Source organism: Cervus elaphus, chromosome 19, assembly GCF_910594005.1.
Source record: "Cervus elaphus chromosome 19, mCerEla1.1, whole genome shotgun sequence".
Lineage (NCBI taxonomy): Eukaryota > Metazoa > Chordata > Mammalia > Artiodactyla > Cervidae > Cervus > Cervus elaphus.
The window spans coordinates 76238978-76527335 of NC_057833.1; the positions used below are offsets into that span (position 1 = coordinate 76238978).

At 44.3% G+C, this 288358-nt stretch overlaps 1 protein-coding gene, 2 long non-coding RNA genes and 1 pseudogene across 5 annotated transcripts; 2 read left to right on the top strand and 2 right to left on the bottom strand.

Moving 5' to 3' along the window:
• The first annotated feature begins 5530 nt into the window (after nucleotides 1-5530).
• Nucleotides 5531-7042, top strand: LOC122675173 (annotated as a pseudogene). Its single transcript, XR_006335211.1, has one exon. The product of XR_006335211.1 is annotated as an actin, cytoplasmic 1-like (transcript).
• Nucleotides 7043-18793: 11751 nt separating this feature from the next.
• BACE2 (beta-secretase 2) lies at nucleotides 18794-130871 on the bottom strand. The gene is made up of 9 exons (XM_043874015.1): nucleotides 130162-130871; nucleotides 87012-87100; nucleotides 71536-71752; nucleotides 67858-67986; nucleotides 63495-63629; nucleotides 61425-61526; nucleotides 56145-56294; nucleotides 51911-52079; nucleotides 18794-25433 (listed from the first exon to the last, which is right to left on the bottom strand). Exons 1-9 carry the CDS (start codon nucleotides 130459-130461, stop codon nucleotides 25180-25182), a joined length of 1545 nt encoding a protein of 514 aa, XP_043729950.1. The 5' UTR covers nucleotides 130462-130871; the 3' UTR covers nucleotides 18794-25179.
• On the bottom strand, nucleotides 101877-120245 carry LOC122675385. The gene is made up of 3 exons (XR_006335245.1): nucleotides 120156-120245; nucleotides 111046-111049; nucleotides 101877-101971 (listed from the first exon to the last, which is right to left on the bottom strand). It is a non-coding gene; the product is annotated as an uncharacterized LOC122675385 (long non-coding RNA).
• Nucleotides 130872-155721: 24850 nt separating the features above from the next.
• On the top strand, nucleotides 155722-158754 carry LOC122675755. Of its 2 annotated transcripts, none has more exons than XR_006335335.1 (3): nucleotides 155722-155870; nucleotides 156072-156424; nucleotides 158430-158754. It is a non-coding gene; the product is annotated as an uncharacterized LOC122675755 (long non-coding RNA). The 2 variants fall into 2 exon arrangements; XR_006335336.1 differs by having other exon boundaries at nucleotides 156072-156326.
• The last annotated feature ends 129604 nt before the right edge of the window (nucleotides 158755-288358 follow it).

A 288358-nucleotide genomic window follows, 5' to 3' on the forward strand; every position in this document is an offset into this window, starting at 1 on the left:
TTTTGGACGATCACTTATTACTTAAAGTTCCATGTAGTCAGGAGTTTTCTGGTGTTCTCAGGTTTTGGGCTTAAGTTTCCTGCCTCTGGATTTCAGTTTTATTCTTCCTGTAGTCTCAGGACTTCTCCAACTATACAGCACTGATAATAAAACTTCTAGGTTAATGGCGAAAAGATTCTCCCCCGTTAGGGACACCCAGAGAGGTTCACAGAGTTACATGAACAGGAGAAAAGGGAGGAGGGAGATAGAGATGAGCAGGAGGAGAAAAAGGGGGACTCAAGAGGAGAGAGACAGATCTACGCAGCTGTCTGTTCCCAGAGTGTTCTCCGTATCTCAGACACCTACAAGGATTCACAGAATTGGATTGGGAAGAGAAGGGGAAAGGAGGAAATAGAGGTGTTCTGAGGTAGAAAACAGAGAGTCAAGATTGGGAGAGAATAATCTTCGGTTTAAAGATAGGGCTTCTCTTTTTTTTTTTTTTGTAAGGTTATAGTGTAGTGAAAATGAAAATGAAGAGTAGTAGAGGAGTACTAGAGGACTTTAAAAGAAATAAGAGAAAAAGAAAAATAGAAAATAAAAGAGAAAACGGAAAGAAAAAAAAGAAGAAAAAAGAAAAAAAAAGAAAAAAAAAAACAAAAAAAAAAGAAAGAAAAAAAAATTTTTTTTTCCCCTAATTAAAAAAATCGTAAAAATCTATGAAAATGAAAGTTAAGGAGTAATGGGGGAGTAATAGGGAATTTTAAAGGAAAATAAAAGAGAAAAAATAAAAAAGAAAAAAATATAAAAAGAAAAAAAAATTTTTTTTTTCCTTACTTAGAAAAAAAAAGTAAAAATATATCTAGGAATTTCTCTGGAGCTGTTGCGGTCAGTGTGGGTTCGGCTCAGTTTCAGATAGCTCCTCGTTCCAGCTTACACTTCTCGATATCTACAGGGCCCTTCCGGTGAAGTCGGTGTTTTCTACAGGGATTTTAATCTGTTGCACCAGTCCCTTCTGAAGCGGTTCCCTTTGTTTATTTGGCTTCTGTTTGCCGGTCTCTTCAGAGCCTCATCTCCGCCCTGACACAGGCGGGCGGAGGTGGACTCTTATTCAGGTAGCTAGTTCTGTTGCGCTGCTGGGAGGGGCTGACCCTGCGGGGATGGGCTGGCGCTGCGGGGCGGGGCTGACGCTGAGGGGAGGGGTTGGCCCTGCGGGGGCGGGCTGGCGCTGCCGGGAGGGGCTGACGCTGCTTTCTCCGTCTGCGCTGCTCAGGCTCCCGGCTGTTCTATATGGAGCGCGCCCCGCGCTGCGCTAGGTTCCAGCCCTCGGGTGTTACAGAAAAGCGCGGAAGGAAAAGCTGCGCCTGCTCTCTGTGCCTTCCCCGTCAGAGCGGTCCAGGCAGCGAGGGGCTTGATGGGCGCGCTATCCCCAGGTGTGGCGCACTCACTCCCTTCCGCGGACCCAGTCTCAGTTTCCGCTGGCGCCAGTCGGGTGCGCGCGCCTTCCGCCCTCTGCGTTAGGTTCCAGCCCTCGGGTGTTACACAAAAGCGCGGAAGGGAAAGCTGCGCCTGCTCTCTGTGCCTTCCCCGTCAGAGCGGTCCAGGCAGCGAGGGGCTTGATGGGCGCGCTATCCCCAGGTGTGGCGCACTCACTCCCTTCCGCGGACCCAGTCTCAGTTTCCGCTGGCGCCAGTCGGGTGCCTGCGCCTTCTGCCCTCCGCGTCCCCAGCCCCAGTCCCCGCCTGCGCCGGTCGGGTGCCTGCGCCCTGTGTCTCACCGCGACCTTCCCCTCCCCCCTGCCTCCTGCCTCTGGCGGGGCTGGGCCGGTCCGCAGCCTGCGAGCTCTTCTCGGGACTTTCTCCGTCCCTTTGTTCTGCGAACGGCCGGCAGTGTGTTCCGGCCGGTTAATTTTCTCTCTCTTGGTCTCCCACAGTTCAAGTTGGCACCTCAAAGAAGCTCCCTCCGATTGTCCTCAGGGCACTCAGGCCCGGACCCTAGCCCAAGCAAGGCCGCCTAAGACTCCCTTCCCGGGACGGGTCTCCGTCCTTAGCTCTTTTGTCTCACTTTTTATCTTTTATATTTTGTCCTACCTCCTTTCGAAGACAATGGTCTGCTTTTCTGGGCGCCTGATGACCTCAGCTAGCGATCAGAAGTTGTTTCGTGAAGTTTGCTCTGCATTCAGTTATTCTTTTGATGAATTTGTAGGAGAGAAAGTGGTCTCCCCGTCCTACTCCTCCGCCATCTTGGCTCCTCCCCCCCTGTTCCTATTTCTTTCAGCCAGTTCTCAGATGTGTGGCAGCTCATGTCCTGGGTACAGTCTGGTCAACATGTAGTTAACTTCTCCACCTAGTGTTTTGGTATCTATATGACAGCTCACAGGACATGGTTCAGAATATTATCTATGAAAGTGAAAGCCACTCATTCATGTCCAACTCTGCGACTGGATAAACTATACAGTCCATGGAATTCTCCAGACCAGAATACTGCAGTGGGTAGCCATTCCTTTCTCCAGGGGATCTTCCCAACCCAGGGATTGAACCCAGGTCTCCCGAAATGTGGGAGGATCCTTTACCAGCTGACCTACCAAGGAAGCCCATCTATAGCTCTTGAGAAAAAACTAAAGGTTTTTGACTATGCTTAATGACTACATTATTATTCTTTAGTCTCCTTTGATTGTTTTTCTTTGTTTCTGCATTTCTCAGTTCTCTGATTAAAATTAATCTCTGGCTAAAGTTTTCCACAGACAAAAGGCAGGCAGAAGACATGGAGGGAAGGGAAGGCCCATAGCGTCCAGCTCTATTTCAAACGGATATGTTCAGTAGCATCTGTGACCCCTTGGACTGCAGCACACCAGACTTCCCTGTCCTTCACCATCTCCCTGAACTTGTCCAAACTCATGTGCATTGAGTCAGTGATGCTCTCCAACCATCTCATCCTTTGTCTCCCCCGTCTCCTCCTGCCCTCAATCTTTTGCAATGAATCAGATCAAAGTATTGGAGCTTCAGGTGGCCAAAGTATTGGAGCTTCAGCATCCGTCCTTCCAGTTAATGTTCAAGGTTGATTTTCTTTAAAATTCATTGGTTTGATCTCCTTGCAGTTCAAGGGCTTCTCAAGAGTCTTCTCCAGTACCACAGTTCAAAAGTATCAATTCTTTGGTGCTCAGTCTTCTTTATGGTCCAACTATCACATCCATACATGACTACAGGAAAAACCATAGCTTTGACTGTAAAGAACTTTGTTGGCAAAGTAATGTCTCTGCTTTTTAATATGCTCTCTAGCTTTGTTATAGCTTTTCTTCCAAGGAACAAGCGTCTTTTAATTTCATGGCTGCAGTCACCATCCACAGTGATTTTGGAGCTCAAGAAAATAAAATCTCTCACTGTTTCCATTCCGCACCCCCCCCCATCCATTTGTAATGAAGTGAGGGGACTGGATGCCATGATCTTAGTTTTCTGAATGTTGAGTTTTTTTTTTTTTTTTAATTAATTAATTTATTTTTTTCAGTGGGTTTTGTCATACATTGACATGAATCAGCAATAGATTTACACGTATTCCCCATCCCGATCCCCCCTCCCACCTCCCTCTCCACCCGATTCCTCTGGGTCTTCCCAGTGCCCCAGGTTCGAGCACTTGTCTCATGCATCCCACCTGGGCTGGTGACCTGTTTCACCATAGATAATATACATGCTGTTCTTTCGCAACATCCCACCCTCACCTTCTCCCACAGAGTTCAAAAGTCTGTTCTGTACTTCTGTGTCTCTTTTTCTGTTTTGCATATAGGGTTATCGTTACCATCTTTCTAAATTCCATATATATGTGTTAGTATGCTGTAATGATCTTTATCTTTCTGGCTTACTTCACTCTGTATAATGGGCTCCAGTTTCATCCATCTCATTAGGACTGGTTCAAATGAATTCTTTTTGACGGCTGAGTAATATTCCATGGTGTATATGTACCACAGCTTCTTTATCCATTCATTTGCTGATGGGCATCTAGGTTGCTTCCATGTCCTGGCTATTATAAACAGTGCTGCGATGAACATTGGGGTGCACGTGTCTCTTTCAGATCTGGTTTCCTCAGTGTGTATGCCCAGGAGTGGTACTGCTGGGTCATATGGCAGTTCTATTTCCAGTTTTTTAAGAAATCTCCACACTGTTCTCCATAGCGGCTGTACTAGTTTGCATTCCCACCAACTGAATGTTGAGTTTTAAGCAGCTTTTTCACTGTCCTTTTTCACTTTCATCAAGAGGCTCTTTAGTTCCTCTTCGCTTTCTGCCATAAGAGTGGTGTCATCTGCATATCTGAGGTTATGGATATTTCTCCTGGCAGTCTTGATTCTAGCTTGTGATTCATCCAGCCTGTCATTTTGCATGATATACACTTCATATAGGTTAGAAAAGCAGGTGACAATATACAACCTTGATGTACTCCTTTCCCAATTTGGAACCAGTCTGTTGTTCCATGTCTGGTTCTAACTGTTGCTTCTTGACCTGCATACAGGTTTCTCAGGAGGCAGGTCAGATGGTCTGGTGTTACCATCTCTTTAGGAATTTTCCAGTTTGTTGTGATCCTCAGTCAAAGGCTTTAGCATAATCAATGAAGCAGAAGTAGATTTTTTTTTTTTTTGTAATTCCCTTGCTTTTTCTATGATCCAGCAGATGTTGGCAACTTGATCTCTGGTTCCTCTGCCTTTTCTAAATCCAGCTTGTACACCTGGAAGTTTTCAGTTCATGTACTGTTGAAGTCTAGCTTGAAGGATTTTGAGCATTACCTTGCTAGCATGTGAAATGAGCTCGATTGTATGGTAGTTTGAACTTTCTTTGGCATTGCCTTTCTTTGGGATTGGAATGAAAACTCACCTTTTCCAGTCCTGTGGCCACTGCTGAGTTTTCCAAATTTGCTGGCACACTGACTGCAGCACTTTCACAGCATCATCTTTTAGGATTTAAAATTGCTTAACTGGAATTCCATCACCTCCACTAGCTTTGTTCATAGTGGTGCTTCCTAAGGCCCAATTGACTTCCCATTCCAGGATGTCTGGCTTTAGGTGAATGATCATACCATTTTGATTATCCCGGTCATCAAGACCTTTTTTGTACACTTCTTCTGTGTATTCTTGACACCTCCTTTTAATATTTTCTGCTTTTGTTAGGTCCATATCATTTCTGTCCTTTATTGTGCTCATCTTTGCATCAAATGTTCCCTTGGTATTTCTAATTTCCTGAAGAGAGCTATAGTCTTTCCCAGTCTGTTGTTTTCTTCCTTTTTGCATTGTTCACTTAAGAAGGCTTTCTTATGTCTCTTTGCTGTTCTTTGGAACCCTGCATTCAAATGGCTATTTCTTTCCTTTTCTCTATTGTGTTTCACTTCTCTTCTTTTCTCAGCTATTTGTAAGGCCTCCTCAGACAACCATTTTGCATTTCTTTTTCTTGGGGAGAGTTTTGATTGCTTCCTCTTATACAATGTTATGAACCACTGTCCATAGTTCTTCAGGCACTTATCTATCAGATCTGATCCCTTGAATCTTTTTGTTATTTCCACTGGATGTCCACGCGAGACCGCATTTGCCCCCGCCAGCACAGGCCTCCCGCCTTCGCTGCACCGCCGTCGCCGCAGGTGGACACGGCAACCAGTTCGCCATGGATGATGATATTGCCGCGCTCGTGGTCGACAACGGGCTCCAGCATGTGCAAGGCCAGCTTCGCAGGTGATGATGCTCCTTGGGCAGTCTTCCCCTCCATCATGGGGTGCCCCCAGCACCAGGGCGTGATGGTGAGCATGGGCCAGAAGGACTCCTATGTGGATGATGAAGCCCAGAGCAAGAGAGGCATGCTGACCCTCAAGTACCCCATCAAGCATGGCATCGTCATCACCTGGGATGACATGGAGAAGATCTGGCATCACACCTTCTACAAAGAGCTGTGTGTAGCTCCCAAGGAGCATCCCATGCTGCTAACTGAGGCCCCCCTGAACCCTCAAGGCCAACTGTGAGAAGATGACCCAGATCATGTTTGAGACCTTCAACACCCCCACCGTATACGTGACCATCTAGGTTGTGCTGTCCCTGTAGGCCTCTGGCTGCATCACCGGCATCGTGATGGACTCTGGTGACAGGGTCACCCACACGGTGCCCATCTACGAGGGGTATGCCCTCCCCCACGCCATCCTGCGTCTGGACCTGGCTGGCCGGGACCTAATGGGCTACCTCATGAAGATCCTCACGGAGCATGGCTACCGCTTCACCACCACGGCAGAGCAGGAAATCATCCATGACATCAAGGAGAAGCTCTGATACTTTGCCCTGGACTTTGAGCAGGAGATGGCCACCGTGGCCTCCAGCTCCTCCCTGGAGAAGAGCTAGAGCTGCCAGACAGGCAGGTCATCACCATCAGCAGTGAGCGGTTCTGCTGCCCTGAGGCTCTCTTCCAGCCTTCCTTCCTGGGCCTGGAATCCTGCGGCATTCACGAAACTACCTTCAATTCCATCATGAAGTGTGACGTCGACATCCGCAAGGACCTCTACGCCATCACCGTGCTATCTGGCGGGACCACCATGTACCCCGGCATTGCGGACAGGGTGCAGAAAGAGATCACTGCCCTGGCACCCAGCACGCTGAAGGTCAAGATCATCGCACCCCCTGAGCGCAAGTACTCCGTGTGGATTGGCGGCTCCATCCCGGCCTCTCTGTCCACTTTCCAGCAGAAGTGGATCAGCAAGCAAGTATAAGACGAGTCCAGCCCCTCCATCGTCCACCGCAAATGCTCCTAGGCGACTGTTAGTTGCCTTACACCCTTTTTCTTGACAAAACCTAACTTGCGCAGAAAACGAGATGAGATTGGCATGGCTTTATTTGTTTGTTTTTTGATTTTTTTTTTTTTTTTGGTGCTTGACACAGGATTTAAAAACTGGAACGGTGAAGGTGACAGCAGTCGGTTGGATCGAGCATCCCCAAAGTTCTACAATGTGGCGGAGGACTTTGTACATTTTTTTTTTTTTTTGTACTTTTTTTTTTTAAATGGTCATTCCAAATATCCTGAGATGCATTGTTACAGGAAGTCTTTTGCCTTCCCAAAAGCCACCCCACTTCTCCCTAAGGAGAAGGGGCCAGTCCTCCCCCAAGTCCACATGGGGGGAGGTGAATAGCATTGCTTTTGTGTAAATTATGTACTCCAAATTTTTTTTTGTTTGTTTTTAATCTTCACCTTAATACTTGTCTTTTTTGTTTGTTTTATTTTGAATGGTCAGCCATCATGCCCCCCTTTTTTTGTCCCCCAACTTGAGATGTATGAAGGCTTTTCGACCCCTGGGAGCAGGTTGAGGTGCGGAGACAGGCAGGGCTTTCTTGTACACTGATTTGAGACCAGTTCAATAAAGTGCATACCTTAAACATACACACACACACAAAATTGATTTGGATTTGATTTAGGTCAGACCTGAATGGTCTAGTGGTTTCCCCTACTTTCTTCAACTTAAGTCTGAATTTTGCAATAAGGAGTTCATGATCTGAGCCACAGTCAGCTCCCTGTCTTCTTTTTGCTGACTGTATAGAGCCTCTCTGTCTTCGGCTGCAAAGAATATAATCAGTCTGATTTTGGTATTGACCATCTGGTGATGTCCATGTGTAAAGTCGTCTCTTGTGTTGTTGGAAGAGGGTGTTTGCTTTGACCAGTGTGTTTTCTTAGCAAAACTCTGTGTTTTCTTGGCAAAACTCTGTTTTGCCCTGCTTCATTTGGTACTCCAGGGCCAAACTTGCCTGTTACTCCAGGTATCTCTTGAATTCCTACTTTTGCATTCCAGTCCCCTATGATAAAAAAGACATCTTTTTCTTGTTTTTTTTTTGGTTCTAGAAGGTCTTGTAGGTCTTCATAGAATTGTTCAGCTTCTTTGGCATTAGTGGTTGGGGCATACACTTGGATTACTGTGATACTGAATGTTTGCCTTGGAAGCCTACCAAGATCATTCTGTCATTTTTGAGATTGCACCCAAATTCTGCATTTTGGACTCTTTTGTTGACTATGAAGGCTACTCCATTTCTTTAAAGGGATTCTTGCCCACAGTAGTAGATATAATGGTCATCTGAATTAAATTTGCCCATTCCCATCCATTTTAGTTCACTGATTCCCAAAGTGTTGATGTTCACTCTTGCCATCTCCTATTTGATCACTTCCAATTTACCTTGATTCGTGGACTTAACATTCCAGGTTTATGCAATATTGTTCTTCATAGCATTGTACTTTACTTTTATCACCAGACACATCCACAACTAAGTATTGTTTTCACTCTGGCTCTGCCTCTTTATTCTTTCTGAAGCTATTTCTCCACTCTTCTGCAGTAGCATATTGGACACCTTCCGACCTGGGGGTTCATCTTTCAGTGTCATATCTTTTTGCCTTTTCATACTGTTCAAAAATGCCAAAGTGGTTTGCAATTCGGAGACCCAAGGAAAAGCTGATGTTGCAGCTTGAGCCTGAAGGCAGTCTTGAGGCATAGTTCCCTCTTTCTCCATGGACCTCAGTCTTTTCCCCCTAACACCTTCAACTGATTGGATCAGGTCCAATCACATTACTGAGTGTAATGTGCTTTACTCAGCATTCACTGATTTAAATGTTAATATCACCTTAAAAAGAGAGCCTCTTGATGAGGGTGAAAGAGGAGAGTAAAAATCTGGTTGAAACTCAAGATTCAAGAAACTAAGGTCATGGCATCCAGTCATATCACTTTATGGAAAATAGAAAGGGAAAAAGTGGAAGCAGTGACAGATTTTCTTTTCTTGGGCTCCAAAATCATTGTGGATAGTGACTGCAGCCATGAAATTAAAAGACACTTGCTCCTTGGAAGGAAAGCTATGACAAACCTAGACAGCATATTAAAAAACAGAGACATCACTTTGCTGACAATGGTGCATGTAGTCAAAGCTATGGTTTTTCTAGTAGTCATGGATGTGAGAGTTGGACCATAAAGAAGGCTGAGTGCTGAAGAATTGATGCTTTCAAATTGTGGTGCTGGAGAAGAGTCTTGAGAGCCCCTTGGACAGCAAGGAGATCAAACCAGTCAATCCTAAAGGAAATCAGTCCTGAATATTCACTGGAAGGGCTGATGCTGAAGCTGAAGCTCCAATACTTTGGTCACCTGATTCGAAGAGCCAACTCATTAGAAAAGACCCTGATGCTGGGAAAGACTGAAGACAAAAGGAGAAGAGGGCGACATAGGAAGAGATGGTTAGATAGCATCACTGACTCAGGGGACACGAAGCTGAGCTAACTCCAGGAGATAGTGAAGGACATAGGAGTCTGGTGTGCTATAGTCCATGGGGTTGCAATGAATTAGACATGACTTTGTGACTGAACAACAACAACAAAGTCACCTAAAAATACTTTTGCAGAAACACTGACACACAAAATTAATCATCAGAGATGGATACTTCCTCAGCATAATAAGTTGTATCTTTCTCTGCCACTAGGGTCTTTTTTTAAAGTTGGGAACAAACTCAGGGTCCTCACTACTATTTAGCCCTCTACTAAAAGTACTAGATTTGTAATCAGAAGAAAGGAACTAGAGATGTAAAGTTGGAAAGAATAATGTGATACTATCAGTAATTTTATATCTGCAGAATATCAGATACTCAACTGAAAGGCTCAAACAAAAGAATTCATGAAGATAGCATCATATAAAATTAATACACAGAAATTATCAGCTTTCATATTCATAAAAAATCAGCCAGTTAGGAGATAATGGGAGAAAAGATCTCTTTTGCAACAACAAAAAGACTGAATACCTAGAAATAAATTTAATAAGAAATTGGAAAGACTTTTATCAAGGAATTTTAAAAATGTTCTGAAGGAACAGAAGATGTAATGAACACATTGAAACATTTCTTCTTGTTGGATAGGCTATCTCAATGTTAGAAAGGTGTTAGTCTCCCTCTGTTAAATTATATGTGATCTCCACCAAGTCCTAATATGTACTTTGTGGGCATCTATATATGCTAATTCAAATGCTGATATAAAAAATAAGAGCAGCCAGGAAAACTTTGAAAAAGAAGGGTAATGTGAATGATGTAGCCATGAGGACTATTAAAACATAAGATAAAGTTTTAAAACCCTAAATAGCAGAGTTCTCACAAGCAATGGGACAGACCAGTGGAGAAGAAATATAAATGGAAAAAGAAAGTTCAGAAACAGACACACAAACACACAACATTTAAGCATGTGATGTCATTTTAAACCAGTGGAAAAGGATGAACTAGTTAATAGTGTTGATATAACTGGGTAAACCATCCAACAGAAAAACCATATCCCCCATCTTGCACAAGCATATATTCCATATGGATTAAAGACTGATTTTTTTTTTTAAAGAAAAAACAACAAGCCATAAATGCACTATAAGAAAACATATTTCTTTATAAAGTTTCAAGTTAAGTCAGTTCAGTTCAGTTGCTCAGTCATGTCCAACTCTTTGCAACCCCATGGACTGCAGCATGCCAGGCTTCCCTGTCCATCACCAACTCTAGAAGCTTGCTAAAATGCATGTCCATTGAGTCGGTGATGTCATCCAACCAACTCATCCTATGCTGCCCCTTCTCCTTTTGCTTCCATCATTCCAGGCATTAGGCTCTTTTCCAGTGAGTCAGTTCTTTGCATCAGGTGGCCAAAGTATTGGAGTTTCAGCTTCAGCATCAGTCCTTCCAATGAATATTCAGGACTGATTTCCTTTATGATTTACTGGTTTGGTCTCCTTGCAATCCAAGGGACTCTCAAAAGTCTTCTTTAACACCACAGTTCAAAAGCATCAATTCTTCCGTGCTCAGCTTTCTTTATGGTCCAACTCTTACATTCATACATGACTACTGGAAAAAGCATACTGGAAGTTGGATAGGCTTTTCAAATAGACTCAAATCCAGAAGACACAGTACAAAATGTTTAGTAAGTTTGAATATGTGTGTATGTATGCACTTTTCTCCAATGCAAAAACAGAAAGAAAAAAAAAAAAAAAAACTGACACAAGGAAAGCCAGAAGACTTGAAAAACTGGAAATAAAAACTGCAACTGCTAATTTCCATCCCTTTAAAACAATTATCACATATGGTTTTTCTAATGTGACAGATGTTAAACTGAGCACTTAAAAAGAGTTTAGTTAAGCTGTATACCAACCCTGTGATGCAGAATTATTACTAACCCCATTACACAACTGGAAAATTCAGGCTGGAAGGGTTAAGTAATTTGCTGAAGTCACAGAACTAGCACAAAGAGACCTCCAAATGTGAACCCTGTAACATGTACACCAAATACAGGATTCCCCAGAAACTGACCAGCAACCCAGTAGAAAAATGGGCAAGAAAGTTGAAGAATTCATAGAAAAAGAACTCCAATTGGCTCTTACACATAAGAAAAGATATCTAAAGTTGCTCATAATAAATATATGCAAATTAGAACTTCACTGAATCATTTGCAGGAAATGCAAGAGTTGCAGGAGATGCAAGAGATGCAGGCTTCATCCCTGGGTCGGGAAGATCCCCCAGAGTAAGAAATGGCAGCCCACTCCAATATTCTTGTCTGGAAAATTTCATGGACAGAGGAGCCTGGCGGGTTGTAGTCAATGGGGTCGCAAAGAGTCGGACATGACTGAGCATGCAGGCAGAGATGCAGAGAAGTCATTTTCAACTTTTGAGCTTGGAAAAAAATTTGAAAGCTTAATACTCAATTTCCTGATGAGAGAACAGGGAAAAAGGTCATTAGTCATCAGTTACTCATGGGAGTGTCAACCGAACTAATCCCTGGAAAGGGCAGTTGGACAGTGCTTGCAAGGATGACAAAGGTAGTGTCTTCTGATCCAGCAGTTCCCTTCCTGGAAATGAATCCTAGGTGGACGCTCCCACACAGTGATGTTTGTATAAGGTTATTCACTTTCTAGGAGCAAAATGGGAAAGAGCCCAGATGCTGTCAACATGGAACTGGTTACACACAGAATGAGGCATCTGGAAAAACGTATGGTGCGCATCGTCAAAGTAAACTATGCGAATTTTTTCTTCCTTTTGGAAGAAAGCAGTGCAGTGTTTGTAGTTTGCTACTTTTTTATGGGAAAAAAGATGAAAAATAAGAATACATGCCAAAAAAACCCCAAAAAGAATACATGCCAATCTGTGCCTGAAGATAAGTTGGAAGGCTACATGGCAAATTCTTAACAGGTCGCCTTGGCAGAGGTGGCGGGGGCAGCGGGCCCCCTTAATTTCAGGGTTGAAATTAAGCAGATGAGGTGTCAGGCATGGGAAGGAGATTTTTCACAATATATTGTTTTGAGTTTTGAACTTTGAGAATGTATAACTTATTAGAAATTAAGTTTAAAAAACTGGCTTAAACATTGTGCTATATGTCACAGTAGGCATTTAGAAAGAAGAAAATGTAAAATAAAAGGCATCGATATTTGAAAGGAGATAAGGTTGCCATTACTTGCAGATGATAACATTTTCTTCTTGGAACTCCCCAGAAAATTAAAGCAGGGAAGAAAATTTGCTAGAAATAATAGTTCACTGATGTGATCAATTGTTGGACATAGAAAAAAGGCATTTTCAGATATATTTGCAGATATATATTATCATATATGTTTTGTGTGCTCAGATGCTCAGTCCTGTCCGACTCTTTGCAACCCCATGGATTGTAGACCACCAGACTCCTCCGTCCATGGGATTCTCCAGGTAAGAATATTGGAGTGGGTTACTGTTTCCTCCTCCAGGGGATCTTCCTGACCCAGGGATCGAACTGCATCTCTTATGCATCGGCAGTAACCAATTTTAAAACGTTATAGAAAAAAAATATCCTCATAATGATAATAGAAAATCCCAAACCTTGGAAATTAAGTTATCAAGAAATAGGCATGGATCTACATGAAATAAGTGTTACTCAGGGATGTGACCCATGACAAAGATTACACCATTCCATTGAATTGGAAGGCTCAGTTTTGTCACAATGTAAATTCTCCATAAATTCATCCATAAAGGTAGCATGATTCCAAAAACAGATCTCAAAAGGATGATTTAAGAAATATTACCCATTAGAGGATATCTAGGAGAATATATACTTGATAATGTTACATGCAAGGAGACCAAACCAGTCAATCCTAATGGAAATCAACCCTTAATGTTCATCGGAAGGACTGATGCTGAAGCTGAAGCTCCTATATTTTGGCCACCTGATATGAAGAGCTGACTCATTGGATGACGCTGATGAAGACCCTGATGCTGGGAAAGATTGAAGGCAAAAGGAGAAGGGGACAGCAGAGGAGGAGATGGTTAGCATCGCTGACTCAATGGACATGAATTTGAGCAAACTCCAGGAGATAATGGAGGACAGAGGAGTTTGCTGTGCTACAGTCCATGGGGCCACAAAAAGTTGGATGTGACTGAACCCAGGTCTCCCACATTGCAGGCAGATTCTTTACCAGCTAAGCCACAAGGAAAGCCCAAGAATACTGGAATGGATAACCCATCCCTTCTTCAGCGGATCTTCCTGACCCAGGAATCTAACTGGGGTCTCCTGCATTACAAGCAGATTCTTTACCAACCAAGCTATCAGGGAAGCCCTATATTGCCTATTAATCATATATTAATATTAATTAATTATATTGGGCTTCTCTGGTGACTCAGACGGAATCTACCTGAGGAGGCCTGGCAACCCACTCCAGTATTCTTACCTGGAGAATCTCCATGGACAGAGGAGTGTGGCGGGCTACAGACCATGGTGTCACAAAGAGTCAGACACGACTGAGCACATAACATTATATATATGTATTAAAACCACATCAACAGTGACATAACTAGAACAAGCAGGCACAGGTGTGGAAGCAGATATGTAGAATCAGACAGGGGCAGAGATGGCCCTAGTAAATGTCAGAATTTAGAAAATGTTCAGGCTGGCCATGATCCAATCAACAGGATCAGCTCTGATCATGTAGGAAACCCTGCATGGATACACCATTAATTGATAAAAAGCAAGGAAGTAAATACCAGGGCAAATAAGACTGAGGGCTGCCTCTGCACAGCAGGATTTAAGGGTGGGCAGGGGTGAGGCAGGTGACCACTGTTTTTTTTGTGATTACCTGCATTTTCAATAGTGATGTAAATGTATTACTTGAATAAAAAAGTTTAAAAATCCATACGTTGTCCCTTTTCATCCGGATCCCCACTTCTTGGGGTGACAGGTTCATGTGGATTTCATGTATGCACTAGATTCATATTTTATCCTCTAACATTCATATTAATATATTTCTCTTTAAAATGGATGCTGTATTGGCATACTATTCAACAAATTGCTTTCTCGCTTACTGTACACTCTTTCCTGGTCTGTCCGTATTGCTGTTTCTTTAGAATTTGTTTCTAAAAGAAGTATTGATTCAGTGATGACTGGGATGTTTTAGGGCTCTACCAAATTTTTTTTTTCCTTACAGTTTACACTTCTCATCAAAGAGGAGACTGTCACCTCTTAGGCAGCTGTTTGTCATTTAAGAACTTGTTCGTTTGATTTCTAGGTACTTCACCATTTTGCGTACATCATTAAACCTGAACATTGGAGTGTTTCTTGACCACTTTTGTCAGCTTTTGGTCATAGGTTTTGCATGTTTCTCTCCCAGGTTCTCATGTTCCTCTTCTTTGGTATTTGAGGCTAGCTGGGGTTTGTTTTAATGAGGTAAGTCACGCAGCAGCAGAAATGACTGTCATGAAGGAAGAAGTTTGTTTTGCTCACATCCCTAGAGACAGGAGGCAGGGCCTCTCATGCGGGCCACGCAGGAAGCCCTGGGACAAGGGAGGGTGGGCAGGGAGGCCGAAGGGAGAGAGCAGGAGCGTTTATTTGTACATGAAGGAATGTGCAAGGCGGGGTGAATAGGTTTAGGGTTGCCTAGACTTAAGTTCAGCTGGCTCTGGAGCACTGATTGTCCTTAATCCTCTGGTAACCAACCCAGGGCTGATTGTGGCAGTGGGTGGTGGCCCAGAGGATGAAAGTCCATGACGGATAAAGGAGACCTTAGGGGTGCAGGCTCTGGTTGCTCTGCATCTGAGAGACACACACCCAGGTGAGCTGTTTGCTTGCAGCTGAGCTGCTTGCTCACTCTGGGAGTCGGCCAACCCCAGGAGTCTAGTCTCTCGGGGTCAACAGGACAGTCAAAGCATCAGAATATCTTGATTATTTGTATGCAGTTTTTACATGTGAAGGATCTTTTCAGTTTTATTTATGTACCACTTTGATATGTTCAGGTTTGAGATCTCCCTTTCTCTGTCCCCTTTGATTCCTCTGAATCTATGCTCTCTGGGCTCCCTGCCTTCCACGCAGGGTTTAAAAAATATTTTGTAGTAACAATGTGTACCTGTTGGGGTCATTCTGAGGATGAAATGTCATAATGCACCTAAGATGCCAGAATTTGTGTTCTATAAATGTTATTTTCTGTCCTGTATTTGTGACAAATATCTTCCCCAATATTTTCCTTGGTAGCATCTTTATCTTAGCATATATCCTTTTTAAATTTAAAATAAAAATAGCTTTCATGGGAATTCCCCAGAGGTCTAGTGGTTAAGACTCCACACTCCATTGCAGGGGCAAAGGTTTGATTCCTGGTTGGGGAACTAAGATCCTGCATGCTTAGTGGTGTGGTTAAAATTTTTTTCTTTTTTAAAGAGAAACTTTCTATATTAAAAGAAAAAGCAGGGGGACGCTTCCCTGGTGGCTCAGATGGTAAAGAATCTGCCTGCAATGTGGGAGACCCAGGTTCGATCCTTGGGTTGGGAAGATCCCCTTGAGAAGGGAATGGCAATCCACTCCAGTATTCTTACCTGGAAAATCTCATAGACAGAGGAGCCTGGAGGTGTACAATTCATGGGGTCTCAAACAGTCAGACACGACTGGGCAACTAACATTGCAGTGGCGAGCGTTCAATTCCTAGTCAGGGGACTAGATCCTGCAGGCCTTATGGTGTGGTTAAAAAAAAAAAATTAAAAAAGAGTAACTTTCTATGTTACAAAAATAGCTTTCCTTTTAATTTCCAATTTTTAACCTTACAAAGACAGTAGTTTAAAGTTTGAGATTATGGCTCTGGTAATCAGACAAGCTGATTTTTCCAGTCTGGACTTGGCCACCACAGTGAGGACCTGGGGGACTTTTTGGAAATGGCACCCCACTCCAGTACTCTTGCCAGGAAAATCCCATGGGTGGAGGAGCCTGGTTGGCTACAGTCCATGGGGGTCACAGAGAGTCGGACACGACTGAGCCACTTCACTTCACTTGACTCAGTTTACTTTCCTGTGACTCAGCCAAGCAAACCAGCCGTGACTGGAGGTAGGTATTTAGACACTGCCCCCAAGATTGATCACACATCTAGCCAGTATACTTGGCAGGTTCTATGTTGGAGAAAAACGGAGGTGTGGACACTCTTGATAGTTGCTGGATGCAATTTAATCACAGACACACTGGGTAAAAGTTGTCTGTGAAAGCCACCTGCCTCTTGAGAAACCTGTATGCAGGTCAGGAAGCAACAGTTAGAACCGGACATGAAACAACAGAATGGTTCCAAATAGGAAAAGGAGTATGTCAAGGCTGTATATTGTCACCCTGCTTATTTAACTTACATGCAGAGTACATCATGAGAAACGCTGGGCTGGATGAAGCACAAGCTGGAATCAAGATTGCCGGGAGAAATATCAATAACCTCAGATATGCAGATGACACCACCCTTATGGCAGAAAGTGAAGACGAACTAAAAAGCCTCTTGATGAAAGTGAAAGAAGAGAGTGAAAAGGTTGGCTTAAAGCTTAACATTCAGAAAACTTAAGATCATGGCATCTGGTCCCATCACCTCATGGGAAATAGATGAGGAGACAGTGGAAACAGTGTCCGACTTTATTTTTTGGGCTCCAAAATCACTGCAGATGGTGACTGCAGCCATGAAATTAAAAGACGCTTACTCCTTGGAAGGAAAGTTATGAACAACCTAGATAGCATATTAAGAAGCAGAGACATTACTTTGCCAACAAAGGTCCGTCTGGTCAAGGCTATGGTTTTTCCAGTGGTCTTGTATGGATGTGAGAGTTGGACTGTGAAGAAAGCTGAGCACCGAAAAATTGATGCTTTTGAACTATGGTATTGGAGAAGACTCTTGAGAGTCCCTTGGACTGCAAGGAGATCCAACCAGTCCATCCTAAAGGAGATTAGTCTTGGGTGTTCATTGGAAGGACTGATGCTGAAGCTGAAACTCCAATACTTTGGCCACCTCATGCGAAGAGTTGACTCATTGGAAAAGACCCTGATGCTGGGAGGGATTGGGGCAGGAGGAGAAGGGGACGACAGAGGATGAGATGGCTGGATGGCATCACCGACTCGATGAGTATGAGTTTGAGTAAACTCCGGGAGTTGGTGATGGACAGGGAGGCCTGGCGTGCTGCGATTCATGGGGTCTCAAAGGGTCGGACACGACTGAGCGACTGAACTGAACTGAAAGTCACCCAGGATGAAAGGAAAAAAAAAAAAAAAAAAAGCACAAATGTCGTTCCACAAAGTTTCACAACATTGCCACCTAGTGGCAAGCATGCAAAATAGCATCGGCAGTGCCACCGTCAGCTGAGAAGGGCCAAAACAGATAAACTTAGGAAAACCGCATAGAAAACAAAAGTGAAATATGAACTCTAATCATCTCTTTTATTATTAGATATTAAACCTCCTATTCTGTTTCCCCAGTAACTATTGCTTCCCCTCCTAATGATTTGACCCTACCCCCCACCCCTTTTTCCCCTTGCCTGGGTGATGGTGAAATTTGCTCAGTCGTGTCCGACTCTTTGCGACCCCATGGACTATACAGTCCATGGAATTCTCCAGGCCAGAATCCTGCAGTGGGTAGCCGTTCCCTTCTCCAGGGGACCCTCTTAACTCAGGGCTCAAACCCAGGTCTCCCGCATTGCAGGCGGATTCTCTACCAGCTGAGCCACCAGGGAAGCCAAGAATACTGGAGTGGGTAGCCTAACCCTTCGCCAGCGCACCTTCCTGACCCAAGAATCGAACCAGGATCTCCTGCATTGCAGGGAGATTCTTTACCAGCTGAGCTACCAGGGAAGCCCATCTATAGTCCTTGAGAAAGAACTAAAGGAGGATTCTTTACTAGCTGAGCTATGAGGGAAGCCCATTGTCAACCAAAAAGTGTTCAGTCACTGAAAGAAGTTTGCTTTTCGAAAGGGATGCTCATGGCTCAGGGATGATGTCCGTCTCCATTAAGTATCTGTGCTTGGCCGGAGTTGGCACACACCCCTCTCAGCTGGATCCCTAGGCTTCCGGAAGGTGTGACTGAGCGCTGCGCCTGGGCAGGCGAGTGCCGTGCAGAAGAAGCTCTGCTTTCGGAGGTGGGCCCATTACCAGGGCAAACCCTTTGCTGTGTTTTCCTGGGCACGTGACTTGGGGCTGTCTTGTCCCCTGTGGCATTTGGAGACCCCCCATCTCTGGCAGGAGTATTCCTGGTCTGGCCATTTTCAGTTCCCATATGACAGCCCTGTTCAATCCTTGAGATCATTTAAATGTGCTTATCGGGGGTATTTTCTACAGGTGGTTTCTCTCTACCACTCCCCAGGATGGTTCTCACATTCTAAAGTATTTCATTCTTCTCCACTTTCCAGCATATTTTACACCTTAAGGGTTGGACATGGACTCTCCATTCAACTCTCTCTTGAATATTTTCTCGGAACCCACGTTAAAGTAGGGCAGGCAAGCAGACCATGACACGTTGCCGACAGTAAATTCAGAAATGTGACTTGAACTGAGTATTTAAAAAACTCCAAACCCAACAAGTTGGAAGTAGTAGTTATTCAAACAAATCAACTCTTTTATTTCCTTTTCAATGGTGCACATCTCAAACTGGTGGAACAGACAGGTAGAAAAATAAGATTATTATAGAAAATTCCACTTTTGAAGTGTATAACAATTTGGAGACTGATCAGTAGCTAAGATAACCTCTTCTCAGATGACATGAACACCTTTGCAGTCCTGCTCCTGGTCCTATGGTGACATAGATTTAAATCAACATGATATCTTAAAAATAGAGGAAAATTCCAAAAGGGAAATATAAATAACCTGAAGCATTTCCAGAAATACAAGTAACACGTATGCATTGTGTATTGAAGGATGAAAATCTGAAATACACACATAAAATACATTTTCTAAAGCATTACTTTTAGGACTTTTTTTTTTTTTTTTTTAAAGAATACAAGGTTTTCAACTCTTTAGCCAAAACATAAACACTGCTGCTGCAGAAAAGTCACCCTTTTTGAGAAAAAATCAGTGGCTGCTTTACATGATTGAACATAGGGACTTTAAACTTTAAGTATATTTAATGGTGCAAATTAACAGACATAGTAGGAATACATCATTCTAGATTACAAAACTACATCTTTTATTAGCACATGGTAAATCTCATCCATTGTTTTCCTCTCATTATGCTAATTCCAACCCTAAATTTCCAGCCTCATTGATAAGGATGTATAAAATTATATCCACAGTTAGGGGAAAAAAAAAAATCCAAGCCACCACTAGCAGGAAAGAACACCAAATCGTAAAAGAAACTGGGGTTACCAAAGTTTATTTTTGGTGATTCTCATTACAAGTGAATAGATTCTTAATTAGCTTTGCTTATTTTTCTTTAACTCACAAAGATAATTTTTGAAGAGTTTTCTTAGCTTTCACTCAGAAGTGTTGACTACCAGAATGTGAGGTGTAGGTGAAATTTTATTCTAACACATGAAATGAAGCAAGCTGAAACCTTAGTTATATCAGGAAACTTTCAACTACCTCTGCACCTAACATTTAAAAAAGAGGAAAAAATAAGCCCTTTTGGAGACACTAGTTTCTCATGTAATTCTGATCCACGCATGCATCATGAATTAAAAAAGTAAAATTATTCCAAGCGGAAAGAAGGAAGTTCTATGGAAAAATATCAATGTCAAATTAGGCTAGGTTCCAAAGATTTTCAACATTTCAAGTTTCCTTTTAATGACATCATCAGTATGACAGCTGAGTTTGTATTCAAAATCTATTTTATAAATCTATAATTTGTAATTATATAAGTTATAATTATAAATCTACATTGGCAAAATATTCTACTCAGATAGATATGTGTGGGGTACACCTGTGTGTTAGGGCTTCCCAGGTGGCACAGTGGTAAAGAATCCACAGCCAATGCAGGAGACACAGGTTCGATCCCTGGGTCAGAAAGATCCCCGGTAGAAGGAAATGGCAACCCACTCGTACTTAATCCCAGTAACTAGAGGTTTTGAAGACACACTGCATCACTGAGGCCTGGCTTTGCTTTCATGACCACATCCCACAGTGTTGCTGACTTGGGGCATCAGGCCGTCTCTGCTCACCCCTGGGAAGGTGTTCTTACCAAGGCTGAAAGCTGGGTTTGTGTGCTAGCATCTCCTGAGGAGTCCAGAACTGCCTGAATTCTGCCAAGGATGTGTGTGCGTTCAGAGCCGGTGTGGACCTGTGAGGATGCTGCTGTCCAGGTGCCCTGAGGGAGGCTTCTGCTGCCCCCAAGTCCTTCTTCCTGGTCATGCTGCTGACAGCAGGTATCCCTGGAGAAGGAGTGTGCTTACGATTCTGAGTGCTGCAGGATTCTGAGTCAGTGAACTAACTGGCTGGCAGGGCTGGGTTGACATGGCCAGGTGCTCAGATCCTAAACTTCACCAGCTCCCTTTGGCTTCAGACTCTTGGCCCTGTCCCATGAACTTCCCAGGGCATGACTTGAACCTGCAGCCTAAGGATCATGTCCTGCTTGGGAGTTCAGATATCTCCAGTTGTGTTAGAACAGCGGCGATGGCTCCAAAGCAAGTTTCTCTTTGATAAATTTGTACATCCTGAGAGGTTCCTTTGGAAAATTCCTAAGAAGGTAGGCTGTACCCCAAACTTGGGGAAATGAGTTTCCTATGACATCCTGGGATGTCTTCAGTTCGTCCAGACCTTGGCCATCATCTGCTGACTGAGGGATATGACCTCTTATTCCCATTGCCCTTCCCAGGTTCTAGAATTCTCCCAGTCCCAACCATCACCTACTCCCTGTTCCTTGGATGAGCCAATCTTCACCTGGATCAGGTAATGCCAAGTGTAAGGGGCCTTGCTTTCTGTGTTTCTGTGCTGACATCTGACATGCACTTCCAGCTTGAATGTTCTTGAAATTTGGGGTTTGCAGCTGTGTGAAATAAATCACATCTCCCATGGTCTCAGCAATATTAAGAGTAAAAGAAATCTGCTGATTCCTGGAATTGAAGCCATTTTCCAAGAGATAATTCCACTTATTTTGTTAGCATACTTTTGATTATATTTGTATTTTCCCCTCCTCACTTTCAAAATGTATTTTTCCATCTTGCTATTTAATTGGTAAACTGCCACAAGTTCAAGTCTGAAGTTCTTAAAACCCACTGAAACTGTAACAACAACTTCTGTCAGGTGGAGTTTTCTTGGCCCCAGAAATCTAGTGTCTTTCTTGGCAAAACTCATCATTTTACATTTTATGGTTGGTGTTTAGTTGTTTTGCCTAAAAGAGAAAACACTCTCAGTGGCAAGTATTTCCTCTGAACAGTTCTGTTATCAATTCTAATAAGTTTATGCAAGAGAAAAATGCACTGGGATTCCACTCAATTATTTGCTTTCTGCTAATAAGGATAAAGTCTGTGAAACTCAATTATTGTTGTTTATGGAACAGGCTGTCAGGCAGTGATTTATTTCTAATGACAACAGGTGACACCAGGCTAGAACTTGGCACTGAACCACGCCTGGCAACTCCCCCAGTGGGGATCTGGTGAGAGGAATTTAACAAATTTCCATTTGAGAGGAGCCTCTATTAAATGAAGAAATAGTCCTTCTGCTCCTCTTGAAGGAGATAATGGAATCCCCAAAGCAAAACTGCTTTGCAGAATCTATGACCCAAAGCTCTGTGAAGTTGTTAATACCTCATTGCTGGGAGTTACTTTCACAGTTTTGAACTGTAACCGACCCCAAATTTGTCTCGGACCAAAAAGTCTGCATTTCACAGAAGCAGGTAAGAAAAATCCTGCAGAAGTCTGGGAGTGGGCTGCATTCAGGAAGACCGTCCCGGTTGTCACACACCAGGAATCTATTTCTTTAACACCAGGTCCCTGTGTTTTGGTTCATAAGAAAAGCAAAATAGTTCACCATGGTGATCACACACCAATCAGTTGCAGTTCTTCTAAATTCCAGAGGAAAAAAATATAATCAATCCCCATCTCATCGCTAGTTTTGAGAAACAGTTTCAGGTTCTGAAGACAGGGTTTCATTTCAGGCTTCTGAATAACTCATCAAGAATATAAAGCATCAGCCTATTTAAAAAAATACATTGTTCACGTAAAAACATCCTTTTTCCATCAGAGAGTTGACAAGGTTTTGACAAAAACCTGATGCTAATTTGCATCTTTCAGGAGAGGACCATCTTCCAGCCCCTTCCACAGCCTGGTAAAAATGACACCCCCAAAGGGCTGCTATCTTCTTTCCTGTTCAAAGCAAGCCTGTTTGAAGATTTGCCAAGTGAAGGATCAATTTACATAACCGGAGGAGGTGCGTGTCACTAACAGGGTTTTGACTCAAAGTCCAATTTTCAGCAGCAAGGCATGCCAGGAAAACGTCCCAATTTCAATTGTCTAGTTCATCCTTGTTGCTAAGTTATGCTTTTGTAATTTCAGTATTTCCATTAAAATGTCACATCCACTGACATCTCAGATGAAAAGGTAGAGAAATTTGATAGGAAATACAGAGCATTATAGCAAACTTCATTCAAACACCCAAGCTTGAAATCTAACTTGCTATTATCAAGTATTCTGGGAACCATGCCTGCTAGTTGATGGCAGGAGAGACAGCCCCCAGCTCAGAAACCAAACACGGGAAAATGAAACAAGATGCCTGAGTAAAGCAATAAGCAGCAGAAATAACCGGGTCATATATACAATCCCCTCCTTTTATTTCAGGAGTTTGGATTTTTCAGAGCAAGGGGAAGGCACTGTCAAGGGATATCACCTGCACATCCAGGGAAAGTGGACCACCGAACAGGAACCCATGAAAAAGCCAAGAGGGCAAAAAGAGAACTGGACTCCCCAGAGATTTCTATCTCTGAAATGTATTTTGAAATTATTACCTCTCCACTAGCTGAGGCTGGAAGGGACAATGACCTTCTGATGACCGTGTCCTCTTCTCATCCCATTTCAAGAGGGTTCCATTCTCACCACAGCCATACCTGCATGGATCTTAACACAGAAGATCCATGTTCTAAGATGCAACTCAGCCCTTCGCCACAAGATTCTTGGGGCCCCTGGGGGACACTTAGTGTCTGTGAGGACACTAAGATGCATATCAATGGCCCTGCATCTCTCTGGCACAGTCATCTTGGGCAGGCTTATCTGTTTCTGAATATGGAGGTGACTTGGGGAGACAGTGAACCGGGCAGGTGAGTGAAACATCCACAGGAACATGAACAACATCCCAGCCAGACGAGATGCTTCAGGGAGCCCTTCTGGGTTTGTACTGTATATCTGACCCACCCCAACAGTGATGCAAAGGGAACCTTGAACTTGGCACACAGCAAGAGAAAGGATATTGCCTTTAAACCCTTCTTGTGATGACCTCAAGTTAAAGGCTTCTGCTTTTCTTTGCCAAAGTCCTCAAATAAATGATAGCAAGTGTGGAGTTCTCCAAATAAGGAAACCACCGCACCCCTGACTCATCACCAAAGACTGAACATGCCAAAGGGCAGAAGCATGGAGGTCAGCAGCTATTTCAGCTGGGTGTGCTTGAGCCTTGGCGGTTCTGCACACAGAAGCTCATGGTTCCAAAGCACAGGAAAAAGCAGAAATTCCCTCACATCCTTGGAGAGCTGGTCGGGGATATGGGCACCGAGCCATGTCTCTATTCCCCAAAAGAGTAATCAGCAACCTACCTTCAGGGGAGACTTGGAAAAAGAAACAATTAAGCCAGTGAAAGAGAATCTGTTTTTCTCCTTCATACAGTGTTTATTCATTTTGGGTAAGAGTAAGCGTATGTGATGATAACCAGCTCCATGACAGAACATCTCCAGGTTGATCTGTGGTTCAGCACCTATTACATCTCTCCTGCTGGAAAGAGGATTCTTTAGGCGGGGGCAATGGCTGGAAGCAGGCTGCCTGTACCCCCAGCAGGCACAGGACCCTGGATAAAGTGTTGACAGAGGTAGTTTTTACTTTCACACCCATAGTACTATGCAAGTATTGAGTACAAAGAGTACGCTTCCTTTGCACTTGAAGGCCTTCCGTCTTCAGAAGAGGCTGGTGAAGACTTGAGTGATCATCTCTTCCTAGTAGAGTCCAGCTCTCCTTCAGATCACAGGGAGACCCAGGACTTCCCAGGTGGTGCTAGTGGTAAAGAACCCCCCTGCCAATGCAGGAGATGCAAGAGCCATGAATTCGATCCCTGGGTCAGGAAGATCTCCTGGAGGAAGGCGTGGCAACCCGCTCCAGTATTCTTGCCTGGGGAACCCTGTGGACAGAAGAGGCTGACAGGCGACAGTCCATAGTATCACCAAGAGTTGGAAACAACTGAAGCGACTGAACACGCACGCAGAGCATAGAGAGACCCAGAAAAGGGGCCTGATGCTCTCCTTCCAACTCCGAAGGGGGCAGGCTGCTTTTTTATCATCGGGCCCCAGACTACTTCTCCTGCTGTCATATTGCAAACCTTCTTGTTATCACTTTGACTCAGGCGGATCCTGGTACAAAATACCCTTAAATGTGATCAATACAAAAAGCTTCCCATTAGCTAAGAAGAGTTATAAAGTATATGCACTTATTTCTCCAGAGATAGAAGGGAAAAGAGAACAAGCCAAGGCTTTTGGTTGGTTTCTTTTTTTTTGGGGGGGGGTGGCTCACCCACATAGTTTGGCATAACCAGCTACATAAAGCCTGAAGCCCAATTCACTCTGTTTTGATTAAGAATGAGGTGCTTTTTTATTATCATTTTCCTTGGAAGTAAGGGGGAAAGAGGAAGCTGTAAAGTCAAGAATCAAAATACAGTGAATCTGGAAGGCATCTGGGAGCAAACAGAAATTTAAGACTAACGCGCACAGGAAGAAGCCTTGCCTTATAACCCCTGCCTGCTGCACTGAATCGTCTTAATTGTCGAGTTCACGGTCACTAGGCTTTTCTCTTCATTTCCAGCGATGCCGGACGAGCGAGGACTCATCGTTGACCACCTCGGGATCTCGGGGGTGATGCCTACACCGGACTGGAAGTAGCAGCAGGGTGATTAAAACAAGAAGGATGACTCCACACACACTCATGAGAGTATAGGAGACGATCCACAAGATGGGCTCATTCAACGGCAGGGCAGGGACGCAGTTGCTGGCTATGTCCTCTGTTGAGAAAGGCCCGGAAATCTCAGACACCGGAGCACCTGCGATTTCTGAGGAGACAGAAGTGGGGAAAAGCCACAGCTGTGAGATGAGCAGTCATCCCCATCACATGACCCAGGACATAACCTTTTGCTTTATCGGCCACAGTCAAGTCGCACTGGCTCTCACGTTCCGAAGGCCCCAGGGTCTGAGCACACACCCGGGGGGTCTCGGTGGCCGTGTGCCTTCAGAGGGTCCAGTCCCCTTCTTGGTGGAGTGACAGCGTGTCTCAAGGCCTGCAGGTGCCGAACCCACATGGCAGAGAGCAACGTGCAGAAGGACACAGAAGCATCAGGTCCTTCTCGGCAAGAATGGAGCACCAGGCAGGTGAGCGTGAACCGCCGGTGAGCCGCGTGGCTGTGCGCCCTCAGCGGAGGTGAGCAAGGAAGAGTAAGAAGCATCTAGAACAGAAAACTCAGCTGCACCTGCCAGAATCATGGGGATTTACCCTGTGGAGTCACCCTGAGTTCACGCTCCGTGGTAGATTCCATAGTAGGTAACATGCCTACATCAGCCCGACCCACACTCCTAGTGGGTTCCAAGACCAGCGGGGTCAGCCTGGCCCAGGAGACTCTTCCCCACCCCACACTTGCCCCACACTTGTCCTAGGTCACATCTCCAGTGTACACAGTGCCCAGAATCAACAGAGGTAAATGAGGGACTTCCCTGGTGGTTCAGTGGTTAAGACTTTGCTCTTCCATTGCAGGGGGAGTGGGTTCAATCCCTACTCAGGGAACTAAGATTCCATATGCCTTGAGGTGAAAAAATAAAGAGTGTTAAATGAGTATACTAGTGGATTTAGGATGTAACTGGTAACATGGAAAAAGAAAAACAACCCAAAACACAGCTACAATTCTACCCATTACTTTTGTAAACTGATGCCTGAAAAGCATTCTCCCTGGAAAAGGACTTCCCAAAGCAGATTTGGGGATCCCTAATATTTCATTTGTCTGTACTAGGCTGATCTGCTCCTTTCAGAAGTATAGAATTTTCTTGGCATCTCAAGTTTTACTTGGAAAAAGAAAAAGGCCTCATGACCCATTTAAACTGACTGCTAAGCATTTAATTTTCCTATAGGTAAAGCCTCAAGATCCTAAGGCCTGCCAAGTAAGATCCTTTTTTACCGAGGGAAGAAAAAGTCAAAATAATACCTTTAAGGGTATGGTCTAAAGTGAGGGAAAGAACAAACATGAATAATTTGCAAAAAGGTTGCTTTTTCTTACTATCGATGTGGATTCTGTTAATACGGATCCATGGCTTCTTCTCCTCCCAGGTGGCGCTAGTGGTGAAGAGTCTGCCTGCCAATGCAGGAGACATAAGAGATGTGGGTTCCATCCCTGCATCAGGAAGATGCCCCGGAGGAGAGTATGACAACCCACTCTGTACTCTTGCCTGGAGAATCCCACGGACAGAGGAGCCTGGAGAGCTACAGTCCGTGGGGTCACAGAGAGTTGGACATGACTGAAATAACTTAGCATGTAGCATGCCTGACGTTTTCTAAAAGTGCAGGAAGAGAAAAGCAAGAAACAGAACACGCAAACACCTATGAACAGAGGAATGCTGGCCTTCTGCTCGTCTAGATGCTCAAGTGCCTACAGACATCCTCAGCTAACGACTGAAAGAAAAGTGAAGTGTTAGTCACTCAGTTGTGTCAGACTTTTTGCAACCCTGTAGACTGTAGCCCGCCAGGCTCCTCTGTCCATGGGATTCTCCAGGTAAGAAGACTGGAGTGAGTTACCATGTTCTCCTCCAGCGATCTTCCTCACCCAGGGACTGAACCTGGGTCTCCTGAATGGCAGGCAGATTCTTTACCATCCAAGCCATAGGGAAGCCCCTAGAGCATTTAACAATCATTACATGACAAGGGCTTCCTGGATGGCTCAGTGGGTAGAGAATGCACTTACCAGGCAGAGGATGCAGGAGACACCAGTTAGATCTCTGGGTCAGGAAGATCCCCTGGAGGAGGGCATAGCAACCCACTCCAGTATTCTTGCCTGGAGAATCCCATGGACAGAGGAGCCTGGTGGGCTACAGTCCTTGGGGTCACAAAGAATTGTATACGACTGAGCATACACATTGATACATAATGAAAATAACCTTTATTACAAAGGCAATAGATAGTATGGTAAAAAATTTGAAGCTGTAAGTAAATAAGGAAATAAAAACACACTCAAAATTTACCACTCAGAAATAGCCAATACTAACATTTTTTAATATAATCATAGGCATCAATTTTTTAAACAAAGATGGAACCATGCTGTTCTATACACTGTATTTTCACTTTATATGTGATCTGTCTTTTCATAGCATTTAATTTTCAACCATGCTGTCTTTATGATTACACAAAAACCATATTATAGATGTATCAAATCTGCTTACCCATCTCTGAGACCATTTAAGTGGTTTTTAATATTTCCACCACTGTGAACACTGACATGTAAAACATCATGTACCTAAGTCTTTGCCCTTATTCATAGTTTGTTTCAGAATGAGTTAATAAAGTAAAACTATGGGTCAAGGTACGCCCACTTTTAGGCATCTGGATAAATGCTGACAACATACACACAAGAAAGGCTGAGACACTACATGCCCATCAACACAGGCTGGGTACCACTTCTCACACTCTTACCAGCATCAGCGCCTACAAGGAAAAACGATGGCTCTCAATCCAAAATCATGTCTGTAGTTCTTTGATTACCAGTTGGGGGCCCATTTGAAAAACACACTCATTGGCCATTTCTATTATAATTCCTATCTCTTTCTCGTGGATTTGTAAGAGTCATGTATATAGTAAAAACTTTCTTTTGTTGAAAATGTCCTTCCACAGTAGGCCATTTGTCTTTTCAAAGATTCATTTACTTTATAAATAGAGAAGCTTTAACAAGCAATTATGAGAATGAAACATGCTTAGTGGAAAGATAATATCTTAATAGAACAAAGCACCAAGAAATGAAAAGTCACTTGAAACCACTTCTGTTTCCAGACAAGATGGAAGAGGGACAAGACTTACCCTTTACCCTTCCACCTGAAACAACTAAAATAGACCAAAAAAAGAAAAAGATTCTGAAGATATTAAAACTTGGGTAAAGAGACACAGTAAACCCTGAGGGATGGAAACAGATGGAGCCAGCCCCCCAGGTGCCCATCTTCCTACATTGAGAGAGTTTCTGGGTAGTGGCACAGACAAGGGTGTCACCCAAGTTGGGGAGACAGAGGCAGAAACCCAGAGAAGCAAGGGCTCTTGGGGTTTGCAGGTAGCGTGATGCAGAGGAGAGAGAGCTACAAAGTGAAACCCCACACACCCCCAGAGGACTTCCCCTGAGCCGTCAGCCCAGTGCTGACCGTAAAATGAATGAGGGCCAGTGAAAGAACCACTTGGAAGGATGAAAAGAAACTATGCTTGGGGCTCACGCAAGAATCATGTGAGCTCACACAACAATAATAATTCTTATGCTCACATAAGAATAATGACTGTGGCCGATAATTTCCTGTTTGTTTCCCACGGTGAAAAACAAAAACCCAGAAAAACTCACTCAATTCACAGGGTACTTAGAGTACTAAAGGTCTTTGCTTTGTAGTAGGAAAGATTATCCCTAGACTAGCACTACTCTGATGCCTCTGATAAAGCTTAAAAGCAAGACAAAAAAGGATCAAACTCTTTATAAGGAAATTAACTGTGACCCAGACACATCTCAAGAGTATTTTAAAGAACACAAAAGTATTCAGCAACCAACAGGGTAAAATTCACAATGTTTGTTACCTGATACAAAATTACCAAAATGCAAAGAAATAGAAAAATTCATAACAGGGAAAAATTAATAAATTAAAATTTAGGAAGAAATGACACAGGTGATAGGATTATTAGGAATTATATTAAGCCAGTTATTATTACTCTATTCTACTTAGGAAATGATAGACAAAATATTAGTCACATTAAAGAGAGACATGTGCTCAGTTGTGTCCAACTCTTTATGACCCCATGGACTGTAACCACAGGCTCCTCTGTCCATGGGATTCTCCAGGCAAAAATACTGGAGTGGGTTGCCATTTCCTTCTCCAGGGAATCTTCCCAACCCAGGGATCGAACCCACGTCTCCTGTGTCTCCCACATTGGCAGGCAGATTCTTTACCACTGTGCCACCTGGAAAGTCCTAAAATACAAACTATAAAAAAAAGACATAAATCAAACTTCTAGGGATTAAAAACTACATTAAGTGAGATGAAAAATATACTGAATGGTGTTAACAGCAGATTACACATTGGAAAAAAAAAGATAAGTGAACTTGAAAACATAGCAATATGAATGATTAAAATGAAACAAAGTAAAATACTGAAAAAAAAAATAGAAAATCAGTAAACTGTGGGGCCACCCAAATAACAGGAGAGGATGGGAGGCAGAAAGAATAGTTGAAGCAACAGTAACCAAAATTTTCCCAATGGGATAAAAACTATAAACCCACTGATCCAAGAGACTCAGAGAACCCCAAGTACAAGAAACATGAATACACTAGTGAATTGCTGATAACCAGTGTTAAAGAGAAAATCTTTAAAGGAGAGAGAAAAAGAAATATTATGTACAAAGGAACAAAGTAAAGGATTATAGATGATTTCATGTCAGAAACTATACAAGCTCTAAGAGAGTAGAGTGATATCTTTAGAGTATCAAGGGGAGAAACGCAGCCAGCCCAGAATTCTATCCCCCCAAAAAATATTTGTCAAAAGTGAAGATAAAGCAATGTTTTCAGACATATACAAGCTGAAAGAATTTATCATAAGCAGACATACACACACATACACACATGTATTCATATTGAAATATTATTCAGTCTTAGAAGGATATCTTGCCATCTGGGCAACATGGATGAACCTGGAGAATACTGCTAAATGGAATAAGCCAGACACAGAAGGACAAACACTGCATGATCCACTTACATATGAAATCTAAAAAAAGTCAAACTCATAGATTCGGAGAGTACAATAGTGGTTGCTAGGGGCTGGAGGCTACAGGTAAGGGGAGATATTGGTTAAGGGAGGCAAAGTTTTAGTTATGCAAGATGAGTAAGTCTGGGATTTAAGGTACAGCATGGTGACTGTAGTTAACAGTATTGTAGACTTGAAATTTGCTAAGAGGGTGTATCTTAAGTGTTCTCACTACCACCAAAAAAAAAAAAAAAAGGAAAAAAGAAATGATTATGTGAGATGATGAATATGTTAATTACTTTGAGTAACCATTTTACAGTGGGCTTCCTCGGTAGCTCAGTGGTAAAACAACAACAACAACAACGACAACCACAAAAAACCTGCCTGCCAATGCAGGAGATGTGGGTTCGATCCCTGGGTTGGAAAGATCCCCTGGAGAAGGAAACGGCAACCCACTCTAGTATTCTTTCCTGGAGAATCCCCATGGACTGAGGAGCCTGGACTGAGGGCTATAGTCCATGGGGTCACAAAGAGTTGGACATGACTGAGCGACTAAACAACAATAAATCATTTTACAACGTACACGTATATCAAAACATCAAGTTGTACACCTTAAATATACATAGGTTTTATTTGCCAATTATACCTCAATAAAACTGAAAAAAAGAAAGAAATCATTACCTCAGATCTGCACTATCAAATGTACTAAAATGTACTAAATGAAGTAAATGTACTAAAGGAAACCCTTCCAGCAGAAGAAAAATGAGATCAGGTGGAAACAGGGATTTACACACAGAAATGAACACTAGAAATGGTAACTATGTAGGCAATTGTAAAATCTTTATTTCTAACTTAAAATATTTAAAGAGATAACTGACTGATTCAAGCAAAAGTAATAACAATGTACTGGGTGAATTCTGGGCTTCCCAGGCAGTGCTAGTGGCAAAGAACTGGCCACCAATGCAGGAGACATAAGAGATGTGGGTTCAGTCCCTGGGTTGGGAAGAACCCCTGGAAGAGGGCATGGCAGCCCACTCCAGTATCCTTACCTGGGAAATCCCATGGACAGAGGAGCCTGGTGGGCTACAGTCCACAGGATCACACAGAGTTGGACACAACGGAAGTGACTTAGCATTCATGTACAGGAGATTTGTAAAATATACATGATAGTAATATTATAGGAAGGACAGAAGGCAAGAAAGGGAAGGACAATCTGTAGGTTTGTTTACTACAGGAAGTGGTAGCTGTGATCAAGTAAATGGATGATACAAACCTCAGAGCCACTAAAATAATGCAGCCAGGAGTCATAGCTAATAAACTTGCCGAGGAGAAAAAAACACTCGATCCAAGAGAAGATGGAAAAAGAGAAAAAAGGAACAGCTGAGACAGAGAAAACACATAGCAAGACTACAGACTTAAATCCAACCATATCAATCATCTCATGAAATATAAATAGTCTACACTAGGGGTTTGTGAACTTTTCCATAAAGGACCAGACTGTAAACATGTTAATTTTGGGGGTCACACATGGTTTCTATCACATACTCCTTCTGATTTTTTAATAACCATTTAACAATGTAAAAATCATTCTTAGTTCATGGGCCATATGGAAGCAAGTCACATGCCAGATTTAGCTACCGGCTGTTGTTTGCTGATGTCTGGTCTAAGCACTCCAGTTAAAAAATGGGGATTGTCAAACTAGATAAAAAGCGAGACCCAACTATATGCTACCTACAAGAAACCCACTTTAAATGTTACTACTCAATTATGTTGACAGTCATAGGATTTAAAAAGATATATCATGTCAATGCTGATAAAAAGAAACCCAGAGTGTGTATAATAATATCAGACAGAGTAGATCCAGAGCAGAACACTATCAGATAAACACAGTAATTTCATAATGATAAAATGTTCAGTTCATAAACACAGCATAATACTAAATATTTTTATACCTAATAACAGAATTTCAAAATATATAAAGTAAGAATGATAAAAGTGCAAGGATGAAGAAATAATTTTACAAATAGAGTCAGAGATTTCAAATTCCTTTTCTTAAAAATAGATAGAAAATAACTAAGGACATAGATGTCCTGAACAATTCTATCACCTAACTTAACAATTATACAGAACATACATTGTTTTCAGGAGCACATGGAATATTTACCAAGACAGACTATTTCCTGGGCCACAATACAACTTTCAATAAATTTAAAAGGATTCAACTTATACTAAGTATGTTCTCTGGCAATGGTGGAACTAGACATTAGCAACTGAAAGATGACTGGAAAATCTCTAAATATTTGGAAACAATTCTAAAACTATAAAATGCTTAGAAAAACACAGGAGGAAATCTTCACATCATCAAGCGAAGCAAAAAATTTCTTAGCTATAACACCAAAATACACAATGTATAAAAGAAAAACATTGATTGAGCCTTATTTCATCAAAATTAAGAATCTGTCCCCTTCAAAAGACAAGGTTAACAGGCTGAAAATATTGGGAGAGAATGTTTGCAAGTCCCATTTTTGACAAAAGACTTGCATTCTGAATATAAAGAACTCTGACTCAAAAATAAGAAAACAAGTATGTGTGCTAAGTTGCTTCAGCACAACTCTGCGACCCTATGGCCTGTAGCCTGCCAGCCTCCTTTGTTCATGGGACTCTCCAGGCAAGAATATTGGAGTGGGTTGCCATGCCTTCCTCCAGGGCATCTTCCTGACCCAGGGATCAAACCCGAGTCTTTTTGTCTCCTGCAATGGCAGGCGATTCTTTACCACTAACACCACCTGGGAAGCCCAAGAAAACAGCAACTTAGCACAAACATGGGCAAGAAAACTGGAAAAGACACTTCACCAAAGAAGATGTGTGAATGGCAAATAAGCACATGAAAAGATGTTAAAGCCTATTAGTCATTAGGGAAAGGAAAATTTAAACCACAATAAGATACCACTAACTACCTACTCGGAGAAGGCAATGGCACCCCACTCCAGCACTCTTGCCTGGAGAATCCATGGACGGAAGAGCCTGGTAGGCTGCAGTCCATGAGGTCTCTAGCAGTCGGACTCGACTGAACGACTTCACTTTCACTTTTCACTTTCATGCACTGGAGAAGGAAATGGCAACCCACTCCAGTGTTCTTGCCTGGAGAATCCCAGGGATGGGGGAGTCTGGTGGGCTGCCGTCTATGGGGTCGCAAAGAGTCGGACACGACTTAAGTGACTTAGCAGCAGCAACTACCTACTAGGGGCTTCCCCAGTAGCTCAGTGGTAGAAAATCCACCTGCAATGCAGGAAACATGGGTTTGATCCTTAGGTTGGGAAGATCCTCTGGAGGAGGACTAAACAACAACAGCAGCTACCTATTAGAATGAAAAAGACTGGCCATATCAAATGCTGATGAGTATGTAGAGGCACTGAAACGCTCACAGACAGCTGGTGGGAATGGAAAATGACACAGTCACCTCTGAAAAACAGTTTGGCAATTTCTTAGGAAGAAAATCACAGCCCCTTGATATGACTCAGCCATTCTACTTCTACTCAGGAGAAATGAAAATTATGTCTAAGGACTTCAACACTAATTTCAGAGCAACTTAATTTATAACAGCCCCAAAACCCAGAAACAACCCAAATATCAACAGGTGAAAGAGGGTAAACCAATTATATCTGTGCAATCGAGCACTGCACAGCATAAAAATGAATGAACTAGTGATATATGAAACAAAAAGAAATCAATCTTAAAATAATTATGCTGAGTGAAAGAAGCCAGGCAAAGAGGAATGCATGAAAAAGGAAATATGAGATTCTAACAAGGGAAAAGTAATCTGTAGTGACAGAAGGCAGATCAGGGGCTATCTGGGGTTGGGGTTGGGGGGCAGCAAGGTCTAGGGGGTAGATAGACCAGAAAAGTACAAGGAAATTTTGGGGCTTGATGGAAATATTTATCATCATATGTAAAACTTTTCAAATTGTACCCTATAATGTGAATGGCTCATTTCATATCATATCTCAACAGCGCTTTTAAAAAATCAAAAGAACAAGGCAGTCAAAAAATGCATCAAAGGATAACAGATGTGAAAATGATTGCATTTAGGATGAAAAAGAAAAAAACAAAACCAACCCCAGCTCTGTTAGGTACCTAGCAATTGATTTTAGCATTGTTCTTTAAGTGGAATGCCCAAGCTTATATACTTTTTCATATCTCACATACACACACACACACACACACACCCCTTCCTAGACTTATGATGGGGTTGCTGCTGCTGCTGCTAAGTTGCTTCAGTCGTGTCCGACTCTGTGCGACCCCACAGATGGCAGCCCACTTGGCTCCCCGGTCCCTGGGATTCTCCAGGCAAGAATACTGGAGTGGGTTGCCATTTCCTTCTCCAATGCATGAAAGTGAAAAGTGAAAGTGAAGTCGCTCAGTCGTGTCTGACTCTTCGCAACCCCATGGACTGCAGCCCACCAGGCTCCTCCATCCACGGGATTTTCCAGGCAAGAGTACTGGAGTGGGGTGCCATTGCCTTCTCCGTATGATGGGGTTACATCGCAATAAAAGCATGGTGAGTTGAAAATATAACTAAATAAAAAATGCATTTAATACACCTAACATACTGAACATCCTGGCTTAGCCTGGACTATCTTAACTGTGCTCAGAACACCTACATTTGCCTACAGGTGTGCAAAATCAGGGCTTCTACATGGCTCAGTGGTAAAGAATCCACCTGCAATGCAGGAGATGTGGGTTTGATCCCTGGGTCAGAAAGATCCCCTGGAGGAGGAAATGACAACCCACTCCAGTATTCACGCCTGGGAAATCCCATGGACAGAGGAGCCTAGTGGGCTACAGTCTACGGGGTTGTGAGAGTCAGACATGACTTAAAGGCTGAGCATGCACACATGGGCAAAATCATCGGAGACAAACCCTATTTTATAAGAATGGGTTGAATCTCTCCTGTAATTTATTGAATACTGTATTGAAAGTGGAAAACAGCATCTGTAGGTACAGAGTAGTTCTAAGGATATTGGTTATTTACACTTGTGATCACCTGGCTGACTGGGAGCTGTGGCTTCCACAGCTCAGCGCTCCACGAGCATCGGACCGCATATCGCCATCTCAGTGAAGGATCCAAATTCACACCTCGAAGTAAACTTTTTACTGAATGCATATGGCTTTCACACCATTATAAAGTCAAAAAATCTCAAGTCAAACCATCATTTAAGTCTAGGACCATCTGTACATATATATAAATACAATAAAAATAGTAAAAAAAAAAAATCATCCAACTTTCTTTAACATACGTGTGTCATTCTTATAATCAGGAAAGTTATGTATCTTTTAAAACGTTTTTGAGAATTAGCACCCATTTAAGGTTGTCAGCTCCAATACTTTGGCTACCTCATGTGAAGAGTTGACTCATTGGAAAAGACCCTGATGCTGGGAGGGAATGGGGGCAGGAGAAGGGGACGACAGAGGATGAGATGGTTGGATGGCATCACCGACTCGATGGACATGAGTTTGAGTAAATTCCGGGAGTTGGTGATGGACAGGGAGGCCTGGCGTGCTGCAATTCAGGGGGTCACAAAGAGTCGGACATGACTGAGCAACTGAACTGAACTGAACTGAAGGTTGTCAGACATGATGTATCATCTGGAGACAACAGACTTCTCATTTGCTAACTAGCTACTCAACATGAAGGGCTTTCCAGGTGGTGCTAGTGGTAAAGAACTTGCCTGCCAATGCAGGAGATGTTAAAGATGTGGGTTCGATCCCTGAGTTGGGAAGATCCCCTGGAAGAGGATATGGCAACCCACTCCAGTATTCTTGCCTGGAGAATCCCATGGACAGAGGAGCCTGGTGGGTTGTAGTCCATGGGATCACAAAGAGTTGGACATGATTGAACATCTGATCATAGCACTCAACACTAAAGGAAGGTTGATTTTCAGTTACATCTGGGACTTCCCTGGTGGTCCAATGGTGAAGAATCTGTCTGCCAATCCAGGGAACATGGGTTTGATTCCTGGTCTGGGAAGATCCCACAAGCTGTGGGGCAACTAAGCCCACATGCCACAGCTACTGAGCCAGTGCCCTAAACCTATGCTCCACAACAAGAGAAGCCACCACAATGAAAAGCTCGCACATTGCCACTAGAGAGTAGCCTCTGCTTGTTGCAACTAGAGAAAGCCTGTTGTAGCAGCTAAGACCCAGGGCAGTAAAAAATTATTATTTACTTAAAAATAAATGAATAATAAATAAATAATACCTAGAGGATATTTTCTAGAAATGCCATTCACAGAAAAGCCTGCACATATATTACACATACTACTAATTCTTTGGTCACAGAACTTTTAACTTCATTTGTTGTTTAGTCGCTAAGTTGTGTCCAACTCTTTGTAATCCCATGGACTGCAGCATGCTAGGCTTCCCTGTCTTTCACTGTCTCCCAGAGTTTGCTCAAACTCCATGTCCGCCGAGTCAGTGGTGCCATCCAACCATCTCATCCTCTGCCGCCCCCTTCTCCTCTTGCCCTCAATCTTTCCCAGTATCAGGGTCTTTTCCAATGAGTCGACTGTGCATCAGGTGGCCAAAGTATTGGAGCTTCAGCATCAGTCCTTCCAATGAATATTCAGGGTTGATTTCCTTTAGGATTGACTGGTTTGATCTCCTGAGAAGCCACAGTATACTGTAGCTAAAAGCATGGTCCCTGGGGTTCAAATCTTACTTGTCACTTATGAGCTGTGTCATTTTGGTCAAGTTACTTAACTTCATTGCCCTGCAGCTTCCCCATCTGTAAAAAGAAGATAATAACAGCACAGTCTTGTTGTGTGGATAATCAAGCGAACAGGAGTTAAGTACTTAGCATGGGGCCTGGAGTAAGGCCAGTGTTTATGGAATGCCAGCTGGTAACACACTGTTGTTTTAAATTCTTTCACCAAAGTCTTGGGTTAAAATTTTAATCATGCACTTTTCGTCTTATTGCCAAGGAGGTGAGGACCTAGTTGATAATGAATGCCTGAAGACGATATCTCCTTTACCAACTATAACATTTATCATGGTCAGGTCTTTTCCATCATAGCATACAAAACGAAGTGACTTGTCCCCTTTGATGGATGGATTAGTCAGTGCTCAGATGCTTTCTGAGTGGACACGGTTTACTAGAAAAGTGTCCTGGGTTACAGGACAGGCGTAATGGATTTAGTACCACCTTGCTTTGCAAGGACCTGAAGTCGTTTACCACCTCGAAGCCTTGCTGTGCTTTTCTGTAAAGTGAGGAAGAGGGCTGCCTAATCTATGTCTTTGGGAGCCCTTGGCTTTGGCGTCATTTGGTTGTACTCTAAGTAAATGTCAGAGGCGTATCTCTGAGACTCTGTTCTTAACAGCTAACTTTCCTATTTTTAAACATGAACCAGAAGATCCAATTTCAACCTGCGGCAAAGAAAATTCACAGTGAAACGATTGCCACAATCCATGATGTGTCTCAAATTTTCTAAGCTGAAATCTATACAGCTCTTGGGTGCTAAATGTCTCAATCTATAAAAAGAGATGGGTGGTATTTCAGAAGCTTTGGATACATTAAGAGAAAGTTGTCAATTTTAGCACTGTATTATTTTCCTAGCTTTAGGACACTTGGCCCAGGCAACAGAGAGGCAGTCCCTCATACCTATTCCAGGCATGGGAGACTATGTGCTGAAGACCCCGGTTGGCCAACTCCATGATTCACCGTGACTCATGCCTTGTTTATCTGATCTGAGATGAGAACAGTGACTGTCCGTAGGAGTGGAGGTGAGTCGAGGAGAAGCAGGGGCAGCAGAACAGAAGCATCTTGGGGTCTTTTTCCAAAATACCCATCACCCTCCCACCCACCACTATTCTGATATACCTTGGCTACAGAAGGAGGTGAGGATATGGACCATGAATATTTTAAAAAGCTCCCCAAGAGGTTATAATCAAAGAGCTCCTTCCTACTCACTGCCCTCCTTCCTGCCTCAGCCCATCCCTTATAGGGAAGTCTAATCCCATAAACTAAGTGGTATTTGACAAACACAGATTATTATGAAAACCAAGATAAGATCCAGGGCAGGGGCAAGGGGAGTTCCCAAAGATTTTTCAAGTGCTGGTTAATGCAAAGGTAGAACTTTCTCCTGCCATAACACATAGAAATGAGAATAAAACAATGCTCAATTTAAAATATGCAGCTGAGTGCTGCAGTTTCAATACCCAGCAAGTTGGGGGGGGGGAGGTGATGGTGCTTGATGCCAGCACCAAGGTACTAGAGCTGAGATGCCAGTGAAAGTCTGGCCAATCAGTACAGGGAGCCAGAAAATCTCTACCAACAAGTAAGCCTGACTCTGTCTGAGGTTTGAGAAGGGGTAGAAGTTGAAGGGAAGAAAGATTCTTCCTTGAGAAATGGGACCTCCCAACCAGTACCTCAAGCATGGCTAACATATAAACTTATACAACTTGGTGTAGAAACCCTATACTTGGTTTGAGAACACCCAACAGAAAAATGCAAAATTGCTTTATAGGAACATTTTTACAAACCAAAGTGCACTGAAGTCTCTCAGATGGAAAAATAAAAAGCACTTTCACTAAAAATGAACTTCCCTGGTGGCTCAGACGGTAAAGCGTCTGCCTACAATGCGGGAGACCCGGGTTTGATTCCTGGGTCGGGAAGACCCACTGGAGAAGGAAATGGCAACCCACTCCAGTACTCTTGCCTGGAAAATCCCACGGACAGACGAACCTGGTAGGCTACAGTCCATGGAGTCGCAAAGAATCGGACACGACTGAGCGACTTCACTTGTTACTTTCACCAAAGATAAGTTCACAACAAAAAATTACAAACCAAGTGAGAAAAAAAATCCACCATGAGAGAACAGTCAGCAGACACGAAAACAGGGAGATGAGTTCTCCTTCAATCTTAGAAAATAGAACGATCTGCTTGAATTATACGAAAGCTGTGTTTAAAGGGAATAAAAGCTCACTAAAATGTCAACAAGATTGTTTTTTTAACTGAACAAGCTGATTCAAAAGTTCATAAAGGAAAAGAAAATTAAGAATAGCAGAGAAGTTTTGAAAAAAGAACAAAAGGAAAATAACACTCTACAACATATCAACTGAACAAAATAGTAAGTCCAGAAATAAACATATATTTCTCAAGTATTTACTTGAATTTGATATGCAAAATAATAGTGGGATTTCCAATTAGTCAAGAAGAGATAGATCAATTGATAAATGTTATAGAAAAAATCTGGCAGTCATCTTGGGGGGAAAATATTTAATCGATACATTCTATGCCAAGGGGAAACCAGACATAAAAGTACTTAACTCACAGAATAATTTTAGTGAGGAAGATAATTTGAAATGGAACATTAAGCCCAAGAACCTTAGAGCAAAAGACTGATACACTTAAGTACATAAAAGTAAATAGTTTTTACACTAAAATTCATCAGAAGCAAAGTTTAAGAATAATTTACAATTGAGATATGAATTTTCGTGTTTTTTCCCCTCCAGACAAATGTACACATAAAGAGCTCTTACAAATTAACACTAAAAAGTAAAAACCCAACAAAAAAAAATGGGGAAAAGATCAGCGTAGAGAGTTCACAGAAAATGAAAAACAAATGCCTTTAGATATATGACAAGAAACTCAACCTCACCTATATAAAGCAATACAATTAAAACTACACTGAGATGATCTTCTTCACCCATCAGATTGGCAAAATTCCCCAAGGTGTGTCACCATGTTGGTGAGTCTGACGGGAGAAACGGGCCATCACATACATTGCTAGAGAACTAGTATAGCCAGGTATAAACACGCATAACCTGTTAGGAAAGCAATGTGACAATATCCACCAAGATTACAAATGCTACACCCTTCAGCCCAGTAATTCTACTTCTAGTAATCCAACCTGGAGGTATACTTTCTTATGTGTGAATAGACATATAAATGGTGTTCATTGTAGCATCATTATAACAACAAAAGTTTAGAAATAATCTAAATATCTATCAATAAGGATTAAACAAATTAGGAAATGCCCATACAACAGATCATGATGCTCAAAAATTAATAATAAGGGAAGATTTTATGTACTCTACATCATTGACTCTGGGCTTTCCTGGTGGCTCAGACAGTAAAGAGTCTGCCTGAAATGCAGGAGACCTGAGTTCAGTCCCTGGGTTGAGAAGATCCCCTGGCAGAAGAAATGGGAACCCACTTCAGTATTCTTGCCTGGAAAATCCCATGGAGGTAGGAGCCTGGTGGGCTACAGTCCAAGGGGTTGCAGAGTTGGACATGACTGAGTGACTCATTGGACTGGATAGAAAAGTAAACTAGTACATTTGAGAAAATATAAAATAGCGTTTCTGGAAATGAAATACACAGTCAATGTAGTTAAAAACTTACCGAATAGGTTAAACAGATTAAACACAGCTGAAGAGAGAACGAGGCTAATATAAGATGTATCTGAGGAGACCACATAAAACTCAGCAAAGATGAAGAGAGAAAAATATGAATAAAAGGTCAAGGGATATGTAGGAAATAATGAGAAATCCCCAAATTTATTTCATAGAAGACTAGAAGAAAATAGGAAGAACGGACATGAGGCAATAGTGGAGGAGATATTGCTGAGAATTTTCCAGGGTTGATGATGAAAAACATAAATTATCAGAATCAGAGAGTACAATGAGTTTTAGCAAGCTAATAAAATAATCTTCATCTAGATATATCATGGTGAAAACTCAGAACACTAATAATTTAAAATTAAAAGAACTCTCAACATTGTCCAGAGAGAAAGAAAAGATTACCCTTAAAGATGTAACAATGGAAACACATTGTCAATTATTATGGCAGGAGAATAATGAATAGCATCTTCAGAACATTAAGGGAAAATGGTCATCCTAAATTCCATACATAGCTAAATTATGATTCAAGAAATGGTGAGGACTTCCCTGGTGGTGCAGTGGATGAGAATCTGCCTGCAAATAAAGGGGACATGGGTTCAATCCCTGGTCCAGGAAGATTCCACATGCTATGGGGCAACAAAGCCCATGTACCACAACTTCTGCATCCACGCTCTAGAGCCTACGAGCTACAACTACTAAGCCTGTGTCCAGGAACTACTAAAGCCCAAGCACCCAAATCTGCACAATGTAACTACTGAACCCACGTGCTGCAACTGTGGAAACCCGCGTGCCTAGAGCCTATGCTCCCCAATAAGAGAAGCCGCCCCAGTGAGAAGCCTGTACACTGCCACGGAGAGTAGCCCACACTCACAGCAACTAGACAAAGCCCGTGGTCCAGGGCAACCAAAAATAAATAAATGCAATTATTTAAAAAAAAGAAATGGTGAAATGAAACATACCTTTCATAAATTTTCATAAAAGAAATCCTAAAGTACATTCTTCAGCAGAAAGAAAATTGCTAGGTGGGGTTACACTGTGTGGAAAGATGTGCTTACCCATTCTCTTTTGTAGGAGGCTGTTCCTAGTTTGAAGGAAACGATCGTTTTATGCAACTACTAAATGAATGCAGTACTTTGGTTGGTTTTATGAATAAAGCTGTTTCTGGTCAAGTCTTTGAGTGGACATACATCTTTCTTTCTCCTAAGAGGAAATCGCTGAGTCATTGAGTAGGAGTCTGTTTAACATGAGTAGAAACCGTTAAGTGGTTTTTTTCATTCATACTAAACAACTGGAATCCTTTAACTGAGGATTAGAAGGGAATTCCACAACCTAGCCCATATATTATGCTCAATGGTAAAGTATAATAATTACTCCCATTAAGTTAAGGAGAAATATCCATTACCATTTCTATTCAATATTGCCTCTAAAAGCATCACAAAATAAAAACAAAAGATAAAAGATTAGAAATGATAAAAATGTACCATTTGCAGATCATATAACTTTTCAAAGAAAATCCAAGTGACTCTAATAACTATTTTAAAAAAGGAGAATCCAGCAAGGTGGCTTCATAGAAGACTGATATACAAAAAAAAATTGAATGCCTGTATACCAAACAATCCATTAGAATGTACATTTTTAAATAATCTCATAGCAATAAAGAGATTATAGGTATATGTGTTAAGACCTGTTCAGAGACAACTGCAGAGCATTGTTGTAAGACATAAAAGCTTACCTAAACAAATGAGATTTAGCACTTTTATGGGGAAAAGACTCATACAGTAAAGATTTGATTTCTTCTTAAGTTAACCTACAAATTCAGTATGGTTCTGACCAAAACCTTGGTATGATTCTTCAGAGATTTTGACAAGCCAAATAAAACAACAAAGGTAGACAGTACAATTTTAAAGAAGAAAGAGAGCTGAACCCCTACAAGATAGTGAGTCTTCTTTTAACTACAGGAATTAAAACCATATGTTATAGCACAAGAATACAACACTGGCCCTACTGGAAGAGAATAGAATTCTCAGAAATAGACCCAGATATACATACATGACAAAGATGCTATTAAAGTTTAGTAGGTACCTTGCAAAACATATTTAACCTGAATCTAATCAAGCCTCTAGACTGAAGTTCAAGTATACAGGATATTTGAATATGACGCCAAACAAACATATTAAATGACACCATCAAGAAATACTCCAATAAATTTGAGTATGATGCATTCTATAACACAACTGGCCTTCATATGGGGAAACTGGACTATGGTTTAGACATTACATGATATTAAGCAAGTATTCTTACATTTTAGGTTTCATATTGATATGATTATGTAGGAGGATACACTTATTTTTGAGATGAATAATGAAATATTTAGGGGTGAAGTACCATAACATTGCCACTTATTTGCAAATGATTCAGCAAACCATACATACACACATATATACATATACCAATATATGGCAAAATGTTAAAATTAAATCCAGATGGTTGGTATGCAGAACATTATTTTATTACTTTTAGTCTTTTTGTATATTAAAAATTTTCACAGTGAAATATTGAAAAAAATTTTTGGAAAAGCACATAAGCAAAAAATGATGCTGAGAAAATTCAATGGCCTTCACATTTTAGAAGAAAATGAAACAAAATCATATCTTTAGAAGAAAAATAATTTCTATTTTTTTAGAGTAAGGAAGAAGTTCTCAAAAAAGGTACAGAATAAGAGCCTTAAAAAGGGATTAGTACATTTTATTTCACTAAACTTAAAAAGATAAATAAAAGACACCAAACCCAAGAAAAGCCAGAGAGACTAGGAGAAAATATTTGCCATGCACATAACCCAGAAAAATAGTTTTTCAACTATATAAAGAACTTAGGCATGTCAATAAAAACTAAATAGAAAAATGTGCACAAATTGCTACCAGAAAAATTCACTATCAGATAAAAAGTTTAAACAGCTCATAGACATAACAAAAGTTATGTAATTTCAGGAGGAGTTAATTAAAATGTGATACTATTTCACATACGTATTGACAAAAACAAAACAAAATGAAATGAATATGGCAATATTTTGACAGAATCAAAATTCTGTGTAACTCTGGTAGTCCAGCTGCTTCAAAGAAAAATATGATAGCAGCCATTAATACTGAAGGCTGGCATACAAGTCACCTACAAATTCCATTTACAGAAGGTCTCATTCATGTGCACAAAGACATTCAGCATAGTACTGTTTAGAACTGAAATATCAGAAACAACCCAAGCGTTAATCAAGGGAGGACTGGCTAAATGATCTGGGTATACTCATATAATGGGAAACTACCCAGCACTCATGATGAATGACCTGTACTCATCTCAACATGGAAAATCTAGCAAACATGATGCTGAGCAATCAAAGCAAGTTGAAAATGAATATGCAAAGCATCACAGCATTCATATAAATTTTAAAACGCCCCAAACACCAAAACAAACCAACCTACATTTGTTGTTGTTGTTACAATTACTCATTTATAAGTATATAGTAGGCAGCTTCTAGGCTTCCCTGGTGTCTCAGATGGTAAAGAATCCTTCTGCAATGCAGGACACCTGGGTTTGATCCCTGGGTCAGGAAGATTCCCTGGAGAATGGAATGGCAACCCACTCCAGTATTCTTGAAGGGAATCAAGGGATTAGACCTGATAGACAGAGTGTCTGAAGAACTATGGATGGAGATTCGTGACATTGTACAGGAGGGGGTGATCAAAACCATTCCCAAGGGGGGAAAATGCAAAAGGCAAAATGGTTGTCTGAGGAGGCCTTACAAATAGCTGTAAAAAGAAGAGAAGCAAAAGGCAAAGGAGAAAAGGAAAGATACATCCATCTGAATGCAGAGTTCCAAAGAATAGCAAGGAGAGATAAGAAAGCCTTCCTAAATGATCAATACAAAGAAATAGAGGAAAACAATAGAATGGGAAAGACTAGAGATCTCTTCAAGAAAATCAGAGATACCAAGGGAACATTTCATGCAAAGATGGGTTTGATAAAGGACAGAAATGGTATGGACCTAACAGAAGCAGAAGATATTAAGCAGAGGTGGCAAGAATACACAGAAGAACTGTACAAAAAAGATCTTCATGACCCAGATAATCACAATGGTGTGATCACTCACCTAGAGCCAGACATCCTGGAATGGGAAGTCAACTGGGCCTTAGGAAGCATCACTATGAACAAAGTTAGTGGAGGTGATGGAATTCCAGTTGAGCTATTTTAAATCCTAAAAGATGATGCTGTGAAAGTGCTGCACTCAATATGCCAGCAAATCTGGAAAACTCAGCAGTGGCCACAGGACTGGAAAAGGTCAGTTTTCATTCCAGTCCCAAAAAAAGGAAATGCCAAAGAATGCCCAGACTACCGCACAGTTGCACTCATCTCACAGGCTAGCAAAGTAATGCTCAAAATTCTCCAAGCCAGGCTTCAGAAGTATGTGAAATGTGAACTTCCAGGTGTTCAGGCTGGATTTAGAAAAGGCAGAGAAACCAGAAATCAAATTGCCAACAGCCACTGGATCATCGAAAATGCAAGAGAGTTCCAGAAAAACATCTACTTCTGTTTTATTGACTATGCCAAAGCCTTTGACTGTGTGGATCACAACAATCTGTGGAAAATTTTTCAAGAGATGAGAATACCAGTCCACCTTACCTGCCTCCTGAGCAATGTGTATGCAGGTCAAGAAGCAACAGTTAGAACCAGACATGGAAAAGTATACTGGTTCAAATTTGGGAAAGGAGTACATCAAGGCTATGTGTTGTCACCCTGCTTATTTAACTTCTATGCAGAATACATCATGCAAAATGCCAGGCTGGGTGAAGCACAAGCTAGAATCAAGACTGACAGGAGAAATATCAATAACCTCAGATATACAGATGACACCACCCTATGGCAGAAAGCGAAAAGGAAATAAACAGCCTCTTGATGAAAGTGAAAAGGAGAGTGAAAAAGCTGGCTTAAAACTCAACATTCAAAAATCCGGTCCCATCAGTTCACGGCAAATAGATGGGCAAACAATGGAAACAGTGACAGACTTTATTTTACTGGGCTCCAAAATCACTGCAAATGGTGACTTCAGCCATGAAATTAAAAGACACTTGCTCCTTGGATGAAAAGCTCTGACCAACCTAGACAGCATATTAAAAAGCAGAGACATTACTTTGCCAACAAAGGCCCATCTAATCAAAGCTACGGTTTTTCCAGTAGTCATGTATGGATGTGAGAGTTGGACTATAAAGAAAGCTGAGCACCAAAGAATTGATGCTTTTGAACTGTGGTGTTGGAGAAGACTCTTGAGAGTCCCTTGGACTGCAAGGAGATCCAACCAGTCCATCCTAAAGGAAATCAGTGCTGAATATTCATTGGAAGGACTGATGTTGAAGCTGAAACTCCAATACTTTGGCCACCTGATGCAAAGAACTGACTCATTGGAAAAGACCTGATGCTGGAAAAGATTGAAGGCAAAAGAAGAAGGGGATGACAGATGATGAGATGGTTGGATGGCATCACCGACTTGGTGGACATGAGTTTGAGCAAGCTCCAGGAGTTGGTGATGGACAGGAAAGCCTGGCGTGCTGCAGTTCATGGGGTCGCAAAGAGTTGGACACGACTGAGCGACTGAACTGAGCAGGCAGCTTCTAAGATGACCCGCCGTGATTTCCTGCTGCTTAATATTTATTCCATGTAGTCCTCTGCCAGGTTATATAGTACCAAGCTGGCTCTGTGTGACAAGAGTGTAGGCATAAGTGATAGATTAAATAATAGATTAAAAAATGACACAAACTTCTAAGATTAGATTGTAAAAGGGCCATGGCTTCATGTCATGGACTCTATTTGCTCTCTCCCTCTCTCTCTCTCTCTCTCTGGGGTCACTTGATCAGCGCCCTGACTTGTGAACATTTGGGCGGGCCAGTGATGAGGTCCATACAGCAAGGAAAGAGGGCTCTAGCCAAAAACCAAGTGAGTGAGCTTGGAAGTGCCCCTCTAGCCTTCAGGTTTCTGCAGCCCCATAAGAGACTCTGGGCCAGGACCACCCAGCTGAGCCCCCTCTTAATTCCTGACCCTCAGTACCTGCACAAGGCTGTGAAGTGCTGCTAAATTCGCAGGTAACTGTTACATAGCAATCGATAACTAGTCCAAGATAGTTACAGTCACATAGTGAAGTTTAAACATGTTGTAATTATGAAAAGAATATACACAAATTTCAGCATAAGGAGAAATTCTGGGAAGGCAGTGGGATAGGGCGTTAGCTATATTTATCTATTTCTACAATGAATTTCTGAAGAAAATATGACAAAAGGTTAACATTTGTTACATCTGGGTGTTCCCAAGTATGTGCATAATATATGGCTCCTTGCAACTGAAAAAATTTTATTTCAAATATGTTATAACTTAAAAATAAACACTTTAAAAAGGAAAAAAGAAAGGCAGCATATCTCTTCCACTTAACTATGGCACTTTATTCCACTGTCTAGCTCCTAATTGCTGCCCTGAGGGATGTGATTACTTTAATGGCTAAACAATTTGCACTAAAGAGGAGACAAAGAGTATATTCCCACAGCTGGTAAAATCTAATGTTTAAGTACCAAGACCTTAAACACATTTAAAAAAAATAGCAACAAAATTTGTATAAGAACACCTAACAAAGAATGCACGGTGAAATGTAGGGAAGAATGTAGCTCTGCTTCAGTTCAGTTCAGTTCAGTCGCTCAGGCTCAGTCATGTCTGACTCTCTGTGACCCCATGGACTGCAGCATGCCAGGCCCCTCTGTCCATCACCAACTCCTGGAGCTTGCTCAAACTCATGTCCACCAAGTCGGTGATGCCATCCAACCATCTCATCCCCTGCCGTCCCCTTCTCCTCCCGCCTTCAATCTTTCCCAGCATCAGGCTCTTTTCCAATGAGTCAGTTCTTCGCATCAGGTGGCCAAAGTATTGGAGCTTCAGCTTCAACATCATTCCTTCCAATGAATATTCAGGACTGATTTCCTTTAGGATGGACTGGTTGGATCTCCTTGTAGTCCAAGGGACTCTCAAGTGTCTTCTCTGGCACCACAGTTCAAAAACATCAATTCTTTGGCACTCAGCTTTCTTTATAGTGCAACTCTCACATCCATACATGATTACTGGAAAAACCATAGCCTTGACTAGATGGACCTTTGTTGGCAAAGTAATGTCTCTGCTTTTTAACCCGCTGTCTAGTTTGGTCATAGCTTTTCTTCCAAGGAGCAAGCATCTTTTAACTTCATGGCTGCAGCCACCATCTGCAGTGATTTTGGAGCCCAAAATAATAAAGTCTGTCGCTGTCTTCACTGTTTCCCCATCTATTTGCCATGAAGTGATGGGACCAGATGCCATGATCTTAGTTTTCTGAATGTTGAGTTTTAAGCCAACTTTTTCACTCTCTCTTTCACTTTCATCAAGAGGTTCTTTTGTTCTTTTTTGCTTTCTGCCATAAGGGTGGTGTCATCTGCATATCTGAGGTTATTGATATTTCTCTTGGCAATCTTGATTCCAGCTTGTGCTTTATCCAGTTCACATTTTTGCATGATGTACTCTGCATATAAGTTAAATAAGCAGGGTGACAATATACAGCCTTGAGGTACTCCTTTCCCAATTTGGAACCATCTTTTGTTCCATGTCCAGTTCTAACTGTTGCTTCTTGACCTGCATACACATTTCTCAAAAGGCAGGTAAGGTGGACTGGCATTCCCATCTCTTGAAAAATTTTCCACAGTTTGTTGTGATCCACACAGTCAAAGGCTTTGGCATAGTCAATAAAGCAGAAGTAGATGTTTTTCTGGAACTCTCTTGCATTTTTGATGATCCAGTGGCTGTTGGCAATTTGATTTCTGGTTCCTCTGCTTTTGTAAATCCAGCTTGAACATCTGGAAGTTCATCGTTCATGTACTGTTGAAACCTGACTTGGAGAATTTTGAGCATTACTTTAGTAGCGTGTGAGATGAGGGCAATTGTGCGGTAGTCTGAGCATTCTTTGGCATTGCCTTTCTTTGGGACTGGAATGAAAACTTAACTTTTCCAGTCCTGCGGCCACTGCTGAGTTTTCCAAATTTGCTGGCATATTGAGTGTAGCACTTTCACAGCATCATCTTTTAGGATTTGAAATCACTCAACTGGAATTCCATCACCTTCACTAGCTTTGTTGATAATGATGCTTCCTAAGGCCCACTTGATTTCCCATTCCAGGATGTCTGGCTTTAGGTGAGTGATCATACCATCATGATTATCTGGGTTGTGAAGATCTTTTTTTATATAGTTCTTCTGTGTATTCTTGCCACTTCTTCTTAATATCTTCTGCTTCTGTTAGGGCCATACCATTTCCACTCTACTTAGAACGCTTAATATTAAACTATTTCCAACAGCAATTCACTCAGAAACATACAGTGATTATGCTCTCTGATATATTAAGTGGACGATCTAATGGCTGTTGCCATAGTAGCCTCTACTTTAATTGTATTTAACAAGAGAGTAGAAATTATGGAGAAAATTGCTCTATTTCTTAGATCCTCTGGGTTGAAGAAGGCAAAGAGTCATGGGAGATACTGTAGTGTTTCAGGTTGCAGAGAAAGTGCTCTTTCAGTGATAATCTAGATGGTTGAAAGAGTGAATACATACCTGAAAGGTAAACAATTACTCATGACTGAAAAAGTGAAAAATCTCAAGGTTCCGAGTCTGTTCACTAACACATAGTCAAAGAAATCCACGTGGGTGCAAGACATTGAATCTGTACATGGGGTGGGATGATTTATTTATAGAGAATATGAAGTGGCCTATAGTCCAGATGGGCTTCCCTGGTGGCTCAGTGGTAAAGAATACGTCTGCCAATGTGGGAGACATGGGTTTGATCCTTGGGTCGGGAATATCCCCTGGAGGAGAAATCGGCAACCCACTCCAGTATTCTTGCCTGGAGAATCCCATGGACAGAGGAGCCTGGTAGGCTACTTTCCATGGGGTTGCAAGAGTTGGACATGACTTAGAGACTAGACAACAATAGTCCAGATACAATTTTTCCACTTAATATTTATCTTCTGTCTTCCATATTGTTATTTTACTTAGTGGGAATAGACAGTATTGTTGAAATGAGAATATAAAGCATCACTTACCTGCTTTATTTACTGGGGCTCTATTTTACGACCATGATTTAGCAATTTAGACAGTAAGAAATAAAAACTGAAACCTCACCTCCTGCGGAAGTCAGCTGTGAGCATTTGGCATTGTCCCTGTATACCCTCCCCTCCTTCACTGCCCTCCAAATATCTCTACTGGTCTTAGGTCAAAGTGAAGGTTTGGCTCAAGTGCAGGCGACCAGGATGGTTGGCAGCTTCCCTATCAGCCCTACAGCTACAGCTAATGTTTAAGGCTATTTTTTTAAATCAAATTCATATTTTCTTTCCTTCACTATGTAATAGTCATGTATTTCACTATAACCCTCAATTTTCTTCTGTTTTATCTTTTTTTTTTGTTAGTTCTTGTCTACTTCACATTTCTTGTTCTTCCCCTGCTCGCTGAAGAATTGCTTTTGAACTGTGGTGCTAGAGAAGACTCTTAAGAGTCCCTTGCATAGCAAGGAAATCAAACCAGTCAATCCTGAGGGAAATCAACCCTGAATATACTTTGGAAGGACTGAAGGTGAAGCTGAATCTCCAATACTTTGGCCACCTGATGTGAAGAGCCCACTCACTGGAGAAGGCTTCGATGCTGGGAAAGATTGAGGGGAGGGAGGTGACAGAAGATGAGATGGTTGGATGGCATCATCAACTCAATGGACATGAGTTTGAGCAAACTCTGGGAGATAGTGAAGGACAGGGAAGCCTGGCGTGTTGCAGTCCCTGGGGTCACAGAGAGTCAGACATGAGCAAGTGACTGAACTATCACCTTTAGCATGATATTAGCACAACTCAAGGATGTTCCTGAACCCGAATTCAATGCAGTGGGATGTTTTCCATCCTCTGAAACCCCATTTTTAGTGCAGCATCTCTCCCAGCCTCCACCCTGGTGCATGCGCTTTCTTCATCCCTCTAGCAATTCAATTTCCTGCCACTTCTGAGATCTGCCTTTTTCTTGCTAGCTTCAGCTATTAGTCAGAAGTACCTGATCCTCCCTCTAAACCGTGTGCTATGGGAACACTCCATTTCAAGCAAACTGCTTACTCTATAGACCTTTCCAAGTGGAATGGGTTTAACCACCCTATCAGCTTTATTGCGCTCTCCTGGTTTTTCTGAAGAGCCACCCAGTCGTCAAGCTAGACATCACTGAATAATACTGCTGTTTTTTCATCCTTGTATCATCTCTTCAAAAACATTCTATGAGAAAAATGGATTCCTTAGTTTTAAGATTTTAGGATTTTGAAAATAGCAATGACAGGCATTTAACTCTTATTTCATAATGAGGATATCTTTGAAGAAGAAAATATACACAGCTTATCTATGAATTTTCTTTTTTATTCATTTTGCTTTCATTGCCCCAAAACTGTAATTCATCCCCAAGGTCCCACAGAGTATTGTTATTCCTGGTATGAGATGCCATTTTAAGTTTAGTATGAGAGGTGACTATAATGACTAACATTTATTGTGCATTTGCTGTGTGCTCAGCACTCACAGCAAGGAGATCCATCCAGTCCATCCTAAAGGAAATCAGTCCTGAATATTCATTGGAAGGACTGATGCTGAAGCTGAAGCCCCAGTACTTTGGCCACCAGATGTGAAGAGCCGACTCATTGGAAAAGACCCTGATGCTGGGAAAGATCGAGGACAGGAGGAGAAAGGGATGACAGGGGATGAGATGGTTGGGTGGCATAATCTGCTCAATGGACATGAGTTTGAGCAAACTCTAGGAGATAGTGAAGGACAGGGAAGCCTGGCATGCTGCAGTCTATGGGGTCACAAGGAGTCAGACACAACTTAGTGACTGAACAACAACAGTACTGGATATAAGTTTGACATGAATTATTCTGATTCCTTTCTGCAACCCACACAGTACATTCTGTTGATAAGATTTTGATCATTGATGACAGGCATGAGTGAAACAATTCAACAGCATTGACCTGTCATCAAGACCTGCTTCCAAGTCAGTCATCTGACATCAGGTGTTCTCCCGAGGTTCCCTGTCTGATGTGAGCATCACTTACCTGCACAGGGGCTGGCCGCAAAGCCCACTCTCTTCCGAGCTCTGTCAAAGACCACATAGAAGCCCTCCATGACGGTAGCACCAATCACCAGTGCGTTGGTGGAAGGCGAGATGCCGAACCGGTAACATTCATAATTCAGGCCAGCCCCCATCATGGGCTGAATGTAAAGCTGTTGAAGAGGAAAGAGCAAAAGAGAAAAAGCACAGATCAGGCAACATCACAGAACTGGTGAGGTCGCTGTGTGCTCAGACCCTCCAAGGTGCCATAGGAGCTGTGAGGATGATACCAGCCCTGCCATCCGGGAGGTGGGACCATGTGCCTGGTGAGGAACCTGCTGAAGGATAGGAGCATGCACACCACCTCTGGCTGCACACAGGTACACCCATCCAGGAGTCGTCCATCTGTCCACCCATCCACCCACCACCTATCTGCTCAGCACTTACTGAACACTTCATAAGGCCTGGACACTGTCCTTGGTACCAGCAATACAAAGATGAATAATCATGTTCTCTGCATGATCAAAACACGCATGATCAAAGTGACACACAAGGAAGATGACGTCAGTGTATTTGCCATGTGCAGTGAAGACCAGAGTGAGGGGGTCTCAAGGCAGGAAGGTGTGCAAGGGCACAAATGGGTTGTCTGGAGTCATCACCCACTGGACATCAACCAGCTGCCATGTCCAGGGGGCAGGTTCAGCAGTTTTAAACCAAGCACTGACTGGTATCTGTCTGTAAACCCTTCTTCAAGGCAAGGAATCGTCCTATTCTCAACTCTGTTCTTGGCTCCTAGGTATCTCGTATATGCTCTGCACACAGTAGGGCCTCAGTAAGTGTGTGTTAAATGGATGAGCTTGATCAGTGTAGTGAAATAGACAACTTCTCCTGAGGGTCAATGTAAATTAAGAAAAGGTGGTGGATGTATTTAGCCGTTACTAAAACACTTCCATTTCAGGTCCCGTAAGCAGGTCCTCGGACACACACACTCTTACCTTTGATGAAAGAATTCCGTAATAAAAGCCCCCAAATCACCAAATAAAATGCAACTATGACACTGACACAAACATGATGCAAACTGAATTTGTAACTTTCATTCTGACCTTTCTGTGTGTGTCCCCATTGACTTCCAGCAAAAACTCCAGACTGTAAATTTTGTAACATGTTGAGAAAGCTCCAGTGTTGCTACATCTCAGAGTAAAATGCCTGCCTTCAAACTTAAAAGGAAAAATAGACAATCTGGTGGTAATTAGATTGAAACTATTTATGTTTTTAGGATCATATGAAAAAAATCAGAATTTCCCTGGGGGCCAGGAGCTGCTTTATTAAATAAGCCAAATAGGATTTCCTGGTGGCTCAGGTAGTAAAGAATCTGCCTGCAATGGGGGAGACCCAGGTTGGATCCCTGGATTGGGAAGATCCCCTGAAGGAAATGGCCTTTCACTCCAGTATTCTTGCCTGGAGAATCCAATGGGCAGAGAAGTCTGGCAGGCTACAGTCCATGGGGTCTCTAAGAGTTGGACATGACTGAATGACTGAGAACACACACAGGATTCAGCCCAGGTGGTTTTGGAAAATAGAGTTGGGCACAGGCACTCTGTTTTTTGACGTGATTCTTCTGCACTTAGAATTGATCATCCATCTATTGCTGCTGATCCTAGACGGTCCTGGGTAGGGACCTCATTCTAAAACTTGGGTGACCAGGAGCCTTGATGATTGCTCTGAATGTCAGGAAGGGCTTCGATCAGGCAGGGCTGGGAGGGGGGCCCCCAGCGCTGTCCCGAAGGGTGTGTTACCAGAACATGGGGCTCACGAGGTTCTCATCACGTGATGGTTCATGACAGTCATCCTTTCCCATCAAGGCAATGGAAAGCAACTGGGATGCAGATGATGAAGAAGGAATCAGGACAACAGGGGAAAGCAGATTTTAAAAGACTGAAAATATGGACATGTCAAAGTCAACCAAGAGACATCTACAGTCTCATAAGTGAGAATAAAACTGAATTCTTATGCAGAGATGTGCAAATTAAATGCAATACTCCCAGACCTCCTTCATTATCTTTTCACGCTCACCCAGCACTTGGTCCTGAAAGCGGTTGATGGGCCCCAGTGGATCTTCAGCTCAGATGGCTACTGCCTGCCCTGGATGTAATGACAGATTTCACCCTGTAAGCCTGCTTTCCTCCTGCTTCTTAGAGTCCCTGACTGTCGACTCACCCACATGCCATTTATTCTCCAGCTCACATTTACCTCTGTCCTCAAGCTGGGTTTCAAGTTTAGTGACAAACCACACTGGTGAAATAATGTCCACATTTTGCTGGTGGCCTGACCAAAATTTAATCACAAAGAGCACATAATTTTAAAGGTGCTGAAAACATATCATTCTCACATCACCCTACGCAGTGCTGTTCATCCAAGGATATTGCAGTCTTCTGAAAATGTCTTTGGCAAGTATTATTATTTCTCTTTTTATACTTAAAGAGACACACATAGAAAGGGAGAACTGACCATTCAGAGTTACAGTGTGAGTCAAGGGCAGTGGTGCGAGTGTAACTCAAGCCTCCGGCTCTGTGCTTGTATCCTCTGTTGGGCTGTTATTTCTCTTAAAGCTTTCAATCCTAATCCTAACAGCTCTCCATTTTGGGAATGCACTTCTCCATATAAAGTTGAGAACAGGGAAAAGGCAATATTTATCATTTACTTTTTTCTTCTGAAATTATTCCTCCTTCCCTATCCCCCAGTCCCACTCCTTTATCTCAAATTCACCAAACTGCAACAAAGACACATTCATCTGTCCATTCAACAAACAGTTATTATGCACCACCCCCTCACCACAGAGCAGTGTTAGAAAAGGAAAGATGACCTTTGAATCTCATGATTATCATCTTCAAGGAATTAATAATTTAATGGGGGAAGAAATAAAAGTGTGTGTGCAATTAAAGAAAAAAGAAGTCAAATGAAGAAGGCAACAGCATAAGCTCAACCCTGAAGATATGATTCTGGGCCAGATGAGTGGACTAGAAAACATGCATTATAAGTTTGCAAGGCAAGCTCACAAGTGGACCATTCTGCTCAGCAGAGGTTCAACAAAGAAGAGTTGTTTGTGTTGGGTCTTAAAGGATGGGAAGAATGTGGATACACAGATGGAGTGGGGAGGAGGGGGCATTTCAGGCAGTCAGTGGGGGAAGCAAAGCGAGGAGATGGAGCAGGCACCCAGTACTGGAGGACAGCCACCAAGAGGGGAAGGAAGGTCAAGGGTGCAGCAGGAAACAGGCTAGAGAACCAGGGTGGGTCCTGTGAGGTCAAGGAAAGCCACAGTGGCGAGTCTCCAGGATCGCAGTAGTTGGGTGGAGAGCTGCAGCTTAGCAAGAGGAATCTGGCAATGGTTTTGGAAGGAAGAGAGGGTGGGGGTGTGTGGAAGGCACTCTGGTGGGTCCTGAAGTGGGAGTGAGAGGGGATGTGAGTGAGGGCTCTGGGGATGGAGAGAGCAGGGACAGGTGAGACAGGGGAGGACTGATGCTTAGGATGAAGGAGGAGTCAATGATTTATTGAATATGGAAAAATGCATAGCTTCATCTCTGAGCATCCAGTGTTATTTTCTGTTTATAAATAAATTGGAACTAAACATATATTAGTGTTATTGGTACTTATTGCAAAAAATGTCCTCAATTCTTGACCTTTCCTGGTAGGCACACCCTTGTGATGTGGCCTTGCAGGTCTTCCCACTGGGAATTGGCATCTACATCCTCACCTCGGGAATCTGGGCTGCCCTCGGCCTGATTTGGGAAACGTGGTACAAGAGGAGTCCAGTTCTGGGCCTGGACTTCAGGAGCCCCCGTGTGTTTGCTTTCTGTCTCACAGAATCCTGCTGCCACCCCCTGAGCCAGGATGGTGAGAGACAATGGTCTTATCTCTCCATCAACCAAGCCACCAGATATGCAAGTGAGGCCACCTGAGACCATCCTAAAGCGAGGCCAACCTATTCTTGGCCAACCACCAGCTGTCCGGGGACATGTGAGTAAGCCTGCAGAGACCAGCAGGCCTGCCTAGACTCACAAGCAGGAATAAAGGCTCAGTGATGAAAGCTGCTGTGTTTTATGGTTGCTCGTTACGTAGCATTATCATAGCAATTGCTACCTAATACAGGTGTGATACTGAAATGCGTATATTATGCATCAAGTGCTTTACTTTTTCATGTTTCATGTTAAAAAGACAAAAGCACAAATCTACATTCATACCTGAGGCAGGATAGTTATACGGAATGATCTGCTGGAGTTCTCGTCTCTCAGGTAGATGGAGATTTTCGGGAAATAAGACCAAGGTGTTTCAGAATTTGTCCAGCATGCCAGCTGGGAACCAGTCCAGAAACCTTCAGAGAATTCTGGAATCTAGACAAAACAAGATCACACAACAAACAGTGACAAGTCTGGCACATCAACAGGAAGTAGCTCCCAGCTCTCCTCATCACCTCGCCAGATGCCCACGGCGATAAACTTTGTTTAATTTGGACAGCAAAGCGGAGACATCAGTCCTCGGGAAGAGTGATGGTGATGACAAAAATCAAAATGATTAAAATAACCCAGGCATGTGGATTACTTACTGATATTAGACCTGCCACAGGCACTTTAGTCCTCAACACCCATATCAGTGCAGTAACAGCTTACCCTCCACTTTACAGAAGAGGAAACCAATGCTCAGAGAGGTGAAATAACTCACCCAGGGTTACACTGTAGTAGGCAGTACCCTTTAGAAGAGAGATCAGATTTTAAACGTGCTCAAAGCCCTTTTGGTCATCGCCTTCCCTATACATTCCCTGAGCCCAGTAAGTTTCCTCCTGGTACACAGCCCTATGGGGACCCTCTGCTCTTCTGGAACATCTTTCTTCTCCTCCAGATCTCAACTCCAATGCCACCTTGTCCAGGAAGCCCTCTTTGACTATCCCTGACAGTGCTGGTATCCCACCATGTATCTCTACTCCTTGGCCTTTCTCTTTATAGCAGTTATAATTTTATATTTATTGGTGTGATTGGTTAACTTCTGTTTCTTGCAGGAGAACCTGATTCCTCTAAGGATACAGGTCTGCTGTCTGCTCCCCCATCTCCTCTCCATAGTCCTAAAACCTGACCCATAGGAAAGACATAGGGAATGCTCTTGGAGGAAAAAAATGAATGACCAAGAACACAGAATGTTCACCGATGCCTCTCATCAGGGGACGGAAGGGTAAAGCCGATCACGCTTGTCCACTAGTTGCTGAGTCTGTAAGTTAATTACAAACCACTCCTGAGCCCTCTCACCAGATCCAGTGGTCTCTAAGAGCAGACCTGCTCTGTTCCTGCCAGCTCCCAGAGGGAAGGATTGTGTCGGATGGGTTTCTTTCCACACACCCAGCACATTGCCCTGCTCAGGTCAGTAGTAGAGGTGCCTGTGGTGGGGCAGAGCTAAGAGGACACCTGATGGGGGGACCTAGGAGGGCATGGGACAGGGCTGGAGCTAGGAGGACATGGGACAGGGCTGGAGCTAGGAGGGTATGGGACAGGAGATGTGACGGGGATGTGAGGTGGAGCTAGAAAAGGTTGATTGGAAGGAAGGGGTGTCTGTCAAGGTCCTGGAGGAAGAAGTACATGAGCTAAATTGAGCAGTAGGTGAGTGTCAGGGTGGGCAGAGCACAGAACCTGTCCCACTGGACACCATGAGGCCATGGAGGCTGGTACTAAGGACAGGAAGGGGCAGGAGTTACAGCTGGGAGGGACCCATGGGCACCATCAGGCATTTATCAGAGATCAGTTATCAGGGATCTGAGCATATGAGATGTGATGAAGGCATTCTAGCAGGGTTTGTGTAGGTCACTTCTTGTTTGACTCTAATCTCCAGGGAGTCAGCCTGGGCTAGACAGAAGCATTTGAAAGTCAGTGACCAACGGGTGGGAAGTGATGGTGTGGCTGTGGGTGGGATCACTTAGGAGAGGGTCCAGGGAGAAGGGCGAGGGTGTAGGACCCACCCTGAGAAACGGGTCAGCAAAGGAGACCCCCATGAAGCAGGGCACAGGGTGGGGAGGAAGTTCCAAGAGGAGGCTGTTGTGGAAGCCGAGAGAACAGGTAAGGCAGGTAAGCATGGTTGCTATGGAGGTCAAGGAGGACAGCAACTGAGAAAAACATGGTGTCCCTGGATGAACACATGGCGAGAGCTGCCTGTCCAGGACCATGCAGGGCAGGAGCCGCCTGCCTCAGGGCAGACAACCGGGAGGAAGGGCCTGTGGTCTCTTCACCCACTGCAGGGCTGGTGTGCAAAGTCTCTGATGCCTTCATGTACTGGGTTGGCCAAAAAGTCCCAATTTTTTGGCCAACTGAATATTTGTGCATTTTATGAAAGTGAAGTCAGTTTGAAATATGTGTCACAGGGAAGAACCCCCTGCTGGATGAGTTGAGAGGGGGAGGGGCGGTCACCTTGCTGGGTTTCAGGAAGAGTGAAGGGTGGCGGGGTCTGCAGGGGGGGGCACAGAGCTCCAATCTCCAGATGAAGAATGAGGCTCAGAGGGGCCAAGTAATCTGCCTAAGGGGCACAGTGCAGGAGTGGGTAGGGGACCGTCTGCCTCCAGAGTGGTGCTGGTGAGTTTGGAAGGCTTCTCTGGGGCCAAGCCTGCATCCTGGGGGAGAGTTCTGGACACTCAGATCAGAGAGTTGGAAGTCAGAAGTCAGTTTACAGAAGGTATCATCCTGCTGCTGGATTCTGCAGATGGAGAAGCACTGGGCCTGAGCCAACAAGGGTGTCACAGCTGAACAGGCGGGGAGCCCAGGTCCCCATCGAACACAAAACTCCCTACCAGGCTCATTTAGAAAACACAGACTAACATACAGCATAGAGAACTGTATTCAATATCTTGTAATAACCTATATTGTTGTTCAGTCACTAAGTCACATTTTATTTTTCCAGACCCCATGGATTGCAGCATGCCAGGCTTCCCTGTCCTTCATTATCTCCCAGAGTTTGCTCAAACTCATGTCCATTGAGTCAGTGATGCCATCGAACCATCTCATCCTCTGTTGTCCCCTTCTCCTCCTGCCCTCAATCTTTTCTAGCATCAGGCTCTTTTCTAGTGAGTCAGTTCTTCTCATAAAGTGGTCAAAGTATTGGAGCTTCAGCATCAGTCCTTCCAATGAATATTCAGAGTTGATTTCCTTTAGGATTGACTGGTTTGGTCTCCTTGTTGTCCAAGGGACTCTAGAATCTGAAAAAGAACCTATCTCTACATATCTATATCTATGTGTATCTGAATTACTTTGTTGTACACTTGAAACAATATAACATTGTGAATTAACTATACTTTAGTAATTAAAAAGAACTACAGACCTACAAACATTTCTAAAATCCCATCTAAACAACCCAGGCCCAGAGACAGAGCCTGGCATCTGTATGGTATTGACTTCTCTGAAGCCAGCCCTTTGCTTAACTAAGAAAGAAAACCCAGGTGAAGACAGCCGGCTACGATGAACCCCGCGGAGAGAAAGCTCAGGCACATCTCCCGTCTGTGCATGTGAGACAGAGAGCATCCCCCCTTGTTGAGCTTTCCCAGCTCAAGACAAACATCCTCCTGGGCCTCTCCTTCCTGATGCAGGCACTGAAATCAGAGGATAATTTTAGATTAGGCAAACAAATTTCGTAATCTCGTTCCTTCCACCTCGCGCTTTTCTTACAAAGTCAGGCACTGCTGAACACATGCTGGGCTGACCTCAGGCATGCGAGCGCCCCTCCGCCACAGCCCCGCTGGTTCTGGCTGAAGTCACGAAATCTGCAGAGGCCCAGGCTGGTCACGGGCTTGCTGGAGTCACATGCTGTGTGCTGCCAGTGAGTCCCTGGGATGTGGGTAAAACCCTTACCGCTCAGAATATTAAATTTGAAGATGCGCATGTTAATTTCACTGAGGACATTTTTTACTCTGAAGAAAAGGAGCATATTGCTCTGTATTTCCAGCATGGTCTGGTTTTCAGCCAGTTTCCTAAATTTAAGGCACTAAAAACATTGCCTGCCACTTTTTTTTCTGATTCAGCAGATATTAGACAAGACAGAGGTTTGCTCTGGCCTTTCTGTCCACTGTACTCTTGACCTCCCGGTTCACAAAGGACCTCGGTGTTGTTTCTTCTGGTTTTCCCTCTGGGTTCTTTTGATTTGCCTGCTGCATTTCCCACAGCACTTTTATTCAGACTTTTGAAGTTTTGGTCCAGGACAACCAAAAGCCTGCTCTTTCTTCTCTGTTCCTGCTCCATCACCTGTGACAAAGTAACCGCTGTGCCTCTTCCATCCATCAGTCTCTGGGTTTGGCCACAGCCCAGTGGCGTCGTGGGACTGTCAGCCCCACTGGAGTCAGAACCAGGAGAAAGACTTTTTTTGGTGGCCTTGTAAGAGTGGCCCTGTGTGGACAGATGCTTATGAAGACACCCAAGAAGCTGAGAGAAATATTTATCTTGCATCCAAACAAAAAGCAGTAGCACCATGGTTTAGACATTAAATAGAAGTACTTCTTGACCAAACACCCGCTGTGTTACCCTAGACCCTCACAACAAGCCATGATAAGAACACAGAAGCTCTCAGGGGGCACAAAAGAACCCCTTGCCCCACAAGACACTCAGCTAATAAGTGGCAGAAACTAGATTAAATTCTAGTCCATCTGCCCCCCAAAGCTGTGGTCCTTCCCACCCATGAAGGATGGTCCTTCGTGGTCCATGCTAGTGCTCGAACTAATTGAAAGTTGGGGTCACACTGGGATGATGTTAACCAGGCCCTCAAGGCGTGTTGTCCTTTACCAGGATTTTAACGGTATTTCAAAGCATGGCCATAAAATAATTATTACATTGGTGGATTGACCTTTGTCTTCTGTGAATCATACTTTGTTACAGAAGTAGGAGTTAAAAATCCCAGCATAGCTTGGAAGGAGGCCAAAAATGGAGCATAATCTTTGGTTTGTTGAAAAAGCTACAAACACATTCCTGGTTTACTATTTAATGTGTTACCAAGTGGTTTATTTTTCCTTAGTTTAAAAAAGTACCATAGCAACTACATAGTTATTTGAAATACTGAAAAGCATTGCATCTTTAGATCTAAGACCTCTGAGATTAAAGTGAGGGAATTATTTGCTGGTTAATATCAAAGAATAAATTGGGAATCCCCAGTAGTGCAGTGGTAAAGAATCTGCCTGCAATGCAGGAGATGCGGGCTCAATACCTGGGTTGGGAAGATCCCCTGGAGAAGGAAATGGCAACCCACTCCAGTATTCTTGCCTGGGAAATCCCATGGACAAGAGGAGCCTGGTAGGCTACATTCCATGGGGTTGCAAGAGTTGGACATGACTTAGAGACCAAACACCACCACCATCCAAGAATAACATCATGAACTTCAGAAATAATCATTAAAACAACCCTCCAAACCCTTGGATGGGAATTGTTAGAATACACGGTGGTACTCCCCAGTATGTGGTCCTGACCTGGCTTGACCTCCAAGACTCATCAAACATTCTGGGGACTCACCAGAGATGTGCGGGCCACAGCCTCCACCACGGCGTCAAACACCTTCTGGGGCAGGCGCAGCAGCGTGGTGCCACTGTCCACGATGGCCTTGTCCGCATTGTACTAGAACAGGGGATGTGGGTGGGGAGAAGGCACGTGAGCAACAGGGCAGCCACGTCAATGCACAGTCCAGCCTGCCATCACCCTGCTTCTGTTACACACGCATTCAGTAGTGTGTCTATAATTCATTTCATATTCTCAGAACTTGGGAACCAAGAACTTCCTCACCCAGTGTTCTCACTACAGGTAAAGAAACTGAGGCCAGAAAAGGGCAGTGATATCACCAAAATCAACAGCTTAATTCAGGACACTTCTGTTATTCAGCAGTGGCTGGATCCTGTAAAGGACCACCACCCTCCCCGCCCACCCCCCCCACCCTCCCCCCCACCCCCACCCCCGCCCCGCCCCGCCAAAGAGGAAAGACCCATTTGTCTTTAGAGGTTGAAATGAAACACTAAATTCTATTTATGTAAATCGTGCAAAATCAACTCTCTATTACTCCATTAGCAGAGAAAGAGGAGGAAGGACGGTTTTTCAACAGACACTCCATATTTCATTTAGAATGGAACCAAAGCCCCATTCAATAAGAGAATCTTACAACACAGAGGCATTGCCAGCCTTGCCCCCACCTCTGTCATTCTTTATGTGGCCAAGGGGGAAGGTGGAGGTCAGTGGGCCAAGACCAAAGAAGTCACCCAGCCTCTAGGGACATAACTGGATGAGCAAGGCTGCCACGTGATGGAGTGAGCCATGGGCAATTTAATCCTCCTGTTTCCACGGCAAATCCCTGAGTCATATGATCAAATACACCAATCAGGTCAAAAGAAAGTAAGGATTTGTTTAGGTAGCAGGTGGGAGGAGTGAAGAATTTTGAGAAACTGAAATACAGCAACTGATTCATATTCAAGTGTAAAACTAATTTCAATTTAGAAAAACTCTAAATACAGTTTTGTTTGTTCACAAAATTATCATGCCTGTGTGTGTAAGACAAGCAAGATTGTATACTGAAATGTTGGAGTAGGATGATCTCACTTTTATTTTTTTCTCTGTTGTGGCAAAGGTGGCAGATTGGGAAGAGGGGCAGGAGAGAACGAAGACTGAGAATCAAACCTCCAAAGGTGCTTATACTTTCCAATACACACACACACGGAGTTTGTACTTTATTTTAGGCCAGCCCATCAGATTCTGCCATTGGACTCTTTAGTGGCAAATAAATGTCTTTTGACAATAAACAGATATGTAGACTTAGGACAGAAACACCATCCCAGGGGACTGGACCATTTCTTTATCAAGCTTTGATTGTTTCTGCAGAGGCATCTCTATATATACTCATGGTACAATGTGATGGTTAAAGTGAAAGGCAATGATGACAGGTATGAATACAATCAATGCTGATGAAATGCTGGTGGTTTTTAAAAACAATTCTGAAAATGTTGGAGATCATCACAATCATGTCATTATGTGCCACAAATAAGCCAAAATGCAATGAGAGGTGTGAACAAGGTTAATGAGAGATGTGGTTTCCCAGCTCTGCCTCCTCTTAGCACCATCAGCCACCCACATCTTTAGATCATAATATTTCTTCGAATGAGAACTGTGTACTGGGGGGGAAATGGGGGATTAGTTGTTGATGGAGGATAAAGCTGATGATGTATTTCTGGTTTCATTTTGCTTATTTTTAGTCCCCTTTTACTCTGATAAAAACCCTGCTTATTTTACTCTCTTGAACAGAGTTCAGGGACCATCAAGCCAGGATGATGTGGTTCTATATAACTTTTTTCACTCATCATTTTATGCTAATTCCTCTTTTTCAAGAGGAGGAATTCAAGGGAAGCAATTAGAGGGAGGGTCATTGATATAAAATTACGTCAACAAGGCCCTGTAACTTTTATTGTCATGAGCTTTTGATTTATTTTGCAATGTAATGCACAGTCTGATTTCATATTCAGGTACTACCTGAATTAAATATGCAAATTTAGTGGCCCAGGCACATGCAGACAAGGAGACACAAAGAGATAAGAGTGGAAATACCTCTCTGCAGTCCAGATTAAGGCTCTGGCCTCCAATTTCCAATTTTAGAATTTCTATCTGATAATACCACTCTTCCTTAATAGGGGTGTACCAGATGTCTCCTTTGTACAAAGTTGGTTCAATTCCACCTAGGACCTGGGAAGGAAAACATTTACATATTTAAGAGAAAAAAAATATATAGGCATATAACAAAGTTACACAGAGAAGCATGCTTTTTTGCCTTTTAAATTTATTTTTTAATTGGAGGAAAACTGTTTTGCCAATGTGGTGTTGGTTTCTGCTGTACAAAAAGGCAAATCAGCCGTAATTATACATATATCACCTCCCTCTTGAGCCTCCTTCCCCTCACCCTACCCCATCCCTGCAGGTCATCACAGAACGCCAGGCTGGCCCCCTGTGTTACAGAGCGACGTCCCACCAGCTCTCCATCTTACACATGATAGTGTACACATGTTGATGCTACTTTTTCCATTCATTCCACCCCCTCCTTCCCTGTGTCCACAAATCCATGCTCTACACCTGTGCCTTCACTCCTTCCCCACAACTACCTTCATCACTACTATTTTTTAGATTCCATATATATGTGTTAACACACAGTACTTGTTTTCTGATGAGAAGCATGCTCTTATAAGGCAAAACTTCACTGGAATCAGTACTTCCAATTTAACAGGATGTTATAAACAAATGCATAGGCCTGGAAATTAAACAAGGATCATTCTGGGGCCATGTGTTGGAAGAGCAGAGACTTTTATGTCCCACTCTAATCAGGATGCTTTGATAATTTCTCTTATGTAGAGGAAATGCATACAGTTCCAGCTTTCTGATACTGAGATCCTCCCCAACCCCATCCCAGCCGTGGGCAAAGAAATGCAATAAAATGGTTAACCACACAGACTGACAAAATTTAGTTCTGCAGAAGACGAAGGATGACTTCCTGTCCCACATATTTGCATGGAAAGAGGAACAAAAGAGCTTCTCTAATCAAAACTTCATTTTGGAAATCTGTATAACATCACCCCTTTCCTCTGAAAAGGTGGTAAAAAAAAAAAAACAGGTAAAAGAAGTGTGAGGCTGTTTCTCGCAGTCAGAGAGCAAAGGGGTCAGCGTCACCGCCCTGGGGGCCCTTCATGTACATTCTCCCCATTGTCTTCTCTTGTAGACGTCTGGGTGCAGGCCCATCAGGGAGACACTTGGGATATGGCATGTTCCCAGCATTGATTCTGTTGAACTATGTGTGTGTGTGTATGTGTGTAGGTATGTGTACATCTGTGCATGTATTTGTATCTATGCACGTGCAAGTATGTATTATGTAAATCTCTGTGTAACTGTATATAGTGTGTGCATGCATGCATGTGTGTATGTATACACAAGTATGTGTGTATATGTTCATATCCATGTGTATATATTTGTGTGTACATGTGTAAGTGTGTGCACATGTGTAGCATACACGTATATGATGTATGTTTGTGTGGTGTGTATATGTGTGTGTACATGTGTGCGCATCTGTGTGCATGTGTATATATATGTGTATTGTGTGCATGCGCATGTGTGTAAGTATGTATCAGTTCAGTTCAGTTGCTCCATCATATCCAACTCTTTATGACCCCATGGACTGCAGCACGCCAGGCTTCCCTGTCCATCACCAACTCCCAGAGCTTACTCAAACTCATGTCCATCAAGTCGGTGATGCCATCAAACCATCTCATCCTCAGTCATCCTCTTCTCCTCCTGCCTTCAGTCTTTCCCAGTATCAGGGTCTTTTCCAGTGAGTAGGTTCTTCACATCAGATGGCCAAAGTATTGGAGTTTCAGCTTCAGCATTAGTCCTTCCAGTGAATATTCAGGACTGATTTCCTTTAGGATGGACTGGTTGAAACTCCTTGCAGTCCAACGGACTCTGAAGAGTCTTCTCCAACACCACAGTTCAAAAGCATCAATTCTTCGGTGCTCAGCTTTCTTTATGGTCCAACTCTCACATCCATACATGACTACTGGAAAAACTATAGCTTTGAGTAGACAGACCTTTGTTGGAAAAGTAATGTCTCTGCTTTTTAATATGTTCTCTAGGTTGGCCATAGCTTTTCTTCCAAACAGCAAATGTCTTTTAATTTCATGGCTGAAGTCACCATTTGCAGTGATTTTGGAGCCCAAGAAAATAAAGTCTGACACTCTTTCCATTGTTTCCCCATCTATTTGCCATGAAGTGATGGAACTAGATGTCATGACCTTAGTTTTTTGAATGTTGAGTTTTAAGCCAGCATTTTCACTCTCCTCTTTCACTTTCATCAAGAGGCTTTTTAGTTCTTTTTCGCTTTCTGCCATAAGGGTGGTGTCATCTGCATATCTGAGGTTATTGATATTTCTCCTGGCAATCTTGATTCCAGCTTGTGCTTCATCCAGTCCAACATTTCACATGATGTATTCTGCATATATACTAAATAAGCAGGGTGACAACATACAGCCTTGAGGTACTCCTTTCCCAATTTGGAACCAGTCTGTTGTTCCATGTTCAGTTCTAACTGTTGCTTCTTGACCTGCATACATATTTCTCAGGAGGCAGGTAAGGTAGTCTGATATTCCTATCTCTTGAAGAATATTCCAGTTTGTTGTGATCCACACAGTCAAAGGCTTTGGCTTAGTCAGTAAAGCAGAAGTAGATGTTTTTCTGGAGCTCTCTTGCTTTTTTGATGATCCAATGAATGTTGGCAATTTGATCTCTCATTCCTCTGCCTTTTCTAAATCCAGCTTGAACATCTGGAAGTTCATGGTTCAGGTACTGTTGAAGCCTCACTTGGAGACTTTTGAGCATTACTTTGCTAGTGTGTGAAATGAGTGCAATTGTGCAGTAGTCTGAGCATTCACTGGGACTGGAATGAAAGGTTGTTGAAATGACCTTTTCCAGTCTTGTGGTCACTGCTGAGTTTTCCAGCTTTGCTGGCATATTGAGTGCATCCCTTTAACAGCATCATCTTTTAGGGTTTGAAATAGCTCAGCTGGAATTCCATTACCTACACTAGCTTTGTTTGTAGTGATGCTTCCTATGGCCCATTTGAATGGGTATCCTAGAGCCAGGATATCTGGTTATCGGTTATGGTTATTCATGGTTATTCATTATGGTTATTCATGAAGATCTTTTTTGTATAGTTCTTACATGTATTCTTGCCACCTTTTCTTAATATCTTCTGCTTCTGTTAGGTCCATACTCTTTCTGTCCTTTTTTTGTGCCCATCTTTGCATGAAATGTTCCTTTGATATCTCTGATTTTCTTTAAGAGATCTCTAGTCTTTCCCATTCTACGTTTTCTTCTATTTCTTTGTATTGATCACTTAGGAAGACTTTTTTATCTCTCTATGCTCTTCTTTGGAACTGAAGATGGGTATAGTGTATGTATAAGATGTGTAACATGTGTGTATATGCGTGTGTATGTACTCCTGTGCATAAGATGCTCCTGTTTCTCCAACAAATTTATGAAATCCCAGGCCCCACTCCCCAGAGCACAGCCGAACTACCACCCTGCCCCACAGGTCCTTATATGCCCCTCCCTCCAACACCCAACAAAATCAGTCACCTTTCAAAGGAACATTAAAAAAAAAAAAAAAGCTTTATGTGGTACATATACACCATGGAATATTACTCAGCCGTCAAAAAGAATTCATCTGAATCAGTCCTAATGAGATGGATGAAACTGGAGCCCCTTATACAGAGTGAAGTAAGCCAGAAAGATAAAGAACATTACAGCATACTAACACATATATATGGAATTTAGAAAGATGGTGACGATAACCCTATATGCAAAACAGAAAAAGAGACACAGAAATACAGAACAGACTTTTGAACTCTGCGGGAGAAGGTGAGGGTGGGATGTTTCAAAAGAACAGCATGTATACAATCTATGGTGAAACAGATCACCAGCCCAGGTGGGATGCATGAGACAAGTGCTCAGGCCTGGTGCACTGGGAAGACCCGGAGGAATCGGGTGGAGAGGGAGGTGGGAGGGGGGATCGGGATGGGGAATACGTGTAAATCTATGGCTGATTCATATCAATGTGTGACAAAACCCACTGAAATGTTGTGAAGTAATTAGCCTCCAACTAATAAAAAAATTAAAAAAAAAAAAAAGCTTTAAAGGAATTTGGGGAAGCAATGAAAATCATTTTATTAGATAGCAGGATGCTTAGGGAAGACTAAAAATTACCTAAGTTCATCCATTTTTAAGGCTATAAAACAAGGATTATCAAAACCTTTACAGCACCTATGTATCTCTATGTGTCTAATATTTCTATCAGAGTCTTAATAAAAAGCAGGAAAAACAGCCCCACTGGTTTGTGATATTTTCCCCCCCTTTAAGACTAAAAGATACCCACAAGACTACCTCCGTTGGTACCAGATCCAGCTACTGGCAGTCCGGCCCCACACATCTGCATGGAGAATACGTTGGGGATTTTTGCTTGTGCCACGAGGGAATCAAAGAAGGTCTCCAGAGAACTTGAAGGCTGCAGGAGGGGCAGGAAACAAGGCATCTGATTAAGGACTCCAGGGTAGACAAGGGGTCACCCTGTGCAGGGCCAGGCATGGTGTACAACATGGTATTTCTTTCTATTTAATATTTTCAAGGTTAAGAAATAAACAAGCTCATGATTAAGTCCACTAATTCGGAAGCCTTCAACAGAACTCCCTGTGACTTGGTATTTTTCCTTTTGGGGCAGTGACTCTGTTGGGAAGATAAGATAGTATTTCCTGAAGCTGTGAAGTGGCTGCCCCATTTATCATCTGACCACCTCGTGAGGCCAGCGTGAGAAGATGCAGAAATGGGTTACCTAGGTAGGTGGTGGAGCCTAATCTTAGACATTTCGGAGTAAGGAAAGAACAGGGTCTCCAGGAGCTGCCTTTGCAGCTTCAGAAAAAGTTTTTTCCTACCCCTTTCAGTCACAGTTGTCCATCATGCAAATGACAGGTGCCTGACCCAAGGGAACAGTTCACATTCCTGACCCCTGGGAGGAGGCTTAGCTCTGCCGGCTGTCTGCTGAACTCTGGTGACCAGAAAAGGAACCATGCTACTGCTGCGATCAGAAAAGGAAAGATGCTATTGTCCTGCAGTTTAAAAGCCCATTATTCCTCATTGCTATATGTCAGTAACATCCTCTGTGCCTCCTTACATGTAACCATGCCTTGGGAGAACAACCCCATTTCTCTAGAACTGAAAAGGAAGGATGGTCTGTGAACAGGTCTTAGCTGCGGGAGTGGGGGAGGCGGGTTATAGGTGCTGGTGGTGAGGAAAGAATGTCATAGATCCATGTTTCCATTTTGGCTTTGACAACTGGGAGAGATTAGAGTTTGTGACTATGAATGGTTTGTTCTTGATGAAAACTCAACAATTGTAGCAGCTTAGGTGCTGCAGGCATCTTCTGGCCATCCACAGTAAATATAGGGAAGGATTATTTATAATCTGTAGGAACTGAAACTCTAATTCTGGAGGCAGTGAGAGCAGTGTGATCAGACAAAAACCTTCCTATTTGTTTAGCTCCTTCCTATCTGGCCTCCTATCGCTTCTTTCCCAGCCTCTGTGGACCCTGGCAGAATTTGGCACAATCCCTCTGTGTAATTGTAGCCTAAACACTTTGTGTTTGGGTCAAGGAAGGAGACAAAGCCCCCTCTAGAAACCAGGTTGGGTCTGGTGATGACCCAGCCTGTGTCTGCCTTCGTGAGAAGCAGCCAGGTAAACACTGCCTGGAATTGAATCCTGGCTCCACCCCTGACCTGCAAACTGTGTGACTTGTCTCTTTGTTTCCTTATCTGTAAAATGGGGATCATAGTCACATTCCAGAGCTCTTCTGGGGTTTAAGTGGGTCAGTACATACAGAGGGCTTGGAAAAGTGCCCGGTACATGGGACAGGATCTATTATTATTGCACCAAGTTATTCTTCGGCAGGACTTAGGATCCCTTTATGTATCCCTTTTAAACCTTTAAGGTTTAGAAGCACACAGTTGCCCAGGACCAGTTGAGAACCTGATTCAGCAGGTTGAGACCCTGCAGGTGGCCATAACCACATCTTTGGTGGGGGAGCAAACAGCATCAGCTGGGGACCGGCCCACTCTGACACCCTCAGTGGGTGCTCACGGAGTCTATTTCAGAAATGCCTTTGGGCCACCAACCCAGACCGCCCTGCCAGTCCTATTTCTAGCCATGTTCCACTTCCTATAAATCCTGCTTTGGTTTCCCCTAACCTAGGAACACGAAGCGAATTGTTGGCCATCTTGGAATCTCATAGACGAAAAGATAAAAGGTCTTGTGGGGAGTCTGGGCGTCCAAAAAAACCCGAAGCAGTCTATTCTCAAGGACGTTTCATGTATTATTAATTCCAGATAATTTAGCTTTAAGCTACCATCTCCCAAATAACCAGCATCAAATCAATCATACATCTTTTATTTTTTAAGTCACAAGAAGAAACATGTGGTCAGTTGTCAGTGAAAAGTATTTAGAAATGGAAGCTGTTACAAGTCTGGGAACTCACATTAAACTTTTCTTATGGTTGTTGTTGTTTAGTTGCTAAGTTATATCCGACACTTTGTGACCCCGTAGACTATAGCCTGCCAGGCTCCTCTGTCTGTGGGATTTCCAGGCAAGAATACTGGAGTGGGTTGCTTCTCTAGGGAATCTTCCAGACCCAGGAATTGAACCCACATCTCTTGCATTTCAGGCAGATTCTTTACTGCTGAGTCACCTGGAATGCCCTATGGTTCTGAGCTCTAAAATCCATCTGGGCTCTTCAGACAGGGCTCTGTGCTCTGACAGTCCTCGGCAAGGGGTAAACCTCTCTGACCCTCCATCCACCCATAACTAACGTGAGCCTATGAAGTCTGCCTTCTGGGGAAGACTCCACGGAAGGACATCTTGTAATGGTCTCAGTCCAGGGATCACGGGTTGTTCTTTCTCTTTAAGAAACTACAGTGTTGGGAAACGCCCCCTGCCCTCTATGCCCCCCCTCCCTTCCTACCCCCCCACCCCCACCTCATTGCCTGCATCACTTGCTAGTAAACTCGAGCTGGAGCAAACATCCTTCCAGAGAGAAAATGGGACTTTCTACACCCACGATTCTTTGTTTCACACTTAGCGCTGGCTCAAAGCCTGTCTGAACAAGGAGAAGCCAAGCCAGGGTGCCCAGTAACAGGCCAGGAGGGGCGACTTCTCATGTGTACACTAACCTACCTTGGCCTCTCAGAGCCTGGGGGCCACACCGGGGTGTCAGATCCACCTGCCCTGGCATCCTTTCCTTCCCAACCCACCCCCCTCCTCCCACATGTGATCACTGCTTCCTTGGGGTGGACCAAGGACAGAGAACAGTCCTGTCTTTCCCTATTTTGTGATGGTCCTGATGCTGATGAGGGCAAGGTTTCACTGTCTCTCCTTGAAGCATCACTGCTTCCCCTGGCCGGCGATCCCCAGGGTGTACCTGCAGGAATCTGGGCTCCAGTTCCAGAGTGAGGGGAAAGCAGTGTCTTGCTCTGTGCCTGGCGGGACACATCTTCCTGCAGAGTTTCCACTGTCACCCTGAGGCTCCTTCTTTATCAATATTATTTTTTAAAGAATTTTTTTGGCCATGCCATGCAGCGTATGTGATCCTAGTTGCCTGACCAGGGATCGAACCTTCATCCCCTGCATCGGAAGTCCCCTTTATGAATTTAATAAATGTATTTTCTCTTAATCCTGCCCTAATAGAAACTCCTAAACAAGCACCATCATCAAAGGGATTCAGATTCTGTTAACATTTGTCAACTATACAAGTAAAATAAACAGAAAAAGACAAACGAAAAAAAGTCATGCCATGGGAATATCTTACAGAAAGGCTCGAAGAATCTCACCATTTACGTTAAATTTAAAAAATGCTCAGAGGTCTAATCAATCGTGTGAACACTGGTCTTTCAAGCATGTGATTCTCACTGACTGTCTTGGACAGCCTGACCCCTCTGCTGGCCCCTCCAGGGACTGGTTTCAGAATCTTGTTCCATCATTTGATGTTCGCAGACTCACCCATCATTCTTACCTTGGCCAGCGTAGCATAAGCCAGTCCAAGTATTCCATTCCATCTAATCCCAGGCAGAAAGAAATTCTCTGACTCAAATATGGTGGCGATGTTGACAAGATAAGAACTGTTGAAGCCTTTGGGGATGGTGACCACGTCCTCCCCAACCAAGCCGGTCCAGCTCCCCTGCGTGTACTTCACAGTGACATCAAAACCCTTGGGGCGGTATGTGCTGGACCTGGAGAAAGAGAAGAGGCGTGGTGTCCTGTGCTCCGTCCACCTTCCACTGTTCTGACCGCACGGTGGTCAAGGCTGCCAAGACAGCTGCTCTGAGTGAGGAAGGTGTGCATCAACAGTTCTTCCCGAGGAAGAGTCTTCGTGTTCACAAGGCATGGTTTCCCATAACATAATCGCTGACATTTGGGCAATGACATTTTCCATGCCACATGTGAGGGAGTACTGGCGTCTACATGTAACCTGAGTTTAACTCCTTCCTGGGCCCACGTATCCCCCGTAAGCCAGGAGTTGTCCTTAAATGGAACGCCACAACCAAGCTTGGGTCGGCCTATCCCTCCGACTTTGGGGGGACGCTGCACTGCTGGTCTGTGACATGGGGAGGGGCCAGCAGCCCCAGAAGGAGGGCCAGTGGCTTGTGCCCAAAGTGGCTGCAGGTTCAAATTCATACAAACAGCCAATGCGGTGAGTAAAAGTCAAGCCACACCCCCCAACACCAGGGCCAGCCCTCCTCAGGGCGTCTATGATCTCCTGGCATCACAGGTTCCTTCTCAAGGCCGTCCATCTGTCCCCAAGCTGATTATCCCCATATCAGAAGGGTGATGCTAATGACAAGCTGGGATACAAGTCAGTGCAACAACCGCACACACCTAAGGGTAAGAGATACTGAGATAGAATAACAAGAACGGGACCAGACAACGGACAGGGCAAATGGAAGCCTTGCTCTCGGGATTTCAGAGACAGACAGTAAACAAATGAACACCCAGAATTCCAACCAATGAGTGATGGGAGCCACCCAGGGAAGAGGGCAGGGTGAGGGGTGGGAGAGAGACATGGAGGTCACAGAGGCTGCTCTGAGAGATGACATTCATGTAAGACCTGCGTGAAGACAGTAAGCTACAGGACTCTCTGCAGGGGGATGTCCTGGAGAGAGAGAGCAGCAGGTGTCAAGGCCCTGGGGTGTCCAGTCCTGTAAGGTCATTCTTACACCCAGCTGAGCTTGACAACTCTGTTGGACTACAGGCCAAGGGACATCTCCAAGCAAATATCTGTGTTCCAACATGCTTCCCTTAGGAAAACAATCACATTCCTAAGAGAAGTGTCCAACCACCAGTGGGATCATTGTAAATGCACCTTTTTGTCTACAGTTTTCATTTTAACATTCAATCTCTGAACATTCACACACATTAATAAGTCTTTGCTGTCAGGTTATATGACCTAGTATGGTACTGTTGGGAGACAGAGAGGAAGTGAAGCCACAGATGATATGAATTTTGGGTGGTACATGTTATAAACCTTAAAAATGTTCAGTTCAGTTCAGTCGCTCAGTCATGTCCAACTCTTTGCGACCCCATGAATCACAGCATGCCAGGCCTCCCTGTCCATCACAAACTCCCAGAGTTTACTCAAACTCATGCCCATCGAGTCTGTGATGCCATCTAGCCATCTCATCCTCTGTCGTCCCCTTCTCCTCCTGCCCCCAATCTCTTCCAGCATCAGGGTCTTTTCTAATGAGTCAACTCTTCGCATGAGGCGGCCAAAGTATTAAAAATGTTAGGTCTATTTAATTCAGTAACTGCACTTCTGAGAATCTGACCCTAAGGAAACACCCATGATGCAAACAGAGATTCATTAACAAAGACAGTTATTATGTTCTATTTATAGTAGCAAACAGCTGGAAACAACCTAAATCCCCAGTAAAAAAAAGGAAACAGTTTAGTAAATTATGGTACAGAAATATGAATGGAATACGATGTAGTACCGGAAAATGATGCTGACTAAGACATTTTCAATGACACAGAGAAAAATTAAGATAAAAGAAACCTTTGTATATGTGGCAGAATCTTCTTCAAAAAAAATTATCACACTCAGATACTAACAGGGCTACCTCTGAGTGGTGGGGTTTTGTGGGGGGAGCTCTCACTCTTGCGGTTAGGTCCTTCCACATTTTCTGCATATATAACTTTTATAATCAGGGGGGAAAAGATATTTTTAAAATGTCTGGCAGACACATTTTGGAGAAATTTAATTTATTCCTACTCCATAACGGGATATGAAATACAAAGAATGTTTAATTTTAATGTTTTCTGACTATTTTAGCTAACTCCACCACAATCTTAAAGAGAGAGCCGCACTCAGTGAACATTTTCTGTACATGTGTCTTCTGACAACAGCAAGCACAGGCAGAAAAGTAAGCATGAATGGACCCCAGGCACATGGAGTGGGAAGGGACCCATCAGAAATTACTTACAGAAAGCACAGAGTCAGGCCACTGAAAGGCAGGCACTTGAGGGCTGGTGCTTTGGTGCCAGGTCTGAGTACCAGCACCAATCCAGTGATGCCTGGCACACAGCAGGGGCTGCACACATTAGGTTGAAAAGCAATGAAAATACTGAAACGCCAGTCCTTTCTGACAATTTAGGGTCATTCTTCAAGTTCAAAACATGAGCACTATTGCTGACAGAAGAGGCTAGTTATTTTGAAAGACTTAGAGAATACGGTCCACCACAGGGCTGGTGAGCTTCTTCTCTAAAGAGCCAGAAAATAAATGTTTCAGCTTTTGTGGGTCACATGATCTCCATTTCACCTCCTCTGTTCTGCTAGTGAAGAAGCAACCACGTGTGACAGATTAAACAAACACCTGTGGCCATGTTCCAACAAAACTTTACTTAGGAAAACAGGCAGCAGGCTGGAGGTAGCCTGCCAGCCCTAATTTACCAATTCTTCATCTAGAAGATCAGTTATCCCCACCAAACAGTCTATAGTGTCATGACTTTCTTTTGAGAAGTTTTTTTTTTTAATTTTTAGTCTGTTGTGCTTAGTCGCTCAGGCGTGTCTGACTCTTTGCAACCCCATGGACTGTAGCCCGCCAGGCTCCTCTGTCCATGGGGATTCTCCAGGCAAAGAACACTGGAGTGGGTTGCCATGCCCTCCTCCAGGGGATTTTCCCAACCCAGAGATTGAATCCAGGTCTCCTGTATTGCAGGCAGGTTCTTTACCATCTGAGCCACCAGGGAAGCCTGGTGAGCCTACAGAAAACTCATTAGAATCTGCTGAGGTCACGGAGAAGAGCATGAACCAGGCTGCCCTTCTAACCAGGCTGACCTTCTAGGCAGAACATCCTCTGCAGTGTACTGACCAGTTTGCTATTTCCCTCACGGGTGAACATTCTGGATACTCTGGTGCGACTTACAAAGATGTGGGAGGCAGCTGGAGTTACACTGCCTGGGGTCAAATAGCACTTCAACCACTTAGGAGCTGTGTGTGACTCCAGGCTAAGTTATTTAACTTCTCTATACCTCAGTCTCCTCAACTGAAAAGTGGGGACAATATAGCACCACACTTCACAGGGTTAATTCTAAGGATTAAAAGAGTTAATACTATAAACCATTTATTTTTTGAATGAATATATTATCATTATTTAAGGTATTTTATTTTCAAACTTAAACATTTTTATTTTCAATTGAAGTATAGTTGATTAACAATGTTTTAGTAGTTTCAGGTGAACAGCAAAGGGACTCAGCCATACACATGCATGTCTCCATTCTCCCCCAAGGGCTTCCCTGGAGGCTCAGATGGTAAGGAATCTGCCTGCAATGCAGAAGACCTGGGTTTGACCCCTAGGTCGGGAAGATTCCTTGGAGAAGGGAATGGCAACCCACTCCAGTATTCTTGCCTGGAGAATTCCATAGATAGAGGAGCCTGGTGGGCTTAAGTCCATGGGGTCACAAAGAGTTGGACACAGCTAAGCAATTCACACACACACACATACTCTCTCCCAAAAGCCTGCTCCCATCCAAGCCGGCACATAACATTGAGTAGAGTTCCCTGCGCTACACAGCAGGTCCTTGCTGGTTATCCATTTCGAATATAGCAGTGTGTACATGACCTTCCCAAACTCCCTAACTATCCCTTCCTCCGGGCAACCATAAGTTCGTTTGCTAAGTCTATGAGTCTCTTTGTAAAGTATTTTAGAACAAAACCCCAGAACACAACAGGTACACAACAAAAATAGCTATTATTATAATTATCTAATCACTTGCTACCTTTATTCAATCTACCAGCTGCTATTAGAAAATGTAAGCTTTTTTCCTAGAAAATGTTCCGATATAATCTTTCTGAATATCCAAAACTGTTTCACTGTGAAGTCCAACAACCTCCAGGAAAAGCGGCAAGTCTCAGGTAAAACTTGGCTGAAATGGTGCAGGGAGGGGAAGAGCCTTCCAGGTTTTTAAAAGATGGAGTTCTTCTGTGTTCTGGACCAAGGCTGTCCAATAGAGCTTCTGCAATGACAGGAATATTCTCTATCTATGCTTCCAATACAGTAGCCACAGGTGGCTACAAAGCACCTGAAATGTAACTGTAGATCTTCCCCAATGGGGTTACATCCTGATACACCTATTGTAAGTTGAATTATCATTAGGTTGAAAATGTATTTAATGGACAGAACCTTCTGAACATCTTAGCTCAGCCCAGCCTACCTTAATGGTGCTCAGAACACCTACGTTAGCCTACAGTTGGGCAAACTCATCTATCACAAAGCCTAGCTTATGATAAAATGGTGAATATCTCCTTTAATTTACTGATTACTAAATTGAAAGTGAACAAAGCAGAATGTCTGTCTGGGTCCTCATGGGTCAATACATCAGTTGCTTACCCTCATGGTCATAGGGCTGACAGGGAACAGCGGCTGCTGTTTCCCAACATCACGAGACAGGATTGTCCCCTTACTGCTAGCTTTGGGAGAAGCAACATTAAAAATGCAAACACTTCTGACCAATGCTATGTAGGAACAGTCACTAGGGGGGGCATTCCTTCTCAGTGAAAAGATGGCCACTTTAGGAGGAGTGTTCTTGCCTCTTGCTACTTGTTAGCCTCCTATCTTCCTGCTGGAAATGTATATGTGATATCTGGAGGGGCAGCAGCCATCATACCACCATGAGTACAAAAGTTTCCATAGAATTGGTGGAACAAGTCCATTGAAAGTGGGATAAAAAGCACCAAACTTGGATTTTAGTGTTGCATTGTCCAATGATTGAACTTGGATTTAGCTTCCATGACAGTGATTACCAACTAGAGGCTATTTTGCCTTCCGGGTGACATTTGGTAATGTCTGGAAACATTTTTGGTTGTCACAGCTGTGTGAGAGGGAAGCTTCTGGCATCAAATGGAACAGAAACCAGGATTCTCCAATGCACGAGACAGCCCCCGACAATAAACCCTGCCCAAAATGTCAGTAGTGCTGAGATTAAGAAATTCTGGTCCATAGGTCTCAATTTCTTTAATGTTAAATAAAATAATTTTTAAAAATTCAAAATTCAAAGTACAGTTTCTACTGAATGTGTATTGCTTTTGCACCATTGTAAAGTTGAAAGCTAATTCAAACCATCTAAGTCAGGGACCATCTGGATAGTTTGACTAAAGAATGAGCCTGTATTTAACATTAATTAATTTAAATTTAAATAGCCACTTGTGTCTAGTAGCTACCCTTGTAGAAAGCACAGTTCTAGATAATTAGAGAAAAAAGTAATTCTTAGCTCATATTCCCTGGGCTCCTTGAACTCAAAGAACAAAAACCCCAGAGATGAATTGCAAGCAGCTCTGAATGTTATTAACGCATAGGTTTCAGCACTAGACCTAAAACTATGCATTCCTCCATGTTTACGTCCTAACATCCCACCTCTTGGCACTAAAATGCTTTGGCTCTCAGCTGCTCTGGACATTAATTAACTATATTGAGAGTGAATCCCAGACAGGCTGCTTTTTTGCAGCATCCATTCTGGATGTGTAGAAACAGCCATTCATCAATGATATGAGGAGCTAGGGAAGAGTCCACCCACAGCCACAGAATCACTTCGAACCAAATTCAGGAGACTTTCTGCCTCTGAAACAAGTCTGAAGGGAATGCAGGATTGAAAAGTGAAATCAATCAACCTGAGAAGAGAAGAACCACAGAACATTTTATTAATTTAAAGAAACCCATTTTGTTTTCAGAGAATATACAGGGAGGAGGTGGGAGGGCAGAGGTCGAGAGAGTTGAATCCTTCCACCTACTCTGGCTCCCCCAAAGCACCGGCCCCCCAAAGAATGTTGAGTTTCCTGGAAAATTTTTCCTGAGGCCTCCCCAGTGGTCTTCTGCACATTTCAGAATTTGGACTCTATCTCAGGGATAAGGGACTTGGACCAGATGACCAGATACCTGTCTTACTCTTCCAAGGCCAGGAAGTGACCATGTCAGAGTCAGGGGGGGCCACCCACCAGCCCAGGGGCTTCTGCTCACACTGGAGGGTCATCAGCATCCTTAACAATGACAAATGCTTCAGGGCCCCAATATGGCAAGACCCCTCCTGGACAAACTTGAGAAATTATCTAAATAATCAAGAAAAATGCGTGTCATCATCAGATGGAAAGATGTAACATGGGATCTCAAGGGTCCAAGTCAGCCTCCTTAAGGAAATAACCTGCATAATTTTCTAATATCTCAACTCTACTTATAAGCATCAGTTGAAGACAAGAAATTGTTCTTTTGCCAGAACTGCTCTGTGAGCTTCACCCCAGATGGAGTATAGGAGGGGGAGACATTTTAATGAAAATGTACTTAATTTCTGAATAGATTAGTATAAGGTCAGGGGGATGAATATACTGAATCTCTCATCAAGCCACTTGGATGGAGACTATTTTACTGGCTAAAAAAGAAGTACATCTAAAAAAATACATGATTGCCTTTTTGCTGTATAGTAATTCATTGGAACATTCACCACCAGGAAAAGAGTGCTTCTGATGGTACAAATGACTGATGGTAGCCTGATGTCTGATTCCATAAATCAAAGAGATCTTGTCAAAGAACCCCAAGTCAAATCTCCAATTACTGGGACATGTTTCAGGAAGCGTTAAACCTGAATATCCAGAGACTGGGGGACTTGAATCAGAGGCTGACAAACCCAACCAGAAACCTTATTATAACTAAGAGAGATCAGAGGGACAAGCAAATACAGAAACATCACAAGGCAGCAAGCTACATCTCAGAAAAGAAACCTTTGTCAAAAATTGAAAGGGGAAGTAGAACATTCTCTCGGCTTCCATCAGATACCATGGTGGAATGTGTCGCTTAGGCCAACTGTAAGGTGAGCTGAAAGCATCAGGCAACTTAATCGTACATGATTTACTATACAAATTATGTTCATAGATCATATCTTAACAACAATGCATCTGTGTTGACATAAACCTATGAGAACTATTTAGGAAAAACAGAAGAAAGGAGAGAAAGGTTAACATAAATCAAAGCAAGTATTTAACCTGCAAAGCACCGTGTGTTTGTATTGGTGACAAATGCAGGTGATTGAATAGAACTTGCCAGAAGTCAAAATGTGATGTTTCACGTTTGATTCAGTCAAGAAGAAGCCTGAGAGCCCAGTTGAAGAATGAATGCATGCTCAGTTCCTCAGTCATGGCAATCCCCATGGACTGTAGCCCATCGGGCTCCTCTGTCCATGGGATTTCCCAGGCAAAAATACTGGAGTGGGTTGTCATTTCCTTCTCCAGGGTTCTCCCTGACCCAGGATCAAACCCACGTCTCCTGCATTGGTAGGAGGATTTTTACGACTGAGCCACCTGAGAATAGATGTCTTATAAAGGCAGTATCAGGGCTAGAAGCCCAGAGTGGGTCATGTTTTAAGGTACTAAATAAATTTCAACAATACTTGCAAATGAGAAGGCAGGCTGAAGTCTGAATAATGGAGGTGCCAGTGGGGGTGAAACTGACAAAGCAGGGGAGTCTGGGGCCTCCCCTGCATGTTGGCAGGTTCTGCTAGATCTGCGTTTGCTCACAAAGGAGAAGTACCTAGATGAGACCCTCAGGTGCTCAGAAAACTAGGAGGGAGCCCTGAATTCTCCTGTGTGGTTAGCAGGATGGCAGAGCTAGCCATCATGGGAATCACGAATGTTCCCAGGAGTCTTCACATTCAATCAGGTGCAAAGGAGGCAGAGGAGCTCAGTCTTTAAGCATGAAAGACAGGAGCCACCTGAAACCTGAACTCAAACCTGGGTAATAGGAAAATTAGAAGGCTGTGTCCCACTAAGGCTGAGAGAATTATGGTTCAAGCCAACAGTGAACAAAGTCAAAGGCATATGAGAAAGAAGCCAGTTGTCTACCATTGATTAAATACTGTACACATATTAAATGGCACTGAACCCAGTATTTGTAATGTTGACTAGTGTTTACCCTTGAATGCTTCCATATCTGCATCTGCATAGCAAACAGGTGCATGCCTGTGTGTGGTCAGTCAGGTACTGTTTGTGACAATCCTTTGGACTGCAGCCCACCAGGCTCCTCTGTCCATGGGACCTTTCAGGCAAGAACACCGGAGCTGGTTGCCATTCCCTTCTACAGGGATTCTTCCTGACCCAGGGATCGAACCTGCATCTCCCATGTCTCCAGCATTGCAGGTGGATTCTCTACCTGCTGAGTCATCAAGGAAACCCAGCAAAAGGGTAACTGGGTTGTAAGCACACTCTGACTTTTACTGACCCCTGGCTGTGCTGTTTACCTTCTTATGAGCCCCTGGCTACCTTTTCCCACTCAAGCTGTGGTTTGTCCAAATCCTCCGCCCCAAACAACCCCCTCCCCTCAACCACTTCATCATGGAACAGAATCTGGAGTCAGTCCAAACCTCTCATTTTTATTCATGTAGCACAGTAGGTCTGGGAACCAAGAAAATATACACCCATGGTGTTAGATTTGCACATTTCAATCTAAAAGGTAGATATGCCCATCTCGAACTTGGCTTCACTATGCTGTACTATTATTTTCTTCTATTGTATCATGTGTCTACAGATCTGTGATGGAAAACAAAATTGCTCTGGGGAGGAAAACTGTTAAAGATGTATCTGAGCTCAAAGGATGTCTGCTCTGTCTTATGGCAGGCAGAACCCCAGTAGGCGTGGAGAAACTGGGAGAATGTATAAACTAGGAAGAATCTTGTAGTGGAAAAAATAGGGCTAGGATTGCCTTACCACCAAGATCAACATCTTCTACACAGTTTAATATACTTTGCATTTTCCAGGTATGCAGCTACTGTGTAGACTGAAGATGGTAATCCTGTGGGGAAACTGTACCAAGATTTTCCACTGATCTGGAAAACTGACATCACTAAACCAAGCTGTTCTGGGTGTCTGATTCTATTTTAATTCAGTTTGCCAGTCTGCACTGGGCACTGCATGGCCAAAGTGATGCTCACAGCCTCTTGCATCACCCAGCTTCACGTGACTCCTACCCAGCGTGTTTACGTATTGCGGTGCTGATCACCATCCTATGAAGTAATTCCTTTTCCTTGCCCCCAATCCCTGCAGATTGTGTCAGGGCATTTAGAATTACATGTGAAGATAAGTTTTACTACTTTTGCATTTTGGTTCAGAGCGTACACAGCACTTACTATAAAGAGGAGCTGCCAGGGCTGAAGATGGCAGACCTCTTGTCCTAGAAGCCTGACCTGGGCCACTTTCTCGGTTCCCAGGCCTCCTGTGCCATGTGAATAAAAATGAGAGGTTTGGATTGACTCCAAAATCTGTCACATGATGGAGTAGTTGAGGGGAGGGGGCCGTTTGGGGCAGAGGATTTGGACGAATCACAGTTTGGGTGGCAAGGGGCAAAGGATAGCTGGGGGCTCCTCAGCCAGCCTCTGTTCCCTGGCTGCACAGCGCACCCCCACTTCACAAGCATCTGAAGTCCCAAGAACAGCTCCAGGGCTCACATCTGTCTTCACAAAGCATCATGAGCCCGGAGGTGCACCTGGAATTTCAGTGATCAAAGGTTATCAACACCCTGAGTCATAACCTAAGCTCCAAATTCCTTGAAGGAGGGGGTCCATGAAGCACCAGCCATCCTTCCCTCCAGCTGGACACACAGGTGGCCTCCTTGTGCCACCAAAACAAAGACCAAGATGCATGGGAGAAGAGACGGTCACTCCTGCCTTATTAAGGCTGCTGGGGATTTGCTGAACCTCCCCAGTTGTTACTTTCTCTCCTGTGTTTCCTTTCTTTTTTTTTTCCCCTCAAAAAAGGTGGGGCTTATTCCCTGAAACAAAAGACTATGGGAAAAGAAAGTGGGAAAGGAAAGACACGAAGAGGATCCGTAGCAGGGAAATGTGATGTGCTTGTTCATGAGCCTAAACACGTGGCAGCTTACTGGCTTTATCTGTTGAGTCTAAATTTTAGGGTCACAAAAAATCGATGTGCAATTAAAACGTGCATACATTTAGGGCAGCAACAAGTATCTGGGACAGATTGACTCTGACCCCGTGGGCTCCTCTAGAGATGAACAGTGACACACACAAGGACTGCCCGAAGCTTCCTAGGGCCCAGAGTCCAGGGACCTGGACACACAGGGCTGGCCTTGTTCCAGACCTGCATCCGGCTCTGCTCCTTCCCAGCCCCGCCCACAGCTGCCAGCTCAGGGCCCTGACTCGGGCCTGAGTGCTCTGAGCTCACCGTGTGTCCTTTCCAAGTGAGTCATGGATTTCTCTCACCACAAAGACCTCCCAGCACAGAAATGGTTTCAGTGAACCACACCCTGACTGACGCCACCAAACTTCAGGTGACACAAAGGTGGCTTTCCAAGAAGTGCCAGGCCACTGCCCAGAACAGTCTCGCACTCAGCTCCAATGAGCCCTGCCCTGCTCAGGCTACCTCCTCGTGAGGATTGGGGGTGCTCAACAAATGTCAAAGGGTCATGAGCTCCCTGCAAGTCAGGTCTGACCACAAAACATTCACGTTTGACTTGAATGTTTATAAAGCAGAGCTCATGAGAACACACCAAGGCTGTTAGGAGAATCCTGCTGTGGATTCATTGGGAGTGGACGTACACATATACATACTCACGTACACATGCCATACATGCACACCACACACAAATGTTAATACCACAATGTGCATGTACACACAGATACCCACACCTACACAGATATATACCTGTATACACAAATATACACACCACTAAGTGTGTATCATATGCATGCTAAGTGTGAAATCACATGCATATACACAGATACCTACACTTACACAGATATATGTATCTATACACAAGTAATCACACCACCATGTGCACGTACACACAGATACTGACAGATACACAAACATATGCATATATTCATAAATATACACACCACTAAGTGCATCATGACGGTGTGGCCAGACATCCTGGAATGTGAAGTCAAGTGGGCCTTAGGAAGCATTACTATGAAAAAACCTAGCAGAGGTGATGGAATTTCAGTTGAACTATTTCAAATCCTAAAAGATGCTGCTGCTAAAGCACTGCATTCAATATGCCAGCAAATTTGGAAAACTCAGCAGTGGCCACAGCACTGGAAAAGTCCATTTTCATTCCAATGCGAAAGAAAAACAATGCCAAAGAATGCTCAAACTACTGTACAATTGTGCTTCTTTCACATTCTAGCAAGATTATGCTCAAAATCCTTCAAGCTAGGTTTCAGCAGTACATGAACCAAGAACTTCCAGATGTACAAGCAGGGTTTTGAAGAGGCAGGGGAACCAGAGATCAAATTGTCAACATTCATTGGCTCATGGAGAAAGCAAGGGAGTTCCAGGAAAACATCTACTTCTGCTTCATTGACTATCCTGATGCCTTTGACTGTGTGGATCACAGCAAACTGTGGAAAATTCTTAAAGAGATGGAAGTAGATTACTTTACCTGTCTCCTGAGAAACCTGCATGCAGGTCAAGTAGTAACAGTTAGAACCGAACATGGAAAAACTGACTGGTTCAAAATTGGGAAAGGAGTGTGACAAGGCTGTATATTGTCACGCTGCTTATTTAAGTCACATGTAAAGTATGGGAACACCAGACCACCTGACCTGCCTCTTGAGAAAACGGTATGTGGTATGGTTTTAGATAAGGCAGAAGAGCCAGAGATCAAATTGCCAACATCCACTGGATCATTGAAAAACTAAGAGAGTTCCAGAAAAACATATATTTCTGCTTTATTGACTATGCCAAAGCCTTTGACTGTGTGGATCACAATAAACTGTGGAAAATTCTGAAAGAGATGGGAATACCAGACCACCTGACCTGCCTCTTGAGAAACCTGTATGCAGGTCAGGAAGCAACAGTTAGAACTGGACATGGAACAACAGACTGGTTCCAAATAGGAAAAGGAGTACGTCAAGGCTGTATATTGTCACCCTGCTTATTTAACTTATATGCAGAGTACATCATGAGAAACGCTGGGCTGGAGGAACCACAAGCTGGAATCAAGATTGCCGGAAGAAATATCAATAACCTCAGATATGCAGATGACATCACCCTTATGGCAGAAAGTGAAGAGGAACTAAAGAGCCTCTTGATGAAAGTGAAAGAGGAGAGTGAGAAAGTTGGCTTAAAGCTCAACATTCTGAAAACTAAGATCATGGCATCCAGTCCCATCACTTCATAGCAAATAGATGGGGAAACAGTGGAAACAGTGGCTGACTTTATTTTTCTGGGCTCCAAAATCACTGCAGATGGTGACTGTAGCCATGAAATTAAAAGACGCTTACTCCTTGGAAGGAAAGTTATGACCAACCTAGATAGCAATTAAAAAGCAGAGACTTTACTTTGGCAACAAAGGTCTGTCTGGTCAAGGCTATGGTTTTTCCAGTGGTCATGTATGGATGGGAGACTTGGACTATAGAGAAAGCTAAGCACTGAAGAATTGATGGTTTTGAACTGTGGTGTTGGAGAAGACTCTTGAGAGTCCCTTGGACAGCAAGGAGATCAAACCAGTCCATCCTAAAGGAGATCAGTCCTGGGTGTTCATTGGAAGGACTGATGCTGAAGCTAAAACTCCAATTCTTTGGCCACCTGATGCGAAGAGCTGACTCATTTGAAAAGACCCAGATGCTGGGAAAGATTGAGGGCAGGAGGAGAAGGGGACGACAGAGGATGAGATGGTTGGATGGCATCACTGACTCAATGGACATGGGTTTGGGTGGACTTTGGGAGTTGGTGATGGACAGGGAGGCCTGGAGTGCTGCAGTTCATGGGGTCTCAAAGAGTCAGACACGACTGAGCAACTGAACTGAACTGAACTGATTGGATGCAGAGTACATCATGCAAAATGCTAGGTTGGATGAAGCACAAGCTGGAATCAAGATCACCGGGAGAAATATCAATAACTTCAGATATGCAGATGACACCACCCTTATGGCAGAAAGCAAAGAAGAACTAAAGAGCTGCTTGATGAAGTGAAAGAGGAGAGTGAAAAAGCTGGCTTAAAACTCAACATTCAAAAAACTAAGATCATGGCATCCGGTTCCATCACTTCATGTCAAATAGATGGGGAAACAATGGAAACAGTGAAAGACTATTTTTCTGGGCTCCAAAATCACTGCAGATGGTGACTGAAGGTATGAAATTAAAAGACACTTGCTCCTTGGAAGAAAAGCTATAACCTAGACAGCATATTAAAAAGCAGAGACATTACTTTGCCAACAAAGGTCTGTCTAATCAAAGCTATGGTTTTTCCAGTAGTCATGTATGGATGTGAGAGTTGGACTATAAAGAAAGCTGAGCGCCAAAGTATTGATGCTTTTGAACTGTGGTGTTGGAGAAGACTCTTGAGAGTCCCTTGGACTGCAAGGAGATCCAACCAGTCCATCCTAAAGGAAATCAGTCCTGAATATTCATTGGAAGGACTGATGTTGAAGCTGAAACTCCAATACTTTGGCCACCTGATGCAAAGAACTGACTCATTGGAAAAGACCCTGAGGCTGGGAAAGACTGAAGGCAGGAAGAGAAGTGGGCGACAGAGGATGCGATGGTTGGATGGCATCACTCACTCTACGGACAAGAGTTTGAGTAAGCTCTGGGCATTGGTGATGGACAGGAAAGCCTGGCATGCTGCAGTCCATGGGGTTGCAAAATGTTGGACACGACTGAGCGACTGAACTGAACTGAAAGCACACCATGCGAAATACTGGGCTGGATGAATCACAAGCTGGAATCAAGATTACTGGGAGGAATACCAACAACATCAGATATGCAGATGATACCACTCTAATAGCAGAAAGTGAAAAGGAACTGAAGAGCTTCCTGATGAGTGTGAAAGAGGATAGGGATAAAGCTCACCTGAAACTCCACATTCAAAAAACTAAGATCATGGCATCTGATCCCATTGCTTCATGGCAAATAGGAGGGGAAAAAGTGGAAATAGTGACAGATTTTATTTTCTTGAGCTCCATAACTACTGTGGATGATGACTGCAGTCGTGAAATTAAAAGATGCTTGCTCTGTGTAAGAAAAGCTATGACAACCCAGATAGCATATTAAAAAGCAGAGACATCCCTTTGCTGACAAAGGTCAGTATAGTCAAAGCTACAGTTTTTCCAGTAGTCACGTATGGATGTGAGAGTTGGATCATAAAGAAGTCTGAGTGCCGAAGAACAGATGCTTTCAAACTGTGGTGCTGGAGAAGACTCTTGAGAGTCCCTTGAACAGCAAGGAGATCAAATCAGTCAATCCTAAAGGAAATCAACCCTGGATATTCACTGAAGGACTGTTGCTGAAGTTCCAATACTTTGGCTACCTGATGCGAAGAGTCAACTCATTGGAAAAGACCCTGATGCTGGGAAAGATTGAAAGCAATAGGAGAAGAGGGTGGCAGAGGATGAGATAGTTAGTGAGCATCAGCAACCCAGTGCAAATGACTTGGAGCAAAATCTGAGAGATAGTGAAGGACAGAGGAAACTGGTGCTGTGCTGAAGTACATGAGGTAGCAAAGAGTCGGACATGACAACAACTGAACAACAACAAATGTGCACGTACTCACAGATATCTACATATACACAAATATACACACATATATATACACAAATATACATACCACCATATGCATGTACACACAATTATGTACACATATACAAATCTGCGCATATATCCACAATATACATACCACCATGGGCACAGATACACAGATAGTATACATACATAGATGTACAGATATATCCACAAATATGCACACCATCATATGCATGTACACATGGATACCTACACATACACTTATGCATGTATACATACACAAATATACACACCACTATATGCACATACACACAGATACTTGTACATACACATATATACACATACATACACAGATATATACATGAACATGTCCTCCTTGAAATGAAACAGCCTTTTGGCTGCATCTCCCAGGGTGTTTTGAAGCATCCATCTGGTGCCCCCTTGTCCACCCCGCCAGGCACAGACCCATCACTCACCTCTCTGAGTCAAAGTAAGAGTCGATATAGGGATGTGGGGCCCCAGCCACGGCAAAGTTGCTGCTTCCGGTGTCAACGAGTATCTGCAGCTTTTATTTTTAAGGGAAAAACAGAGAAACCATTAGGTTACTTGCTTAGGGCAGCACTCCAGAATACTTCTCTTAAAAATTAAGTGCTGAGAACAATTTATTACTTGGAGAAATCGTATCGATTAGAAATATTTTTAAAAAGCTGCTAGAAAACTGAATTCCGAACACGGTCCATTGTGAAGCTTGCGAGGGCAGAGATCAGTTTAGCTTCAGATACACACCAAACCTTAAAAGAAGATAAATTCAGTGGAATAAGTGGGATTTCGTTTTCCAGCCATCCGTACTTGGTAACCAGGCAGAGCCCTTTCTCACCCTGGGCTTTTGGCTGGGTTTGTCACTTGGTTGGGTAGCCCTCCTCCTGTCTTTCCAATCTCACTTGAAAATCCTCATTTACCTCCCACCTCCACCACATGCACCCAGTACACCTCCCCAGATGCCTTCTGGCAGTGGGTATTCCCTCATCTCTGCTGCACAGGACCTGGAAACAACTGTCAGAGGTATCACTTTTTTTTATTTTTTTTACGTTTCAATGAATTATTATTTACATAAATAAAAATGAAAGATCTTGGATTTTCCACTGGTGAGTTCTGACATGGTGTTCTCCCAAACCAAGACACAGAAATTCCTGTTATCCCCCAAAGGCCCCTCTATGCCCCTTTCTAGTCAATTCCCATTGTTTCTCAGAAGCAACCACTCTCTGACTCCTATTACCATGGATGGGTTTCACTGGTCCCTGGACATTATATAAATGGCATCATGTGGGATTTTTGGCAGGAGCTTCTGGCTTCTTCTCCTCAACATGTTTTTGGGCTTCTCATACTGAATAGAGAGACAATAAATACCCCTTTATGCACTGTGACTTTAGGAAATGAATTCTCTTAGTTCCATTTATGAACACATAGTCACTATAAAAGTTTAAGGGTCTCACTACTTAGGGATTTGTGTTCAGACAGAACACAATTAAAAGTATATATATATATATATATATATATTGGAGAAGGAAATGGAAACCCACTCCAACATTCTTGCCTGGGAAATTCCATGGACAGATGAACCTGGTGGGCTATAGTCCATGGGGTCGCAAAGAGTTGGACACAACTGAACTGAACATGAAGTAACTGAACATGCATCTGTTGGGTTAATGGATTAAATCATGAGCCACTGATGACTGATTCAACCTTCAACTCTTCTCCCTTCCCTGGAAATGAGGCTGAAAGTTCCAGCTCTCTACTCTCAGGGTTGGTTCCCCATCATTTGGGACTTTCCAAACGCCATCTCACTGACACACCTCAGGTATGGTTGAAAGAGACTTGTTATGGAAAACAAAGGCACCTTTATCACCCTTATTATTGAGGAAGTTCCAAGGGTTTCAGGAGCCCTGTGCCAGGAACTGAGACAAAGATCAAATACATATTTCTCTGTATAAATATGTATTTCTTCACACAAATCATAATATCACATATGGGCAGTCAGCAAGTTCCGGAATCTCACTCGCCATTGGAATGAAGTCCATTGTCCTGACAGCAGACAGTCCAAGCTGACCTAATAAAACATGTAACTCACATGGCCTATGTTCTCAGCTCTGATTTCCTGGATTTAAATGGTTCCTAAAGGCAGGATGAACTTTTAATCTGCTTAGATGAAACTAGTAGAGAGATGAACAAGAAAGAAAAAAACAAAAACAAACCCAGAATTCCAGGCTCACGACACTCATGAAAGCATGCCATTTTTACAAGTCTTTCCCGGGGCTCTCTGGCAAACACACAGCCAACAGCCTAGCAGGATGTGTGTGGAAAGACCAGCTGCCTGGAAGCCCAGGTTCCCAGGCTGGCATCCCACATCCACACCCAATGCTCCTGCATAACCAGCCACAGGCGGAGCAGACCCAGGACTCCTCTCCTGGGCATAATGGCCCCGGTGACCAGGGACGTGCTCTACAGACATTTCATTGTGCTTTCCCGGGTATGGAATTCCACCCGCCGCCTCTGCATCACACTAGAAGCAAGTCCTTTCCACACACCCCCATGCTTACTTCTGCCACGCAGCACATGGCCCCCCTTGCAGAGGCGGGCGACGCAAACAGAGAAAGTCACAGCAAAACACAGACAGCGTTATCTTACACAGACGACGTCTGACTGCCCAGGCGCTGGACACAGTCATACTCCCCAGCTGCTTCAGCAGAAGCCAGATTTCAAGAAAATTCAGTTTGGAGTCACGGCTCGGCCAAGTTGGTCATCCCCTCAGCTGCTGTCAGAGGACAGGATTTGAGGAGAGTAAACGAGGCAGCTGCAGAGTCAGGCAGGGAATGGATTTCTAGGGAGCAGTAAACACTTTGAGTGGGGCTTCAAGTAATGTTTCTGAGCCATCAACACCTTTTTCTGTGTGATGACCTGCAAATAGACATTTTTCATGTTGAATTCTCGCCAGGGCCATGACTTTCTCTTTGTAAGTCCTAGTCTTAATCACAAAGGAAAAAAAAAATACAGTCACTTGTCCTCTACATTTTACAGGATCCACCCTGAAAGCATGGACAGGCAAAGGCTCAGCGCACCATTCCTCTGGACGCCTTGCCCAGTTTCACACACACAACATCCCCTGCTGTGTCCTTATCTGTGGAATTTCCAGCATCACCTCCAGCCTCCTTGAGTTCAACTCAAACTGCAAATATAGTCTTACCCCAGAGGACATTATTCAACCCCATAAAGGGACACAGAAAACACACACAAATATGGGAAATGCACTGCACTTTCGAAGCACAACTGAAAATGAATCAGAAGCATGTATGAACCATCATCCCTGCTTTACAAGAAATGCTGCTGGGAGCTGGAAGTCCCCACCTCCTTCCCTATACCAAGCAGCCTCCTATGGAACTCATATTCCACTTCTGCCAGAATATAGCAACAAGGACAAAAATCTGCCTTCACAAAGAGCAAGGGTCCAGCATTCTGACAGTCACTGGCTTTTCACTGCTCCAATCTCTTTGCCAACATTGGGGTTCCAGGGGCTCTTTCATGGAAGAAGTGGGTCCCCACTGTGCATCATTTTCACACTCCAGGATATCTTCTCCAGAGAGCATCCAAGCATGGGGCATCCCCACGAGAGTGAGCCAACCACAGGGGCCCACCTGTGATTCATCATCCTTCATCCATCCAGCACCTTGGACAGTGCCCAGGGCTTCCTAGGTGCTCAGTGAACAGTTGTTGAATAAATGAAAAAGTCTGGGATGGGGAGATTTTCACTGGCAGATGTGTGTGCGCATGTGTGTGTGCTCAGTTATGTCTGACTCCTTTGTGATCCCATGGACTGTAGTCCACCAGGCTCCTCTGTCCATGGGATTTTCCAAGCAAGAATTGGAGTAGGTTGCTATTTCCTCCTCCAGGGGATCTTCCTGACCCAGGGATCAAACCCAGGTCTCCTGCATTGCAGGTAGATTCTTTTTAGTTTGAGTCATACCTTTGACTGATAGCCCCCATATCGCCTCTTTCCACTCTTCTGGGAACCACCATTCTATTCTGAGCCTTAAAAAAGAAAGAAATCCTACCATATGTACCAAAATGGATGAACCTGGAGAACATTATGCAGAGTAAAATAAGCCAGACGCAGAAGGGCAAATCCTACACGATCGCATATGAAGACTCTAAAATAGTCAAACTACCTGTTTTTAGGCTTCCCTGGTGGCTCAGAGGGTAAAGAATCTGCCTACAGTATAGGAGATGAGGGTTCAATCACTGCGTCAGGAAGATTCCCCAGAGAAGAAAATGGCAACCCAGTATTCTTGCCTGGAAAATCCCATAGACAGAGGAGGCTGGTGGGCCGCAGCCATGGGGCCACAGAGAACTGGACACGACTGAGCACACATGGTAATTATACACACAACTGTCAACAGGAGGTGGGGACACAGGTCAGCCATTGGTGGCCCCTGACACAAACTCTGTGACATCCCCAGGAACTGCTGGCCGAGGGCTGGTCCTGGAGCAGTTTGAAGCCAACAGACTCTCCAGGAAGATTCCTTTAGGGACGTTCTTGGGGACAGTCAGGACTTTATCTCCATGCCTTGTTGTGTCTAGACAATGCTTTATTGTTTTTAAAATGGCATATCTTGTGGGATTTTACTTTCCTCCTTTTGTTCTGACACAATAATAAGCCACCTCTCACACTCTCTGCCAGCTGGCAGACTTCAACCACAAACCACACACAGTGCTGTCTTTGAGACCCAGGCAGTCCTGCATCCTCCAAAAGGCCTTTCAGTGGCAGCCCTGATCCATCCCTCTACCCCCGACCACTGGGCCCTGAGTTTTGGCCCCTCACTTGTCTGATGCCTTTTACTGGCCTCTCATTTTCTCCCAGGCCCACATCTTTTCTCTCAGGGAGCTTGTAAGTTGCTTGAGGGCAGAGCCCTTTTTCTTTGTCTCTGGAGCCATCTCCCTAATGGGAATTTGCTAATCACCTGGTCCCTAGGATGGGGAGGAGACACACATGAGCTCCACCTAGGAGTGGAAAGCTGATGAAGAAGGGGAAACTGCCAAGGAGCTGGAGAGAGTTTGCCAGGCCAAACTCCTGATACATTTGTGTACAGCCTTCACTGAGCTTTTTCTAGAACTGGCAAAGGTGGCTAACTTGACTTCCCAATTGATATATGATGAATCACAAGCTGAAATCAAGATCACTGAAAGAAATGTCAATAATCTCAGATATGCAGATGATACCACCCTTATGGCAGAAAGTGAAGAGGAACTAAAGAACCTCTTGATGACGGTGAAAGAGGAGAGCAAAAAAGCTGGCTTAAAACCCAACATTCAAGAAACTAAGATCATGATATCCAGTCCCATCACTTCATGGAAAATAGATGGGGAAAAAATGGAAACAGTTACAAACTTTTATTTTCTTGGGCTCCAAAATCACTGGGGATGGAGACTGTCGCCATGAACTTAAAAGACGCTTGCTGTTTGTCAGGAAAGCTGTGACAAACCTAGACAGCCTATTAAAAAGCAGAGATATCACTTTGTGGACAAAGGTCTATCTAGTCAAAGCTATGGCTTTTCCAGTAGTCATGTATGGATGTGAGAGCTGGACTATAAAGAAGGCTGAGCACCAAAGGATTGATGCTTTTGAACTTTGGTGCAGGAGAAGACTCTTGAGCATCCCTTGGACTGCAAGATCAAACCAGTCAATCTGAAGGGAAACCAGTCCTGAATATTCATTGGAAGAACTGATGCTGAAGCTGAAGCTCCAACACTTTGGCCACCTGATGTGAAGAACTGACTCACAGGAAAAGATCCCGATGTTGGGAAAGACTGAGGACAGGAGGAGATGGGGAAGACAGAGGATGAGATGTTTGGATGGCATCATCAACTCAATGGACATGAGTTTGAGTAAACTGTAAGAGATAGTGAAGGACAGGGAAGCCTAGCATGCTGCAGTCCATGGGGTCACAAAGAGTCAGACATGACTGAGCGACTGATCAACAACGATATAAAATAATCACATGTTTCCTTTTAAATACCCAAGGCTAACCAGAGTTAGGAATGAGATGGTGGCCAAGGGCAGGGGATGGTGGTGGTGCCGGGACTCTTTGTGTGCCCCAACACTCACTCCGGCTGCTGGGGCTCTTCCAACATCCAGGGTACAGTGTGGGTCCTTCTTTACTGGGAAGGACCCAGGAAAGCTTTAATTATACCCACCCTCCCCGACAAAAGCTTTGCAGCTTCCCGGGGAGATCTGAAATACAAGAATGAGTGCTCACTCCTGGGAGCAGCCCTGAACCCAAATACACAATAGCTGATGAAGCTTCCACTACCTTGCTTCCCAGGTGGACGGCTCTGAGTGTGCCCTGCACCTCGGGGAGTCCCGGCAGGTCTGCTCTGTATTACTAGCCTTCTCCTCCTTCCTGCCTCACTGCTCTGCCCCCACCAGTGTCTGGGGTAGAGAGACACAGAGAAGGCTGGCTCACACAAACCTTGCCTCACGCGCCCCAGAGACCAAATATCCGCACCCGTGGAAACCTATAGACTGTGCGTGTCTTCCCAATGTCCCTTTTCAATCTTCAGCTGATGCATTGGGCAATAACCCCACAGAAAGCCATCTGCTAATTGCTGTAATAAGGTGAAAGGTTGCATTAAAGGGAAGAATGGGCTCTTCATCCAGTAAGTGATTAGCAGCCTGAGATTCCTCAGATACCACTGCCTCTTTTTCAGCAGGTTAATAGATAGGAAAATTAGCAGATAATTTAAATAATGGCTCATTTCACACAACGATTCCTAATTACATTAGCAGCCCATCTGCTGAAGTCTGCCGGCAAGCAGAACCCACTGCAGCGGGATCCTCCCGGCCTGGCTCCGCAGGGCTGTTTGCCCACAGTTATTACACGTGATTGTAGGCGCCGATCTTGCTAATCAGGTTCTTTCAGGGCTTCAATTCTGGAAATGAAGCTCATTTACTGAAACACGTCTTGTTGAAGGAAGCAAAAATAATTGCCACGCACCATTTCTCCACGTTCTAAAATTAAGGTTGCTTTTATAGAGAAGGGGAAAAATATCATTTTCAAAGGGCTACACTTAACACAAACAGATGTTATAGAAGTTAGCTTACGAGGGACTTGATTATCAATTTATTCAGGCTCTGTGTGTGAGTGCACACGCACGCATGTGTAGGTGTGTTTGCTTCCCTCCTGCAGACGGGGCTCTTCCTAGAAAAACACAGTCCAGAGTCTTGTGGATGGATTCCCTGGCCCCTTTTGGGAAAATCTTAACTTCCAAGGGAATGCTGGGGGAGGGAGAGGGTACCAACTGCGCTGATTTGAATGTAGTAGCAGTTTTTCACTGAACGTTTCGGGCTTGGCAGGTTGAGACTGGCAGCGGAAGTGGTAGGATGAAGGAGGCTTGGTGTGAGGGTCCCTGTTTTAGGAAACTAAAAGTCACCCCCAAATCAGAATCCTCCTGGACGCGGGAGCTGCCACTACCTCTGCAGCTAAAATCTGTCGCGGTGGCAATGTGACAGTTCCTAGAGGGAGGGGCTGCTCTGTGATTGAACTTTTTAACTGTTCAAACAACCCATCCCTGTTAGGATGAGCGGAAAGGCTGGATTTCTAAGGTTGGGGGAGATTTCATCACACACCCATAGCAGATGCCCTTAAATATGCTGCAACTATGCCCACTCATGGGATGAGGGCTTCCAGTTCACTTCTGACCTGTGGTCCCAGGATACACCCTGCATGTTCTCTAAAGGAGAATAGCATGAAAAATATCAGCTTTAACTTCTGGTAGACCTGGATCTGAACCCTAGATTAGCCTCCTATGAATGAAAGCTATTGCCTGTCACATCAGGAGGGCTTTCCACATGGCACTAGTGGTAAAGACCCGCCTGCCAGTGCAGAAGACAGAAGAGACGCAAGTTCCATCCCTGGGTCAGGAAGATCCCCTGGAGGAGGAAATGGTAACTCACTCCAGTTTTCTTGCCTGGGAAATCCCATGGGCAGAGGAACCTGGTGGGCTACAGTCCTTGGAGTCACAAAGAGTCGGACACAATTGAAATGACTTATCACGCATGCATACCATATCAGTAAACAAATGATGCTGTGGCCATCAGATCATCACGTTACAGCCACCCTGCCGGTGAGCCCTGAGGGAACTCATGATGGAAGATGGTGTCCATGATCAAGCCAACAACTGCTGCAGCTGCCCTCACAGGGCTCACTGAGGTGACTCAGGATGAGAGAAGGCCGGATCCTGGCCCCAGGTAGCTGGTGGTTTAGTCGCTAAGTCATGTCTGACTCTTGCAACCCCATGGACTGTGGCCCGCCAGGCTCCTCTGTCCATGGGATTCCCAAGGCAAGAATACTGGAGTGGGTTGCCATTTCCTTCTCCAGGGGATCTTCCCAATCCAGGAATCAAACCCAGGTCTCCTGCATTGCAGGCAGATTCTTTACCGATTGAGTTATGAAGGAAGCCCAGGTAGCTGAGGTGCATATCAAAGCAATGATTTCCATGAGCTTGGACTCTTACACCTTCCCATATATATAAAAGTGCTCGATTCTTTAACTTGAGATACCTGGTTTTCTCTAATTAACAATAATCTTTTGATGTCCTGACCATCTGGTCTTTGTTGTAAATGCTCCTATTTATCCTGACTCCCCCACACCCTTGCCACTTCAGAGCAGTCCCTCAGAGTGATATCAGATGCTCTGTTCCAGGCTTTGTAGTTGTTCAGTCACTAAGTCATGTCTGACTCTTTGTGACCCCATAGACTGAAGCATGTCAGGCTTCCCTGTCCTTCACCGTCTCACAGAGCTTGCTCAAATTCATGTCCATTGAGTCGGTGATGCCATCCAACCACCTCATCCTCTGTTACCCCCTTCTCTTCATGCCCTCAGTCTTTCCCAGCATCAGGGTCTTTCCCAATGAGTCAGCTCTTTGCATCAGGTGTCCAAAGTATTGGAGTTTCAGCTTCAGCATCAGTCCTTCCAATGACTATTCAGGGTTGATTTCCTTTAGAATGGACTGGTTTGATCTCCTTGCTGTCCAAGGGACTCTCAAGAGTCTTCTCCAGCACTTAAGTCCTCAGTTTTGTCTGCTGAATAAAACATAACCCTCAACGTATACATTGTGCTTTTTTTCAGCTCACAAACCTGTTGGCTGCAGAACCTTGAGTAAACCACCTAACCTCTGACCCTTGCTGTGCTCACCCAAGGACAGATGATATCTAAGGTAAGATGATGTTGCCATGGGGAGCACACGAGATGCCCCTCGTACATCTGCGATGCACCCAAAACAGTGCCTGGCACACAGGGGTGTTTCAGTTTCTCAAAGAGGGGTGGCCTGCCTTTGTTTTTCTCTTGCTGCAGGGCTGACTTCTCAAACACACCACTGTGCCAAACATGACAGGCATCCAGTTCCCCACCAGGCTTTCTTTCCAAGTCTCCGTGCTGCAGCGAGTCTGGATGTGGCCCAGAAGTGAAAGGCACAAGCTGCAGAACTGGCGCTGCGTGCTTATCCGACCCCCAGGCACAGTGCTGGCCCCGCAGCAGGTGATGCCGACACCAACATGACCCAAAACCTCTGGGTGCGCTGGGTGTGTGTAGCACCTCCCACAGCTGGAACAAGGTAGAGATACACCCAGGAGTGCTCGAATCCCAGGGCCAGAAGTGTGGTTTTCTCTCACCCTGCCTTTTCTTTCCCAACCTGGTGAGTGGCCACTCCATCACCCGAGTGCACAGGCTCCGCCTTTCCCTCCTGCCTCCACTTCCAGGAGCCTGTGTGTCCTCTCTATTTTACTTCCAGAATGTTCCTAAAACTGTTCATGTTCCTCTCTCCTCTTCCTTCTGCCTGGCTCATTTCTAGCTTTGTGTCCCTAGTTCTCAGACCTGGCACACAGTAAGGTCTGAAGGCAAGAATGATGCCCAAGCATCACTGAGGCCAGCCTGTCCCAAAAGACTTACGTGAAGTTAGCTTCTGCTTTCTGACCTGGGTTGTCTCGAGGCCCAAGTCCCCCCACCCCAAGGGGTTTTAGTGAGTTCTGGGTCCCCCAGTCACACCATCTCCCAGGCTCCAAGGACAAATTTTAACAGTGGTGTAATAGCAGCAGTAAGGTATATCTGATAAAGGAGAGAAGACCATCTTCTAAGCCTGCTTCCCTAACAAAGCTGCATCTGGAGGTCCCCCTTCCTGGGTTCCATCCTGAGAAATGGAACACTTCTTGCCATATCAGCAAACAAGGATGTCACAGTCATCAGCTATTGCAGCCCTCCAATGTGAGCTGGTGAGCCCAGAGGGCACTCAGGAAGGAGAAGAATAACTGTGAATCAGCAGCCACCAGACTGCAGCCACTCCCTATGGGGAGCCCCAAGGGAGCTCAGGATGTGAAAAATACAGGATTCTGGCCTGGGATAGCTGAGATGCAGAAGAAAGGAAAGATTTCAGCGAGCCTAGACTCTTGTGTCTTGTCATACACAGGTTTGTGCATGAATGCTCAGTCCCGTCTGACTCTTTGCGACCCCATGGACTGTAGCCCACCAGGCTCCTCTGTCCATGAGATTTTTCAGGCAAGAACATTGGAGTCGGTAGCCATTTCCTCCTCTAGGGGATCTTCCCAACATAGACAAGCACTACATTCCTTAACTTGGGATATCTGATCTTCTTTAATTAACAATAATCTTTTGATGCTCAGAATACTTGCCATTTGAGGCAAAACTTCTATTTAACCTGGCTCTTCCCCTTACCTCAACAGAGCAGTTACATTAAGGCTACTTGAGATGCTGTCTCTTGGGCTTGAAGTTCTAAAAATTCCCACTGAATAAAACATAACTCTTGACTTTCAGGTTGTGAATATTTTTTAAGTTGATAATCTTTACATGTGAGTGTTAACCCTGGGTTTGTTTTGTTAGGGGAAGCACACTAACTAAAACCACCCTCCCAGGAACCATTGCAACCATCTGTGAGAGTTATTTGACAACAGGAGGTCCTGATAAAGAGCTTGCAACTAACAAGCCACCACCAACGGAAGAATTTGGGAAAGGTCAAAAGGAGACACCACAAGTTCGACCACCTCTCAGAATCTTTCTCGCTGGCATCCATCGGGACTGAGCAATGTGGGTGCTACCAGAAAGAACTCTGAGTCATGACTGGCCAAAGACAGCCTGGAAACTAATCCCATCACCATAAAACTCAAGACTGTGAGCCTTGTGGCAGAGCTGTCCTTCTGGGCTCCCTTACCTTACTGCTCTCCACCCGGGCGCCCCTTCCCAATAAAGCCTCTTGCTTTGTCAGCTCGTGTGTCTCCTTGGACAATTCATTTCTGAGTGTTAGAAATGGGCCCTGGAAGGGGTCTTCCTTCCTGAAACCATTTCACTTAATATCCCAAGGCTCCAGCCCCCATTTAGGCTGCTGAGAATCGAGACAACATATGCACATGAGTCGAGGTGTGATCACACACCCAGGGCTGCCCCTGGCCCACAGAGTCAGGGCCAGAACCCAGAGCCACTTCACCCCTGGGCTCAGAGATTTTGGAATAGCTGGTGTCACACCTGAAGAAGGTACTTGATTGTCTGCCGAGAGGCTGCACATGGTGGCACTATCTCCAATGGTCAAAATAGCCAGCTCCTGGTTCTCTGCCTCCTGGACAGGGAACCTGGACCACAAGGGGAGGGGCTGCAAGCAGCCTCACGTCCACTACGCTTCTGGAAGTAGGAGCCAGAAGCCAGAAAGTGCTTATATGTTTGCAAGAAGATATTCAGAGATGGATGCTTCCCAGGTGGCTCAGCGGTAAAGAATCCGCCTGTCATGCAAGAGACATGAGTTTGATCCCCTGGAATAGGAAATGGTAACCCACTCCAGTATTCTTGTCTGGAGAATCCCATGGACAGAGGTGCCTGACAGGCACCTATTCACAGGGTGATAGAGTCCAACATTACTTAGGACAGAGAATGCACTCGCGCTCAAGAGACAAGTAGGCTGGATACTTCCAGTTGCTTAGCCAGCCCCTCCCTCTTGGCAGGCAAACCAGGATGGTGCTAGGAAGTCAGAGAAAGAACAGAGGGAGCCCCTTTTCTATGGAGATGTTGTGGCCCCAGGGAACTCCCTGGGTGGTGGAGTTTCCCTCAGCCTCTGAGGTCACACCAGGATGCAGTCCCAGTGATTGAAGACTGAAGGAGGATGTTTAAACAGACAGAGATGAGAATCACAAGTCTGGATGGACCTCATTCACTGACGCCAATAAACATAATGATCCTTTCTCCCACAGAAAGAAAAATTCATGCAGAACGGTTTCTCAGAAAGCACTATTAAAAAGGACAAAAGCAGGTCTGTCTCCATATTTTGGTGATTGTAAGGGGAGGGGCCAAGAAAGGAAGCTACTAATAATGGGTGACTTAACCCTTTTTCCTCAAGTTCAATTCAGTTCAGTCTCTCAGTTGTGTCTGACTCTTTGAGACCCCATGGACTGCTGCACGCCAGACTTCCCTGTCCATCACCAACTCCCGGAGCTTGCTCAAACTCGTGTCCATCGAGTTGGTGATGCCATCCAACCATCTCATCCTCTATCATCCCCTTCTCCTCCTGCCTTCAGTAACTAAAGCCAACCCCTCAACCCATTACACATTCCTAAAGATTGTAGGAGACATCATTTTAGCTAAAAGTTGGTTCTTTCTGCACATTTTCCAAAGAAGTTTAAACAGATTCTCATCAAAGGTGTAATGTCTTAACTCTTAAGACACTTTCGGAATTTCACTAAATTTTCACTTTGGCTCGAGTTGATAACTGCAAATAGAAAGACATTTCAGATCTGAACTTTCAGGAAAAAAGACAAAGGATTAACTTCCTCCTGATTTCCAACATTCAAATATTGTTACAATTTTCAGTAAATGTGAAAAAATAAAGCATGTATACTCGCTACAGCAACAGGCAAGATTTTCAAGTTACTATTATTATAAAGTGGTTAACGCTCACTGTTATTCTAGGCATTTAGGTTCATTTTTTAAATTGCAAAGTACATATAACACGAAATTTACCATCTTAACCACTTTTAAATGTACGGTTCAGCAGAGTGGACATTCACATCTCTGTGCAGCCATTACCACCATCCACCTCGAGAACTTTTCCTCATCTCAGACAGAAACTCTGTTCCCACTAGGGACTTCCCTGGTGGTCCTGAGGTTAAGACTGTCCTTCCACTGCAGGGGACACCAGTTTAGTCCCTGGTCGGGGAACTAAAATCCTGTATGCTAAGCGGTGTGGTCAAAAAATAAAAATTAAAAAAAAAAAAAAGAAGAAACTCTGTGCCCACTAAACAACTAACTCTCTAGTCCCTGGCAACCACCACTCAACTTTCTGTGTCTATAGATTGGACTACTCTAGGGACCTCATGTAAATAGAATTCAGTATTTATTCTGTTGCTACTGCCTTATATCACTCAGCATAATGTCCTCAAGGTTCAGTCACAGTGTAGCAAGCGTCAGAATTTCCTTCCCTTTAAGGTTGAATAATATTCCCATGCATGTGTAGTTCACATTTATTTTTGGTCCATTTATCCATCGGTGAGCACTTGGGTTGCTTCCACCTTATGGCTATTGTGAATAATGCTGCTATGAACATACATGTACAAATATCTCCTCAAAATCCTGTTTCAGTTCTCTTGGGAAGATTCTTTTTTTACCCCAGTGAATATTTAATGAGATACCCCACATCCAAGGTAAGAGAAACCTAAGTAAGATGGTACGTGTTGCGAGAGAGCATGAGAGGGCAGACACACTGAAGCCATAATCTCAGAAAACTAGCCAATCTGATCACACAGACCACAGCCTTGTTTAACTCAATGAAACTAAGCCTTGCCATGTGGGGCCACCCAAAATGGATGAGTCATGGTGGAGAGGTCTGACAGAATGTGGTCCACTGGAGAAGGGAATGGCAAACCACTTCAGTGTTCTTGCCTTGAGAACCCCATGAACAGTATGAAAAGGCAAAATAATAGGATACTGAAAGAGGAACTCCCCAGGTCGGTAGGTGCCCAATATGATAATGGAGATCATTGGGGAAATAACTCCAGAAAGAATGAAGGGATGGAGCCAAAGCAAAAACAATACCCACTTGTGGATATAACTGGTGATAGAAGCAAGATCTGATGCTGTAAAGAGCAATACTACATAGGAACCTGGAATGTTAGGTCCATGAATCAAGGCAAATTGGAAGTGGTCAAACAGGAATGGCAAGAGTGAATGTCGACATTCTAGGAATCAGTGAACTAAAATGGACTGGAATGGGTGAATTTAACTCAGATGACCATTATATCTACTACTGTGGGCAGGAATCCCTTAGAAGAAATGGAGTAGCCATCATGATCTACAAAAAAGTCCAAAATGCAGTACTTGGCTGCAATCTCAAAAACGACAGAATGATCTCTGTTCATTTCCAAGGCAAACCATTAAATATCACAGTAATCCAAGTCTATGCCCCAACCAGTAATGCTGAAGAAGCTGAAGTTGAATGGTTCTATGAAGACCTACAAGACCTTTTAGAACTAACACCAAAAAAATATGTCCTTTTCATTATAGGAGACTGGAATGCAAAAGTAGGAAGTCAAGAAACACCTGGAGTAACAGGCAAATTTGGTCTTGGAGTACAGAATGAAGCAGGGCAAACACTAATAGAGTTTTGCCAAGAGAACACACTGGTCATAGCAAACACCCTCTTCCAACAACACAAGAGAAGACTCTACACATGGACATCACCAGATGGTCAATTCCGAAAGCAGATTGATTATATTCTTTGCAGCCAAGATGGAGAAGCTCTATACAGTCAGCAAAAACAAGACTGGGAGCTGACTGTGGCTCAGATCATGAACTCCTTATTGCCAAATTCAGACTTAAATTGAAGAAAGTAGGGAAAACCACTAGACCATTCAGGTATGACCTAAATCAAATCCCTTATGACTATAGACTGGAAGTGAGAAATAGATTTAAGGGACTAGATCTGATAGAGTACCTGATGAACTATGGATGGAGGTTCATGACATTGTACAGGAGACAGGGATCAAGACCATTCCCATGAAGAAGAAAGGCAAAAGGCAAAATGGTTGTCTGAGGAGGCCTTACAAATAGCTGTGAAAAGAAGAGAAGTAAAAAGCAAAGGAGAAAGGGAAAGATATTCCCATTTGAATGCAGAGTTCCAAAGAATAGCAAGGAGAGAAAAGAAAGCCTTCCTCAGTGATCAGTGCAAAGAAATAGAGGAAAACAACAGAATGGGAAAGACTAGAGATCTCTTCAAGAAAATTAGAGATACCAAGGGAACATTTCATGCAAAGATGAGTTCGATAAAGGACAGAAATGGTATGGACCTAACAGAAGGAGAAGATATTAAGAAGAGGTGGCAAGAATACACAGAAGAACTGTACAAAAAAAAATCTTCATGACCCAAATAATCACTATGGTGTGATCACTCACCTAGAGCCACACATCCTGGAATGTGAAGTCAAGTGGGCCTTAGGAAGCATCACTACGAACAAAGCTAGTGGAGGTGATGGAATTCCAGTTGAGCTATTTCAAATTCTGAAAGATGATACTGTGAAAGTGCTGCACTCAATATGCCAGCAAATTTGGAAAACTCAGCAGTGGCCACAGGACTGCAAAAGGTCAGTTCTCATTCCAGTCCCTAAGAAAGGCAATCCCAGAGAATGCTCAAACTACCACACAACTGCACTCATCTCACAGGCTAGCAAAGTAATGCTCAAAATTCTCCAAGCCAGGCTTCAGCAATATGTGAACCATGAACTTCCAGATGTTCAAGCTGGTTTTAGAAAAAGCAGAGGAACCAGAGATCAAATTGCCAACATCCGCTGGATCATCGAAAATGCAAAAGAGTTCCAGAAAAACATCTATTTCTGCTTTATTGACTATGCCAAAGCCTTTGACTGTATGGATCACAATAAACTGTGGAAAATTCTGAAAGGGATGGGAATACCAAACCACCTGACCTGCCTCTTGAGAAACCTATATGCAGGTCAGGAAGCAACAGTTAGAACTAGACATGGAACAACAGACTGGTTCCAAATAGGAAAAGGAGTCCATCAAAGCTGTATATTGTCACCCTGCTTATTTAACTTATATGCAGAGTACATCATGAGAAACTCTGAGCTGGAGGAAGCACAAGCTGGAATCAAGATTGCCGGGAGAAAAATCAATAACCTCAGATATGCAGATGACACCACCCTTATGGCAGAAAGTGAAGAGGAACTAAAAAGCCTCTTGATGAAAGTGAAAGAGGAGAGTGAGAAAGTTGGCTTAAAGCTCAACATTCAGAAAACTAAGATCATGGCATCCAGTCCCATCACTTCATGGCAAATAGATGGGGAAACAGTGGAAATAGTGGCTGACTTTATTTTTCTGGGCTCCAAAATCACTGCAGATGGTGACTGCAGCCATGAAATTAAAAGACGCTTACTCCTTGGAAGGAAAGTTATGACCAACCTAGATAGCATATTAAAAAGCAGAGACATTACTTTACCAACAAAGGTCTGTCTAGTTAAGGCTATGGTTTTTCCAGCAGTCATGTATGGATGTGAGAGTTGGACTGTGAAGAAAGCTAGTGCCAAAAAATTGATGCTTTTGAACTGTGGTATTGGAGAAGACTCTTGGGAGTCCCTTGTACTGAAGGAGATCCAACCAGCCCATTCTAAAAGAGATCAGTCCTGGGTGTTCATTGGAAGGACTGATGCTGAAGCTAAAACTCCAATACTTTGGCCACCTGATATAAAGAGCTGACTCACTGGAAAAGACCCTGATGCTGGGAGGGATTGGGGGCAGGAGGAGAAGGGGATGACAGAGGATGAGATGGCTGGATGGTATCACCGACTCAATGGACATGAATTTGAGTAAACTCCAGGAGTTGGTGATGGACAGGGAGGCCTGGTGTGCTGCGATTCATGGGGTCACAAAGAGTTGGACACGAGTGAGTGACTGAACTGATTGACTGACTGAACTGACCATATGCCTGGGTCATGAAGACCAAAGATATGGGGTTCCTTATGGAATTCATCACCTAACATTCAGACCAAAGACCAGCCTTCTCTTTTATGATGATTTTCAATGTCTGTTGAATTGGCTATAGGACTGGTGAGGAATAAAGCACAATGAACTACAGATGACTTATTTAAGGTTTTTTCCCCTGAATTAAAAGTTTTATGTCTAAGTCATTTCTCATGCCAATCAACACTCTAAAAGGAAAAAAAAATCCCTCTGTTTATGATGATATTTATCAAGATACTATAATCAATTTTAATAGTGTGTAAAACACAAAGGAATGGAAAGTAAATTTCCTAGTAGGGAAATGGACTACCAATCTTATTACTTTTCATTACACATACAGATGATTATATCATAACTGCACTAGATCTAAAACAGACCTGCCACATGGGCCTGTGAGGTTAGCCTCAGCGGGTTTACTTGAAATAAACTGTGTGAACATGGGCTTCCCTGATAGCTCAGTTGGTAAAGAATCCACCTGCAATGCAGGAGACCCCAGTTCAATTCCTGGTTTGGGAAAATCCCCTGGAGAAGGGAAAGGCTACGCACTCCAGTATTGTACCCTGGAGAATTCCATGGACTGTATAGTTCATGGGGTCACAAAGTACATGTATTAAACAATGCTATCATTAAGTGCTTTGAAAGCAAGAAATGTGATTTGCATCCTAAGTATCACAAGGGTACAGCACCTTCTAGCAGCAGTGATGACTGTATGTGGGTATGTTAACAGTAATGATTGATAATCTGAGGTTCTTCATATTCATCGCCATGTGGAATGCTGTGACCTAGCCTTTATAATGTCTTCTTAAAATCTAAAATGGTGTCTCCATTTTGCAGAATATCTTTGCATGCTGATTTGATTGGCCCAAACTTGGAATGTATAACACACAAAAAAGCCATTGTTTTCAGATTCACTACCCTTTGTTAATTTCAGTCCAGCCATTTAAGAAACAGTCTATTTCTATGTGGTTCATCAAAGGCTTTGATTTTTTTTTTCCTTATTAAACCTATGAGAAAAATGTATTTTAATAGGCATATGGTGATCAAAGATATCATTCTCTGCTAAAAAGATTTTTTAAAGTCTTTCCAAGTAAATTCCTTTCAGGAAAGACATTAAATCTCCACATTTTTTGTGGTGTCCAGATACTTTGAAAGAATGCTAGCCCAGAAGAGAAATGACGGATGCACTCCTCTTTTGCAATCTGTGCCAGCGAAATACAGATGTTTTCCTAATTAGGGTATAGAACAGACGCACGAAAACATCCCAGAACATTTTAGAGATGACAAAGAAACAAAGACTTGGCAAGAAATTGCAACATATTAACCTTGGCAAAATCTCCAACACACAGGTAAGAGCTCTTGCGTATCATCATTTACTATGACAGATGTTGAAAAAGTAGAGACAGATCCATGTCTTCCTAATTCCAGCCTCTTCCATGGACACTGGATCCACCCCATCGCCCACTCAGGACAACACACTCCCAAATCCCCCAACTCTCTCTGCATCCTCAGGTTTTCCCTCCTCTACCTGAACTGCTCCCACCCACTTCCAAGCAGGCTGTGGTTATTTCCCATCTTAATAAAGATGACACACAACTTTTTTCACCCCACATCTTCCTCCCACCTCAACCCCACTCCTCTGCACTTCTTTTACAATAAAGCCCCTAAAAGAGTTGACAGCAAATCCTCTCCTCCTGTTCCCACTGGACCCACCACCCATGGAAACAGATCCTCTCTCCATTAACCATGACCCTCACGTGCTTAAGTCAACCATCAGATCCCCTCCCTGTTCCAGGCTCTGCTTCCCTTGTCTTCTGGACAGACTGTCTTCTAATCCCCTTCCACCTCCGTGGCTGCTCCTTCTTAGGGCTTTGGCTGATTCCTCCCAACCTCCCCAGCCTCTAAAGTCCAGGGCTGTCTCAGCACCAGTCATTGGAGCCCACAGCAATTGCGTCCAGTCTCAAGACTACACATCTCCTCTGGCCAAGTGACCCCCGAATTTAGGTCTCTATCTGAAACCTCTAGCTTAAACTCCAGACAAAGATTCAGCTGCTACTGGACACTCACCTTGGATGTTGCAAAAGGCATCTCAGTTTGACTTTTCCAAAACTGAACTCCTAATTCACCTAGTAAGCCATATGGATGAACCACAGCCATGCAATCGCCCTTTCTCTCACCTCCTCTCCCACAACCCACTGTGCTCCTGACTGGAGACTCTTTGGTGTTCCTCCCAATGCAAGCACACACTCTTCTCAAGAAAGGTCTTTGCACTGGCCGCTCCACCTGCCGGGAACATGATTTCCCAGAACCTCACTCCCTCTTTCTTTAGGTCTCACCTCCTAGTCAGAGGTGCCTTCCCTGGCTCTCCTATACAAATTAGCAACACTTCCCCACCCACGGTGTGCCTTTGCTCCTATTTTAATATTTTTCATAGCAATTGATCACTGGGTCAGAGAGATCCCCTGAAGGAGGAAATGGCAACCCATTTCAATATTCTTGCCTGGAAAATCCCATGGACAGAGGAGCTTGGCATGCTAGAGTCCATGGGTCGCAAGAGTCGGACATGACTTAGTGACAAACCTCCACCACCACACCATCCAAATACAGTAGATTTACTTGATTTGTCTGCCTTTCTGCACTAAAATGTGATCTTCGAGGAGGCAGGTTCCTTGTTACCATGGCTCACTACTCTATCGTCCATGCCCAGGACAGAGACAGGCGAGTATTCAGTGCACATCATATATTTCTTGAATGTGTTTAGTCACTTGTGAATTATAGCAACGGCCTTAACAAAACAATGACCAAACTTAGTTACTAGTTTTTATTATGAAATACAAAATTGAAGAATTGAAGTGAACCTCAGGGGTCATTGCTTTGTCCACTGGAATCACTCCGGGAATTAGATATATGGAATCTCCAATTCAGAGAATGGAGCCTGGAGTTCAATGCTCTTAACAAGGACCCAGGTGAGTAACGATCAGCCAGGTATGGGGACCACCAATGTGTTACAGCCTCTCTGTAACGTAGCATCGCTGTCAAGAACAACGCTGACGGGTAGTCACGTGTCTGCCAGGCACTTCAGTGTCGTGAAGCTCAATACCTGAGGCTCTGGACTGTCCCAGGTTCAGGGCATTCATTTTGGAATGCTCTTTCCTTCTCAGTTTAATTCAGGGAACACTTTTTGAGGACCTAACCCTATGCTAGGTACGATGCTCCATCCTAGGATGAAGGAGTAGCAAGATAAACTCAGTGCTTGTCCTCAGGGAGATTCCAGTCAACTAAATAGTTCACAGTCCTCACTGCTGCCCAGGAGATCTTGCCAGATCTTGGCAGGAAAGCCCACTCCCATGAACCAGCTTGTTAAATATCTAAAGTATGGTAGAGTGTGCCCTATGTGGAACCCATGGCATACTTCCTCTGGGATGGTGGGCGGGCAGGAGGTATATCCCCCTGGAATCCTCTAAGCCTTGCTCATATGACATGACTTCCCCACCATGGGAGCATCTCAGGGTCCCACTGAAAGTTAATATCCAGCCTCCATACCATCTTCCAACAATCCACTAATCAACCATCTAGTTATCAATTTCCACACACATCAGCATTACCCATGTCTTAATACACAGAGCAAACACTGAACTGCAGCCACACTTGCCCATTTAGCCCAAAGAGTTAGTCGCTCAGTCATGTTTAACTGTCTGTGACCCCATGGACTGTAGCCTGCCAGGCTCCTCTATCCATAGAATTCTCCAGGCAAGAATACTGGACTGGGTTACCATGCCCTTCTCCAGAGGATCTTCCCAACCCAGGGATCGAACCTGGGTCTCCTGCATTGTAGGCAGATTCTTTACCATCTGAGCCATCAGGGAAGCCCAAAGACCTGTGAAAATAACTCATAGTAAAACTTGTATTACATGATTTCACGGTTCCCTAAAACATTAAAAACTCTAGAAAAGCCAACATCATACAATGAGATATGCACTTGATAAAGATTTTTCTTGGCACTCCAGTATACCCTGCTCTGGCCAATCAGGGCCTCTGACTGCTAGCATCCAACTGAAGTTTTAAAACAATCAGGTTTTCATCCCTGACAATAATTCTTAAAAAATGCTGGGCTTGCGAGTTTGGAAAATGTGGACAACTGTCTTCAAATGCCCAAATTAACTCAAACTTCATCTGCTTCACTGACAAAATGGATTTCATGAAGAAATGATCGTGAGTGTAGACCTCGGAAAAAACATCCCCACACCATTTCCTGAACTCTGATTTATAGAAAGAGTCTTAGCAGCCTCACCACGGAACATTAGCACGCGTCTAAGGAGCCTGCCTGCCACACCTCTTGGTTTCTGGACAGAATGGAGATTTGAATTGCTCAGTCTTAAATCTCCTCTCCCTGAGGAGGCTACCAGGCTTGGAAATCAATGAACTGCCCAGACGGAGATGAGACCGTAAGAGTCACAGCGGAAAGCCTCAGACTCTTAAGTGCCAGGTTTTGTTCAAAACATCCCAATCCTTTCTGTTTCAAGTGCTCAGAAGGGCAGGCAGTGAGATGATCTTAGCCTTCAAATACCTGGCTATAAAAGAAGCCATAATTTTCTGATTCACCCAAATGTCACGATTTTGCCCCCGAGTGGATGTGTCTTGATTTGTGAAAAACAAACTTAACTCTATTAAATGTGTTTCTCTGCCTTCGATGTGAGAAGAGAGTCCAGCGGTGCCTGGCCCACAGTGAGTGTTCAGCTTGTTTCTGGCATATTAACATTCAATTACTGAAGAACAAACGACTTCACAGGACAAGTATTTTTTATGGCAGAGGGGCTCTTACGGCACAGGGACAATTCTACCCTGGAAGGCCCTCCCCTCAACTCGTTCCTGCCAACAGAAAATGACCTGCTCTGATGGGATGGGGAACATGGGAGGCCAGAGACACTGGAAGCCCGTAGAATCTGAGTGAGGGTGTGCATCCCGCCCCCACTGGGAGCTGGACATAAGCAGAGTGTATTTGTTTGCTGGGGCACCCAGAACAAAATACTGCAGGCTTAGATGTCGGAACAACAGAAATTCCTGATCTCACAGTCCTGGAGGCTGGGGTCTGAGACGCCAGCAGGGCTGGTTTCTCCTGTGGCCCTTCTCCTTGGCTCACACATGTCAGCCCTCTTGCTACCCCTTCACACGGTCATCCCATTATGCATGGGCTCCCCAACATCTGTGTATCCTCATCTCATCTTAAAAGGACCCCAGTCAGAGGGCATCAAGGCCATCCTGACAGCCTCACTTTATGACTCTTAAAGGCCCTGTATCTCCATGTGCAGTCTCATTCTGAGGTCCCTGGAGGTCAGGGCTTCCATGTATGAGTCTTGGGGACACAGTTCAGCTAATAACAGGGGGCTGGGCCAGCACAGTTTGTGGATAAGGCCCTGAGACCCTGTAGTTCTCACAGTGTCGATCTGAGCCCCTGTGGGCATGAGAACGCTGATATCCAGAGGAGGAGGAGATGGTGGTGAAGACGGATGGGAAACTTGGCTAAGTCTCTGTAGCTCAGTCTATTCACTACAAACCAACCAAACCAAGGCCTGTATTTAAACACTCAACAGACTCCTAAACAAAGCTTCGCTCTCACTGTCATCACCGCCAGCCATGCTGATATCCTGGCCACCAGAGCCCAGCAAGAAAGGGGATTCTGGTCCAGGCTTCCCGGGAGAAGGTTGGATGCAGGGCCAGCCTGCAAGGATGGACAGGGGCACCTTCCCATCTGGGCTTGAAGGCAAGTCAGGAACCCACTCAGAAGCCAGAAGAAAGGGGAGTTTGAGCGGTACAGTTATGGATGTTGGCCACCCTGATGAAGGAGAGAAGGACCATCCCTGGAAAACTCCCTGCCCGTCGAGCCCCTGGGTGATGCCTTTTCATCTGGGTGCCCAGATCAGATGCCTCATGCTGTGTGCTGGGCAGGACCCCCACCACTCACAGACGCATCCCCAGCACCTTGCTCCTCATCGACCTCCTCTGCCTCCTCCTTCCTCTGGCTTCCACTGGAAGAAGGTGTGGGGAGGGCAGGACTGGCAGTAGGAAGGAATGGGGTGAGCGGGCTATGGAGCCAACCCACCTCCCCACACACAAAGGCTGAAGAAGAGGAGCAGATGCCACCTTGAGTTTGGAGACTGGCCCATGAAAAAGTTGTTGCTTTGTTCAGTCACTCAGTTGTGTCCGACTGTTTGCGACTCCATGGACTGCGGCATGCTTCACTATCTCCCAGAGTTTGCTCAAACTCATGTCCATTGAGTCAGTGATGCCATCCAACTATCTCATCCTCTGTCACCCCCTTCTCCTCTTGCCTTCAATTTTTCCCAGAATTAGGGTCTTTTCCATTGAGTCAGTTCTTCACATCAGGTGGCCAAAGTTTGGAGCTTCAGCATCAGTCCTTCCAATGAATATTCAGGACTGATTTCCTTTAGGATTGACTGGTTGGATCTCCTTGCAGTCCAAGGGACTGGTTTGATCTCAAGAGTCTTCTCCAACACCACAGTTCAAAAGCATCAGTTCTTCAGTGCTGCATAAAACAAATGGGCACTGCTAAAACTCAAGGGGTGTAACTCCTACCGGCTAGTTGGAAAGTGGGAAAAATAAGCACACACAGACAGTCACTGGGAGTTGATATTTATGGTTTAGATAAAGCTTTCAATTGTCTAATTCTATTCTGGGACTGCCCTGGCAGACGAGCTTATTAGAGAAGGCAGCCCGTCCATTCTCCTGAAGGCCAAGCGTCAGTGGACACATGAGGGCTATTTTCTGAGCATCTGTGCTTTTCCAAGAACTGGCTGAGGACCAGACACCTTGGCTCAGCTCAGCAATGGGCAGTTCCTCTAGAATCAAATCAGGCCCACTGTCCCTTACAAGGCTCTGGAATACTTAGACTAGTGACTCCGGAAAGTTTTGGATAAACCGCCCCATCCAGGGAAATATATCTGATCTTGCATGCTCAGTCACTCAGTAGTGTCCGACTCTTCATGACCCCATGGACTGTAGCCCACCAGGCTCCACTGTCCATGGGATTTCCCAGCAATAACAACGGAGTGGGTTGCCATTTCCTTTTCCAGGGAAACTTCCGAATCCAGGGATCAAACCTGCCTCTCTTACATTGGTAGGTGGATTCTTTACTACTGGACCATCAGGGAAGCCATATATCTGAATACTCAACCTCTATATGTGAATATACCTCTAACTTACAAGCTAAGAGGTGGCTTGGTAAAGTGGTTCAGGGCACAGGATGTGGGAATAGCCCACCACTTTTGAAATCCTGGCTCTGGCCTCATGCAGTGTGTTGCCTCAACACTGGGAATATCTGTGCCTCTGCTTACTCATCTGTAAAATGGGGACAATGAATGGTAAACTTTCATCTTCCCTAACAGCAGACAGTAACTCCAACAAACTAACAAGAATGTACAACCTATCTTTAGTGGGTCGTTTTTTCTTTTAACAGCTGAAATTCTCTGGAAGATTTTTACCCAGGTAGGAAATTCAGTTTCTAGATTAACTATTCCAAACTATTTTTATAGGTAGCAAACTTATATCACTTTTGGTAGTAGAAATCAAATCATGAGGGAAACATTTAAAACTGTTATCTTTGGACTTCCCTGGTGGCACAGTGGATAAGAATCCGCCTGCCAATGCAGGGGTACACAGGTTCTATCACTGGTCTGGGAAGATTCCACATGCCACGGGGCAACTAAGCCCATCCACCTCAAATACTGAGCCTGTGCCCTAGAGCCCGTACTCTGCAGTAAGAGAAACCACTGCAGTGAGAAGCTCACACACCACAACTAGAGACCTCCCCGAACAACTACAAAGACTCAGCACAGCCAAAAAAAGAAAAATCATCTTCAAAAAGACTCTCCATTGCAGGAGCTCCTGTTGAAAAGTTATTTCCAACTCAGGGTTAAAATATCCCTTAAAGGACATTTATAAATTATATTCATTATTTCTTTCAATATCTATTAATGGCATGCTGCTGATGGACACTTGGAGTCTCAATAAAAGTCAGAAAATCTGGAACTGTCACTTTCTGGGGAATAAAAGCAAGTAATGCATCTTCAGAGGTCTTGTTTTCATAAACAAACCAGACCGAGGATGTACTGCAGCCTGAAAACGGGGGCAGCAGCTATAAGCAGCACATGCCGGAGAGCAGAGTGCGTGCTCATCTGGCTGCAGAGTCTGCCCATCACTGGAGAGTTCTCTCCTGGGCAGTCTCGAGAGAGAGGTACCCGTGTGATCTGGACCCACTTGCTTAGATGCGCCCTGCCCTCTTTTCTCCACCTTGTTGTCCTCATGTGAGGTTTTAAGAGCATCCTTGTCTGCTTGCTGCTGCCTCCCATTCCATGGACAGAAGTGCCATGGTTCACACCCCCAGCCCCCTTCCCACGAGCATTTGGGTCATTTCCAATCATTTGCTCTTACAAGCAACATGACAAAGAACAGCCTTGTGAGTTACTTTTCATAGTTTTGCCAAACGTAACTTTTGTGTTACAAAAAAGGCTGAGCGTGGAAGAATTGATGCTTTTAAATTGTGGTGCTGCGGAAGGCTCTTGAGAGTCCCTTGGACTGCCAGGAGATCAAACCAGTCAATCCCAAAGGAAATCAACCCTGAATATTCATTGGAAGGGCTGATGCTGAAGCTCCAATACTTTGGCCACCTGATGCAAAGAGCTGATTCATTAGAAAAGACCCTGATTCGGGGAAAGATTAGAGGCAAAAGGAGAAGTAGGCAGAGGAAGAGATGGTTAGATAGCATCACTGATTCAATGGACGTGAATTTGAGCAAACTCTGGGAGATGGTGGAGGACAGAGGAGCCTGACATCCTGCAGTCCATGGGGTTGCACAACTTAGCGACTGAGCAACTTTTGTGTAAATTCCTAGGCGTGAGTTTCTGAGTCAAAGGGCAAACACATAGGAATTTGCCTAGTCATTTCCAAACTCCCCTCTGTGGTTTTTGTAGGATGGAGTAGCATTTTAATAGAAATTTCTCTTGTAACACAAATGCCTTCAAATGAGCTCTGTAAATTGCTCTTTCCCATCCTTGAATGAAATCTTGGCCAAAGCTACATTTTTCTAAGAGCTTTGTGGCAACACATTTATTTTTAGATATTATAAGTCCTGTCCTGTTTAACATCGAATTTTCTGTCTGGCACCCTTAAGGGCCTGCCTTAGGCTCAGGGTTTAGAGGGGGAGGGGAAGTGTGGTTGGATTTATCTCTATTCATTTCTATTTCCCCAGCTTGATCACAACAGTGCCTCTGATTTTTCCAGGACTGAAACAGAGGGAGTGGAGAGGTAATGGGCACAAACGTTCTTGTTTGGCTTCGTGGTTGGTAGATTCTGAAAGTGGCTGATGTTGACATGCAGGGGTCTCCTCTGAACTACTGTCTCCTCCTCTCCATCCCCACCATCGACTCCCACCTGCAGCTTCCTGGTGTAGGCAGAACCACTGCTAGCCAGTTGGCCACTTACTACTCCCTCCTTAGTCTCTAGCTCTTGACAGCGAGGTTGGCAACCTTTTTCCACATAGAGCCAGGTAGTAAAAATCTCACTCTTTGACGATATACTTTCCATTTCACACACTCAAGTCTGCTATTGTAGCATGAAAACAAATCACATGGCGGCGTTCTAATGAAACCTTGTTTACAAAAACGCAGATTTGGTCCACAGGCCTTAGTTTCTGATCCTTGGGATACCACATACAAACTCCCTCTGGGGGTCCTCTCTTGTGGGGTCCTTCTGTGGCGACCAAGGTCTAGATTCCTGTAACAAGGACATAACATGCCCACTGAAAATAAGCACCTTGTCCCTAAAAGCAATAAAGACAGTAGTGACAAGACTTTTAGACTTGCTCCTCTCTTCTTTGAAGAGTCCAAGGAAAGGGAAAGAAGGACAAATTGTCTTAAACTAGTTTTTAATTATTATTAAGTTACTATTTACCAACCCCCAGACTTCTTCCCCAGCAGCTCATGGTAAAGAATCCACCTGCCAAGCAGGAGACCCAGCATTCAATCCCTGAGTCAGGAAGATCCCCTGGAGAAGGAAACAGCAATGCACTCCAGTACTCTTGCCTGGAGAATCCCATGGACAGAGGAGCCTGGAGGGCTACAATCCATAGGGTCACAAAGAATTGGACATGATTTAGCAATGGGACAACAATAACAAAATGTAAGATGATGATGCATCATTCGGAATGCTTTTGGCTGCAAGTAAACAGAAAACTATAGATTTAGAGTGGATCAAACAAGTAGGGGTTTATTTTTCTCCAAATCAAGAAGTCTTTTGAAATAGGTGGGAGTAGATCAACATCCCACAGAAAGTCAGTGTCAGATCTCTGCTTTTTTTATCCCTGACCTCTTATTCAAGGTCAGAATTTGGCTACCCCTATTAGAAGTCTTGTATTTTTATCAAAGGCAGGAAGGAGGAGAAATTATAACCCCAGCTACACCTGCCACCCTTATCAGGAAAACACACATGGCCCCTGAAATCCCCCAGGATACCACATTTAAGTCCCACTATCCATAGCTGTGGCCTTAGTCACAAAGCAAGTGACAGTGAAAAGATTCAGGCTGGAGAAAGGAGACTTGGAAAGGTGTTTCAGGTTGATCACCCAACTGAAAATATCTGCCACAGGGCAAGAAACAGAATCATGACCATCTCCATCTTTCAAAAACTAGACACAGACACACATAACGAGAATGTTCCCCAACCTCTGTGTGCACACAAACGGTAACTTCCAATCAGGCTCGAAATGTTTCTATTTTAAATATGAAAAGACAGTCACAGTCACCAGATGTTTGAGGAAAGCCTCTAGGTGAGACATGCAGACACCGACAAACACCCTGAGAGAGGGAACCCAGGAGAGACAGAGGCAAGGCAGGAAGACGAAAGAAAACTTCAAAAAAGTCATGATTTTTCTCAGAGTCATGCAACTTTGAAACAAGAATAGGACACAACCAAAAGAGAAACATTCAGAGGAAAAGAAAGTGCTCTTGAAAATTAAAATTAAGATAGCAGAAATGAATATGGAATGTAGAATCAAAAGACAAAGAGATGAGAAATAGGAGAGACCACACAGCATCTGGATAACAGAAGGTCCAAAAGAGAGAATAGTTACTAAAAAATTTCTCAGAACTGAATGGCATGAAATTCTAGACTGAATAGATGCACAAAGCATCCCAGCATAAATAAGACACGCCATCATGAAGTTTCAGAATACCAGGTCTAATAATATGACACTTATTTCATATTTAATTCACATACAAAAATAAGAAACAATTGCATTAGACTTATTAACAGCATCAAAGCAAAAGGTAATGTAAAACTAGCTTTAAGACTCTGAGGGTACTTTATACAGAAAACGTCAAAGTATACACACACAAAAAACTATCAGAAGTAATGAATGAATTCAGCACAGTTGAATGATATGAGGTTAATATACAAATATCTGCTGCTTTTCTATACACTAATGAACTAGCAGAATGTTTTAAAAATCCCATTTAAAATTATATCAAAAAGAATAAAATGCCTAGGAAAAAATTAACCAAGGAAGTTAAAGACCTATACTCTGAAAACTATAAAACACTGATGAAGGAAACTGAAGATGATACAAAGGAAATGGAAAGACATCCAGAGTTCTTGAATTGGAATAATTAATACTGTCAAAATGGCCATACTCCCAAAAGTAATCTACAGACTTAATACAACTCCTATCAAAATACCCATGATATTTTTCCCAGAACTGGAACAAATAGTCCCAAAATTCAGATGGAATCACAGAAGACCCCTAACTGTCAAAGCAATCTTAAGAAGAGAACAAAGCTGGAGGACCCACCCTCCCAAACTTCAGACTATACGATAAAGCTATAGTAATCAAAACAGTGAGGTACTGGTACAAAAACAGACACACAGATCAGTGGAACAGAATAGGGAGCCCAGAAGTAAACTAATACACCTATGCCTATGGTCAATTAAACTATGACAAAGGAGGCAAAAATACACAATGGAGAAAAGACAGCCTCTTCAACAAGCTGTGCTTGGAAAATTGGACAGCTACACATAAAACATGAGATTAGACTATTTTCTCACACCATATACAAAAACAAACTCAAAATAGTTTAAAGACAATTTTTATAGTCTTACAAGTAGAACATTCTTTGACATAAATCATAGCAGTATTTTTTTGGATCTATTTCCTGAGGCAAAAGAAATTAAAGCAAAAATAAACAAATAGTGTCTGATTAAACTTAAAAGCTTTTGCACAGCAAAGAAAGCCACTGACAAAATGAAAAGACAACCTACGGAATGGGAGAAAATGTCAATACTATGACAAGGGTTTAATATCAAAAATATATGAACAGTTCATACAACTCCATATAAAAAAAATTTTTTTTAGTGGGAAGAAGACCTGAATAGACATTGTCCCAAAGAAATCATATAGATGGCCAAAAGGCACATGAAAAGATGCTCGACATCATTAATCATCAAAGAAATGCAAATCAAAACCACAATGAATATCACCTCACACCTGCTAGAATGAAAGTGAAAGTTGCTCAACTGTGTCTGACTCTTTGCAACCTAGTGGACTATAGGGTCCATGGAATTCTCCAGGCCAGAATACTGGAGTGGCTAGCCTTTCCCTTCTCCAGGGGATCTTCCCAACCCAGGAATTGAACTGGCGTCTCCTGCACAGCAGGTGGATTCTTTACCAACTGAGCTATCAGGGAAGCCCCCTGCTAGGGTGGTCCTCATCAAAAAGTCTACAAGTAACAAATGTTGGCAAGGATGTAGAGGTAAGGAAACCTGTGCACACTGTTGGCGGGAATGTAAACTGGTACAGCCATTATGGAAAACAGTATGGAGGTTCCTCAAAATACAAAACATAGAATTACCATATGATCCAACAATCCCATTCCTGGGCATATGACCAAAGCAAACAAAAACAGTAATTTGAAAAGGTACAAGCACCCAATGTTCATAGCAGCATTATTTACTGAAGTCAAGATATAGAAGCAACTCAAATGTCCATCAACAAAGTAACGGATAAAGATGATGTGGTATGTGTGTATACATATGTATGTACACACACGCACATACACTGGAATATTACTCATCCATAAAAAGAATGAAATTTGGTTGGCCATTTGGAGCAACACAGAGGGGCCTAGAGATTATCATGCTTAGTGAAATAGGCCAGAGAAAGACAAGCAGTGCGTGATATGACTTAGATGTAAAATCTAAAAAATAAAACAAAGGAACATATATAACAAAACAGAATCAGATTCACAGATACAGAGAACATACCAGGGGTTACCAGTGGAGAGAGGGAAGTGGGGATGGGTGAGATCAGGGAAGGGGATTAAGAGATTAAAAACTACTATGTATAACATAGATAACCAACAGGATATATTTTGTATAGCAAAGGGAGTTATAGCCATTATCTTATAATAACATTTAACAGAATATATGTAAAAAATACTGAATCACTATGATGTACATCTGAAGCTAATATGACATTGTAAATCAACTATACTTCAATAATAAAGAAAAAGAGTGGAGTGTTTCCACTCACTCTTGGGTGCAGTTCAGAGGTGGTGCTGACCAAAGGAGCCACAGGAAATTGGAAGTGACTACCAGTGATCACTGGCTGCGCTGACCCCCAGAAACCCCCTACCCCCCACAGAGCTCTGGTGAATCTGGGTTGGAGCATGAGGCCCAGATTTGAGGTTCAGCAGGTCTCTGCCTCCCTGGAGGCCTGAACATAAATACTGGGGTTTCTGTTCTGCAGCCAGCCTCATGGTTCATAAGCCTAGGACAGTGAGTGTTCAAAGAGGCAGAGATGAGCTGGTTCCAACTGCAGCGCCCACTCAGACACGGAGGGAAAGGTAAGGACCCCACCTCTACCAACAGCCCAGCCACTGGGCACTGCAGTGTCTCCTGTTTGGGTGGAGTGAGCAAGGAGGAGGGGTAATGGAAGTCACCCATGTCTTACATAATGAATGAGCCAAAATGCACATATACTTACTGATCAAAGGATGACAGAAAACATTTTATAGTTTTTGCAATTTGTGTATACTGAAGAACTGATGTCATGGAGACCATAAGCAAACTGTCACATAGGAAATTCTTACATACACGTGGTAGCCACCCTTGGGTCAAAGTGGTTATGGGTTAGATGACATGTCAGTGTCCGTGGACCAGGAACTTGGCAGTTTCGTGACCTTGGCAACCCCACTCCTCCACATCACAAGGCGTCAGCTACTCAAAGAGTTTTGAAAATCCTTATGTTCAGAGCATTTGATCTTCAAAGGAAGTTTTGTGGTTGTTTTTAACCTCAAACAAAATCTCCCTTTGCCCCCCAACCATTTTCTCCCAGTGCTTACAAGTCACATCTTCCTCTTCCAGAAAAAAGTTCAAAGTACACACAGCAATGAGAGGCTCACTCCGGACTGACTCACAGAGGCTTTCGCGAATTAGATTCTAGAACACTCCAGGAAGTTAGGATTTTGGAAGCAGAGCTTTAAAACTCCGCTTTGTGACTCCTGGGCCAAAATGATCCTCTTAAGTATATTTGGTGGTAGAGAGTAATCATTCTTTTATTCCTCACATATTAGCCCAGCCTGGGCCAGCCTTGGTTCCAGGCAGGAGGGGTGTAGTGGCCACGGTACACTGTGCCAATGCCAATGGCTCCGTGCCCCTGACCCTGAAGCCTCCTGGGGCACGGCCTGACAGCTTCTCTGGCCAATGGCTGCAGGACCACAAACGCGACCTCCGTTAGCCCTCACCCAGGACCCACAGGAGTGGGTGATAAATGCCCAGCTCCCTCTCCCTTCAACTGGGACAGCTGAGTCTAGGCAACATTCCCTCTCAAGAGATCCTGGGGGACTGAGCCCACCACCCACACCTGTAATCTCTCCCTCCCCAACACTTCCCCTCCCCTCGCTGCCCCTCTCCCCTCACTGCCCCAACTTCTGTATACCATTCCTGGAATCACCTCACATCCTTTCTGTTTCCAAGGGAACCCAACCCAAGGCACCATCTAAGTGGTTGCCTGCGCTCTGCCTCCTCCCAAGCACCCGGAGTTTACCTTCCCTTTCTAACTCAGAAACCCTCCTCCACAACCAAATTAAACTCCCCTCCCCCAACTCCTCACACCCTGCACACCCTTGGCCTAGAGCAAGTAGAGTACTGTTTTCACACTTTGCAAGGCCTTTGTTCTAATAAAATTGAATCTCAAAGCACAACTTAAAAACAGATGAAGGTGAATCAGCTCTTCCTGTAGTTCAGTTGCTAAATTGTGTCCCACTCTTTGCAACCCCAGGGACTGCAGCATGCCAGCCTTCCCTGTCCTTCACTATCTCCCAGAGTGTGCTCAAACTCATGTCCATTGAGTCAGGGATGCCATCCAAACACCTCATACTCTGTCGCCCTCTTCTCCTCCTGCCCTCAATCTTTCCCAGCATCAGGGTCTTTCCCAATGAGTCAGCTCTTCGAATCAGCTCCATATATACATACATCCCCTCCCTCTCAAGCTCACCCCCCTCCATCCCAACACTCTAGGTCATCACAGACCACCGAGCTGAGCCCCCTGTGCTATACGGCAAAGCAATTATACACCAATTAAAAACTTTCAGAAAAAAATTTAAGAAAACCAAACTTTATGTTTCTGAGGAAATTTTGGTAACAATAAAGAAAACAAGAAATTTCTCTTAAAACACACACACACACACACAAACATGAAATGAGGAATTGCATAAAAAACCAGGAACATCAGAGTGACTCCCCACGGCCCAGATGCTGGTGCTGCATGTTCTTTCGGCCTCAGCCTTCACCTGTCTGGTTTCATCCTGGAACATGGGCCCCCTTTCTAAAGGGGTCTTTATCCATTCCCATCACCAGGCTGATACTGGCCCTCAACACCAAACATTCTGTTTACTCTCTTTACAATCTATCTTCTCAGTAAGCACACAGATCCTAGAAAAACAACGGCTGTCTTGGTGGAGTTGACTGTCACATCTCAGGGGCTGGAAGAGGGCCTGGTATACAGTAGGTGCTTAATAAATACACCAAAGGAAGGACTAAATCATGCTCCTCCTTTGAACCTAGTTCAAGATTCTTTCATCTCTTCAATCCCCAGGCACTTGAGTTAGAAGTGCCTCACGGGCATCTGGCAAGAAGAACTAGGACATTAGGAACAAAGACAGGATTGCAACAATCAAGAGACCCCACAAGCGCAGGCCTGCCGCCATTGCCTGCTCCTGCCCACACAGAGGCTTCTGACAGGCAGTCTCCCTGCTGCTCTGAGCGGTCACTACCAGGTGAGCTGAGTTGCCAGGATTTCAGATCCCTGGTACCCCTGGCTTTTGGAAGCAGATAATACTTTGTCAGGGGAGGGGCTCTGCCCTGAGCCTTGCTGGGCTCCACCTACCAGATGCCAGTGCCACTCCCAACCTGTGCCAGCCGAAAACTTCTCAGAAGCAGAAGGTATAAGAAGAAGGGGCAAGAATACATACACAGAAGAACTACACAAAAAAGATCTTCACGACCCAGATAACCACGATGGTGTGATCACTCACCTAGAGCCAGACATCCTGGAATGCGAAGCCGAGCGGGCCTTAGGAACCATCACTATGAACAAAGCTAGTGAAGGTGATGGAATTCCAGTTGAGCTATTTCACATCCTAAAAGGTGATGCTGTGAAAGTGCTGCACTCAATATGCCAGCAAATTTGGAAAACGCAGAGGTTGAGATGGTTGGATGGCATCACCGACTCAATGGATGTGGGTTTGAGTAAACTTCAGGAGTTGGTGATGGACAGGGAAGCCTGGTGTGCTGCAGTCCCTGGGGTCACAGAGAGTTGGACATGACTGAGCAACTAAACTGAACTGAATGCACAGAAAAATATCTCCAGGGACTGCCCAGTGACCCCTGCAGGATACACTTTCCCAGACTGTGACCCGCTGAGTTAGACTTACTTGCTATCTCTGATATAAAGCTCCATACTACCACCTTTTGAGAGGGCTGGAAGCCCAGAAGCAAACACTCACATCACTCACATTTCCTTTTTTTTTTTCCTTTTAAAGATTTTTTTGATGTGGGCCATTTCTAAAGTCTTTATTGAATTTGTTACAGTATTGCTTCTGTTTTATGTTTTGGCTTTTTGGCCCCAAGGCATGTAGGATCTTAGCTTGGCGACCGGGGACCAAACCTGCAAACTTTGCATGGGAAGGCCAAGTCCCAACCACTGGACTGCCCAGGAAGTTTCTGCTTTAGTGAAAATGACCACTGTCCTCTTGAAGATAGCAGGCAGCAAAACAAGTGTTCCTAGAACCATTTGTAACAACTTCTTATCTGTGCTGGATGAGTGCCCCAGATGGTGGCACCCATCAAACAAACAAATGGTTACATGTTGGCAACAAGGTAACCACAGGATGGGTGAGGAAGCCCTAGAAACTTTGGCAAACAGAAAAGTGGAACCTCTGCAAGGTGGAACGACCACAGAATCTTATCATCTAAAATATGGCGCTTATATATGTATGTTTCTTAAACTTTCATTTTCCTAGTAATTCATTTTCACTGATTTACAAATTACTGTTCAGGGCAGACTGCAAATTTAAAAAGGACGCAGTCAGCACAGAGATTTTTGAACAGCAGGGCTTTAGAGCTCTTGCTCTGCAGAAAGTGCATACCACCTTTCCAAATTGCCAAATGCAAGCAAGCGTCTGGAACACAACTTGCTGGAGGTAGAGATTTCCCAAACAGTCAGCATGCGTGCTAAGTCACTTCAGCCATGTGTGACTCTTTGGGACCCTATGGACGATAGCCTGCCAGGCTCCTCTTCCATGGGATTCTCCAGGCAAGAATACTGGAGTAGGTTGTCATTTCCTCCCTCAGGGGATCTTGCCCACCCAGGCTTTGAACCCGTGTCTCTTACATCTCCTGTGTTGGCAGGCAGGTTCTTTACCACCAGCGCTACCTCACACTTAATCAAACAACCAGGCTTCAGGAAGAGGAAAGAACATACTGCCTCCACTCAGGAAATCACACTGCAGAGGAGACTGTCTCTGTCATGGCCTGCAAACAGTGTCCAAGGGCTGAGATCAGGCCAGCCACTTAAGGGGAGGGGGTGGGAGATGCAATAAAGGGCAGACTCTCAGGCCTCGGTGCAGACAGTCTTGTCCGGTCAGTCTGGACTAGGTCTTGGGAATCTTAATTTTTAACCAACTCTACAAACTGCGCTTGCTTCCAGGTGGCTCAGCAGTAAAGAATCTGCCTGGGTCGGGAAGACCCCCTGGAGTAGGAACTGGCAACCCACTCCAGTATTCTTGCCTGAAAAGCCCCATGGCCAGAGGAGCCTGGAGGGCTATAATCCATGGTGTTGCAGAAGAGTCAGACACAACTGAGCGACTAAACAACAATCACCAGGTGTGTGTGGTCCCCACCGCCACCCCGCTGTGGCCAGCTGGTTTACGAAGCAAACACCCCAGTTCTTGCCTTCCAACCAGCATCATGTGGCCTCCCTGCTTCCCATGGCCTGAATCTGGCTCCACATCTTCACAGACCCCAGGTGACGCACCTGCAAGCAACTGCTGAAAGTCAGAGCTGTCAGAAGGGCTCCCAAACAAAACAGCTAATAATCACTCAGTGCTGGGACTTCTAGAAGGCATCTCAGGTCACCCGGTCCAATTCCCGAATTTACAGATGAGGAAACCAAGGCCCCGAACGGCTGGAGAACTTGCTCATCCACACCATTATTTGGTGAGCAGACTTTCTGGGACCAGCACCAGAAACGCCTAATTCCCCAAGGCTATGACAAGCGGGAGACAGTGGCTTGTCAGACTGAGAAAAGCTAATGAATTTCCCCAGGAGACAGCTCAATGTAGCGAAGATGGCTCTGAATGTTCCCTCTGCGGCTTGGGGAATCCACACCTCCTTCACAAAGCAGCAGCTTCCCAATTCCGGCAGCGCATCCTGCCTTGAAAGGGAGTCAGACCTGATTATCCGGCTCCCCTGAGGCTGCCTGGAAAACTTGGATTCAATGCTTTTCACCCTTTCCCCCCGTGGTGTCACCTTCTGAAGGGGCTGCTTTGCGGTTGCTCTCTTGGGCTTCTGGCACAGGGCTGGCAGGGCATACAAACTGAAGCAGTTTTCAACCCCCTCCCAAGAAGGCCATTTATCCAGGGCTGAGGTGGGCTGGAGGTCTAGAGGGTCCTTGATGTTGTTGTGTTAGGAGCTCAGTCCTGTCCGACTCTTTGTGACCTCATGGACTGTAGCCCACCAGGCTCTTCTGTCCATGGGGATTCTCCAGGCAAGAATACTGGAGTGGCTAGCCATTCCCTTTTCCAGGGGATCTTCCTGACCTAGGGATTGAACCTGCGTCTCCTGCATTGCAGGCAGATTCTTTACCATCTGAGCCTGCAGGGTCCTTAGGAGGGCCAGGTATAAATCCTCCCGTGCATCCTCAGACGAGTGTGAGATGGAGTGAGAGGTTCCCACTGCCCTTTATGATGAAGCCAGCCCAGGGTACCACCCCTTAACACTGTGGACAGTCCTCTTCATCTTCCTAAACCAGCAGGACTGAGATTGTATGTTTCCACATACAGGTATATGATGCACCGTATAATGAAACTCAGAAACACCCGACCTGATACCTACGCAGGGCAGCAAGCATTAACTCAGAAACAAACCTACTAGCTTTGTTTCCCCCCTGTGGTGATGTCAGCCCTCCAATAGTCTCTTTATTCTTCGAGAACTCCAAGAGCAAAAAAACAAAAACTATTTTTTATTAAGTAGTGATAGATTGAAAAAAAAAAAATCAAATAGTCAATCTGGGCCAGGAGATGAGGAACGGAAGCCACGTGACAGCCAGTCCAACCGTGTGTCACACACGCATTTCCCACAGCTTGGGAAATGGCCCAGAATGTGGCACACACACCCTTACTCACATTGCATGTGTGTGTGCAATGCAACTCTTGTCATCCCATGGAGTGTAGCCCGCCAGGCTCCTCTGTCCATGGGATTCTTCAGGCAGGAATACTGGAGTGGGTTGCCATGCTCTCCTCCAGGGAATCTTCCCAACTCAGGGATTGAACCTGTGCCTCTTATGTCTCCTGCATTGGCAGGCATATTCTTCACCACTAGTGCCACCTGGGAAGCCCGACTCACACGGCTCCCATCACGATATATGAACAAGGCACAGAAGCCCAGGTGAGCCATCCACCTGCCTCACAGGTGTGTTCCGTTTCCCAGGTGATATCTAGTGTCAGCATCGAACAATGATTCCAGTGTCAACATCCAGCCTGGGCTGGGCAGGCAGAGCAGAGAGAGTGTAAGGATGGACCTGTGACAGATGGCAGGGGAGCCAAGTGTATGCAGAAGGCCCATTGTTCATCCTAAACTGGGGTTCTTAAGGCTCAAGGGAGCAGTGGCTTGCTCACCATCAGATAAGACCCAATGCCTCCCCCTGCTGCCCTCTGCTTGGGGCCAGGGCGAGAGTCAGCAGCCATGACCCCCAACCTCAGCCCAGGTGGACCCTGAATCCAGAACCAAAGGCTTGACCTGCTCCAGTCAGGGTCTGAGACATAAAATAAACCCCAAGGCATGCTGCTCCACCCCACGGGGATGGGAAAATGGTGTCATCTCTAAAGTCTTCTCCTCAGGTCCAACACAGTCCACTGTGGACACAGCCCATCATCGACACAGCCCACCATCGACACAGCCCACTGTGGAGAAGAAATCAACCATAGCAGTGGCTCAACTAGGCCTTCCTCTTTGGGTTTTAGCTACACTGGGGTCAGTGATCATCCTAGGAGCAAACAGGAAGCCCAGAGGAGGTCAAGCCACCTTCTGACGACACAGGAAGTCAGGCAGAAGTCAAGAAAGGGCTGTGGATGCTTCACGGAAAAGCATGTGTATTTCGTATCCTATAGACTCCATTGAAAGGGGCAGACGGATGCCTTCCAAAGTCTTTACAACATGAAATGCAAGCTTACAACGTGAGTATCTGTGAGTCATAGGTATTTAAACACCAGTGATCCGAGCCTGCCTAAGTGGGCTTTTCCCAGGTTATGCAATGATTCCAGCAATTCTGGAATTAATGCAACATAACAAGAGACGTTTCAAAATTTTAAGTGATTACTCTCTAGTGAGGAAATGGACAATGAAATACAGAAAATAGCCCCAAACCTTCCCCTCCACGACCTCCTGCCCCATCCCACAGCACAGTATCATGTCAGACTCTGTGTCAACATAGAACCAAAACCATCGTGTGCTGCGGCCTTTGATGAAAATATCACTTGAGCTCCAAATTAAAATAATAGGCAAATAAAAGAAGGGGGAGAATGAAAGGAAAAAGATCCACAGAATGATAAACTTAGAATGAACTTGAGTGGATTAAATTCTGTGTCCCCTTGACCTACCACCAAAAAGAAATGTTAAAACCCTGAACCCATGACCTGTCTTGAGAGTTAAAATCAAGTCACAATGAGGTTGGACTGGGTCAGGACAGGTCCTAATCCAATGACTCCTGTTTTCATAAGAGGAGGCAGACTTGGACATAGAAACACACATGGGGTCTGGGGTGGGGGGTGATGTTACAGGAAGGCAGAGGAAGGGATGGGAGGATGCAACTAGGAGCCAAGAAAAAACATGGAGTGCCGGGAGCCACCAGGAGGTGGAAAAGGCAGGAAGGATCCACCCTCAGGACCTTTGGAGGGAGCGCAGACCCCTTGATTTTGGACTCCTGGCCTCCAGAACTGTGAGAGAGTATGTTTCTATCGTTCTAAGTCACCTAGTTTGTGTTCTTCCATTACAGCAGCTGTAGGAAACTTAAAATATTATCAGCCAATGGGGAAGGGGAAGCACAGGGAGGTTGTCATCTGCCCATCATCACGTATGAAATGCCACTAGGACCCAGGACACTGCAGTGGCTCCAGGGTGCTTCCCACTATGCCCAAGTCATTCACGGACAAATGAAGGCGGTTCTTTAAAAACAAAAGCCATGGCAGGGACTTCCCTGGTGGTCCAGTGGCTAAGACTCCATGCTCCCATTGCAGGGGGCCAAGGTTCAATTCCTCATCAGGGAACTAGATTTCCAACTAAACATCCTGCATGCGACAACTAGGAGTTTGCACACCACAACTACATTCTGTAACTAAAGATCCCAGATGCCTCAAGACCCAGTGCAGCCAAAGAAACAAACATTTTGGTGGTGGGGGGAAAGTCACTGCAGTTCAAATAGCAGCATGCAGAGCAGTGAAATCTTCAGACTGTGGACCCAGGCAGACCTGATGGTTAAAGTCAGCCCAGTCACTCACCAGTGTGGCCTCGGACAAATGACCTGGCTTCTCTGAGCCTCAGTTTCCGCATCTGAAAACCGAGTCAAACAACTGCACGTACTTCACAGGGCTGTTGGAAAGTGAGAATGAGGTAATCTGGGCAAAATGCTTAGCGTGGTGTTTAGCACCCAATCAGCCTGAAATCAAGGTTAACACAGTTGTTAACAATTTCTCAGACTCTGCCTCTTCACGTTGTTTGGAGCAGATTCCTGGGCTTGGCATTTCACAGTCCTCTGTAATAAGAGCTTTGATGTTGAATTATTATTCCAAAGCTCAGGAAGGGCAACTTCCCCCACCTCAAGGAGCTAGAGGGAACCTGGTTTTTGCTTTTGGCTCTTTCCATGAGAGTAATACATCCTGGCTTCATTGTCTTTACTCATTTACCTTCTCAATTTGTTCCATCAAATTTCTTCTTGCTGGCCTTTTTCCAGCCTCCCCTGAAGTGAGTTTAATGTAATTTGGGGACACTGGGTGGCTTATTCTGAAAAAGGCAAACCTTTAAATTGTATATGAAGGACACATCGTATCTTTAGCCCAAAATCTTTCAGGTAACTGTGAACTGAGAAGCCAACGAGCCCATGTGCTATGATTGAAATGTGCGTCCCTTAATAACTCATGAGCTCTTTACCTTCAAATGTTTAAACCCCAAAATCACTTTGCTATCTGTTTTATCCATATTAGTGGAGATGACAGAAAATCTTTCAACAGAAACCCAAAAGCCTTTTTGAAGCCATTACCAGGTACAAAGCCTCAGACCTTTAGCTTCTCTAGTTGGATTTATTGTGTCAGCATGAAAGTCTTTTTTAAAAAAATAATGGAAATTGCTGTAATTATAATCACTTTAGAACACCATTATTATTATTAATAAGACCAAATTACATGGTTCAAGCAGCTGCTGGTTCTCTCCTGTTAGAAGGAAGTCATGTAATGGTATCTGAGCCCCAGCTCTCATCTCCATGCCAACGTGGGGCTGCTCACACACGGGCTTCCGGGTGGACGCCTGTGATGTCTTGGAAGGGTGTCAGGCTGAAAGAGGGACCCCAGTTTTTGATTAAAGCACCCAGGGACTGAGCACATTCCCAGCCTTTCCCAGGAGACAGCAAGGAGCACGGGGCTCTGGTTTCTGTTGAATCTTCTTGTACGGTCTCTCCCATGCACACCTGAATCCAATTATTCACAGTGCCGAGGCTTGAGCATCACCCTGAAGGGAGGGGGTGCATGGAGGGGTGGCCGGGGCTGGGAGAGTCCAGTCTGGGTCGTATGTTAAGTTCCTAATACCTGAGGGTGCGCAGTTCAGGGAGCTCTGGCTGATGAGAATAACAGGAGGCCAGAAACCAAAGAAAATAAGTCAGAAGGGAGGCAGGGAGGGGACCAGGTGTTTGCCAGGTCATTGAGAACTTGGGTCCTGGAGTCCAACGGCCTGGGTTCAGCTTGTGGTGCTTTCTAGAGCTTTGCTTTTGCCTTGTCCCATTGCCGTGGGAAAGTCACTCAACTCCAAGCTTCAGCTGTGCTGTCTGCCAAATAGGGGTAAGAACTTGGGGCCCTTTTGAGGATTCCTGGGGAAGGCACCTGGAAGGCATGTAACACGGTGCTGGCCACAGGGGGTGCCCTCCACACGATCTATGACTCTCCCTTCCTTTTCAAAAGATTCTTGGTTATTTACTGCTTGAATTTACAAATCCATTTTTCTCTCCACCTAAGCAAGTTTTATTTTAGGCTTCAGAAAATCAGCAGAGCACATATGCGGGACTCTTGGCAATTAACAGAGCAGGAAAACTTCCATTAAGTTCAGAAGTCACCCGGCAGCTGCCCCCTCTTGCCTGTTACAGACCCCCAGTTAGTGGTCTGAGATGTTTCAGGAGGAGGCAGGCAGAGAATGAATTCTGATTTACTTGTCATTAACACCTAAGAGTTTACAGTAGGCATTTGGAATGAGCACACATGAATTCTGCTATAAAGCAGCTTATTACTAAATCAGGCCAAGGAGAAGGCACAATATATTTCATTTCCCGTCAAACATAAAAATTAAACCTGGATTGTTAAAAAGAGCCTTCCCTGGAAACATGAGAATGTATAAATGAGAAGTAACCTTGAATGAACTACTTCCTTGGCCTCAGTAAAGACAGCAGCCTAAGATACTCAATGCCTTCTTCTTAATTCAATAAACTTTGTCATTTTAGACTAAAGGTGATTAGACTAATTAATAAAGACAAACTATTATTTGAGAGTCCCTTGGACAGCAAGAAGATCCAACCAGTCCATCCTAAAGGATATCAGTCCTGAATATTCATTGGAAGGACTGATGCTGAAGCTGAAACTCCAATACTTTGGCCTCCTGATGGGAAGAACTGACTCATTGGAAAAGACCCTGATGCTGGGAAAGATTGAAGGCGGGAGAAGGAGAAACAGAGGTTGAGATGGTTGGATGGCATCACCGACTCAATGGACATGAGTCTGAGTAAACTCCGGGAGTTGGTGATGGACAGGGAGGCCTGGCGTGCTGCTGTCCACCAGGTCATAAAGAGTCGGACACGACTGAGTGACTGAACTGAAGTGAACTTTGGGTGTCAGGACCCACACTATCCAGATTAATTTTTGTTGTTGAGTCGCTCAGTTCTGTCCAAGGGATTTCCCAGGCAAGAATACCGGAGTAGGTTGCTATAGTTGAGAAAATTCTCTTCCACTCAAAACATCAAGACACACATTCCCAGGTGGTAATGATTATTTGTTCCAAAAGATTATCCTTGGGCCACAAGAGAGGTTCACCCTCAATATCTCAGCGAAATCTCATGAGAAATGAAATGTACCAGACTCTCACTGCCAGCGCGTGCTCTCACGTGGTGGCCTTCACCATCACCAACCTCTCCTGGCCAAGTTAAGCTTTGTCAGCTGACTCCCTCCCTCTAGACTTCTCACTGCCCCCCAACCACCCTCCACCGGAGATGCCAAAAACAGCCCTTAGATGAAAGGCAACCAGAATCAAAGTTTTGAGCCGCAATACATTTTTGAAGGCTTTTCTCTTTTCAACTAATTAAACAAGTATAGAAGTTATTCAGTGGGGTTTCTTTTTTTAAAGAGATTAGCATGGCATGTCTTTGCTCTTAAGAAAGTCTTGAATAATTTAATTAGAATTACACCGAAGTCATGAGTATGTGCTATTTATGGAGGAATCACAGCTGAATTAAAAACCAAATGACAATGTTAAAAATAAAAATAAAGTATCTTCAGACAGCATATTCGATCAATAAGAAAAACTTGACTAGAAATCACAGATTGAGTAGTTTGGAAGGAGGAGGGGAGCCAAATCTACTCCTAGGATTTGGTTTTTCTTAAAATGACTGGGCTTGGGCAGATGGGTTTCTTGCTACAAAAAAGTGGTAATAACTGAAAATCAGGATAAGATCGCTGTTTGATTTTAATTTGTCATTGGGAGACCACTTGGTCTCTGGGAGCCTGACTCAGCCCATGTTTTTTTTCCCAGTCCCTTTACTGCATTTAGCACGTTCCATACACGTGCATAGACTCTTCCATCGGTGCCGAGGTCCCGGGCAGCCTGGAGCCTCTGGGCAGCTCGGAGGAAACTGACAAGCCAACTCGGAGAGAGCAAAGTGGCGCCGTGGAAGCACGGCTCCTTCCACCGGCAGCCAGCAAGCCAGCCTGCTAAGACAGCGTTGCTTTGAGCTGAGATAAAGCCAGAATCCCTTGTAAGGGGTACTGCGCCGTTGGAGGCCGGCCACGAGCCTCCTGAGCGATGAGACAGCACCGGGGTTGGGGTGGGAATATTAGCGCAAAGTGATTTCCCCCGGATCAGCAGCATCGCTCCCTGGGCCCACCGAACAGTCTCTTCGCTGAAAAGAGGTGTCGCTCGCCAGGGGCAATGCCGTTAGAGGCAAGTTACAGGTCTCTCGCCTCGCAGGCACATGGTGATGAAGAGCTAACAAGTTCGGAAGCACGCACCCCGGCTGTGCCGGGGGCTGGGCAGCTCCGCATCCCGACCAGGGAGTGCGCGCGCCCCGACTCCCGACCTGGAGCCCTGCTGGGTCCCCACGATCTTCTCTCCGGGGACAGCTGCTTCTGCTTTGTGGGAGACGCTAAGCTGCGAGGGAGGCACAGCTGGGCGCCCCCAAGAGTCCCCGAGAAGCCCCCGGCTGCAGGGCGCCCGGTCCAAGTGGGCTGGCGGGCGCGCACCGACCTACCTTCTGCGGGGGGGTCCCGATCTGCATCTCCAGGTAGTAGCCGCGGCCGGAGTCCCCCTGCAGGTTATCCACCATGGCCAAGAAGTTGGCCGCACTCCCAGCGGGTTCCAGGGCGAGCGCCAGGCCGTCCGCGCGGGGCTCAGCGGGGGGTCCGGGCCCCGGGGTAGGCACAGCCCCCCGGCTGGTGGTCGAGGCCACCCGGAGAGGCAGTGTGAAGGGCGCGGAGGCCAGAGCCGGGGCCGCTCGCAGGAGCCACTGAGCCAGCAGCGGCAGCAGCAGCGCCCGGGCCAGCGCGCCCATGCCCGCGGCGGGGCTCGGGGGGCGCGCTGGGCCGGGCCCGTCCCGTCCGGCGACAGCGGCTCAGCGACTCGGCGGCGCGCGGGGCTGCGGGGCAGGGCTGGGCGCGCAGCGGGGCCGGCGGCGGCGGACCGGAGGAGGAGGACCGGGAAGGAGGCGCGGCCGGAGCGGGAGGAGGAGGCGCTGGAGCCGCCCCAGCCCGCGCCAAGTTCTGCAAGTTGGTCGCCGCTGCCCCCTCTGGCGGGCGGCGGCTGCCCCGCAAGGGCTGGGCCCCTCCCCGCCCCGGCCAAGGTCAAAGCGAGGCGCGGGGTGCTCCCGGGTCCCCTCAGGCTGGCCCCGTTCACCCTCGCTCTTCTCGGGCGGCGCCTCTTTCCCGGGAAACTCGAGTCCCCAATTTCCTCGGAATGCGCCCCGCTGCCGCGGCCAACGGATGTGACGAGGCTCATCTGATACCAGAGGGGAAAGTTTCGGGAACCCTTAAAGGGGCAGCGAGGGCCTGAACGGGCTCCCTGGCCCTGCGCACCAGGTGCCCCGCAGGTGTTCCCCGGCCCCGCAGTGGCGGGGGCTGCCAGGGGTGACGTGGGGGTCAGAGGGAAGTGCAGGGAATCGTAAAAACGCAGCGAGCATCTCAAGGAGTGTAAGAGTCTGCGCCTCCCCTCGCCAAGTCCGTCCCTGCAGCTTTTCAGCCTTCCCGGAGTCCGGCTGCTTCTCGGGGCATTTTTCCGTGCACTGCGCACCCCCACCCCCCACCCGCGTTCCGCATCCCCACTTCTGGGGCCCCTGAATGATTTTGAGGAGATCTGATTGGAGGCTGGGAGAGGTGAGGATTGGGAGAGCCGGGCGAGGAGGCGAGAGCTTTGGAGACTTCCCTCTAAAAATCCTGGGGGAGGTGGGGGGTTCTTGCTGCTCTAGCTGCGCCGGCCTCGGTTCTCCCTCTGCGCCCAGCGTTTCGGCTGGGAGGTGGCCTCCGCAGCTGGCTTTGAGCCTGGGCTTCTCTGCCCCCTGCTCGACCGTAATGCAGATGAGATGCTGCTAGCAGCTGCACTTCACCTGCCCCAGGACTCCCTCACTCCACCGGGCAAGTTGCAGTCATCATCCAAAATCAGGGCCATTGAATTTACAGCTCTGCCTCCATCCCTCCCGTTCCCGCTTCCCCCAAGCTCTCCGCGGATAATCTAATTAATACTTGTTTAGCCACAGACACCAAGGCGGACCCAGAAATGCATTCAGTAATGCAAGCCATCAGAGTGATTTTATTTTAGATATTAAACGCAGGGGGGACAATTACACGAGCTGAAGTCCATCGATTTCTACTGAAACGGGGAGTAGACAATGCTTTCTACCTCCTCCAGCTGAATTATGTTAGCTGTTTTTTAAAAAACCAAACAAGCCCATCTTCAAACAGTGGGGAGGTTGGAGGAATCTTCCCTCCTCCCTGCAATTTCCAGTTACAGCTACTCAAGATTTGATTCTTATTCCTATCTTCTCAATTTTAGAATCATGTCTAGCTCTGCAAGGGACCCTTATGTCAGAGATCTTCAGTTGTATTGATTTTCAGATGACTTTAACTATAAATCATACTTTTCCCAAACTATATCTCAACTTTAACAAATCCCTGGCCACACAAAGAAAGGCCTGGTTGGGTCCTGGGATATAACCTAAGTTGATATTCCCCATAAATCTGCATAGTGATTCCAGAGCTATTATATTCATATATTCACATTTCAAATTCAAGGTTGGAGAAGTGTAATTTTTTTTAAATGATTATTTATACTCCTCAGTGTCCAGTCTTGAGGGGTTCAAACAGACATCAAGACAGCTCTCCAAAGACTGCAACCTTGTAAAAAACCCATGAAATTTATTAAGGACATTGACACACGGGCTACGTGACAAAGAAGTTCAACATAAGAGACATTTGCTCTAATAATTAAACAGCCCAGGAGAAGTTTTTAAAAACCGAGTCTAATTAAGGTTTGTCCTTCAGGAAACTCCTCACTCCATCTAATATGAGTATTCATGAGCTTTTCATTTTAAGAGAGCTTGTTTAGGTTTGTGGGTAAACAGATGCAGTAAAATATAGTTACAGAGGACCTCAGGCAGTTTTAATGGAGGGCAGAGCTGCCACATCAGAAAATAATGCAGACAGAAGTGACAGCATCTGATGACTGTCCCATTGGTGGCATCTGTTTTTATGGTCTTAGAATTCTTGATCCCTGCTCAGAAATATGGTGCTGGCTGGATTTGGGAAACAATCATTTCACCTTCCAGGTGTTTTTAACTGAAATCATATGTGGTAGTCCTCCCAAAGGGTGGCTTTGGGTTTCTTTTACAGCATTCTTGAAGGGCTTCAAGAAGTATCAATCTCAGATATGCAGATGACACCACCCTTATGGCAGAAAGTGAAGAGGAACTAAAGAACCTCTTGATGAAGGTGAAAGAGGAGAGTGAAAAAGTTGGCTTAAAACTCAACATTCAAAAAACTAAGGTCATGGCATTTGGTTCCATCACTTCATGGCAAATAGGTGGGGAAACAATGGAAACAGTGACAGACTTTATTTTCTTGGGCTCCAAAATCACTGCAGATGGTGACTTCAGCCATGAAGTTAAAAGACGCTTGCTCTTTAGAAGAAAAGCTATGATCAACCTAGACAGCATATTAAAAAGCAGAGACATTACTTTGCCAACAAAGGTCCATCTAGTCAAAGCTATAGTTTTTCCAGTAATCATATATGAATGTGAGAGTTTAACCATAAAGAAAGCTGAGCACTGAAGAATTGATGCTTTTGAACTGTGGTATTGGAGAAGACTCCTGAGAGTCCCCTGGACTGCAAGGAGATCAAACCAATTAATCCTAAAGGAAATCAGTCCTAAATATTCATTGGAAGGACTGATGGTGAAGCTGAAACTCCAATACTTTGGCCACCTGATGAGAAGAACTGACTCATTGGAAAAGACCCTGATGCTGGGAAAGATTGAAGGCAGGAGAAGAAGGGGATGACAGAGGATGAGATGGTTGGATGGCATCACTGTTTTGATGGACATGAGTTTGGGCATGCTCTGGGAGTTGGTGATGGGTAGGGAAACCTGGCATGCTGCAGTCCACGGGGTCTCAAAGAGTCGGACACAACTAAGCGACTAAACTGACTGACTGAGTGAAGGGCTTCTCCAAGGAAGAAGCCACTTCTCCAATGTGGGTGAACAATGCAATGGGGAGGGAGGAGATGACCCCTCACTCCTTGAGGACAGTCCCACATCCTCTTCAGACTGGCCTGTGTTCCCTTACTACATCCATAGCTCCCCCCTCTCCTCTCCCACTCCTTGTCACCCTTCTTCTCCCCTCTCCCCTTCTCCCACTCCTTCCTCCAGCCTGAACACCTCCACTCTTGGCCACACTCTTTCTTGGCCCACTCAGGAGCAGTGAGATGGTCCTTCCCTCCTTGCAAAGAGCAAATACCGTCATCATGCCCCTGGACAGCAGGAGGTGAGATAGGGTCTCACCTCCCAGCCCACATTGTTCACCAGGGATTCCTTCCATGAATACAAGGTGTTTGGCCAGAAAGGTTGTCATTGACATGTGTGTTGATGTTCCTTGGCTTGTTCACTGGCTCTGAGTTCCTTTGACACCAGCAGTTCTCAGAATTTTTCGTTTAAGGTCTGTCTTAAAAATTGATGACCCCAAAGAGCTTTTATTTATGTGGGTTTTATCTATCAACAGTCAGCAAATTAGGAACTAGAAGTGAGAAATTTTAACAGTATGCAGTAATTCATGTAAAATAGCCATAACAAACCCACCACACAGCAACATCAATAATGTTTTAATAAAAACTAACTTTACTTTTCAAAAGATGAGAAGAATCACATTATTTCTGCACTTTTGCAAATCTCTCTGTGGCTTAATAGAAGACAGCTGGATTGTGATATCTGTATCTATATTCAGTCTATCAGGAAGTTGCTGGAAAATTCTGTCCAACAGGCAGGAGAGAATGAGTGTGAACAAGGCAAATGACATTTTTGTATTATAAAAAATGTTTGGAGCTAAAGGACCTCCTGAAAGGGTCAGTCTACACTTTGAGAACTGCTGCTTTGCACTATCTTTTTGGTTTTTATGTTTGCATCTTAAATCATTTTCAACATAAAAAGAGTCCTTTGTACCAGGCACTGTGTCAACAACAGAGAGGAAAAGGCGAAACAAGAGCTGGTCCTTAAGTTTGCAGACTAGACCCAGGAGCCAGTCCCAATATCCTAGTGATGTCTGGCCTCCCCAGACTTAGCAGGAGGGGATCCCGGCCACTGTAGCCAGAAGAAGCTGGTCCATTGATCTCTTCATTCTCCTGCAGCTTCATTTCCCACCTGTCTCCAGGTGCCTTCTAGGCAACATCTGAACATTTAGGTTAAAGGCTTCTCTTCTCTCTTTTTTAAACCTGCCCTGATCCTGCCCCTCTGCGGCTGCTGCTGCTAAGTCACTTCAGTCGTGTCTGACTCTGTGCGACCCCATGGATGGCAGCCCAGCAGGCTCCCCTGTCCCTGGGATTCTCCCAGCAAGAAATCTGGAGTGGGTTGCCATTTCCTTCTCCAGTGCATGAAAGTGAAAGTGAAGTCGTTCAGTCATGTCCGATTCTTCGTGACCCCATGGACTGCAGCCTACCAGGCTCCTCCATCCACGGGATTTTCCAGGCAAGAGTACTGGAGTGGGTTGCCATTGCCTTCTCCACCCCTCTGCAGTTACTGCTCCTAATCCCCTGCCCCCTGAATATGCTGCCTGCACTCCCATCCCAACTTCCACCCTGTCCTTCACTCCTCACTTACAAGTCCCCATCCATACATGGACAGACTGTGCCCTGGTGGACAGTCTCCAGCCTCATCCTACCCACCCCCTGGGCAGCATTCCACACTGGGCTCTCCATCCACGTCTCCATCAAGCCCAGCTCTTCACTAGAATCACCCAGGGATCCTGCAGGTGACTCTTCCCTAGAGGTTCCCATTCAGTTGGTTTGGGGCACGGCTCCTGAATTGCTAGTTTTCAAAGCTTCCAAGTGAATCTGGAATTTGAATCTGGAACTTTAACAAATCAGATTGAAGAGGCTCAGTGCCCCCATTGTCCTGAATTGATTTGGAAATGTCAGTATGCACCCAGAGGTCTTTCATATTTAAGAAAACAATTTCTTGCTGTGTTGAGTGAAAAGACCTAGAAAAAAGTGAGCATCCCTAGTGCCTGAATTAAGGTTTCTAAATATTATTTCCCTCTGCTCCAGGCCTCTTTGGAGAAGGCTGATTTCAGGCCTGGAGCAGAAACCCAATAAAATGACCCTGGGATATCTCATCATACTGAGAGTGAGGATGTTTATCAAAGGTTCCTGAGGTCCTGTCAAGAGCCAGGGAAGAGCTGCAACCATTTAAACATCATTAGAAGTAGTAATTTCAATGCCTCGGAACATTTCAATTATGTTGAAACCTATTCGTTCATGATGTTCTTTTACAAACTACATCGATTATCTTGGAAGAATGCTAAGGAACCCAACTAATTATTTTTAAAAACTGGCAGAGAAAGGAGAAGAATCAAGGATTCGTTATCTTCACTTTCTTGTACAAACCATGCCTTAGTAGAACCGAATAGCTGATGAAGGGGAATTTCTCTTTATAGAAGTATTACAGCTAATAAATGAAGGATGATGGAATTAGACTTGCCATTTTGTAGCCCCTAATGATTTTTAAAAATATCTTATTTATTTTTGTATTTGGTTGGTCAGGTCTTCGTTGTATCATGAGGGATCTTTCCTTGCAATGTGAGGGCTCTCTAGTTGTGGTGTTCGGGCTCCAGAGTGCTCTGGCTCAGTAGTTGTGGCTCACAGGCTTAGTTACTCCCATAGCACGTGGGAGCTTGGTTCCCTGACTAGGGAGTGAGCCTGTGTCCCCTGCATTGCAAGGCAGATTCTTAACCACTGGACCATCAGGGAAGTCCCAGCCCCTAATGAAATAATGGATCTAGGCATTGAACATACAGAGCTGATGACACCACACAGCATCCTCTGACTCCTGATGGAAGGCCACAGTGCTACCTGTGCCATGTTCTTGCCAAAAAATCAAACCTGAATCTGATCAAGTCTCTAAACTATAGGTTGGCCAACCACATCCTGGGGGGCCGGATCTGGCCTGCTGCCTGTTTTGATGAATAAAACTTTGTTGAAACACAGCCACACCTATTTACTGAAGTAGTTGCAACAGAGACCATATGGTTCTTAAAGCCTGAAATATTTACTGTCTAACCTTTATATATGGAGAAAGAAATGGCAACCCACTCCAGTATTCTTGCCTGGAGAATCCCAGGGACGGGGGAGCATGGTGGGCTGCCGTCTATGGGGTCACATAGAGTCGGACACGACTGAAGTGACTTAGCAGCAGCAACCTTTATAGGGGGCTTCCCTGGTGGCTCAGTGGGTAAAGTATCTGCCTGCAGTGCAGGAGACATGGGTTCTATCCCTGGCTTGGGAAGATCCCCTGGGGAAGGAAATGACAACCCACTCCAGTATTCTTGCCTGGGAAATCCCATGGACAGAGGAGCCTGGTGAGCTACAGTCCATGGGGTCACAAGAATTGGAAACGACTTAGCAACTAAACCACCACCAGCCCTTTAAAGACAAAGTCTGCAAACCCTGCTCCAGATCACAAGAGTGCCTAGACCCTTATCAACAAATTACAATTTAGGGACATTATTTGGGTCCTGATATGAACACATTGAAAAAGTTACTTATGAAACAAATTAGGGAAATTTGAACACTAGTTGGAGGATGTTGTGAAATTATTGTTAACATTTTAGATGTAATAATAGCATCAAGTGTATATGTGTCTGTGTGTGTGTAAGAGTTCTCATCTAGTGAGGGCTTATTCTGTAGTGTTTACAAATGAAATGAGAATTGTTTAAAAATAATACGGGTTGGTGGGGAATGTGCCAGGCAGTGTTCTCAGTGAAATAGATGATCCTAGTAATAACCCTGTCAGCAGGCACCATTAGCATTCCCATTTTATAGATGAGAACCAAGGCATAGATTTGAAATCTGAGTCCCGATTTCAGATCCTGGGGTCTTCACCACAGGGCTTGGGTCTCCTCTTTAATGTGGATTTTCTGCAGATCACAGGATGGTTGAACTGAGGGGGACCTCCAGAGGAGCACCGGCAGGGAGAGCCTGCCAACAGTGGCCACATCTCCCCGTCAGTCACTTAACAGGCATATGTTGAGTATACCTCTGTCAGTGCCATGTTACAGCCAGAGCTAGGTGGGCCTATAAGACCAGACAGCCCCTCCCATCAGAGGCCACGGCAGGAGACAGACCTTAAATACACCTCCTTTTTGGAGACACCGCTGCAGCTTCTGGATGGAGGAGAGTTTGAGGCAGTGAGTCTGGAGACAGGGAGAACAATCTGGAGGTCACCAACTCACTCCATGAGGATGGAGACGCTGGTCATGGAGAGGGAGAGGTAGCGTCTAGTGTTGAGAAGTGAAATCTGCACAGCCTTGGGAAGGAGGATGACAGGTCTTGTGTTAGGACACTAACTGTACAGGCATCGTCATGATCATTCCTCCTCTCTGCCCGTGGCTGGTGCTCCTCAGCTTTCAGAGCAGAGACACAAACCCATCTCACCTTAATCCTCAAATGGTGGGAGCTGAGGGTGGCGCATGTCCCCGTGTATGAGAGGACACTGAGAGATGGGAACACTGAGCTCCCATCACATTCTGGACGCTCTTTCCTCTGATTCACACACTCTGACTATGGTCCGAGGTGGGCATCCCATACCCAGGCCATGGAGGAGGGCACTGAGGCAGAGTTCAAGGTCAGCCTGAGATCACAGTGAGTAAATGGCCAACCCATTTGAACCTGGTCCATCAACTGCCTAAGACTATGTCTTTTTTTCCTAAATCATGTTCCTTTTTTCTTTTTTTTATTTTATTGAAGAATAGTTGATTTATAATGTTGTGTTAATTTCCACTGTACAGCAAAGTGATTCAGTTATCATGGTTTAGTCACTAAGTCATGTCTGACTCTTTGCAACCCCATGGACAGAGGAGCCTGCCAGGCTCCTCTGTCCATGGGGTTTTCCAGACACAGATACTAGAATGGGTTGCCATTTCCTTCTCCAGGGAATCTTCACCACCGAGGGATCAAGCCTGGATCTCCTGCATTGCAGGCAGATTATTTACCAACTGAGCCACCAGGGAAGCCTGATTCAGTTATACATGCATATATTCTTTTCCATTATAGTTTATCACTGATATTGAATTTAGTCCCCTGTGCTATACAGTAGCACTTTGTTATTTATCCATGCTATAATAGTTTGCATCTGCTAATTCCAGACTCCCAATCCTTGCCCCTCAACCCTCTTCCCCCTTGCCAACCACAAATCTGGTCTCTCTGTCTGTGAGTCTGTTTTGTAGATGTGTTTATTCATGCGGTATTTTAGATTCCACATATAAGTCATATCATATGGTATTTGTCTTTCTCTGTCTGACTTACTTCCATTCGTTTGAAAACCTCTAGGTCTGTCCATGCTGCTGTAAATGGCATTATTTCATACACTGTCTTCTTAAAATGACTAATCAGGCACATTCTGGGAGAGAGGGACGTGAGGACTCACTTCCATTACCTCACACCAATCTCGCTTTAGGCCTTTAAAATAGGTCTCCCTTTATAAAAACCCATGCATACCTTTAGGAATACATTGCTTGGATAAATAAGGCTCATCAGTACTGTATTACATCAGTTGGGTTCCACCTAGAGAGATAGTCTGTCAAACTCACAGAGGTTTACAAATGTTTGTCCACTGCCAGCCCTGCCCTTTGAATGAGTGCAGAGGTAACAGCCAAAGGAAGCACAAAGGCTCTGAGCCCAGAGACCTGGGACCAACTTCTGCCAAGGACCATTAGAACATCCCCAGGCAACTGTCTTCCACTCTCTGAGTCTTAGTTTCTAAGGAAACACCCTCCTCCAGGGGCAGTTTTCCTACAGTCAGGATGATTGGCACCCCCTGAGGTCATGTATCAGAATGGTTTTGCTGGCGTTAGTAGGCACCCTCAATTCTGTTCGTTCACATTCTAACTGCTCCAAAGCCAGGACTCAGATGTTAGTCACCTGAGAAGGCGTACATTTGGTTGTGATTCCTGCTGGATGAATCACAAGCTAGAATCAAGATTGCTGGGAGAAATATCAACAACCCCAGATATGCTGATGATACAATTCTTAACAGCGGAAAGTTAAGAGGAACTAAGGAGACTCTTGATGAGGATGAAAGAGTAGAGTGAAAAAGCTAGCTTAAAACTCATTAGAAAAACAAAGATCATGGCATCCAGCCCCATCATTTCATGGCAAATAGATGGGGGAGAAAGTGGAAACAGTGGCAGATTTTATGTTATGTTGGACTCCAAAATCACTGGGGACAGTGACTACAGCCATGAAATTAAAAAACACTTGCTCCTTGGGAGAAAAAATATGACAAACCTAGACAGCATGTTAAAAAGCAGAGACATCACCATTGCTGACAAAGCTGCATATAATCAAAGCTATGGTTTTTCCAGTTTTCATATATGGATGTGAGACTTGGCAGAGTGCCAAAGAATTGATGCTTTTGAACTGTGGTGCTGGAGAAGACTCTTAAAGAGTGCCTTGGACAGCAAGGAGATCAAGCCAGTTAATCCTAAAAAAAAAAATCAACCATGAATATTCATCGGAAGGACTGATGCTGAAGCTGAAGGTCCAATATTTTGGCCACCTGTTACGAAGAGCCAACTCATTGAGAAGAACCCTGATGCTGGGAAAGATTAAAGGCAAAAGGAGAAGGGGATGACAGAGGATGAGATAGTTAGATAGCATCACTAATTCAATGGACATGAATTTGACTAAACTCCAGGAGATAGTAAAGGGCAGGGAAGCCTGGCTTGCTGCCGTTCACAGGGTCCCAAAGAGAAGGACATGACTGAGCAACTGAATAACGAAAACCCACATCATGAGTGGTCACCATTGTCCTTGCCATTTCAGTTGCCAAATTACTTAAGGATCATTTGAGAAAGGTGTATGAGTCTTGAGATGGTCCAAAACTTTCTGTTGATATTCAGATAATATCCAGAAAGCCCAGCAAAAATGCTTGTAGAAAGGTGTCAGGGGCTGGGGGATTGGATACCACAGTAGGAAACCACTGTGGTGGCAGGATAAGGGAAATGCTCTGAAAATGCCCACGTCCTTGTCCCCAGAACTTGTGAATAAGTTACCTTATATGGCAGAAGGAATTTTGCAGGTGGGATTAAATTATGTCCCTTGGGCTTGGGGGAGCAGTTTGGATTAGCCAGCGGGGCCTGTCTAATCACTGCATCCTTAAAATCAGAGAGCCTTTCCCAACTGTGGTCAGAGGTAGCAGTGATTACAGAAGAACTGTTGGAAAGGTGCAATGTTGCCAGTTTGGGGATGGGGGTGGGGGAACAAGCCAAGGAATGCAGGTGACCTGAGCAGCTTGTAAAGACAAGGAAGCAGACTCTCCCCTGTAGGTCCTGAGAGGGAGAACAGGCTGCTGGCACCTTGATTTTAGCCCACTGAGACCCGAGTCAGACTCTGACCTTCAGAGGTGTAAGATAATAAAATTCACCCTGTTTTTATTGAATTTGTTACAATATTGCTTCTGCTGCTTTTTCTTACATTTTGGCTTTTGTGGCCCGGAGTCATGTGGGATCTTAGTTCCTGGATCAGGGACTGGGGCCATATTCCCTGCAGTGGAAGGCAGTCTTAACCACTGGGGTGCCAGGGAAGTCCCATATTCATGCTATTTTAAGCCACCAAGTCTGTGATTGTTTGTTTTAGCAGTGACAGGAAACTGATACACCACTCTTAGGAAACTCTATCGCCTCATACCCTAAAGGCACAGAGAATGATACTGTAGGAAAAGCATAGACATTGATGACTGTGAGTCCAAAAAGGACTCAAGAGTTGGTTGGAATGAAAAATTTTAAGCGTAACTTACCAGCTTATTTCACCTATATTTTATGTTTATACAGGAAAACCTAGATTGGGCCAAAAACTTCTTTTATAGGCATGAAACTCAAAACCTAAATGATAAGAAAGTATCAAATCATGGCTTCACTAGCATTTTTTTCTGAGTCTCATGAAATAGTGGCTTTTTGGCCACTGAATTGTTCACTTTATTTTTATTGGAATATAATTGCTTTTTGTGTTAGTTTCTGCTGTACAACAAAGTGAATCTGTTATATGTTTACACACACATAGATATATACATATGTGTGTGTGTGTGTGTGTGTGTGTGTGTGTATCCCTGGAAAAGGAAATGGCAACCCACTCCAGTATTCTTGCCTTGAAAATTCCATGGACGGAGGGGCCTGTTGGGCTACTGTCCATGGGGTTGCAAAGAGTTGGCCACGACTGAGTGACTGAGCACATACCTGTACATATACCCCCTCCCTCTTGTACTTCCCTCCCCCCATCCCCCCATCCCACACATCTAAGTCATCACAGTGCACTGAGCTCCCTCTGCTATTTATCAGTTTCCTGCTAGTTATTGATTTTACACATGGTAGAGTATGTGTACATGTCAAACCTAAACTTTCAATTCATCCCCCGCCATCCCCCCATATCCACATGTCCATTCTCTACATCTGCATCTCTTTTCCTGCCATGGAACCAGCTTCATCTGCCCTAATGGTCAGAATGAGTGTGTGCTTACTCAGTCTCTTCAGTCTTGCCTGACTCTTTGCAACCTGATGGACGGTAGCCCGCCAGGCTCCTTTGTCCATGGGGTTCTGCAGACAAGACAGTATGGCCATCATCATAAAAATCTACAAATGATAAATGCTGCAGACGGTGTGGAGAAAAGGGAACCCTCCTACACTGTTGGTGGGAATGAAAATGGACATAACCACTATGGAGGAACGTATGGAAGTTCCTTAAAAAACAAAATAGAACTACCATATGATCCAGCAATCCCATACCTGGGCATGTACCCTGAGAAAACTACAATTCAAAATGACACATGTACTCCAGTGTTTCTGGAGTACTATTTACAATAGAACTATTTACAGCACTATTGCAGCACTATTTACAATAGCCACAATATGGAAAGATGATTGTCCATTGACAGATGAATGGACAAAGAAAATATTGTGTATATAAACAATGGAATAGTGGTTCTTTCCACTGAGGTGTGTATCTTACTATGACTAGAGTTGTTGAAACTAACACTTGAAGAAGTTCTCACTACACAGTAGTCACTCAAGAAATGTTCCTTTACCTTCCCTGAAAATGTTGTCTTGGATTTTAAGGCTCTGCTCCTTTGGCTGGGTGTATCTGGGATTTGGTGGTGGTGGGGGGGCGGGCGGCTCTCATCTACATTATCATCCGTCCTGATACTGGGCTCCAGGGCATGATCGAGATGCCCTCTCTCCATCTCTGTCACTGTCTTTCCAGTTGCACTAGACATGGGTTCCATTTCTCATCCCTGGGACCGGGACCCATGTGGTTTTGATGGCCAGGTGAGAGTGGAATCTTCCCCACATTCGGCATCCTGGCGCTCACAGCTCCCACAGGTTCGGAGACTTTCATGTGATCATAATGAATTAAGATTCATGCCAATGCAAGCTAAGTACTTGAGTGGTGAGATCAGAAGAGGGTTGCCGGCCACAGACCGACTCAGACGTCTTGTTTTATGTGTCATCTTTATTTCAGTCACCCTCTGAAAGTCGTAATCACATCTCTTTCCTGGTGGAAGGCTGGAGGAAGACAAATTCAAGCGAGTGCCGGTGAAAGCATTTGTTCTGACAGGGGCCTTTTACAGAATGGGACTGTCTTCTGTGTGGATTTATGAGTTTGTGGGAGGAAAAAAGTAACAGCATGAAGAAGGAAGGGAGTGAAGGATTAAAATAAGGAAGAAAGGACAGGAGAAATTGCAGGTCAGCCTGTTGTGGGGGTGGGGAACGGCTGGGACTCACCATCATCCACCCCACCCCCTCCCAGGAGATGCCAGAGCCCACTGGAGTCTCAGAGCCCCAGGCTGGTCCAGTTTAAATCAGCTCAGCTTCATCCCACACTGGAGAAGGAAGCAATGCGGGTCCCAGAAACCACCTTCTCCTTTAAGCTCAGGGCACAGAATCCCTTCCCCAGGGCCCTCCCTCCAAGCTCAGAGTGCAGCCATCCACGTGAGACATCATGGTAGGGCTGGTGAAGGCAAAGGGCCCCAAGGGGCCAGTAATCAGACTGGCGCTTTGTCTCCAAAAAGCAGCTCACCCTGGCACTGCTCCTCACAATGCCCCCATGGGTGGCCTGCTGGGTGACGTGGGACATCTGGTCTGGCAAGGTCCTTGGCAGACAGCAGGGACCAGGGAGCAGTGCTTCATTTCCCTGTAAGGGCCTTAGTCAAAGGTGGGAGCAGGGCTCCGGGCAGCAGTGGAATGCCCACGCATGCCCCGCCCTCTGGTCCCTTGTCTTAACATTTGCTTGCTACTTGCTAAGTCGCTTCAGCCATGGCCGACTCTGTGTGACCACTGTGGATTGTAGCCCACCAGGCTCCTCTGTCCATGGGATTCTCCAGGCAAGGATAGTGCAGTGGATGGCCATTTCCTCCTCCAGGAGATCTGACCCAGGGATCAAACCTGCGTCTCTTCCATGGGGTCTTCTGCATTGGCAGGCAGGTTCTTTACCACTAGTGCCACCTGTCTTGACACTGCAGAGACACAAATAAGATTCCACCAGCAGAGAGAGGCTGAAGGGTAGGTGGGCAAACCAGGAGCAGTTACAGGATAACTCATTTAAAATCTCAGAAACCCCGCCAGAGCATCAGACATAGAGTGACTATCCACCTGTGGCCTGCAGACTAAGGACCACCAGGTAATCCCACTCTCCACCGCTGGATCAAAACGGCGCCAACCCCTTCATCCTGGTTTTTAGCTCTGGCCACTTGCCCCCTCCTGCCTCTGCACTATCCCCAAAAGGAAACATGTCAGCGGACCCCTGGCTTCTATCCCATTCTCTCTTCTTTCCAAAGACTCCCACTAAACTGGCTCCAGAATGAACCTGCACTAGCTACCAAGAAATGCCAGTCTTAGCTTTGCTCCCCCAAATATGTGCCGACGAGATGCTCCCAGACACACGAGGGGATCAGCAGCTGAAGGGGCGCCACAAAGAACTTAACATAGAATTCTAAGACATTTTTTCCTCAGGGAAATTTCAGAAGCTATTCTAAGAAAGAAATAAGAGCTCTTACTGTAAAAAAAAAAAAAAAAAAATGCAAGTGGAGCTCAAAAGAGAATTCTTGGAGAATAAAAGAAGAACTCACAGAGACAGCAAACGGCAGAAGGAACAGAGCTGAAATCTGAGGTGTAAATGAGAAGCTCAATGCAGGTCAAGGAATATCTGCAGCCCCAGAGCCTAGAGATAAAGAGATGGGGACCATGAAAGGATAGATTTATGGGGAAGGGAGTCTAGGGGACCTTTACATTCATGTCACAAGTTGAGTTTCCCTGGTGGCTCAGTTGGTAAAGAATCTACCTACAATGCAAGAGACCTGGATTTGGTCCCTGGGTCAGGAAGATTTCCTGGAGAAGATGATGGCAAACCATTCCAGTATTCTTGCCTGGGAAATTCCATGGACAGAGGAGCCTGGAGGGCTAGAGTCCATGGGGTCACTAAGTGTCAGACACAACTGAGTGATTAGACCAACAACAAGAATACAAGTTGAGCACTAAAAGAATTGATGCTTTTGAATTTTGGTGCTAAAGAAGACTCTTGAGGGTCCCTTGGACAGCAAGGAGATCAAACCATTCAATCCTAAAACAAATCAACCCTAAATATTCACTGGAAAGACTGATGCTAAAGCTGAAGTTCCAATAATTTGGCCACCTGGTGAGAAGAGTCCTGAGGGGAAAGTCTCTGATGCTGGGACAGATTGAGGGAAGGAGAAGGGGGTGACAGAGGACGAGATGGTTGGATGGGATCATCGATTCAATGGACATAAGTTTGAGCAAACTGGGAGATAGTGGAGGACAGAGAAACCTGGCGTCCATGTGGTCACAAAGAGTTGGACACGACTGAGCAACTGAACAAGGAGTAATAACACAATTTCCAGGAAGTCAGAACCAAAATAATGGAGGAGAAGCAAAGACTAAAAAAAAACAAGTGTTTCTTGAGCTAAGGACATCAGGTCAGAGATCCTCACCAAATTCTGGGTGCAGTTATTGAAAAGAACACTTAGAAATTTCAATGATAAAGGGGAAATTGTTTAAACTGTGTGTCTGACTGGCAGGGGAGTGTCCCAGAAGACTGAATGGTGATAGAACCACCAGTCTGAGAAGAATGGGACTGGTCCCAGTGTAAGCAGCTTTTGGCAGGAAAGAGCTAGCTGCTGGAGGTCCCTTTGTCTTGACATTAAACTTACACCAGTCACCCCCATGCTCCACTTGGTTCTAGCCCAAGCACACCTTTCAGATATTTTGCTCACACAATACTTTGCCTAACTTGTTGGTTCTTTCCGTAGATCGAGGAAGTAGAAATGAAGAATAAGTAATTAACAGATGACCATATCTCTATCCCTAGCTTCCCCTTCAGAAATCTCATGAACAGACTGTGTGAACAAGACAGCATCTAAAGAAAGATCACAAATACATGGATACCAAGGTAGGGGAGGGGAGTGGAATGGACTGGGAGATTGTACTTAGTTGCTCAGTTGTGTCCGACTGTTTGTGGCCCCATGGACTATAGCCCACCAGGCACCTCTGTCCATGGGGATTCTCCAGGCAAGAACACTGGAGTGAGTTGCCATGCCCTCCTGCAGGGAATCTTCCCAACCCAGGGATCGAACCTGAGTCTCCCGCATTGCAGGCAGATTCTTCACCGTTTGTGCCACCAGGGAAATTGGGATTGACATATACACACGGCTATGTATAAAATAGATAATAATGAGAACCTATTGTAGAGCACAGGGAACGCTCCTCAGCGCTCTGTGGTGACCCACATGGGAAGGAAATCCAAGGAAGAGGGGGTTTCTGTATACGTGTGGCTGACTCACTTTGCTATGTAGTAGAAACTAACCCAGCATTGTAAAGCAGCTATACTCCAACAAAGAAGTTTAAAAAAGAAAGATCACAGGAAGTCAACCAGCCTGCATGTAGTGGGGGGTGGCAATGACTCTGACCCCTCATCTAAATGACTAACTGAGACTACTTCTGTTTCTCTTTAAAAGCTGTCATGGCCAAGCAGAATCTTCCGAGGTGGTTTTCGGGAGACACCGAGTCCACCGTCTCCCAGGATTGCCATCTTTCTGACTAAAAGCAACTTTCCTTTCTGCCTATGTTTGCCTCACTTGAGTACTGACTTTTTTGAGTGAGGAGTAGCTGGACCTGGGACCTTTTTGGGTAGCACCAGGATCCTCCTTCCTATGGGAGGGAACAAGGAGAATAGTGTACTTCCTATGCTACTTCTGAAAAAGTTCTTACTCATGAAATACATCAATCAAATGAAAAAAAAATGAATTAGAAGGAGGAATTCAAGAAAAGGATGGTGCTATGTGAGGCAGTGACCAGCAACACAATAAACCTTAAGGTTTAATCTGAACCACTGTTGAGAATGGGACTGAAAGGCTTACGGCAATTGTTGAGCAAGGATTCAACAAAGCAGAGGGGGCACAATGTGAGTATTAATAAAATGGCTTAACAACCAAGAACCAAAGGTTCTGATTGTTTCACCAGGTTCTTTCATTCAGGTGGGAGGGGTAGGGTGGGGGTGATGTGGGAGGGGGTCTCGCCTGGGTGAGGGTGGGGGTGGATTGGATGCTGGGAGGGGAGACGCCCTAGATCCCACAACAAGGACTGAATCCTGATGCAGGGTTTGCCATTGTGTCCCCTCTTTGTGACGCCTTACCTGCCTTGTCAGCGAAATGGGAGAGAAAACCCACTCCTCTGGAGATGGAGAAATTAGTGCATAACACGTGTGCCAGTCACCTCAGCCAGAGCCAGCACATTTTAACTGCTTGACAGTCGATAGCTTTTGTTTTAATTAATAACAATTATTATTATTATGGTAACCCACTCCAGTATTCTTACCTAGAAAATTGCATGGACAGAGGAGCCCGGAGGGCTACAGTCCATGGAGTCACAAAGAGTCAGACATGACGGAAGTGACTTGGCATGCATGCACATTATTATCATTGATGGTGATAGGAAAATTCAGGTTCAACCATATTTAAACATTAAAAAAAATTTTTTTTAAACATAGAACTTCAGTTATGCCATTGTAAAAGCTTACCAGAAACCCTTCCAACGTACAACCTGGGTTTGAAATACTGACAGTCCCACCCGGGGGACAAACTTGTGCCCCATGGATTACTGTGGAGGAAACACCTCTCTAAACACCTAGGGTAGGTGGGTGGGGTGCCCTGTCCCAGAGCGAGCCAGGCAGGTGGACCCAGCCAGGCTGGCTGGCTTGGGTTGGATCTGGAGGGTGGAGTTTGTTTGCTTTTTTCCGAGAGGTTGGGGCCTCTCCCCATCAGGTGGGTGGGAGACGAGCCAAGGGCCAACCAGAAGGCACCTGAAAAAGAGAGTCACCCATGAGACGTGTCCCTCAGGGCAAAGAGCAGGATATCGACCTGTGTACACAGTGAGATGGCAACTGTTAGTTCTTAAAACACAGGAGCAGGATTTGAATCACAAGCCAACCCTGCATTCAGGAGCTCCCTTCAGCCATTGAACTCCTGCCAAGGGCTCTACTTCCTGTGTGCAGAGGAGAAAAGGTCAAGAGCGGCCTCTCCCACACACCTGGCGGCCAGGGTCTCTCCCCTGGGAGACCCTCCTGTGAGAGTCCTTGGGACTTTTGCTCGGGGAGGGTGGATCCAGTGCTGTCAGGACTGGATTTGCGGGTTTCCCAGGGGCTGGGGGAGATGAGGACCTATGGTGAAATCAACCTTCTGGGGAAGTATCAGACAATCACCATTATAACAGTCACTCTTCAGGGCTTCCCTGGTTGCTCAGTGGTAAAGAATCTGCCTGTCAATGCAGGAGACACTGGTTCGATCTGGGAAGAGCCCACATGCTATGGAGCAACTAAACGCATGACAACTACAGAGCTTGTGCTCTGCAACAAGAGAAGCCACCGCCACGAGAAGCCTGCCCACCACAACCAGAGAGGAGCCCCCACTCACCACACCAAGGAAGTCCAGCAACAAAGACCCAGCACAGCCAAAACTAAATAAATAAAATAATTACAAGTTCTTCAGATCATGCATTTCTAGGTGCTAAAAAAATTATGGTTAAAATTCATCAGCCACCATATGCCGGGTCTTACACATTTTATCTCATTGGATCCTTAAGCAGAGGTAGGCAGCGAGGAATATCACCCCAAGTTTATAGGTGAGGCAGCTGAGACTCCAGCACATGAAGGGATTTGCCCTCTGGCAGGTGGAAGAGATACCCGTTCCTCAGCTGGAGTAACAGAGCCACTGCAGAGCTTCAGGAAGATTCTGAGGGCAATATATTTCCTGTCTTTTCCTTCATCAATACCTTTCGATTACTCCCAACTAAGTGATGCTTTTATTTGGTTTTGATAGAACGTGCTCAGTGCATCGGTAGTTTGTAAGGGTGCAGAGCAATAAAACTCACCGTGTGAAATGGAAACAAACTCGCCTTACCAGGTCTGGAAGGCTGGAGGCTTTCTATTTCTGAACTGGGGTGGTGAACTTGTCTCTTTGCTTGGGGATGTGATGGCTGCAAGGTGTTCTTTTTCAATCTCCCTGTAATAACCTAGGGCTGGGGCATTTTGTACTTGGGGCTCAATGCTAAATGAAGAAGCTCCTTTCCTTGAGTCTCTATTTTCACCCCACTGGACGTGAAACTGGATGGTGTCCCTTGATGGAAACGAAGAGTGAATCCTGGGGATGAGTCTGCACAGCCCAGGGAAGGATGATCAACAGTGTGAAAGCGGCCTTTGGCTCCAAGCCGCAGAAAGGAGCTGCTGAGTCCTCAGTTCCCTTCTGACCTGGACTCTTGGAAGCGCTTGATTCAGGACTGACCTTTCTGCCTTCAGCCTCCTTTCTCCAGTCTCCCCACCATCTTGCTACCCTGCTTTTCCTCTGTCCTCCCCAGTCTCTCCTTCTGGTTCCTCCCTACCCAGTCCTGTAGGATTGGGAACACTGCGGTACCATCCATCCTTGGTCCTCTTCTGTGCCTTTGGGGTCTTTGCCAGATTGTGGCTTGAAACATGAGGTCAGTTTATAGTTCCAGCTCAGCACTCTCCTCGATTCCAAACACTAAGCCCCTGCAGCCCTGCCTCCTCGACGATCTGCTGGAGTTTCTAATAGACATCCCAAGGTTGATGTGATCAAAGCCAGCTTCTGCTGTATTACCCTCACTCACCTCCCTCCCCCAAGTCCTCTACCTGCCAGGGTCTCCACCTCAGTTCATACCCGACCCATTCTTCTACAGCGACTTCCCAGGTGACACAGTTGGTAAAGAATCCCCCTTGCTCAATGAGGGAGACACAAGAAATGCTGGTTCAACCTCTGGGTCAGGAAGATTCCCTGGAGGAGGAAATGACAACCCACTCCAGCATTCTTGCCTGGAGAATCACATGGACAGAGGAGCCAGGTGGACTGCAGTCCATGGGGTCACAAAAAGTCAGACATAACTGAGCATACATGCACACATGCATTCTTCTATTAGTTAATTCTTCTTTCCCTCCCATCCCACATCTGCTTTTCAGGAAACATCTGACTCCACGTTCAAAATTTATGAGATGCTGACCACCCACTTCATATTCCTGGTCTGCCCCCTCGTCCGAGCCACCATCCTCTCCCACCTGCCCTAGCCCCTGAGCTGATCTCCTAGTTGTCACCCCTGTCCGCATGGTGTGGTCTCTGCTCAGCTGCCACAGTGACTGTTACAATATGTCACATCGTATCGCCCCTCTGTTCAAACCTCTGCAATGATTCCCAGGGGGCTCCTGTCTAATGATGACCTGTGAGGCCCTCTGTGGACGCCCTCCTCTGTGAACGCCAGGGGCATCCAGCCTCAAGGCTCCTCCAGGGAATGCTCCATTGTGCTGCACCCTTAGGGCCTCTCTGCTGCCTGTTCCCTTTGGAATGCTACCCCTCTGGACACTGCCCTTTCAGGCCCTCCCTTCCTTCAAGCCCTTGCTCAGAGGTCACCTCTCGATTTCCGATCACAACCAGCCTCCTTCTCCCCAGCCTGGCCCAGGTCTCCCTTACCGCAGCCCACCTCTACTTTTTGTCCTCCTCCCTTCCCCCCCGGCTCCCTTCCTCCTTCTTTCTCTCCTTCCACAGTACTTGTCACTTTATAACAAACCAGACAAATGAATCACTCATTCTGTCTGCTTTTTACTGCTCACTGTCTGTCTCCCTGCATACACAGCTCATAAACTCCACATGGACAGCAGTCTTTGCCTGTTTCGTTTGTTAACACATCCCAAATGTCTCAGACAGGGGTTGGCATGTTGCAAGTACTCAGTGCATATTTGTGGAAGGAAGAAACAAAATAAATAATCTGCAAGTGTATGTTGTACAGCACAGGGAACATAACCAGTATCTGATAACAACTTTAAATGGAGTACAACATACAAAAACTTTGAATCACAATGCGGTACGCCTGAAACGAATACAATATTGTAAATCAACTATTGTTATTGTTCAGTCGTACAGTTGCGTCCGACTCTTTGCGACCCCACGGACTGCAGCACCCCAGGCCTCTCTGTCCATCACCATCTCTCGGAGCTTGCTCAAACTCATGTCTATTGAGTCAGTGATGCCATCCAACCATCTCATCCTCTGTTATTCCCTTCTCCTCCTGCCCTCAATCTTTCCCAGCATCAGGGTCTTTTCTAACAAGTTGACTCTTCACATCATGTGGCCAAAGTATCGGAGCTTCAGCTTCAGCATCAGTCCTTCCAATGAATGTTCAGGATTTATTTCCTTTAGGATTGACTGGTTTGATCTCTTTGCAGTCCAGGGGACTCTCAAGAGTCTTCTTCAGCACCACAGTTCAAAAGCATCAATTCTCTGGTGTTGCCTTCTTCATGGTCCAACTCTCACATCCATACATGGCTATTGGAAAAACCACAGCTTCGACGATACGAACCTTTGTTGGCAAAGTAATGTCTCTGCTTTTTAATATGCTGTCTAGGTTTGGCATAGCTTTTCTTCCAAAGAGCAAGTGTCTTTTAATTTTGTGGCTGCAGTCACCATCTGTGGTGATTTTGGAGCCCAAGAAAATAAAGTCAACTATACCTCAGTAAAAAAAATTCACTGTGTTGTCTTGGAGTTAAGATTCATAAACTCTGAAAATACTGTTCATGCGAGCAGATCTGAATGTGGGCAGCCATAGTACATGGTTTTCAACTCTACTTTTAGGAAGAGAGAACACAGCAAGAGTTTGGACTTGGCCCCAACTTCTGTGTGTTTGGAAATTCTTCTGGGGGAGGAAATAGAAGAGGAAAATGGAAACACGTTACCTGGGTCCATGCATGGTCTAGTTACCTCTCCTGTAGTGACCTGGCTGGTCCCTTCTTTTTTTCTTTCCCTTTATCTGTCTCTCTTCCTCCCTCCCTTCTTTCCTTTGAACTTGTCACTTTCCAAGTCTCACTTTCGCAGTTATCTTCTGTCACCCAGGCCAACTCACCCTGGACCCTCAGGACCAAGCATCTGAAGTAAAGCAGAGGACCTGCCCAGGAGACCAGCTTGGGAGGCTGGCTAACATTTATCAGGTACTCACTGTGCGCACCAGAGAAGGCAATGCACCCCACCCCAGTGCTCTTGCCTGGAAACTCCCATGGACAGAGGAGCCTGGTAGGCTGCAGTCAATGGGCTTGCTTAGGGTCAGACACGACTGAGCAACTTCACTTTCACTTTTCACTTTCATGCACTGGAGAAGGAAATGGCAACCCACTCCAGTGTTCTTGCCTGGAGAATCCCAGGGACGGGGGAGCCTGGTGGGCTGCCGTCTATGGGGTCGCACAGAGTCGGACACGACTGAAGTGACTCAGCACAGCACTGTGCACACAGTGTAGACACTTTCCTTTCATTGAGTTGATTATAGACCATCAACCCTGTTCCACAGAAGAAGAAACCAGGGTGTGAAAAGGTTAAGTAGCCTGGAGGGTAAGTGGTGGGTGGGTAACTGGGGTGAAGTGATTTTTCACTTGAGAGAATTTTGCAAAATGTTTGTATAGGTTTCCTATACAAATCTAAGGGAAGCACCAGGGTTTTGTTATTTGTGCATCTCTGGAGGACAGGAAGAATAGATTATTCCATGCCTGAATAAAATATTTTACTGCAAGAATACTTTCAATATTAAGGTAAGAATCTTTTAGGGCACAGTTAACATCGGCTTCGCTCGGCTTTCCTGGCAACCCTTAGGAGCTCTGTGCCAGGAGCTTCACGTGCGTCCTGACTCTCACATCAGTGATCTCACAGGGAGGCGGCCTGGGCTCTGGTCGTTACCTGCTGACCGGCTCTCACCGCCCTCCATCCGGCTGCCCTGCGTGGGCCGGTGGGCTTCCCCAGAGCGGCTCAAGTGGGGCTCTGCCCTTCCTCCTATTCGAGGACACAGGCAAGTCCTAGTGCATTCAGTAGGCCTCTGACCACCCTGGACCGCAGTGACCTCTGCCCTCCGCCATCCCACATGCCACACACGTACACCACACACATGCACAGCAGGCACCATGTCACACACCACACCACACACACACCACATGTACCGTATCACACACCACACCACACACACATATACCTCATGTACCATATCACACACCACACCACACACACTCACACCTCATGTACCATATCACACACCACACCACACACACTCACACCTCATGCACCATATCACACACCACACCACTCACGCACACACACAGCACGTACTGTACCACACACCACACCACACACACTCACACCTCATGCACCATATCACACACCACACCACTCACGCACACACACAGCACGTACTGTATCACACACCACACCACACACACTCACACCTCATGCACCATATCACACACCACACCACTCACGCACACACACAGCACGTACTGTATCACATACCACACCACACACACTCACACCTCATGCACCATATCACACACCACACCACTCACGCACACACAGCACATACCGTATCACATACCACACCACACACACATACACCTCATGTGCCATATCACACACCACACCACTCACGCACACACCTCATGTACCATATCACACACATCACTCAAACATCACACAAAGGCACACATAAACTTCACACATACAGCACAGATACCACATACATCACACACACCACACATGCATACCAAACACACCACATTACCACATCACACATCACCCCCCCATACACAAAGAGCATGCACCATATCACAAACCATACCCCCCACACACTGCACGTACCATATCACATACCACACCACTCACGAACACACAACATGTACCATATCACATATCATACCACTCAAACATCACACACAGGCACACATACACTTCACACATACAGCACAAATACCACATACCACATCACACACACCACACATGCATTACCATGTCACATATCACACCCCCACACACACACACCACATCTACCATAAAACACCACACACACACAGCATGTACCACATCACAAACCACACCACATACAGACACACATCACTCCACGCACATCATACATCACACCACACACACCATATACTATATTATACACACCATACACCTCATCATATACCACACCACACAAACACACTCCACAGCACACTCACACTTCACACATATGGCACAAACTCCAATACTACATCACACATACCACACACAGCACACACAGGACACACAACCCACACATACCCTCTACAAACCACACACACATCTCACACATATAGCACACACATCACATACCACATCACACACACCATACACATGCACACCACACCACAAACACACATCACTCCACACACATCATACACACCACACACACACTCACATTTCACACATAGAGCTCAAGTACTACATATTACATTACACATCACACCACACACTTCATCACATACCACCCCATGCACACACACACTCACACTTCACACACACACACACACACACACACATACAAGCAAACAGACCATCTATGCTGCTTATAAGCCACAAGCCCCGTGGAACCTACTCCAGTGGACACAGGTTTCCCCAGGCCTGCCCAGCACTCTGACCCGAGACAGACTCTTCCAGGACAAGAGAAACGGGACTCTGCCTGGAGCATCAGCACAGATGGGGGCTGAGAACCTCTCGGGCCCCTGGGGATGTGTGAGTCCTGATCTCAGGGGATGTGGCAGGCTCTCTGGAGGCTAGTCCCCTACCTGAGAAGCTGTGGCTATGCCCTGCAGAGGAGGGGCTCATTCACAGACCCCATCTGTGCCCTGAGCCCGGCCCCTCTCCACACCCCTCCTTCCAGCCAAGGCAGTGCTGCAGTTAGGGAGCTCGGGTGAAACACCCCGTGTGTGAGGAAAGTATCCCACAACAGGAATGCATAAACGTGGGAGTCCATTCTGTCTGCAAACATATCTCTTTCCTGATCACTTAACTGAAAGAGCTTTGGAAGAGCCACAAGCTTGGCTCACCCACCCATCCACCAGAACCTTCTCTTGAGTGTGCAGGTCTGGGCTCCAGGGCAGAAGGGATTAGACGTGGTCTCATTCTAATCCCCTTTCATGTCTGACCAAACAGTTGAAAACGGCTCAATGACACCTGGGCCAGTTTAAGATGAGGTCACTGCTGGGAACTCCCTTTTCTGTCAACAGCCCACTTTTTCCAGGCTCCCCTGCTTGTGTGGGCAGGGACATTGTGCTTGAGGGTTCCTTTCTAAAATATGGATGTGGCTCTCACACCATGTGAATCCATTCAGTCTGACTTTTCCTCTCCTTGAATAAAAAAAAAAAAAAAATTTTTTTTTCCTGACTAAAATGTTTTGGAAAAAAAAGAAAAGAAAAGGCACATAAGTAGGAGTGTCTGCTGAGTGCCTGCCTGCTTGCAGCATGGTCAATGAATCCGTCTTTATTCCTGCTACAAGCTGGGGCTTTGATCTCCCCCGTCTTGGGTCTGTGTATAGCACTGTACCAGGTAATGAAAGGATTTTTTCTTCTGTTTCCGTTCTTTGTTTTCAAGGAACAACAGAGAGGGGGGCATTTCCAGACCAGCGAGTACATTCCCAGAAGCAAGTGGCTGAGGAAGTGAACATGGGAGGGCAGAGACAGTTGAAGAAACTTCGTCTCTCTCTCTGAGATGCTTAATTTCTTTCCTTCCCAGTGACCTACCGAGCTCCTCACTACCCGGGCCATTCTCCGTCCTCAGAGACCTGCTTCCTGAAGAGCTGGATTTTCCCAGGAGGGAGCCAGGTGGGATGGGACAGCCCTGGTTTGGCGAGGTGGTGGGTAGGGGGGTAGAGGTGGATTCCCAGCACAGTTTGCAGGAATGAGGTCCCTCCAGCTAGTACTGTCCACGCCCTGCTCCCAGGGGCCTCAGTTACTCAGCTTAACTCCTGGCTCACGGCCATCTGAAAATACCAGTTTTATCACACTAGTGAATTAATAACCCAGGGCCTCGACCTCCCTGCTTTGCGTGGCCACGAGGGAGAAGATGGGCGCCTTCAGACGAGACACGGCCTCCGGGAAGCCCTGGCAGCACTTCCGGCCCCGCCCCCAGGAATGCGCCGGAAGCCCCCAGGAATGCGCCGGAAGCCCTCAGTGTCAGCTGGTCCTGCCGCCCTCACCGGTGTCACCTGCCCCGTCGTCCTGTCTGATGAGATATTCCAGGATGTAAAGATGACAGCTCCAGGACATAAAGGTGTCATGGTAATTGCATTCAGACAGCAGGGTTACGCTCAGAGAGCAGAAGTGAGACCCAGGACAGGTTTCGGCAGCTGCCTTGGTCTCAAAGATCAGGAAGGAAGGTGGGTAAACACGTGGTGTCGGGACCCTGACCTAATGGCTGGGCAGTGTCCGCTGAGGAGGGACAGGGGTCTCAGACCCTGCCATGCTTCACGAGCTTCCCTGGCCCAGGTGAGCCCCTGCTCCTGTCTGCTGCCCAGGGGCGCCTGCTCAGGTGCAGCGGGAGTCTAGTCTTCCCAGCGAGTTGTAAGCGTATCTGTCAGGGACAGGAAGGCCCCTCTCCTGCCCAGGGAACCTCTGCGCTCTCTGCCTCTGTCATTCTTTTTTGCTTCTAGCGCCTGATGATTATCATCCCATCTCCCTTACAACCCCCACCCCCCACCACCATTATTCCTTAGCCTCCAGTGATGTAACCTCTCTTCCCTGGCATTCAGAACTGGCCACACACTGCCTGCTAGTTCACACTGCCAGTGACACCAGCAACAACTTTCCAGAGTTCAAAGGTCTCAGCTGGGACTTCCCTCATGGTCTAGTGGCTAAAACTCCACACTCCCAATGCAGGGGGCACAGGTTCAGTCTCTGGTCTGGGAACTAAGATCCCACATGTTGCAACTAAAGAGCCCATATGCCACAGTTAAAATCCCATGCAGTTAAATGAATATTCTCTCTCTCTCTCTCTCTCTCTCTATATATATATATATATATATATATATATATACATACATACACACATAAAAGTCTTAGCTTCACCATTTCCTTTGTGACTCACAACAACCTCAGGAAAATGAGTAGACTCTGGGTTATCTTTCTAAAGAGGCATTTATTAGGTTTTAATAAACATTTTGGGGCTTCCCACATAGACATAGGTTTGATCCCTGGATCAGGAAGATTCCCCTGGAGAAGGAAATGGCAACCCATTCCAGTACTCTTGCCTGGAGAAGTCCATGGACAGAGGAGCCTGGCAGGCTACGGTCCATGGGGTTGCAAAAGAGTCAGACACGACATAGTGACTATAAACAACAAAACAAATAAACATTTCACTTTTTTTCAGACATCACATATTTGAAAAAAAGTTTTTTGTGTTATTGATCAATGTCTAATTAAGCTTCTTAAGGAACTATGTAATCTACAATACATCTTTAACATTACAAAACCTAGGAGTAGAAAGTGAATATAATCACTCCAATTACTCTAATGTTCTCTTTACTTCAGGGTAAGAATAAGTACCTTGTGTTTTTACAGTGCTTTATATTTAAAAAAATCTACATTCAGTTCACAATGTAATTGGATTGTCTCAGCAGTCTTTCAAGGGGGGCTCAAGAATTATTATTTCTAGTTTACATTTTGAAGAAACCAGGGCTTATATAAACTAGGTAATTTGTCTGGAGTTACAAATAACTAGTAGATTTTGATCTGACTTGAGGTCTTCTGACTTTTTCTACTGGCTTCCCCGGTGGCTCAGCAGTAAACAACCTGCCTGCCGAAGCAGGAGCTGCAGGAGACGAGGGTTCAGTCCCTGGGTTGGGAAGATCCCCTGGAGGAGGGCATGGAAACCCACTCCAGTATTCTTGCCTGGAGAATCCCATGGACAGAGGATCCTGGCGACTACATTCCATGGGGTCACAAAGAGTTGGACAGGACTGAGGTGACTTTGCATGCACACATGGCTTTTTTCTACTGCATCTGTGCTTAGTTGCTTCAGTTGTGTCCAGCTCTTTGTGATCCCCTGGACTGTTGCCCACCAGTCTCCTCTGTCTGTGGGATTTTCTCTGCCAGAATGCTGGAGTGGGTTGCCATTCCCTTCTCCAGGGGATCTTCCCGACCCAGGGATCAAACTCATGTCTCCAGCATTGGCAGGTGGATTCTTTGCCGCTGAACCACCTGGGAACCCCATTGTTTATGAGAACCTCTCCTGGCTCCCCTTCACTCCTATAAGAGTCTCCTGTCCTTTGTTTTATGGGTTAGTCGGTGGTTCCACATAGCTGTATATCCTAAATTATGATTCTTTGCTGCTCCTGAATAAACTTGTTTTGCTGGTAAAAATAACTGGCTGTTTTATTGTTATAGGTTAACATCTGCTAACACCTGGTCCTTGATGACTTAGAAGAACTGCCTGGCTTTATCCCCAGGGCTACTAAGCTCACTTGAAGATTTCAGGCAAAACCTGGAAAAAAAAAAGTCTTTTGATTGGATATGCTTCTTGTCTATAACTTTCCAGCTAAACTCTGCACACTTTGCTACAGGAAACATTTATGTCTTGTCCACCCTGCCTGAGCTGCCTCTCCTACCCCACCTACCTCCTCTCTCTGACCCCCTTCTCCCTCTACTCCCCCACCACCACAGAAGCAGCAGCAGGCCTGCCCCTCCGAGTTTTTCTTTAACACTCTGTCAACTGAGGGATTTTTTAAAAATATTTTATTTATTTTTGGCTGTGTTGGGTCTTTATTGCTGCATGCACAACAACATATTTCTCTAGTTGCTGCAAGTTGGGGGCCACTCTCTAGTTGTGGTGTGTGGGCTTCTCACTGCGGTGTCTTCTCTTGTTTCAGACACAGGCCCTAGAGCACAGGCTTAGGAGTTGTGTGCACAGGTTTAGTTGCTCTGAAGCATGCGGGATCTTCCTGGATCAGGGGTGGAACCCATGTCTTCTGAATGGCAGGTGGATTCTTTACCACTGAGCCACCAGGGAAACCCTCAACAGAGTTTTGGTCATCACCCAGCCTTCTTTATGCCTTCAATATGCAAACTGAATTCATTAGGATTGTTTTTAAAAAGCTCAAATGTACCCCCCTTGTTTTTCCATATAACAACCCCACAATCACATCCATACAGAAAGAATTCCGCCCCCCCCCCTTTCATCATAATTCTCTAATGGGTTTGTTCCTATACCTGCTTCGTTAGATGCAAATAATGAACAATGGTTTCTGGAGGCTCCCAGAATTTCTGATTTAGTTTTTCTAAAGGTCTGGAAAAGCAAATGCATCTGCATGCTGTCTGCCAATGCAGGAGACTTGAGACATAGGTTCACTCCCTGGTTCAGAAAGATCCCTGGAGGAGGGCATGACAACCCACTCCAGTATTTTTGTCTGGAGAACCCCACGGACAGGGGAGCCTGGCAGGCTACAAGTCAATAGGGTCACCAAGTGTTGGACATGACTAAAGTGACTTAGCATGCACACACACAGTTATAAAGGGCACTTTGGTGTCTACAGAGAGCAGAGGCTTGGAAACCAAATAAGACTTACAGCCATTGTGGCGCCACCAACTTCCCAGCTGTGGAGCTTTGAATAAGTTTCTCACCCTCTCTGGGCTTCCCAGGTAGCTCAGTCAGTAAAGAATCTGCCTGCGATGCAGGAGATCCAGGTTAGATTCCTGGTTGGGAAGTTCCCCTGGAGAAGAGATAGCTACCCACTCCAGTATTCTTGGGTTTCCCTAGTGGCTCAGACAGCAGAGAATTTGCCTGCGATGCGGGAGACCTGGGTTCGATAGTGGGTTGGGAAGATTGCTGAACCTCAGTTTCCACCTCTGTGAATTGGGGCAAAGACCCTCCCCTTGTGGAGCCGCAAGACTCCACGTGCTTCATGAGCCCGGCACACAGGGCTCCTGGGCCACCCTTCCTACCATACTAGCCCAAAGCCTAAGGACACTGAAAACCTGTGATTTATTCATTGAATCATTTAAAAGTTGTCACTATCAACATGACTAAAACCAGAACACAAGCCCACTCCGGACTTCATTGTGTACAAAAGGGACAATTCAGAAAATCTTTGTTCTTAGAACAAGAGCCCAGGTGGATCCAATGCCAGAGTCTCCCCATGGTTAAATGGCAGGAGAGAAATCTGGAGGTTAATAAAACATCTGATGGGGTTCTCTGCAAGGTGCCAGGCTCTGCAGGCCGGGGGATGGCTCATGTTTCTGACCTTCATGCTGAGAGGTGGGGCGATGGGAGCCCAGAGGCCTGGAAGGTTCTGGAACTGATTCCAGCACTGCCAGACCAAAACTTGCCCACACTGGCTTTACTTCTGTTGGATTCTGTTGATTCAGGGAAGACATCGGCCTCCCATGCTAAAGTCTGGTTTGTCGGGTGGGGGCAGCATGTCATTCCCAGGATTGTGAGTGGATAAACAATTTCAGGGCACATGATGGGCCCTTCATGGTCTGGGCGCATCCCAGCTTCCCAATTTATACACACAGAACTCTTTCTCATCACTTGTAAGTGATTTTTATCATCCATCAGATTATGCTGTTCATAGAAGCCATGACTTCTATGTCATGCAATTTGCGGCTGATTCATCAGAGCCCTTCTATCAGTGACATGGGCGAGATGACTGGAAGGACTTGCTCACGTGAGCCTGGGCAGCGTGGCCACATTTGTGACTGGGGGTTTATGGTCCTGGCTGTCCCCAGAGGGCACTGCTGCCTGGTGGAGTCTGCGGCTGCAGCTTGGGGTGAAGGGAAGGTGCTGCGGCTTCAGGATAGACGGGGACTCCAGTGGTGGCAGGTCCTACCGTCATAGAAGCAATGCCCTCCATCCCTGTGGGAGCCCGGGGACACCCTGCATGCTCTAAGTACAAGTGGCCTGACACTGATGCCCTGGTGAGAGCAGCCTTACAGAAGAATGAAATACACGTTTGCTTCTAGTGAGCAGTGGAAGCTAACAGGGCACTGAGGTTGGCGGCACAGGGTTATCCCTGGTGAGATGCTCTGGCTTCCCACTCCCTGTCCCTGGCAGGGACCTTGTCCTTTTATCAGTTTCCTACATTCTGCTTTTTTAAAAAAACATGTTTCTTCAGCATCATGATCAGACTATTACACCTAGCAATCAACAGCATGGATCTAGTAGTCACATACAGATATGAGAATTGGGCTATAAAGAAGGCTGAGTGCTGAAGAATTGATGCTTTTGAACTGTGGTGCTGGAGAAGACTCTTGAGAGTCCCTTGAACAGCGAGGAGATCAAACCAGTCAATCCTAAAGGAAATCAACCCTGAATGTTCACTGAAAGGACTGTTGCTGAAGCTGAAGCACCAATACTTTGGCCACCTGATGGGAAGAGCTGACTCACTGGAAAAGACCCTGGTGCTAGGAAAGACTGAGGGCAGGAGAAGGGGGAGACAGAGGATGAGATGGTTGGATGGCATCACCCATTCAATGGACACAGTTTGAGCAAACTCAAGGAGATACTGAAGGACAGGGAAGCCTGGCATGTTGCAGTCCATGGGGTCGAAAAGAATCAGACACAACTTAGCAACTGAACAATAGAAGCATGGGTACAAAAAATAAATCTATGTTAAAGTTCTTTGTTGGAATCCTTTACACTTTCCACAGAACAGAAACCAAAATAACCTGTTATACAATCAGTCACAAATACAGTCCTTAAGTTTTTGCCCATGCACATGAGTATTGTCTGAAACACAGCAGGGCCTAGTGTAGCAGCTAGGCCCCGCCACCCCTGTGCTTGGCTGAGCTCACAAGTCTGTCGTAACCTGTAGCTTCCCTGTCACTTCTCTGGCTCTCCTCTCCTGCCAAGCTTTGTTTCCTGGCAGTAATTAAAACCTTCTGCCACTGCCACAGCTCCTGCTGCTGCTGGAACCACCATAGCCACCTTGGTTTTGTGGTTTGGCAAAGTATTGGCCTCCACCACCATAGGAGCCAGAACTTCTGCCTCCAAAGTTTCCTCCTTTCATGGGCCCAAAATTTGAAGACTGATGTAACTGCCAAAATCATTGTTGATTTACCACCTCCAAAACTGCTTCCATCATTGCCAAATCCATCACAGCCGTCCCCACTGCCTTCATACCCACCACCACCACCGTGGCTGCCACCAAAGCCACCTCGGCCGCTGGAGTTTCCTCCATGACCACCTCCACAATCACCGCCAAAGTTTCCAGAACCACTTCAACCCCTTTGGCTGGATGAAGCACTGGCCATCTCTTGCTTGCATGCTGCATGCCCACTCACTTCAGTCATGTCCTACTCTGTGACCCCATGGACTGTAGCCCACCAGGCTCCTCTGTCCATAGGTTTCTCCAGGCAAGGATCCTGGAGTGGGTTGCCCTTTCCTTCTCCAGGGGATCTTTCCGACCCAGGGATTGAACCCTCATCTCTTACATCTCCTGCACTGCAGTAGATTCTTTACCCACTGAGCCACCTGGGAAGCCCATCTCTTGCTTAGATAGGGCTTTTCTTACGGCGCGGTTGTGGCCATTCACAGTGTGGTATTTCTGAATAACAATCTTGTCTACAGAGTCATAGTCATTAAAGTTTATGAAAGTAAAGCCTCTCTTTTTGCCAGTCATGATGTCAATCACTTCAGTTTTCCCTTTGGAGGAGGAAATGGCAACTCATTCCAGTATTCTTGTCTGGGAAATCCTGTGGATGCGGAGCCTAGTGGTGGAGGCCAATACTTTGCCAAAGAGTCAGATATGAATTAGCAACCAAACAATAGCAACAATTTTCCCATACTGTTCAAAATAATCTTTCAGGTGATGTTCTTCAGTGTCTTCTTTAATGCTACCAGCAAAACTCTTTTTCACAGTTGAGTAGGCACCAGGTCTTTGAGAATCTTCTCTTGAGGCGGCCATCTTTTGGTTCCACAGCTCTTCCGTCTACGTCGTATGGCCTTGCATTTGTGGCCCCACCGACCTCCTCCACAGTGGCATGTGTGGCAGACCCAAAGCCTCTGGAGAGCTTGGTGTTTGGATCCCCCATTTCCATACAGTCTGTGAGCATTCCCCACTGCCCAGAATGGCTCCTCAGACTCTCATCGGTGGTTTCAAAGCTCAGTCCTCCGATGAAGAGCTTCCACAGTTGTTTGGGCTCTTTGGGAGACTCCTACTTAGACATGACTGCAGTGGAGGCGGGAGACTTCAACGATGCTTACTCAGTGGTGTCCATGGGCAGAGAGCCCACACTGGGCTTTTAAAGAAAGACCTTGGCCAGATTCCCTTGGAGGGCTGGAACAGCCCTCCCCACTGCTACACACACGTGTGTGACTTCACTTTCTCTGAAGAAGGCTGTGACAGAGATTGCTGTTCTCAGTGGAAGTTTGCATCCTCCGGTCCCAGTAGGGAGGAACAGTGGGGGCCCTTCTTTATCTAGAAATTAAATTTCTTGCTCTTCTATAAATGTCTTAAAGATGAGGAAAAAAAGCCTCTTCACCCAGGAAATGAGGTAGGAAATTTGGGATTAAATGTTAGCTAAACCCGCCCTGATTGTTGAGTAAGAATGGGAGGTTGGGATTGGCATATGTGTGAAATAGATAACTAATGAGAACCTGCTGGACAGCACAGGGGAGGAAAAAGAAAAGGTGCAATCTGTTTGTAGGACATATATAAAGTTAAGCTTAAGAGTGCATTCCAGTATACATTAGGTGCAGATAAATACTGTTTGACTCCACTTACACGAGGTGCGTAGAATAGTTAAATTGAGTCAGAAAGTACATTGGTAGATGCCAGATGGGGAGCAGAAATGGGGAGTTAGTGTTTAATTGGGGATAGAGTTTCAGTTTAGAAAGATGAAAAATTCAGGAGATGAATAATGGTGAGAGTTGCATGATAATGTCAGTGTATTTAGTGCCAATGAACTGTACGGCTAAATGTGGTTAAAATAGTCTGTTTTATATTTTGTGACTTTTACCACAGTAAGAAAACATTTAAAGAAAAGACTGGGTGTGGGCTGAGTTGTGTTCCCACCAAATCACTAAGTTCTGGCCCTACCCCCAGTCCCTGTGAATGTGACCTTATTGGGGAATAGAATCATCACAGATGTAATTAGTTATGGTCATACTGGAGCAGAGGAGATTCCAACCCAATATAACTGGAGTCCTTATGAAAAGGGAAAATTTGGACATAGACATTCACGCAGGGAGATGCCATGTGAAGATGAAGGCAGAGATAAGGGCAATGCATCTAGAAGCCAAGGAGCGACAAAGATTTCCAGCAAACCCCCAGCAGCTGGGTGACAGCCTGGGACTGATTCTCCCTCACAGCCTGAAAAGGAAGTAACCCCACCCACACCCTGACCTTCTAACCTCCAGGGCTGGGAGAGGGTACATTTCTGTGGTTTAAGCCACTCCATCTGTGGTGCTTTGATATACGGCAGCCCCAAGGCATTCACACAAGAATCGTGACTGGGAGTCAGTTCTGGGCCCTCATTTCTGTCCTGGGAAAGCGTTATGGACTGAGAACCTGTACTGCCTTGAAGCAGGGGCAGCATGGCCGATGTGACACCCTGCTGCCTCTTCAGTCAACTGAACCCAGCATCGGGGTGGGACGGGTTCCTGGGCTGCTGGGACACAAAGGGCCCCACAGGGTACAGCCTGGATGCTGTGCTGTAACTTCTGGTCCTGAAACTTCAGGATTAGCAAGGAATCTCTCCTCACTCTGTCAAGTCTTACAGAAGCTTCTGACCAAAATGTCTTGAGAAGAAAACGTTCTGTGGGGAAGAAAGTTGCAGGCAAGTGGTCCAAGCCAAAGGCTTTTCTGTTCAGGTGATGTGACTTTCGCAGGTCACGCGCTGCCTTCTGCCTCTCAGCTTGTGGTCCAGGGCTCTTCTCCCCACCTGTGGCCTGGCGGAGGTCTGCTCTGTAGGCAGAGGTTCTCTGGGACAGCCCTGGCCCGTTGGCGCATGAGGCCATGCCAATTTTCCCAACACAGAGTTCTCCCTTTCCACAAGGGCCTTGGACACATATATCCCACCGAATCCTCTTCTCTTTCCTCCAAATGAGGACACAGCCAACTACCTTTCCTGGTTTGCTTTTCCACATCAAGGATCAAGTGTTTCTAACGTCACGGTGCCCTGGGGACACAGGTGGGCATTTAGAACCAAATACGTATCAAAATGATCCGCAAAGCAAATGTTAGTGGTGACCGAGAGCAGTAAGACCAAGGTCATCAGAGACTGTGTCTTCCCAATGTTCTGTGCAAGCCCCACTGCAAGGTTATAAAGTGTGCTGGGAAAACCCTTCTTGTTCTCAAACATAAGTGCCCCTCTGATAGGAATAGGGTAAAAGCACAAAGTAGATGATTAAATAGTTAATCCCACTAGGGGATTGTAAGTAAAAAAAAAAAAAAAAGAAAAGAAACCATGGGAGATCCTGTAAGTTAATGATCACAAGGAAGCAGTTTTGCTTAACCCCAAAACCAAGCAGGCTCGCTTAGCAACACAACCAGGAAACAGAAGCATGGGGACGTGTCCCCAAACAATAAAACAATGGTGGTGTGAGACCCACATCTGCCCAGTGAGCTCAGTGAGTTAGTGACTCCTAGGACACGCTCTCTGCACACACAGAAAACAATAATTTATGGAAAGGTGACATTTCGAAGTAAAGAAACCCTCACTGTACTGAAATCTGAAATAGTTTTTCCATTGCGCCATCTCAGTCCTGACTTGACCATGTAGGGGCCAGAAAACTCCTGCCCAACCTGGAGGAGGAGCTGATGTTGGAAGCCTGACATCTACTCAAAAATGAGGAAGAAGGTAGTCTTCCCCCCTTCTCCACTTTTCTTTTGATTATAAAAGTGCAGTCCACTAAATTCTCAGGGCACAGCATCCTCTTGCCCACCTGTTTGCAAACCTCACAAACATCCAATTCTGATAAATAACTTCTTATCTAGAACTTTGCCTCTCCCTCATATCTAGAACTTTGCCTCTCCTTTGCATACCTCCTTGATAAGTTTTCTTTGCTGAGACATAGCATAAAGAACTATGCTTCCGGAGCTCTTCAGAGCCTCCTGAAATGACACCAAATGGTTTCACAGTCCCCTCCCCCACCCAACCTGTCAAACAGTCCTCAGAACAAAGCAAGGGAGGGAGACTTGTCTCTGAGTTTTCAGAATAACTTGTGTCTTGGATTCTCTAGAATGACTGATAAGGAAGAACCTTACACACAGTGCCGCCCTGACCCCTGTGTATTGGTTTTTTAAATTAATTCATTCATTAATTTGGCTGCATCGGGTCTCAGTTGCAGCATGTGAGATTTTTGTTCCATCATGCACACTCTTTCATTGCAATGCAAGGACTCTCTAGTCGTGGCCTGAGGGCTCAGAAGGGGCGGTGCACAGGCTTTAGAGCACATGGGCTTCAATAGTTGTGGCACTTGGGCTTAGTTGCTCCAAGCATGTGGGATTATAATTCCCTGACCAGGGACAGAACCCATGTCCTTTGCACTGCAAAGTGAGTTCTTACCCTCCATAGGAACCCTAGCCCTGCTGTCTGCTAGCTGTGTGGCCTCAGACAAGTTCCTGAACTTGACCCTCCACCTCCTCCTTTGTAAAATGGATGGAACAATAACCTTACAGACTGTATTCGCTTCATTCACAAGAGGTACTTTAGACAGTGCCAGGTTGAGCGTAGCCCTAAACATATATGCTTGTGAAATGAGTGTGTAAAGCAAGCAGCCAGTTGTGGGCAGTCTAGGGCAGAGAGGTGGCTGCTGAGATGCCTGGATGACAAGGGGACAGCGTCTGGGGGAGAAGGACCCTGGAAGGAGAACGCCAGGTAAATATCACCTGCTTCTCCCTGTTCGTTTCCTACCTCAGTTCTTTTGATCAGAACGGGATCGTCATGCCAGGCTCACACCGTGGGTCCCTTTTCCTGCCAAAATGACTCTTCTTCCAATCACTGGGCAAGAAAGCTGTTTGAGTGGATGAAGCCAGAAGTCCATTTGGCAGGAATACTGTTTTGGAAAATGATCAGTCGTGTGGGTTGGGATGAGGTTTTCTGCACATTTTCATGACTTCTTCAGCTTCGTGTACCCTGACTGAGCAACGTGCGGCTGAGGAGAGAATGGGCAGCAGATGTACAGAGATTTTTCTCAAACGTCTTTCTAAGCCAATTTCAAGATATAGAGAGCAGATAAATCTTATTTTCTCTTTTTTAGTTTCAAAGGGTTTCATAGGCAGATACAATTTTAAATTTCTTTTTCCCCCCGATGAGATGTTTGGAGATGTTATACAGGAGTGGGGAGGTGTCTGTATTTATTGAGGAATTCTCACCCCAATGGCCCTGCCCTTTTCTCATACTGTTTACTGCCCATATTCTCGGAGCACATGGGCAGGGTTTGTGCTAAAGAGACAGAGACAGAGAGAGAGAGAGGCCATTATGTAGGGATGTTCAAAATGACTACAGTGAAAATAGGTCTGGATTAATTCCATGAGAGTAAATGTGCAGAAATGGTAGTTTTGATCTGCTCAATTCTTAGCCCGTCTGGTCAGACATCCCAGTGATTGATTGATTGACTTATTCAAATAGGTATTGAGCACCCATTATAGCCAGACACTGGTGTAGGCAGTGGGAACTCAGCAATAAACAACGCAGGAAAAAAGTGTACACCTGAGGACCTGATCTGCTTGGGTGGGGGTGGGGGGCAGGGGGCGGTGGCACAGAAGAGGCCACATTTCCGCCGTAGACACGAGTGACATCCCTCAGTGGGGGCCCAGGGACTCGTCTGGGACTCCGAGCCCCACTCCCCCCTGTTTCTGGCTCCAGGCTCCTGGCTCCCCGTGCAGATGAAAACCTCCATTGCTACCTTCCTTGAGGACCAGCCACATCTGGGCTCAAATCCAGGCTTCGCCACTTACAAGATGGGGCAAGGTCAGCCCCATCTCTGAGGCTCAGCTTCTGCACGTGGGAGCAGGGGCTGACAGCTTTCTGCACGGCTGGCAGGAGAATCTGCCAGGCACGCACAGTGCCTGGACTGGGCCTGGTGCACATCAGGTGGGCTGAGTGCCCACAGGGTTGCTAGTCTCCCTGGCTTCTCAGACCTGAGGAGCTGGGCAGCTGGGGGGAAGAGGGCAGGGGAAGCTTCCGGCTCCCACCACTGCTAGACCATCTTCCTCTCCATCTCCTTGGATGCTGGGTGAGGCCTTTGGAGCCCAAGGTCTGTCACTGGCATTGAATCTGGGAGCAGACGGGTGGAGCCATGGCCATTGCCCGCCCCCCCCCCCCCCCCCATGGAGAGTGTGAGGGGTGGGGAGAGGGTGAGGGTCTTGTCCATCTTCCAAAGCCCCCCGCCCCCATACTCCTGCGTGGCCTGGAGAGGAGGGTGAGGGGGCACAAGGAGACTCCACGGCTTTCTCAGTGAGTGGACCATGAGGCCCTTCTTTTGCATGACTCCTTCTCTCGCGTCTGTGTCTGTGCACACTTATCCATGGTCTTAACCAGGGGCAGCGCCCTGGTCCAGCTTCCCTGACCTTAGCGGGGAAGACCTGTGACTCCTGGGCTGCCTGGGACACTGAGATTCACCGTCTCCACGTCTGAGCGGGATTGGGTGGAAAGGACTCCCCCTGCCAGCTCTCAGGTTTGGTTCATCGCGGGCCTCCAGGGGGCGCTGCGGGGAAAGCCGGCGGAGATCACGCCTGATACCTGGAATTGACTGACTTACCCGGGTCAACTTAACTTACTGGGTTAGAGCCGGGTTCCGCCTATTTGAGGCTTTCCAGGTGGCTCAGTGGTAAAAGAATCCACCTGCAGTGCAGGAGACTCAAGAGATGCACGTTCGATTCCTGGGGCGGGAAGATTCCCCGGAGAAGGAAATGGTAACCTGTTCCAGTATTCTTGTCTGGAGAATCCCATGGACATGGCCTGGTGGGTTACAGTTCATGGACGGTCACAGAGTCCGACATGACTGGGCACTCATGCAAGCCCCCCCTACTTATAGCTTCTCTCCTGAAAAGGGGGTGCATGGAGCATACTAGCAGATATTTCCTAGCTCAGGGCCCAGCGAGTCAGCGCAGTCCCTCTGGCAAGAAGCTGCCCAGTTGGGCTGTAAATGGAGAAGCCAAGGGTCCAGGTCTTACAGCCCCGGCAGTAAGGCTCCCAGTCTTGGCTCGGGGGTAACCCCTAGTTTCCAAGACATGAGGAGTTCTTGCCCTGATGGATGCGGCAGGGCAGGTCTGGGGAGGGAGCCGCCCAGGAGACTGGGATCTCCCTGGGTGGAGGAGGGACGGTAAGCCATCTCTGTCACCTCGTCCGCTGCTCTCAGTTCACCTATGGCCCCAGGCACAAAGCTGCCGCGTGCCTGCTAGTGCCTTTCATTTGTTTTAAATTTAATAATATTTACTGTCCAGGAATATCCTCTGTCAATCCTAGTTCACAGTGTATCCTGTGCATGCCAGGGCCTGTGGGAGATAGCAGGGCCAGGGTAGGGATGCAGGGAATGTAGTGCTCAGGGTGCTGGAGTGCTGAAAGGCTCCAGACCTGAAGAGCTCTGGGTTGTCAAGGATCCCAGGACAGGAACAGCAACCACAACAGAACAACAGACACACAGTAACGCAACATCACCCTCCCCAGGGACCTGGCGGAGCAGGTGGCTGGGCCTGGGGGTGAACCTCACGTGCTGAGTGCCCCTGCGCCCTGGTGAGATGAAAGGATGCTTGTAATGATGCAAGTATCTTCAAAAGCCCGAGTTCCCCCAGAACCAGAGGAGGGAGGTGACAAGAGTCAAGATCAGAAAGAAAGCAGAGAAAGCCAGGGGGATGACTCCGTTTGGAAACAAGCTGTGTCAGGAACCAGCTGTGCTCCCGCCCAGACCTCCAAGCCTCCTCTGTGCCCAAGTTCTTTTTGGGTGGGTCTGGCGGGCTGCACGGGTGTGCAGCCCAACAGCAACCTCTGCTGTGTCCCTGCGCTCCCCTCTTCCATCCTTACCACCTGCAGTGCTCCCTCTGAGCCCCTCCCAGGGACACCACTGCTCAGAGTCCCCCTCGGGCAGGGGCTCCCCTCCAAGTGGTGTCCCTGAGTGAGGTGTGTCAGGCTTCTTGGGGCTCCCTGGTGAGGGAGCAGTCTGTTATACTCCAGTGTGCTGGATAACAGGTTCTCCTGTCCACACTTCTGACCCCTCCCCTCAGCCTGCCCCTGGGGTTGAACCCACCAGTAAAATCCTATCCACTAGCACTCCGTCTCTGACTCTGCTTTCCAGGGAGCCCAGTCTCCTCCTAAAGGGCCCCGTGTCCCCCTGCACGAATTCCTGCCCCATGAGGTGGAAACCCATCCCTCCTTCCAGTACAGGGAGCCCTCAGGCTGCAGACGCTTCTGCATCAAAGGGGTCCCAGGAACATCTCATTTAATTTGTGTTGTACACATTCCAGGAGATTGTGAAGGACAGGGAAGCCTAGCATGCTGTGGTAAATGGGGTTGCAAAGAGTCAGACATGACATAACAACTAAACAATGACATGAGCAAGGTGGGATTTTGTCCAATTTAGAGATGAGAAAACTGATGGAGAGGGTAGTTCAAGGACTTGACTGAGTCCCCAGAGCTTCCAATGGACCTGGGGGCTGAATGATGCTGGAGGAGCAGGAGGGACAGCAGGGGGTGAGGAGTCCCATGGACCCCATGTGTCCTGAGTGGTCTCTGGGTCACAAGCATAAATAAGCAGATAACCTGTGTGTGTGTGTTGTGAGTGTGAATGTGCTGGGCATGTGTGTGCACGTGTGTACGAGCATGTGTACAACTCTCTCAAAGCTCCCATGTGTCTCCCGTATGGTCACGCCACTGGTGGAGTTCAGTACCATGTGGTAACAGATGTGGCCTCATAGCTCATGGTGAAAAGTGCCTGCAAGGCTCACTAAGCCCTGGGAACTGTGAACTGTGTGGGAGCATCCACGGGAAGGGGAGAAAGACTGGAGGAACCCAAGTGTGCTGAGAGCCACAGAGCCGGCAGCCTGGTTCACTCAGGCTGTGCCCACAGGCAGCATGGGGGGCGGTCGTCAGACTTGAGGGGGCAGAGAGGATGGGAGGGCCCCAGCCTGACCCACATCTGCTGTTCAGGCCGTATCAATGGGAAGCAGGGCTTTTTCACAGGCAATCAGACTACCTGTGGATGCCAAATGCAGTCATGCTGCCCACACAGGGGCAATGGGTGTTGTGGGTGACTTGGGAGGTGTTAGGGAAATTAAAATGGAGGAAGTCTAGTTCAAGCTTCAGAAGCAGGAGAGCAGGCCTCTGATCTGCTTCTGACCTGCCTGGACACTGCCCAGACCATGTACCTGCTTGCAAAACACACCAATTGTTACCAGCACGTCAAGTGGCATTTTAGATAAGGAAGGGAGTGGGTCTTGGAATTTTCTTGAGCCCCTGGAGGTCTTGTCAGCCCTGCCAGGGTGTTAGGACTCACAAGGTGAAACTAACAGCATTGTAAAAGTTAAAGAAAAACCAGAGCTGTATTTTTGCAGGCAAACTGACGATGACAACAGTTTGTGGCCTGGGATTATAAGAGGGAGGCTCCAAAGCTGCAATTTGAAATCTCACCCATGGGGTGGATGTCTGGGACCCTTTCTCAGTTGAGACTCCAGATTACTGATAATGAGGGACTGTTCAAGTCTGGATGTAGGTGATCAGCCCAATTTGATGATGTATATGCTGCTTTGTTGTTGTTGTTCAGTCGTTAAGTTGTGTCTGGCTCTCACGGACTACAGCACGCCAGGCTTCCCTGTCCAATATGTCCTTGAGTTTGCTCAAACTCCTGTCCATTGAGTCAGTGATGCTATTCAACCATCTCATCCACTGTCACCCTCTTCTCCTCCTGCCCTCAATCTTTTCCAGCATCAAGGTCTTTTCCAATGAGTTGACGCTTCGCATTGAGTGGCCAGATTCTTGGAGCTTCAGCTTCAGTATCAGTCCTTCCAGTGAATATTCAGGGTTGATTTCCTTTAGCATTGACTGGTTTGATCTCCTTGCAGTTCAAGGGATTGTCAGGAGTCTTCTCCAGCACCACAATTTGAAAGCATCAATTCTTTGTCACTTAGCCTTCTTTATGGTCCAACTCTCACATCCGTGTATGACCACTGGAAAGACCATGTGCTGTTACTCCTCTCCGTTTCTTGTTCTTTTTTCTCTTAATGATTCTGTATTGAAACTGAGTCAAATAATTCTCTATTAAATATGGAAATTGTTTATTGTCTGTGTAACATGGGATTTCTTTTGTTACCAAATCCTTCGAGCCTAAAATGAAAGTAAAACTTTCAGCAAAACAGAAGGGATGTCCACACTCATGTGTATGCTAAGAAGGGCAGTCATGACCATGGCCTTAGACACCCAACCTGAGAAAGGATTTCTGCCGTCACCCTCTATAAGAGTTCCCAAATGCTTCATCTAAGGTCCTATGTGAGAGTCCCCAGACAGGTGGTTTTCACCTTTGTAATGTATTTAAGGATCAACTTTTTAAAGCCAGCTTCTTCACTTAAAAAAACATTCAGTCCTAAAGGAAATCAACCCTGAATATTCAGTGGAAAGACTGATGCTCAAGCTGAAGCTCCAATACTTTGGCCAACTTGATGTAAATAGCTGACCCATTGGAAAAGACCCTGATGCTGAGAAAGATTGAGGGCAAGAGGAGAAAGGGACCACAGAGGATGAGATGGTTGTATGGCATCACCAACTGAATGGACATGAGTTTGAGCAAACTCTGGGAGACAGTGAAGGACAGGGAAGCCTGGCATGCTGCAGTCCATGGGGTTGCAAAGAGTCAGACATGACTGAGCAACAGAACAATGAACAACAACAGGAATCAACTAGAGTACCTGCAAGAAATTCAGATGCACAGCCCAACCTGGGACATGGAAGATGGTGGGGGGGGGGGTGGGGGTTGGGTAGGGAGAAGTGGGGCTAGGGCAGTAACATTTTCTTGGTGTTTGAGGGGCATGTGACATATACAACCTAGCTTGGGCTCCTCCAAAAGCAGACCCTATACATCAGTTATTTGGGGAAGCGATCCCAGGGACTGGGAAGACACGGAAAACAGAAGGGAAGTCACTCCCTGAGGGGTTTTTGAGTTGCTTTCCACCTCGGGCCTCTGGGATCAGTCCTGCTGGGGAAGGGGGAGTGGTATACTCATCCACGGGCTCTCATCCCGCACTCTCAAGGGTCGCTCAGGACATGTCAATTCCCTTGATCTCCTACTTGTAAGATGAGTGGGCTCCTGCAGATGTTCAACATTACAGCAGCAGAAAAGTCCTGGGAAGGAGTGGAAGAGGTGGGCGGGGCTGGAGCTTCCAGTTCCTCCCATGTGCAGCTGGTTGTCAAAGCAACAGCTGGATGGAAAGGTAGCCTGAGTGGACGTTGGGTGGTGTGTAAAAGATGTCCAGCACTGCATCCAGAGCAGGTCCTATAAAGAGTTGGACATCTGAGCCTGGAGCTCAGGGAGAAGTTAGATGGAGGTACAAAGTGCAGGAGTCATCAGGGTCTCCATGATTTTTAGAGTCAGAGGTGGTCACCCAGAGCAAAGACCAGAGAGGAAAGATGAGTGGGCCAGGACTGACTTCTGAGTTTCCCCACTCAGAGAGGATCTGAGAGGGAGTGGAGTAGAGGCAAAACCAGGTAGGTGGGTGTCCTGAATCCTAAGAAGTTAAATAAGGACAGAAAAATCATCAACAAGTCACTGATGAGCTTGTCAGGTGGGATGTCCATGCAGCAGTGGGGAACCTCTGATAGGAAGGTTGAGTGGAGGCTGGAGACTGCTTTTAAGACATTGGTTGTGAGAGGAGCAGACATGGAGGCAGGAAGAAGGTGAGAGAGGCTGGGCCCCTGCTGAGAGACTGAGGCAGAAAAGTGAATCCTTCGTGTGTGCCAGGAGGTTCCTTCTGCTCCCTCTCTACATGGATATTCCCTTCCTTTTGCATTATCTGTGGTCACACGAAATTTTAGTTGAGGGAAGTGAGACTTAGAAAGATTGTATGACTTGCTTCTTCATAAAGACTGAGCACCAAAGAATTGATGCTTTTGAATTGTGCTGCTGGAGAAGACTCGAATCCTGTGGACAGCAAGGAGATCAAACCAGTCAATCCTAAAGGAGATAACCCTGAATAGTCATTGGAAGGACTGATGCTAAAGCTGAAGCTCCGATACTTTGGCCACATGATGTGAAGAGCCGACTTATTGGAAAAGACCCTGATTCTGGGAAAGATTGAAGGCAAGAGGAGAAGGGAATGGCAGAGGATGGGATGGTTGGATGGCATCACAGACTCAGTGGGCATGAGTTTGAGCAAACTCTGGGAGAGAGTGGAGGGCAGGCAGGCCTGGCATGCTGCAGCCCACAGGGATGTAAACAGTCGGACACAATTAGCAACTGAACAACGACAACATTACTTGCCCATGTCCTGATATACCCATCAGGGATAGAGAATGGATGTGAACCCAGTATCTGCACTTGGAAATCTAATTTTTCTGTGACCACACTCTCATAGCAGGGGCAAGAGGCTGGGTGACACTGGCAGGAAGTAGTCAGCACAAAAGGCCAAGAAGCAGGAGTTCATTCTCTGGGTGGAGTTTCTCTTTGTGGGAACGTAGGTTCTGGAAGTCCAGCTTACTGTTTTAAGCTATTTTCGAAAATGACAAATAACAATTTAGTTTCCTGCCAGTGCAGTTTCTCTGATGAGCTGGTTATCGCAATGTTACTGATGCCTTTGGAACAGCACATGATGGAACCCTGAGAGCTGGCCTTCTACAGGATGTTCTGAAAACCATTTCTCCATGCCCCACTCCATGCCCATGCAGAAATGCACATGGTATCCTCCCATGCCATCTTTACTTTTGTTCTGAAGACCTACGAGCTCAGGCTTTGAGGGTGGTTTGTGGAAATAAGGTAAATGGGTAAGTTTGTGAAAGTTTTCCATCTGTCTACTTTTTCCACCACAAATGCTCCCAGGACAGTGCTGAGAGAGGGGTAGTTAGGGTGATCAATGGCAAGTGGAAGTAATGGATGAAACAGACTGAGTAAAATGAGGTCCAAAATTGTTGTTGTTGTTCATTCGCTAAGTCTTGTCTGTCCCTTTTTGATCCCATGGACTACAGCACGCCAGGCTCCTCTGTCCTCCACTATCTCCTGGAGTTTGCTTAAATTCATGTCCATTGAGTCAGTAATGCTATCTAACCATCTTATCCTCTGGTGCCTCCTTCTCCTTTTGCCTTCAATCTTTCCCAGCATCAGGGTCTTTTCTAAGGAGCTAACTCTTCGCATCAGGTGGCCAAAGTATTGGAGCTTCAGCTTCAGCATCAGTCCTTTCAATGAATATTCAGGGTTGCTTTCTTTCAGGATTGAATGGTTTGATCTCCTTGCAGTCCAAGGGACTCTCAAGAGCATTCTCCCATACCACAATTTGAATGCATCAATTCTTCGGTGCCAAGAGGCCAAAGGTCCAAAATACGTCTATTTAATAATGGACATAGTTTCCCCGAGAACCTGCTCCATATCTTGACTGAAGCTTTGCAAACAGAATAGAAATTAGGTCCAGCACACACGCGGAAAGCAACTCAAAGCAGCTTTCTCCATTTTGAATATTGTTCCCAATGATGACCTCTAAGTGACCAGCAGATGTCAGTATGATGTCGGTCTAGCAAGACCCTGCATCTACACAATAACTGCTCACAGACTCCAAGGCCCCAAGAATAAAGGACAGGCCTAGACCTGAAAAATTATGATGTCTTTTATTCTTGCCTTTGTCATAGTGTGAGCAGGTGTTTGAGGCAAACAGCTTCCTATTTCAAAGAAAATGCAGAAGATATTCAAAGAACTGAAGACAACAGAAAGCGGCATTCAGTTACATTGACCTTATTCAAAAGTCTTAAGGTAACTATGGGTTAAACAGAAGGCAAAGAAATCACACATGCAATATGACATTCTATAACATTGTAGAAATATGTTTGTGCCTATGGTTTGAGTCCATCATATTGTTGATATTTTTTTTTTTAAATAGGCTGTTAGCATATATAACATCATTTTTTATACATTGTACATTCTAATTCTTAAAAATTATTTTTTTGGTAGAAAAACAATAAAGTTCTTAGAGAAACACAGTGTGTGGCTTCTCTCCCCCAAATTTGCACACCTGGAAGCAATTTTGCATTTTCTTCACAGTGACAGGAGTTTCAGTTTGGTCATTCTTGGTGGCCCTCTCTGAAGCTAGAGAGGGGTATACCAGCTGCTCCATATATACCTTGTCCCATATTTCTTGCCCTTAGGGTTTTTTTTTTTTTAGCCCAGAACAAAAGAAGTCAATGCTTGAGAAAGGTTAGCTGAGTAAAAAGATGGATAAGATTTAATCATTGCCCCATAAGCATTTATACCCAATGGGGGAAAAAATTACACACATAAGTATTGACAATTCTAGTAAATATGATGGATGCTGCTTCCTTACCTGGGATGGCCTGCCCCCTTTTCTTTCTCACCTGACCCACTTAGGCTTATGTACCAACACTTCCAAGAAGCTTTCCTAAGCCCCCTGCATTGCCTAGGATGGCTCTTATACCTGCTTCTCTGTCTTAAGGAGCCAGAGCTCAGGACTCACTGAATGAACAAGGAGATGTGCATGCCCAGAGCAGCCCTTCATCATGGTGGATGCGAGATGGAAAAGGGGGAGTCAGACAAGGCAACCTGGGGCACGTACCATTCAGTCTCCTAGACATGCCCCTTGGGAGTGGACCTGGGTGCCCAGAGTGGTGACTGTAACATGCACAGGCTTCCTCCCTTCCCCATCTCACTTCCCACCTCCCAACCAGTGCATCTTGGGATCCCCTCCCAAATAAAGTCTTCTCTCAAGGTTTGTGCCTGAAGGAATCAAGTGTGGGAACAGGGACCCAGCCTTACCCTAGCACACCCCAGACTAGGTTAGATTTGCCCATTTTCTGGTCTGTGTGCCTCCCAGCCTATGGGCTCCATGAAGACAGGGACCAGACCATAACGACCTCTCAGTTAATCTTTACTGACCCCTTGAGTCTCACCAGAACTCATAATTAGCAGTTTGAAAGAAGAAGATCTTGCTCGTCCCAGATTTTTCTTTGCCTAACTGATTGGAGAATAGTTTAGTTCAAAATTTACTTCTGAGCAAATGAGACCAAGAAATCCTAGATTTTTTTCCATCTGTGATCAGTTTTCTTTTTTCATTACCCATCACATCCCCAATCCTCTCTCATCTGGGTTTGAATACCCACTCCACCACAGACTCTATAGGAACTGGCTTGTTCCCACCACTGTCTGTGGATCTGCTCTTCTCTGCCTGGAATGTGCCCCCACCCCTGTTCCTCCTTCCCTGGGATGGCTCCTAGTCATCCTTCCAGACTGGAAACATCACTTTCTTTGAAAAGGTTTCCTTCATTCACAGGTAAATGCCCGTGCAGAGCCATATTTTTGCAAGCAAACTGATGATGATATCAGGATGCAGCCTGGAATTATAAGCGGGAGTCCCCAAAACTGCAATTTAAAATCTCGCCCATGGGGTGGGTGGCCTCCCAGGACCCTTTCCCAACTGGGACTCCAAATTGCTGTTAATGGAACTTCCCAGCACTGTTCAAGTCTGGATGTAGGTTGTTGGCCCAGTTTGATGATGTATATATACTGTTACTTCTCCCTACTGTTTCTGTTTCTTTCCTCTTAATGACTGTGTTTTGAAATTGTCAAACAATCCTCTATTAAATACTGGAGTTGTTTATTGTGTGTGTAACAAGTAGTTTCTTTCGTGGACAAATCCTTCGAACCTAAACAAAAGTAGGACTTACGGCAAAACGCTTGGCTAAGGCACTTGTGTTTCTCCCAATCCCCTGTACACTTCTATCAGCCCAGATGTCCAGCGGTCATGGAATATTATACATAAGATTCAATCTGCCACTTGGAAAAGCTAGGGAAGGTCTTCTACTTTGCTGAAAGTGGATCTTCCCAGAAGAGAAAGAAGGGCGTGAGTGCTAGGTGGGGATCCGACGTTAGAAAACTTGTCATATACTTGGACTGTGGAAGGATGGCAGTTTTAATACCCCATGTACTTGACTTTTAAATGTCTCGCTGATGATTTTATTAAGGGCATCTTATGGGGACACATATTAATTTGGTGTTTGCTCTAGCAACCATATGCTGGTCAGGTTCTAGGCCCTATTTCTGCCTAGAGAGAAAAGCAAACAGAGCTATTCCAAAGATAATTATCTTTACTTTATGCTAATTTCTTGTTAGCCTTTAAAATCAATTCCTTATTGGATACCCTCTCTTTCCTGCAAAAGGCAGGCACATAAAACAGCTTATTTGGATGCATAATGGGTCATCCCCAAATTTATTGTGAAAAATGAGTGGTAATAATTGAGCTTTTTGAACAATTTATAATCAAAATTTGAAAAAAGCCAGAGATTTGCCTCAGACGGATGACTCCAGCATGTTTACCCTTTATACATTTGAATACCTCTATACTTGATTTTGGAAAATGCTCCTTACTGCAGCCCTCAACCTCTGCATCCAGTGTAAACTCCCAGGAGATAAATGAATGAATGAATGAAATCACTTTATTCATTCAGTAAATGTGAAGCATCTATTGTGTGCCTGGTGGTTCTGTTTTCATCATAGCAAGGAGGTGCTCAGCCACTCTTTGGTGAGGGCAGAATACTTACTGCCACATCTGCTCTGGGTCATGGTTGCCTTGGGTCTTTCAACACCATCCCCATCACTGTTTCTTTGAACATCATCACTGTTACTGCCATCTTGAACCTCATGCAACAATGGACTGGTTCAAATTTGGGAAAGGAGTATGTCAAGGCTGTATATTCTCACCCTGCTTATTTAACTTCTATGTAGAGTATGTCATGAGAAATGCCAGGCTGGATGAAGCACAACCTGGAATCAAGTTTGCAGGGAGAAATAACAATAACCTCGGATATGCAGATGACACCACTCTTATGGCAGAAAGTGAAGAGGAACTAAAGAGCCTCTTGATGAAGGTGAAAGAGGCACGTGAAAAAGCTGGCTTAAAGTTCAACATTCAAAAAACTGAATGGCAGTTTCTTTTTTTTTTTTTTAAGATCATGGCATCAGGTCCCATCACTTCATGGCAAATAGATAGGGAGACAATGGAAACCATGATAGATTTTATTTTCTTGGGCTTAAAAATCAATGCAGATGGTGACTACAGCCATGAAATTAAAGGATGCTTGTTGCTTGGAAGAAAATCTATGACCAACATAGACAGCATATTAAAAAGTAGAAACATTACTTTGCTTACAAAGGTCCATCTAGTCAAAGCTATGGTTTCTCCAGTGGTCATGTATGGATGTGACAGTTGAACCATAAAGGAAGCTGAGTGCTGAAGAATTGATGCTTTTGAACTGTGGTGTTGGAGAAGACTCTTGAGAGTCCTTTGGACTGCAAGGAGATGAAACCAGTCAATCCTAAAGGAAATCAGTCCTAAATATTCATTGGAAGAACTGATGCTTAAGCTGAAGCTAACTTTGGCCACCTGATGTGAAGAACTGACTCCTTAGAAAAGACCCTGATGCTGGGAAGGATTGAGGGCAGGAGGAGAAGGGGACGGCAGAGGATGAGAAGGTTGGATGGCATCACTGATTCAGTGGACACTAGTTTGAGTAAGCTCTGGGAGACCGTGAAGGATGGGGAAGGCTGGGGCACTGCAGTCCATGGGAATGAAAAGAGTTGGACACGACTGAGTAATTGAACAACAGTAACAACCCTGTTTTATAGGTGATAAAAATTATATGTATATGATGACTACTGAATCCATTATATATGGTTATATTTTATTTGAATGTGCATTTAAAGAACTTGAACCATGTTGCTGTATTTCCTTAGGGATTCTTAGGTTTTCTGGGTGGAGATTTACTTGTTGCTCAACTGCAGGTCCTGCTCAAACCAGGATCTATGGAAATAGATGAGTTGTGCCCTTAAGGATGCCCCAATGCTCCTGAGAGCAGACAGTTACGCATCCTTCTTTCTTTCTTTCCACCTTAGTTCTCTGTCTTCCTGCAGGAACCACAGTCTCAGGGGTAATCTGTGCCCTTCTGCTCCTTTGACAGAAATCTCCATTAAGTTTCTTTTCTTCTAAGAAGAGCTCCACGATTCAAACCCTCGCTCATCTTCCCTCTCATTTCTTCCCATCACATCTCGTATCTAATCAATTACCACTGCTCAGACAGCTGTCACAGGGAGTGCTGAAGCCTGTGAGCCTTCTACTACAGCCTGTTAGAGGGTGAGATACCTTAATGTGTTACTTATTCCCAGATGCATCAGGGAACAGAAAGGTAATTTTCTACAGTGATGCCTTTGGCATCAACCACAGGCAGACAGGAGAGAAATTCGTGGGTCAGGGTAGGAGGTTTACTCTTTCATGTATCCTTCAGACTGGCCCAAAATATGGCAGGATGGGCTCTTTTTTTATCCTTGCATGTACGTGTGATTTAACGATACCACTTTATTTTCCATTCCCATTAGACTTACTGACACAAAGAATACATAGCAACAGATGAATGAGTAAACAAAATGTGATCTGTTCTTACAATGGAGTACATACACAAGCTATAGCATGGATGAACCTTGAAGACAGTGCTCTGTGAAATAAACCAGTGACCAGAGGACAAATACTGTATATGAGGCCCTAGCAGAGCAAATTCAAAGAGACAGGAAGTCAAATGGTGGTTGGAAGTGAGTGTTTCATGAGGACAGAATTTCAAATGGGAAAGATAAAAACGCTCTGGAGAGGGATGGTGGTGAGGGCTGCAAGATAAAGTAAATAGACTTAATGCCACAAAAATGGTTAAGATGTTGTATATATTTGTTATATATATTTTTACTGCAGTCAAAATAAAACAAGAAGGGCAGGAGTCCTCAGCTGAAAGAAGAGCAGTGAAGGAGTATTCATATTCATTCATACGTATTCATATTCATTCATAGATATTCATTCCTCACAGTGGACAGGACACTTCATTGGGACGACCCTGAGGAGCTCACTTTCCTGGAATATGTACCATTTCTTTCCTGGTGACTCTAGCCAGCGCTGATTTTACAGATGGCTTTCTTCATGTCTTAAGGAGTCTGAGCACAGAGCTCCTCCTTATCTGGGAAGTGGCCGTGACTCCAAAGCTTTGCCCAGCGCAGGTTTTGTCAGAGCAGGAGAGCTGGACATCTGATGGGGAAGGACCTGCAGGCAGGAGACAGTCTGAGGAGTCCTTGTGCCTCTCACATGGCTGACGGTGATTGATTTGGGGGACTGTAAAGTCCACCCCTAATAGTGGAGCGTGCCTGGGGTACTTCCTCCATTATGGGAGCATCTGAAGGACGTTTTGAAGCATTGGTGGCAGTTTTTGACAGACTGTATTTGCTATTAAATGAGCTCTAATTTGACTGAGTCCTGAACATGTTGCAATATGCCTCCACCCCAAAAGACTTTTCTGGATTTTTGCCATTTCCCAGAATGTATATAAAGAGGTGGCTATTCCCTATAAGAACATCCCTCTTTAACATATACAGAACACATATTTACCAACTGGAAAGCTAGAGTTTTTGTTTTAGTCGCTCAGTCATGCCTGACTCTTTGTGACCCCATGGACTATAGCCCACCAGGCTCCTCTGTCCATGGGATTCTCCAAGCAAGAATTCTGGAGTGGGTTGCCATTTCCTCCTCCAGGGGATCTTCCTGACCCAGGGATCGAACCCATGTCTCTTGCATCTTCTGCATTGGCAGATGGATTCTTTATCACTAGCGCCACCTGAGAGGCCCCACTGGGGTCCATCACACCCCCAAAACTGCTACTAAACCCGGTGAATCCTTCCTAGACTCCTTCACCTGCCTTCTCTGCAACCTGAGCATGTGGACCACATGCTCTTTAAAACAGGTCCTCTCAGGCTCTCAGCCCCTGCACACTCGCACGGTCTGCTGTCTACACCTGTGCTACTCCTTCTCCTCGTGTTTGAAGCTTCATCTTTCTGCACTCAGATGCTAAATGTTCATGCTTCCCGGTAGCTGTCCAAGGACCTCTATTCTTTTATTTTTTTAATGAAACATTAAGAAATGTGCCTGTGCCAGGCATAACAGCAGTCAACAATAAAGTCGTGGACAGTTGTTGAGCACTCACCTGGACCAGGCGCTATAGCACGATGCAAATTTAGCAACATAAAGTGGAAATAAGAGCTGACATTTACTAAGTGGTTACTATGTGTTGAGCTTTGTTATGTGATTTTAATAATAACAGAATAATAAGAAACTGGCAGCCGCTGCTGCTGTACCAGGCCCCATTGTAGCCCCAAAGCACACGTGTTATCCTACTGAGCTTTCCCAATGACTCTATTTTATTATAGTTAAAGTTTTTAATTTTATTGAAGGATAGTTGATTTACAGTGTTGTGTTCATTTCTTCTGTACAGCAAAGTGACTCAGTTGTATATATATATATATATGTTCTCCTTCATATTCTTTTTCATTCCGGTTTGTCACAAGATGTTGGATATGGTTCCCTGTGCGATAGAACAGGACCTTGTTGTTTACTGGACGTATTTTCCATTTGTACCAATTCCTGAATGACCTCAGGCGTGTCTGTTATCTCAGTAATAACCCTACCCCATAACTCCCCAAACTGCATTTACATCCTGGGCCTTTATCCTAAGTGAAAAGTGTGAATCACTCAGTTGTGTCCGACTCTTTGTGACCCCATAGACTATAGCCCACCAGGCTCCTCTGTCCATGCGATTTCCCAGGCAAGAATATTGGAATGGGTTGCCATGCTCTTCTCCAAGGGGTCTTCCCCACCCATGGATAGAACCCAGATCTCCTGCATTGCAGGAGGATTCTTTACTGTCTGAGCCGCTTGGGAAGTTTTTCCTTTTTCTTAAGTTCCTGATCAAATGAGCCACCTTGGCCCATGAGACAATTCCCTCTGGCTGCTCTGTGGGCATCTCAAACTCAAGTGTGTTCAAAATGAAAACAAATGCCCTCCCCCCGAAACCTGTTTCACGTTCTAGAATCTCTACCTCGGGTACATGACAAGTTGTCCAAGCCAGAAGCCTGGGCGTCTTCCTTGACTGCTGTCAATCTCTCTCCCACTCTCCACATCCAATCCCCACAACAACCCTCATGTTGTTTCTAGAAGCATCTCTCACGTGCATCTAGCTCTTTCCATTTCCACAGCAACTAACCCTTCCTGCCACCTTGGACCTGGATGATTGGGTCAGTGTAGCTGCAGACACAAACCTTCCCAACACTCTTCTCTCTGCAGCCAGAAGTCTACTGGTGACAACTGAGGGGAATGGGATGGATGGGAGGGAAGGAGGCTCTCGAGGGAGGGGGCATATGTACACTTGTGGCTGATTCACACTGTTTTGCAGCAAAAACCAATGCAACATTGTAAAGCAACCATCCTCCAAATAAAAATAAATTTAAAAAAAATTTTTTAAAGAAAATGCAAATGTGTCCATGTCTCAATGTGCTTGAACCCTCCAAAGGCACCTTACTCTCCGGGGCACCTCTTGCTTCTAGAACTCGGCCCTGTGATGGTGGACTGGCCATGGCCCAGGTCACGAGGCCTATCCTTCTCCTTCATGTTCTTTCTCTCCCTTTGTTTCACTAACTGCTGAGTGAAGTCTTTATCCTTAGATTTTTCCCCTGCCTGGGCAACCCGGCCCCCACCTCTGCCCTCATCCTTTGTTGACCAAGCCAGCTCTTGGTTATCCTTCCATCAGGACCAACTTCAACCCCTTTCTGAAGTCGGCCCCAGCCCCACCAGTGGTGTGCTTCCTGCTTACCTGTCTGTGATACCTGCACACAGTTTACCAAAGTCTCTTCATGTGCTGCCCTCCTCTAGTCTGTCAGCTTTAGTCTGTCACCGTGTCTTGTCCACCACTCTGACCCTGGTGATTAGCACATCACAGGCATTTAGTAAGTATCTATTCCGTGAAGGACTAAAAGGGTGGGGTTGTGAGAATTATATGGGACACTGACTGCATGTGGCTTATACTCAGCTCCTACAAAAACAGGTAAAAGGGAAAGTGAAACTGTTAGTAGCTCAATCGTGTCTGATCCTTTGCGACCCCACTGACTGTAGCCCGCCAGGCTCCTCTGTCCATGGGATTCTCCAGGGAAAAATACTGAAGTGGGTTGCCATGCCCTTCTCCAGGAGATCTTCCTGACCTAGGGATTGAACTTGGGTCTCCTGAATTGCAAGCAGATTCTTTACCATCTGAACCACGAGGGAAGCCTAAAAACAGGTAGTTGGACTATTTTAAAGTCTTCATATGAGATCGTGTAGGATTTGTTCTTCTGCGTCTGGCTTATTTTACTCTGCATAATGTTCTCCAGGTTCATCCATTTTGGTACATATGGTAGGATTTCCTTCTTTTTTTAAGGCTCAGAGTAGAATGGTGGTCTCCAGAGGGATGGAAAGAGGGTATATGGGGGTTATAGTCAAAGGTATGGCTCAGATTGTAAAGAATCTGGCTGCAATACAGGAGACCTGGATTTGATCCCTGGGTCAGGAAGATCCCTTAGATGAGGAAATGACAGCCTACTCTAGTATTATCGCCTGGAGAACCCCATGAAGAGAGTTGCCTGGTGGGCTATAGTCTATGGGGTTGCAAAGAGTTGGACATGACTGAACCACTAACACTTTCACCTCACTTCACTTCAAAGGTATATGATATCTCTTATCTAAAGAGAGTCTAAAATAAATGATACAAATAAACTTATTTACAACACAGAAGTAGATGCACAGACTTAGAGAATGAACTATGGTTACCGGGGGGACGAGTTGTTGAGGGGAGGGGTAGACTGGGAGTTTGGGTTGGACATGTACACACTACTATATTTAAAATAGATAACCAACAAGGCCCTACTGTATAGCATAGGGAACTATGTTACATATACTGTAATCACCTAAATTTGAAAGAATTTGGAAAAAGGATAGATGCAAAGTATGTGTATAGCTGAATCATTTTGAGGTATACCTGAAACTAACAAAACATGGTCAATCAACTGTTTTCCAATATAAAATAAAAAATACACAGTTTTGGTTACATGAGATGAATGAGTCTCAGAGCACCACTGAACAGCCCATGGTTAATGATTCGGTAGTGTTTACTTAACTGTTTGCTAAGAGGGTAGATTTTATGTGAAGTACTAAGAGGACAAGAGGAAACCTTTGAAAATGGTGGGTGTGTTCGTAGCATTGATTATACTGATGGGCTTGTGCGTGTATTGTTTATCTCCAAACATTAAGGTGTATATTAAATATGTACAACATTTTTGTAAGTTGAGTCTGCCTCGATCAAATTTGTTACAACAGGTCATGGTATTATTACCGTGAAGAGTGGTGACAGCAAGCCCCAGAGTCTGGACGCGGGGCCATCCGGGCCTCCGTGTTCAGCGGGTACGTGAAGGTTGCAGCGACTGAGCTTCCCAGGGCTGCTCCTCTAAGATAAGAGTCAGGCCTGCGGGAGCTCCGTTGCCCTGACGATGAGGTTCAGCTCATAGCTGGACGCAGTTCCTTGTCCCTCATGGGAAATGTCACCTTGCTTTACATCAAAGTGTGTGCCGGCCGCTGCTCAGGGTGGCATTGGGGCCTTGCAGGCATGGGTGCTGGGAAGAGGCCCCATCCTCAGAGAAGGCTGTCTCAGGCTCCAGTGAAGGGCTGACCTTCTTACCCTCAAATGACTGTGAGGCCAGTGGGAGGCTGGGACAGCTGGAGCCACTGAATCAGGAAGGCTAACATTCACTTTTAGGAAATGTAAAGGCACGTTATAGGACATTGTTTAAAGATGCTCCACAATTCTGTTTGGTTGACTGGTAGAAATAATTCTCCCTGATCTTGGACAGATGTCTTACATTTCTTCACTCTCAGTCTCCTCATCCACACACATAGTAGTGTGTGCTAAGTCGCTTCAGGCGTGTCTGACTCTTTGTGACCCCATGGACTGTAGCCCACCAGGCTCCTCTGTCCATGGGATTCTCCAGGCAAGTATACTGGAGTGGGTTGTCATTTCCTTCTCCAGGGGATCTTCCCGACCCAGGGATCGAACCCCCGTCTCCAGCATTGGCAGGTGGGTTCTTTACCATGGAGCCACCTGGGAAGCCCCACAAGAGATCAGTATTGATTCCAAAGTTGTGCAGCAAGAAACAGGATGGCTCCACACCCAGCAGTAAAAGAGGCAAAGACACTCAGGGAAACATTATGCAGGAAGCCCAGCGTAGGGACTTGGGGCTGGGCCTTGCTTGCATTTCTTTCTGAGCCCTGAGTTCTCATAACTTTGGAAGAGAAATGCTGAACCCTGGGAGAAGCAGATGCAAGTCTGGCATCGTGTGTCTACTTAGATGCTGAAATCCTACATTTAGCTAGCTGTTTTCCTTGCTTAGATGTGGTTGTTTTATTTTCACCAACGTTGATTTGTGTTATCTTACTGCAAGCTTCATTTTCTTGGGCTCCAAAATCACTGCAGATGGTGAATGCAGCCATGAAATTAAAAGATGTTTGCTCCTTGGGAGAAAAGTTATGACAAACCTAGACAGCATATTGAAAAAGCAGAAAATTACTTTGCTGACAAAGATCTATATAGTCAAAACTATGGTTTTTTCAGTAGTCATATATGGATGTGAGAGTTGGACCATAAAGAAGGCTGAGCACCGAAGAATCAATGCATTTGAACTGTGGTGTTGGAAAAGACTCTTGAGAGTCCCTTGCTCTGCAAGGAGATCAAACCAGTCAATCCTGAAGGAAATCAACCCTGAATATGCATTGGAAAGATGCTGAAGCTCCAGTACTTGGCTACCTGATGCAAAGAGCTGACCCGTTGGAAAAAACCTTGACTCTCGGAAAGATTGAGGGCAGAAGAGGGAGACAGGATGAGGTGGTTTGATGCCGTCATCGACTCTATGGACATAAGCTTGAGCAAACTCTAGGAAAAAGTGTAGGACAGGGAAGCCTGGCATACTGCAGTCCACAGGGTTGCAAAGAGCTGGATGCAACTAAGTAACTGAACAACAACTACAAGCTTATTCTATGAAAAATTGCCTAGGAGGTAGGTCATCACGTGAAATCCACCCATCTATATCTGGGCTTCAGTAAAAGTGTCTCCTCCCTCCTCTGCTTTTCTGTTTTCATTTTTCTTCATTGCTTTACTTTCTTATATAAAGTAAAAAAATTTTTGTTAGACACATAATTTAAAAGTAAATTTAGATATGTAGATTAAATACATAATTGTTCTAATTCAACTATTCTGATAAATTAGAACCAATTCACACTTAAGTAAAATGTGAGTTTCCCACCAAATCCTAAACCACTTATTCTCTTATCTCCAGATTCCCTCATTAGCTTTCACTTTCCTTCAACCAAAGCCATGTTTTACTATTTCTCTCTTTCTCTTCCTCTTTCTTCTTCTTCTCCTAGCTACCTACTTCCCTACTTATCTACATGGACCATTTTCTGTCATTAATTTAATACTGTAATCATCTTTCAGCATCATTTCATACACATCATTTTGAAGACAATTGCATTTTGGCTCACAAAACTAACAAAGCTTATTTCCATTGTTAGTATTGTTTTTAACTGTTACAAAGCTGCAATGAATAACCTCATACACCATATCTTTGCTCACTTGTACTGCTGTTTCTTCAGCTTGGGAATGGCTTTACACTAACAGAGAATGTACAGATTTAAAAATTTGGAATAGAAACATTTTCCTCCCTCTAAACTGGGCTGATATAAGCTTCCTTGCTTCTCAGGAAATTTCTAATCCCATTTTCCCCAGAGAGAGACTTTTGAGAGTTCCAACTCTGTAGGGAATCTCAGTTTTATGCTCCTCACTTCACATGGTCAAAAGGTTACATCGTTTGGCTCAGCTTGAGTTTAGTCCCCAGGTTCCAATTCTAGGGCTAAAAGCTATATCCATTGCCCCTATAGGCTACTGTAGTGTCTACTCATTTTACTAATCTGCTTAGGATTTCCCCTCATTTCTATCACCTGACAACTTCTCCTTTGAGATTGCTGTGTATTTAAAACAAAGAACATTTTTTATTATATTTTATCCAGAATTTCTCTTTGCTTTTGTATATCATGTGGTAGAACTATACCATAACTCTCCTTATTCTGTCAGGCTACAGTCAATACCAGACCACCTGACCTGCCTCCTGAGAAATCTGTATGCAGGTCAGGAAGCAACAGTTAGAACAGGACATGGAACAACAGACTGGTTCCAATTTGGGAAAGGAGTACCTCAAGGCTGTATATTGTCACCCTGCTTATTTAACTTACATGCAGAGTACATCATGAGAAACGCTGGGCTGGATGAAACACAAGCTGGAATCAAGATTGCTGGGAGAAATATCAATAACCTTAGACATGCAAATAACACCACCCTTATGGCAGAAAGTGAAGAAGAACTAAAGAGTCTCTTGATGAAAGTGAAAGAGGAGAGTGAAAAAGTTGGCTTAAAACTCAACACTCAAAAAATGAAGATCATGATAACCAGTCCCATTACTTCATGGCAGACAGACCGAGAAACAGTGGAAACAGTGAAAGACTTTATTTTGGGGGACTCCAAAATCACTGCAGATGGTGACTGCAGCCATGAAATTAAAAGACGCTTGCTCCTTGGAAGAAAAGTTATGACCAACCTAGAGAGCATATTAAAAAGCAGAGACATTACCTTGCCAACAAAGGTCCATTTATTCAAAGCTATGATTTTTCCAGTAGTCATATATGGATGTGAGAGTTGGACTATAAAGAAAGCTGAGTGCTGAAGAATTGTTGCTTTTGAACTGTGGTGTTGGAGAAGACTTTTGAGCATCCCTTGGACAGCAAGGAGATCCATCCAGTCCAACCTAAAGGAAATCAGTCCTGAATATTCATTGAAAGGACTGATACTGAAGCTGAAGCTCCAATACTTTGGCCACCTGATGCAAAGAACTGACTCATTGGAAAAGACCCTGATGCTGGGAAAGATTAAAGGCGGGAGGAGAAGGGGATGGCAGAGGATGAGATGGTTGGATGGCATCATCGACTCAATGGACATGAGTTTGAGTAAACTCCGGAGTGTTGGTGATGGACAGGGAGGACTGGCGTGCTGCAGTCCATGGGGTCGCAGAGTTGGACATGACTGAGCAACTGAACTGAACTAAACTGAACAGTCAATAGCTGAAGAAGACTCTTGAGAGTCCCTTGGACAGCAAGGAGATCAAAGCAGTCAATCCCAAAGGAAACCAACCCTGACTATTCACTGGAAGGTCTGATGTTGAAGCTGAAGCTCCAGTACTTTGGCCACCTGATACGAAGAGTTGAATCATTGGAAAAGCCCCTGATGCTGGAAAAGACTGAGGGCAGGAGGAGAAGAGGGTGACAGAGGACGAGATGGTTGGATGGACATGACTCAGTGGACTAACTCAATGGACATGAGTTTGAGCAAACTTGGGGAGATAGTGATGCACAGGGACGATTGGTGTGCTCCAGTTCACGGGGTTGCAAAGAATCAGAAATGACGGCATGCCTGATTATCATCCTTAATGTTATGCATGCAAGTCAGACTTGCTAGAGATTAGTCTGTTTTACTGGTCTTTGTGAAGAAGAAGCCTTTGCTTTTATTGATTAACCTGCTAACTTTTAAAGGGGGTGTTATTTTTCTCTAATTATCTCTGTTAATTCTTCCCTTTAAGTTTACTTAATGTTTAGTTGTTTTGACTTCTTTAGTTGAATGCTTGCCACACTTATTTTCAATCTCTATAGTTTTCCAATAAAGCCATAATTGTTCTTTGAATTACTGATTTTCTACATCTTATCGGTGCTGATAACTAGTGTTCACAAGGCAATTTCCTTTTTACCACGGGAGCTATTCAGCAAATTGCTCTTAAGATTTCCAACTGACTAGACTCTTTGGCGGTGTTCATTTAGAGTGTTTGACATTGTGATCAGAAGTCATGCTAATGTAAGATTTCTATTGTTTGGAAAATAGTGAAATTTCTTTCTTTCTTTTTTTTTTTTTGTAGACAGTTTTTCTTTTTGATGTGAGGGAAAAAAGATGGAGAAAGTAGACTCAGTAAAGGAGGGGGTCTATGGAAAGAAGAACAGGAAGCCCTGAGAAGACAAGCACGTCAGGTTCACCTCCTGGTGGGCACTGGCAGGTGTGGAGAGAGAATTTCCAGAAGGAAATTTATCCCACAAGCTCAGATGTCAGGGTCATTGCAGAAAGTGAGGGAGAGCCTAGGGCTCAGCTCTTTCTTTCTCACTCATTTCTTCTGTGCTGCAAGTTCTCAATTCACCTGTGTTTCCTGGTACTGGGCACTGTAGGTGGGTACAGATTGCAGTCAGGTGAGGGACTGGCACCTGCTTTTTCCAGGCACATGCTTTTTCCAGGGTCACTTTCCCCACTGTGTTCCCAGCCTTGTTGTAGTCGGAAGACTGAAGAGCCAGGAATTAAACATTCATGCAACACAAACCCATGTTGCAAGCACTGTGTATGCAGAGCTGGACTCTTGTCAGTTGCTATGTGCTGCATCTTAACACAGCAGCAAATGATGCTTTTCGTGGACATCAAGGTTCTGCAGCTTTCTGAAGTTCGGGAATAAGTCCAGCATAGACTTGGAGAGACAGCATGGTGTCACAGGAATCTTGAGAGTCAGACCAGCTTGGGCTCCCATGCACATCCACTGTGCATTAGCAGTGTGACCTGCTGAGAGTCCTGACCTGGTTTTCCACATGTAAGGAGCTGAATGTCATAGAATGTATGCAAGGAGTCCATGGTTCGGATTGTGGGAGGACTCTTAGCATCTTCTTAGCAGTAACAACACTGACGCCTTTGACAGATGAGTCCCGCTTGACCTCTCTGTAACACCAAGAACTTCTGGCTGTCCCATCCTCTGGAAGATCTCCTGCATCCAGGCCAAACTCTCCTGTCCCTACAGCTGCTTCTCCTGTGCCCTTGACCAGCACTGCCTGCTCCTCAGTCCTCTAAAGGCACACTCTGTCAAAGATTCACCCAGACCCTCCTCCTTCCCCGTCCAGGGTCTCCTCTCCACTCTTCTTTCCCATTTCGCTGGGGGACTCCTAAAATGATATCTATTGTTCAGATTTTCCCCCAGATCCAGAACCTCATTTCCAGTTTCCTTTTTGGCATCTCCATTCCTGCAGTCTGGGACAAGCCTCCACCTGCTTTCCTGGGCTGGAAACCTCTGAGTCAGATGTACATGACATCTTCCTCCTCATGAGTTTCACACTCACTCAACTGTTCCATGCTGTCAAGCCTCATTCTGCAGCTGCTCACATCAGCCATGGCATCTGCCGTCTCTTTTCTATTCCTGTTATCATGTCTGTGATTCAGACCCTCAGTACCTTGCAAGTGGACCCGAGCAACCACCTTCTCATAGAGTCACCTGCTGGTTTTTTCCTTTCTTCCATCCCAACTCACTGTGGTTAGGTGAATCTTTATGAAACATGGTTCTGATTTCATCGGTTCCTTGCTCATGTGTTTTTAGTGGGTTCCAATTGCCTACAAAAAAAAAAGAAAAGAAAAAAGGCCATATCCCATAGCCTTCCATTCAGGTGTTCTGGATTGGAACCCCTCTGCTGAGTCCAAGCCTCTCTGCCATTACTTTCTTCCAGGGTCTGATTCCAGCTTCAGACTCCTTGTTCTATCCAACCATCTCAGGCCCCTTTCATCTGTGCCCTGTTCCTCACCCTTCTGTCAGTCTAGCATCCTTCCCCCAGCTCTCCACTCTCTCCTTTCCTCCTGTAAGTCACTCTCCAGTTACCCCTCACGGAGAGATCTCCTTCCTTGGGTCCTGCACAGAATTCATCTTGCACTTCACAGAAGATGTCAGATTGTAGAGAAAAGACAATGCACTTGGAAGCCGGTCATATTTAGGTTTTTCAAAATTGAGTTTTATTGGAGTATTAACAATTTTGTGTTAGTTTCAGGGGTACAGCACAGTGAATTAGCTATGCATATACATACATTCCCTCTTTTTAAGATTCTATTCCCATAGAGGTCACTGCAGAATACTGAAGAGAGTTCCCTGTGTCCCACGGTAGGCTCTGATTAGTTATCCATTTTCTATACAGTACTGGGTGTATGTCAATCCCAATCTCCCAGTTTATTCCTCTCCCAACTTTTCTCCTTGGTAATCATAAGTTTGTTTTCTAGATCTGAGAATCTATTTTTGTTTTGTAAATGGATTTATTTGTATCATATTGAGTTTTGTAACCCAACTTTGCCACTATTATCTGTGGGAACGTAGGAAAGTTGCTTTTCTTCACTGAATCTATTTATTCACCAACAAAACGCTGTTATTTCACAGTGTCATTGAAGGAATGAAAGAAGATAATGAAAGGAATGAAAGAGCACCCAGCATGTTAGTTTCTTTCCCTCATGGAATCTTTTATTTCTTACTTGACATTGTCATTCAAAGACATCCTGGTCTCCTCTAAATCAAAGTACACATGCAAATAGTTTATTCCACTGCTTGCCACATGCTCAATAAACACAAATTGCTTGGTTGTTGTGGATTTTGTCATTGTTGGAATATAAGCTCTGTAACTGTGAAGGTTGCCCTTTACTTCCTGTGGCTAAATTAGAGAAAAGATTAACCTTATTTGAAAAAATAGAAAACTTTGGTAATGGTCATGAATGTATTGATATTTTAAAATTTGAATATTTGTATTTGAATTTCTAACCTTAACTCTGCCTAAGTTTCTTGAAGTCTGTTTTCCTCACAAGTCACTGGGGATGATAATGAGCCCAAATTCACCTGTATCATCATAGCATGCAATCATAGATAGGTCGTTATCAAAGAGTGATTGAGTGTTTTGCTAGAATTGCATAATTACACAATAGTCATGAATTATTTGAATAGAAATGTCAATGTATGTAAGTGCAAAGTTGTTTTTCCCTGCTACACCAATATTTCTCATTCTTCTAAATTCTCTGATTCCAAAATGCTAGAAGAGGGAGTTCTAACCAAATTACTGTTTATTGTAAACATATGTATTATCTCAATGTTATTATCTCATTGTATTTTCTGTTTTAAAATACCAAGCATTTGAGATGAAAGCTGTTGGGTTTTTTTCAGATGTGATGTCCCCTTTTGTTCAACCTGCTACCCAGAACTCAAGGCAGTAGCCTCAAACCATCTTTGAGGTTGTGGTTGGCAGAATGATGACCCTCCAAAGCAGTCCCTGTCCTAATCCCTGGACTCTGAGGATACATCATTTTACACAGCAAAGCTGAATTGAAGTTGAAGATGGAATTAAGATTGCTAATTAGTTTATCTTCAAGTAGGAAGTCTATCCCAGATTATCCAAGTGGATTCAATGTAATCACAAGGATATTTAAACCTGGAAGAAAGATTCAGGGAAGTTGTGACAATGGATGCAAGGCCAGAGTGATATGATATTGTTTTTGAAGATGGAGTAATCAGGCCATGAGCTAAGGAATGCATATGTCTTCTAGGAGCTGGAAAAGAAAACCAAACAGATTCCCCTCAGAGCTTCTAGAAGGGGGTCAGTGCTGCTGACACCTTGATTTTAGTCCAGTGAAACTAATTTTGGACCTCTGACCTCTAAGATAGTATATTCATGTTGCTTTAGATCACTAAATTTGAGGTAATTTGTTTTACCAGTATTAGAAAACTAATGCAGACTTTGATACCAGAAATGTGGTGCTAATGTAAAAAGCATGTATTTAAAAAACAAACTATACGTGGCCTTGGAATTGGGCAGTGGGCATAAACCAGAAGAATTTTTGAGGAGCACAGTACATTGTTCACAGAGATACGGATGTTTATAGAAATAAGGCTGTTAAAGTCTGCCAGTAAGGGCTCAGAAGAGAGTGAGAGATGTAGTAGAGAAAAAACATTCAATCATCATAAACAGACCGATGGTAGAAATGAATGTTAAAGGTTCTGCTGGTGAGGACTCAGAAAGAGATGAGGCGCATATTATTGGAAACTGGAGGAAAGAAGACCCTTGTTATAGACCAGCAAAATGCTTGATGAAATTGTGTTCTACAGCTGTGTGAAAAGAACTTGTAAAGAATGAACCTGGAGAATTAGCTGAGGAGATTTAAGAGCAAAGTGTTGAAGGGGAAGTCTGATGTCTTCTTGCTGCTTAAAGTAAAATTCAAGGTGAATGATACAGATTAAGAAGAAATGTTAGAAAAGAAATCAGGCCTTAGCCTTTTTTGAAAATTCTAACATTATCCACAATGCAAAAAAAAAAAAAAAGTGCTAAAATTAGGAGATTTGTCAACAGGAAAGGCTGACAGTAGGCTCTAGAGAAAAAGTTGAGGGTGTGGCTATGTAATCTTTTCCTAAAATCTTCAAGAAATCATAAGAATGGAGTGTATAATCACAAAAGATTTCTTTGAAGAGTTTATGAGTGTGACTCACAGATCCCCTAGAAAATCAGAGTGCATCTTGGGAAGCAGGGAGCTTTGTCCCATGGCCATCTCAGCAGAAGCCAAAAGCAGAGACAGGATTATCTAGGGAAGACTTGTGGAGGAGCCTTCTGTCTGATGGAATAAATGCCCATGATATATATGGGAGATCCACAAAGTTTTTGAGAACTTTATATGAGGAAAAGCACTGCAAGTTGGGACTAAAAGTGTCAGTTTGGAGAGATAGTATGAAAGTCAAAGAACCAACAAGCAAACAACAAAAAACTATTGGTCCTGTAAAAGCTTACAGGCAAGAAATAAGCTTATAAAACTACTCACATTACTTTTCATGAAAAAAGGAAGGATGCTCAGGATGTGAAGCCACAAGCTCAGAGGGTGGAATTAAGAGCCACAGGAATGATTCCAGTGGGGCTTCCCTGATGGCTCAGATGGTAAAGAATCTGCCTGAAATGTGGGAGAGCTGGGTTTGGTTCCTGGGTCAGAAAGATCCCCTGGAGAAGGAAATGGCAACCTACTCCAGTATTCTTGCCTGGAGAATCCCACTGAGAGAGGGGCCTGGTGAAAACAGTCCCTGGGGTTGCCAAAAGTCAGACATCACTGAGCAACTAACACAGACACACACACACACACACACACACACACACACGGGATGATCCTGAGGTGCTGATGCCTTGTGAGATTTGTCTGACTCTTGCTGCTGCTTTTATTCTTCCCATTTTCACTGTTTGAACTGAATGTCTATAACTGATATCCTATGTTTACCTCATCATTGTATATTGGGAGCAGATAACTGGTTTTCTAGTTTCTACAGATGGGAAGGAATTTTGTCCCTGGATGGATTATGCCGACCCTTTGTGACCCCACGGACTGTAGCCCTCCAGGTTTCTCTGTCCATGGGATTCTCCAGGCAAAAATACTGGAGTGGGTTGTCATTTCCTACTCTAGGGAATCTTCCCGACCCAGGGATCAAACCTGTGTCTCTTAAGTCTCTTGCCTTGGCAGGTGGGTTCTTTACCACTATCTCCACCTGGAAAACCCATGCCTAAGCCTCACCAATACCTTATTTAGATGATGAAATTCGGGAATTTTGGCCTAATGAGATTTAGATAGGATTATGAACTCTTAGCTGATTTTGTTATGAGTTGAGACCTTTAGTAACATTGAGACAAGGTGAATGCACTCTTCATTTTTACCTACAAATGGGACAGGCTGTAACAGAAGTGGTCAAAAACGTATATAATATTTGTTTTTCTCTTTCTGACTTACTTTACTCTGTATTAGCCTCTAGGTTCATCCATGTCTCTACAAATGACCCAGTTTCATTCCTTGAAAAATGGTGTAGATGATCTCATTCGCAAAGCAGAAGTAGAGACACAGATGTAGAGAAGAAAGATATAGATACCGAGGGAGAAAGGGAATGATGGAAGGAATTGGGAGATTGGGATCAACGTAAATACACTGTCGATATTGTGAATGAAACAGGCAACTTAAGAAAGCAGATAACTACTGAGAACCTACTGCATAGCCCAGAGAACTCTACCTGACGCCCTGTGGTGACCGAAATAGGAAGGAAATCCAAAAGCTATTGTACAGCTTTGCTGTACGATAGAAGCTAACATCGTAACACATTGAAACACTGTAACACAACTGTACTCGAATGAAAATTAATCTTTAAAAAATGAGGCTGTGTGATACTAGATTAGGGATCATGGTAAAAGTCAAGTAAAAGAATTTAGATTTCATTCTGTATAAAGCAAGCAGTCTCTGTAAAGTACAACAGTAGACAGGAATGGGATCTGCAAAGCCAATGGGATTTTCAAATAAACCACCCTCTGTATCCAGACTTCAGTTCCAAACTTAGAAAACAACACTCATTATTTAAAAAGAAGTGGCTGTACTGTTTATCTCAGACTCTTAGATTATTAGACTCTTTCCTAAGCTTTTACTTTGTCTAAAACAAGTGCTCTGGTCCAAGAGCACTGACCATCTCATGTAATATAAGCAAAAGACTTTGATTGTGACTCTCAAAGAAGGAACATAGTGTGATTTTGGTAACACCCATAAATGAGAATCTAGAAGTCAGGAGTGTGGGCTTTGAGCTTCAGGTTCCTCATATAGATGCTCATGAGTTTGGGGTGGAGAACTGTCTTACTGGTGTTTTATCACTTCATGAATGACGTGTTTTGCAAACTTTCCTATCATACCTTCCTGGATGTGCCTCTAGTTGATTCCTAGAACTATAGTAAAATGTATTACAACTCTCATATTAATCACATGAATGGAAATAGGGGTCCCCCAACTCTGCTCCTCCCTGCCCCTACCTTTAACGACCTTGTCTCTTTCTGTACCTGTAATTGCCTCCACCAGGCTAGTAGCTCTCAGATCTCCAGTTTTGGTCCAGGCATATAACCTCCTGCTGAATCTCCATCTCAAGACTAGAAGATGCCCTTCAAACTCAAGCTGCCCCCAACATGCGCATTCGACCTTCATGTGAAACCTGCTCTCATTTTTATCCCCTGCCTCCCCCGTGAGTTCTCCATTCACAGAACAGTCCAAGTTAGAATGTTATCTTAATCACTTTTTCTTTTTAACATAGTTTGTTCAGTCAACCCCCAAGTACTGTTAATTCTGGCTCTTAAATCTCTCCCAATTCCACACTTCTTTCTCATCACCATTGCCTTAGTTCACGTCTTCAACATCTCTCTCTTTTATATTGAAATATAGTTGATGTATCATACCATATAAGTTACAGGTGTACAATTTAGTGATTCACAATTTGTAAAGGCTATACTCCTTGTATAGTTATTGTAAAATATTGGCTGTATTCTCTGTGTTGTACAATACACCCTTGTAGCTTATTTTATGGAGAAGGGAATGGCAACCCACCCCAGTATTCTTGTCTGGAGAATCCCAGGGACAGGGAAGCCTGGTGTGCTGCAGTCCATGGGGTCGCAAAGAGTCAGACACGACTGAGCGACTGAAGTGAACTGAACCGAGAAGAGAAAGTTCCAGCTCATTGGCAGGGCAAGTGTCCTTCCTCTCTGATCTCTGACTTCCTCTTTGCCCTGGGGTCCTTTAACATCCCCCACTAAGGCTATCCGAGGAAGAAAAACAAGCAGATTATGGTTTTTTGAGCACATGTCCTCTTGTATCTGAACATTTGTCAGTGCTTCCTCCCCTTGTCTGCCAGGCCCTTTCCTAAACCAAACTCCCTGCTCCCTTGTCTGGGGAGCCCTGAACCCTTTTCTTTGTTGGAAAACTGTTATTTCTTCAGATCCCAGCTCCAATTGTCTTTGGGAAATTTCCGTTGGCCAGTCATCCCTCAAATAAAATTAATTATTCTACTCTGCGTAATCTCAGGGCATTTCCTTCTTTTGTTGCATTTCTCACATTGTAAGTTAAATTGTTTGCTTAGCTGCCCAGTTTCCTCAAGGAAATGTAAATTCCTTGAAGCTTCGACTGTGCTTCTTCCAGTACAATGCTTGGCATGAGTGGGCACTCAGCAAACATCTATTAACTTGAGAATTTCATTTGAAAACAAGGTGACGAGGGAGATCTGAGATTAGGCACAACTCCTGTGAATGCCTGTGACTCCAGCTGATCAGAACTTTTTTTTTCCTAAGTGCTCTCAAGGGCAATGTCTATTAACAAGTCTGGTAACTTTTCTGAGGATCAGGGTCATTGATCTGTAGTTCCCAAAATCTGCCCTGTTATAACTGGGACATCTGTCAGGGTCAGTCTCCTGTCAGCCTGTCCACTCACTGGGAGCTCTCAAGTAACCAGAGGGGACTGCTCTGGGCTAACCAGTGTCCCTCCACATTTTTATATTGAAGTCCTAACCCCTAGTGCCTCAGAATGTGACTCTTTGGAGTTAGGCTCTGTTTAGAGGTAAAAGAGGTCCCTGAGCTGGGCTCTAGTCCAATCTGATGGATGTGCTTCTAAGGGGTGATCATGACAGACATACCCACAGAGGGATGACCGTGTGAAGACATTGAGACAATAGTGTCACATGCCAAGGAGAGGGGTGTCAGCAGAAACCAACCCTACCAACACCTTGATCTTAGATTTCCGGCCTCCAGGCCTGTGACAATAAATGTGTGCTGTTTAAGCCCCTTGATCTGTGGTATTTTGTTATGGCAGCCCCTGTTGAATAGTATAGGTGCCTTCTGACTTCACCTCAGTTGCAGGATGCTGGGCAGAAACTGGATCAGCCCTGAGAGATGAATGTGTTTCAGAAGTTCAGATTTTCCTGAACCCATATGTGCTTTGAGTTTTCAGCCCTCGGACTGTTCATTCTGTTATTCTGGTTTGGCAGTAGCTAGCGCTGTCTTTTGGAGAAGGAAATGGCAGCCCACTCCAGTACTCTTGCCTGGAGAATCCCAGGGACGGGAGCCTGGTGGGCTGCCGTCTGTGGGGTCACACAGATTTGGACATGACTGACTTAGCAGCAGCAGCGCTGTCTTTAGTGGGTTTCTTTTATGGGTAGAATACATTTTCTCATAAAATCTTGTCCACAAATTCTATGGCATAGATTTTGTTATTGATCTCAGTGTAGAGATAAGGAAAATGAGATTCAAATACAGTCAGTGGCTTGCCTTAGGTCCTTGTAAGTAGCAGAGCTGAAATTCAAACTGGGTGTGACCTTTTGGGCCCTTAAAGGATGGCAAATACCAATTCTCCTTGAAATTCAACCCAGAGGGAAGACTGATATTGACTGGGCTGTCCTGTGCTTGGTCGCTTCAGTCTTGGCTGACCCTTTTGTGACCCCGTGGACTGTAGCCTGCCAGGCTCCTCTGTCCGTGGATTTCCCAGGTAACAGTATGGAAGTAGGTTGCCATTTCCTTCTCCAGAGAATCCTCCTGACTCACTGATTGAACCCGCATCTGCTGTGTCTCCTACATTGCAGGCAGATTCTTCACCTGCTGAGCCATCAGGGAAGCCTGGTATTGACTAATTTTCTCTTTTGTTCTGTTATCTCTTATCCATGTATCATCCCCTTTTCCTGCTCCTCACACATTTATTGGCTTTCTCTACATGCCAGCACAAGCTCATCTATCTTTCCTAAATTTTCCTCTTTTTCGGCAGCACCACACGGGCTTGTGGGATCTCCGCTTCCTGACCAGGGATTGGACTCAGGCCACGGTAGTGAAGTGCAGAATCCTAACCTCTAGGCCACCAGGGAACCAGTGCACTTTCTTCTCAGTGACTGTGGCTTTCCACATCCTCAGAGCTTTCCACAAGTACTCATTCTGCACTTCTGTCTTTCAGACGTAACTTTCACCCGAGTATGTCACATTTTGGAAATTCTCCTGGAACGTTGCTCTGGTTTGGGATGTTTTCTTCACCTTGCAGCTGTGGTTCTGATGGTCTCTGTTAATCCCAGAAGCCACAGCAGAAGTCATCCTGGCTGTCTTGAGTGTTCTGTGCCTCTTTCACTCATGTGGGGACTATTGGTGTCAGCCTCTTTTCCTTCTGAGCCTTTTCGTCCAGTATCCCTGATGGTGGACTCACTCTTACCTGTTCTCTAAGTTTTTATGACATCTCTGTCTTCTAATCCTTTTGTAACCACACCTGTGGTCATTTACTGCTTATGTCCAGTGGAAAGTTGCCAAGTTCTAATGGATCTGCCTGCTCAATGCTCCTGGCACCCATGCCATGGACCCTCCTCATTCTGGCCCTGGAAAATTGTTGCCAAGACAACTTCAAATTTCTTCCATTGCAACTACTTTCCCCATAAACACTGTCTCTGTAGTTGTGACACGCTGGTATTTGCCTCACCATGCTCTCTTGCCCTAGGAAGCTTCCTCATGCTGTTTTCTTTGCTCGGAATGGGCGTGTGTGCTAAGTCACTTCAGCCGTATCCAACTCTTTCCGACCCCATGGACTACAACCCACCAGGCTCTTCTGCCAATGGAATTCTCCAGGCAAGAATACTGGAGTGGGTTCCCATGCCCTCCTCCAGGGAATCTTCCTCATCCAGGGATTGAAACTGCATCTTCTGCAGCTCCCTCTTTGCAGGCAGATTCTTTACTACAGAGCCAGCTGGGAAGACCCCTTTGCTTGGAACACTTTTGCCCCTTTCCCCTACTTTACTGGGATGTCATCCCAGACATCCTCAGACTATTGGTTTGAATTGTGTCCCCCCGAAAGTCATGCATTGAAGTCTTTACCCCCAGTGCTTCAGAAGGTGGCCTTACCAGAAGTAGGGTCATTGCAGATGTAATTAGTTGAGAAGAGGTTATACTGGAGTAGGCCAGGCTCTTAATCCAATACAGCTGATGTCCTTATAAAAAGGGGGGCATTTGTGACAGAGGATAAAGAATATGTGGTACATATATACAGTGGACTATTATTCAGCCATTGAGAAGAATGAAATAATGCCATTTGCTGCAATGTGGATGGACCTAGAGACTATCATGCTGGGTGAAGTAAGTCAGAGAAGGAGAAATATTGTACGACATCCCTTATATGTGGAATCTAAAAAGAAATGATACATAGCCAAAGTAATCTTGAGAAAGAAGAATGGAACGGGAGGAATCAACCTGCCTGACTTCAGACTCTACTACAAAGCCGCAGTCATCAAGACAGTGTGGTACTGGCACAAAGACAGAAATATAGATCAATGGAACAGAATAGGAAGCTCAGAGATAAATCCACGAACCTATGGACACCTTATCTTTGACAAAGGAGGCAAGGATATACAATGGAAAAAAGACAACCTCTTCAACAAGTGGTGCTGGGAAAACTGGTCAACCACTTGTAAAAGAATGAAACTAGAACACTTTCTAACACCATACACAAAAATAAACTCAAAATGGATTAAAGATCTAAATGTAAGACCAGAAACTATAAAACTCCTAGAGGAGAACATAGGCAAAACACTCTCCGACATAAATCACAGCAGGATCCTCTATGACCCACCTCCCAGAATATTGGAAATAAAAGCAAAAATAAACAAATGGAACCTAATGAAACTTAAAAGCTTTTTCACAACAAAGGAAACTATAAGTAAGGTGAAAAGACAGCCCTCAGATTGGGAGAAAATAATAGCAAATGAAGAAACAGACAAAGGATTAATCTCAAAAATATACAAGCAGCTCCTGCAGCTCAATTCCAGAAAAATAAATGACCCAACCAGAAAATGGGCCAGAGAACTAAACAGACATTTCTCCAAAGAAGACATACAGATGGCTAACAAACACATGAAAAGATGCTCAACATCACTCATTATTAGAGAAATGCAAATCAAAACCACAATGAGGTACCATTACACGCCAGTCAGGATGGCTGCTATCCAAAAGTCTACAAGCAATGAATGCTGGAGAGGCTGTGGAGAAAAGGGAACCCTCTTACACTGTTGGTGGGAATGCAAACTAGTACAGCCACTATGGAAAACAGTGTGGAGATTTCTTAAAAAACTGGAAATAGAACTGCCATATGACCCAGCAATACCACTCTTGGGCATACACACTGAGGAAACCAGATCTGAAAGAGACACGTGCACCCCAATGTTCATCGCAGCACTGTTTATAATAGCCAGGACATGGAAGCAACCTAGATGCCCATCAGCAGATGAATGGATAAGGAAGCTGTGGTACATATACACCATGGAATTTTACTCAGCCATTGAAAAGAATTCATTTGAATCAGTTCTAATGAGATGGATGAAACTGGAGCCCATTATACAGAGTGAAGTAAGCCAGAAAGATAAAGAACATTACAGCATACTAACACATATATATATGGAATTTAGAAAAGATGGTAACGATAGCCCTATATGCAAAACAGAAAAAGAGACACAGATATACAGAACAGACTTTTGGACTCTGTGGGAGAAGGCGAGGGTGGGATGTTTCGAGAGAACAGCATGTATATTATCTATGGTGAAACAGATCACCGGCCCAGGTGGGATGCATGAGACAAGTGCTCGGGCCTGGTGCACTGGGAGGACCCAGGGGAATTGGGTGCCGGGGGGGGGGGGTAGGTGGGAGGGGGGATCGGGATGGGGAATACATGTAACTCCATGGCTGATTCATGTCAATGTATGACAAAACCCACTGCGATGTTGCGAAGTAATTAGCCTCCAACTAATAAAAATAATTGAAAAAAAAAGAAATGATACAAATGCACTTGCAAAAGAGAAGGAGACTCACAAACTTAAGAACAAACTTATGGTTGCTGGGGGTGGGAGAATGAAAGGGGAAGAGATCGGGAGTTTGGGATCTACATGTACACACTGCTATATTTGAAATGGATAACTAGGAAGGACCTACTGTTGCACAGGGATCTCTGCTCAGTATTATGTGGCAGCCTGGGTGGGAGGGGGATTTGGGGGAGGATGGAGACATGTATATGTATGGCTGAGTCCCTTCACCGTTCACCTGAAACTATCACAGATTCCTTAAATTTACTATACTTTAAAATAGAATAACTTTTTTAAATAAAAAGGGCACATTTGGACAGAGATACAGGCACACAGGGAAATGCTGTCTGAAGATGGAGGCAGAGATCAGAAGCCAAGTTGTTTTCAGTCACTGAGTCATGATAGCATGCCAAGCTCCTCCATCCATGGGATTCTCCAGGCAGGAATACAGGAGTGGGTTGCCATTCCCTTCTCCAGAGGATCTTTCCCACCCAGGGTTCGAACCCGGATCTCCCACATTACAGGCAGATTCTTTACCATCTGAGCCACCAGGGAAGTTCTCCAACTTCCAAAAGCCAAGGAGCCCCCACAATTGCCAGCAAACCACCAGAAATGAGGGGAGAGCCTGGAGCAGATTCTGCCTCACAGCCCTCCAGAGGATCTAACCCTGTGACCCCTTGGTCTTGACCTCCAGGCCCAGGCTGAGAGAATAGATTCTGTTGGTGAAGCCACCCATTCTGCGGTACTGTTACAACCCCCTGGGGAATTAATACACCATCGATACACTCTGTCCAACTTCTCCTGCTCAGTTATGGCCATGATGATAAGAATTTATTCAATGTCCGTGTTTCCCATTAGCTTCTAAATACCATAAATGCATTGAGCTATGAAGGGCTTCCCTCATAGATAAGTTGGTAAATCATCTGCCTGCAAGGCAGGAGACCCAGGTTCGATTCCTGGGTCAGGAAGATCCCCTGGAGAAGGAAATGGCAACCCACTCCAGTATTCTTGCCTGGAGAATCCCATGGACAGAGGAGCCTGACAGGCTACAGTCCACAGATCACAAGAGTCAGACACGACTTAGCGACTAAACCACCACCATCACCATAAATGCAAGAGTAACATGTGTTGTCAAGTATTAAGAGAACTCAGTGCTCGGCATAGTGTCTGCTTAATAGTTAGTGTAGGAGAGAAAAAAGGAAAGGAAAAAGTGAATGGAAGAAAAGTCTTTAAAAATTACGAACTAGTTAAGTTTTCTTCCTTTGAATTAGGAGAAATGTTACCGTATTTGAATTGAAAGGTTTCTGTTCAGTCCTGCTCAGGGATCTACAGGTTCCCACAGGAGCAAAGTTTGAGACCCTCTACTCTAAACCAAGTACGGTATGACTCAGAAGGAAAAAGGAACTGCCTACAGTGTAGGAGACCCTGGTTCAATCCCTGAGTTGAGAATACACCGCTGGAGAAGGGAAAGGCTACCCACTCCAGTATTCTTGCCTGGACAATTCCATGAAGTGAGGAGCCCGGTGAGCTACAGTCCACGGGGTCACAAAGAGTCAGACACGACTTTCCAAACCAAATGTGCTGTTTGGTGTTGCTCAGTCACTCAGTCCTGTCCGACTCTTTGCAACCTCATGGACTGCAGCATGCCAGTCTTCCCTGTCCTTCACCACCTCCCAGAGTTTGCTCAAACTTATGTGCATTGAGTTGGTGATGCCATCCAACCATCCCATCCTCTGTTTCCCCTCTTCTCCTGCCCTCAATCTTCCCCAGCATCAGGGTCTTTCCCAGTGAGTTAGCTTTTTGCATCAGGTGGCCAAAGAATTGGAGCTTCAGCTTCAACATCAGTTCTTCCTATGAATATTCAGGGTTGATTTCCTTTAGGATTGATTGGTTTGATCTCCTTGCAGTTTACGGGACTCTCAAGAGTCTTATCCAGCACCACAGTTTGAAAGCATCAGTTCTTCAGTGCTCAGTCTTCTTTATGGTCCAACTCTCACGTCCATACATGACTACTAGAAAAACCATAGCTTTGACTACACAGAGCCTTGTCGGCAAAGTAACGTCTCTGCTTTTTAATATGCTGTCTAGGTTAGTCATAGCTTTTCTTCCAAGGATCAGGCATCTTTTAATTTCATGGCTGCAGTCATATACTGTTTACTTTCCCCCAATTCTCTTCATTTTCATGTCTCTGTCCACCCTGCTCCTTCTGCCTGGAGTTTTCATGACTCCTGTCTTCCATATCCGAGGTCTCCCCATCCCTCAGAACTGAGCGTGCTCCATCACGAGCTCCTTGGTGTCGTTTCAGCGGGTCTCAGATCTCTTTGGCCCCTAACACACTTGAGCTGTGTTCACACCACCAGCAGAAGGAGAAGCTGGAAAACGTGGACCCAGCTATGTATTTAGAGGCAGAGTTTGGTAAATGCAGTCTCTGTCACAGCTCTATCCAGACAATTATGGTGTGTCCTCTTGAAGGTGTTTCTTACCACGGGTGATGCAATCTTTCTCTTCTGAAGCTCCCAGATATGATAAGTTTCTGTATGTGAACGAGTTCCATTCCAAGAGTGCATCTGTAAGTCAATCTGTAAGTCCAACAAAGTTAGCCTAGGTACCCAGCTAACACAATCAGCTATATATTAATAGCACTGTATTATAATAGGTTTATAACACTTCTCACACAAATAACACATTAAAAACAAACACAAAAGTAAGTAAAACACTTTTAATCTTACAGTAGAGTACCCTGAAAAGTACAGTAGTATAGGGTAGCAGCTGGCATACAGGGGCTGGCATCAAGTGAACAGGCAGGAAGTGACTTTTTGGAGAAATGTTCCCTAATGATTGTTATGTTATATTATGCTATGCTACGTTTTGTCACCTTCCTTTACATTATATTGTGTTACATGCATCTGCTGGGCTGTCAGTCAGGGTGCATTACATCCTTTGGCCACAAGGAGGCACATTTCTCAAGCTGTTTCAGTCACCTGCAGTACAGATACACTGCAACAGGTTAGGCTATTCACTGAAGCTGAGACTATTGGAATCCTTCCTTGGAATTTTCTAAACCAACCATTGAGGATAGAGTTGGCTTTTGCCTTCTTTGGGTTCATGAAGTGGAAGAATATTGGTCTGGGATTATAGCACGACTTTCCTGCCATGGGAAGAAAGTTCACTTGCCCAGGGGACCCCATCAGGTATGATGGAGTAGGATTGTTCTGGAAGGGTTGCATCTTGATTCTGGCTCCTAGATACACAAACTAAATAACAGGAGTCTCCTATACTCTACTTTGCTCAAAAGTCACAGTATGAATTAGGGTTCTCCAGAGAGTCAGACAAATAGAAGATTGGTTCATTGACTGAAATTGGTTCACATAATTATTGAGGCTGCCAAGCCTCAAGATTTTCAGTTGGCAAGCTGGGGATGCAGGCTTCCCAGGTGGCACTAGTGGTAAAAAAAACCCACCTGTCAATGCAGGAGATGTAAGAGACATATGTTTGATCCCTGCATCCGGGAAGATCCCCTGGAGGAGAGCATGGCAACCCATTTCAGTATTCTTGCCTGGAGAATTCCCATGAACAGAGGAGCCTGTTCGGTCCATAGGGTAGCAAAGAGTTGGACACGACTGACGTGACTTATCATGCATGCAAGCTGGGGATACAGGAGGTTCAATAACATCAGTTTCAGTCTTAAGGCAGGCAGGCTTGAGATTCAGAAACAGCCAGCGATTCAGCTTGAGTCTGAAGGCAGGAGAAAGACCAGTGTCCCAGCCTCAGGGTAGTCAGGCAGGGCGAATTCACTCTTATTCAGCCTTTTGGTTCTATTTAAAGATTCACATAACTGAATGGGGCCCAACCACATTAGCAGTAATGCAGAAGAATTCTCTTACTCAGGGGCGGGCCAGACTGTTTTATTCAGGCCTTCAACTGACTGAATGAGGCTCACCCACATAGGGGAGGGCAATCTGCTTTATTCAGTCTATCTCATCAACTGTTCATCTCATCTGGAAATGCCCTCACAGACACACCCAGGATAATGTTTGAGCAAATATCTAGGTACCCTGTGGCCCAGTCAAATTGACAAATAAAATTACCCATCAAAAGTCCAACCCTTGTCAACTTGGCATTCATATACATCTCAAAATTAAATCACTTTAATCTTGAAATATAAATACACACATACACACATTCATAGCAAAACAAGGAGGAGATACTCATAACAATCATAATTTTCATTTCTGTAACTGGTTGCATGGTTATAGCTTGTATTTATAACTACCTTTATCCACTACCCATTTCATAGTCCATTTGCCTTCAGCAAGCACCTCAGCTGACTGTGGTTCTTTACCTGGGGGTGGGGGTTAATCCACACTTTCATTCCTGAAGGGTCTGGGCTGTTAGAAGTCCCGCCTGGATGGGGCTGTTGAAGCTACCCATTGGCCTTCATCACAGGCCTTGGTGATACTAAGAGATCCCCAGAGGGATCTTCTGTATTTGACATGGACTCTTCCTTCCCTCCATCATGGAGCAGCAGCCCAGTTTCCCCCAGGTGGTCAGGATCAGTCACCCCCACCAGCACAGTAACTGCCTCCTTTGCCTCTTGATTCAGGTGAATGAAGACCCCAAAGTGGCTGTCATGCCATAGCCTTAGCTTCCAGTTCAATGGACTCATTCATCTCCTGGTGGAAGGGACATAATGTTGAATCAAGTTAAATTTACCAACATGGACTCATCAAGTAGAGGTTCTGCATTTAGTGTTCCAGCTCAAGGAGTTATCAAGGCCTCTACTTTTCAAACCAAACAATTGGTTTTGTTGATTGGCTGAAACATGGACCAGAAAATGAGCCACACTAAGTCAGAAGTACGCAACATACTTTGGTTTAATCCTTTGGAAAGGATTGAAAGCTATTCAAAACCATTAATTTGCAAATAAACATTGTAGACTTTTAATTTCTCCTTAGTATTTTTATTTTTTAGTTTATTCTTTTGATTTTTCTAGGTGCCAAATTTAACAATTTTAATTATGTCTCCCTCCATTGCAAAGTGATCTTTTTATTTCTCTAATTTCATGGATCAACATTTCCAAGTCATACCTAAATAGCAGTGTACCTGGTGAGTATCACTGCTACATCCCTTGAACTTTAAACAAAGGACCTCAAGTGGTTCCTCAACTTTCTTTAAATATATAATTGTAGTGAAATACACATAACATAAAATTTCCATCTTAATCATTTTAATGTTTACAGTATAGAGGTATTAAGAACATTCACTTTGTTGTGCAACCATCACCTCCATACATCTCCAGAATGTTTGTTATTTTGTAAAACTGAAACTTTATACTCATTAGACAAGAACTCCCCATTGCCTACCCTCACACGCCTAGCCCCTGGCAACCACTTTTCTACTTTCTATGATTCCAACCATACTACCTGCCTCATATAAGTGGAATCATGCAGTATTTGTCTTTTTGTGACTGACTTATTTCATTTAGCATAATGTCATTGAGGTTTACTCATGCTATAACATGTGTCAGAATTTCCTTTTTTTTGGCCATGCACTGCTAGCCATGTGGAATCTTAGCTCCCCACCTAGGGATCAAACTTGTGCCCCCTGCATTGGAAGCTCAGAGTCTTAATCACTGGATCATTTGAATTATTTCCACATTTTGGATACTGTGAACAGGACTGCTAGGAAATGAGTGTACAAAGCTTCCCCACTTTTTAATTTGAGATTTATATGGTCAGGAGGCTACATGGACTGAAATAAGATTTGGGGGGGGGGGGTGGATCTGATTCGGGGCCAGGTTTCTATATTGGAGACCAAGGTGGCACCTGAAATTCCAATGTGAAAACTTGGGTGGGGCCTAGGCCATTATAGTGAAGGGCAGGAGGCTGGGGGTTAAAAGCACTTAGAAAAGTTAGAACTCTGGCACCATGGATGGGAGGGGAAGGACAAGGAAAAGCTTAGGGGATAGATGGGTCTGCAGGCCCATCTGTAGGTTGGGAGCCTTGAGAAGATGAAGGAAGCAAATTAGACGCCATGAGGAGACCTAACACCAACCAAGACCTAAACAACTCCTTCCTCCAGGATTTTAGAACATGTGTCTTTGGCTGGAACAAAGCCTTGTGTGGCTAGTCTAGGCCATACAATTACGATCAGGTAATTATTATTTCAAAGCTATGGGTGATAATAGCTACCATTCATCAAACTTCTCTTGGTATAGGAAGTAAGATGGGCTTTTCACTCAATGATCTAGGAAGTTCACTCACAGAGAAGAGAGTTCAGTAAGTAGGTTGTGGTTACAAGCTGGCTGGATTCAAGCCCAGACATTTGACTCATGAGCTGGGCTCACTCCTAACCACTGTGCTATCCAACCTCTCTTACTGACGCACAGCTGGTATATCATTGGAAATGAGCTTAGTCACCTGGAGTCTTTCAGACTGCAAATCAAGGGCCATGATATTTTTTAAAAAGTAATATTAGGCTATTGGTTCTTAAGCCTGGCTATAGCTCAGGATCACTGGGATGCTCTTCAAAATTCAAGACACCTGGGTTTCACCTCAAGTAATTTTGCATCCCTTGATTTTGTAGCCTGTTCTAGTGGATATATGGAAACTATTTTTAATAATATATTGTCATCTAAAAATGGAATCTGTTCCCACATTGACATATATCAATGTTTTATGCTGGAGAGAAACACAAGAAGAACCTGAGTCAGAAGAAGCCAGGATTGAGTCCAGGCTGGACTTTGGGGAAAGGCCATATAGGTAAAGAGATTTCATTCCAAATCAGAATCAGTACTTTATATATATATGATGAGATGGTTGGATGGCATCACCAACTCAATGGACATAAGTTTGAGTAAACTCCAGGAGATAGTGAAGGACGGGGAAGCCTGGTGTGCTGCAGTCTATGGGATTGTAATGAATTGGACACGACTTAGCAATTGAATAACTATATATATATATATATATATATATATATATATATATTAATATGTACATAGAGTTTATAGTGTTGGCCAGAAAGTTCATTTTTACATAAGATGTTGTGGGGAAACTTGAACAACCTTTTTGACTAGCACAAAATATAAACTGAAGCAGTTTCATGATTACATGAACTTTAAAATTGGGAGGAATACAGATGGATGGATAGATAGATGGATACATAGATACATAGCTCTATCTACCTCAGTTATCACTTTGGTTTGGGGGACATATCTATCCCCTCTCCCCAGAATCTAGATTAAGTCATCTCCTGGAAACCATTATGAAAACCAATGAAGCACAAATAAGAAAACTTCTTTTTATCGATTGCATCTCATATTATTCTTTCTTTTAAAAGAAAGAGGAAATTTGGCCTTTGCTTTTAAAAATCCAGTGGAAGGAGTGACTTATTCACTGGAGCATCAAGAAAAATAACTTCTGAGGTGGACTTTGTCACCTAAGATAAAAGTCAGAGTGGGAATTCTCTGAGCTCCAAAGATCAGTGGGAATTTGCTGGGTAGATTCCAGCTGGTGCCTTTACTGACTTTATTTGTACTCATGAGCCTAGAGGTGGTGGTGCTCTGTTGGGAAGAAAATGGTTAATGTTCCAGTTTACCTCCATTTTTCCAATGAGCAAATCTAAAAAAATGCTTCCATCTTGTTCAATTTAAATGCTGTTCTGCCCTTCTGGCCAGAGTGCTTATTCACTAAGATAGTGGCCAAGTGGGTAATTCCTAGCTTAGGACTTGAACATCTGGTGGCCTTTCAATCTGATGGCATGTAATTACAGCAGGGGCAGCCAGGCAATTGGGGATTAAAGGGATGTTGTCTAATCTTCCACCATATGTTCCCACTTAACCTCTTTTTCTCTTTCCCCTGCACCCACACACACAGGAAGCATCTTACTGGGGTTCAGGAAGCCCGCTTTGTCTCTCCTAGCACTGCTGGGCTCACCTGATGGTGATTTAGTTGCTAAATTGTGTCCGACTCTTGCAATCCCGTGGACTGTCATCTGTCAGGCTTCTCTGTCCATGGGATTTATCAGGCAAGAACACTGGAGTGGGTTGCCATTTACTTCTCCAGGGGATCTGGAGACCCAGGTACTGAACCAGGATCTCCTGCATTGCAAGTGGATTCTCAGCTTCTTACAAACTGAGCCATCATGGAAGCCATGGGCTTTCCTTGAAGAATCCTGTAAAAACAGGTTATCTGCTGCCTTTGGGTATTCAAAAATTCTTATTTACCCTTCTCACTGTCCCTGGTATCTTCAAGACTTGTTTAGATATTTGTTACTTTAATCAGCATGATCGTGACCCAGAAAGCAAAGAGTCTTAAAATTCATTAAGTTTCCCTGGGAAAACCACCAGCTTTCTCCTCCTTATAGTGACTGCTACATCGTATGTAACCAGACCTGGCTCCCACTCTTTGTGTAAGTCTTCACAGATGTTGAGTGGGTGGATGGGGGTTAGGAGGTTCTCAGAGGCAGACATAAGCCATATTTTCTTGGACTGAAGATGTTGGAGGTACCTTGTTGGAGGTACAATGCTCCTCCCAGGATGAAAGCTGGGGGAAAGCATACAAACGGTTAGGCACAAAATGTTCTGTTAGAAGTCAAGATTTCACAGGCTTCTGAGTCATCTTCATATAGTCATTTTTGGCACATGGTAGGTACCTAAAAATGGCTGCTATTATAGATGTATGGGGAGAAGGGAATGTTCCCCAGCAAAGTGAAGATACAAATCTACTTCGCCTGTTTGTTTGTTTTTTTCCTCATTTCATCATATGTTCTTGGCACTGGATAGTCCAATACCAAAAGCTTGTTATATCACTCCTCAAATAATAAAAATGAATGATAGATAATTCTTATTAACTGCTTACAATTCTGGGCTTTCTAGAGGATGACATTGAGAAATTGGGTGGTGAAACAAGCACCCACAAAACTTTCAAGAAAACTAGTCTCACCAATTTAGAGAATGAACTTACGGTTGCCACTGGGGAGGAAGGGAGAATGGGATGGTTAGGGAGTGTGTGATTGACATGTACACACGCCTATATTTAAAATGGATAACCAACAAGGACCTACTGCATAGCACATGGAACTCTGCTCAATGTTATGTGGCAGCCTGGATGGGAGGGGAGTTTGGGGGAGAATGGGTACATGTATACATAGATGGGCTTTCCCGGTGGCTCAGATGGTGAAGAATCTGCCTGCAATGAAGGAGACCCTGGTTTGATACCTGGGCCGGGAAGATCCCTTGGAGAAGGAAATGGCTACCCACTCCAGTGTTCTTGCCTGGAGAATCCCATGGACAAAGGAGCCTGGCAGGCTACAGGCCATGGGGTCACAAGGAGTCGGCACGACTGAGTGACTAACACTTCCTTGTCTATGTATGGTTGAGTCCCTTCACTGCTCACCTGAAACTACCACGACATTGTTAATCAGCTATATTCCAGTATAAAATAAAAAGTTAAAAAAAGAAAACCAGGCCATCATGGGATTCTCCTCAAGTTTCTTGGGTTCTTGGTGTGAGTATAGGAGACCTTAGTCAGAACTAGAGATGCCACCAGGGTGAGCAGGATGCCCAGGGATGTATAGGCAGCCCCGTTTCCAGGCTTGTCTCTTACATGACATGAATTCTGTTCCAGCTTGTCCCACTCTGCCTACTGCTCCCAAAGATGTCCTCACCCATGCTCTTGCAAATTTCTATTCTGATTCTGGTGGCTGAATAATAGCCCCTTAAAATGTCTGTCTCCTAATCTCTGGGACCTCTGACCTTATATGGCAGACTTTCCAGATAGGATTAAGTTCAGTATCTTGAGATGAGGAGATGATCCTGGGCTATCTGGATGGATCCCAAATGCAATCTCAGGGGTCCTTATAAGAGAGAGGTGGAGTTGACACGGAGGAGAGGAGAGGTCATGTGACCGTGGAGGCCAAATTAGAGTGAGGCCACAAGCCAAGGATGCTGGCAGCTATCAGAAGTTGGAAGAGGTGGGGAACAGATTTGTCCCTCAATACCCCAGAGGGAGTCCTGCTCTGCCAACACCCTAACTGTAGCCTAGTGAGGCTGAGTCCACACTTCTGGCCTCCAGAACTATGGGAAAATAAATTTCTATTGCTCAAGACCCCCAAGTTTTTGGTACTTTGTTACAACAGGCACAGGAAACTGATACTCTAACAGGAAGTTGAAGGACTTGGGCAGTTTTCTTTTCTTTTTTATACCTTAACTTTTGCCATTTATTGATTCTATAAAACGCAGATTGAGAATCTATCATATACAAAGTATGGGTTAGATGCTGGGAGGTGGAGAGGCATAAAACAAATATTAAATTGTTGAAACATACTAAATTGTTAATATTCAACCATTTTGACCAAAAGTGGAAGTTTCATAAAGTTCAATGTAATACTTCCTCACTGAGCTTATTTGGAAGATTTTACATATATATATATGTTCAGTCACTCAGTTGTATCCCACTTTTTGTGATCCCATGGACTATAGCACACCAGGCTCCTCCGTTCATGGGATTTCCCATGCAAAAATATTGGAGTGGATTAACATTTTCTTCTCCAGGGTATCTTGCCAGACCCAAGGATCGAACCTGCATCTCCTGCATCGGCAGTTGTATTCTTTACCACTGAACCACCTGGGAAGCCCTTTACATATATATAGATAAATGTAAAATATATTTAAAAAATTGAAGTCTAGTTAATTCACAATGTTGTGTTAGTTTTAGGTGTACAACAAAGTGATTCTGTTATACTTTTTTTTCAGATTTTTGTCCTATTATTTAAAGGTGTTGGATATAGTTCCCTGTGCTATACGGTAGGTCCTTGCCTATTATCTATTTAATACATAGTGTTTTTGTATCAGCTAATCCCAAGCTCCTAATTCATCCCTCCCCTACTTCCTCTCCCCTTTGGTGACTATATGATTGTTTTCTGTGTCTGTGACTCTATTTCTGTTTTTTAAATAAGTTCATTTGTGTCATTTTTTTAGATTCCACATAAATGTGTTATCATATGATATTTGTCTTCATCTGGCTTACTTCACTTACTATGATAATCCCTGGGTCCATCCACATTGCTGCAAATGGCATTGTTTCATCCCTTTTAATGGCCTGGTAATATTCCATTGTATATATATCTACCACATCTTTTTTATCCATTCCTTTGTTGATGGACATTTAGATTGCTTCCATGTCTTGGCTATTATGAATAGTATTGCTATGAACACTGGGGCACGTGTATCTTTTCAAATTAGAATTTTCACCTTTTCCAGGTATATGTCCAGAAGTGGGACTGCAGGATCATATGGTGGTCCAATTTGCAGTTTTTAAAGGACCCTCCACACTGTTCTCCAAAGTGGCTGTACCAATTCACATTTCCAACAACAGTGTAGGAGGGGTCCCTTTTCTCTATACCCTCTCCAGCATTTATCATTTTCAGACTTCTTGATAATGGCCATTCTGGCCAGTGTGAGGTAATTTCCATTACTCTAATAATTTGTGAGGTTGAACATGTGCTTGTTGGCCATCTATATGTCTTCTTTGGAGAAAAGATTATTTAGGTCTTTGAGAGATTTTTTTTTTTTCCTAAATGGGCACAGAAAAATTCTGATTTTGTGTGTTCTATAATGTGGCTTTGACGCTCTTCCTACAGAGAGTTTGGAGTGTGTATACTTCCTCTCTTGAATATAGGTGGACTTTTGACTGTGGAAATGAGACCACATGCCTTTCAAAACTAGGTCATCAAAGGCAATGCAACTGCCACCTGGTTCTCTTAGACACTCACCTTTGGAGACCCAGGCCAACATGTAAGAAGTCTGAGGTTGCTCTGCTATGAGGAAACTCAAGCCATGAGATGAAGCCACAGGTACCTGTTCTGGCCAACATCTCCACCTGAAGTCCAGCCAACAGTTAGATGTGGGAGTGAAGATGCCTCCAGAAGAATCCTGACACCAGATGTTGACTCACATCTGATTTCTCAGTTCCAGAGCTGAGACCCAGACACTCTGGAGCATCGCGCCCTCATCAGTTCTGTGTGTCTTCTTCTTTCCTGACCCAAGAATCTGCAAGCATAATGAAAGGGCTTCTTTAAGCTGCAGAGTCAGGATAATTTGTTACAGAGCAATAGATAAGCAAAGAGTTTGTTTTCTCATTTGAAAAGAGGAGGCATGTCTACCTCACTTTTTCTCCTGGTGGCTCAGATGGTAAAGAATCTGCCTGCAATGCAGGAGACTTGGGTTCACTCCCTGGGTCAAGAAGATCCCCTGGGGTAAGAAATAGCAACACACTCCCGTATTCTTGCCTGGAGAATTCCATGGACAGAGGAGCCTGGCGGTCTCCATGGAGTCACAAAGAGTTGGACTAAACTCTGCAAAAAGTGACTAACACTTCAAGGAAGGATCAAATGGGAATAAAAGCATCCAGGAGAATCCTGATATAGAACAATGATGCATGGTATCTTGGTTTTCCTTTCTTTGGCATCAGGGATCTTACAATCAATCACAAACAGCTTTCCTAGATGAGAGATTGATATGTGCACAAACAGCTTTCCTGATGAGAGGCAGGGCTAGGTAACGGGAAAGCTGAGTAGCAGTGACAAAGGTGTCCCCAAGTACAGGTGGTTAGAGAAGAGGGAAGCTGGCTTGTTGCTCCTGGAACAGCCCTAAGAGATAGAGTGGCTTTCTTCCATGTGTTCATTCCTGGAAGGGAGTGGATTCCTGCCTTCTTGCTATTCCATCAGCTTCAAGAGCCTTGTGCTTACCTGCAAATTGACCTATGTTCCACCCAAGTAGAGGGAGATGGCCAGGGGTGCAGGATAGCTGATTCTTCTCAACTAACTGAGACAGAAATTACAGAGCTACACCAAGCTTCAAAGAAAGCTTGGATATGCATGGTCTCCATCGATTCTTGCTCTGTAACTAGTTCTGTGGACAAAGAAAAGAATAGATTTTGGTGGACAAGACATAGTCTTTGACCTGGATAAAAATGAAAGATCTATAATTGAAATGCAAGGCACTATGAGAGGACAGGACTTGTCATAGTTTGGGCTCAAAATTGTAGATTAGGCTTTAAATAACAAGCACCAGTCACTTGGGGCTTCCCAGGTGACTCAGCGGTAAAGGATCTGCCTGCCAATGCAGGAGATGTGGGAGACACAGGTTTGATCCCTGGGTTTGGAAGATACTCTGGAGGAGGAAATGGCAACCCACTCCAGTATTCTTGCCTGGAAGATTCCATGGACAGAGGAGTCTGGCAGGCCTCAGTCCACGGGGTTGCAAAGAGTCGGACATGACAGAGCACACACACACGTGCGCTTGCACACACACACACACTCCACCACCACCACCACCACCAGGCACTTGAAGGAAGAGCAGGTTTCAATGGCAGAGGTGTCTTTTGTGCGTTGATATGAATGAGGCACACAGTCCTCTGACTCATTTGCCTTACATTCATCATACTGGATTTTAAGCCACAGACCCTTTACCAAAAGGCTAATCTGCTCTCGTTTGTGATTCTTTGAGACCTGAGGTTCATTTGACATTGCTTTGAAAGTGATCCCTAGGGGCAAGGGCATCAGGACTCTGCAGCCTTTCTGAGCCACACAAACCCTGGGCTGTTTACTGAACCAGCTGTTTACTGGCACTGCAGTTAACAGCTCTGATGTCATCTGTCATCTTCCATAATTTCAGGATCCAATTTGTAGATTCATCATTGTTTCCAGAGATGCCAACTGTGGTGCCAAAAGAGACAGTCATGGTCTAGATGGGGGACAAAGATATGACTATTATCTACATGACTTTGATAAAAATAAACAAGGGAAAACTCCTGAAGCTCTATGACATGGAAGATTTCTTATAAAATACAACTTTCAAAAAGGATTGGTTAGTTTACTGATATTTTATAAGAATGCACAATAATGTAAAGATAGTTGCTCTAGGAGGTGATATGAATCCCTCTCTAGGGAGAGACCTGTGTTTGTTGGTATGAGTACACCTCAGGTTGGACGCTGAGTCTCCAGTACCTGGACTCACATGTAGTCTAGGGCTGAGTCAGTAGCCGGAGCTGCTATGCCTGAGGAGGGAGTGGAGAAGCTTCCTGTTTCTTTGGAAGTTCAGCTTCTTTGGAGAAAGCTGTAGGATTGTGGGAGTGAGACTGGCTGGAACCTGAGTCCCTTTGCTGCAGGGCTTACATGTGGACACACCTCTCCTCCAACAATAAAATACAAAGAAACTATATGGGACTAAAAATAACTGCCTGCTCGTGCATACTCAGTCACTGAGTCCTGTCTGACTCTGCAACCCCTTGGACTGTAGCCAGCCAGGCTCCTCAGTGCGTGGATCTCCCAGGCAAGAATGCTGGAGTGGGTTGCCATTTCCTCCTCCAGGAGATCTTCCCGACCCAGGGATCAAACCCATGTCTCCTACATTGGCATGGGGATTCTTTACCACTTGAGTCACCTGGACAAAAGGTACAAATAGGCCAAAATTCCCTACTGCCACTTCTGAAGAGTCAGGAGCAAAAATAGAGTCCTGCTCATCCCTCTGCATTAACCGGTGCCAGCAGAGGTGGGCAAACCATCTAAGCCAGCTCTTCAGGCTGATCCCTGGACACACCCCTACTCTTACCCCATACAAGGAATAAGCTTGCCCCCTGCCCTACTCAGGGAGCAAGAAATCTAGGGAAACTGTTGTTTGTTCTTGATGCCCCCTGCTGCAGCAGAGACCCCAGTAAAGCCCTGACTGAATTTCTTGTCTGGCCTCTTGTCAATTTCTGTTGATTGAGGAAGGCTATGAAACCTGGTCTATATCAAGAGTAATTATTGAGGAAGACAGCTTTAGCAAGGACTTCCCAGGTGGCTCAGTGGGTAAAGAATCTGCCTGCGATGCAGAAGACGCAGGGAATATGCGTTCGATCCCTGAGTCAAGAAGATCCCCCGGAGGAGGGCATGGCAACCCACTCCAGTGTTCTTGCTTGGAGAATCCCATGGACAGAGGAGCCTGGTGGGCTGCAGTCCATAGGGTCACAGAGCGTCGGACATGACCGAAATGACTGAGCACTCATGCATGCTTTAGCAAATGCTGTTGTGTTGTATTCAACCTCAGAGGCATGGGCTCCATTAAGGAGGATTTCTGGCATTCTAGAATGTTGCTGTGGAGTAAAGACAGCAAATTATTCCCTAGGTTATTTCCTGAGAATTATTCCCTAAGAACCTCAATGCTGAGTTCTCTTCAACATCATCACCTCTGAACTTGAGATTCATGCTTTCAACCTTACCTGGTGATAGGTAAGTATATCTTGCTAATTTTCATTGGATAGGTTCAAAGTAGGTTTGATAGTAGGCTGAAACAAACAACCCCTCAAATACCAATGGCTTAACGCAGGCTTATTTCTTGCTCACATGAGTTTGTTGGGGTCAGGTGGCTTCCTCCAGGGGTTCTCTTCCAAATGCTGATTGAATAATCCAGGCTTCTTTCATCAGGCAGCTCTGCCGTCTCAGATGCCTTTACGTGTGGCATCATGGCTGGGAGAGATGGAGCAGGCGAGGTCCCATGGATGCTTTAGGGGCCAGAGGGAACGATGCTGCCCCTACATTCATTGACCAGAGACCAGTCAGATGGTCCCAGCCAAACCGACAAGGAGGTTGGAAGATGAAGATTGTCCACATGCCCAGGAAGGCATACTGGGATTTGGTATGTAGCCAGCTAGTCTCTGACACCAATAATTAAGGAGACTTTTTATCACTGACTATCATGTTTGTAGTTCCCACAGGGTAACATTTTGTTTGGTCGCTCAGTTGTGTCCGACTCTTTGTGACCTCATGGACTGCAGTACACCAGGCTTCCCTGTTCTTCACCATCTCCCAGAGCTTGTTACAGGGTAATATACATGTTATTTTGTTCCTCTTGGCAGAGCTGGGGTCATGATGAGCCTGTGGGACTCATCTTTATTTACCCCTCATCCCAGCTTCCCCTTCTCCCACCTTCCCTCACAGCTACCCCGAAGTGTTCATACATATTCTTGCCTATCCCTGTGTTTTGTCGGACAGGAAGTTTCTATCTCCCCACATCCTTTCCAGCTCTTGATTTTTCACTCTGTATGTACAGAGTCTCTCATTCTTATTATATTTGTGCTGTTTTGATACCCATTTGCACATATTCTTCTGTCATTGCTTATTCATTTTTCCCCCTAGGGTTTTAATTTTCTATAGGATTTTCTTTTCTATCAGATTTTCACTGATTTACAAGAGTCATTGTATATTCTAGATATTGATATGCTACTGATGTTTGATCTGGCAAATATCTTCTCCTAATTTGTCAACTCTCTGTAGCTTTGTGGTGTTCATCGCTAAACAAAAAGCTTAACTTTGAATGTAGTCAAATTGATCCATTAACACATTACTTCATGGTTTATCATTTTCTGGTTCTTGTTTAAAAAGATGTGTTAATTTTGAGTCATATATTTGAGTCATGTAGAAAATATATTTCTACATTGTTGCAATTATCTTTAATTTATAGGTTTTTAAACTGTCTGGAGTTTACATTTTTATATGATATTAGCTCTGTTTCCTCCCTAGTACTTTAGTCTCTTGCATGGCATTTACTAAACAGTTCCTTCTTTCACCGTGGTTTTGTGGTACTGCCTTTATCACTGAAAGGTTCATATACAACCATCTCTAAGCTCCTTCAGTGGTTCATTGGTATATTTGTCCAAAATGTACCAGAAACATGTGCAAATGCTAACTCGCTTCAGTTGTGTCTAGCTCTTTGCGACCCTACAGACTGTAGCCCACCAGGCTCCTCTGTCCATGGGATTCTCCAGGCAAGAATACTGGAGCAGGTTGCCATTTCCTTCTCCAGGGGATCTTCCTGACCTAGGGATCGAATCCACCTCTCTTATGTTTCCTGTAGGTGGATTCTTTACCACTAGCGCCACCTGGGATTGCTCTTATTACTATAGTTTTAAGTCAAGTTGTCTTGATGCCTACCTCTGTTTTTCAGTTTCAATATCAATTTAGCTATTCAAGGATCTTTATTTTTTAATATAAATTTTAGAATTAGTATATGAAATCATTAAAAAATCCACCTGAATATCCATTAGAATCACTTTGAACATACAGATTAATTTAGGAGTAATTGGTGTATCTATTATACTAAGCTCATTAACTGGTATAGTTACTATATTAGGTTTACTGTGTTATACAAATTTATACCAGGAATATGGCATAAATCTCCATTTATTCAGATTATTAATATCTATTAATAATTTTTTAAATTTCAGCTATCATATATTCATTCAAGCTAATTTTTTTAAAGCATAGGATTTATTGCAACAAAATTTAATTGGGGATGCATCCTTGTGAGGAGCTTCTGTCATATTCCATCACAAATGTCTGTAGAAATGTGTCCCTCTGGGCCAGAGCTGGCCTGGTCGATGCCCATCTCCAACCTCTCTCTTAGTTGGAACTCTTCAGAAAATTTTAAAAGCCCCAATCAATTAAAATGAATTAACTGCACCCTGGGGATATGATTTAAGACGTGCACTTTGCCTGAGTAGAAAAATTTCAGCATGTTTCTAGCCCAACAAGCCTTCAACAGCATTCACACACCAGGGAGCTCTGAAACCTTTGTTTTTCTTATCAAAATAACATGCATTAAGCAATGAGGAAGCTGTTAATGAGTGCTCTTTCAGAGAAAGACTCAGGGTTCCTCAAACTTCTCCACTAGCGTAATTTGCAACAGGGAAAGGAAAATTCATACCACTAATATGTCTAAGAATCCAGTGTGGCAAGATCTGGGTTTTGTTTTGAAGTGCTGTGTTTTAATAGTAAAATGTTATTCAGAATTATAATTCTTCTCCAAAATATGTTGATTACTAGCTTTTTCCCTAGGCAGAGTGTGAAGTAAAATGGACTCTGAAAAGTCATGCTACACTGAACTCCTGACTTTGTGCTCCCAATCTTGCTGCCCATGGGGTCAGCTGGAAGAGAATGACACTGTAAAATTTCATTATAGTTTGCCTAGGGCTGGCTCAGAGTAAAGAATCTGCCTGCCAGTGCAGGAGATACAAGAGACGTGATTTCAACCCCTGGATCTGGAAGACCCCCTGAAGGAGGCCATGGCAACCCACACCTTATTCTTGCTTGCAGAATCCCATGGTCAGAGGAGCTTGGCGGGCTACAGTCTATAGAGTCGCAAAGAGTTGGACATGACTGAGGCACTGAGGCACTGAGCATGCACGCACAGTGTCCATATACAAAGAGACTTCCCTGGTGGTCCAGTAGCTAAGACTCTAGTCTCCCAGTGCAGGGGTCCTGGGTTCCATCCCTGGTGGGGGAACTAGATCCAACATGCTGCAACTGAAAGTCCCACATGCTACAACGAAGGTCGAAGGTCCAGTGTGCCTCAACTAAGTCCTGGCAGAGCCAAAGAAATAAAATAAATAAATAAAAGTAAATATTAAAAAAAGAGCAGGTTAAGATGCACAGTGGGAAGACCATGTGGAGAGACAGTTGTATGCAAACCAAGGGGAGAGGTCTCAGGAGAAACCAACCTTACCAACACCTTGATCTTGGACTTCCAGCCTTGGGACTGTGAGACAATAATCTTCTGTGGTTGAGTTCCCAGATGTGGCCCAGAGGGACACATTTCTATAGACATTTGTGATGGAATATGACAGAGCTCCTCACAAGGATGCATCCCCAATTAAATTTTGTTGCAATAAATCCTATGCTTTAAAAAAAATTAGCTTGAATCAATACATGATACCTGAAATTTTAAAAATTATTAATAGATATTAATAATCTGAATAAATGGAGATTTATGCCATATTCCTGGTATAAATTTGTTATGGCAGCCTGAGAAGACTTGTAGCTTAGATTCCTGAGGAGACACTTCTGCAGTCTCATGGCTCTCCATTCTCCTTTGGCCCTTCTACAAACCACTGGGTTCTTGAAAAAGTGTCAGTCGCTCAGTCATGTCCAACTCTTTGCGACCACAAGGACTGTAACCTTCCAGGCTCCTCTGTGCATGGGATTCTCCAGGCAAGAATACTGGAGGAGTGGGTTGCCATTCCATTCTCCAGAGGACCTTCCCAATCCAGGGATCCTGCATTGCAAGCAGATTCTTTACCATCTGAGCCACGAGTGAAACCCTGGTGTTCTTGGCAGGAAATAAATTGGGTGCTTGGTAGGAAATAAACACCAGAAAGCATGGGCCAGAGCTGGGGGGATCCAGGATGGTTTAGGGTGCACTGGCAGGCCAGGTGAAGCCCAGAGATGAAGTGATGCCTTCCTAGAGAATTCCGAGGGACGAGGGTGTGCTGGCCACACCATGATCGCCAGGCAGGGATTAGAATCATAAAGGAGAATGGGCGCCCTGTCTGGGACAGGGCCTGAGGATGGAGAGCACAGAGGCGGCACAGCGGTCCCAGGGAAGGGGCTGGGGCAGAGCAGTTTGGGTCAGGGATGCTGTTTAGTCTGAGAGCCCCTGGTGATGCGAGAGGGCCATCGGCACAAGCGAGTCAGCCAAAGGCGGACTGTCTGGTGTGAACAAAGTATGAGCTGAAGATGACTTTGGGTGCAGGTTGCCGAGAACCTGCCCAGCACAGAATCTTGTGATCTGGGGGTGAGAAACCCACCTGAGGGCGGCTGGGCTCCCAGACTGGGAAAACTGAGCTCAAGGCGAGGCCTGGTCGTTGGAACCTAATGAGGCGCAGAACAAAGCAGGATGTTTACTTCTTGTGTTCATGTTGACTCAGTATGTGGAGGAGGGTTTATCTTTTTTTTTTTTTTTTTCTAGCAAAGGTTTTAATTTAATCCTGGTTAAATATATGCCTGACATCATACATATTTTCTTTCTTAGTTGTTGCAGTTCTTTTTTATTTTAATTGGAAGATAATTGCTTTACAACATTGTATGTGGCTTCTGCCATACAACAACATGAATCAACTATATAGATACTTATAGCCCCTCCCTCTTGAGCCTCCCCCTACCTTATCCCACCCCTCTAGGTCATCACAGAGCACTGAACTGGTCTCCCTATGTTCTACAGCAGCTTCCGGCTAGCTGTCTATTTCACACGTGGCAGTGTACATATGTCAATGAAAAGTGAAAGTGTATGTTGCTCAGTTCTGTTCGATTCTTTGCAACCCCATGGACTGTAATGGACTGTAGCCCTCCAGGCTCCTCTGTCCAGGGAATTCTCCAGGCAAGAATACTGCAGTGGGTTGCCATATGTCAATGCTACCCTCTCAATTTGTTCCACCCTCTCCTTCCTCTTCTGTGTCCACAAGTCCATTCGCTATGTCTGGGTCTCTTTTCCTTAGGAGGTCTTATCTTGACTCAGGTACTGGGGAATGCTCCCAGTCACTGCAGCTACTGAACCAAAACTACTTCCCTTTCCTTTCCTCGGACACAGAGAAAATCTAGCCTACAGGGGCAGGAAGAAGCTTCAGTTTTTGGAGGTTGGAGTGACGGAAAGAGAAGCAGACAGAGGGGCACTTAGCAGGGGTTTTGGGGGGTGAATTGCATTTGATAATCAGGATTGTGAAGATGTTCTCTGAAAGTGGGCCCTGAGACCTGACATGTGGAATCTGTCCTAAGGCGGGGAGGGAGAATTGGCTGATAGTGATATTGCAAAACCCAAAGCTGTATGATTTGAAAACAAACAATTATTCTAGCAGAAAATGAGAGACCAACTTCAAGTTTTCTTGTTAAAGACTTGTTTCTAAACAGCTGAATAATTACTGTCGTCTATTTAAGATTTCCAGATGGTTGCTAAATTTTTCTGCTTTCTTTAAGATTTCTCAGTCTTTTTACACTTGTCTCAAAGATTGCTATAACATTTCTAATTGGATCATTGCATTTACAACAAACATTTCTTGAAGGCCCACTCTGCTAAATGGTGGTAAGTAAGATGCATAAAAACTTCCGCTGGTATTTAATGAAGAGGTGGAGAGGGCGTTGTGTGATTTCCTGAACTTAGGATTTTTTTTCATTATACTTACCATTAAATTAATATTGACAAATCAAACACTGACTCAATAAATTGTCTAATTCTGGATAAAACAGAAAATTTCATAGTTTTTCATAAAAATGGTATTTGAAGTTGACTGTAAAACATAGAATAGTAACTATTTGTACTTTATTATTCTGCATAAGGATTACGGGGTCAGTTCAGCTCAGGTCAGTCGCTCAGTCGTGTCCAACTCTTTGTGGCCCCATGAACCGCAGCACGCCAGGCCTCCCTGTCCATCACCAACTCCTGGAGTTTACTCAAACTCATGCCCATCGAGTCAGTGATGCCATCCAGCCATCTCCTCCTCTGTCGTCCCCTTCTCCTCCTGCCCCCAATCCCTCCCAGCATCAGGGTCTTTTCCAATGAGTCAACTCTTCGCATGATGTGGCCAGAGTATTGGAGTTTCAGCTTCAGCATCAGTCCTTCCAATGAACACCCAGGACTGATCTCCTTTAGGATGGACTGGTTGGATCTCCTTGCGGTCCGAGGGACTCTCAAGAGTCTTCTCCAACACCACAGTTCAAAAACATCAATTCTTCAGTGATCAGATTTCTTCACAGTCCAACTCTCACATCCATACATGACCACTGGAAAAACCATAGCCTTGACCAGACGGACCTTTGTTGGCAAAGTAATGTCTCTGCTTTTTAATATGCTATCTAGGTTGGTCATAACTTTCCTTCCAAGGAGCAAGTGTCTTTTAATTTCATGGCTGCAGTCACCATCTGCAGTGATTTTGGAGCCCCCGAAAATAAAGTCTGACACTGTTTCCACTGTTTCCCCATCTATTTCCCATGAGGTGATGGGACCAGATGCCATGATCTTAGTTTTCTGAATGTTGAGCTTTAACTTTTTCACTCTCCTCTTTCACTTTCATCAAGAGGCATTTTAGTTCCTCTTCACTTTCTGCCATAAGGGTGGTGTCACCTGCATATCTGAGGTTATTGATATTTCTCCCGGCAATCTTGATTCCAGCTTGTGCTTCCTCCAGCCCAGCGTTTCTCATGATGTACTCTGCATATAAGTTAAATAAGCAGGGTGACAATATACAGCCTTGACGTACTCTTTTTCCTATTTGGAACCAGTCTGTTGTTCCATGTCCAGTTCTAACTGTTGCTTCCTGACCTGCATACAGGTTTCTCAAGAGTAGGGTCAGGTGGTCTGGTATGCCCATCTCTTTCAGAATTTTCCACATTTTGTTGTGATCCACACAGTCGAAGGCTTTGGCATAGTCAATAAAGCAGAAATAGATGTTTTTCTGGAACTCTCTTGCTTTTTCAATGATCCAGCAGATATTGGGAATTTGATCTCTGGTTCCTCTGCCTTTTCTAAAACCATCTTGAACATCTGGAAGTTCACGGTTCACGTATTGCTGAAGCCTGGCTTGGAGAATTTTGAGCATTACTTTACCAGCATGTGAGATGAGTGCAATTGTGTACAAATAATGAGAGTTGGACCATAGAAAAGGCTGAGCACTGAAGAATTGATGCTTTCAAACTGTGGTGCTGGAGAAGATGCTTGAGAGTCCCTTGAACAGCAAGGAGATCAAACCAGTCAATCCTAAAGGAAATCAACCCTGAATGTTCATTGGAAGGACTGATTCTGAAGCTGAAGCTCCAATCCTTTGGCCACCTGATGTGAAGAGCTGACCTATTGGGAAAGACCCTGATGCTGGGAAAGATTCAGGGCAAGAAATGAAGGGGCAACAGAGGATGAGATGATGGGATGGCATCATTGACTCAATGGACATGAATTTGGGCAAACTCCAAGAGACAGTGAAGGACAGGGAAGCCTGGTGTGCTACTGTCCATGGGGTTGCAAAGAGTAGGACATGACTGAGTGACTGAACAACAACATAAGGACTGTCTATGGCTTTCTCTATTCTTTTGTAAGGAAATTAAGGCTGTTTGAGGTTTCACCATTAAGTTCTGAGTGAAAAACACATCTCAAGTTCTCACAGTAGCCAGCTCTTGTGATGTTGTCTGTTATAAATATTTGTCATTAATGCTCTTTTAGGGGTGCAGTGCAGGACAGAGGGGTCCCAGGGCTATAGCCCCAGCCCACCTTCTCGGCATCACTTCATTCCATTCTTGCATCTTACTCCAGGGGACTGTGCTTGAGGTTCCCAGAGAGTCTTGCTTTTTCCAAGAAGGCTTATATTTCCAGGGTGTTTTGATACTATCTTATTAAGTCTTTCTGACGGTCTTCATCAAGGATATATTTCCATCCCTTGGGGTACCCTTTGAATTTTTACTACTCTTTTGGAGATCATATTTTTGTTTTATATTATAGGTATGTACTTACATGAAAGTGAAAGTCACTCAGTTGTGTCCGACTCTTGGCATCCCACAGACTGTATAATCCATGGAATCCTCCAGGCCAGAATACTGGAGTGGGTAGCCTTTCCCTTCTCCATAGATCTGTTCCAATTCTTCCAGATGAACTATACTCCTCAAAGACTATGTCTGTTCTGTTAGATAAATAGATGGATTGATAGATGAGTAGAAGAGTAGAAATATAAATACAGAAATAGATACAGCTATTCCCTATTTAGTAGCATGTGAACTTCCTGAGGACCGGGATCTTTGTCTGCTTTGATCACTGCAGCATTCCCAGCATCTTGAAACCACCTGTTCTGAGTTAGATTACCCACCTCTGCTCACTGGGCACCTGGAGATTACCCTTATCTGGCTGTTCACTCCCATTTGACTACTATCTCCTGTTTTCTGTCTCTCTTCCCCATTGTACCTCAAGATCCTTGAGAGTCCGAAGGCAGGTCCACACACCTCTTATTTTACAGCATTCCTGTATTTTTCAATACATGATGGACAAGTCATATACACCTACAAACTACAGATGTGGACGTAGTATCCCTGAAGACCTGAAAGATACAGGAGGAAGATGCTCTGACATAGCTTTCATGGCTCAGTCTCTCACTATGTCATGTCTTTGCACAAATGTCACCTTAGAAGTGAAGTTTTCCTGGATGTGACCATCTAAACTTCAAACTAGAATGCTTCCCCACCCAGCACTCTTTCCTTCTTTATTTTTCCAAAATACTTATGACCATACCATACACTTACTTGCTTATTTTTTCTTCCCTGTCCCCCTGAGTCAGGGACTCTGTACATCTTATTTGTAACCACTCTTCATGGCACCTACCAGATAATAAGTGCTCAAAAATGTTTGTTGAATGAATGAAAGGCCACAATCAGTGCCAGAACATATCTGAAGAATCAGTGAAAAGGTTCACGATTTTAAAAGTTTTAAAACATATATATATATGTAAAATATTCAAAAGTAATTTTTATTTTTCATTGTATTGTATTTGGTTGTTCCAGGTCTTAGTTGCATCACTCAGGATCTTCAGTCTTTGTAGTGGCATGCGGGATCTTGTTCTTTTTTTCTTTTTTCAGTTACATTATGCAAACTCTTAGTTGTAGCATGTGGGATCTAGTTCTTGATCAGGGATCAAACCTAGGTCCTCTGCATTGGGAGCTTGAGGTCTTAGCTACTGGACCACCAGGGAAGACCCTGTAATTTTTACAATTAAAAATTAAAACTTAATGATAGCTTTACATCAATGCTGTAATGTTCTTCTCTGTAGATTGACTTGAACTGGTGAAACTGGTAAGGTCTTCAAAGGGTCCCCGGCAATGGTCCTTCCTATTACTCAGATGGAGATGCTGACAATGGCCACCTCATCCTGAGAACAGTCTTAAATGAGGGTTAATGGGAAGATGGATCCCAAAGATGTCTTTTACTTTCCCAGGACTGATTTGCAACAATAGTTCCAGTGACCTGGGACAGGTGATTAACCCAGTGTGTGGGCCTGGCACATTCTCAATAGATGTTCCCAGGATGAAAGAATCTCAATGAGAATAAAGTTCTCCAATGCTCCCCATAAGCATGGATTTCATGAATGAAATGTGAAGCTTACTTGTATTGCATGCACTCATCTAAACTCAACGCAGAAACCACGACTGTGAATGTGCTCTTACAGATGCGACTTCTCTCTGCTACTGCAGAGTTCGTAAAGGGTTTGTAGCTCCTGGGAGAGGAGTCTAAGGGTAACACAAAGGACCCAACACAGGTCCGAGGTGGCATCTCTTAGTAAATAGATTTGGTTGGGTCTGCCAGTATCTGTGTGAGCAACGGCTCAGGGGTGTTCCACTGTAGGCGTGAGCATCAAGTGTGGCCGCTGTGCATTCTGGAAGCACTTTCTAACCACATGCCTGTCTGCGTGTGTGCCAAGTCATGTCAGTCGTGTCCGACTCTGTGTGACCCTATGGATTGTAGCCCACCAGGCTCCTCTGTCCATGGGATTCTCCAGGCAAGAATACTGGAGTGGGTTGCCATGCCATCCTCCAGGGGATCTTCCCAACAGAGGGCTAGAACCTGCATCTCTTACATATCCTGCATTGGCAGGAAAGTTCTTTACCACTAGTGCCACTTGGGAAACCCTTCTAACCACACAGCCAAGCATCAGTGTTCTGCATGATGGTTAATAGATGTCTTCAGCCTAAGCTTCAAGTATGCTGCAGCCTGGAGCTTGCTCAAACTCATGTCCTTTGAGTCGGTGATGCCACCCAACCATCTCAGTCTCTGTCATCCCCTTCTCCTCCTGCCTTTAATCTTTCCCAACATCAGGGTCTTTTCTAAGGAGTCAGTTCTTCCCATCAGGTGGCCAAAGTATTGGAGTTTCAGCTTTAACATCAGTCCTTCCAATGATTATTCCGGACTGATTTCCTTTAGAGTTGACTGGTTGAATCTCCTTGCAGTCCAAGGGCTCTCAAGAGTCTTCTCCGGTACCACAGTTCGAAAGCATCAATTCCTCAGCCCTCAGCAGGGGCAAACATAGGCTATGGGCCCCACCTCACGTGGAGATGTGCGTGGCAGCCTGGTCTCCTGCAGGGCTCCAGGTCGACCAGCAGTCTCCCTTGTCTGTTACCTCTTTCCCTTTTCTACTTAATTTTCTTCTTTCTCCTTCCTACTGGCTCCCTCTTTCCCTTCCTCTCCTCTCATGGAGCTTCCTTTTCCTCTGTAGAGAAAAAGATGCAGGAAGGGAGACGCTGGCCTTTTCTCTGTTTATAACCCAGGACCCATTTTTCCCCATTTGGAACATTCTGAGATTTTCACTGTTTAAATCATTTTCTTTGGGTGACTCTTGTGGGGTCATCTGCACCCTCCATGCCTCTCCTGTTCAGAGCATCTCAGTCCTTTTTTCAAACCTCCTTTCCCCACTCTGAGCCATTGAAATAATGGAGCTGGATATATAGGCTCTTTCAAAGTCTCTTGCCGTTCCATTTTTTGGGGTCTCTCCTTGACATCCTGGGGAGACTGAGGGTGCACATTGAGAGGAGGGACAGAGAAGTGGATGGAGTGTGGGCAGAGTGATGCTCCCCACCGTGGCCTTGACCACCAAGGTCTGCCCCAGCCCTCTGTGCCCTGGCCCTTCTCTCCTCTGCCACATCACCCTCTCAACTCAGGGACCATCCCTTTGTACCAACCATGCCCCCCCACCCCGGTGGTCCAGGACTTGTGGACTCCCAGCCAACCGTGACACAGCAAGCCTCAAGTCTATCAGGGGCTACACACACATTAGATCCGGATGCATAATTCACTCTTCATTTCACTTGTTCTCACTACTGTCATTTTCCTCTGTGTCTCATGTTTTTAATTGTAGAAAATACTTACAACATACTTTGTACCAATTTGACAGTTTTTAAGAGACACTACAGAGACGCTACGCATATTTGCATTGTGCTACCGTCACAGCATCCTTTGTGTGTCATTTTTCACGTGCACATTACAATAACGTATTTCCTGATGTCTGTCAGTCACTGGGGATATTTCTGGGCAACGATGGGCATTCAAAATAAAGGAAAAGTTTAAGTGAAACGGTTCAACAGGAAGGAGCCAAAACTCAGTAAGGTGTTAAGCGGCAGATTCAACTGGACCATTTACTCCTCATGGCCAGCAGAGGGGGCCAGTGAGTCAAGCCTGGAAGAGCCGCTGCTCCTTCCCCTCCCGCGCTGAACCCCGCGGAAGACCCGCAGATGCAAGGGATAAATCAGCGTCAGCAAACAAGCACCAGGCTATATAAAGAGCGCAGGGGACCAGCAAAGGTTTGGTTCTTCATGGTAATTTTTCCCACCACTTTTCATCGGTGAGAGGTCACCGGGAAGAATGATAATTCTCCTTTCCCTTCCAGGGTCCTTCTTTCTTTGTTAACAGCATTATTTGGGGATTTTTAAACTAGGTGGACAGTTCTTGTTTGCTGTTGTTCAGTTGCTAAGTCATGTCCACCTCTTTGCAACCCCGTGGACTGTAGCCTTCCAGGCTCCTTTGTCCATGAGATTTCCCAAGTGAGAATACTGGAGTGGGTTGTCATTTCCTTCTCCAATTAGGGATCATACCTGGGTCTCCTGCATTGGCAGGCAGATTCTTTACCACTGAGCTACCAGGGAAGCCCGGAAAGAATGTTGTTGTTGATGGGGTCATTTAAGTCGGGGAGAGAGACCCTGTGGTATGTTGGTGTGATATTTAATGTGATTTAGAGAAAGTAAAGAAATTGGCAGAGTTTGGGAAATTCCTTGTACCTGAAATGGGGTGAGTCTTATCTGTGAGTACTGAAGTGCTTCTCCATAGCACCTGCAGCTGCTAATAATGTTATTTAGAAAAGTCACAAAAACCAGAGCTTCCAGTCTCCACATTCCCAAGTGGATCCAGGTATGAAAAACAAGTCCAGTCCATCTGCAAGGAGAATTTGTTTGGAACAGCCATGTTCCCTTGTCTAAAGGCAGCTAGCACATTTTTAGCAAATTACCCAGCATACAGAGAAGAAGTCTTTAGAAAATAAAACCTTGGCAATTAGAGCCACAGATAGTCATATCAAAACGGATTGTCAACAAGGAAAGTGAAAAAGACAACTCAATTATTTTTAAACCTGATAACCTAGAATTAGCTGAGAGAAAGCTAAACTTAAACACAAAGAGACAAAAAAGCAAAATGCAAGCCAAAAAATCCCCATGATCCTTCACAAACCCTTACTAGAAAACAATTCGTTATTGGACAGATAAAGTGCTTATTCCCGTTTGACAGCTCCTCATGTAAGAACAATTTCAGAAGCTAGAAACCAAAAAAAAAAAAAAAAAAAAAATCACACGCACACACACACACACACACACACACACACACAAGACAGGAATACCTAGCAAACACCAAAACCTCTTCTGAGTTGCTTTTTATTCTCCTGCTGTTGAAGCGCATTTTATTTGCCAGATCATCTTGCTTCCATCATGGCCAAAATACACTGAACTTTGGAATTTTCTTCCTTTCCTGTTTCTGGCTGGAAAATGAAGTTCTTAATGCAAATGACTGCCTTACATCTGACCGTCTTGGGTCTATGTAATGGGCTTGCTGACATTTCTTTGACCTCCTAGTGGAATAATTAGGTGCTCTAGTTACCAAGCAACAGAAAGTCGGGCGACCCAGGAGCAGAGAGTCCTGGGCAGGCTGGAGGAAAAGGATACAGTCCGCTTCTGAAGCACCTCCTCCAGATGTGGGGGTGGGGAGCTCCTGCTCCAGGGGCTGGAGCTCCCAGGTGGCTGGCTCACGCCCACTGTCCCTGGACAGTGCCCAGACAGGATGCTAGCCTGGGTTTAATCACAGCTCATGTGCCGAATTCAGTAAACTTTTCCATATTTTTCAGTTATTTCTTTTATTATGTTTAAAAAACCACATGTGTCTTGTGCTCAGCCTCTTAAATACAGTTACAGTATTGTTAATAGGTCTTGGGACTGGTGGCTCTGCAGTGAAGAATCCACCTGCCAATGCAGGAGACAGATGTTCAGGCCCTGGGTCGGGAAGATCCCTGGAGAAGGAAGTGGCAACCCACTCCAGTATTCGTATCTGAGGAATCCTGTGGACAGAGGAGCCTGGCAGGCTATAGTGCATGGGGTCTCAAAAAATCAGACATGACTGAGCAACTAAGACAACAAGATTGTTACTGTGAGCACACCATTGTATGGTGGATCTGTGGAGCTTTGTCATCTTGCACAACTGAAACTTTACACCCATCCACTCCCGTTCTCTCCTCGCCCAGCCCCCGGAAACTACCACTCTACTCTCTGTTTCCCAACCATTTAGAGATCACACAAAAGGGGCTTATGCTGTCTGTGTCCTTTTTTAAAAATTTTATTATTGGAATTAATTGCTTTACAATCTTGTGTTAGTTTCTGCTCTACCACAACGTGTATCAGCTGTACACATACATGTATTCCCTCCCGATTGAGCCACCCTCCCACCCCTCCCCATCCCACCCCTCTGCGTCATCACAGAGCACACAGCTGAGTTCCCAGTGCTATATAGACACTTCACGCTAGCTATCTGTTTACACATGTTGTTTTTGTTTAGACACTAAGTCTTGTTCTGACTCTTTGGTGATCCCATAGACTGTAGCCCACCAGGCTCCTCTGTCCATAGAATTCTCCAGGCAAGAACACTGGAGTGGATTGTCGTGCCCTCCTCCAGGGGATCTTCCCAGCTCAGGGATCGAACCTGCAGCTCTTACATCTCCTGCATTAGCAGGCAGGTTCTTTACCACTAGCGCCACCTGGGAAGCCCATATATGTATGTGTGTGTGTATAATGTTCACGGATTAGAAAAAATGAATTGTTACCATATAAATCTACTTATTCTTCCAAGGAGAGAAGTGAAAAATCTCATTTCTGAGCAATGACCTGACTCATCCTTTGATGGGGATTATGCAGGGGGCCCCAACCTCCAGAATCTACTGCCTGATTATCTGAGGTGGATGTAATAATAGTAGAAATAAGGTGCACACTAAACGTAATGGGCTTGAATCATCCCAAAGCCGTTCTTCACCCTGTCCGTGGAAAAATCGTCTTCCATGAAACTGGTCCCTGGCGCCAAAAAGGTTGGGAACTGCTGATCTAGAGAATTTAGATTTACAAGATCGGAATTTAGTGCTTGGCCCCACCATGGGCCATCTGCATATTTCGGCCACCTTCCTGAGACTTAGATTCTTCAGCTGTGATTTGTGAAAATAAGAGCCAAGCTTCACTGAGTAGGTACCATGTTTCAGGCCTACTAGTCATTCCCCACCCCCGCCCCCAGTTACTGTTGCACCAAGCCTGTGAGGGAGGTTCTTTCATCACCCCGTTTCCACCGAGGGAACAGAAGGGAAGCGTATCAGGTGACCTGGTGAAGCCCCCCAGGGTCCTTGCTCCCACATACTAGGCTGTCCTGCCCCTCTAGATGGAGCCATGGGAGACAGGATGTACTGCTGGCATGGCTGAGACTTGCAAAGTAGGTGGACCTGGAGAGAATTTGTTTGTTAGAGTTCGCTTAAATTTTTGATTCTTGTAGTAAAGTCTATGTTCCTGCTACTTGTTAGGCCTGGTGCTGAGAAGGCTGCCTTCCAAGGGATCTGGCTGGGTCTATAGAACTGGCAGATTCAACTTAAACTCAGTGATTACCTGGCCTGGCTCTCTTTCAGTGGACTTCCTTCTGTTCTGCTGGTGTGGATCTGGGCTGTGAGGGTGTGAGTGACCAGGGCCTACTCCCAGGCCATGAGGGACAGTCTAAAAGAGGCTCAAAGTCAGCAGTATGATGCTGAGAAGGACTCCAGTTTTTCCTCTCTCTTTTCTTAGGGGCAAAACATCCATGCTATATCAGAGCTAAATGAAAGTGAAAGTTGCTCCGTTGTGTCCGACTCTTTATGATCTCATGGACTAAGCCTGCCAGGCTCCTCTCTCCATGGAGTTCTCCAGGCAAGAATACTGGAGTGGGTTGCCATTTCCTCCTCCAGGGGATCTTCCTGACCCAGGGATATAATCTGGGTCTCCTGCATTGCAAGCAGATTCCTTGTCATCTAAGCCACCAGGGAGTGTCAGAGTTAAGGGTTAGCATGTATATCCTCAGGTAGGTAATGTGTTGACTAATTTACGGCCATGTTTAAGAGGGTGGCTATAGCACTCAGTCAGCTTGGGTTTCTCTAACAATACCACAAACTGGGTGACTTGTAAACAGAAATTTATCTTTCACAGTTCTGGAGGCAGGGGGTCTGAAGTCAGGGTACCAGCATGATTGAAGGTACTGGTTTTCAGATGGCCAGCTTCTTCCTGTGTCCTTACATGAGGGGGTATATTTTCCAAGCTCTCTGGCTTCTTCTTATAAGGGCACTAACCCCCTTCATGGGGGTGCCACCCTGATGACCTCATTGCCTCCCAAGGGCCTCACATCCAAATACCATCACATTGGGATCAGGGTTTCAAACGTATGCAATTTAGAGAAACAAAAAGATTCAGGCCATAGCAGGGCTGATAGAAAATCCTCCTTGACTGGTTTGTCAAAGTTTTGTGTTAATCATTTCAATTAGCAAACACTCTAGAACAAGAATAGGGAAGTCAGGTTTGTTTCTGCCTGTCGACGATACACACAGAATCTGAATTCTTAGGGTCTTCAAAAGTGATGGCTAACTGACGTTAGGCACATTATATTTAAAGCAGCAGGATGGTATAAATGTTTGTTAAGCTGCAGGATATGTAAGAGACATGAGTTTGATCCCTGGATCAGGAAGATACCCTGGAAGAGGAAATGGCAACCCACTCCAGTATTCCTGCCTGGGAAATCCAGAGGATTTCCAGAGGAGCCTGGTGGGCTACAGTTCATAGGGTCGCAAAACAATTGGACATACTGAGCACACACACACACAAACACTCACACACACACACTCACACAATCACACACACACACAATCACACACACACTCACACACAGCAAAGCAAAGTGAAAAGAATTTTGAAAGGGGCTCCTGTGATCCTGAGCTCTGGTCACCGCATGACTAATGACCACAACAACTCTACAGTGTTTCTTATCTCTAAATTCAAACTAATTCTAACAACTTTGTTCTCTTGATGATCATGCATACACACACAAGATCACTCTGTAGATTTATCCATTGTGCAAAGCCTTCTTGGCTCCAGGCAAAGGCATTCTGTGTTAAGGTATTGGATCTTTGTTCAGATGTCAGCACCCACATATTCAGTCAACAAACATTTACTGAAATATCAAGAGGAAGCAGAAGTTTCTTCTCTGCCCTCAAGGATCTCACAACCCAGTGGACATACCCACCGCCCTGGAGACAATGTGTGTGTGCGTATGTGTATATATAAGGTAAGAGGCAGCTTGGATCAGCGTGTAACAGAACCATTTTGGGACTAAATGTATTTCTCTGTGGCTTTGGAGTTGGCCTGGCTATGCCAGAGTTAAATACAAATAAGGTTTAAATTATGTGCAATTAGAAATTTCCCTTTTCCCCCATTCATCTGGTTTTGCTCATCTCTGATCTCATTTCTTACTCTCATGCCCACCATCTAGCCTGGCAGTGACTTAACAGAACAATGTCGGTAAAATTAAATTCACAAAGGTCTTGGCAGCTCATTCAGAGTCCAGCTCCAATAAAGTCGCAACCCTGGGCTGTGGCCATCTGGTAGACCCAGAGATGTGAGCAGGGTGCAGAGTGCCCCTCTGTAGGCCAGCCTTTTGGACCCTATCTAGTAGGGGAAGGGGGTGGCAGGAAGCTAGCTGATGTACTACTGATAAACTCTGGGGATGGTTGGAAGCCCTCCATTTGCTTTTTCTGGAACCATAATCCCAAGCTGTAAGTAAAGAAGGCCTGACAAGAGAGCCTGACCTTTTCAATAAAATCAAGTCCAAGGCTTAGTAAGTTACTTCAAAACACCCAGTGCTAAGAAGCCAGGATTTCAGGAACCTTACTTCCATGATCTTTGCACTCTGCCAGTTTTCTTAGGGCTTGACGATCCCCATCATCCATCTACCCCCCCCTTTCCCCTCCAGCTCAATAATTTGGGCTGTGTGAAACAGGGTTACAAAAGAGGGTTGTTTTGAGCCTTTTGGTGAATTGGCTATATAACAGGCCTTTTAATTCCCAAGAAAATTGCTTGCTCTGTGCAAAATATACTGTACTATTCACTTCTCAACATAGCCATTTTTATTCTGACACAGCTTCCTTTCAAATTCAACATACAGTATGTAAATGTGAGCCAACAACCAAAAACTCCTTTCTAAAATTGAGACTGTTAATATTTTTCTTTGAAGATCGTCACCTCTTTTAGACTTGAAATTGCTGTCAACTTTCTTGCTGCCTGGCAGTAGTTAACTGAGCTTTTCCTCCCGTTTTTTGAAAGGAAATATTGTGCCAGGGACCATTTCTAGAAATGTGTCTATATTTAAAAATCATTATCTTCAAAAATTGGCGTCAAAAGTCATTGACGGTGCTATATTCACAGCAAGGAGCTGAAGTGCAGGTTAAACATCTTTCTATTGTATGTGAACTTGGGAACTCTTGGTCTATTTTAGACTGCTTTAGTTGAGTGTAATTACTATGGTTTCTAAAGGAGTTTCTGTGTAATTACCATGTAGTTTATTTCATGGTAACTATGCAATTAACTTGTCCCACTTCTCTAAATGGAAAATACTATAATTCTAATACAAATGGTTTGGATGCTAGTTTTTGCCACCGTACTTTAAAAATATCTGTATTTAAAGTGCTTTCTTCCTGTTCTCCCTTCTCTTTCTTCAAATAACATATTGGGTTTAGTTAATTTTTTTTTTCTTTTTTAGACCAAAGAAAGGCTAAAGTTTTACTGGGCAGCCCCAAATTATCAAGAAATCTTTTGGGGACGTAAAAAAAAATCACAATGGGAGTTAAATTACCCATACAAATGAATGCTTGGTGAGGGGCTTTAAAGAAACGATTGAGATCTGACGGAAATCAGATTGTGAGCCCAGATGAAAGAGAGACACTTGTCTTTGCTTCTTATTGTGTTAGCATTAGCTGTGGGAGAAATTTGCTTGACTCGGGTCTTTTGTATTTTCTGCAGCAAAGGTGATGGTGGCATTTGGAGGACTTCCAAGGGGACCTTTCCTCTTCTTGTTTAAGGCACAGATTGGGAGATAAAACTGGGCACTAACATGTGGCTTTAAAAAGGGAATGTAGCTCCAATGCTAATTACAACCTGGAGGAAGGTGGGAAGTGTTGAACCATAGATTTTTTTTTTTAAATCCCTTTGCCAGATAGCTAAGGAGTTTGGGATGGACATGTACACACTGCTAAATTTAAAATGGATAACCAACAAGGACCTACTGTATAGCACAGGGAACTCTGCTCAAATGGTATGCAGCAGCCTGGATGGAAAAGATGTTTGGGGGAGAATGGATACATGTGTATGTATGGCTGAGTCCCTTAACTGTTCACCTTAAACTATCACCACACTTTTTGTTAACTGGCTATACCCCAGTACAAAATAAAAATTAAAAAAAAGAAAAATCCCTTTGCCTGCACCTGTCTGTATGATCAGCTTGGGTGGCATTTATATGACCCATTGAGATGACTGATGAATTAATTTCTAAAAGCAAGTCAACTTACCTGTTAAGCTGTGAGCCCCATGGAAAGCCGTAGGCATAATCTCATAAATCCATCTGACCGTTTATCTTTCCAAACATCGAATATATATGGAATGCTCATGAGCTGGTCTAAAGAGTCAAGCTGCCCTTGAAGACCTAATAGCCCAGTGTGGGAGGTAGTGGGAGTAACATTGATTAAGAGAGAACACCACGATGGCAGAAGCAGATATGTTGTGAGAACAACTCATTCTTTCTGTGAATATTCTACTAACGTCCTGAGCATTTCCTATGGGCCCTAGTCATAGTCCTGGAGATAGAACAGAGAATGGGACCTGTCAGTTCTCAATCTTTATCATGCTTCCATTCTCATAGGCAGGTCAGCCCCTAAAAATGCGCATCAGCTACAGGTGATGCTATGTTCTGCAAGGGTGAGGGAAGGGAGGAGGGAAAGAGGGACTTTGCTGCGTAAAGGGTGGGAGGGGAAGTGTCTAAGAAAGTGACATGTGAGCAGAGATGCAAAAGTCAGGGCATGAAACCCTGGAAGGTCCAAAGGAACCACAGACTTAGGGGTGATATTGGTGAGTGCTAACGTGCAGAGGAAACTTTTGTTTAATTAGAGGAGGAAGCTAGAGAGAAATGAGCTGGGGTGAGAGCCAGTGGGCATGAGACGGGAGAGAGGCTGAGTGAGAGCACATGGTGGGGTCATGTGAACATCACAGGGTGCTTGGGTTTTACCATTTATTTGTTCGTTTTTGTGTGGGATGGGGAGTCAAGGGAAAACTTGGGGCAGGAGAAAAACAAGATCTGAATTAAAAAAAAATTCTACTCTTTGGTTCCCACATCAAAACAAGACCACAGGTAGAGAAAGAGAGGAAGCCCGTGACAGGCTGCAAAGTATTCCAGGGGAAGGATGATGGAAGGTGAGGTGAGGTGTTTGTGATGGAAGCTGGGCAAAGTACAAACAGGCTTCTGGGTATGTTTTGAATATATAGCCAATAGGTCTTGCTGCTGAGTTGGGTGTTTGAGCAGAGAATGAGAGGAGGCAAAGATGGGTGAACTTTGGCTTGAACAACCAGAGGAACAGATTCACTAAAGTAAGGAAGACTTTGGAAGAAGGGGGTTGGAGTCAACGAACCAAGGTTCATCCTTGGGCATGCTATGTTTCAAACATCTCTTTGACGTCTAACTGGAAATAATGAACAAGCTGTTGGATACATGAGTTTAGAGCTGGAGGCTGAGGCTAAGCTGGGAATATAGATTAGGAAATGGTCAGCAAGCAGGAGGCACTTAGAGCAGTGAGACAGGATGTTTATCAAAAGAATAAGTGTAGGGATAGAAGTAGTCCAGGGACTAAGCCTGAGACACCCAACAGTGACCTGCTCGCAAAAGGATGAAGATTAGTGACTGGCTGATGAGGCTGATGGAGAAAGCAATGGCACCCCACTCCAATACTCTTGCCTGGAAAATCCCATGGATGGAGGAGCATGGTAGGCTGCAGTCCATGGGGTCACTAAGAGTCGGACACGACTGAGTGAAACTTTCACGTTTCACCTTCAAGCATTGGAGAAGGAAATGGCAACCCACTCCAGTGTTCTTGCCTGGAGAATCCCAGGGACGGGGGAGCCTGGTGGGCTGCCCTCTATGGGGTCGCACAGAGTCGGACACGACTGAAGTGACTTAGCAGCAGCAGCAATGAGGCTGAGAAGATGCAGACAGGGAGATATAAGGAAAACCAGAAGATCTTCAAGTCAAGGAAGGCAAGTGAAAGCAGTGTTTAAAAGGGAAGGGATCACTCACATCAAATGTCCTTGGAGGTCAAGGAGGGTGAGGGAACTGTCCACGAATTTGGTCATGGATGGCACTGTCATTCCTGACAATTGTGAACTTAAATAGAGTGGGTTCAATGGAGGGGGCTGAGGAGATGGAGACAACCAGCACAGATTACTATTGATATTCTGGGGAGTTTTGCTACAAAGAGAAGGAGGTAAGAGATGATAGATGAAGGTGTGTGAAGCCGTGGGAGAGATTTTACAGACAAGAGATATCACAGCACATGTATGGGTTAAGGAAGTGATTCCATAGAGAATAAAGGACTTGACAACGTACAAGAGTGAGATGACTTCAGAAGCACAGGTGAGGAGGTCATGCAGAGACCAAGGAGGGGTGAGAAGAAACAACTCTACAAAGAGGGAAGGCAGTATATGGGAGGTGGAGAGGTGGAGAGGAGGGGGCTGAAGTTGGGGAAGAGAGCAGAAGAAAGCTCAGAAAGACAAGTGACTTAAGACTCACCCAGAGTCCCCAGCAGAGCTGTCCCATGACCTGGTCCCCTGATTCCAGGCTGACACTCCTGTCCCAGGTGCTCTTTACCAGAGAATTTGGCAACTTCTGCCTTTTTTCTTTTCCCAACCAGTAAGACTTTGAATTCACCTCCACCTCCAAAGTGCGTACTTTTTTTTTTCATTTATTTTTATTAGTTGGAGGCTAATTACCGTACTTTGTCTTCAACATATTTGACTTCATTCTGGAGCTGTCCTTGCTTTTTTGGTGATAGGCAAGGCAATGACTCCCCCAAAATGTCGGCATCCTTGTCTCAAAAACCTGTAGATCTATTACTTTATATAACAAAAGGGACTTTATGGTTTCAATGAAAGATTTTACAATGGGGGGATTATCCTGGATTTTTCGGGTGGGCAGACTCAAGGTTTTTATAAGATGGAGGCTGGAGGGTCAAAACGAGAAGGGGGCAAAAGAGGATGAGATGTTTAGATAGCCTCACCGACTCAATGGGCAAGAATTTGAGCAAACTCCGGGGGATAGTGGAGAACAGGGGAGTCTGGCATGCTGCAGTCCATGGGGTCGCAAAGTGTCGGACATGACAGAGCAACTGAACAACAACAACAACAAGGGTCAGCATCAGAAAAGGAAAGGTGACAATGAAAACAGAAGTTTGAGTGTCGCACTTTGAAGACAGAGGAAGGTGGCTGTAAACCAAGGATATGGACAGATAACAGAAACTGGAAAAGGCAAGACAATTGATTATCCTCTAGAGATTCTGGAAGGAATGCAGCCATGCTGGAAGTTTCTTTAGTTTTATAAGACAGATTAGACTTCTGATCACCAGGACAATAAGATAATCGATGCTGTTTTAAGCCACTGTTTGTGGTCGTTTGTCACAGCAGCAATGTAACTCATGCATGAGAATTTGTCAGGTCTGAGATCCACTATTTCTGTAGCCCAGTTCCCATTCATGTGATGCACTGGGTGAGATCACTATGAAATCTTTGTGAGCGCATTGGGCTACAAATTGTTACTCCTCTCCTGGAGATGAGGAAAGGCTGCTGAGAGTGATGGCAAGCAGACAGCCTTTGGCATCCGCCATCTCAGAGGCCAGTCTTCCCCATGGGCACTGACATGCGAGGCCCAACGGCAGCTCTTGCTCTGACAATGTTCACAGTAAAACGAGCCATCTCAATAAGCAGTGTGGCCAAGACATGGGGAAGGAAAGCTCTCAGCTCTGTGCTCTGACCTGTGGCCCTGGTGGCCAAGGCACTCACCCTCCTCTTGCTGTCCCCTCTCTCAGACGAATGCGTGCAGGATCCATGAGGCCAGCTTCATAGAAGGACAGGTCAAGGGCCTTGTACTTCATCTTTCTGGGATTTACAGCATTTTCCTTAGTTTATAGAGTTGGGCCTTCTCCAAGGGACTTCCAGGAAGGCTGCCATCATGTGGCTTTGCTCATTGCTGTTCTTAAACTAGTTCAAGTTGTTAATTGCAGTCCTTCCCTAATGTTTTTGTTACTAATATTAATGTGTTAATTTTCTCCATATGGACCCTTGTATGATTTTGTGATGGGTGAAATTTCAGAAATCAGAGACAGATGTATATTGTAATAATCAAAGAGAGTTAACTGCTGGGGTTGTGAAGTCAATGGACTATTCCTCATAGCCTTCCAGGAGTGGGTGTTTTCATTTTCTTTTCCATGAACTCTTGACATTCCATGCTACTGCCCTTTGTGGTTAGAAACAGAGGAAAGCAATAGCATTCTGTGTTCTCTCACTGATAAGTCAGACATGAAGCTACAACCCTAAAGTTAGAATTAAAGTCTCATCCAGTCATAGCTCTGCAGCCAGAAGATCAGCCAGGCACCAGGCTTTGGTAAGTATTATGAAAGGAGATACATTTTTTTCCATCTGCATTGGAATTCTAAAGTGAGTTCACGAATTAAAAAACAGGAAAAAAATTAAAATATGAATGCAATATGGCTGAACTTGCACAAAGCCTCCGCTTTAAGTTCAACGCTAGACTCCTTAGCCATAAAGGAAAGAGGCAAAGACTGTAGTCAGCAGACTCCTGGCCCCTACCTTTGGTAGGGTATGCCCATCAAAGCATCCGGCTCAAGTCATTGAGGAAGAGGCAAGTCGGGACTGCACCCTGTTCTGTCTGTGAGCACAGGAGCCCCAGAAGAAGGACAGGGACCTCTGAGTGTGACCACAGTGGGAAACCCCAAGCTGGCGGAAGGCAGATGGGCTACTCCAGTGCATGGACAGGGCATAGAGGTGCCTCTGTAGCCAACACCATCTCTATCAGCGGGCCAGCCACTCCCAGCACCTCTCTAGCAAAGCCTATTGGACACCCTCCATTCCTACCCTGGTGGAGAATTGATCACTGCTTCTGGGTATCTGCTGTTTACTTTTCACACTTTCCTGGACTTGCTGCTTGCTTGTCCTCACTGGGTTGCAAGCTTCTTAGGGGTTGGGTCAGTGTGTTACTTATTCTGGCTCCCCAGGGTGCCTCCTAGAACCTGGCTTATCTCTGAGCTCAGTAAATGCTGGACCCAGGAACAAGGGGGTTCTTCTAAGTCAGGCATTGGCCAAATACAGCCTTTGGACCAAATCTGGCCCCTAGCCTGTTTTTGTAAATAAGTTTATTTATTTTTTTGTAAATGAATGCAGCACTCATTTGCATTTCATCTAGGGCGCTATACAGAGGCAGAACTGAGTAGTTGCTACCCTATCACTACAAAGCCTAAATTATTTACAGTCTGACCCTTTCCAGTGAGTGTTTGGGGCACATGCTCTAAGGAAACTGCATCTGCTCTTGGGGATGGTATCATAAAGCAAGATGTAAGGATGTATTGTGACACTTTTGGAATTTTCCTAATGTATCCCTTGAAGGGCTTCCCTGGTGGCTCAGCGGTAAAGAATCCACCTACCAATGCAGGAGACGTGGGTTCAATCTCTGGGTTGAAAAGATCTCCTGGAGAAGGAAATGGCAACCCACTCCACTGTTCTTGCCTGGAGAATCCCATGGACAGATTAGCCTGGTGGGCTATGGTCCAAAGGGTTGCAAAGAGTCAGACATGACTGAGCAACTAAACATGCAATGTATCCCTTGAAATTATCAGACCTAAGCTAAATAGATTCAGGGTTGAGAAAGGATACAGATTGTTCCCTTTGTTTAGGACCAGAGGACTGTCCTTGTAATCTGAAGGATTTCCTGCCCCCTAAGTCTGGGGAGGGCTTGGCCATGTGAGATTTCTCCAGGAAATACCACAAATTGCTTTCTGATCTCAAATTATTCCTTTGTCCACTTGTGCAGACTATGTATAACATCATCAGAGGCCCCTGTGAAGACCAAGAATATTATTGCTTTATATTTTGTTTTTCCATCAAAACACTTTCCTCCTCAATCTGGTCTGAGATCAATGATGGTGATAAAACAGGTGCTTTGAGGAGGCAGATGTGCGTGGTTCTGGAGGTGGTGAGGGGTGTTGTGGAAAGCTTGGAGGCAGCAGAATCATTTTGGAGTTGGGACCGTTGCAGGAAGGACGGGCTGGGTGGCTTTTCAGAGCTGGGACTTTAAGTGACAGGACAGCAGGCACTGAGTTCCTGGAAATGTAGGAAGAGGCACATGGGGGAAGTCAGCAGGAGTAGGCATGTGGGGGGTGTGGCTAGACACATTTCTCCACTTCCAGTGTGTACCCTGGGTCACCTGCTGAAAACAGGACCTTCACACTCACTGGGCAAATGCATCTAATCTCGTGGTGCCCAGAGGTGGATAATTTTGCCCCCAGGGCACATTTAGTAAGGTCTGGAGACACTCTGGGGTGTCAGATCTGGTGCGGATGAATGCCGTGATCTAAGTAGTAGAAATCAGGGATGCTGCTAAATACCCTACAAGGCACAGTACCACCCCTCTACGCACACACACACACAGAGCAAAAAAAATCACCTGGTTCCAGGTGGCCATGATGCTGAGGCTGAGAAACCAGGATCAAGTCCTTGAAGTCCCCACACACTTCCTCTGGCATGATGAAAGATGTCTGGAGAGAAGCTGTGTGTGGAGAGGTACATGCTTGGCTGGGGCCTCCTGCAAATTTTTGCCTAGGAGATTGCAACGTAATTAGATGGGGCATCCACATTCTGTTTGGGAAGAATAGGAAGAATTATCTTGTCATCACAGGCCAATTATCCCATGAATATTTTGGCAGCACATTATGTTTTGCTGTGTAATTGCAATTAACATGTAAGTGATCTAGGGCTTCTGGTGTGTGTCATTCCAATGCTGGAAAATATGTGACTAATGCTAAAGTGCCTGCTTGCACATATGTGTGACCCATGATTAAGGAAGACGTGGCATAGGAGTCAGCCACATTGTGGGCTCTTACCTGTCCTCCGAGCTCTCACAGAATGGTTTTTACATGAGTTTTAGATAGGAAGGTACAAAAGAGCTTTAAAGGAGTGGTAAATTATCCATGTTGAGGGCGGTCACATGAATTTGTGATTTTTCTCTCTCTTAGACTCACTTTCAGGTCCAACAGCGATTCTTTCGAAAGACCAGCACATTCTCGGTGGCAGGGAATATTCTCTCTTGTATCAACAGGATACAGTTTCTCTCCTCATGCCTTTAAATATTCCAATCTGGATTTAAAAAGAAAACTATTTTTATTTTAGCTAACGTAGATGTCATTTTCCATTAGTTCTTGGGAATGTACATTTTTCAGTAGCACTTAGCTCTGATAGAGTTTCTGCCACTGTGTGCATTTCAGTATCTAAACAAAACAATAACCTCTACTCTGAATTTTCAATAATGAGGTGCTAATTTTCTTCAATGAGTAAATTTTCAGAAAATGTTTTATTTTGAATTGAATTTGTCATTTGCTGCAGAAAACAGGGAAGTTGGAGAGTGTTTGAGGGTTGAGAGGGACTTTGGCCGGGCCCTGGCCTGCTTGCTGAATCTAAGTGGAGTGTCCTGGAGTGATCGACCACCTGGGGATAGCTGGTTTGTGCTAAACCTGGTTGCCCTGTCTCGCATAGCTGAGACTCAGGTTGGTAGGGTCACTCCAGCTTTGTTTCCCATCCTTCTGGATCTAGGAACTCAATTTCATCAGAACCTGTGGGGATCCTCAGGCCCTTAATTTTACTCACTCGATAAACCTGCACGAGCTGAATGTATAAACCCTCAGGCAAAGATGCTGGTTTCAGTGATTCCAGCACTCAGGCTCTTCCAAGATGAATCAGTTATGGTATCCTGTCTCATCATCTGTATACTCCAGCCTGGCTACCCTCCCCCTGCAATCAGCAGCATCATCTCCAGCCTGTCTCCCCCCACCTCCCCAACCAGCAGCATTTTCTAGTCACCCAGGCTCACTTGGCTCGATTCTTGATGCCAGTGGTCTTTATCTGCTTTTATAATCAGACCCCAGATTGTATGATTGTTTTCACTATTTCTTTTATTTAAATTTTTGAGTACAGTTGCTTTACAAAGTTGTGTTCATTTCTGCTGTGCAGCAAAGTGAGTCAGTTATATGTATACATACATCCCCTCTTTTCTGAATTTTCTTCCCATTTAGTCACCACAGAGCACTGAGTTCCCTGTGCTCTAAGGTAGGTTCTCATTAATTACCTATTTTATACTTAGATATCTCATCAGTTATCTATGTTATACTTAGGTATCTATTTTATCTAATAGCTATCTATTTTATATGTTCACTTATATACATGGTGTATATATATGTCAATCCCAATCTCCCAATTCATCCCACCCCTCTCCATTTCCCCCTTAGTGTCCATAATTTGTTCATGTATCTGTGTCCCTATTTCTGCTTCACAAATAGGTTTGAGACATGTTTGGACCCAGAGACCATCATACAGAGTGAAGTAAGTCAGAAAGAGGAAAACGAATGTCCTATATTCACTATTTCTTTATGATGCCTCCTACATCTAAGTGTTGTTTTTTGGTTCCCACAGTCTCTCATCCTAAGTCAAGTCTGGGCTGCTGCCATAAACTTGTTCCCAAGCCACCACACCCCGGATGCTAGCAGCCAGCTTCGTCTTCTAAAGCACGAGTACATGCAAAACAAAACACAAGGGGAAAGCATTGTTTCCCGTGAGAATTCTGCATTTATGAAAGAGATAATCATTATTTATTTTGCAATCATTATGCTTTTCATTATTGAGTTTTTAAAATCAAATAAAAATTGGTCACAGATCAGCTGTGAAGACCTTGCTATTACTAAGCACTGATATTTTTGTACTTTAAAACATTTCAAAACACTCATACATGCATTGTCTCCCCTGGCATACTTAAAGAGTAGTTTGGCCAAAAAGAATTATTTGCACATAATTTTTTAGCTATGTACAGAAAATACCTGCTAGAATTTTGTAAGATGATGTTTGTGCATTGTATGTGAGTTTTTATTTTTTCATTTTTTTTTTGTATGTGAGTTTGACATGGTCTTTATGATACAGTTTTAGACTCAACATTCAAAAAATTAAGATCATGGTATCCTGTCCCATCACTTTGTGGAAAATTGAAAACAGGGGCAGATTTTATCTTCTTGGGCTCAAAAATCACCGAAGATAGTGACTATACCCACAAAATTAAAAGACTCTTGCTCCTTGGAAGAAAAGCTATGACAAACCTAGACAGCGTATAAAAAGCAGAGACAGCTCTGCCTACAAAGGTCTGCATAGTCAAAGCTATGGATTTTCCGGTAGTTGTGTAGAGGTGTGAGAGTTGGACCATAAGGAAGGCTGAATGTTGAAGAATTGATGCTTTCAAATTATGGTGCTGGAGAAGACTCTTGAGAGTCCCTTGGACTGCAAGGAGATCAAACCAGTCAATCCTAAAGGAAATCAATCCTGAATATTCATAGGAAAGACTGATACTGAAGCTCCAATACTTTGGCCACCTGATACAAAGAGCTGACTCATTGGAAAAGACCCTGATGCTGGGGAAAATTGAGGACAGGAGGAGAAGGTGGTGACACAGGATCAGATGGTTGGATGACATTACTGATTTAATGGACATGAATTTGAGCAGACTACTGGAGATAGTGAAGGACAGGGAAGCCTGGTGTGCTGAAGTCCATTGGGTCACAAAGAGTTGGACATGACTTAGTGACTGAACAGCAACAATAAATACACTTTTATGGTCAAACAAAGGGCCAAAAGTGAGGCCTCACTCTGAATCCATACCCTTTCTCCAGATGTACTTGTTAGCTTCTGCCACTCAGCAGGTTTCCTGCATCCTGTTTAATTAAGTTCCAATCCTGCCATGTCCCTTCTGCACAATCATTTCATAACGGATGCATCTGAGCTGGTAGTTTAATAATCTAAATAACAACACACTTTATGAGGATCACTGATAATAGCTGCATATTTGGAATCCATGTTGTGAATGTTTTCGTCTTTAGAAACACAATAATGTATTTTTCTTACCTGTTTTGAACTAAGGACATGATCTTATTTTCTTCCCAAGGGCTGATTTTTTTTTTCTTGTCACTACTTTTGCTTCCATCCTCTGTCAAGACCCTGCTGGGGAAACATCTCTGGCTTGCTGTCCACGTATTTGTGGTCTTTCACCTGTGCTCCTTGCCTGCATCTGTTCAGGTTTCACCAATGATCATGCACCTCATTCAGTGCTTATTGCACCAGGGGACTGATCCTATTGCTTCTGGGTTTATCTTGTATGTTCTAATTTTCAGAATTAAAAACATTCACAGCCCACTTTCTGAGCATGTGAAGTTTTTGTAGATTGCCTTGTGCTTCCCTTCACCTCTGAGGAGGTGGCATACCTGTTCATGGAGAGGCCGCCCTGGTTGTCCTGCTGATCTGGTTTGATGTAGCCACACTCTGCTTCCCCGATGGCTCAGATGATAAAGAATCTGCCTGCATGTACAAGATGTAGGGGACCCAGATTTGATCCCTGGGTTAGGAAGATCCCCTGGAGCAGGAAATGGCAACCCACTCCAGCATTCTTGCCTGGGAAATCCCATGGACAGATAGCTTGGCAGGCTACAGTTCGTGGGTTCACAAGAGTCAGATATAATTCACCTTGGCCCCATCCAGGGGAGCAGTGGGGGTCATGGGTGGCTGGCTGGCTCATGGGGGATGGGAAAACTATCCCTGACCCCTCTAAGACTGGCTGATCTGACCAGCCACATCTTGAGTCATTTATTAGTTTTTTTAAAAACATCATAACTGGTAACTCTACTGTTCCACCCAAAGTTGGTGTAAAACATTTATGAGGATAAAATTTTGGTATTCTTGATAAAAGCACAACAGTTTTGATCAGGCTGCTATGAGCAGATAATAGATCAAAGATCTGGGTTGAACTTTGGCTTGGTTTTAATGCCATTAACAATAAATCAAGAATTTGTAGAAGAAATGTCTAACAGGTGCTTTGCAAATACATTGAAAAAAGAGTATCCATCCCCAGGAGCTAAATAGAATTTGCTTCACAAACCAGGTCACACAGACTAAATTCCTCACTTGAGAGGCTAGCCCAGTCCCAGGGCATCATGGGACATGCAACAGACTCTGCTCCTCCGTTTCTATGAGCCCAGGTCCATTTTGACTCAATGTTGTTCCCAGGTGGTGCTAGTGATATTGAACCTGCCTGCTAATGCAGAAGACATAGCGATGCAAATTCGATTCCTAGATTGGGAAGATCCCCTGGAGGGTATTCCATGGATGGAGGAGCCTGGCAGGCTACAGTTCATGGGTTGCAAAAGAGTTGGACATGACTAAGCAGTGGGTTTAATTATTAGCCTACTAGTAAATAAGCTTCCCTGATGGCTAAGACAGTAAAGAATCTGCCTGCGATGCTTGAGACCTAGGTTTGATCCTTGGGTTGAGAAGATCCCCAGGAGGAGGGCATGGCATCCCACTCCAGTATTCTTGCCTGGAGAATCCCATGGACAGAGGAGCCTGGCGGGCTATAGTTCATAGGGTCATGAAGAGTCAGACACTACTAAAGTGACTTAGCACAATATATATTGCCAAACGTGACTGTTATTTGAAACTGTGAAATTTTAATTCTATTGGAAATAAATCATTAAAGCCAAACCAAAATTTAAGATCCAGTCCTTCCTTGTGCTTCAGAATATCTGAACTTGGAGCATTTCCCGGTGGCATCGGGTCTGGATGGGCTGTGAAGAGAATGGGTGATAAAATTGACAGATTTGCTTTACAGATGCTTATCCCTTTGTTTTCGTAGAAATGATTGCTCAGTGTAGAATATTGTGAACACAGCAAACGTGTGAAGAAGCAGAATGTCACCAAAAACCGAACACCTTGAAACAACTTTTGTTGACATTTTGCATACTTCCATCCAGACTTTATTCATACACTTTTTCCTTTTTTTAAACTACTTAAGAACAAACACATGTAATAATTCTGACAGGCAGAAAGAGGGGGCAGAAAATAAGTTCCAATAAGGATAATGAAAATTCTGATATTTTATTTGATAAATATTTTTACAGATACAAGTTTAGAGAGGCCTCATTTAACATGTTAAAATGAACAATATCTTTTTTTAAAAATTTGATTGCAATCTGAATGTGGGGAAGTGTTGCAAAAACTATCTTAAAATTAACTGAGGAAGACACAGTGTCCAGATGAAGGGAAGTAATTCAGAGCATTTTGGATTGTACACTACCATTTGGAAAGATTTTTGGAGCATGTGCTCCAATATACATTTATTTATGTATATGTCTATCTATTAATATACACATTAACGACTGTAACATGTTACTTTTATGTATTATCATTTTTACCCATCATATATATACACACATACATGTATATCTAATTATACACATGCAAGTATAATAATACATTTTACATTTGTGCATATAAAATATACAAAATACATATATAAAATATATTGTTATAGTTACATGTACATAATAGATATATCTATCTGATAGAAGGAGGTCAAACCAGTCAATCCTAAAGGAAATCAACCCTGAATATTCATTGGAAGGACTGATGCAGAAGCTGAAGCTCCAATACTTTGGCCACCAGATGGGAAGAGCCAACTCATTGGAAGAGACCCTGATGCTGGGAAAGATTCCGGGAGATAGCGAAGGACAGGGAACCTGAGATGCTGCAGCCCATGGGGTTGCAGAGGGCCAGACATGACTTAGCAACTGAGCCGCAACAACAATGGTAGCAGAGCACCTGATGGGAGAGCATACACTGGGCTTGCCGGAGACCCACGCACTCCTGAATTGTCATCCGCTCTTCAGGATGTACTGTGTGGGTACTCTGAGAAAGAGCTCCTTCTTCCTGAGTCTACCTGGCTTCCTCTTTATTTCATCACCAGCAACAGCCAGTGGCCATTTATTTTTCCAGGAGGAGGAAGACTTCAATAGCTTATAAGAGCTACTCACTATGACAGAGAGCAGAGAACCACCGGGGTTTTTGCAAATGGGGGTGCTGGGTAGTCAGCAGGCGCCTTCCTCAGCCAAATGATTTGCTCCAATTTGCCAGCTTCCTCGCTGGCGTCCAAATTATGGTCCTCAGCAAAGCCACAAAGTCGCATGTCGTAGACACTGAGGATTGGGAAGACCAGGAAACGTCATTCTTGACTGTTGAAGAGCATGTGTGATCTCTGCTATGCCAGTTACCTGGCATCCTGGGGACTTCCTCAACCTCCCTGAGAGGTAATCACCCTGTAGCAGAGTCTTAAGGCATCATGGGGTTTCCCCGGTGATGCAGTGGTAAAGAATCTGCCTGCCAATGCAGGAGATGCAGAAGATGTGGGCTCGATCCCTGGGTCAGGAAGATCCCCTGGAGAAAGAGTTACAGTCCATGGGGTCACAAAGAGTCAGACACGACTGAGCAACTGAGCGCACACACAAGAAATCTTAAGTATTATCTCATTACCCATCTCATTTGGTGGAAGAGGAATTTGGATTTGGAGGTTGTCATAGTGGAATGTTGCCAACCAGGTTCCTCTGTCCATGGAATGCTCCAGCCAAGAATATTGGAGTGGGTAGCAATTCCCTTCCCCAGGGGGTCTTCCTGACTCAGGGATCGAACTCAGGTCTCCTGCATTGCAGGCAGATTCTTTATCATCTGAGCCACCAGGGAAGCACCAGTGAGTTAGTAGGAGAAACCAACCTCACAATTCACTAATCCTCTGTTTCCTTATCTGCACGATGGCACAATGGGGAGAAAATTAGAGGTATTTTGCATGACATGTCAGAATTAATAAACCAATCTATGGAGAGATGATCCCTCCTAAACCAGGACTAGAATCCAGAATTCCTAAATAAGTCATGATCCTGGTGCTTCCCAGAAGCTGAAGCTGTGGCATTGCCCATCTGTCCAAGGCTATAAGCTTGACCAGAGGTCTGGGAAATGCTGCTTGCAGTTTGTAATGACACATGGCACTATCTTTCTAAAAATCACATTTTCCCATTTGGTTTCTTTCTGTACAGTCATTTGTAAGAGCCCTGAATTCAGAGGCAATAATGCCCTGTGTGAGTTATGTAAGTCAGTACAAAAATTTCCCATCAGTGAGATAGGAATGAAAAGTCTCTGTGTAATAAACAAAAAGTATTGTGTATAATTTCCCACTGGTCTTTTTTGTTAATTGGGCTCTTACTGTTGAAGCCTTTAATGTAGAGAATAAATGAATAACTGACTTTTATGCACAGCCTCCTTTCATTATGTTCAAGGGTTCAAAACTGAAAATGAACTATTTTTAGATCTTACATGATGATATAAAAGATTGTTTATTGCTGGTAATGCAGGAAGCAAATTGCATTTCTACTTGCCTGGTTTTTCTGTGGAGGCTTGAACGAGCTCCCGTTCTTGCTGATTCATTAATTATGGTCCCAAATGACTCAAGTAAAGTCTGATGATTTTTAAACATGGAAAATGGTTCTCAAACATTTCTAGTACAATTCAAGTTCAGGTCCTGCTTTGGCCAATCAGGATGATGGTCCTTAGAAAAATGAAAATATTTGTACATGAGCCCTGTCTGGGAAGAGGAACATGGTATATTATGTTAAAAGGAAGGCGTAAATCCTCATGACAGTTTTTGCCCCAAAGGCTGGTGCTTTGCATCCTCTTTCCCTCCTCCTTCTCCAAGTCCCAATTTCCTCTTCAACTTTTCTTCTCTCTTTCTATCTCCTTCTGATTCATGCTCCGATATTGCAACACACACTCTCTCTCTCTTTTTTTTACTGTGGCCAAATGTCATGGAATGTCAACCAGTGGTTCTTGAACTTCTGGTATCTGATGTGAACGAAATAGAAATAGCATCCAGAAAACAACCATGAAGTTATGTGTGCGTGCTAAGTTGCTTCAGTCATGTCCAACTCTTTGTAACCCTATGGACTGTAGCCTGCCAGGCTCCTCTGTCCATGGAATTATCCAGGCAAGAATACTGGAATGGGTTGCCATCCTCGCCTCCAGAGGATCTTTCTGACCCAGGGATCAAATCCATGTCTCCTGCATCTCCCAGATTGCAGGCAGATTCTTTACCACTGAGCCACAGGGGAGGCCCATGAACTCATCAACCTCTTACAATAAATTTTATTTATCACAGTAGCTTCTACATATTATACATTTAAAAAACATTATGAATAAGCATGCAAAGAATTATTTTTCCAGTTGTGGGCTAAGGACATCTCACAATACAGCTGTAGCTGCCCACAGATTGGGAACCAATGAAGTCATGATATTTGAGTTTCCCTTTATTTATCCATTAACTGTTTACTTGCTGCCAACGATGTACTGGGCACTGTGGGCAAACATAGACAGGAGGTGATTCTCGCCTTCAGGTGGATACATGGGGATCAATGAGAAGCCGGGCGGGGCAGGACCTCTGCTGGTATCCTTCTCCCAGAGCTTAGTAGTTTTGTGACTCTGGGCAAGTTGGTTCATCTCTGTGTATGTCAGTTTTCTCACCCATGAAGTAGAGATAAGATTAGTACCCTCCTCCATTGGACTGTGAGGCTCTCCTGGTGGCCCAGATGGTAAGGAATCTGCCTGCAATGCAGGAGACCTGTGTTCAATCCCTGGGTTGGGAAGATACCCTGGAGAAGGGAATAGCAACCCACTCCAGTGTTCTAGCCTAGAGAATCCCATGGATAGAGGAGCCTGGCGGGTTACAGTCCATGGGGTCACAAAGAGACACGACTGAGTGACAAGCACTTTCACCTTCATTGGATTGTGGCAGGAATTAAATGAGTGACAGCTCGTGAAGAGTTGGGAGGTGACTGGTGCATAAATGCTAAGTGATGCCATTATGTTTGTACATAGTGGGAAGGGTGTGGCCACGGGTCCAGCCGGCGCCCCCCACCCCAGCTCCCCCATCCTGAGCGGGGGTACCAGGATCTCACTGTCGGACCTATGCTGGCTCTTAGCCTTCTTCTCCTTAGCAGGATGTGTCCTTCCAGGTCTTCTGGGAAGCAGTTGCCAAGGTGGAATAGGAAGCCCAGACGTTTACTGGGAAGTCAAGGAGGAGCAGAGAACTGGAGTGGGAGGGGAAGCCTCAGAGTGTGATGCTGAGCGACACGTGTGACGCCAAGGAAGGAGCAAAGAGGAAGGGTGGGAAGAGCCTCAGATTGCTCTGCCCCCCTGAGAAAGCTCAGTGCTGCGGGAGCAACCCTGGAGGGCTTGGCGCCAGGTGACGGCTGCGGTGGTCCTGAAGGTGCCGCAGCTGGAGGTCCGCGGCTCCAGGCTCCTCGTGGCAGGCTGTCCCAGCAGAAAGGTTTGAGCAGCGCATCTCCAAGGTGGCTTCCAGGACCCTCAGCCTTCCCTTGAGTCTCCAGGAACTTTCCTAGGAAGCCCCAGGGTATGTGGTGGTGAGAGGAGGAAAGTCTGCCCAGGGCTCCAGTCCTAGCCCCATCCCCTTCAGCTCTCTGTTGCCTGGGGGAGCGGGGCTGCCTCTGCCCAGGAGCTGGCTTCTCACTGTCTCAGCCACATGGGCACCTGCTCTGGTTCTGGGCCTCCAGGGGGCTCCTGGTGCCCAATGTCTCCATGAACAGATGTCTCGTGGGCACAGCTCCCTCAGTTCCAGTCCAGCCCCTCTGCCCAAGCCCAGCCCTTCACATGGTGCGGGAATGGCCACTACCCCATGGCTTCCTCCTCTCCATCCCATCTCCTCTCTCCTCCAGACACCCCCTGGGAAAGCAGGTGAGCAAGCCCTCTTGCTCTCTGCTTCTCTACCCGACCCCTGAGCCCTACATACCAGCTCAGCAGTGCTGATGGGTCACCAGCTCTCAGGCAGCCACCTGGTGGGGCTCAATGAAGGTGCCCCAACCATCGAGAAGCCCCAGAGTTCCAGGGAAAGCTTCCCCACCAAGGGACCCCTTCCCAAAGGACAGGCAGCAGAGGGAGGCAGGTGATTCCAGGAGATGACCTGCAGGGGCCATGGATGGAACCTCTTCTTGTTCCTCTACTTCTCTTTTGGAGCACGTGGCCATCCCAGCCTCGGTTTCTAGGGAACAGAGAAGGCATTGCTACAGCCAGAAGGAAGCCACTAGTTGAGATTCTCCGGGACAAAGGCTTGCAACTCAAAGAACAAAAAGGCCATTTTTGATGCACATTTTCTTTGGTTTCTCTGAGGCAGGTGTTGGCACTACCTGAAGGGAACAGGCAACACAACCCAGTAGTTGTTTTTCTAGCTGTTGGTAGGAGCTCAGTGGTCCTCAGGCTTGGGGTGCCTCCAAGTCATCTGGAGGGCTCGCTGAAAACTCAGGTAGCTGGGCCACCTTCCAGAATTCCTCAATCAGTGGGTTTGGGGTGGGAACCAGCAGTGGCCTTCTTAAGTTCCCAAGTGAGGCTGCAGCTGCTGGTCCAGGGACCACACTTTGTGAAGCACCGAGTACACCGTATCCCAGTCTTTCTACATCCCGACTCTCCAAAAATACTGCTTCCCTGATGACACCGAAACGTTACTACCTCTTTGGCGAGGGCTGGCGGTTACCAATTTATGATGAGCCTCTCGGACTATTTCATGAAGACACCCCCTTTTTTTTACCAACTATCTTGGGGCTTCCCTTGTAACTCAGTCGGTAAAGAATCTGCCTGCAATGTAGGAGATCTGGGTTTGATTCCTGGGTCAGGAAGATCCCCTGAAGAAAGAAATGGCAACACATTTCAGTATTCTTGCCTGGGAAATCTCATGGACAGAGGAGCCTGGTGGGTTACAAATCATGAGGTCACAGGGGTTAGACACACCTTAGCGACAAAACCACCATCATCCCTTTCTTGGTCAGTGTAGGCAACTTAATGTTCTTATGTTAGAACATACCAATGTTGGTCTTTATTCTCTTTTTTTTTTTAATTAATTTTTATTGGAGTATAGTTGCTTTACAATGCTGTATTAGTTTCTGTTGTACAGCAAAATGAACCAGCTATTCGTATACATATATCTCCTCTTTTTTTGGATTTCTTTCCCATCACAGAGAACTAAGTAGAGTTCCCTGTGCTACACGTAGGTTCTCATTAGTTATCTGTTTTATACTTGGTAGTGTATATATGCCAATTGCAGGGTATATATGTCAATAGCAGTAGTGTATATGTCAATCCCAATCTTCCAGTCCCTCCCATGCCCACTTTTCCCCCTTGGTGCCCATACATTTATGCTCTATATCTGCATCTCTATTTCTGTTTTGCAGATAAGATTATTTATACCATTGATTTCCCATTTTGTCAGATTTTATTTGCTTCTTTGTATTTGCCTCTGGATTCAAGGTGCTGGCTGATTGATTCAAACCAATCAACCCTTCCCAGTCCCCTGTGTTTGGAGTCCCCAGTTGCACTCCTTTTCCTCAAAACAGCCAAGTCCATCAATTTGCTGGTCAAGACACAGGAAATGAGATGGTCAAGTTCACTCTGTGTTGGATAAGACTTAAAGTTTCATTTATCTGGTCCAGGAGTCCACTGGTACATCTGCCAAGGTGTAGGCAAAGTTCCATTCTCTCCTTTTCACAGCCCCAGTTCTGCCACCCATTTCTAGAAGGCACCACTCCTAATTTGAAGGGTCAGAGTTGTGGTCAGAGGACTATTCTTTGGTTAAAATCCTTCAAGTGCAAAGAACATCCTCTCAGGGTCTGACCAGTGAGCTTTTTGGATATCAAAACACCTCAGTCCCCCAAAACAGCAATAGAATTCTTTCTGTTGTTTCTAATGAGAAAGTGAAGTTATTTCTGGAACGGAATGGAAGGTTTCATTCAAAATTGCTGCTGAGTTGACATCATGAAAGATTGACCATCCACTCCATAACCTTCTGTTCTCCCATACAGCCTAGAACTTCCCGTGGAGATGGAGATACATTTCAGAAGAGACGTGAGGGATGGGAATCGTTTAGCCTGACTCGGAGCCTTTTCTGTATCAGGTTTTTTGGTTTCCAAACGACAAGAAGTCAAGCGGAATCGGGCTCCCAGGTGCGCCCTGCATTTCAGAAAGCTGCCAGCAGGTGGGAGAGGAGCCGTGTGGCTCCGGGCGGAGTTGAGGACGGTCAGGCTGCTCTCGGCCAAGCAAGCTGCTTTTTTAGGACGCAGTGAGTTATCGCAACACGTAAGAGCAGCGTGCTGACTTCACGGCAGGCTCTCCCACCCCGCAGCCTCGCACCCTGCCTGCTGGGCGCCTGAAGCCATCTTGCGGCTCTGACTGCCGGCCTCTGACCATCGGCATCGCGGGAGCATCCATCCATCCGTAGGCAGGTCCATTGGCTGTCTCCCTGAGCCTCCCCTTCTGCCACCCCACCTGTTTTTTCCAAAACAATTTCTCTTTCTGCTCACCCCACTTCTGTCCATATTCCATCCTACTTCTGCCTTCATTAAAATTTAAACACCAAATATATGTAATACAGTACACCTGCCTTCAGAAGGTGAGGTGGCTAATTTTTTCTTTGTACCTGACTTGTGGTCAGATAGAATGGTTATGAAAGGACTCTGAGCCAGACCAAAGACATCGGATAAATGCCAGCATAAGCAATTAAAATGCACCGAGTCGGTGAGGTACCCAGCAGCGCTGCCCTAGTTAGGGGTCTATCCGGGGCTCAATTATAAAGACCCTTTTCCAGAGGCTGGTCATCGTCACTCACTCTGGGCTGCAGTAATTGGGCACAGTCTCACATCCTTAGAATTTCTCTAATTCTGCAAATGCTATTTGTCTTTTAGAAACATGTGGTTTAAAATAGCCATTTATTCTGTTATAGGGGCTTGTAGTCATTAGAAAATTCATGCTCAGAGACGTCCCTCATTCCTCCTGAGACTTGCCTCTCCCTGCCTCCCTGCCCCTTCCTGCTCCCTCTACCTGTCCCCCTCCCCCAGTGAGTGATTCTGTGCAAGCAGACCAGGAGCTAGAGTTTGCACAATTAGAACTGAACAACTGCGTGTCTATATAGACAGAAATTGTTCTTTTTTTTTTAAATGGAAATGTTCTTCTGTGTGAATTAGACTTCATTATATTAAACTTCAACTTTATTATAGTTAAACTTCTTATTCCTTTTTGTGGATGACTCATGTTAAGGGTATAGCTTTTATTTATTTACTTAAAAATTATTATTTTTGCTTTTTGACCACACCATACTGCATGTGGGATCTTAGAGACAGGAATGGCAACTCCAGTGTTCTTGCCTGGAAAATCCTATGGGCAGTGGAGCCTGGCAGGAGTCTCCCAGTCCATGGGATCGCAGAGTCAGACACAACTTAGCAATTAAAATAAAACATTTTTACTTTTTGGCCACACTGCACTGCATGTGGGATCTTGCTTCCCTGGCCAGGGATTGAACCGGTGGCCCCTGCAGTGGAAGCACAAGTCTTAATTGCTGGACCATGCAGGAAGTCCCTATAGCATTTTTGATCATGTTAAATAGAGGACCAGTAAGGAGATGTGAACAAATTTTCAACTTGTGATAGGTCAAATATTTGGAGGATATTACTCTCTTCTCCCAACACAATTTTTGGAGAAATGCAAAGGCAGGTGGGAAATCAGGGTCTATATTTGCCTCCGCAGCTGTTACAGGAGAGGGTGCTTGGGTGGAACCAGCTTCCTGTCTGGGTTTCGCCATCTGCTTGGCTTTGTCTTGCACCTTCTCCATTTGATTTCCTAAGCCTCACTCACCTGTTTGTGAAACTCCAGACGCTGTGTCCACCTGCAGGCAGCCTTCTCTCTGTGCTTGATTTTCACTTTTGCTTTCTGATTTTTGCTTTACTACCTCTACATATCCCCATTCTCCAGGTATTTTTCTAACTTCTATTTTCCCTTTATTTTTATCATTTGATATTAATAAACTCCTAAGTTAAGTTGTAGAACAAAAGTTACCACCTCCATGAAGCTTTTTCCTACCCCCACAGGGTGGGATTTACAGCTGATTCTCTCCTGGGGCTTTTACCCATTGTAACTACCCATGTCTTCTTGAGAAATTGTAGCTCCTTGGGTCAATAAGCTATTTGCCTCATGGAAATTCCACAGGGTAGAGACCGAAGGATTTTATTTAAAAATAAATTTTTTAAAAAAGAGGTAGAAGAAGGAAACTTCCACAGCTACATGAGAGAAAAGAGAGTGGCCCCACTGAAAACAGAAGCAAGAAAAGCTATGACCAACCTGGACAGTATATTAAAAGGGAGAGACATCAAGGTCTGTATAGTCAAAGCTATGATTTTTCCAGTAGTCATGTACAGATGTGAGAGTTGGACCAAAAAGAAGGCTGAGCATTGAAGAATTGGTGCTTTTGAATTGTGGTGCTAGAGAAGACTCTTGGACTGCAAGGAGATCAAACCAGTCAATCCTAAAGGAAATCAACCTTGAATATTCATTGGAAGGACTGATGCTAAATCTCCAATACTTTGGCCACCAGATGGGAAGAGTCAACTCATTGGAAAAGACCCTGATGCTGGGAAAGATTGAAGGCAGGAGGGGAAGGGGATGACGGAGGATGATATGATTGGATAGCATCACCAACTCAATGGACATGAGTTTGAGCAAACTCTGGAAGATGGTGAAGGACAGGGAAGCCTAGTGTGCTGCAGTCCATGGGTCACGAAGAGTCGGACATGACTTAGTGATTTAACAACAGCAAATTAATAAGAACCTGGGTTCAAGAAGCATGAAAGTGCCCTCCACCTGGGGCAGGCTTCTCTTTGGCAGGGGAAGAGGAGGGTCAGTGGAGAGTCCCCAGGGCACCATGCTCATTGGCATACGTCTCATCCAGAAGCTTCAGCTATTGATCCTTGGCCATTTGTCTTCCCAGAGTCCCTCTGGGGTGATCATCATCCACTTGGGGGCCACAGGGTCATGTGTGTATATCCTCAAGGATGTTACTACTGAACCATAGTGATGAGACTCGCATCTTGGGGAAATACACAAACCCAGCAAGATAAAGGAGAGGTGTGGGTTGCTGGTGTGCTGACATCTGTGAGGGCAATCAGAAGATACTGATCTCAGGCTCTCTCAGACACTCAGATCCAGGCAGATGAGAAAGACACCCAGGTGTTAGTACTTTTGGAAGTCAGCGTGGGTCTGTCTGGTTGAAAGGCAATGGATTAGATAAGTGAATGGAACTGAATGAAGCTTAGGACAGAGGTGGAGGTTGATCACGTGGTTAAAACTCAGTGAGAGCAGGCAGGGGGAGCAAGGGAGTGGCCACTGACAGATGAGTGGAACCAACCAATCCTGAAGGGTAGAAAGAGGGAAAGGAGTTATTTTGGGGAACAGTAACAGAGAACAAGGGCTTTCCTTGTGGCTCAGCAGTAAAGAGCCCGCCTGCCAATGCAGGAGACTTGAGTGCGATCCCTGAATCAGGAAGATCCTCTGGAGAAGGAAATGGCAACCCACTCCAGTATTCTCACCCAGGAAACCCTATGAATGGAGGAGCCTGGAGGGCTACAGTCTATGGGGTCACAAGGACGTGACTTAGTGACTAAACAACAGCAACAAACCATCAAAGCAATAGAGAACCAAGGGAAGATAGTAGCATCCTGATCCAGAAAGGGAGGTCTATGGCTTCCACGGTAGTTGATGCCATGAACACATGTGCAAAACACCTACGTATGAACTTGAACCACCTGGTCCAAGTAAACACACCAACCTTTCCCACTGTGCGCTGCTTGCTGCTCCAGGGCCAGGAAGAAACAAAGCCCCAAGTCATTTGCAAGGAATGGCCATTCTATATTATTGATCATGTGCCATCATTTAATTAAAGGACCTCCTGCAGAGAGATGGCTTTCATTCAATGAAAAATGAATGGCAGAGTACCAAATGAAGTGGAAAATTGAATGTTTAAATTATGGGTAATAACCCTGAAGGAAGGAATGTGGCAGAAGACATTTATTGGAGGAAGATATTTTGTTTGTAATTAGATAGGTCGAATAGTTATTGTTTTTAAGACTATAAGAATGTTAGGTGGAACAGATATTTTTTATTGCTCTATTTCTTTTATTGACAGTAATTCTACAATCTTGGCTACTTGGTTTTTTATCAGTGCCTGCTTGGCTTGGAGAAGTCAGAGTTTTCTTCTTCCCAGACCTGCCCAGATGTGTGTAACTTTAACTTTGAACAAGACAAGCTCCTGAAGAGACTTTATTCTTTCCTTCTACTGTCTGATATGCCATTCTCCTTATCCCTCCTCTTGGCTGAAATCTTGAGCAGCTCAGTAAATCCTTAAAAATCTCTGTTGGATGGTAAAAGGAGTTCTAGACAATCTTAGACCCCCAAATAGTCTTGAGTCAGTATTTAAAAAGTCCGATATAGTTCAGTAGCCAAAACTCCACACGGTATTGAAAGCTGACATTTCTCCTGTTCCTGATGTGGATGCCTTAAGATGGAAGTCCTGTGAGGATAGAGGGTTCAGACAATTTTTCAAATTCCCCGCTCTGGTCATTTTGTAAAAAGGTATCTAGCAATTTATTTATTTAAAATATCTATTCTTTTATTTATTTTTTTTGCCTGCATCAGGTCTTAGTTGCCGCATGTGGGATCTTTTGTTGCAGCTTATAGGTGGGTTTAGTTGTTGCAAGGCATGTGGGATCTTAGTTCCCTGACCAGGGATCAAACTTATGTTCCCTGCATTGGAAGGTAGATTCTGTCTGCTGTGTTGCTTCCTTCAGTTATGGGCAGCTGTTTGCAAGCCCATGGACTGTAGCCTGCCAGGCTCCTCTGTCCAGGGGATTCTCCAGGTAAGAATACTGGAGTGGGTTGCCATGCCCTCCTCCAGGGAATCTTCCCAACCCAGGGACTGAACCCAAATGTCTTATGTCTCCTGCATTGGCAGCAGGTTCTTTACCACTAGATCCACCTGGAAAGCCCAGTTCAGTTCAGTTCAGTTGCTCAGGCATGTCCAACTCTTTGCAACCCCATGGACTGCAGCACACCAGGCCTCCCTGTCCATAGATAACTCTTGGAGTTTTTTCAAAGTCATGTCCATTGAGTCAGTGATACCATCCAACCATCTCATCTGTCATCCCTTTCTCTTCCCACCTTCAATCTTTTCCAGCATCAGGGTCTTTTCAAATGAGTCAGTTCTTTGAATCAGGTGGCCAAAGTATTGGAGTTTCAGCTTCAGTATCAGTCCTTCCAATGAATATTCAGGACTGATTTCCTTTAGGATGGACTGGTTGGATCTCCTTGCAGTTCAAGGGACTCTCAAGAGTCTTCTCCAACACCACAGTTCAAAAACATCAATTCTTCAGTGCTCAGCTTTCTTCATAGTCCAACTCTCACATCCTTACATGACTACTGGAAAAACCATAGCTTTGACTAGATGGACCTTTATTGGCAAAGTAATGTCTCTGCTTTATAATATGCTGTCTAGGTTGGTAATGACTTTTCTTTCAAGGAGCAAGCATCTTTGAATTTCATGGCTACAGTCACCATCTGCAGTGTTTTTGGAGCCCCACCCCCCCAGTTAAATCTTTCACTGTTTCCACTGTTTCCCCATCTATTTGCCATCAAGTGATGGGACTGGATGCCATGATCTTAGTTTTCTGAATGTTGAGTTTTAAGCCAGCTTTTTCACTCCCCTCTTTCACTTTCATCAAGAGGCTCTTTTGTTCTTTGTGTTCTGCTGCAAGTGTGGTGTCATTGGCATATCTGAAGTTATTGATATTTCTCCCGGCAATCTTGATTCTAGCTTGTGCTTCATCCAGTCCAGCATGTCTCATGATATACTCTGCATATATGTTAAATAATCAGGGTGACAATATACAGCCTTTATGTATATTCTATTTTTTTAAATTGCAGGATAAATGCTTTACAATATTGTGCTAGTTTCTGTTGTACAACAATGTGAATCAACTGTAAGTATACATATATCCCCTCCCTTTTGAGTCTCCCTACCACCCCACCCCCATCCCACCCCTCTAGTTCATGAGAGTGGGGCAAATTGAGAGAGTAGGATTGATATATGTGTAATACCATGTGTAAATAGATAGCTCGTGGGAATCTTCTTGATAACACAGGGATCTCAGCTCGGTGCTCTGTGATGGAAGGTGAAGTCTTAACCACTGGACCCCCAGGAAAGTCTCTCTCTCTCTGGTCTTCTGTAGCCTTCCGAGTCCCACCTCCCTGGCCCCTGTAGGGTTAGGGCTGAGACAGAGGGAGTAAGGGGAAGACATGGGAGTCAATGACTGTTGTGGTTAAACTGGTATAGCCACTGTGGAGAATAGTGTGGTGTTTCCTTAAAAACTGGGAATAGACACGAGAACAAGATGGCAGAGGAGTAAGTGGATGTGGAGTACATCTCTTTCCACAGACACATCAGGAATACACCTTCAGACACAGAAGTACATGCAGAACACCAGCTGAGAGTGGACAGGAGTACCTGACTGAGAGGAAAAGAATATATAGAACCATGCAAAACTTGGTAAGATGAAGGAATGAGGGGGAAAAACAGGAGTGTTAGTAGGACTGGACCTGCCCTTGGCAGGCGGGGGGAACTGAAGCAAGGGTGTGATCCCCATACCAGGGCAATTGTCTGAATCAGAGGAGAAACATTTAAGGCTGAGAGTGAAACAGCTTGTCTGTGGCAGCTTAAAATGGAATGAGAATCAGACAGTCCTTGCTTCAGCCATACATACCCTGGACAGGGATGCTGGTCCCCTGGAAGTTGCAGCGGCTGGGAGCTGGAGTTTAGGGATTGTGAAGAAATTCCAGGGTGAGGGCTGCTGTTGACTGCAGAGAGATGGATCAAGGGGATGTGAAGAGGAGATTGTGGTGGAAAATGTCTGTGGAGGATAGCCGGGCAGCCATGGAAGCAAGGTGATACTGCTGAGTCATGCATAGTGGGTGGAGACATCACCACAGCCTCTCTCCCCCTACACGCCAACATTGGCAGCTGAACAATAGAGAGGCTGGCCCATCAAATGCCTGACACATTGAACTACAGAGCAGGACCCCACCCAGGGTGCTCCTTCAAGTGACTGATGAGCTGATCTACAGAGTAGGGCCCCAGCTAGGGGGACCCTTCTATGTGCCTGAGATGCTGAAAAAACAAAGACAGACCCAAGGCAAGGAAACCCTCTAAGTGCCTGAATGGGTGAAGCTACAGAGAAAGACTGGCCAAAGAGGCTTTCTGATCACCAGCTATGAGGCTGGCAAAAAGACTCTGATAGGGCCATAACTCCTGCAGTGGAGGCAGTCCATGTCCCTGCATACTTGGGGCCACCAAGGTCGCCTCAAGCCAAGCAGCTATGCCACCTTCATGCTCAACTCTCACTGGGGCAGAGCTGTCACAGGCAAAAAATTTTGCATCTATGTGCTTAGGGTCGCTTTGGTACTGTCCGACTCTTTGCGACCCTGTAGACTATGGCCTGCCAGGCTTTTCTGTCAGTGAGTGGGGTTCTCCAGGCAAGAATACTGGAATGTATTGGCCAATATTGGTTGCCATACACTTCTAGAGCACTATATTTCCTGCTTCCCTAACAGCCAACTCCCCTGAGTACCCGGTGCTGCCAGAACCCCTGCGACCCAAGCAGCTGCACCACATGTCTACACCTGGCCCTCACAGGGGCAAACCCAAGTCCTCCAGGGAAGCCTCAGGGGCAAACCCCAGTGGACAACCCACATGCAGAGGTGGAAATAAAACCACAATTGAAACCCAGCAGCAGTGTGGCTAAGGAAAACCCAAAACCTTCCCACCAGCTCTACAAGCTGCAGATTAAATCCACATGATCAACTGGGCAGACTCTGTGTCTATGGAATATATAAAAGGTCATTGAGAGCTCCCACAAAAGAAAACACACTAGTTCTGATAGCTGTGGACACTGGAGGCAAGAACATACAGGAGTAGGACCAGATTAGAATCTGAGCTGCCACTACAGCAGGTCCAGAGATCAGCACAGTGTTGGAAGGCATCCTAGGGTGGTGAGGTGGACAGGACTCTGACAGCAGTAACTCAAGAAAAACATTTATTATTCTTTTTTCTTTCTTTTTTATTTTTTCAATTTATTTTTTTATTTTATTTGGAGGCTAATTACTTTACAATATCGTGGTGGTTCTTGCCATACACTGACATGAATCAGCCATGGGTGTACCTGTGTTCCCCATCCTGAACCCCACTGGCACCTATCCCCCAACCCATCCCTCAGGATCATCCTAGTTTACTGGCCCTGAGCGCCCTGTCTCATGCATCGAACCTGGATTGGAGATCTATTTCACATACGGCAATACACATGTTTCAACGCTATTATCTCAAATCGTCCCACCCTCACCTTCTTCCACAGAGTTCAAAAGTCTGTTCTTTACATCCATGTCTCTTTTGCTGTCTCGCATATAGGTTCATCGTTACCATCTTTCTAAATTCCATATATATGTGTTAATATACTGTATTGGTATTTTTCTTTCTGACTTACTTCACTCTGTATAATAGGCTCCGGTTTCATCCACCTCATTAGAACTGATTCAAATGCATTCTTTTTAATAGCTGAGTAATATTCCATTGTGTATATGTACCACAGCTTTCTTATCCCTGATGGACATCTAGGATATTTCCATGTCCTAGCTATTGTAAACAATGCTGTGATGAACATTGGGGTACATATGTCTCTTTCAATTCTGGTTTCCTTGGTGTGTATTCCCAGCAGTGGCATTGCTGGGTCATATGGCAGTTCTATTTCCAGTTTTTTAAGGAATCTCCACACTGTTCTCCATAGTGGCTGTACTAGTTTTCATTACCACCAACAGTGTAAGAGTGTTCCCTTTTCTCTGCACCCTCTCCAGCATTTATTGTTTGTAGACTTTTTTTATAGCAGCCATTCTGATTGGCATGAGATGTTACCTCATTGTGATTTTAATTTGCATTTCTCTGATAATGAGTAATGTTGAGCATCTTTTCATGTGTTTGTATGTCTTCTTTGGAGAAGCCATCTGTATGTCTTCTTTGGAGAAATGTCTGTTTAGTTCTTTTGCCCATTTTTTGATTGGGCTGCTTATTTTTCTTGTATTGAGCTGCATGAGCTGTTTGTGTATTTTTTGAGACTAATTATTTGTCAGTTGCTTCATTTGATATTATTTTCTTCCACTCTGAAGGCTGTCTTTTCACCTTGCTTATAGTTTCCTTCGTTGTGCAAAAGCTTTTAAGTTTAATTAGGTCCCATTAGTTTATTTTTGCTTTTATTTCCATTACTCTAGGAATCTCTAGGGTTATAGAGGATTCTGCTGTGATTTATGTCAGAGAGTGTTTTGCCTATGTTTTCCTCTAAGAGTTTTATAGTTTCTGGTTTTACATTTAGATGTTTAATCCATTTTGAGTGTATTTTTGTGAATGGTGTTAGAAAGTGTTCTAGTTTCATTCTTTCACAAGTGGTTGACCAGGTTTCCCAGCACCACTTGTTAAAGAGGTTGTCGTTTCTCCATTGTATATTCTTGCCTCCTTTGTCAAAGATAAGGTGTCTATAGGTGCATGGATTTATCTCTGGGCTTTCTATTTTGTTCCATTGATCTATATTTCTGTCTTTGTGCCAGTACCATACTGTCTGCATGATACTGTACATAGTACTGTACTGTACTGACTGTAGCTTTAGTAGAGTCTAAAGTTAGGCAGGTTGATTCCTGCAGTTCCATTCTTCTTTCCCAAGATTGCTTTGGTTATTCGAGGTGTTTTGTATTTCCATACAAATTGTGAAATTATTTGTTCTAGTTCTCTGAAAATACCATTGGTAGCTTGATAGGGTTGCATTGAATCTATAGATTAATTTGGATAGTATACTCATTTTTACTATACTGATTCTTCCAATCCATGAACATGGTATATTTCTTCATTTATTTGTGTCATCTTTGATTTCTTTCATCAGTGTTTTATAGTTTTCTATATATAGCTCTTTTGTTTCTTTAGGTAGATTTATTCCTAAGTATTTTATTCTTTTCATCACAATGGTGAAAGGAATGGTTTCCTTAATTTCTCTGTTTTCTCATTGTTAGTGTATAGGAATGCAAGGGATTTCTGTGTGTTAATTTGCAACTTTACTATATTCATTGATTAGATCTACTAATTTTCTGGTGGTGTCTTTAGGGTTTTCTATGTAGAGGATCATGTCATCTGCAAACAGTGAGAGTTTGCAGTTTTCCAATCTGGATTCTTTTTATTTCTTTTTCTTTTCTGATTGCTGTGTCTGAAAGTTTCAAAACTATGTTGACTAGTAGTGGTGAGAGTGGGCAGCCTTGTCTTGTTCCTGACTTGAGGGGAAATGCTTTCAATTTTTTGCCATTGAGGATAATGTTTACTGTGGGTTTATTATATATGGCTTTTATTATGTTGAGGTATGTTCCTTCTATGCCTGCTTTCTGGAGGGTTTTTATCATAAATGGATGTTGAATTTTGTTAAAGTCTTTCTCTGCATCAATTGAGATAATCATATGGTTTTTATCTTTCAATTTGTTAATGTGGTGTATCACATTGATTGATTTGTGAATATTGAAGAATCCTTGCCTCTCTGGGATAAAGCCCACTTGGTCATGATGTATGATCTTTTTAATATGTTGCTGGATTCTGTTTGTTAGAATTTTGTTAAGGATTTTCTGCATGTATGTTCATCAATGACATTGGCCTGTAGTTTTCTTTTTCTGTGGTATCTTTGTCTGGTTTTGGTGTTAGGGTGATGGTGGCCTCATAGAATGACTTTGGAAGTTGACTTTCCTCTGCAATTTTCTGGAAGAGTTTGAGTAGAATGGGTGTTAACTCTTCTCTAAATTTTTGACAGAATTCACCTGTGAAGCCATCTGGTCCTCGGCTTTTATTTGTTGGAAGATTTTTGATTAGTTTCGATTTCTGTGTTTGTGATGGGTCTGTTAAGATTTTTTGTTTCTTCCAGGTTCAGTTTTGGAAGGTTATACTTTTCTAAGAATTCGTCCATTTCTTCCAACTTGTCCATTTTATTGGCATATAGTTGCTGATAATAGTCTCTTATGATCCTTTATATTTCTGTGTTGTCTGTTGTGATTTCTCCATTTTCATTTCTAATTTTGTTGATTTGATCCTTCTCCCTTTTTTTCTTGATGAGTCTGGCTAATGGTTTGTATATTTTATTTAACTTTTCAAAAGCCAGCTTTTAGTTTGGTTGATTTTTGCTGTAGTGTCCTTTGTTTCTTTTTCATTTATTTCTGCCCTAATTTTTATGATTTCTTTCCTTCTACTAACCCTGGGGTGCTTCATTTCTTCTTTTTCTAGTTGCTTTAGGTGTAAAGTTAGGTTATTTGTTTGATTTTTCTCTTGTTTTCTGAGGTAAGCTTGTATTGCTATGAAACTTCCCCTTAGTACTGTTTTTACTGAATCCCATACATTTTGGGTTTTTGTGTTTTCATTTTCACTCATTTCTATGTATATTCTGATTTCTTTTTTGATTTCTTCTGTGATTTGTTGGTTATTCAGAAGCATGGTGTTTAGACTCCATATATTTGTATTTTTAATAGCTTTTTTTTCCTGTAGTTGACATCTAATCTTACCACATTGTGATCAGAAAAGATGCTTGAAATGATTTCAATTTTTTTGAATTTACTAAGGCTAGATTTATGGCCCAGGATGTGATCCATCCTGGAGAAGGTCCCACGTGCACTTGAGAAAAAGGTAAAATTCATTGTTTTGAGGTGAGATGTCCTATAGATATCAATTAGGTCTCACTGGTCCATTGTATCATTTAAAGTTTGTGTTTCCTTGCTAATTTTCTGCTTAGTTGATCTATCCATAGGTGTGAGTGGGGTATTAAAGTCTCCCACTATTATTGTGTTACTGTTAATTTTCCCTTTCATACTTGTTAGCATTTGCCTTACATACTGTGGTGTTCCTATGTTGGGTGCATATATATTTATATTGTTACATCTTCTTCTTGGATTGATCCTTTGATCATTATGTAGTGTCCTTCTTTGTCTCTTTTCATGGCCTTTGTTTCAAAGTCTATTTTATCTGATATGAGTATTGCTACTCCTGCTTTCTTTTGGTCTCCATTTGGGTGAAATATCTTTTTCCAGCCCTTCACTTTCAGTCTGTTTGTGTCCCTTGCTTTGAGGTGGGTCTCTTGCAGACAGCATATATAGGGGTCTTGTTTTTGTATCCATTCAGCCAGTCTTTGTCTTTTGGTTGGGGCATTCAACACATTTACATTTAAGGTAACTATTGATAAGTATGATTCCATTGCCATTTACTTCGTTGTTGTGGGTTCAAGTTTATAAACCTTTTCTGTGTTTCCTGTCTAGAGAAGATCCTTTAGCATTTGTTGAAGACCTGGTTTGGTGCTGCTGAATTCTCTCAGCTTCTGCTTTTCTGTAAATCTTTTGATTTCTCCTTCATATTTGGATGAGATCCTTGCTGGGTACAGTAATCTGGGTTGTAGGTTTTTCTCTTTCACCTGAAAAGTTTCTGTAGAAAGATCAGCTGTTATCCTTATGGGAATCCCCTTGTGTGCTATTTGTTGCTTTTCCCTTGCTGCTTTTAATATTTGCTCTTTGTGTTTGATCTTCATTAATTTGATTAGTATGTGTCTTGTGGTGTTTCACCTTGAGTTAACCTGTTTGGGACCCTCTGGGTTTCTTGGACTTGGGTGGCTATTTCCTTCCCCATTTTCGGGAAGTTTTCAACTATTGTCTCCTCAAGTATTTTCTCATGGCCTTTCTTTTTGTCTTCTTCTTCTGGGACTCCTATGATTCGAATATTGGGGAGTTTAACATTGTCCCAGAGGTCTCTGAGATTGTCCTCATTTCATTTAATTTTTTTTCCCTTACTCCTCTCTGCTTCATTTATTTCCACCATTCTATCTTCCACCTCAACTTTCCCTATCTTCTGCCTCCATTATTGTACTGTTGGTTCCCTCCAGAGTGCTTTTGATCTCAGTTATTGCATTATCCATTATTGATTGACTCTTTTTTATTTCTTCTAGGTCCTTGTTAAACATTTCTTGCCTCTTCTCAATCCTTGTCTCTAGTCTATTTATCTGTAACTCCATTTTGTTTTCAAGATTTTGGATCATCTTTGCTATCATTATTCTGAATTCTTTTTCATGTAGACTCCCTATCTCCTCCTCTTTTGTTTGGTTTGGTGGGCATTTATCATGTCCCTTTACCTGCTGTATATTTCTCTGCCTTTTCGTTTTGTTCAGATTGTTCTGTTTGGGGTGACCTTTCTGTACGCTGGAATTTTGTGGTTCCTCTTTATTGTTTAGGTTGCTCCCTGTGGGTGGGGCTGGACTAGTAGACTGTCAAGGTTTCCTGGTTAGGGAAGCTTGCATTGGTGTTCTGGTGAGTGGAGCTGGATCTCTTCTCTCTGGAGTGCAATGAAGCGTCCAGTAGTGAGTTTTAAGGTGCCTTTGGGTTTGGTGTGACTTTGGGCAGCCTGGTTTTTGTTTTTGTTTTTGTTTTTGGCAGCCTGTATTTTAATGCTCAGGGCTATGTTCCTGCATTGCTAGAGAATTAGCTTGGTATGTCTTGCTCTGAAACTTGTTGGCTCTTGGGTGGAGCTTGGTTTCAGTGTAGGTATGGAGGCTTTTGGATGAACTCTTGTTGATTAATGTACCCTGGTGTCAGGAGTTCTCTGGTGTTCTCAAGTTTTGGGTTTAAGCCTCCTACCTCTGACTTTCAGTCTTATTCTTACAGTAGTCTCAAGACTTCTTCATCCACACAGCACTGATGATAAAGTGAAAGTTAAGTTGTTCAGTCATGTCTGATTCTTTGCAACCCCAATGGGCTGTAGCTTACCAGGCTCCGCCATCAATGGGATTTTCCAGGCAAGAATACTGGAGTGGGTTGCCATTTCCTTCTCCAGGGGATCTTCCCAACCCAGGTCTCCTGCATTGCAGGCAGACACTTTACTATCTGAGCCACCAGGGAAACCCACTGATGATAAAACATCTAGGTTAATGGTGAAAAGATTCCCCACAGTGAGGGACACGCCGATAGGTTCACAGAGTTACATGGAGAAGAGAAGAGGGAGGAGGGAGACAGAGGTGACCAGGAGGAAAAGAGAGGCAGTCAAAAGGGGAGAGACCAATCTAGCCAGTAATCAGTTCCCTAAGTGTTCTCCACAGCCCGGAACACCCAGAGAGATTCACAGAGTTAAGTAGAGAAGAGAAGGGGAGGGAGGAGATAGAGGTGACCTGGGGGAGAAAAGGGAGAGTCAAAAGGGGAGGGAGAAATCAAGCCAGTAATCACACTCCTAAGTAAGAATGGGTACTGAAGATTAGATTCTTAAAGGTACAAAATTGATAACAAATACCAAAAAGCAAAGATTAAAAATCTAGACTAGAGGTTAGACTCTCAAACATACAATATTAAAAATACAAAACAAAATCAATCACAAAAATTATTAAAAAAATATATGTGAAATTTGCTTTAAAAACAGGGTCTTTTTTTGCAAGGTAAGAGTAGGTTGTAAAAATGAAAACTAAAGGAGTAATAAAGAACTTAAAAATTAAAAAACTGAAAAATGATCATAGTAAAAGTATATCTAGGAATTTCTCTGGAGCTGTTGAGGGCAGTATGGGGTCAGTTCAGTTTCAGATAGTTCCTTGTCCCAGCTTATACTTCTCAAGGTCTATATGCCCCTTCCAATGCTTAGTCAATGCTAACTACATGGTTTTAATCTGTTGCACCTGTCACGTTCAGAGCGGCTTCCTCTTCTTTTTTTTTATTTTTGGCTTTCTTTGTTTGGAAATCTCTTCAGAGTCTAATTTACACCCTGACACAGAGGGTGAAGGTGGTCATTTATTTAGGCTCACTTGTTCAATTGTGCTGTGGGGAGGGAGGAACACTGCAAGCAAATATCACTGGCGTGTGTGGGGAGCGCTCGCAGTGTCTTGGCCACACTGGGTTTGCCCCTGCTCACGGCGTGTGTGCTTTCCCGGTCTACACTGCTCAGGCTCCAGGTTGCTCTGCAGGGGAACTGTCCAAAGTGGGCCGTGGGTTGCATGAACTTCCCAGGTCTAAGCTGCTCAGGTTCAGGTTCTGGGGTACTCCACAAAGGCACAGACTCGGTTCGGCCTGCATTTTGTGCCCTTCCCAGGTCTGAGGAGCTCAGGCGACGAGGTGCTTGGCAAGCACACGATCCCAGGTGTACGGTGCATCTTATCACCTCCCCGGTCCCGACCACTCAGTTCCTTGGGTGTGCTGCAAAAACACCATCTCAGGTGTGCTGTGTGTCTCCTCTGGGGGCCTGATCTCAGGCTGCAACCCTCCTGGAAGATGTCAACCATCCAGGATCCTAGGAAGACTTGATTAGCAACTGGGAGCCTGTTCACAGTTTGATGGAGGATGCCATCTCTGGGGCTGAGATTGCCTCTCAACTTCTGGCTCTGGCTGTCGCCCTCCTGCCTCTTTGCCCCTGGCAGGGGGATGGGCCAGTCCTAAGCCAGCTAGCTCTCCTTTGGTATTCACTCAATCCTTTGTTTTGTGAGCTGGCCAAGCTGTGCCTTAAGTTAGAGCATTTTGTGGGAAAGTTCTCTCTCTCTCTTTTTCCCCTCTCTCTCTGGCTATCCCACAGTTTGGGTTGCTATCTCACATTGGCTCCTTCAGATTGTCCTCAGGACATTCAGGCCCAGTCCTTACCCTAAGCATGCAACCCGCGCCTCCCCCGCTTTCTGGTGGCAGACGTGAGTGTGTGGGCTATTTTTCTGTTGGGAGTTGTGGTTAAGGCATGTAGTCTGTGAGTTTTGTTTGTTTTTGTCCCCTCCTGGTTATGTTGCCCCCTGCGATTCCAAAACTCCCCATAGACCCGCTGGTAAGAGGGTTTCCTGGTGTTTGGAAACTTCTCTTCACGGCTCTCTCCCCGGACCAGGTTTCCATCCCTAACTCTTTTGTCTCTCCTTTTGTCTTTTATATTTTGTCCTACCTCCTTTCAAAGCGAATGGACTGCTTTTCTCGGTGCCTGGTGTCCTCCAGCAGTGTTCAGAAGTTGTTTTGTGGAAGTTGCTCAGCGTTCAAATGATCTTTTGATGAATTTGTGGGGGAGAAAGTGGTCTCCCCATCCTATTCCTCTGCCATCTTAGGACCACCCCCCCATTTATTATTCTTATGTTTTGACTTGTTCTGTAGGTTATTTTGGATTTTTTGTTTGTTTGTTTGTTTCCTTTTGTTTCCCTCTCTGTTGTAGTTGTCAATTTTATTGGCACTGTGAAATCTAGCTAAGCTTTTGAGCTTTTTTTTTTTTTCTCAATCACATTTTTTTATTGTTGTTATACACCTCTGCCTCTATGTTTTTGCAGTTCTGTGGAGTTTTCATTTATTCTCTCTCTCTCTCTTTGATTTTTTAAACCTATTATTAGTTTTTCTACATTTATTCTGTTGATTGCTTTTCCTACTGTTCTTATCCCCTTGCTTAATCTTTAATGTATATAAATCTTCTTCATCTACCTCTACTTAACTTTGCATATCTATCCTTTCTTTCTTTTCTTTCCTCTCAACATATTTGTTAGTTTTGTTTTCATTGCTTTATTCCCCAATTGGCACCTTGCTTTAGTTTTGTTTTCCAGTTTATGCTTTAGTTAGCCTTGTTCTGGTAGATATAATTTTTGGTTTCCTTTGTTCATCAGATCAATCTGTTGTACTTTATTTTTGTTGGACTGTTTTTGTTTTGCTTATGGGTGTATAAGAATATGTGTATATTCAGTCACACTTTTTATTGCTGTTATAAACCTTTGCCTCTACATAGAGCTTTTGCAGTTTTATGGAGTTTCCCCCCTTTTTTTCTTTATTCTTCCATTTTTTTCTTTTCCATTTTATAACTTTAATTTTTAATTTTTTAAAATCTATATTATTTTTTCTACATTTATTCCTTTGTTTGCCTTCTTCACTGTTCTTTTCCCCTTGCAGTTAATCTTTAATGTATATATATCTTCTTGATCTATCTCTATGTAACTTTGCATATCTATTCTTTCTTTCCTTTCCTCTCAACATATTTGTTAGTTTCCATTGCTTTATTCCCCACTTGGCATCTTGCTTTAGTTTGGTTTTCCAGTTTTTGTTTTCTTAGTTTTGGTTCTTAACTGGTAACTATGATTTTTGACCTCCTTTGTTCACTGGGTCAATCTACTGTATTTTTGTTGGACTGTTTTGACTTTACTCATGGGTGTATATGTATATGTGTATATTTCATTATTTTAATTATTATTTTCCTGATTTTGTAACTGCCATTTGTTGGGGGTTCATCTTTGTCTTCTCATTTGTGGATATGTGTTTTAATCTCACTTAATGCCATAACAAACCCCTTGTGGAATCTTTGTTCCTGACCATAGATCAAGCCCTGAGCTTTTGGGGTGGGAGCACTGACTCCAAGACCCTAGACTACCAGAGAACTAACCTTAGGGAGTATCACATAGTGAGAACTCACACAGAGGAAACCACTTAAATACAAGACCACCCAACCATCAGTCACACCCTGTGCAGGATGCCTCATCTAAACAACAAACAAAACAAAAATGCAAACTTAATAATCAGCAGACAAGGTTACCACCTCACCCAGTTTTGCCCATCAGAGGAAAGACAAACAAACAAACAAAAACTCAGCACAAATCTCACCCTCTATGAAGTTGACACAAACCACTGGACAAAACTTCAGAGGCCAGAAAACAAAAGAAAGAAAGAATTCAACCTTGAAGCCTGGGAAAAGGAGACCTCAAACACAATAAGTTAAAAAAATAATGAAAAGGCAGAGAAACACTATGCAAATGAAGGAACAAACTAGAAACACAGAAGTCCAAATAAATGAAGAAGAAAACAGGCAAACTCCCTGAAAAAGAATTCAGAATAATGATAGTAAAGATGATCAAAAACCTTGAAAACAAAATGGAAAAAATGCAAGAATCAGTTAACAAATGCCTCAAAGAATTAAAGAATAAACATACAGAGTCAAACAACACAATTACTGAAATTAAAAACACTCTAAAAGGAATCAATAGCAGGATATCTGAATCAGAAGAATGACTGAATGAGCTGGTGGAATAAATGGTGAATAAAATGGTGGAAATAGCTTCTGAAGAGCAGAATCAAGTAAAAAGAATGAAAAGAACTGAGGATAGTCTCAGAGACCTCTGGGACAATATCAAGCACACCAACATCTGAATTATAGGGATCCCAGAAGAAGAAGAGAAAAAGAAAGGGTATGAAAAAAATTTTGAAGACATTATAGTTGAAAATTTCCCAAACATGGAAAAGGAAATAGTCAATCAAGTCCAAGAGGCTCAAAGAGTCCCATACAGGATAAACCCAGGGAGAAACACACCAAGATGCATACTAATCAAACTAACAAAGACTAAACACAAAGAAAGAATATTAAAAATCAGCAGGGGAGAAGCAACAAGTGACATACAATGGAAACCCCATACACTTAACAACTGATCTTTCAGCAGAAACTCTGCAGGCCAGAAGGGAATGGCAGGATATATTTAAAGTACTGAAAGGGAAAAATCTACAACCAAGATTACTGTACCCAGGAAGGATGTCATTCAAAATTGACAGAGAAATAAAAAGCTTTTCAGACAAGCAAAAGTGAAGAGAATTCAGTACCACCAATCCAGCTATACAACAAATGTTAAACAGACTTACATAGCCAAGAAGTACAAGAGAAGAAAAAAGATCTACGAAATCAACCCCAAACAATTAAGAAAGTGGCCATAGGAACATATATATTAATAATTACTTTAAATGTAAATGGATTAAATGATCTAACCAAAAGACACAGACTGGCTGAATGGATACGAAAACAAGACCCCTATATATGCTGTCTCAAGAATACCTCTTCAGACCTCAAGACACATATAGACTGAAAGTGAGAGGATGGAAAAATATATTCCATGCAAATGGGAAGCAAAAGAAGGCTGGAGTAGCAATCCTCATATCAGACAAAACAGACCTTAAAATAAAGAAGTTCACAAGAGATAAGGAAGGACACTACATAATGATCAAAGGCTCAATCCAAGAGGAAGACATAACAATTGTAAATATCTATGCACCCAACCTAGGAGGACCTCAATACATAAGACAAACACTAGCAAACATACAAGGGGAAATGGACAGTAACACAATAATAGTGGGAGACTTTAACACCCCACCCATACCAATGGACAGGTCAACAAAACAGAAAATTAAAAAGGAAACACATGTTTTAAATGATACATTAGATGAGATGGATCTCATTGATATCTTCAGGACATTCCATCCAAATACAGAAGAATACATCTTCTTCTCAAGTGCACATGGAACATTCTCCAGAATAGACCACATCTTGGATCACAAATCAAACCTCAGTAAACTTAGGAAAATTGAAATTGTATCAAGCATTTTCTCCAACCACAACACTGTGAGACTAGATATCAATTAAAAGAAACAACTGTAAGACTAGATATCAATTAAAAGAAACAACTGTAAGAAACACAAACATGTGGAGATTAAACAACACGTTTCTAAATAACCAACAGGTTATTGAAGAAATCAAAAGGGAAATCAAAACATTTCTAGAAACAAATGACAATGAAAATATGACAACTCAAAACCTATGGGATGTGGCAAAAGCAGTATTAAGAGGGAAGTTTATAGCAATACAATCCTACCTCAAGAAACAAGAAACACATCGAATAGATAACCTAAGTTTATGCCTAAAACAATTGGAAAAAGAAGAACAGAAACCCCCCAAAATTAGTAGAAGGAAAGATATCATAAATATCTGAGCAGAAATAAATGAAAAAGAAATTAGAGAAATAATAGTAAAGATTAACAAAACTAAAAGCTGTTTCTTTGAGAAGATAAACAAAATTGACCAAATTTTAGCCAGACTCATCAAGAAAAAAAAGAGAGAAGAATCAAATCAAGAAAATTAGAAATGAAAAAGGAGAGGTTTCAACAGATACTGCAGAAATACAAAGTATTATGGGACTATTATGAACAACTATATGGCAATAAAATGGATAACCTGGAAGAAATGGACAGATTCTTAGAAAAGTTCAATCATCCAAGACTGAACCAGGAAGAAATAGAAATTATGAATGACCTAGTTATAAGCACTGAAATTGAAGCTGTGGTCACAAATCCCCCCAAAAACAAAAGCCCAGGACCAGATGGCTTCACAGGCTAATTCTATCAAACATTTAGAGAAGAACTAATGCCTATCCTTCTAAAACTCTTTCAAAAAATTGCAGAGGAAAGAACACTCCCAAACTCATTCTACAAGGCCACCATCACCCTGTACCCAAACCAGACAAACACAACACACAAAAAAGAAAACTACATGCCAATACCACTGAAAGACATAGGTGCAGAAATCCTCAATGAAATTTTAGCAAACAGAATTCAGCAACACATCAAAAAGCTCATACACCGTGATCAACTTGGGTTTATTCCGAGGATTCAAGGATTCTTCAACATATGCAAATCAATCAATGTGATACACCATATTAATAAATTGAAAGATAAAAATCATATGATAATCTCAATAGATGCAGAAAAAGCCTTTGACAAAATTCAGCATCCATATATGATTAAAACTCTTCAAAAAAGGGGCATAGAAGGAACCTACCTCAACATAGTAAAGGCCATAGATGATAAGCCTACAGCAAACATTATTCTCAATGGTGAAAATCTGAAAGAATTCCACCAAAGATCAGGAACAAGACAAGGGTATCCACATGCACCACTATTATCCAACGTAGTTCCGGAAGTCCTAGCTATAGCAATCAGAGAAGGAAAAAAGAATAAAGGAATCCAGATTGGAAAAGAAGAAGTAAAGCTCTCACTGTTTGCAGATGACATGACACTGTACATAGAAAACCCTAAAGATAGTATCAGAAAATTGCTGGAGCTAATCAGTGAATTTAGCAAAGTTGCAGGATACAAAATCAATGCACAGAAATCACTTGCACTTCCATATAATAACAATGAAAAATCAGAAAGAAAATTAAGGAATGAACCCCATTCATCATTTCAACAAAAATAATTAAGTATCTAGGAATAAACTTACCTAAGGAGACAAATGAATTGTACACAGAATTATAAGACACTAATGAAAGAAATGAAAGATGACATAAACAGATGGAGAGATATTCCAAGTTACTGGGTAGGAAGAATTAGTATTGTGAAAAATGACTATACTAGCAAACACAATCTACAGATTCAATGTGATCCTTGTCAAATTACCAATGGTATTTTTCACAGAACTAGAACAAAAAATTTCACAATTCATATGGAAGCACAAAAGACCCCGAGTAGCCAAAGCATTCTTCTTGAGAAAGAAGAATGGAGCTGGAGGAATTATCCTTCCTGACTTCAGATTATACTACAAAGCTGCAGTCATCAAGATAGTATGGTACTGGCCCCCAAACAGAAATATAGACCAATGGAACAAGACAGAAAGCCCAGAAATAAGCCTGTGCCCCTAGGGGTACTTTATTTTTGACAAAGAAGGCAAGAATATACAATGGGGCAAATACAGCCTCTTCAATAAATGGTTCTGGGAAAACTGAGCAACGACATGTAAAAGAATGAAATTAGAACACTTCCTAACACCATACACAAAGATAAACTCAACATGGATTAAAGACCTAAAAGTAAGACCAGAAACTGTAAAACTCTTAGAGGAAAACATAGGCAGAACACTCAATAATATAAATCAAAGCAAGATTCCCTATGACCCACCTCCTAGAGTAATGGAAATAAAAACAAAAGTAAACAAGTGGGACCTGATTAAACTTAAAAGCTTTTTCACAGCAAAGGAAACTATAAGCAAGGTCAAAAGACAACCCTCAGAATGGGAGAAAATAATAATAAATACAATTGAAAAAGGGTTAATTTCCAAAATATACAAGCAGCTCATACAACTCAATGCCAGAAAAACAAACAACCCAAAGAAGTGGGAAAAATACCTAAATAGTCATTTCTCCAAAGAAGATATACAGATAGCTAACAAACACATGAAAAGATGTTCAACATCATTCATTATTAGAGAAATGCAAATCAAAACTACAATGAGATGTCACCCCACACTGGCCATCATCAAAAAGTCTATAAACAATAAATGCTGGAGAGGGTGTGGAGAAAATGGAATGATCTTTCACTGTTGGTGGGAATGTAAATTTATACAGCCATTATGCAAGACAGTATGGAGATTCTTTAAAAAACTAGGAATAAACCACGTGACCCAACAATCCCATTCCTAGGCATATACCCTGAGAAAACCAAAATTGAAAAAGACATATGTATCTTATTGTTCATCACAGCACTATTTACAATAGCTAGAACGTGGAAGTAACCTAGATGTCCATTGACAGATGAATGGATAAAGAAGTTGTGGTACATACACACAACAGAATATTACTCAGGCCTAAAAAGGAACACATTTGAGTCAGTTCTGATGAGGTGGATGAACCTAGAACCTGTTATACAGAGTGAAGTGAGTCAGAAAGAGAAAGATAAATATTGTATTCTAATGTATATATGGAGAAGGAAATGGCAACCCCCTCCAGTGTTTTTGCCTGGAGAATCCCAGGGACGGAGGAGCCTGGTGGGCTGCCATCTATGGTGTCACACAGAGTGGGATATGACTGAAGCGACTTGGCAACAGCAGCAATGCATATATATGGAATCTAGAAGAATGGTACTGAGGAATTTATTTATAGGGCAGCAGTGGAGAAAGACACACAGAGAATAAACTTATGGACATGGGGAGAGGGGAGGACAGGGTGAGATGTATGGAAAGAGTAACATGGAAACTTACATTACCCTATGTAAAATAGATAGCCAACGGGAATTTGCTGTGTGGCTCAGGAAACTCAAACAGGGGCTCTGTATCAACCTAGAGGGGTGGGATGGGGCAGGAGATGGGAGGGAGGTTCAAAAGGGAGAGGATATATAAATATACCTATGGCTGATTCATGTTGAGGTTTGATAGAAAACAACAACATTTTGTAAAGCAATTGTCCTTCAATTAAAAAAACTAAATTAAAAAAACTGGGTATAGAACTGCCATATCACTCAGCAATCCCACTGCTGGGCATATACCCCAAGGAAACCAGAACTGAAAGATTATATGTACCCCAATGTTCATTGCAGCACCATTTACAATAGCACTCTGCTTATTTAACTTCTATGCAGAGTACATCATGTGAAATGCTGGGCTGGATGAAGCACAAGCTAGAATCAAGATTTCAGGGAGAAATATCAATAACCTCAGATATGCTGATGATACCAGCCTTATGGCAGAAAGCAAAGAACTAAAAAGTGTCTTGATGAAAGTGAAAGAGGAGAGTGGAAAAGTTGGCTTAAAACTCAACATTCAAAAATGAAGATCATGGCATCTGGTCCCATCACTTCATGGCAAATAGACGGGGAAACAATGGAAACAGAGACTTTATTTTGGAGAGCTCCAAAATCACTACAGATGGTGACTGCAGCCATGAAACTAAAAAATGCTTGCTCCTGGGGAGAAAAGCTATGACCAACCTAGACAGCATATTAAAAAGTGGAGACATTACTTTGCCAACAAAGGTCCATCTAGTCAAAGCTATGATTTTTCCAGTAGTCATGTATGGATGTGAGAGTTGGACTATAAAGAAAGCTGAGCGCTAAAGAATTGACGCTTTTGAACTGTGGTGTTGGAGAAGACTCTTGAAAGTCCCTTGGACTGTAAGGAGATGAAATCAGTCAATCCTAAAGGAAATCAGTCCTGAATATTCATTGGAAGGACTGATACTGAAGCTGAAACTCCAATACTTTGGGCACCTGATGCAAAGAACTGATTCATTGGAAAAGACCATGATGCTGGGAAAGATTGAAGGTCAGAGGAGAAGGGGACAACAGAGGATGAAATGGCTGGATGGCATTACTGACTCAATGGACATGAGTCTGAGCAAGCTCCGGGAGTTGGTGTAGGACAGGGAAGCCTGGTGTTCTACATTCCATGGGGTGCCATAGACCCCGACATGACTGAGCAACTGAAATGAACTGAACTGAGGAGATGGAAGCAACCTAAATGTCCACTGGCAGATGAATGGATAAGGAAGTTGTGGTACATATACACAATGGAATATTACTCAGCTGTAAAAAGGAGCACATTTGAGTCAGTTCTAATGAGATGGATGAACCTGGAGCCTATTATACAGAGTAAAGTAAGTCAGAAAGAGAAAGACAAATACTGTATATTAATGCACATAATGAAATTTAGCAAGATGGTGTACTGATGACACAGGTTAGCAAAGGAGACACAGATGTAAAGAAGAGACTTTTGGACTCAGTGAGAGAAGGTGAGGGTGGGCTGATTTGAGAGAATAGCACTGAAACATGTACATTACCATATGTAAAACAGATGACCAGTGCAAGTTAGATGCATGAAGCAGGGCACCCAAAGTCAGTGCTCTGAGACAACCCAAGGGAATGGATTGGAGATGGAGGTGGGAGGAGGTTCAGGATGGGGGAGACACATGTATACCTGTGGTCAATTCATGTTGATGTATGGTAAAAACCATCACAATATTGTAAAGTAATTATTCACCAATTAATTAATTTTAAAAAATGACCGCTATGGTTGTGATGTGGTTTGGGTGTTTCCTGGGCTCCACGTATGGTGACTGCTGACGCTTCCCCTCAAAGGTGTTCCTTTCCACTGGGAACATCCACGTGTGGATCCGATGTTGTGGGCACTGACTGTCACTCAGGAGCTTCCCCTCAGCTTCTGCATCCCATGGAGTCCCTCCACCCTCTTTATGCTGAGCTTCTCTCACCCCTGACCAGAGGCTCTTCTGGGTGTTGTTGTTTAGTCCCTCAATCATGTCCAACACTTTGCAACCCCATGGACTGCAGTATATCAGGTTTCCCTATCCTTTACTATCTTCCAGAGTTTGCTTAAACTCATGTCCATTGAGTTGGTGATGCCATCCAACCATCTCACCATCACTCCTTTCTCCTGCCCTCCATTTTTCCCAGCCTCAGAGTCTTTTCCAATGAGTCAGCTCTTCGCATCAGTTGGCCAAAGTATTGGAGCTTCAGCTTCAGCATCAGTCCTGCCAATGAATAGTCAGGGTTGTTTTCCTTTAGGATTGACTGGTTTGATCTTCTTGCAGTCCAAGGGCTCTCAGGGGTTCTCTAGCACCAGTTTGAAGGCATCAGTGCTGATCAATTCTTTGGTCACTTTAAAAGATGCTGCTGACTTAAAAGTGCCCTGACTCTACTCCTGGACCCTCAGCAACTTGGTAGTACCTATGACTGTCCCACTGAGGCCAGATGATACGTGTCCCAGCTTCATTGTGCCTGTCAGGTGGGCAGTGTCTCTGTGGCTCCTTAGCAGGTGTGAGCCACAGGTGCTTACAAAAGTAAGCTGTTCACTACTTCCGGCTCTTTGGCTGCCTTCCCTTTCCTGGATAACTTCCTCACTGTCTTGTAAGGACCCTCTGCAGTTGCCTCCTGTGTAGACACCTGCTCTCAGATCTGTGTCCAGGGGGACGTCACCAGGAGGATACCTGAGAGGAAGCATCCCTGCAGTCCCTTTGATGGATGTGTAATTGGCTCCTATCATGGCCACTGCTGTTTGTTTAGCCACCAAGCCCAGCCAGAGCCTCTCACTCCCACTCTCCCCAGTCACTGGGTCTTCTGGATCCTTCATCCAAAGGACACCTGATAAAATCTCTGAGAGGTCTTCTGGGACCCTGCACTGGACTCTGAATCATATGATAGCACAGTCTCCCACCCCTTCCTCATGGGGGATGAGATAGGAAAAAACCACAGCATTGCAAACTCTCTCCCAAATGAATCTCTTTAGAGCAGAGTTTTGGTTTTGGGTGCAAGATGCATTTGTTTTGCAGCACCTTTTTCAAGGCCCCATAGGTACTAGCTCCTCACTTTAGAACAGTGGGTTGGTGGCTCCTGCGGTTTTGAGCTTTATGCAGTTTTAACCCACTGTTGTCAACGTGAGTGCTCAGTGCTATATAGGGGCTCCAAGCACAGGAGGAGGTGAGAGCATTGTGAAGGTGGGACCTTGGTCTTGCCTCCTGGGCACCTGTGACAAGGAGATGCTCCATCAGTGATGTTAGTGGAGAGTACAAATGTGTGCTCAGACTTTAGAGGTAGCTGTGTGGTCAGTACTGCACTAGTCAGGGTTCTCCAGGAGATACATATCTGTATTCCTCTATGTGTGTATTTATGTATCTACCTCTCTACCTATGTATTTCTGTATGTATCTATGTATCTACCTATCTGTGTATCTACCTGTTTACCTATGCATCTATCTACACATGTATCTGGACTTCCCCTGTGGCTCAGTGGGAAAGAATCTGCTTGCAATGCAGGAGATGTGGGTTCAATCCCTGGGCTAGGAAGATCACCTGAAGGAGGAAATGGCAACCCACTCCAGTGTTCTTCCCAGGATAATCCCATGGACAGAGGAGACTAGCAGGCTACTGTCCATAGGGTTGCAAAGAGACATGACTGAAGCGACTGAGCATGTACATACCTATGTATCTATCTGTCTACTGATGTATCTATTTATCTATGTATGTACCTATGTATGTATCTGTCTCTCTACCTATTATGTAAGTATGAATATATATCTATGTATCTATCTTTCTACCTATGTATCTCTCTCTAGGTCTGTATCTATCTATCACTATCATCTATCTATTTACCTACCTACTTATCTATCCATCTACCTATGTAACTACTTTCTATCTATGTATCTACCTATCTATCTATGTATCTGTAGCTCTAGGTCTATCCATCTATCTATGTATCTTTCTCCTATCATAGAGTTATTACAAGGGCTCTGCTCATGTGATTATGGAGGCTCAGTTCAGTTCAGTTCAGTTCAGTCGCTCAGTTGTGTCTGACTCTTTGAGACCCCATGAACTGGATTATGGAGGCTGGCAAGTTCCAAATCTGTAGACCCAATATCCCAGTGTGAGTCTGAAGTCTGGGAGCTGCTGTAGAACCAGGAAGAGTCTGGAAGCAGTGAGGTAGGAGAATCTGCTTTCTCAGGGAAAGGTTAGCTTTTATTCTATTTTGGCTTCCAACAGATTGAACAAGGCCCACCCACCCTGGAGAGGGCAATCTGCTTTACTCCATCTGCTGATTCAAATGTTGATCTCATCCAGAAACACAGATATACCCAGAATATTGTTTGAGCAGACAACTGGGCATACCATGATCCAGTCATACTGACATAGAAAATTAACCGTCGCAGCTACCAAATTAAGAAAAAACCCAGCAGGTTTTAGAATCATTGACAAATGTTTAAAATCTTGATCAAACTTCTATGAGAGTTTGGAGACAGTAGGAGGAGAGACATTCGGCTATATTTAGAACTTTCTTGTGTTTGCTCACTGAATGCTGCCAATCAACTTGTGCAGTGAGAAATATTATTTCCAGTATATCAAGGAGGAAGCTGATGCTCAGAGAGGTGAAGGAGCTCACCCAAGCCCACGTGAACAATGATCTGTGGAGAGGACAGGATGAGGCAGATGGCATCTGGAAATTTACCATTAGAAACTAAGAATTTTGGAAGAAGGACTTATTGTCTTTACAGAGAAAAGTTCACTTGCAGCTATATTATGATCCACATATTGTTTTAGTTTCCTAGGGCTGGCATAACAAATTACCATTAATTGGATTCTTTAAGACAACAGGTATTCTCTTACAGTTCAGGCCAGAGCTCCAAAGTGAAGTGTCAGAAGGGCCACATTCTCTCTGAAGGCTCCAGGGTAAGGTCCATTTCTGCTTCTTCCTATGTTGTGGCCAGTGTGCCGGCATTCCCTGGCTTGTAGGTGCATCACCTCAACCATGTGCGGTTCTCCCTGTGTGTCTTCACCTTGTTCTCCCTCTGCATCTGGGTTCAAATGTGCATCTTCTTATAAGGACACCAGTCACTGGATTTAGGGCTCAGCCCAAACCAGAATGACCTTGTCTTGACTTGATTACATCTGTAAAGAGCCTATTTCCAAGTAAGGTCACATTCACAAGGACCAGGGGATTAGGACTTCAAGTCTTTGGGGCGATGCAATTCTGCCTACTGCACTCATTAATGGGCACTTTCTCCTTGAGTTAGGATTTCCTGTTGGAGGAGACTGGACAGAAGGAAGCTGCAGAAGGCGCTGATGGCTGTGTGGTTTGAAGCCACAGTGCCAAAGGTCACAGAGCCAGATTTCTGGGAAAAGGCATGAGAGCTGTAGGTTCCTGTTTGGTTTCCTGGGACACTCCTGGGATTACTTGTACACATAGTACAAGTGATGACCACCAAAACCTTGCCTGTCATTTTATCTTTGTCTGTTTCACAGTTTTCCCCAGATACAGCCCTGAACAAAAAAGCCCTGCATGTGTGACACTGAAATTCTTCCCTGCACACTTACTATTTTAAAAACTGTTTAGTTTGGGATTGACATGTACACACTGCTGTATTTAAAATAGATAACCAAAAAGAATTTCCTGTATAGCACAGGGAACTCTGCTCAGTAATCTATAATAACCTAAATGGGAAAAGAAGTTGAAAAATATTATATATATATATATACACACACATACTTTGCTGTACACCTAAAACTAAAGCAACATTGCTAATCAACCATGCTACAATATAAAATAAAAAATTTTAAATTATCTTAAAAATTAATAATCCAATTTAGCAAAGCTTTAAAAAAATGTTTAAGAGTTGGAGCAGCCCTAGAGGAAAATTTAGGGAGTGGAGTAAGAATTCTCCACACTAGCAAGCCATAATTTTCCTAATTGTGAACCAAGGAATGAATCTTGTCAGATCTGTCTTAACTTGAACTCCATCCTTCTGTGTCAACCCATCCTGACAAGATGTGTTGCGTCTCATAGACCCTGTTCACACTCTTTTTAAGACATCTCCTGTCCCTTAATAGCTGGAATGAATAAACACATTCTGGAGAAATAATAAAAAGCTATGAGCAGTGCACACCAATGTTCATCGCAGCACTGTTTATAATAGCCAGGACATGGAAGCAACCTAGATGCCCATCAGCAGACGAATGGATAAGGAAGCTGTGGCACATATACACCATGGAATATTACTCAGCCATTAAAAAGAATTCATTTGAATCAGTTCTAATGAGATGGATGAAACTGGAGCCCATTATACAGAGTGAAGTAAGCCAGAAAGATAAAGACCATTACAGTATACTAACACATATATATGGAATTTAGAAAGATGGTAATGATAACCCTATATGCAAAACAGAAAAAGAGACACAGATGTACAGAACAGACTTTTGGACTCTGTGGGAGAAGACGAGGGTGGGATGTTTCGAAAGAACAGCATCGAAACATGTATATTATCTAGGGTGAAACAGGTCACCAGCCTAGGTTGGATGCATGAGACAAGTGCTCAGGCCTGGTGCACTGGGAAGACCCAGGGGGATCGGGTATAGAGGGAGGTGGGAGAGGGGATCGGGATGGGGAATACATGTAAATCCATGGCTGATTCATGTCAATGTATGGCAAAAACCACTACAATATTGTAAAGTAATTAGCCTCCAACTAATAAAAATAGATGGGAAAAAAAAAAAAGCTATGAGCAATGAATACAGAGTTCACCTCTTTTGGTACAGATATACTCAGAGATATACAAAATCTGGGTGATTAACTTAAGAATAAGATGTGGTTAGATCACTTTTATTAAGTTTTTTTTCTTTTTCTTGTCTAAATTTTCTTTGGAAACATTTCCTTTAGGATGAGTACCAGATCTTAAAAACGTATTGCCTAAAGGTAAGTGTTGAAAGGTTTTCAATAGTTCAAAATACACGTGTATGATGGAATCAGGTTTGAAAACTGCACAACCTTCATTTGGCAGCATCTGTGGAGTTCTGTTGTGCTGATTGCAAGGGTCAAGAATAAAAATAAATGGGGTTACCAAGCTTCTTGGTGCTTCAGATGGGAGATAAGAATGAAGTAGTTCATCTCTGATGCATCTTAAGGGGTATACAGGCAGGATACAGTAAGGTATTATTATTTTGAATAAAGGGTAGTTTCTAGGACTACCATCTTGTTTTTCCTCATTTTACCAAAATATGGAAATGGCTCTATTGTATTAACTGAGTTTCCATGGTATCATAAATAAGATATTTTCTCTTTCACAGCTTTTGCTCATTATTAAACTTGTCAAGATCACTCCTCATTTTTATCAAGTCATTTTGAAATTTTCAGTAAAGTAGACAGTAAACCATCTGTATCCATGGGAGCAGCATCTCCAGTTTCAACCAAGCTCAGATTGAAAACTACAGAGAAAAATAAAGTTCCAGAAAGCAAAACTTGAATTGGCTCCTCCTTGGCAACTATTTACTTGGCATTTACATTGTATTTACAACTGTTTACTTAGCATTTACATTGAATTAAGTATTATAAGCAATCTGTTGTTTTTGTTGTTCAGTCACTCAGTCGTGTCCGACTCTTTGCGACCCCATAGACTGTGGCACATCAGGTTTCCCTGTCCTTCACCATTTCCCAGAGCTTGCTCAAACTCATGTTCATTGAGATGTTGATGCCATCCCACCATCTTGTCCTCTGTTGTCCCCTTCTCCTTCCACCTTCAATCTTTCCCAGCATCAGGGCCTTTTCTAATGAGTCAGCTCTTTGTATCAGGTGGCCAAAGTATTGGAGCTTCAGTTTCAGCATCAGTCTTTCCAAAGAATATTCAGGACTGATTTCCCTTAGAATTCCCTTAGGATTGACTGGTTTGATCTCCTAGCAATCCAAGGGACTCTCAAGAGTCTTTTCCAACACCACAGTTCAAAAGCATCAATTCTTGGGTGCTCAAGCCTCTTTATGATCCAAGTCTCACATCCATACATGACTGTGTGGGAGGATGAATATAGGTTATGTGCAAATATAATACCATTTGCATATGGAACTTGAGCATCTATGAATTTTGGCATCCAAGGGTGCCAATCCTGGATTCAGTTCCCTGTGGATACCAAGGGATGTTTATACAAATAGGTAGCTATCAGATGTTTAGACTACAGTAGTACCCTATATCGGAGAAGGCAATGGTACCCCACTCCAGTACTCCTGCCTGGAAAATCCCATGGACGGAGGAGCCTGGTGGGCTGCAGTCCATGGGGTCGCTAAGAGTTGGACACGACTGAATGACTTCACTTTCATTTTTCACTTTCATGCGTTGGAGAAGGAAATGGCAACCCACTCCAGTGTTCTTGCCTGGAGAATCCCAGGGACGGGTGAGCCTGGTGGGCTGCTGTCTATGGGGTCGCACAGAGTTGGACACGACTGAAGTGACTTAGCAGCAGCAGCAGCACCCTATATATGAACGAGTTCCATTCCAAGAGTCCAATTTGTTCATAAATCCAAGAAAGTTAGCCGAGGTACCCAACTAACACAATCAACTATATAGTACTGTACTGTAATAGGTTTATAATACTTAGCACACAAATAATACATGAAAAGTAAATGAACATAAAAGATAAAGAAAGCATTTTCAATCTTACAGCACGGTACCATGTAAAGTACAGTACAAAAGTACAGAGTCTGCATCAAGTGAACAGACAAGCAGAGTTACTGACTGGAGGAGAGAGAGGAGGTGGGAGATGGTACAGCTGAAGGGTCATCAGCAATAGGAGACAGAGGGTAAACTGCCATCTTACTCATGCCTGACATTGATGGAACACACGGTCAGATCTTTGACAGTTCACACTCTTAGGTTTGTATGTAGGGGACCTACTGTATTGCTTGCGACAGTTTATGGAACGCCAACCCATGTTGGGGATTTGGGTTGGTTGTTGGTAGCTCTGGAAACAAAATAGGACATTTCGAGTGTCTCCTTACAGATCCTTCTTAGCACAAGGATCACCTTGGAACCCACGGTGCTGTGTGCTTGGAAACGTTCATTCCTGCCTAGGACTGGAAGTGGTGTGGAAACAGAAATGCTAGAGCTTGCAGCTCCTTCCTTCAACCCAAGTCCTGAGACTTTTCAGGGCTGGAATCCAAGGCACTCACTTTGACCCACATCTGCTCACAATATGCCATATCCAAGCTGGAGTGTGAACACTTCCCTTTCCGATTTTTCTTTTACCCCCAGGTTTTATCACCAGGTGTTAAACCTAGACATGACCAGCCAGAAGCAGCTAGGGCTTCCCAGGCTAGTGGTAAAGAACCCTCCTGCCAATGCAGGAGAAAAGAGAATTGTGGGTTCAGTCCCTGGGTTGGGAAGAGACCTTGGAGGGGGAAATGGCAACCCACTGTAGAATTCTGGCCATGGACCGAGGAGCTGGTAGTCTACAGTTCATGGGGTTGCAAGGAGTCAGACACAACCAAAGTGACTTAGGACACATACATACACAGCCAGAAGCATAAATGAAGTGATGTGATAATGTGGGGGTGGTCAGCCACAGGTGTGCAGATGTTTCATGGGGAGGAGAAGGTGTGACAAGGGCTGTCCCCTTAGATGCCTGGTGGAGGTTCAGGGTCATAGGCAGGGGTCTCAGGGGATAATGATCGCGTCTCATTCTACTCTGAGATGTAGCAGCTGTGTGATGCTGGATGAAGCACATCTTCCCTCTGGGGTTCAGTTCCCTCATCTGCAAAATAAATAATGGGAGAAGACACCTCACCC

Bases quoted from the DNA above. Each gene is read 5' to 3' on its own strand.
- BACE2 (XM_043874015.1), bottom strand. From the start codon at position 130,461: ATGGGCGCGCTGGCCCGGGCGCTGCTGCTGCCGCTGCTGGCTCAGTGG. The intron at 61,527-63,494 runs GTATTTCCACTC...CCCCTGTTCTAG, and splicing joins TTAATCTGGACTGCAGAGAG to TACAATGCGGACAAGGCCAT. The intron at 52,080-56,144 runs GTATGAATGTAG...CCTCTTCAACAG, and splicing joins GTATAACTATCCTGCCTCAG to CTTTACATTCAGCCCATGAT.